General features: G+C 38.9%; 4 protein-coding genes and 2 non-coding genes across 11 annotated transcripts; 4 read left to right on the top strand and 2 right to left on the bottom strand.

Annotated features, from left to right (window-relative positions):
* Window positions 1-1,057: 1,057 nt before the first annotated feature.
* MINDY2 (MINDY lysine 48 deubiquitinase 2) lies at window positions 1,058-94,754 on the bottom strand. 6 transcript variants are annotated; one of them, XM_063596679.1, is made up of 9 exons: window positions 93,050-94,736; window positions 77,338-77,395; window positions 60,476-60,540; window positions 52,587-52,643; window positions 41,048-41,150; window positions 30,966-31,108; window positions 15,465-15,638; window positions 10,965-11,159; window positions 1,058-8,475 (listed from the first exon to the last, which is right to left on the bottom strand). In XM_063596679.1, the coding sequence occupies exons 1-9, from the start codon at window positions 93,887-93,889 to the stop codon at window positions 8,350-8,352; spliced, it is 1,761 nt and encodes a 586-aa protein (XP_063452749.1). In that variant the 5' UTR covers window positions 93,890-94,736; the 3' UTR covers window positions 1,058-8,349. The 6 variants fall into 6 exon arrangements, with proteins under 6 accessions (XP_063452749.1, XP_008951469.1, XP_003827946.1 ...); XM_008953221.6 differs by having other exon boundaries at window positions 52,485-52,643; window positions 93,050-94,732; XM_003827898.7 differs by having other exon boundaries at window positions 1,058-8,478; window positions 52,485-52,643; window positions 93,050-94,731.
* A 9,862-nt stretch (window positions 94,755-104,616) lies between these two features.
* On the top strand, window positions 104,617-104,832 carry LOC112437317 (small nucleolar RNA U3). The gene has a single exon (XR_003025945.1). It is a non-coding gene; the product is annotated as a small nucleolar RNA U3 (small nucleolar RNA).
* Window positions 104,833-115,252: 10,420 nt separating this feature from the next.
* ADAM10 (ADAM metallopeptidase domain 10) lies at window positions 115,253-269,236 on the top strand. The gene is made up of 16 exons (XM_003827893.5): window positions 115,253-115,678; window positions 147,403-147,553; window positions 182,763-182,881; window positions 185,799-185,957; window positions 199,889-199,989; window positions 218,819-218,968; window positions 221,036-221,128; window positions 224,069-224,252; window positions 231,653-231,816; window positions 237,127-237,310; window positions 243,387-243,537; window positions 252,681-252,864; window positions 253,565-253,673; window positions 254,155-254,375; window positions 264,902-265,028; window positions 266,986-269,236. Exons 1-16 carry the CDS (start codon window positions 115,624-115,626, stop codon window positions 267,078-267,080), a joined length of 2,247 nt encoding a protein of 748 aa, XP_003827941.1. The 5' UTR covers window positions 115,253-115,623; the 3' UTR covers window positions 267,081-269,236.
* On the top strand, window positions 171,958-174,400 carry LOC100979779 (putative heat shock protein HSP 90-beta 4). The gene is given in 6 exon segments (XM_014341501.4): window positions 171,958-172,964; window positions 172,967-173,141; window positions 173,447-174,237; window positions 174,240-174,269; window positions 174,272-174,333; window positions 174,335-174,400. Coding segments are annotated over 6 exon segments (2,082 nt in total). The 5' UTR covers window positions 171,958-171,991; the 3' UTR covers window positions 174,386-174,400.
* On the bottom strand, window positions 178,348-182,740 carry LOC112437196 (guanine nucleotide-binding protein G(I)/G(S)/G(O) subunit gamma-10). The gene has a single exon (XM_063596678.1). It carries the CDS (start codon window positions 178,694-178,696, stop codon window positions 178,490-178,492), a length of 207 nt encoding a protein of 68 aa, XP_063452748.1. The 5' UTR covers window positions 178,697-182,740; the 3' UTR covers window positions 178,348-178,489.
* On the top strand, window positions 264,392-264,495 carry LOC112437362 (small nucleolar RNA U13). The gene has a single exon (XR_003025983.1). It is a non-coding gene; the product is annotated as a small nucleolar RNA U13 (small nucleolar RNA).
* Window positions 269,237-288,358: the final 19,122 nt, after the last annotated feature.

The raw sequence follows: 288,358 nt of genomic DNA, 5'->3' as shown, positions 1-288,358 counted from the left end.
CTTAAAGTGTACAATTATTTTAGTATATCCTCAGATACAACTATCACCACAATGATTTTTAGAACATTTTCATCACCTCATGAAGAAATCCTATACTTTTCTCTTTATTTTGAGACAGAGTTTGGCTCTTGTTGGCCGGGCTGGAGGGCTGGGATTACAGGCGTGAGCCACCACCGCACCAGGCCAGAAATCCTATACTCTTTAGCTGTCAAGGTTGACCCTCTCTCCCCGAGGCATAAACATCCACTAATCTACCTTATCTTCAGAGTTTACTGTAGAGATTTTATTAAATGAAATAATATAAAATGTTATCTTTGCGACTGGCTTTTTTCCCTTAGCATGATGTTTTCAAGGGTCATCTGTGTTGTGGTATACAGCAGTACTTCCATTTCTTTCTCGATTTGAATAATGTTCCATTGTATGATCTACCACATAGTGTTCATCCATTCATCAGCTGATGGGCATTTAGGCTGTTTTCACCTTTTATCTATTGTGAATAATGCCATTATGAACATTCCTATACAAGTTTTTGTGTGTACATGTGTTTTTATTACCTTGGGGGTATATATCTGGGAATGAATTGCTGGGTCATATGGAAACTCTGTATTTAATCAATGAGAGAACTGCCAGATTGTTTTCCAAAGTGACTGCACCAATTTATATTCCCATCAGTCATATATGAGGGTCTGATTTTTCTCACCAACACGTACCTTTTTTTTTGACACAGGGTCTCACTCTGTTGCCCAGGCTAGACTGCAGTGACATGATCATGGCTCACTGCAGCCTCAGCCTTCCTGGGCTCAGGTGATCCTCCCACCTCAGCTTCCTGAGTAGCTGGGACTTCAGGCACATGCTACCACACCCAGCTAATTTTTTAACATGGTTTAGAGTTAACTGTTTACTTCCTGGGAGTGGGGAAATTTTCTCTTTATCAAAAGTTGGCCCTAATATTCTAAGAGTTATAGGTAAATGTGAATCAATATGTCAGTTCCCCATCTCCCCGCTCATCTTTCTTAACTTTGTAGCTTAATGACATGAATATACAGAGCGAACAGACTTTGGTCTAAATATCAAAGTTTATTGAAATAAAATATAATCTATAATAAAAAATACTACAGGTGTTATTCACTGGTTACAGTTTTAAGTATATTAACAAAAACAGCCAACATTTTAACCCAACAATGACACTATCTTTGTGGTACAATAACAAACATGAAAGTAAATGTTGAATAATACTGAATAATTCTGTCAGAAATATTTTATACTTTACCATCTATGTATGCCTTTTAAGGAATATCCTCCCAAAGTGAAACTTTTGAAACTGATGACATTGTTTTTAAGAATTAAGTAGTTTTAAAATAATTAGTATTTAAAACAAATTTATTTCACAGAAATTCAGTTCAACCCTAAGCTGGGTAGATGGTTTTAGGTATCTTTATGCAAAAAATGTATTTCAATGCTCTTTCCTATGAATCTCTAGGGTTGCTATTATTCCTCAATTGAAATTAAAGCTGGTCATAAAGCAAAACAGATGAATTATTTCAGAAGTAAAAAGGGTATTAAGATAAAAAATGAAAGGAGGAGGAAAAAATAGGCACTCATACGTAATCTATATATTAAAACGCTTTGAGAACTCAGTAGCCAGTCTTGGCCTGGCACAAAGAGATCTTTGATATGTCACAGCAAATTGACCCAATTAGTCCAACAATAAAGTGGAGAAAGAAAACTTGTTTCTCTTCCTTGCTATATTTCAAGATAATTTTCTCTGTAGTCATTATACCATTCCACTTGCTACTCCTCAAAATATGTGCCTCAATCCAATTATTCTGCACAATTCAAGGAAAAGATTCACATGCACTAGCTTTAGGAAATGACTTTCAGGGTACCTCTGAAGTTTCACAAGCAAACATGATTCCTTTTGCTGACTGTTTTGTAGCATTCACACACCAATCTCCTGTTATATTGTCCTACTTGTAATGTGTGAATCTGTAACAAGTTGTCATTTATTAAGCAAGATAGTCTTTTAACAAAAACCTCTGAGGGCTTTTCAAAACCTCATCTTTAAAAATCTGTAAAACAAAGATACCCTATGTACCCTGAAAAAACTGCTTATTTCACATATGTGAAAAACAATAATAAAAATTCTGACAAAATTGAGAGACATACAAGACAGGTCTTCAAGGATTAAATACTGTTAGTCTTAAAACATGTTGCAATTATGTTCACAATGTAAGGTTCATTAAAAATTTTTAAAAAACACATTGCATTAGTTAGAACTGCTTTGTAAGGTATTTCAGTTACAAGGCCTATTTTGACAGATCACTGATTTGAGAACTTAAATGGGAATTTCAGTTTCTTGACTTTTTTTTTTTTTTTTTGAGATATAAGAGTCTCGCTCAGTAGCCCAGGCTGGAGTGCAGTGGGGCAATCTTGGCTCACTGCAACCTCTGCCTTCCGGGTTCAAGCGATTCTTGCGCCTCAACCTCCCCAGTGGCTGGGATTACAGGCATGTGCCACCACACCCAGCTAATTTTTTTTGTATTTTTAGTAGAGACAGGGTTTCACCATGTTGGCCAGGCTGGTCTCGAACTCCTGACTTCAGGTGATCCACCCACCTCAGCCTCCCAAAGTGCTGGGATTACAGGCATGAGCCACCGCACCGGGCCAGTTTCTTGACTTTTTATTTTCAGCTATAAAACAATTATGAGAGCCAAAGGAGCCAGGATCACCTTCCAAAACATTTTGTTTTGTACTTCTCTAATTTATGAGGCATTCTTTCTTCTCAAAGCAGGATATTACAGTGCAGATTAAAACTGGATATTAAAGTTAATGGTGACAAATTATTAAGTAGTTTGAAGAAATCCTTAGAATATCAGATAAAGAGAGACTTAATGGCAGAAGAAGAAGTCTACTGGGGTTCAAAGCTTAGGTTTTATATTTCTGCCATGGTATCTCAACACTTTCTCTGGGATAGTACGATGCCCTAAAAAACACCTGTGTTAGGCAGACAAGTCTAAATCTCCTTTCTCAGGACAATAGGACAAAACTGAACTTGAGGCAATAGTTGAAGAATTTTACCCTGTTTTTCAAGTTTAATTTTCTTGAGATCAGAAAAGTAAAATTAGAAACTAGAATCCTTCATGTAAAAAAATATATGCGTATCACAATTTATTAAACTCTAACATCTAAGAGCAAAAACACCAGGATTAAGTAAGAACATGCATGAACTAAAATTTAGATAGATATTCAAAATAAGTTAAATTTACCAGAGTCCTGCATCTGGCCTCTCCCATGCCATTATCTCTATTTTGCAATTTGTTTTGTTCAGGAAGCCTCTGATTTTAATATTTAAAGTGTCACCTGAGAAGAGTAACCTCAATTCTTCATGTTTTCTCAACAATCTTAGAGGTGTTGGACATCATTAATAAAATATGCTAAATTATCAGAGAACTTAAGAACGCTAAGATTCTGATGAGTTCCTTTACCATTTTCAGTCACTTTCTAAAAGGGATTTAACTTCACATTATCAAATAACATTTTACACTAAAAACACAATTTATATAGCCCTAAAATAATATTACTTGAGCGATCTAAATGAATTCCACCAATGCAAACGAAGTTTATATACTGTATTAGTAATGTGATACCACTGTATTCCATGGAGAAAAAGGCAAAGAGAATCTAAATATTTAGATCTGTGAAAGATACTAGAAAAAAATAGATTTTTAAATGCTTCTGATCCTCTCAAAATACTCTTGATTTTGACTCTATAGTCTATAGAACACAAAAAAAACTGTAAAATGCATTTGGGAAGAGATCATGCCATACTCAAAGAAAATTCTATAAATTTTGACAGCATTAAAAAAACTGACTTAAGATATATTTTGTTACTGAGAAAAAAGTGTGCACATTCAAGAACATAGGATGTGTTAATATTTGTGATAATTTAAGTCATACTTTGTGCTTATACTATGCCCTTTATTCAGGAGTGCAAAACACTTAATCAAAAAGAGCATCCTTCACATATTTAAAGAGTACATTGAGGCACAGAAAGTTTGCCCAAGGCAAGACAGAAAGTCGGGTTTATAGACACAAAACGATCTAGAATTCTTCATGTCCAATTCCTTAAAATACAAATTGTAGACTATTTGTAATGCCTCCATCTTATTTTATCAAACATTAGTAATTTTACTATTATAAGTTTATGCATAAGTACTGTGTGATAGGTAATGCCCATAAGGTTTTTATCATGTTTTAAGGTAACTTGTGCATGGAATAGGAAAAGTTAATCAAATGTAATCAATTCGCTTTTGCTTTTTAACAAAAATAAATGAGCTATTTGAGGACAGTTCTGGAAATTCTTGCCTTGATTTTTCTCCAAGATTTTAGATATGTAGTTCACATGTGAACATTAATATATGAACAATTATTTTATTTATTGGCCTCTAGTTCTCTTTCCTCTCATGATCTGTCTCTTAGTGAATTGACTTTCTGATTCATTGAAAGCAAAATGCTAAGAAGGTTTTGTGCAAGTGCAAAATGTTTAATCTTGGGTTCAGTCAACTAGTCTCTGATACTAACTTGCTTAGTTAAGCCAAGATCAAGAAGTATGAGAAATAACTTGAAATATGATAAAGAATTTGAAACAGAATATGGGATAAGTAGTCATTATTAGAAATGTGAGACAATAAAAACAAGATATATTCCAAAGCCTAATCCTAAATTTAAATCTACACTTCATTCAACTCTGAACCTGACCTTGAAACATGGAAGAAGTTACTTTACCTAAGCACACTGCACCAGTGTAAAACCAATGCCAATTTTAGCTGCTTTATACTGCTTAATGTGTATATGTACACATGTATTCTTAAAATGGTGATTCTTAAATTGAAGTTCTGAATTCTTTTGAGAATCTAACAGAGGTCATGAAAACTTGCTTCAGAAACACACATACGTAAAGTAATTTTAAGTGTTGATCATGTACTATAAATCACAGCATTGTGGATGCAATGGGATTAGACATGAAGAAAAATTTTATATTTTTAATAAAGACTGGTTACTAACCTTAAGGAATATACTTAGACTCTGAAAGTAAAAGGAAAGTGCAATGACCATATTTGTTCATTCATCTGCCTATTTTCAAATCTAATGATGATTTGGTTGATGCAGATATGTCCCTAATCTAGGCTATAAATGATAAAAACAAAAATGTTTAAGTTCTAACTTTTGTTAGCAGTATACATCTAAGAATTTTCAAGTATTACAAAATACTTGGAAGGAAAGACTTTAATATACCACTTTCAAAATCCTATGTACCCAAACCAGCAATGAAATGGCTGGATATATAACGTAACCTTGGGCAAAATTTAAGAAAATAAAGACACAATAGCTCTAATTTTTTTTTTTTTTTTGAGACGGAGTCTCGCTCTATTGCCCAGGCTGGTATACAGTGGTGCTATCTCAGCTCACTGCAATCACTGCCTCCTGGGTTCAAGCGATTCTCCTGCCTCAGCCTCCCAAGTAGCTGGGATGACAGGTGCCCGCCACCATGCCTGGCTAATTATTGTATTTTTAGTAGAGACGGGGTTTTGCCATGTTGGCCAGGCTGGTCTCGAACTCCTGATCTCAGGTGATCCACCTGCCTCGGCCTCCCAAAGTACTGGGATTACAGGCATGATCTAAATTCTTTATACCCTTCAAGGACAGGAAACCAGTATCTCTGAAAAGTTTGTTTGTTTTAATACAATTGAACATTTCATCTTTCCCCCCACAGTAATCAAAGCAAACATTTTATCATTATTATTCTTGGTATATCAAAGTAAATTCCAGGAATGTAAGAAAGTCTGACTTGGAAATATTACATAGAAAAAGGCTGAATTAACACATTACATTTTTTAGTTTTTCCTTGTAAGTATACATTGACATCTACTTATCTGATAGCAGCACTGCTGGTTTTGAGTGAGTTTTGTTTTGTTTTGTTTCCTTCCAGAGGGAATGCAGTATGGCAGTATTTTCTTTGGAACAAATTAAGAAGATAGTAACAAATAACAGAAGAAATACTTCTACACATATATTTTCCATGGGCAATAAATAGATAAGTATATAATTATGAAAAAATATGCCTCAACTATGCTTTTTAAAATTTCTCAAGGTTTACTGGTTTGTTTTTCTTATTCAAATATAATGCACTATCACTACTATCTGTCCCGGGAAAAACAAACCCTGAGGTTTGAGTTACCTCCTTCAGCCAATAGAGTGATATCAAGAGTAAACTTGGATTGAGGTCAACCTGTTTGAGCCAACAGAGAGTTCTGTAGTTTATCTGGTTATTTTACTAACGTATACATATTCTAGGTTATAATCAAGATACTCATTAAATATTTTCTATCAGAGTTTTATATCCCAAACAGGTTCTTTGATGATTTATCATGCTACCATAGGAAATTTGAAGAAATAACAAATTGTGTAACAGAAATAGACATGCAATATAAAGGACATAAAAGATACAGCTTGACCCTGGATTTTTCCCTTAGAATAATTCCTTCCATAAATAAGACTCTATTTTTACATACAGATTCATCCTATAACTGGTCTTGGATCAGAAAGTTAATGACATAGTTGAAAAAATCCAGACCACACATTTTTGTGGTCTTTTGTCACCCCAGACCACACACAAAAAAAACATTCTCCAAGTGGATGCTCAGGTCAGATTATGATGCTCTTAAATAAATGTACTGAAGCTTAGAATGTAAAGCACACAACTATTTGCAGCAGCAATAGTCTTTCAAAATAACTAAAACAAACTTTTAAATATAAGGCATATAAAACAGACTATTAAGGATAGTTTTCCAAACTATATATAGAAACACAGGAAAATATGTGTGGCCTCATAATAAAGTTAAATAAATATTATTTCTGAGTTCTTATAAACACTATAAGAGGGTATAGTTTTATTTGGTTCCCATAAATTAAAAACTCTGATTGCTTTTACATAAATTCTTAGCTACTCTCAGACTTTTTTTTTTTTGAGACGGAGTCTCCCTGTGTCGCCCAGGCTGGAGTGCAGCAGGGCGATCTCGGCTCACTGCAACCTCTGCCTGCCGGGTTCAAGCAATTCTCCTGCCTCAGCCTCCTGAGTAGCTGGGACTACAGGCGCGCACCACCATGCCCGGCTGATTTTTTGTATTTTTAGTAGAGACAGGGTTTCACCATGCTGGCCAGGCTGGTCTCGAACTCCTGGCCTCAGATGATCCGCCCACCTTAGCCTCCCAAAGTGTTGGGATTACAGGCGTGAGCCACTGCGCCCGGCCCTTTCAGATTTTTATTAATGTCTTTTTATAAGACACAGAGATTATCTCTAACTTCCTTTCAGAAATGTGCTTTTTCATTGGTTTTAATAAGTACATTTAATTTTCTAGCAATGAACATGACTTAAAATTTAAGGTTCAAGGTAGTTCTAGAAAAAGGTAGACACTGAAGTATCTGCTTTTCTACATCCCCATATTTACAAAGCCTAGCATCCACTGTGCTTTCCTCCATACACTCAATCACATTATCAATAAATAGTAACTGTGGTCCAGGTTACCTATGATAAAGACTCCAAAATTCCTCAAAATCTTACAACACTACAAAGTCATTAATATCTGATATTGATAGGTTATAAGTATTAGTGTTATGTAACTTTTTGCTATTGGAAAAGAAATACAAATCTTTATTTTTGCTATCTAAATTAAATCTAAGCTCCATGATCAATTCTCAAGATAATACCTAAAATGTACATTCCTAAATAAAGGTAAAGCTGTTTAAGGGCTGAACTAGTCCAATATACAATTAAGGGTTATTTATTCCTATTATTTTGTTTGTTTTTGTTTTTTTGAATCCCTATGTTAAACCCGTGGTTTCTCATGAATTAGATCATAATTTAACATTGTAAAATTTCAGAAACTATTGTGCTAATATTTAGATTTCAGGAAGGAATCAGACTAAATCAATTACCTCCATTCATTGTTAGAACAGAAGATATAATAGCTTACTAACTGATATGAGTTATGAATGTCACTATGACACAAAATTTGCTGTGATTTGCTAATCTGGCTACAAGCGCAGTATTTTTCATGAATGACAACACACAGCATTTCCAACTTGTAACATGAAACTCCAGCTCATAAAGAGTGTACTGTGTGACTTGAAAAAGTCTGATTGTAACTAAGTAACAACCGTTCCCCTGAAAAAACGAACAAAATCCATTGGGAAATCAGGCACAGACGGTATTGGTCGGTTTTTCTTCCTTTCCTCCTGTGGTTTTGTTTCTCAAGACATATAGGTTGTTCCAACAGAAGCCAACACTTGTTACAAAATAACACAGCTATTTTTTTCCTTTTCTTTTTCTTTATCTTTTTCTCGTGGTTCCTTCCGTTTACGTTCACTATTCCCAGATTGTCTTCCACTTGATGGAGAGGCTTGTGCTGGCTGGCCCTGCTTTAAGAAAAATATACAGCAAGAAATTACTCTAACTATTCTAAGGGACTTACTCATGGTTATCTGGAAAGGAAAACTGTAACAGTGGAAGGAATCACTGATGGAAAAAGAAGCTAGCTATTGGCATACAGATTTGTTATATTACATGGTATCTGAGCCATTACCTCTACCATTCTGGATATAATTAATGTATTCATTATTCTAAATAAATAAAATTTCTTTTCTTTTTTTTTTTTTTTTTTTGAGACAGAGTCTTGCACCGTCGCCCAGGCTGGAGTGCAATGGTGCAATCTTGTCTCACTGCAACCTCCACCTCCTGGGTTCAAGAGATTCTCCTGCCTCAGCCTCCCAAGTAGCTGGGATTACAGGCACCTGCTACCACGCCTGGCTAACTTTTTGTATTTTTAGTAGAGACGGGGTTTCACTATGTTGGCCAGGATGGTCTCACACTCCTGACTTTGTGATCTGCCCACCTTAGCCTCCCAAAGTCGGCATTTCAAATAGTAAATAACATAAGATTATATTGCCTAAAGTCAAATTGAAGACACATTTGTTAAAAGTTTAGAAAATGTTAAAGAAAGTGACACCTTTTGATAAACTATAATAGTTCTTCAAAACCTCATTAAATTCCATAATAAACAGACTTTTTTTTTTTTTTTTAATTGAGATGGAGTTTCACTCTGTTAGGCTGGAGTGCAGTGGCACAATCTCGGTTCACTGCAACCTCTGCCTCCCAGGTTCAAGCGATTCTCCTGCCTCAGTCTCCCGAGTAGCTGGGACTACAGGTGCACGCCACCACACCCAGCTAATTTTTTATATTTTTAGTAGCGACAGGGTTTCATCATATTGGCCAGGCTGGTCTAGAACTCCTGGCCTCGAGATCCACCTGTCTTGGCCTCCCAAAGTGCTGGGATTATACGCGTGAGCCACCGCACCAGCCATAATAAACAGATTTTAAAAGGAGAAAAGAACCCCTGAGAATTGGGAGTGTGGAATAAGTGTATTTAGTGAAATAAGACACCTTTTTTGAGTGAAAACCTAGACATAACATGGTAGGATTTAACTATTAAGCGTGGAGTAGTCGATATTTGAGCTAGAAACAGAAATTTTATACTTATTTTAATGGGGACTTCTATATTTAGTTTTATGAGACTTAAAAGGGCATCTTGCTTTCTTGTATGCCCAAATCAAAATTTCTTATGTATCTGAATCAAAACGAACAGTTTAGGCCAGGCGTGGTGCCTCACACCTGTAATCCCAGTAGTTTGGGAGGCCGAAGTGGGTGAATCACTTGAGGTCAGGAGTTTGAGACCAGCCTGGCCAATATGGTAAAACCTCATCTCTACTAAAAATACAAAAATTAGCTGGGCATGGTGGCACACACCTGTAATCCCAGCTACTTGGGAGGCTGAGGCAGGAGAATTGCTTGAACCCAGGAAGCAGAGGTTGCAATGAGCCGAGACTGTGCCACTGCACTCCAGCCTGGGCAACAGAGTGAGACTCCATCTTAAAAAAAAAAAAAAAAAAAAAAAAAAAGGAACAGCAGTCTGGCATGGTATAAACATAAAAAAGGGGAATATTTTTAACTTAATGAAATGAGATCTAACATGTAGAATCCCACCATTAAATTTTCAGTGCTTTAAACTGTTTAAGTACAGAAAGTGAAAAGTAGGGAGATGTCAACATTTGTTGAATACCTAGTACATGTTAAACATTGGGGTAAGCGCTAATATTATTTGTTCTTCACAACAAACTTAAGAGTTCTTCTATTTTACAGATAGGGAAAATGAGGCTAAGAGAGGTAGAGGACGTCGTCCAAGAGGTTGCAACTAGAAGGAGAGACAGGAGCAGGAAATGCAAATCCACATTTATCTGGCTCCAAAGTCTATTTTTTCTAGTAGTACCTCATACTGCCCTCTAGTTGATTGAAAGGACTTCGTCCAAATTGGCTTATTTTCTTTGCAGCTATTACGAATTTTAAAAATAAACTTGAAAATCAGAACCTCAGGAGAAAACATTTTACTAAACGAGATACAAGCTTAGGACAATGTCATAAAACCCATAGGTGCTAAAATCCTAACAAAATTGAAGAGTTAACACCTAATTTAAAATTTTTTATCTCAAGTGAAATTTACTGCTAAAGTGATCATCTTTTTTTTTTTTGGAGAAGGAGTCTTGCTCTATCATCCCGACTGGAGTGTAGTGGCACAATCTCAGCTCGCTGCAACCTCTGCCTCCCAGGTTCAAGCAATTCTCCTGCCTCAGCCTCCCAGTAGCTGGGATTACAAGCGTTCACCACCACCACGCCCGGCTAATTTTGTATTTTTAGTAGAGATAGGGTTTTGCCATGTTGGCCAGGCTGGTCTCGAACTCCTGGCCTCAAGCAATCTGCCTGCCTCAGCCTCCCAAAGGGCTGGGAATACAGGTGTGAGCCACTACACCCAGCCGTGATCATCACATTTAAGACTCAGAACACTAGTTTTTACCTGAGCCTGTGTAGAAGCAGCAGCAGCAGCAGCTGCTGCTTGTTCCTGCTCCTGATAGTATTGAGAAGCCCGTCTGTCCTCTTCCTCTTGGAGTTTCTTTGCTAGTTCCAAATCACTGATTCCTTCCGGGATTTGTTCCCAATTGATCTCTTGGCTCTGCTGTTCTTGTTGTAGAGATAATGCCATAAGATAATCCTAAGAAATTAAATTATAACCATCATTAGCTATGAGATTTTACCCAAGAATGAATGACTGCAAATACAGACGTTATATCTATAAAGCTGTAAGAATGGCTTTTAAAAAATATACCAGGCCTGGGCAATATAGCAAGACCCTGTCTCTACAAAAAAAGTTTAAAAACCAGCCAGGTGTGGTGGTGTGCACCTATAGTCCTAGCTACTTGGGAGGCTGAGGCAGGAGGATTGCTTCAGCCCAGGAGTTTGAGATTACAGTGAGTTATGATCTCCTCACTGCACCCCAGCATGGGTGACAGAGAGAGACCCTGTCTATAAAAATGAATAAAATAAAAACAAAAAAAGAAAAAGAAAACAATATAAAATAACAAAATAATTAAAATAAAATAAAAAACATTTTATTTTAAAAATTAAAATGACAGTTATCTTCCTAAGTATTTCCCTTGGGGAGCTATGAACTTATTTCAGTGATTCTGTCATTGTTCTAAATATTTTTGGAGGCCAGGTGCGGTGGCTCACGCCTATAATCCCAGCACTTTGGGAGGCCAAGGCAGGTGGATCGCTTGAGCCCAGGAGTTCGAGACCACCCTGGCCAACATGGTGAAACCCCGTCTCTATCAAAAACACAAAAAATTAGCCGGGTGTGGTGGTGCACGCCTGTAATTCTAACTACTTGGGAAGCTAAGGCAGGAAAATCACTTGAACCTGGGAGGCAGAGGTTGCAGTGAGCTGAGATCACGCCACTGCACTCCAGCCTGGGTGACAGAGCAAGACTCAGTCGTGAAAAAAAAAAAAAAATTGGGGGAATGTATTTGAAATTTTTTCTGGAAGCCATATATAGGCAGCCAAGAAAGCTAAAAACAAAACAAAACAAAAAGTAGCGGGGAGTCAGGTACAACGGCACACACCTATATTCCCAGAACTTTGGGAGGCTGAGGCAGGCAGGCTGCTTGAGCCCAGGAGTTTGAGACCAGCCTGAGCAACATGGCAAAACTCTGTTTCTGCAAAAAACACAAAAAAATTAGCTGGGCATGGTGATGCATGCCCATGGTCCCAGCTACTAGGGGAGGCTGAGGTGGGAGGATCACTTGAGGCCAGAAAGTTGAGGCTGCAGTGAGCTGTGATCACACCATTGCACTATAGCCTAGGTGACTGAGACCCTGTTTCATATATAAATAAATAAGTAAATTGGTTTAAAGAATTTTTTTAAAAGTTCCCCATTTACAAAAGAAACATGCCTATAGGCAATTCAGACAAAACTGAAAACCATAAACAACAAAGTTTAAATCACCATAATATCATTACACAGAGATAACTACTGTTAACAGTAGTTTATTATTATTTTTCTACATTCCCATACAAATTCAAACCAACCCTGTGAAACTACTGTAATGTTTTCTTTTCCATTTAGTGTCATAAAAGTCTTCTGTTTAAGAAAATAAGAATTTCCCAAGATTATTAAATATTCTTCTAAAAGATGACTTTTAAAGCCAACATAGTAGCCATCATATAGTCTTACTCAATTATTTAACCATCTCCTCCCTCCTCCCATGTACACACTCAGATTAGTTTCTATCAGAAACAGTGCATTTTGGTCAAGGATTAACTTAATATCCACTTTATTAAGAGTCGGTGTTGACTAAAATTTGACCAGTCTGTGTACCTCCTCCCCCATCTACCCTCAAAATAAGATAATTTTAAATAATACAGAGGATAGGTAAATGGTTTTTGCCTGTGGCCAGGTGCAGTGGGTCACGCCTGTAATCCCAGCACTTTAGGGGGCCAAGGCGGGCACATCACTTGAGCCCAGGAGTTCGAGACCAGTGTGGGTAACATGGCGAAACCCTGCCTCCACTAAAAATACAAAAATTAGCCGGGTGTGGTGGCACATGCCTGTAGTCCCAGCTACTCAGGAGGCTGAGGTGTTTGCTTGAGCCTGGGAGGTGGAGGTTGCAGTGAGCCGAGATCGCACCACTGTACTCTAGCCTTGGTGACAGAGTGAGACCCTGTCTCAAAAAATAAAAAAGGTTGTTGCCTGGAAAGATCTTGTCATATATATAGCATGACTATCTCATGGATATAAAGATATAAAGAATTTGTCCTTCAGGTTCTTCTGAATTCTTCAAACTCTGCTCTTTATGAAGCCTCATGGTCTTGAATCCACCTCTTTCTTGCTGCTTCCAGATAACAATCTCAACACCTTATCTGGACTACTGTGACAATCTATCACTCTGCCTTCATTCCCCTTCTCCAGTTTTTTTCTTTTTTGAGACGGAGTCTCGCTCTGTCGTCCAGGCTGGAGTGCAGTGGCGTCATCTTGGCTCACTGCAACCTCTGCCTCCTGGGTTCAAGCAGTTCTCCTGCCTCAGTCTCCCGAGTAGCTGAGACTACAGGTGCGTGCCACCATGCCTGGCTAATTTTTTGCATTTTTCTAATTAAAGACGGGGTTTCACCATGTTAGCCAGGATGGTCTTGATCTCCCGACCTCGTGATCGGCCCGCCTCGGCCTCCCAAAGTGCTGCGACTATAGGTGTGAGCCACCGTGCCCAGCCTTTTTTTTTTTTTGAGACAGACTCTTGCTCTGTCACCCAGGTTGGAGTGCAATGGCACGATCTTGGCTCACTGCAACTTCCGCCCCCTGGGTTCAAGTGATTCTCTCACCTCAGCCTCCCGAGTAGTTGGGGTTACAGGTGCGCACCACCACACCTGGCTAATCTTTGTATGTTTAGTAGAGACAGGGTTTCGCCATGTTGGCCAGGCTGGTCTTGAACTCCTGACCTCAGGTGATCCACCCGCCTCGGCCTCTCAAAGTGCTGGGATTATAGGTGTGAGCCACCCTGCCTGGCCCAGTATTTTTTATATATAATATAATGCTTAGAAAAATCTCACATATTTCTCTTAACATTTAAAAAACAACACCCCTGTATAGCTTCTGAAGGAAAATGAGCACGACTTTCAGAACTGTTTTTCAAAGAAAAGTCCTAGAAAGATGCATATTTGTTTGAATTAAATATTCTTTTTTTTGTTTTGAGATGGAGTCTCGCTCTGTCGCCCAGGCTGGAGTGCAGTGGCACGATCTCGGCTCGCTGCAAGCTCTGCCTCCTGGGTTCATGCCATTCTCCTGCCTCAGCCTCCTGAGTAGCTGCGACTTACAGGCACCCACCACCATGCCCGGATAATTGATTTTTATATTTTTAGTAGAGACGGGGTTTCACCGTGTTAGCCAGGATGGTCTCGATCTCCTGACCTGGTGATCTACCCGCCTCGGCCTCCCAAAGTGCTGGGATTACAGGTGTGAGCCACCGCACCCGGAGAATTAAATATTCTTTTGTGTACTTGATACCTGCTCTTCAAATTGCCATTATAGAACATATAACATGAGTTGGTCAAATATCTGCCTTCCCTACTAGGCTGCAGCATCTTTAAGGACAGGACTCAATGATTTATCTTTGTATCTCTAGGACCTAACTATAGTGCCAGGAATACAACTCCTCACTGAATATTGGCTAACTGAACAGTCTTTGTGCACTTAAATTGTTATGAGTGAAATATATGTCAACTGTTTAACATGACCATATTTTTGCCTCAGTCAGGGAAGAATTCACATCACCATCATACTTCTAATAATAAACAGACCTGTGGCTCCAAGACTGCCCACTTATGGCAGGCAAAAATCTCATCTGTCAAAAAAAAAAAAAACCTCATCTGTCTCATTGCTAAATGCAACTTCTATTCCCTAGTGCGTCTCCTGCTACAAATGTCTACTGCTCCTCCTTACCTTGGCCTCTAAGGTTTAGAATATCCACCCATTCTTTATACACTATATGCTACCTTCCAGATTCTCTCTCCTCTACTTTTTCTAACTAGTCAAAATATAGCTCAGATATGTGCTCATCTCTTCATCTCTACCACCCAAGGCTAAGCCATCATCAGCTCTTGCTTGGACTGTTTGTCTCTGCTTAGACCTGTTTCCTTCTTATGTATTCTCCAAATAACAGTCTTTTAAAAAGGTAAAGAAGATCCCATCACTTCTGTGTTTAATACTTGACATAGCTTTCCTACTGCAATTAGAATAAAATTCAAACTTCTGACCATGACCTTCACTGTTCAATATGATCTGGCCTTCTGCACCAAAGTACATAATTAATGTATATGTAGAATGATCACCAACTATTCAGGAAGTGTCAGGAAAATTTCACAAGCATATTGATGAATTAATCTTTAGTTGAAAAATTTTGGATAAATGAATTCACATTTGAAAAAAATCAGCATTTTAACCACTATAAAGACGACAATACAAATTTACCTGATCTATCTGATCTTGTTGTCCTTTGTATACAGTTTCAGGATCTGAAGGAGGTCGAAGATGAAATTCTGAGTCACAGAAATTTCCATCACCATCTACGTTGTGTAGGCTTTCCCAAACAACTTTCTCTTCAGTAAGAAACCCCTGGTCCGTTACCAACAAATACAGTTGACCCTTAATAAGAAGTAACAAAAGAAAAAGGACTGTTAAATTGATCAAAACTAGTAATATAATATTTAAGGAAAGTTTTACAATCTGTATCTTCAGAATATATTAAACATTCCTACTGTTTAGATCTGTACAACACAATAAATAGACCAAGTAGATATTTTACTTCCTGAAATCCACTCGGCTTTGAATATAGTTTATAATTGGCACACTACACTATAACAAGAAATAAGAGCTCTTGGCATGTTCAGCTAATGTATGACTTATAAACACCTTTGGGGGGGTTTATAATCTCATTTCACAAAATAGAAAAATACCATACAAATTCCTGAAAAATACATTACAGTCACAAAAAATGATACCATGTTGCCTGTTTTTTTCCCCAATTAAGCCTATATGACTAGTCCAATCCACACCTATTTTTCCTTTCTCTACACCATTAGTTGCTCCTTTTATACACCAATAATACTTTGTACCTACTTTGTATTATCAGTGTACTTCTTTTGTATACCAATAATAGATACAACGCAATTGTTTTGTACTTGTTTTGTAGCACCAAATTGCCCAGTATTGATTGTATTTTCCTGCCTTATCACATAAACTCTGTACCTGCATACAAAATTTTTTTTAATTTTTAATTTTTGTGGATACATAGTACGTGTATGTATTTGTGGCTTACATGAGATTTTTTTTTTTGTTTTTTTTTTTTAGGAGTCTCACTTTGTCATCCCGGCTCAGGCTGGAGTGCAGTGGTGCCACCTCAGCTCACTGCAACCTCCGCCTCCTGGGTTCAAGCGATTCTCCTGCCTCAGCCTCCTGAGTAGCTGGGACTACAGGCGTGTGCCATCATGTCCAGCTAATTTTTTGTATTTTTAGTAGAGACAGAGTTTTACCGTGTTAGCCAGGATGGTCTCGATCTCCTGACCTCGTGATCCACCCGCCTCAGCCTCCCAAAGTGCTGGGATTACAGGCGTGAGCCACCGCGCCTGGCCTACATAGTATTTTGATACAGGCATGCAATGCATAATAATCACATGAGGGTAAATGTGGTATCCATCCTCTCAAACATTTACTGTTTGTGTTACAAACAATCCAATTATACTTTTAGTTATTTTAAAATGTACAACTAAATTATTTTTGACTATACTCACACTCTTGTGTTAGCAAATGCTAGGTCTCAATCATTCTGTTTTTTTCTTTTTTTCTTTTTAACATCCATTAACCATCCATCCTGCCTGCCTCCAAATACGCATCCCAGCCTCTGGTAACCATCATTCTACTCTCTATCTCCAGGAGCTCAATTGTTTTAATTTCTAGCCCGCAAAAATAAGAAAGAACATGCGAAGTGTGTCTTTCTGTGCCTGGCTTATCTCACTTAACATTATGACCTCCAGTTCCATCCATGTTGTTGCAATTGACAGGATGTCATTCTGTTTTGTGTGTGAATAGTGCTCCGTTGTGTATGTGTACCACATTTTCTTTATCCACTTGTCTGTCAATGGACACAGCTTGATTCCACATCTTGGCTATTGCGAATAGTGCTGCAATAAACCTGGGAGTGCAGATATCTCTTTGATATACTGATTTCCTTTCTTTTGAGTATATTCTTAGGAGTGGGATTGCCGGATTGTATAACAGCTCTACTTTTAGTGTTTTGAGGAACCTCTAAACTGTTCTCCATAGTGGTTGTACTCATTTATATTCCCATCAACAGTGTATGAGGGTTCCCTTTTCTCCATATCCTCACCAACATTTGTTATTGTCTGTCTTTTGGAAAAAAGACATTTTAACTGGGGTGAGATGATATCTCATAGTTTTGATTTGCATTTCTCAGATGACCAGTGATGTTCAGCACCTTTTCACATACCTGACTGCCATTTGTTTATCTTTTTTCTTTAAGATGGAGTCTCATTCTGTTGCCCAGGCTGGAGTTCAGTGGTGTGACCTTGGCTCACTGCAACCTCCATCTACCAGGTCCAAGTGATTCTCCTGTCTCAGGCTCCTGAGTAGCTGGGATTACAGATACCCACCATCACACCTGGCTAATTTTTGTATTTTTAGTAGAGATGGGGTTTTACCATGTTGGCCAGGCTGGTCTCGAATTCCTGACCTCAAGTGATCTGCCCACCTTGGCCTCCCAAAGTGCTGGGATTACAGGTGTGAGCCACCACACTTGGCCTCATTTGCATGACTTCTTTGGAGAAATATCTACTGAAATCATTTTCCCGTTTTAAATTTGATTATGAGATTTTTTTTTTTCTAGAGAGCTGTTTGAGCTCCTTATATGTTCTGGTTATTAATCCCTTGTCACATAGGTAGTTTGCAAATGTTTTCTCCCATTTTGTGGGTTGTCCATTTTTTTTTTTTTTTTTTAGGCAGGGTCTCAGTCTCACTCTGTCGCCCAGGCTGGAGTGCAGTGGTGTGATCTTGGCTCACTGCAGCCTCAGCCTCTTGGGTTCAAGCGACTGTCCTGCCTGAACCCCAAGTAGCTGCAACTACAGGAGCACACCACCACGCCTGGCTAATTTTTGTATTTTTAGTAGAGATGGAGTTTCACCATGTTGGCCAGGCTGGTCTCGAACTCCTGACCTCAGATGATCCACCACCTCAGCTTCCCAAAGTGCTGGGATTACAGGTATGAGCCACTGTGCCTGGCCTGACATTTATTTTTTTAAAAAAACTATAACTGGTTCACTGTCAACAATGCAGATTTTTTTTTTTTTTTTTTTTGAGACGGAGTCTCACTCTGTCGCCCAGGCTGGAGTGCTGGAGTGCAGTGGCACAATCTTGGCTCACTGCAACCTCCGCCTCCTGGGTTCACCCCATTCTCCCGCCTCAGCCTCCCAAGTAGCTGGGACTACAGGCGCCCGCCACCATGCCCGGCTAATTTTTTTTTGTATTTTTTAGTAGAGACGGGGTTTCACCGTGTTAGCCAGGATGGTCTCGATCTCCTGACCTTGTGATCCGCCCGCCTCAGCCTCCCAAAGTGCTGGGATTACAGGCGTGAGCCACCGTGCCTGGCCAACAATGGAGATTATTAGTCCACAGTTCCTTTATGTAAGTATAGCATAGAATAGCAAAATATCTATGACTATAGTACTAGTTTAGGCCCATCTGATCCTGAGAGTCTATGGTTAAATCACTATCAAGAATATTTCTTGCACTGATATTCCAGCACTTTTGCTAGATTATGCAGTCAATGCTTTCTTAAGACTCAAATCTTCCTTCTAATTTCATCAGTTTTTAAAATACTGAAAAATTTCATAAATAATAATATAGAATAGGTTTTAATGCATTAAATTCTTAATTGTGTATTAGTTCAAATTATATGAAATGTCAATATTGTCACAATTTGTAAATTTATAAAATATTATTAAATTTGACAAGTTTTCTTCTACTTTATCAATTTACAAATTGTGATGATATTGTCAGGATTTTTTTTTTTTTTTTTTGAGACAGAGTCTCACTCTGTTGCCCAGGCTGGAGTGCAGTGGCGTGACTTGGCTCACTGCAAACTCCGCCTCCCAGGTTCACGCCATTCTCCTGCCTCAGCCTCCTGAGTAGCTGGGACTATAGGTGCCCACCACCACGCCCGGCTAATTTTTGTATTTTTAGTAGCGAGGGGGTTTCACTGTGTTGGTCAGGCTGGTCTCGAACTCCACTGTCAGGTATGTTGTTAATACAAGTAACTACTCCATGTAGAATTAATTTATGAGGGTATTTTTGGACAGAATAGGTTTTCATTCCGTGTTCTTTTGTGATCCAATATGGAGGAAAGCACTGGCTAAATATTTTTGGTTAACTAACTCGGATTCAAATTACTTAACATCTCTAAGTCGGGTGTGGTGGCTCACGCCTGTAATCCTAGCACTTTGGGAGGCTGAGGTGGACATATCACTTGAGGTCAGGAGTTTGAGACCTGCCTGGCCAATATGGTGAAACCCCGTCTCTACTAAAAATACAAAAAGTTAGCCAGGTGTAGTGGTACGTGCCTGTAGTCTCAGCTACTCAGGAGGCTGAGGCAGAAGAATCGCTTGAACCGAAGAGATAGAGGATCCAGTGAGCCAAAATTGTGCCACTGTACTCCAGCTTGGGCGACAGAGCGAGACTCTGTCTCAAAACAAAACACCAACACACCTAAACACAAATTACCTAACATCTCTAGACTTTAGTTTTTCTTCTTAGAAATTCTGAAGTTTCTAAGGTACTTTATAATTTGAAAATTTATACATTTCTAAGAGAGTTTCTAAAGTATTTTAAGTATCAAAAATGAACTTACTACTCCTACTTAACAAATGTAGTCTTATCCAAAAAAGCACTTTCTTATCCACCCAGAGAGGCAGTGAAGCATAGTTGCTGACTTGAAAGTCAAGTTGAAAGTGGACTTGAAAGTCACACTGGAAATGCTGATAAGCTAAGTGGTCTTGGGCAAGTTACTTAGGGTCTTTACATGTTCCCTCAGCCATTAAGTGAGAATAATAATATCCACTCCTCACAGAGGAGTTGTGAAGATTAAATGAGATAATCAATATAAAATGCTTAATATAGTACAAAGCTCCTAACTGCTTCATAAACAGAAGATATTATATTCATGAGTATCATCTAAATCGATCTCAATTTCTGTGTCTATCTGCTTCTATCTCCTATTTAAGAGAAAAAGATAAATCTCTCTGCTTGTACTATGAAATCATCACTTTCCTTATTCCAGTTTCCAAATTCCGCCCCCTCCCCTTTTAATTTAAAAAGTGACAATTTTTGATATATCAACCAGCTTTAAAAATAGCTAAACTTAATGGATTGTTACTTAAATGTAGCATTCTGTGGAAAAAATTTCCACTACGGCCTTAGTCAAAGAGGAAATAGAATAAACAAATTTATTTCTTTAACGTGGTTTTAGTATTTATCCAGAACTGTACCTCCTTCTAAACTACTTTTCACTTCTAATCCCTAAACATAAAGTAAAAAAGCAAACAGAACCAACCTCATACCATCTGACTGAGTTTATGGTAAAAAAGAAATAACAACAACAAAACAACCAACCTCAAAAACGTTGGGACTGAATATACTTCAGAGATGTCAGTAATTTAAAACCAAGAGATAGGGGAAACAGTTATGACATGAATATAAAGGTTGCTACGGTAAAAGGACAATCAAGAAGTCATAATAGGAAAAGAGCTATGCAGATATCATTATATGAACCAAAGATCTAGAAGCTATGTGATCTAGACAGGGGCTATGTAATCTTAGTTAAGAGCAAGCAGAAGTTATCAGAGGGTGGTGAAGGAGGGCCATAAAAATGAAATGGAACAACTAGATCTAGGATATAGAATTAGGTAAGGATAGGAATCCAACAGTCATGATCATATGTACAATATGAGAAGCAAAACTGACTTAAATGAGTCTGTTTCTAGGACAGAAATGGTTTATACAACCCATCTTTACACTTTCAAATTTCCTGCATGGATAAATAGTCATCTCACTATCTATAGTGACCCACAGGAAAGCATTTGCTCTCTTATGGTCTCCTCATTCTGCTCACAGAAATCAATCTAGTTATGCTGTTGAAAAGCACAGATCAGCCAGGCGCGGTGGCTCACGCCTGTAATCCCAGCACTCTGGGAGACCGAGGCAGGTGGATCACCTGAGGTCAGGAGTTCAAGACCAGCCTGACGAACATGGTGAAACTGTGTCTCTACTAAAAGTACAAAATTAGCCAAGCATGGTGGTATGCACCTGTAATCCCAGCTACCAGGGGGGCTAAGGCAGGAAAATTGCTTGAACCCAGGAGGCAGAGGTTGCAATGAGCCAAGATCACACCATTGCACTCCAGGAAGGACAATGAGTGAAACTCTGTCTCAAAAAAAAAAAAAAGAAAAGAAAGGAAAAGCGTATTATCTTCATAGAATCATGAGCCTTCCAAAGTGTTGGGATTACAGCCGTAAGCCACTGTATCTGGCCCCCAAAATTGAAATTACTTATAAGAAAATCATGAAGTTGGCTCAGTGCAGTGGCTCATGCCTGTAATCCCAGCACTTTGGGAGGCTGAGGTGGGTGGATCACTTGAGGTCAGGAGTTCAAGACCAGCCTGGTCAACTTGGTGAAACTCTGTCTCTACCAAAAATACAAAAAATTAGCTGGACATGGTGGTGTGCGCCTATAATCCCAGCTACTCAGGAGTCTGAGGCATGAGAATCTCTTGAACCCGGGAGGCGGAGGTTGCAGTGAGCCAAGATCATACCACTGCACTCTAGCCTGGGTGACAGAATAAAAGTGTCTCACACACAAAAAAAAATTAAAAAAAAAAAAAATTGGCCAGGCACAGTGGCTTACACCTGTAATTCCAGCACTTTGGGAGGCCGAGTCAGGCAGATCACGAGGTCAGGAGATCGAGACCATCCTGGCTAATACGGTGAAACCCCATCTCTACTAAAAATACAAAAAAAAAAAAAAAAAATTAGCTGGGCGTGGTGGCGGGGGCCTGTAGTCCCAGCTACTCGGGAGGCTGAGGCAGGAGAATGGCATGAACCTGGGAAGCGGAGCTTGCAGTGAGCCGAGATCACGCCACTGCACTCCAGCCTGGGTGACAGAGCGAGATTCCATCTCAAAATAATAATAATAATAATAAGTAAATAAATAAATAGTGAGGTCAATGTGTATTTCACAAAGAGGATCCGCCCAGTTTAATTGTAGAAGACCAGGTGGATGTACAAGGAAAGAAGTGATATAAATGATAACAGAAATTAGGGCTATTCCTATTTGTTGCCAATATATAGATGAGGAATAAAAAGTTTAATGAAGGGTTCATGGAGGATGTTATTACAAGTAATAACTAACAGAGATGGATTTTACTTTGCTAATAATGAAAGAAACACAGAGGTATTTTTCCAGAATTTAACAACAGTAAACCACAAAACTAGGAATGATAAGAGGACTTTCCAACAACAGGAAGTCAATATCTGTGGTCAGAGAAAATGTCCTGTGCAATAGAAATCATTGTTTGTACTATATTCTTTCGGAAGTGTGAGGTTGATTGGTAGATATTATTCACAAAAAATGGATCAGTTTGATTAACACATCCATTGTGACCTCATGATAGCAGAAGGCTTAAAAAAGTATGTAAAGATAAAATCGAGGCCAAACGCGTGGCTCACGCCTGTAATCCTAGCACTTTGGGAGGCAGAGGCGGGCAGATTGCCTGAGGTCAGGAGTTCGAGACTAGGCTGGGCAATATGACAAAACCCCGTCTCTACTAAAAATACAAAAAATTAGCTGAGCGTGGTGGCACACGCCCATAATCCCAGCTACTTGGGAGGCTGAGGCACAAGAATTGCTTGAACCTGGGAGGTGGAGGTTGCAGTGAGCTGAGATTGCTCCACTGCACTCCAGCCTGGGTGACAGAGTAAGACTCTGTCTCAAAAAGAAAGAAAAAAAAAAGATAAAATCAGCTGTGGTAAAAATAAATAGATAAAGATGAAATCATGAAGTTAATAAACAGAGAATACTTTGTCCAGGTGCAGGTTTTAGAAACATCTATATACTTTTCAATGGTTTGCTGTACTGAAACACCACCTAGTGGTCCTTTAAACACCACTTTGGTGTATAGAGGATCACCAAAAAGCCTAACCCTAGGCTGGGTGCAGCGGCTCACACCTGTAATCCCAGCACTTTGGGAGGCCAAGGTGGGTGGATCATCTGAGGTCAAGAGTTTGAGACCAGCCTGGCCAACATGGTGAAACCCCATTCCTACTAAAAATACAAAAATTAGCTGGATGTGGTGGCAGGCACCTGTAATCCCAGCTACTCGGGGGGCTGAGGCAGGAGAATCACTTGAACCGGGGAGGTGGAGGTTGCAGTGAGCCAAGATTGTGCCACTGCACTCCAGCCTGGACAACAGAGTGAGACTCCATCTCAAACAAACAAATAAACAAACAAAAAAACAGTTTAACTTAACAGAGAATTTGCTCCTGCTTCTATACAATATCTAGAAATGGGAGTTAGAATAGAGATGTAAACAATACCATTAATAACTAGAAAGCATATATACCTCCCTTCCCTTCTTGTCAAAGCCCACAGCTCAAACATCTCTAGAATTCCAAAAGACTCTGGATGACAAAAGATTTTAACGCACACTCAAAAAAAAATTAAATAAATAAATAAATATTTAAAAAAACTTTTCATATATAGGGTTTAGTAAATTCCTACAGAAATTGGTACAACCAGTAAAGAAACTGGAGGTGACCCTTCCTAGGTAATCATTTTTGTCCTGCCATCATGGACTTTCCCCTGTTGGCCTAGGTCTTGAGATGATAATGATATAATATAATCATGAATACCTGGAAGCATAAAGATCCTCTGAAAAGTCGTAATAAAAATTAGTCCGGGCTCAGTGGCTCACACCTGTAACCTCAGTTCTCTGGGAGGTCAAGGTGGGCAGATCACTTGACGTCAGGGATTTGAGACCAGTCTGGACAACATGGTGCAACCAATCTCTACTAAAAAAAATAAGCCGGGAGTGGTGGTACCCGCCTGTAATCCCAACTACTTGGGAGGCTGAGGCAGGAGAATCACTTGAACCTGAGAGGTGGAGGTTGTGGTGAGCTGAGATTGCGCCACCGCACTCCAGTCTGGGCAACAGAGTGAGACTCCATCTCAAAAAAAAAAAAAAAAAAAAAAAAAAATCCCTAAAAAGTAGCCCCACTAACAAAATAATAGAAGTATAGATATTTATGTCTGATTGCCAGTTCATTATAGACTGGCAATTTATTATTATAAGCCCCTAGTTGTAAACACCACTGAAGTAGAAAAGTATTCTATTTAGATGTTAAATTTTGTTTGTTAAAAGTATATCTTTTTTGTTTTTTTTGAGATGGAGTCTCGCTCTGTCACCCAGGCTGGAGTGCAGTGGCATGATCTTGGCTCACTGCAACCTCCGCCTCTCCTGGATTCAAGCGATTCTCCTGTCTCAGCCTTCTGAGTAGCTGGCATTACGGGCACATGCCACCATGCCCAGCTAGGTTTTGTATTTTTAGTAGAGATGGGGTTTCACCATGTTTGCCAGGCTGGTCTCGAACTCCTGACCTTAAGTGATCCACCCGCCTTGGCCTCCTAAAGTGCTGGGATTACAGGTGTGAACCACCACACCACACCTGGCCTGAAAGTATATCTTGAATTCTGTGAGATGAGATGTATTTATGCGATACATGTTCCAAAGAGAAAGAGTTCACAGGAGTAGAAAGATGGAAAACACTGTGACCATTAAATATAATTTTTCCTTTTATTTTGAAAGAAGGTCTTACTCTGTCATCCAGGTTGGAGTGCAGTGGCATGATCACAGTTAACTGTAGCTTCGATCTCCTGGACTCAAATTATCCTCCCATCTCAGCCTCCCAAAGAGCTGGGACTATGGGCACACACCACCATGCCTGGCTAATTTTTTTAAAGTTTTTTGTACAGACAAGGTCTTACTTCATTGTCCATGCTGGTCTCTAACTACTGGGCTCAAGCGATCTTCCCACCTCTGCCTCTCAAAGTACTGCAATTACATGTGTAAGCCTGGCTGGTCATTAAATATGAATGCATAAGATGTCCCTCAAAACTCAGGGTTTCTCAAAAGTGAAATGCTAGAGGCAGGAGGAAGATATGGAAGATGTAATGTAGATTTAAAAGTAGCCATAGTTTGTTTAAAAAAGGTTTCCTTTTTTTTTTTTTTTGGTGCCATCATGGCTCACCGCAGCCTCACCCTTCTGGGCTCAGGGCTCAAGTGATCCTCCCACCTCAGCCACCCGAGTAACTGGGACTATAGGTGCGTACCACCACACTGGCTAACTTTCAAAATTATTTGTTGAGATGGGGTCTTCCTATGTTGTCCAGGCTGGCTTTGAACTCTGGGCCTCAAGCGACTGTCCAGCCTTCGCCTCCCAAAGTGCTAGGATTACACACATGAGCCACCATGCCCAGCCTCTATTTTTAAAAATTATTATTTGTGTCCTTATGAAATCACACATTCTCTGGGGCTCTAGTTTATAAAGTGCTACAAACAACTCAGGAATTAGTAGGAGAGAATAATAATCTTAATGATGAACAGCCTTAATAGAACAAAGGCACAATCCTCTCTCTGCCTTATTCCCTTATTAAGCAAATGGACACCATGCTGGAAGAACCCCTTCCCTAAATTTTATTTAGCATTCATTTAATATTTTAAAAGTATTCCTTTAGGGGTTCTATTCTACACCAACAGCCAAAGTGTTATAGATTCTGTTGTAAATCAGGTAATCTGTCACTGGGTCAATGAAGAAGACGTGCTTTTGACCCTTATAAAGAATGCACTCATGTCTGGGCGTAGTGGTTCACACCTGTAATCCCAACACTCTGGGAGGTTGAGTTGGGCAGACTGCTTGAGCCCAGGAGCTCAAGACCAATTTGGGCAACACAGGGATATCCTGTCTCTAAAAAAAAATTTTAAATTGGCCAGGTGTGATGGTGTACACCTGTAGTCCCAGTTGCTTGGGAGGCTGAGCCATGAGGATCGCTTGAACCCAGGAGGCAGAGGTTGCAGTGATCTGAGATTGCACCAGCGCACTCAAGCCTGGGTGACAGAGCAAGACCCTGTTTCAGGAAAAAAAAAAAAAAAAAAAAAAAAAGCACTCACTGGGTACTCTGTCAGAAGTAAAGCAGTGTCTTATCTAAAGACTCAGGATTGGAAAGCTGGTACAATAGGAATATAGGAAATAGAACCAAGAATTTTAATGGGGCATAAATAATCATCCAAATGCCCATAGGATCCCTGAAGAACACAAGATTTGGATCATATCAAAATGGAGTTATTCTATCAAATGCAATGCATGGTCTTTGATTAGATCCTGGTTTGAACAAACCATCCATAGAACTATTTTGGGGACAAGTGGCAAATTTGAATATGGACTAGATTATTAGATACTGAGAATGATAGTAGCCACTGCACTCCATCCTGGGTGATGGAGTGAGACCCCACCCTGTCTCAAAAAAAAAAAAAAAAGAATTATAGTTAATTTTGAGATGCAATAGGCCGGGTGTGGTGGCTCACGCCTGTAATCCCAGCACTTTGGGAGGCCGAGGCAGGCAGATCACGAGATCAGGAGATTGAGACCATCCTGGCTAACACAGTGAAACCCTGTCTCTACTAAAAATACAAAAAAATTAGCTGGGTGTGGTGGCGGGTGCCTGTAGTCCCAGCTACTCTGGAGGCTGAGGCAGGAGAATGGCATGAACCCGGGAGGCGGAGCTTGCAGTGAGCCGAGATTGTGCCATTGCACTCCAGCCTGGGTGACAGCAAGACCCCATCTCAAAAACAAAACAAAACAAAACAAAACAAAAAACCCAAGACTTTACAAGATCTAGTGCCTGGCTATCTATTTGGCCTTTCTTCATTCCTTTTACTTGCTATGTTTCAGGCACACTGACTTTCTTTTAATTCCTCAGGAGTCAAGCTGTTTCCTTCCTCAGGGCCTTTGCATACATGTTCTATCTGCTAAGTTAACTCTTTTTTGGCCAACTGATTAAACTAGAAGATTCACTTTTTAGGTATCATTTTATTTTTATTTAATGAATTAATTAATTACTGAGACAGAGTTTCGCTCTTGTCGCTTAGGCTGGAGTGCAATGGCACATTCTCAGTTCACTGCAACCTCCACCTCCCAGGTTCAGGCGATTCTCCTGCCTCAGCCTCCCAAGTAGCTGGAATTACAGGCACCCACCACCATGCCCAGCTAATTTTTGTATTTTTAGTAAAGACGGGGTTTCACCATGTTGGCCAGGCTGGTCTCGAACTCCTGACCTCAGGTGATTCACCCGCCTTGGCCTCCTAAAGTGCTGGGATTACAGGCGTGAGACACCGCACCCAGCCTCAGGTATCATTTTAAATGTGACCTTCTTAAATAAATCTTTCCTGACAATCCCTAAGTTATAAGTCCCGATAAAAGCAACTAACTTATAAATCCTGATAAAAACACTCACAGCTTGTGATATGTATCCTTAACAAAATGTATCTCAATAGAAATAAATTAATAATTATTTGTGTAATTATTTAATATCTGCCCCTTGTCAAACTACGAGGTCCTTAATAGGCAAAAACCATAGCTTCCTTGCTCATGGCTGTATTCCTACTACTAGTGAGCACCCAGACATGATACATGCTCAATAAATATTTGTTAAATAAATGAATAAATCCTAGACTTGAGAGGTCAGGTTAAGTAAGAAATAAAATGATTTAGCAGTATTCACCATGTAGCAATAAATCTGATCCTTATGTCCTTTGGCCTTAGATTTCTGAGGAGTATGGATGACTCTGGGCCCACATCTGACATACATCTAGCTAAAATGTTGAAGTTATACAAATGAGCTGTTGCTATAACTAAGATAGGAATGGGAGAGCAACGGCTTTAAGGATATTCTTACATAAGCAAACAAGTCATTATTTTATACTATTTTGTGTAATTCATTGACTAAAGTGTTGAAGAAAATATGAAGATGTAATTCACGACTTTAATAAGCCACTTTCATTTAGAAAAAAATGACACATTTACATGGAAAGAAAACTGGTAACTAGGTATTAACCAATAAGGGCTAAAAAAAGATGATGTAGCCAATAACAGCTAGATGATGGTTAGAGAATTGTACTCTGCCTTAGCTGCACATTAAAATAACCTGAAAAGCACTCAAAATTAATGATGCTCAGATCCCACCTCCAGAGATTCTCATTTAATGGAGTTGGTGGTAGGTTCTGAGGATTGGCAGTTTTAAAAAAGCCTCCCATACAGTTTTAGCATACAATTTCGGTTGAGAACCACTGGTTTGAGGAGAGTAGAAGTAGCTTTACTAAAGAGTTAGTATTTAAAAGCTTCTTAAAGGATGGGTAAAATTGGGACAGGCAAAAAGGAATGAGAAGACCTTTCCAAACAGGGATTAAGGAGTGAGATATTGTGGGGAAAAGAGAGAGAGATCAGATTGTTACTGCGTCTGTGCAGAAAGTAGACATAGGAGACTCCCATTTTGTTCTGTATTAAGAAAAATTCTTCTGCCTTGAGATGCTGTTAATCTGTAACCCTACCCCCAACCCTGTGCTCCCTGAAACGTGTGCTGTGTCAACTAAGGGTTAAATGGATTAAGGGCTGTGCAGGGTGTGCTTTGTTAAACAAATGCTTGAAGGCAGCATGCTTGTTAAGAGTCATCACCACTCCCTAATCTCAAGTACCCAGAGACACAAAACACTACGGAAGGCTGCAGGGACCTCTGCCTAGGAAAGCCAGGTATTGTCCAAGGTTTCTCCCCATGTGACAGTCTGAAATATGGCCTCGTGGGAAGGGAAAGACCTGACCGTCCGGCAGCCCGACATCCATAAAGGGTCTGTGCTGAGGAGGATTAGTAAAAGAGGAAGGAACGCCTCTTTGCAGTTGAGATAAGAGGAAGGCTTCTGTCTCCTGCTTGTCCCTGGGCAATGGAATGTCTTGGTGTAAAGCCCGATTGTATACTCCATCTACTGAGACAGGGGAAAACTGCCTTAGGGCTGAAGATGGGACATGCTGGCAGCAATACTGCTCCTTAAGGCATTGCGATGTTTATGTATATGAACATCAACAGCACAGCACTTTTTTCTTTACCTTGTTTATGATGCAGAGATATTTGTTCAAGTGTTTACCTTCTGACCTTCTCTCCACTATTATCCTATTATCCTGCCACACCCGATAATGATCAATAAATACTAAGGGAACTCAGAGGCCGGTGCTGGCGTGGATCCTCCGTATGCTGAACGCCCGGTCCCCTGGGCCCCCTTTTTTCTTTCTCTATACTTTGTCTCTGTGTCTCTGTCTTTTCCAAGTCTCTCATTCCACCTAATGAGAAACACCCACAGGTGTGGAGGGGCAACCCACTCCTTCAAGATATGGCAGTAAAGTGCAGAAATTAGAAGGTATAGTGTGTGTATGGGATGGAGAGTTATCAGTGAATAGACACCATTTTGGCTGAAGTAAAGTGTTGGCAAATAGAACATATCTTGTATTTTTATCCCCACGCATGAAGTGCTACTGAACATTTTCGGTATATTACTGATGGGATCAGAACAGTATTCTACTCTACTACTGAAGAAATCTATGTATAAGCTGACAAACTTCTGAACTAAGTGACAGCTGTAACAACAAAAAGAATGGCTATAAGAGATAAAAAGAGTAAAACAGTAAATGTTTTTGACAGAGCCATAAACGGCACTACAGGAAGAATTTAAAGCCACACATTATTAAAGAATTTAATGTTTGGTCACATTAAAGTCATTAAAGTTTAATAATAGCAAACACTATCATAAAGGCAAATCATCTAAATAAATAAATAAATTTATTTCTTCTAAATTCCTTTAGCACTGAAATATAAACTTCCATAATTAGATGTCATCCTAGTTCTGGCCGCACACGGTGGCTCACGCCTGTAATCCCAGCACTTTGGGAGGCTGAGGCGGGCTATCATCTGAGGTCGGGAGTTTGAGACCAGCCTGACCAACATGGAGAAACCCCGTCTCTACTAAACACACAAAATTAGCCAGGTGTGGTGGCGCATACCTATAATCCCAGCTACTCGGGAGGCTGAGGCAGTAGAATCGCTTGAACCTGAGGCGGAGGTTGCGGTGAACTGAAATCACGCCATTGTACTCCAGCCTGGGCAACAAGAGTGAAACTCTGTCTCAAAAAAGAAAAAAAAAAAAAAAGTCTGGGCGTGGTGGCTCACGCCTGTAATCCCAGCACTTTGGGAGGCTGAGGCGGGCGATCACCTGAGGTCAGGAGTTTGAGACCAGCCTGACCAACATGGAGAAACCCCGTCTCTCCTAAAAATACACAAAAATTAGCCAGGCATGGTGGTGCATGCCCGTAATCCCAGCTACTCGGGAAGCTGAGGTAGGAGAATCGCCTGAACCTGGGAGGCAGAGGTTGCGGTGAGCCGAGATCACGCCATTGCACTCCAGCCTGGGCAACAAGAGCGAAATTCCATTTCAAAAAAAAAAAAAAAAAGAAGTCATCCTAGTTCTATCTCTAGGGTTTATCATTTTTTTCTCTCAGAAAGAAAATAATAAAATACTTCTTATTGCAAAGATCTGTGAAAAAGAAGTTGAGAATTAAAAAACAAAAAGTGATTTGAGGTAATGCTTCAATTGTTAATCCATCCCATCCTTAAGAAGTACTGTATTTAATAATTACCTTCAAAATTTGATGGTTAAGAAATATTACGCTAAAATATTTTATTTATAAGCAGCTCAAAAGACATCAAGCTCCTTCGATTTAGAATCACGATTAAATAGCTATTTCTATATCATACCTTGTATTTGGTCATGGTGCTAAAATGATTATTCCGAAAGAACACACAAAGTTCTCCTTCCTGAACCGTTGAAGTTAGTTCACATAATCCATGGTATGTCAGTTGAGTGGCTGTGTTATTTAGAAACTGCTCAGCTACAAAGCCTATAGAACCAATGCATAACATTAGATAGAAGAATAATTTCAAAATCAAAAAGTTATTCTTTTTCTATTTAAAGTGTGTTCCAAGTATGGAAAAAGGCCAATAATTATAATACTTTCCCTACTACTTTATGATGGCTCCAAACTGGACATTTGTGTTTTTAATTTTGCAATGAAATATGTGTATACAGACATTCCTATCCTAAATAGTTATGTGAAATTCTTTTTTATAAACAAATGCATTTACTTATACTTCACCTACTATTACAAAGGATTTCATGCAGGTTGCAGTAAAAAAGCAGACACAATAAAACTAAAAGCCATGAAAGCAAGTAAAAAGACAGGTGTCAGGCAATTTTAAAAATGGGTGGGAAAGAAAAATGTCAGTCAACAGCTACCTCCCAATAGCAAGGTGTTTTCAAATTAAAAGTAGCCCTAATAAATTGAGTAGCTTAAGATTTCACAAAAATCCTAGATAATTCTTAAGTTGTAAACTTCTCAATTCTTGCTTTAAAACTAAAAGTAGGCATAAGGCTGAACAGAAAGCCGTGGGATAAATGATGCCATTTTTAATGGTTTTTTATGCCATTTTTATGCTAATCTCCTCCAACATATGCCACTCATGTAGATGTATCAAGTTCAGAAATAGATATTATGGCTTTTGTTTTTGAAATACAATAAAATATACAGAAGTGATCCGGGGTATAATTTAAAACATATATATATACACACACACACACACAACTGATCTTCATATACACAATTGATCCTCATTGCAAGTTCATATCTACAAGTTCATCTAACTGGCTAAAATTTATTTAGATCCCCCAAATCAATACTTGTAGCATTTTCATGCTTGTTTGTGGACATGTGAAGACTGGTGAAAATTCTGAGTGGCCCAATGTGCACATTCCCAGCTGAGGTCAAACAAGGCAACATTCTGCCTTCTTGCTTCAGCTCTCTCGCATACTATAAACAAGTGTCCCTTTCATGGTCTATTTAGTGCCATGTTTTTCACATTTTTATGCTTTCTGTTGGTGATTTTGCTGTTTCAAACAGCATCCAAGCATAATGCCAAAGTGCTGGCTAGTATTCAGTAGACAAAGGCTGTGATGTGCCTTATGGAGAAAATACACGTGCTAGATAGGTTTCGTTCAGGCATGAGTTATACAGGTTGAGTATCACTTATCTAAAAAGCTTGAGATCAGAAGTGTTTTGGGTGTGGATTCTTTTGGATTTTGGAATGTTTGCATTATACTGATCAGCTGAGCATCCCTAATCTGAAAATGATAAATCTGAAATCCTCCAATGAGCATTTCCTGTGAGCGTCATGTTGGTGTTTAGATTTTGGAGCATTTTGGATTTTGGATTTTCAGATTAGGGATATTCTATCTGTAGTGCTGTTGGCTGTGAGTTTAACGCTAGTGAATCGACAGTATATATTAAATAAGGTGTGTTTAACAGAAACACACATAAAACAAGTTTATGTACTGATCAGCTGATGAAAATGTTACCAAACGCTCCTTGAAAACTCACTCATATTTATCCTAGGGACAGTGGTTCAGCATTCACTAATTCAGTGTTCACAGTAACTTTATAGAACATAGCTACCATGAATAATGAGAATCAACTGTATACATATTTTTTAAACTTGTATTTCTCTTCTTCTTTCCCTCCTTCCTTTTGGAGTAAGTAGAGATGTCTCGGAAGCAATGGGGGAGGAGGGAAGGGAATGCCCTAAAAAGTTTCATAAGTGATCTGAGAGATATAGATACAGGGACTAAAGATAAATCTGTGGTATGAAACTAACACTTCAACAATAAATTGAAAAGAAAACTTGGTAGTGCCAGAAGCAGATAACATAGGTTTATTCCACTCCCTCGACATCCCTTAGTGTCAAACCATAGTACTTCAAGCTACAAAGTGGTTGTAAAAACTTACCACGCTATAATTATCACACTATTGCAAGGACTTTGTTATGATAGAAGAAGTACAAAAACTATAAAGAGGTCTACAGCCAAAAGAAATTCATTGAATACTTGCAACTTCTTGGGTATGCCTGTGCTGAAAAGTACCACTGCCGTCTGTAATATCTGTATTACTAAATGTTCCCTTCAGAAAGATGTTTTTAAAAGCCCCCTCCATACCTTACTCACCCAATATCCTCTCCACAGATCCCTTTCAAAAAGACACAGAAATTCAGTGGAGATATAGCACATTACTTTCATGTTAGTGTGAAATTCAAAAATTCAACATTAGAAAGGTCTTTCTCAGCTACTTCTTTTTACAGAATAGGACATAGGCTCAGAGAGAATAAGTGACTTGCCCAAGGACATCAAACTAGTTATGGCAAAGTGAAGACAGTAACCTAGGAGAATTATTATGGATATTAAATTTTAAAATTTATTGCAGATGAGTATTATAAATGCCACTTGAATTATATCTCTCCCAAAACCATAAAGCATAGCTTATTAAGAACTAGAAAAAACAATGTTTCGTAATTCTCCTGTCATCTCTTAAACAGTGGTTTTAGTGGAAAAGGCTAACCTAGTTTTAAATTTTTATAATTAATTAGCCTTTATTGAAAAGCTCAATCTAGTTTCAACTTTTTACAACTATTTAAACAAATTTTGGAAAACAACTGTAAGTGTTACACAGCAGTTTATTTATTTGTAAACTTATCAGAGAATCATTATAACGCTCAAAGAGGTGTTATTGATTCAAATAATCCAGTTTATTTACAACATTCACATTAAATCTCAATTTTATTGTTATTGTTATTGATGATACTAAAGGTAAAAAACTTAATGATAATAGAGTATTATTCATGAAAATAAATTTAAATTAAGCCTTATTTTCCTGAGAAGATTACTATATTTGAAAATATTTCTTACGTTCAGAAATTTAAGGCTGGGCGCGGTGGCTCATGCCTGTAATCCCAGCACTTTGGAAGGCGGGCGGATCACGAGGTCAGGAGATCGAGACCATCCTGACTTACCTGGTGAAACCCCGTCTCTACTAAAAATACAAAAAAATTAGCCAGGCATGGTGGCAGGTGCCTGTAGTCCCAGCTACTCGGGAGGCTGAGGCAGGAGAATGACGTGAACTGGGAGGCAGAGCTTTCAGTGAGCCGAGATCGCACCACTGCACTCCAGCCTGGGTGACAAAAAAAAAAAAAAAAAAAAAAAGAAATTCAATAATAAACTAGTTCATTAAACTGTTTTCCTCTGTTACTGGACAGTTATTAGAGAACATGAAAGTGATGAATGCCTTAAAGATGGTGAAGTTACAGAGGTACTATAATTAGTCAAAAAGGAATAGAAAGTAGAAATAGGAAGGAAGGAAACTTGATTTATTTTAAAATGTTGCCTAGATGTGGTCCTGTCTCAGATTTGTGTTCAAATTTAAGCTTAGTGAGAACTTAACTTGTCACTGTGACAGCTTTAAACAATCTAACTTTTAAGAATTTAATCTACATTTAAGTTTCAAAGATCAAATACATTAATGTATTTTTTCCTCAAAAGGATGGGCAAAACAATTTATTTTAATGACAAATGCCCAGATTTTACTTGAAAAGATAAAAGCTCATATGATTTTTTTTTTTTTTTTGAGATGGAGTCTCACTCCGTTTCCAGACTGGAGTGCAGTGGCGCTATCTCGGCTCACTGCACACCCAGCTAATTTTTTGTATTTTTAGTAGAGACAGGGTCTCACCATGTTGGCCAGGCTGGTCTCGAACTCCTGACCTCAGGTGATCCACCCACCTTGGCCTCCCAAAGTGCTGGGATTACAGGCATGAGCCACTGCGCCCAGCCCACTCATATGATTTGATTCCAGGAGTGCAGTAGGGAGCCCAGAACATTTTACTGTGCCAAAAAATGAGTGCTCAAGTAAAGATGAGGAGATACAAAAGAACACAAGACCCAACTTGAGGGCATCCCACTGGCCATATCACATTTAGAACAATTAAAGCATCAAAAAGAATAATGATAATGGATTATAATACACTGAATAGGCCAGGCACGGTGGCTCATGCCTGTAATCCCGGCACTTTGGGAGGACGAGGCGGGAGAATCACGAGGTGAGGAGATCGAGACCACGGTGAAACCCCGTCTCTACTAAAAGTACAAAAAAATTAGCCGGCCGTGGTGGCGGGCGCCTGTAGTCTCAGCTACTCGGGAGGCTGAGGCAAGAGAACGGCATGAACCCGGAAGGCGGAGCTTACAGTGAGCCGAGATCGCGCCACTACACTCCAGCCTGGATGACACAACGAGACTCCGTTCTGTCTGAATAAAAAGGAATCCATGAGTTTATATTGATACAATTTTTTTAATGGGGAAGGAGGAGAAGGAAGAGAAGGGAAAACTGTTCTGTTACAGAAGAATAACAACTAATAAACAGAAGGAATAACAGAAATTATAACCACCACAGTAATAACTGATTCAGGCAAGAATCAATGGATGCCAAATCTACCTGGTTAAAGATTATTAACAAATAGCATAGTCACACAGTTCAAAGAATAATATCACAGGTGACTTATTAACTACCAAGGGAAAAGGACATCTTTACAATATAAAAACCTGGCAGATATTATCTTATCATATTTGAACATCACCAATAATGAGATAATCAGGCTCATGTACCCCCGATTTGATGCACTGGGAAAGACACAATGTCACCTATGTAGCATCCCTGCCAAAAATATATAACCTGAATCTACTAATGAGGAAATAATCAGATGAATCCAAATTGAGGAATATTCTATGGAACAACTGGCCTGGACTATTTTAAAAAGTCAATGTCATAAAAGACAAAAAAGGAAGGAAAGGAGGGAGGAAGCAAGGAAGGAAAGGAGTGAGGAAGCAAGGGAGGAAAGGAGAAATGAAGGAAGGAAGGGAGGAAGGGAGGGAGGAAGGAATAAGGTTACAGAACTATTCTAGATTACACAAGACTAAAGAGATGTGACAACTAAATGATCCATAATTGGAGCCTCCATTGAAAAAAATTAAAAGCTATTAGGGGCATTACTGGGAAAACGGGAGAATTCTGATATGAACAATATATTAAATAATATTGTATCAATGCTAAATTGCTTGAAATAATTGTATTGTGATTATATAGGAGAATTTATATAAGAGAATTCCTTGTTCTTAGGAGACAAATGATGAAGCATTTACAGGTAAAGTGCTATATTTGCAATTAATTCTCACAAGATTTAGGGAAAAAAGAGTGTGTGGGGCCAGGTGCAGTGGCTCATGTCTGTAATACCAGCACTTTGGAAGGCCAAGGCGGGCGGATCACCTGAGGTTGGGAGTTCGAGACCAGCTTGACCAACACAGAGAAACCCCATCTCTACTAAAAATACAAAATTAGTCAGGTGTGGTGGCGCATGCCTGTAATCCTAGCTACTTGGGAGGCCGAGGAAGGAGAATCACTTGAGCCTGGGAGGCAGAGGTTGTGGTAAGCCAAGGTTGCGCCATTGTACTCCAGCCTGGGCAACAAGAGCAAAACTCCATCTCAAAAAAAAAAAAAAAAAAAAAAAGATTGTGTGAATACAGAAAAAAAGAAAACATTCAGTATATCAACAATTGGTAAATTTAGATAAAGAGCATATAAATGTTCACTGTGCTATTACAACCTTTTTTTATAGGTTTGAGATTTTTTAAAATAAAAGTTGAAGAAAGAAAAAGAAAAGGAAACCAATATTATTTAATAAAAATAATAATAAGCCAAACTATAATGTTCAGTGTCTATGGCACATAATAAAGGCTCAATAAATATTTGAATAAACGAATACATATCCTAGAAATATTTTTATAAGCATATTTTTGTCCTAGGAACAATTGTTAAAGAAACATTCCTAGGCTGGGTATGGCAGCTCACACCTGTAATCCCAGCACTTTGGGAGGCTGAGGTGGGAGGATCACCTGATGTCAGGAGTTTGAGACCAGCCTGGGCAACATGGTGAAACCCTGTCTCACCTAAAAATACAAAAAATTAGCCAGCGTGGTGGCGTGAGCCTGTAGTCCCAGCTACCTGGGAGGCTAAGGCAGAAGAATTGCTTGAACCTGGGAGGCAGAGGTTGCAGTGAGCCAAAATTGTACCACTGCACTCCAGCCTCCAGCCTGGGCATCTGAGCAAGACTCTGTCTCAAAACAAACAAACAAACAAACACCACACAAACAAACAAACAAAAAAGAACCATTCCTGAGAGCATCTGGAATTAAATGAATAGCTATGGTGAAGTCTGGCTGCTGGTACTGCGCTTTTTTTTAAACTTGCTGATTTTTGCTGCCATGAAAAATCAGCATCATCACAACCAGATTCAAAAAGGTATTGTTTCTATTCATCATTGTACTGGAAAAGAAGTAGAAAATAAAAAAGGTATCGACACCCAAAAGCAGTGTATTCTACAATTAAGTATTCTATGTAAAGTAAAAGTTCTGCACCTTTACTTATAAGGCATTAGAATCAAGGAAAGCAAATGTTATCTAAAAGAAGTTGAAAGAACACCTAACTCTATTTGATTATTTGCTAAATAACATTTCTTTTCCCTTAAAAAGGAATGTTAGTGAATGTATTTCTTATTCCCCATACCTTGATAGGAAATAAAATGTTTGAATTTTTAAAAAGTTATCACCTGTGACCAAAACTTATTTTTTAATAAAGATTAGAAATAAGTCGGCTTTGAGGTATTTTATTGATTTAAAGGGAAAGCCACAATTGCAGGCTAAACAGAAAAAGAAAGCAGATTACTTTAACTGAACACCACTCAAGATAATATGATATATGATGGGCTGGGCGAGGTGGCTTATGCCTGTAGTCGCAGCACTTTGGGAGGCTGAGGCTGGCGGATCACCTGAGGTCAGGAGTTTGAGACCAGCCTGGCCAACATGGTGAAATCTCATCTCTACTAAAAATACAAAAATTAGTCGGGCATGGTGGCACATGCCTGTAGTCCCAGCTACTCAGGAGGCTGAGGCAGGAGAATTGCTTGAATCCATGGGGCAGAGGTTACAGTGAGCCGAGATCGTGCCACTACACTCCAGCCTGGGTGACAGAGCGAGACTGTCTCAAAAAAAAAAAAAAAAGATAATATGATGAAGAAAAGCTAATTGCTGCAAAGTAAGTAAAAATGTCTATTATGGTCTTTTATTTTCCATGATTTCTTAGTGTCTTATACAAGTAACCATTGGAGTTAAGTAATTATTTAAAATGAACTACAAATTTGTAGTTACTTATCAACAAAAATCTAGTTTAGCTTTTTAATTATGCTAAATGACACATATAATTATTCTTTAATATGGAAATATGTTATGTAGAATTTCATCATTATGAAATTTATGTATCAAGGAAGTAATAAATATGCCCAGCAGATATTCCCTAAAAATTCTATACCATTTTAGAGGGTTTCTTTCTTTGCTTTCACCATGATGTTCTTCCTAAATTATCAATAACACATATATTAACTATAGTTTTTCATTATCCTGAGGAATCAATGTCAGAGAAATAATAATATTTGTGACATCAGGTTAAGGAAAAAGAAGTAATGAAGGAACTGATTTTTTTGTTCATTTTGTTAATTATTATAGTACTAAGTCCTACCCTTACTGTATTTGTAGCCAGAATTGGGAAAGATGTTAACAGTGTTTCACATAGCTTCATACTCCATAAGTCAGTTTATCCAAGTATTACTTCTTGGCTAGCATTCTGTCTGTTACCACTTTCTGAATCCTATTGTTCCTTCAAGTACTACTGAATAGCATACTCTGGTATATTGGACATTACTGAAAAAGAAGGATTCCGTAGATAGACATTTTTAAAATAGGAGCTTCTTTTTAGTAATTATCTATGGTAATGAGAGCTTGTATAGGAATGCAAACTTCTAGTGAGTGGAATTTTTTCCCCATACATTCTAGCTCACTGAGAAGGAATTTTGTTAATTGAGAGAATATACTTTTGTAACAGTTTTTATTGCTTCTTTCTCTCCTAAAATTTGAACACTGCTGCCTCATGCTGTAACAAAAGAGTTGTCAGACGAATCAATGATCAACGACTCTATACTGTTTTTTGTTTTGTTTTGTTTTGTTTTTGAGACAGATTCTGTTCTGTTGCCCAGGCTGGAGTGTAGTGGCATGATATTGGCTCACTGCAGCCTTGACCTCCTGGGCTCAAGTGATCTTTCAGCCTCAGCCTCCCAAGTACGTGGAGCTAGAGGTGCCTGGCTAATTTTTTATTTTTATTTTTTAGAGATGGGATCTTGCTACGTTGCCCAGGCTAGTCTCAAACTCCTGGGCTCAAGCAATCCTCCTGCCTCAGCCTCCCAAAGTGCTGGGATTACAGGTGTGGGCCACAATGTCCAGCCTGTCCCTGTATCTTTATATGTTTACTGCAAGTAGAAGAATAGCATAAACCTCCCAGCTTGACCAACATGACAAAATCCCATCTGTACTAAAAATACAAAATTATTGCATGCCTGTAATCCCAGCTACTCAGGAGGCTGAGGAAGGAGAATGGCTTCATCCTGGGAGGCGGAGGTTGCAGTGAGCTGAGATCGCGCCATTGCACTCCAGCCTGGGCAACAAGAGTGAAACTCCGTATCAAAAAAAAAAAAAAAGAAAAAAAAAAGATTAGGATAAACCTTAACTAAAACACTATGCATTTTCTTCTTATTTTCCTCTTTTGCAAAAATGTGTTAAACTTCTGGATAATTAAGTTATGTAATTAGTTGGATTCTGATTAATATAGATGGAATTCAGGTACATATCTTTTATATGCTCACATGCTCCTGTAGTCGTTAGTTTTAATTCTTAAAAATGTGATAATTGTAATAAACTTTTATTATATCTTATGTAAAATAATTGTGTGTCTGAGAGAGACTAAAACTCATGCCCCACTTCTCATGATTTCTCTTTCTCTTTTGTTTCCCTTTCACAGATAGAAGAATTATAGCCTCAGTATTTATGTATATTTTTGAAAGAGTGAAGTGGGGACTGAGAAGGTATATCTACATGCTATGCCTTTTGATAGCATTCTGTTTCAAATCTCCTTTTCTCATCATTGACTGGAACACAGTTGAAAAAATATTAAACTGATTTTGTGACAATGAATTTAGGAATTCCAGTTAGCTAAGGATTAGAAAAACTGATTTTCAGAGGCATACTCTGATCCAGAATGGGGCTTTAATATTGTATTATACTGAAATATAAGGCAGAGGTCTACTAAAATCTAGAGTACTTGAGCACCATAATACTCATCTCAGTCAGTTGAAGTATTCAGGATCAATGATAAAGTCCATTCAGGACTCCTAAATAATAAACATTTTTTTTAAGAAAGTAATTATCAGTAACCTCTGGGTACCTGACCATACCAAAGTTAGCAAGTGATTCCAAAAATTTTTAATAGAATCCAGGCCTGATTTTACAAGTTAAATGAAAAAGAGTTCTAGGAAAAACCTTTCATTGGCACCTTTATGAATGTATGAATGATTACTTCTTCTTTTTTTTTTTTGATACAGAGTCACTCTGTTGCCCAGGGTGGAGTACAGTGGCACGATCTCGGCTCACTGCAACCTCCACCTCCTGGGTTCAAGCAATTCTCCTGCCTCAGCCTCCTGAGTAGCTGGGATTACAGGCATGCGACACCATGGCCAGCTAATTTTTTGTTGTATTTTTAGTAGACACGTGGTTTCATCATGTTGGCCAGGCTGATCCTGAACTCCTGTCCTCAGGTGATTTGCCTGCCTCGGCCTCTCAAAGTGCTGGGATTACAGGCGTGAGCCACCGTGCCCAGCCTATGGATGGTTACTTCTTAAAATTCATACAAGTAATATAACATGTGTTTTTTAGAAGTCTTATTTAAGAAATTTGAAAGATATTAAGTTATAAGAAAAATTATCTTGCCAAGAATTTCAAAAGTCAGGAAATAGCAGCACTCACCCACCTTCACTAACCAGCTCACTATTGTCTGACTGTTTACAAGAGATGATCTTCTCCACTAGTTGGTTGTAGCTGCAGTTACCAACAGCTTTTACAATGTCATCAATCTAGAAAACAAATGACTGTCTCACTAATCATGGTAAGATTAGGAACAAAACAAAAGAAAGCCACATCACTCTTTAGAATTTTATTCTAATATAATACTAAATATAAAACTATTATTTACGAAAAACAAAATCACCACTAAAATCAACACCCAACAGTTTCCAGGTTTGTTTACAGCTCAGTAGGACACATTATGAAAAATACTGCAGTTGTATTATTTTAATTATGCAAAATAAGATTAAATGGGATTATTACATGCAACTTTATTTCTTAAGGTCATAAACATGTATTTAAGTGATCAAAATAAAACATAAACTATTCCAGAAGACAAAATAAGAAAATATCCTTTTTTTTCTCCCAGCATAAAGTATCAAGTTTTTTTTTTTTAACTAAAAAACAAATGTTGCACATTTAAAGCAAGGCAACTTTAAATATGTTAATTTATAGGATTAATAAAATTATTCCATTTTATTACTTATTTCCTAGAAAAGTATAGTGGAGATATGAGTAGAGATAACTAATGTTATTTTCCTGAAGAAAAGTTAATATATGTTAATCGGGGATGGGATATGCGCCATGATTCTTATTTAATCTTTGTTTTTAGAGGTACAGCAGTAGAGTAAACTTAAACTTTTAAGCTATAGGAAAATAAAATTGGGCTTCTCTCTCTCCATTACACTTTGCTTTGACTATAGAAGAAAAAGAGGTTTCTACTGTCTAAACAACTTATATAGTTGCCTTTCCATACATAAAAATATATTTATATGTATTTATAAATTATTTATGTGTACTGCTGTATTAGTAAGTTATACACCTAATAAAACAAATACAAATTTTAGAATTACATAAATAAAAATAAGAGGGCCAATGTTTTCTTCCTACATTCAAATGATCACCTTGAAGACTTACTCTTTGAATACCACAGGTCTCAACATATATCTGCACAATACTCATAGCAGTGGTTTTCAAACTTGGGGAGCTTGTTAAAAAGATGTAAAAGAATTTCAGGCTCATGTTGCTTCTCAATTGTCTAAGTTTTCATTCCACTGCCCAGGTGATTCCGATGCATAGCGAAGTTTGAGAACCACCATTCTAGGCTATAATTTATTTTCCTTGTTTATGAAAAAGTCTACAATATTAAAAGCCTCTTAACTCATACAACTGGAACTGATGATTGGTTGAGTAAACAATCAGTTAATTCAAAAAGTCACAGCAGGAAATTGTGGAAAATGTTTACAGGCATAAATATCTTAAATACTGTTTTTTTTTTGTTTTTTTTTTTTGAGATGGAGTCTCACTCTGTTGCCCAGGCTGGAGTGCAGTGGTGTGACCTTGGCTCACTGCAACCTCTGCCTCCTGGGTTCAAGTGATTCTCCTGCCTCAGCCTCCTGAGTAGCAGGGATTACAGGCGCCCGCCACCACACCTGACTAATTTTTGTTTGTTTGTTTGTTTGTTTTGAGATGGAGTCTCACTCTGTCGCCAGGCTAGAGTGCACTGACACAGTCTTGGCTCACTGCAACCTCTGCCTCCCGGGTTCAAGCGATTCTCCTGCCTCAGCCTCCCTAGTAGCTGGGACTACAGGTGCACGCCACCATGCCCAACTAATTTTTGTATTTTTAGTAGAGTTGCGGTTTCACTATGTTGGCCAGGATGGTCTTGAACTCCTGACCTCAAGTACTCTGCCTGCCTCAGTCTCCCAAAGTGCTGGGATTACAGGTGTGAGCCACTGTGCCTGGCCCATATCTTAAACATTTCACATTAACTTAAAACACAAAAATGTATTCAATGGTCATATCTTTTGATGCAGTGCCAAATCCTTTTCCTTGCGAGAGGATCCTTGGGATAAGATTCTATGTACATTGCACAAAAAAAATCTATGAGTTCCAGCTTTGATTTATGTAACATGAGAAGTTAGACCCTTAAGAAACAATTTGAGGGCACAATCTCTTCAGATGTTATTTTCCTCAACACCTTTACTTTATAGTGCTTTTCATAAGTGACTCAACTTCAGTAAGTCTTTTCAAATAATCTGAATTTTCAATTCTAAGAAATCCACAAAAATATAGCTACACTAAGTTGGGCGTGGTGGCTCACACCAGTAATGCAAACAATTTAGGAGGCTGAGGCAGGAGGGTATCTTGAGGCCAGGAGTTCAAGACCAGTCTGAGTAACACAGCAAAACTCCTGTCTCTAAAAATAAAATAAAAATATTTTTGAGATTGTTTTCTTACTCTGTCTCCCACGCTCTGTCACCCACGCTGTAGTGCAGTGGTGTGATCTGGGTCTCACTGTGTCACTCTCGCTGGAATGTAGTGGCGTGATCACAGCCCACTGCAGCCTTGACCTCCTAGGCTCAAGCAATCCTTCCACCTCAGCCTCCTGCATAGCTGGGACTACAGGCACACATCACCACACCCAGCTAATTTTTAAATTGTTTGTAGAGACAGGTCTCATTACGTTGTCCAGGCTGGTCTCAAACTCCTGGGCTCAAGCAATTCTCCCATCTTGGTCTTTCAAAATGTTGGGATTACAGGCGTTAGCCACCATGCAAGGCCTCTAAAAAAATTTTTCTTTTTAATTAGCTGGACATGGTGGTGCACGTCCATAGTCCCAGCTATTCAAGAGGCTGAGGAAAGGATCGCTTGAGTCCAGGAGTTCAAGGCTGCAATGAGCTATGATCATGCTACTACACATCAGCCTGGGCAATGCAGCAAGACACTGTCTCTAAAACAAAACAAAACCCCCCAAAACCCAACTACAATAATAAACACAAGATCAATAGGCTGGGCATAGTGGCTCATGCCTGTAATCCCAGCACTTTGGGAAGCTGAGGTGGGCAGATCACCTGAGGTCAGCAGTTCCAGACCAGCCTGGCCAACACGAGGAAACCCCATCTCTACAAAAAATACAAAAATTTAGCCAGGCGTGGTGGTGGGCACCAGTAATCCCAGCTACTTGGGAGGCTGAGACAGGAGGATCACTTGAAACTGGGAGGTGGAGGTTGCAGTGAGCCGAGATCACACCTGGGTAGCAAGAACAAAAACACTGTCTCAAAAAAAAAAAAAAAAAAAAAGATCAATATACAAAAATCAAATCTATTTCTCTAGAGTACCAATAAAAAAAGATTTCAAATATTCATAGACAGAATCTGTACATTAGTATTTCACTCAAGGCCAGGTGTAGTGGCTCATGTCTATAATCCCAACACTTTAGGAGGCTAGCAGGGGAGGACTGCTTCAGCCCAGGAATTTGAGACCATCCTGGGCAACATAACAAGGCCCTGTCTTCACAAAAAATAAAAAATCTAGCCAGGCATGGGAGTGTGTGCCCATAGTCCCAGCTACTCAGGAGGCTGAGACAGGATTGCTTAAGCCCAGAAGTACCAGGTTGCAGTGAGCTATGATCACGCCACTGCACTCTAGCCTGGGTGTCAGAGTAAGATCTTGTCTTCCCCCACCCCCAGAATTCCATTCATCCAATTTATTTGGATGCCTATTACATACTACTACATGCAAGGTGCCATTAGAGAATCAACAGACACAACAGTGAGCAAAATGGTTTATGCTTTCATAAAGCTTATATTCTAGAGTAAAAGCAAATAATAAACCAAATCAACAAATACATAATGTAAGGTTGTTGTATATAGTGGTATGCAGATGTTTGTTTTCACTGTAGTACAGTATTCCATAGAATATACCATAATGTGGTTATTCATTTGTCTTTTGATGGCTATTCAAGTTGTTTTCAGTTTCAGACTATGGCAAATAACACTGCTGTGAAAAATTCTAGGACATTTATCCTCTTCCACTCATCAAGAGTGTATGCCTTGCCAAACTGCTGAGTCTTAAGGAATGCTTACCATCAACTTTAATGGATAAACCAAACTGGTTTCAAAAGTAGATGGCCAATTTCCACTCTCATCACAAGGAATGAGAATTCTCTATGCTGCACATCTTCACCAACATTTAATATTGTCAAACTTTTTTTTTTTTATTTTTGTTTTTTGAAACAGAGTCTCGCTCTGTCGCCCAGGCTGGAGTGCAGTGGTGCGATCTCAGCTCACTGCAGCCTCTGCCTCTCGGGTTCAAGCAATTCTCTGCCTCAGCCTCCTGAGTAGCTGGGATTACAGGCACCCACCACCATGCCCGGCTAATTTTTGTATTTTAATAGAGACAAGGTTTCACCATGTTGGCCAGGCGTCTCAAACTCCTGACCTCAGGTGATCCACCTGCCTTGGCCTCCCAAAGTGCTGGGATTACAGGTGTGAGCCACTGCGCCCGACGTAATACCATCAGACTTTTAAATGTTAGCCAGTCTGATGTATGTACAGTGGTCTCTAATTCTGATTTTAATTTGTATTTCTCTGATGACCAATTCATATGTTCATTGGCCATTTGGATATCTGTTTTTGTGAAGTGCCTATTCAAGTCATTTGCTCCTTTTTTTGGCTGGGCTATCTTTAAAAAATTATCTGTAGGAGCTCCTACTTTCTGAATATTAATCCTTTATTCATTTTTTAAAGTTGCAATTCATCTTCTACTCTGTGGCTTGCTTTTACATTCTGTTTGGAATGCCTTTAGATGAACACAAATTCTCAGTTATAAGGTAGTCATGTTTACTAATGTTTCCTTACAGTTAATAGGTTTGTATCTTGTTTTTGAAATCCCTCCCTACAGTGATGTCATAATATCAGGAACATAGTTTCAAACTTTTGTAGTTTTATTTTTTATAGTTAAACTTTTTTTCCCCCTCCAGGTTTGTAGAGCCAGGACCTTAGTATATTGCCCAGGCTGGAGTATGGTGGCTATTCACAGGTGCTATCATAGTGCACTGCAGCCTCAAACTCCTGGCCTTAAGTGATTCTCCTACCTCAGCCTCCTGAGTAACTGCGACTACAGGGATGCCACCTCACCTGGCTTTTACAGTTAAACTTTAATGCGCATGGAATAGAATTTTGCAGTGTGAGTTGTAGGAAACAGTTTCATTTTTTCCCTCTATGTCTACCTAATTGTCATAAAACCTTTTGTTTAAAGGATTGCCTTTCCCCATTGCTCTAGAGTGCCCTAGTTCTATCTGTATAGTGATCTTTTTAGGCCTCTATTCTCTGTCATTGGTCTAATTCTTAATTACAATATTTAAAATACTTTGTATGTGAGCTGGGCATGCTGATGCACAACTGCAGCCCCAGCTACTTGGGAGGCTGAGGTGGAAGGATTCCTTGAGCCATCTGAGGCTGCAGTGAGCTACGATCACACTACTGCACTCTAGTCTGGGCAACAGAGCAAGATCTTGTCTCAAAAAAACAAACAAGCAAACAAAAAAAGAATTAAAAATAAAAAAAAAGAATTCAGGCTTACATTCCTCAGACTGTCATTCTTCACAATCTAAATTATCTGGCATTGTCATCTGCCAGAATCCAACCTTGGATGTATAAACTGCTGGATATGTTGAGACTTTTCAGTGAAATTCTCAGAGTTGCCTTGCTTATAGTAAGCCATCCTTCCATTCTCCTGAATCCCAGCAGCTTTTACCAATGGACAGAGATGAAAAAAAAGCACTGCCAAGTCCTTGCTATTATGATCTCTGGTTTCCTAGAGTTAATGGATGCACACATGTATGCTGCATTCCATCAGTCAATATTTACTTATGTGCCAGGCACTGTTCTAAATACTATGCTGAGTCCAGCCCTTATAAAACCTATATTCTAGTGGGAGATGACAGTTAATCAGGTAAAGAAATAATAGCCTTTTGGCTGGGCGTGGTGGCTCACGCCTGTAATCCCAGCACTTTGGGAGGCCGAGGAAGACGGATCACGAGGTCAAGAGATCGAGACCATCCTGACCAACATGATGAAGCCCCGTCTCTACTAAAAATACAAAGATTAGCTGGGCATCCTGGTGCGCGCCTATAGTCCCAGCTGCTCAGGAGACTGAGGCAGGAGAATCACTTGAACTCGGGAGATGGAGGTTGCAGTGAGCCGAGATCACGCCATAGCACTCTAGCATGGCGACAGAGTGAGACTCTGTCCAAAAAAAAAGAAAAAGAAAAAAGAAAAAGAAGGAAATAATATCCTTTCTTCTTGAGCCAAGCACAGTGGCTCATGCCTGTAATGCAGCACTTTGGGAGCCCAGGGTGGGAGGATCGCTTAAGGCTAGGAGTTTCAGACCAGCCTGGGCAACATGGTGAAATCCTGTCTCTATAAAAAATACAAAAATTGCCAGGCGTGCTGGTGTGCACCTGTAGTCCCAACTACTGGGGGGCCGAGTAGGGAGGATTGCTTGAGCACAGGAGGCTGAGGCTGCAGTGAACCAAGACTGTGCCACTGCACTCCAGCCTGGGTGACACAGCGAGACTCTGTCTCAAAAAAACAAAAAACAAAAACAAAAAAACCCCATAAATACTTATAAGGATTTTAAATCTTATTTTAATTAAACTGGATGCTTTTAAGGCAATGAGGAGGGAAGGGTAAAGGGAAGGATTTATTTTACAAAGATCATGCTAAGTTCAAGACAATTCAACAGGATAAGAATAACCTTTTCAGCAAATGGTACTAGGACAACTGGCTATCTACATGTATATGAATAAAGTTGGGCCCTTTCCTCGAACCACATACAAAAATTAACCCAACATTGACCATATTCATAAATGTAAGTGCTAAAACTATAAAACTCTTAATAGAAAATAAAGAACTAAATCTTCTTGATTTTTGGTTAGGCAAAGCCCTCTTAGATAGGACACCAAAAGCATAAGGGACAAAAGAAAAATAAAGTGAACTTCACTGAAATTAAGTCCAGGCACAGTGGCTCACATTTGTAACCTCGGCACTCTGAGAGGCTGAGGTGGGAAGACTGCTTGAGGCCAGGAGTTCAAGACCAGCCTGGGAGTTCAAGCGTGTCATACAGTGACACGCCGTTTCTAAAAAAAAAAAGTAAAAATTAAACAGTATTTCCAAGTCATATATCTGACAAGAGATTTGTGCTTAGAACACATCAAGAACATTTGCAACTCAATTACAAAAAGACACATAGCCAAATAAAAAAAATGGGGAAAAGGGCTGGACATGGTGGCTCACAGCCGTAGTCTCACACTTTGGGAGGCTGAGGAGGGAGGATCATTTGAGCCCAGGAGTTCAAGACCAGCCTAAGCAATATGGCGAGATCTCATTTCTACAAAAAATTAAAAAGTGAGCAGGGTATGGTGGCATGTGCCCAGCTACTTAGGAGGCTGAGGCAGGAGGATCACATGAGCTCAGGAGTTTGAGGCTGCGGTGAGCTATGATCATGCCACTGCACTCCAGCCTGGGTGACTCAGTAAGACCCTGTGTCAAAAAAAAAACAAAACCAAAAACAAAACTCAACTGTAAAGAACCAATCTAATTAGAAAGTGGGCAAAAGACATGACGAGACATTTTACTAAAAAGAATATGCAAATGGCAAACAAGCACATCAAAAGATGTTCAGCATCATTAGCCGTTAAAGAAATGCAAATTAGGCTGGATGCGATGGCTCACGCCTGTAATCGCAGCACTTTGGGAGGCCGAGGCGGGTGGATCACCTGAAGTCAGGAGTTCATGACCAGTCTGACCAACATGGTGAAACCCTGTCTCTACTAAAAATACAAAAAAATTCAGTGGGCATGGTGGTGGGCGCCTGTAATCCCAGCTACTCGGGAGGTAGAGGCAGGAGCATCACTTGAACCTGGGAGCAGGAGGTTGCACTGAGCAAAGATTGTGCCACTGCACTCCAGCCTGGGCAACAGAATGATACTCCATCTCAAATTAAAAAAAAAAAAAAAAAGAAATGCAAATTAAAACTACAATGAAATATTGCTACCTAAGAATGGCTAAAATAAAAAATAGTGACAACATTAAATGCTGATGAAGATACAGAGAAACTGGATCACTCATATGTTACTGGTGGGAATGTAAACTTTTCTACAGGTAATCTAGTAAACAGTTTGTCGCTTTCTTAAAAAAAAAATACACAAGTTAACGGGGCATAATGGTGCATGCCTGTAGTCCCAGCTACTTGGGAGGCTGCGGCAAGAGGATCACTTGAGCCCAGGAATTCAAGTCCAGCCTGGGCAACAAAGCAAGACCCTGTCTCTTAAAAAACAAACAAACAAACACACAAACCCACAAGCAACTACGATATAACCCACCAACTGCACTCCTGGGCATTTAACCCAGAGAAATGAAAAACGTACCTGTACACAAATGTTTACAGCAGTTTGAGATAGAGTCTTGCTCCATCACCCAGGCTGGAGAGAAGTGGCACGATCTTGGCTCACTGCAGCCGCCACCTCTTGGGTTCAAGTGATTCTCCTGCCTCAGCCTCCCCAAGTAGCTGGGATTACAGGCACACGCCATGACAGCCACCTGATTTTTGTATTTTTAGTAGAGATGGGGTTTCGCCATGTTGGCCAGGCTGGTCTCGAACTCCTGGTCTCAAGTGATTCACCCGCCTCAGCCTTCCAAAGTGCTGAGATTACAGGCGTGAGCCACCGTGCCCGGCGGGAAAACACCCAGATGCTCTTTAACAAGTAAAACTGCGGTAGGTCCACACCACAAAATACTACTCAGTAATGAACAGGAGCAAACTACTGATAGATGCAACAATCTGGATGATGCTTTGGACACTTATGGTGAGTATGAAATGCAATCCAAAAAGATTACACACTGTATATAATATTCTCAAAATAACAAAATTATAGAAATGGAGAAAGATTAGTGGTTGTCAGGGGTTAAGAAGAGGGTAAGGGTGTGAGAGAAGTGGGTGTGGATATAAAAGGGCATCAGGCGGGATTCTTGTGTTAACAGAAATGTGCCATATCTTGATTTTATTTATTTACTTATTTCTCTATTTATTTTGAGACAGGGTCTCGCTCTTTCTCTCAGGCTGGAACGCAGTAGTGTGATCACAGCTCACTGCAGCTTCAACCTCCTGGGCACAAGTGATCCTCCCACCTCAGCTTCCTGAATAGCTGGGACTACAGGCATGTTCCATCATGCCTAGCTAATTTTTTATTTTTGTAGAAATAAGGTTTTGCCATGTTGCCCAGGCTAGTCTTGAATTTCTGGGCCCAAGTGATCCTCTTGCCTTGGCCTCCCAAAGTTCTAGGATTACAGGCATGAGCCACTGTGTCCAGCCATGTATCTCGACTTTATTAATGTCAATTTCCTGGTTTTGATATTTTACTAAATTTTGCAAAATTACTAAATTTTCCCATTGGGGAAAATTGGGTAAAAGGTATGAGGGATCATTCTTTATTATTTCTTTTTTTTTTTTTTTGAGACGGACCGTTGCTCTGTTGGCCAGGCTAGAATGCAGTGGCACCATCTCGGCTCACTGCAAACTCCACCTCCCGGGTTTAAGTGATTCTCCTGCCTTGGCCTCCTGAGTAGCTAGGATTACAGGCGCCTGCCACTGGACCCAGCTAATTTTTGTATTTTTTAGTAGACACAGGGTTTCACCATCTTGGCCAGACTGATCTCGAACTCCTGACTTCATGATCCACCCACCTCGGCCTCCCAAAGTACTGGGATTACGGGCGTGAGCCACTGCGCCCAGCCTGTTCTTTATTATTTCTTACACTGGCATGTGAATCTATAATTACCTCAAAATAAAAAGTTTAATTTATAAAAAAGGTAAATTCTCACCTCATACCATAAAACAAAATAAATTTGAAAGGCATTGGCTGGTATGATTCCTTTGTCTTTTTCTTTTAAAGTTTACAATTAACCAATATTATTTTGAAATTTGAATCTTACTTTATGTTAAAAAATGTAAGTAAGTGAAAATAATATTAAAACAGTATAGGAGTAGAGATAACACAGATCAGTGGAAAAGAGAAGACTCTAACCTATTTAAAAATTTAGTATGTTATAGTAGAATTATTTTTTCCTTTCACCCTTCCAATTGACTCTCCATTTCTTCTCTATTCGGGAGACTAACCTCTATGGACTGCAGCAACTGGAATTCCTACTCTCTAATAATCAGTTGAATTTGGCCAAAGGGAGCTACTAGAGGAAATCAGAAAGTGGGAGTCAGAGAATGTATTACCTATGCTCTTTCCCTGCTGGGCCATAGCTTGGGGGTAGTATTCCTCTCCTGAAGGTCACATCTCCTGGTCAGGAGCTCTGTGCTTTACTAATCAATCTTGCTGTGTTCTGCTAAGTATTCCCTCTCCTTGTCTCTTCAGAGTTAGGAGTGGCAATTATTTTCTGCTGTTGCTAGGTCTAAGATGCTACACCATCTCTTACTTGTTCCCCTTAACTTTGCCCACACCTTTGTAAATAGTCTCTTCATTAAACTTTTGACAGTTATCCTTAAGTGTGTCGTCTACTTCCTGCCAGGACCCTGATACGCTTAACAAGAGGCAAAATCTGGATTGCTAGACTAATATACCAAAGGTCAATGTACATTTAGAAATGTACAGTTAGAGTGATGGATATATGGGGGTGCCTTTTTAAAATAAATGTTTGGGTAATACAAAATCTCTTTTCAAAGCTATGCAATAAAGAATACGGTCTTGCCCAAAGAGAGGTTTGACCTTTGTCCCAGCTCCTATGAAATAACTTCTAAATCTTGGCATTTCTGTACCAATAGGAGTGACTGTGTTATTTATTGTGGGCCCCTTGGGCCACACCTGCAGTTTATACTAATGATGGATCCCTTGAACCACATGGTGTCAGCTCAGCTTCCAGGGAGGGAAGGGTAGGAGTCTGGGTTCAATTACATGGGCAATAAATTAAATCATATCTACATAATGAAATCTCAGTAAAAAATCTGAACACTGAAGGTGGGGTGAACTTCCAGGATTGGCAGCACTCCATGCATATTTTCATACATCAATTCCAGGAGGGTATGATGTCCTGAGGATTCAAGGGAAGCTTCACAGTTGGAACCCTCCTAGATTCTGCCGTATGTGTCTCTTTCCTTTGCTAATTTTAACCTGTATCTTTGCCCCGTAATAAACTGTAATGGTGAGTATAATAGGTTTCAGGGAGTCCTGTTAGTCACTCTGGTGAATTACTGAACCTGAGGGTAGTTTTGGGAAACCTCTGAACTTGTGATTGGTGTGAGAAGTACGGGTGGTCTTCCATGAGCTCTTCCCTCTAACCTTGTAGTTGGGCCCTAGCTCCTTAGAGTTGGGGTCAGAAGCCTTGGGCAGACTTAGTAGTATGGAGGACTCTGTTCTTAACCTCATAGTTTGGCTAATTCCAGGCAAAAGTACAAAAAAAGTAAGTAACAAAAAATATAAATTGAGATTAATTTGCCAAATTAATACATTTTTCCTGTATTTGTGTTTACATAATTTAAATTCTTCGACTTACCTGAGGGTCTACTAACCACCCATGGTACAAAGGAATATCAAGAAGATCAAATACTATGCATTCTGGTGTATATTCAAACACTCGAACACCAGTGAATCTTACATTTACATCCAGGCCTGTCTGTAGTTTGTGCAAAATTGCCATGGCATCACTCATATTCTGAAAATAGAAAAGGGGAAAGTTCTAATTCAGAAACATCAAAACAAGAACAAAAAAGATATTCAAGTACAAGCACATTTACTTTTAATTTTCCATTTTATCCAATAAACTCAATTCAACATATTTTTATTATTGAGTATCTACTATGTGTCAGAAGCTAGTTGGAGTTTGAAAGATATAACAATGAATAAAACAGACACTGAGGTGGGCGGATCACTTGAGGTCAGGAGTTTGAGACCAGCCTGGCCAACATGGTGAAACCCTGTCTCTGAAAATACAAAAATTAGCTGGGCATGGTGGCATGCGCCTGTAGTCCCAGCTACTTGGGAGGCTGAGGTGGGAGGATCACTTGAACCCAGTAGGTGTAGGTTGCAGTGAGCCGAGATTCTGCCACTGCATTCCAGCCTTGGCAACAGAGTGAGACTCTGTCTCAAAAAATGAAACAAAACAAGACAAAGTCCATGCTCTTATGCAACTAACATTCTATTGGGAGAGATAAACATGTATATATATAAAACAAGAAAAACTGAACAAGATGAAGTTGTAGAGAGTAACAGAAATGAAGGACCTATTTTAGACCACAAAGTCTAAAGTCAAATGTTTTTCAAGTCAAAGAGGAAGAAGGCCTCTCCTACTGGTGAATCTAAAATAACTGAAAGTAGGATCTTGAAGAGATAGTTGTACACCCACGCTCATTGCAACATTATTCATAATTCTTTATCTATTCTTAGTTACAACTGACAAATGAATAAAGAAAATGAGATATATACATACAATGGAATATTATTCAGCCTTAAAAAAAAGAAGGAAATCCTGTCAGATGCTACAACCAGATGAACCTTGAGGACATCATGCTGAGTGAAATAAGCCAGTCACAAAAGTAAAAATACTGCATGATTCTACTTATATGAGATATTTAGAGTCATCAAAATCATAAAAACAGAAAGCACAATGGTTGTTTCCAGGGGATTGGGGGAAGTGGAAAAGGGGGGTTGTTTGATGGATATAGGGTCTCACTCTGTTGCCCAGGCTAGAGTGCAGTGGTATGATCATGGCTCACCACAGCCTCAAACTCCTGGGCTCAAGTGATCCTCCCATCTCAGTCTCCCATGTAGCTGGGGCTACAGGTATATGCTATCATGCCCAGCTAATGTTTTTGATATCTTGTAGAGACGGGGTCTCACTATGTTACCCAGGCTGGTCCTGAATTTCTGAGCTCAAGTGATTCTCCGCCTCAGCCTCTCAACGTATTGGGATTACAGACATAAGCCACCATGCCTGGCAAGTTTCAGTTTTAAAGATGAAAAAGTGGCTGGGCACGGTGGCTCACACCTGTAATCCCAGCACTTTGGGAGGCTGAGGCGGGTGGATCACGAGGTCAGGAGATCAAGACCATCTTGGCTAACACGGTGAAACCCCATCTCTACTAAAAATACAAAAAATTAGTCGGGCATGGTGGTGGGCACCTGTAGTCCCAGCTACTCGGGAGGCTGAGGCAGGAGAATGGCATGAACCCAGCAGGCGGAGCTTGCAGTGAGCCGAGATTGTGCCACTGCACTCCAGCCTGGGCGACAGAGCAAGACTCTGTCTCAAAAAAAAAAAAAAAAAAAAAAAAAAAAAAAACACCATATATTTTATAATATGTGGTTTTTAACACAATTAAAAAAAATAGAAATGAGCTATCAAGCCATGAAAAGACACAGAGGAAACTTAAATGCGTAGTAGTAAAGAAAACAAGCTAATATGAAAAGGCTACATACTGTAGAATTCCAAATGACATTCTGGAAAGGGTAAGACTACAGAGACAGTAAAAAAGATCAGTGGTTGCCAAGGATTAAGGGAAGGGAGGAATGAACAGGCAGAGTACAGAGATCTTTTAGGACAGTGAAACTATTCTGTATGATACTGTAATGGTAGATACGTGACATTATACATTTTTCAAAATCCATAGAATATACAGAACCAAGAAAGAGTAAATTATAGACTCTGGGTGATAATGATGTGGCATTGCCAGTTTATCAATAATAAATGAACCACTCTGATGCAGGATGTTGACAGTGGGGGAAGCTGTGTGTGTGGGGTTAGGAGGAACAGGAGGTATATAGAAAGCCTCAGGACTTTCCATACTTAATTTTGCAGTGAATGCACTGAAAAGGAAGGAAGGATGGAAGGAAGGGAGTGAGGGAGAGAGGGAGGGAGGGGAGTGGGGAGTGTAAATGGGAGAGGAAAGAAGGAGAGGGAGGTGAGGGAGACAGGTCTCCTTGAAAATGACACTAGAATAGAGACTACAGTGAGCACTAAATGTTAGGAAGCTCTGGGCAAAGAGCATTCCAAAGTAGATGCCAGTGCAAAAACAAGTTTATTACTGTGTCCATGGAATAGCATGGGGCCCAGTGCGGCTGGGACAAAATAAAAGTGAAAAGTTGTAGGAGATAAAGTCTAAGAGACAGGCAGAGACTGGATCACAAAGACTTGTTTGTCAATTGTCTCAATAAATGTAGTCATATACATCTGGAATAAAGACTATTTTAGGCCGGGCGCAATGGCTCACGCCTGTAATCCCAGCACTTTGGAAGGCCGAGGCGGGCGGATCACAAGGTCAGGATATCGAGACCATCCTGGCTAACACGGTGAAACCCCGTCTCTACTAAAAAATACAAAAATATTTTAGCCAGGCATGATGGCGGGCGCCTGTAGTCTCAGCTACTCGGGAGGCTGAGGCAGCAGAATGGCGTAAACCCGGGAGGCGGAGCTTGCAGTGAGTGGAGATCGCGCCACTGCACTCCAGCCTGGGCGACAGAGCAAGACTCCGTCTCAAAAAAAAAAAAAAAAAGACTATTTTAAAATGCTTTTCTAAGCACGTTAACACATTAAGTATGGACATATGTATAGAGAATACATTTGAAAGAATAAAGAAAAACCAATACATAAAATTTAACACACTTTTACTGAATCCCTACTGCTAATCAGACACTGTACAAGATACTAAAGATACAAAATACGAACAGTAGACTATAGTTTGTAGAGGGGTTTGATAATAAAAAGGGTGAAAATGAAGGAAATCTTACATTAAAACTACGGATCCTCTTTGAAATTTGAAAAAGACAAATTTAGGTTACAAAAATGAAGTTCTGTTTTATGAAATAATTCATAAAATTCCATTCTAACAGACTGTACAGACTGTAAACAGAAATCAGTCAAATGTTTTAAGTTAATGAATGATGCATTTATAATAGGATAACATTGTTATACTGCAGTCTTTGACCTTTGTCAGTTTCATCTCTTCTACTGTTCCCCCCAAACAACATATTTTCTCAACCTTCCCAAAAATTAAACGCTTAAAAACAACCAGCTTACATTTTTTCCCTTAAGTGTTTTACAACTTTTCTTAAATCTACAGCAATGATGAATCTGAAAAAATAGTAACAACAGTGAGCAATCTAAGAATTATAGTTTTACAACCACCAGATTTTCCTCTATTTTTGTAAATTCTTGTTTGTCAACCACCCAACTTCCTTTAGGGGCAATATGATTTCTAATGGCTCTGGGCTCATGCTTATACCTTCATATATTTGCAACAATTATTCCCCATTATTTAATATTAAAACAACTGAGTTAACACCATTTGATATCTTCATAAAGATTAATAAAACTGTTAAAAGAGGCCAGTTACAGTGGCTCATGCCTGTAATCCCAGCACTTTGGGAGGCTGAGGTGAGCAGATCACTTGAGCCCAGGAGTTTGAGGCTGCAGTGAGCCACGATAGCACCACGGCAAACCAGACAAAGTGACAGAGTGAGACCCTGTCTCAAAAAAAAAAAAAAAGTTGGCACGTTGACTCACGCCTGTAATCCCAGACAGGTGGATCACTTGAGGCCAGGAGTTCGAGACCAGCATGGCCAACATGGTGAAACGCCATCTCTACTAAAAATAAAAAAATTAGCCAGGAGTGGTGGCACATGCCTGTAATCCCAGCTAATTGGGAGGCTGAGGCATGAGAATCTCTTGAACCTGAAAGGCGGAAGTTGTACTGAGCTGAGATCATGCCACTACACTCCAGCCTGTACAACAGAGGGAGACTTTGTCTTTTCTTTTGTTGTTTTTTTGAGACGGAGTCTCGCTCTGTCGCCCGGGCTGGAGTGCAGTGGCGTGATCTCGGCTCACTGCAACCTCCACCTCCTGGGTTCAAGGGTTCCATCTGCCTCAGCCTCTCGAGTAGCTGGGACCACAGTGCGTGCCACCACGCCCAGCTAATTTTTTGTATTTTTAGTAGAGATGGGGTTTCACTGTGTTAGCCAGCATGGTCTCGATCGCCAGACCTTGTGATCCCCCCGCCTCAGCCTCCCAAAGTGCTGGGATTACAGGCGTGTGCCACTGTGCCCAGCCGAGACTCTGTCTTAATAAAAAACAACAACTGATAAACCAAACAAACTTATTTTAAAAGGGTTTTAAACTCTTGGGTAAGTATTTTGCCACTTTGTTCCTAATTCCAAATTATACTTAATATTACAAAATATAAATGTGATCTATGGTTGCTTACCTCACAAGAAGGGAGTACTAGTGGATCCTTTAAGGCAATGGTTAAACTGTTTCTTAGAACTCTTTTCAAAGGAACTTTTAACATGGTCAAATATTTTAAATTTAAATACAAAATATATTTTAAGAATATATTTGCACTCATTAAAAATTTGTTATGAATACACACATCATGTTTTCTTGTGCTGTCAGTACACTATTAGACAAAACTGGAAAAAATAGGCTCTTTGCTTACATTACAACTTCTGGTAAAGACTTTTAATTGGGAATATTGCAGCTCTGTGTTGGTCTTTCTAAAATTAGGTTTGAAGACATCTGTTCACGTAAAATTACACAAAAAAGAACACTATTACATCACACTTGTGGAACATTACACATTAGCTTAGACTCAGCCCAGCCATATAAGCTTGACATACACTATTTTCAAAACAGTAATGTAATAATAACACCTTATAGTTTCATTGTTTATTTTAAAAGCAGGGTACTTTTTGCCTGATATGTTTATGAGAAATGCAAGCAGTTGTTAGATATCCTTTGTTTCAACTTTGAGCCAATACTTCCAATTTCCCTTCAAGAATCCTGATCAGTGTAATGGGAGTGTATTCCAATGCAAGATGGACTTAAACCAAATGCTGATAACATTTGCAAGCATTTTTATTTTTCTTTCTTTCTTAATTTTTTGAGATGGAGTCTTACTATATCACACCCGGATTGGTCTTGAACTCCTAGGCTCAAGTAATCCTCCTGCCTCAGTCTCCTGAGTACCTGGAATTACAGCTGTGAACCACTGTGACTGGCTGCAAACAGTTTTCTTTTCTTTTCTTTTTTTTTTTGTAACAGGGTCTCACTCTGTTGTCCAGGCTGGAATGCAGTGGTGTGATTTGGCTCACAGCAACCTCTGCCTCCTGGGCTCAAGCGATCCTCTGACCTCAGCCTCCCAAGTAGCTGGGACTATAGGCGTGTTCTGACCTCCGCCTCCCAAGTAGCTGGGACTATAGGCGTGTGCCACCATGCCTGGCAAATGTTTTGTATTTTTTGTAGAGACAGGGTTTTGCCATGTTGCCCAGGCTGGTCTCACTCCTGGGCTCAAGCGATCCGCCTGCTTTGGCCTCCCAAAGTGCTGGGATTACAGGCATGAGCCACCACGCCTGGTGCTTGCAAACACGAAAATTAAGATTTTCTCATTTCAATCAAGATTTTCTCAGGATTAGGCAACGAAAGTAAAATGAATTTGGAGGTTGATATCAGACTGCAGCTATCATCCGCAGTCCCTAATTTTAAGTTTTTAATAAAAATAGCTTCATGATTTCAGTAAGAAATGATATAAATTTCATAAATACATGACATAAATTAAACATTATCACTTTATACTTATCATGTACTGGTTTTATATATTGGAAGCTGGGATAAGATTTCATTTGAAAAGAGGTTTCTATTGCTAAAAATGTTTAAATATCACTGTTTTAAGATACAAATTCCCCTGATAAAATTTAAATCACTTAGAATACAAATCTGGCTTTAGCTACAGATTTCCTTTCTTTTCCTTCTCCTCCTCCTCCTTTTTTTTTTTGTCGCCCCGGCTGGAGTGCAGTGGCGTGATCTCGGCTCACTCCAAGCTCTGTCTCCCAGGTTCACGCCATTCTCCTGCCTCAGCCTCTGGAGTAGCTAGGACTTACAGGCGCCTGCCACCACGCCCGGCTAATTTTTTGTATTTGTTTTTTTTTTTTTTTTTTCAGTAGAGCTGGGGTTTCACCATGTTAGCCAGGATGGTCTCAATCTCCTGACCTCGTGATCCGCCTGCCTTGGCCTACCAAAGTGCTGGAATTACAGGCGTGAGGCACCACGCCCAGCCTCTTATTTTTTGAGGCAGAGTCTCCCTCTGCTGCCCAGGATGGAGTGTAGTGACGCAATCTCGGCTCACTGCAACCTCCGCCTCCCTGGTTCGAGCAATTCTCATGCCTCAACCTCCTGAATAGCTGGGACTACAGGTACATGCCATTACACTCGGCCAATTTTTGTATTTTTAGTAGAGGCGGGGTTTTTCCATGTTGGACAGCTGGTCTCGAACTCCTGGCCTCAAGTGACCCATCCACCTTGGCCTCCCAAAGTGCTGGGATTATAGGCATGAGTCACCGCATCTGGCCTAGATTTCCTATCTTATGATATAATGCAATGTAAGTTGTTGATTCTTCTTTTTTTTTTTTTTATGAGACAGAGTCTTGCTCTGTCACCAGGCTGGATCATAGTGGCGCGATTCCAGCTCACTGCAACTTCCGCCTCCTGGGATCAAGTGATTCTCCTGCCTCAGCCTCACAACTAGCTGGGACTATAGGCGCGCATCACCATGCCCAGCTAATTTTTTTGGTATTTTTAGTAGAAATGGGGTTTCACCATGTTGACAAGGATGGTCTCCATCTCCTGACCTCGTGATCTGCCCACCTCGGGCTCCCAAAGTGCTGGGATTACAGGCTTGAGCCACCACACCCAGCCAACTTGTTGATTTTTCAAATTTTATTAAGACTAGATTATCTGAACATTAAATTCAAGAAATTTTGCAAGACAAATGAGTTATGCTTTCTTTTTGCAAATTTGATACTGGTGAAAGTATGTTAAAAAAGGTTGCTTTGAAAGTAAATATGAAGGTTCCAACGATGTCTCTTTCTTCCCTGGCTAATACTTCCTTCCACTCTAAGAAGCCAATTCCTTCTTGCCTTCTATTACCAAGTAAAGGAAGAGTACTGAAGAAAATGAAGCTCCGCTTGCTTTTTTCCAGCACCCATAATTTTAAGCCTAGTGATACCTCCTACATTGCAGAACAGGATCTCTAAAGAACATGCCAAGAAATGTGGATACTGAAACTATCAAATAGCAAAACTTGTCCTAATGACATACCATATACATCATTTGTTCAATTTTCTCCTGAACATAACTTAATTGTAAAATATAAATAAAACGAGGACAGATACATCAATGACAAATTGACCTGGAAGTCAATTTTTCAAGAAAAACACTAGGTTTGATCTGTCATGGAATGAGAAAAAAAAGGAAAAATACTGAGAAAAAAATGAGAAAAAAAGGAAAAATTGGCTGTGAGCTAAAAATGGATTTTATATTTTTAAAGAGGCATAAAAAAAGAAAACAAAGAATATGTAATAAAGACTGACCACATGTGGCTTGCAAAGTCTAAAGTGTTAACTATCTAATACTTTATAGAAAAATGCTGCCAGCTACTAATAGAAACCAATGTATATATTTAAACTTTAAAATTATATACTTTAACAAAAACTGTTTATTACCTGTTCATAATTTAAACGTTGAATTTCTGAAATTTCTTTTGGCTTTGCATCAAGCATGTAATCTCCTGTAAAAAAAAAAAAAGAATTGTAAAATTGCCTTTTAAAAACTTGTTTTTCTGATTACAAAAGTAATAGATCTTAATTATAAATGTTAAAACACTGTAGCTATAGTTGACATATAAAATTGACTCCCCAATCCTACCCAGAGAAAATCAATGTTAACTTTTCCTATCACGTCAAATATTTTTTCAATGTCTATACTATAGTGCTTTTGAACTTTTTACTTCCATTTTATATTTCAGCATCATTCCATGTTATTATGTATAAAGGTCCCAAAGGTTATAACAAATTTCACTGCTGTCAACAATATAACTATTTCTGATTACCTCACCAACAATGGGTATTATCAGTCTTCTAAATGTCTGCAACACTGAGAAGTAAAAAAAAGAATTTTGGCATCTGGCTGGGTTTGGTGGCTCACGCCTGTGATCCCAGCACTTTGGGAGGCTGAGGTGGGTGGATCATCTGAGGTCAGGAGTTCAGCCTGGCCAACTCTACTAAAAATACAAAAATTAGCCGGGCATGGTGGCGGGTGCCTGTAATCCCAGCTACTTGGGAGGCTGAGGCAGAAGAATCGCTTGAACCTGGGAGGTGGAGGCTGCAGTGAGCCGAGATCGCGCCACTGCACTCCAGCCTGGGCAACAAAGTGAGACTCTGCCTCAAAAAAAATTTCTTTTCTTTTCATTTAAAAAGATGGTATTTTTATATACGAGTTTTTATTTGGTATCACCTTTTAAATATATGTATAACCTTTTGGTATATGTGGCAACTTTTAAATATATGTAGTACCTTTTAAAAATATGGATCACAATTTTAATACTTTTAAATCTACGTATTATCTTTCAAATTATGTATTAACTGTATGTACATACTTTTTTCTTTGAATTATCTACCTATATAATTATCATCTTTTTTTTTTTTTTTTTTTTTTTTTAGGGGTGGGGTCTTGCCATGTTGCAGCCTCCCAAAGTGTTGGGACCACAGGCATGAGCCACCGTTCCTGGCCTATCTTTTCTTATTGAACTGTAAAAGCTAAACTGGGCTGGGCATGATGGCTCATGCCTATAATCCCAGCACACTGGGAGGCTGAGGAGGGTGGATCACCTGAGGTTAGGAGTTTAAGACCAGCCTGGCCAACATGGTGAAATCCTGTTTCTAGTAAAAATACAAAAATTAGCCAGGCATAGTGGCATGCACCTGTAGTCCCAACTACTCAGGAGGCTGAGGCAGGAGAATTGCTTCAACCCAGGAGGTGGAGGTTGCAGTGAGCCAAGATCACGCCACTGTACTCCAGCCTGGGTGATGGAGCGAGACTCTGTCTCAAAAACAAAAACAAATTTTATTTTTAAAAAATCTTGTCAACTGGTTAATCTGTGTCTACCCTTCCAGACAACTAGTCAACTGATTTTTTTGAGAGCCAGACTTAGTGATGTAACTGAGATGGCACATTTTAGAAGACTTTTTTTTTTTTTTTTGAGACAGAGTCTTACTCTGTTGCCCACGCTGGAGTGCAGTGGCGTGATCACGACTTGCTGCAACCTCAACCTCCCTAGACTCAGGTGATCCTCCCACCTCAGCTTCCTGAGTAGCTGGGACTAAAGACACGCACCACCACACCTGGCTAATCGTTTCAAAAAAAAAAAAAAAAAAAGCTAAACTGGATGCAGAAAAATGAGCAAAACTTGGAATGGCAATAGGAGAAAAAGCATCTTTTGAGGGGAAGAATGAATGGAGAAAGCACATATAAGAAAGATCATGTCACACGAACAGCTTATACGAAGAGTTAATACAAAAGATTTATATTGTAAAGTAGTGGCAAACATGGTTGAATGAGTAAACTTGAACAGATTTCAGAAAATCCTAAATAATATGCTGATAAGTTTGGCTGACTGTAAAAGATCACAGGGATCTTTATACTTTTAAGTAGAGGAGTGAAGAATGAAATTGATGCTTTAGGAAAAGTACACTGATATGTAGGCTAATTTAGGGACAAAGAATGATACAGTTTGCAGGTGAATCAGGTTGTGAAATATGAGTATACAGAAAGAGAAAAAATTTCAAGGAAAGAATTAAGAAAACCTTGCTACTAATGGGATATTCTAAATAAACAGAAAACAAGAAACCAAAATTTGATAGCTACTTTAGGCCAAAAAAAATGGAAGAGAGGGCTTGGCATAAGTTAGCTTATACCAGGTGAACGTTTGGAAAAAAGGAAATACAGGCAACTCTGGGCGAAATTAAAATGCTTCAACATTGACCTCGCTTTATAGCGTATTTATATTCAAAAGATAAAATAATTTTTTAAAAGTAAGACAATGCCACCATCTCTATTACTTTTCTTACTTTAACTATGCCAGTCTCATCATCATACTAACAATTTCAGATGGCTGAAGTCACAATATACATTCCAGTTTATGTTGAGTTTCATATTCCTGCCCATTTCCTGCCTTCTCCCTACATCTCTTCCACACCTTACTTTATTACACTTCCTAACACTTCCTAGGTATCGTGTTTCTTTCTCTATGCCAAAGCCCTCCAAAAAGCCATGTCCATGTCTGGCTCTGCTCTCATATTCTAGTGACAGAAATTTCCAGATTGAAATTCACTTCTTCTCCTCTAACCTTTGCCAATCAAAATTCCCATTTCCTTGGGGTACTTCAGCTAGGCATTAGGAAAGCAATTAGTAGTTTCTCTTACAATCCCTCTACTAGTGTTTGCTTTTTTTTTTTTTTTTTTTTGAGATGGAGTCTCGCTGTGTCGCCTAGGCTGGAGTGCAGTGGTGCCACCTCGGCTCACTGCAAGCTCCGCCTCCCGGGTTCATGCCATTCTCCTGCCTCAGCCTCAGCCTCCCAAGTAGCTGGGACTACAGGCGCCCGCCACCACGCCTGGCTATTTTTTTGTATTTTTAGTAAAGACAGGGTTTCACTGTGTTAGCCAGGATGGTCTCGATCTCCCGACCTCGTGATCCGCCTGCCTCGGCCTCCCAAAGTGCTGGGATTACAGGCGTGAGCCACCGCGCCCAGCCGTGTTTGCTTTTTAACTCAAAAACATCTCTTTTTTCTCCAGAGAAATGGAGTAATCTCAACAGAACATCTAAATAGCTTAGAAAATTGAACATTTGTTCTGGCACGACTGGCCCTGAATAAAGTTTACTTTTGGTGAGGCAGAGCCTTCAGAATTTCTTTGCCTACATCATTCTTGTTCACTTCTCCCCCACCTCCCATCAAAATACTACTTTTACATGTCCCTAGTAGCTAAGTCCTCTCACCAGTGATTCCCAAACCTCTTTAGCTACACCAGGTCTAGCTATTTCCTTTTTTTTTTTTTTTTTTTTTTCTTTTTTATTGATCATTCTTGGGTGTTTCTCGCAGAGGGGGATTTGGCAGGGTCACAGGACAATAGTGGAGGGAAGGTCAGCAGATAAACAAGTGAACAAAGTTCTCTAGTTTTCCTAGGCAGAGGACCCTGCGGCCTTCCGCAGTGTTTGTGTCCCTGGGTACTTGAGATTAAGGAGTGGTGATGACTCTTAACGAACATGCTGCCTTCAAGCATCTGTTTAACAAAGCACATCTTGCACCGCCCTTAATCCATTCAACCCTGAGTGGATACAGCACATGTTTCAGAGAGCACAGGGTTGGGGGTAAGGTCACAGATCAACAGGATCCCAAGGCAGAAGAATTTTTCTTAATACAGAACAAAATGAAAAGTCTCCCATGTCTACCTCTTTCTACACAGACACAGCAACCATCCGATTTCTCAATCTTTTCCCCACCTTTCCCCCCTTTCTATTCCACAAAACCGCCATTGTCTTCATGGCCCGTTCTCAATGAGCTGTTGAGTACACCTCCCGGACGGGGCGGCTGGCCGGGCGGGGGGCTGACCCCCCACCTCCCTCCCGGACAGGGCGGCTGGCCGGGCAGAGGGGCTCCTCACTTCCCAGTAGGGGCGGCCGGGCAGAGGCGCCCCTCACTTCCCCGACGGGGCGGCTGGCCCGGCGGGGGGCTGACCCCCCCACCTCCCTCCCGGAGGGGGCGGCTGGCTGGGCAGAGGGGCTCCTCACTTCCCGGTAGGGGCGGCCGGGCAGAGGCGCCCCTCACCTCCCGGACAGGGTGGCTGGCCGGGCGGGGGGCTGATCCCCCCACCTCCCTCCCGGACGGGGCGGCTGGCCGGGCGGGGGGCTGATCCCCCCACCTCCCTCCCGGACGGGGCGGCTGGCCAGGCAGAGGGGCTCCTCACTTCCCAGAAGGGGCGGCCGGGCAGAGGCGCCCCTCACCTCCCGGATGGGGCGGCTGGCCAGGCGGGGGGCTAACCCCCCCACCTCCCTCCCGGACGGGGCGGCTGGCCGGGCCGGGGGCTGACCCCCCCACCTCCCTCCCAGACAGAGCGGCTGGCCGGGCAGAGGGGCTCCTCACTTCCCAGTAGGGGCGGCCGGGCAGAGGCGCCCCCCCCACCTCCTGGACAGGGCGGCTGGCCGGGCAGGGGGCTGATCCCCCCACCTCCCTCCCGGACGGGGCGGCTGGCCAGGCGGGGGGCTGATCCCCCCACCTCCCTCCCGGACGGGGCGGCTGGCCTGGCGGGGGGCTGACCCCCCCACCTCCCTCCTGGATGGGGCGGCTGGCCAGGAGGGGGGCTGACCCCCCCACCTCCCTCCCGGACGGGGCGGCTGGCCGGGCAGAGGGGCTCCTCACTTCCCAGTAGGGGCGGCCGGGCAGAGGCACCCCTCGCCTCCCGGACGGGGCGGCTGGCCAGGCGGGGGGCTGACCCCCCCACCTCCCTCCCGGACGAGGCGGCTGGCCGGGCAGAGGGGCTCCTCACTTCCCGGTAGGGGCGGCCGGGCAGAGGTGCCCCTCACCTCCCGGACGGGGCGGCTGGCCGGGCGGGGGGCTGACCCCCCCACCTCCCTCCCAGATGAGGAGGGAGGACGCTCCTCACTTCTCAGACGGGGTGGCTGCCGGGCGGAGGGGCTCCTCACTTCTCAGACGGGGCGGTTGCCAGGCAGAGGGTCTCCTCACTTCTCAGACAGGGCGGCCGGGCAGAGACACTCCTCACATCCCGGACGGGGCGGCAGGGCAGAGGTGCTCCCCACATCTCAGACGATGGGCGGCCGGGCAGAGACGCTCCTCACTTCCCAGATGTGATGGCGGCCGGGAAGAGGCACTCCTCACTTCCTAGATGGGATGGCGGCCGGGCAGAGACGCTCCTCACTTTCCAGACTGGGCAGCCAGGCAGAGGGGCTCCTCACATCCCAGACGATGGGCGGTCAGGCGGAGACGCTCCTCACTTCCCAGACGGGGTGGCTGCCAGGCAGAGGCTGCAATCTCGGCACTTAGGGAGGCCAAGGCAGGCGGCTGGGAGGTGGTTGTAGCAAGCCGAGATCACGCCACTGCACTCCAGCCTGGGCGCCATTGAGCACTGAGTTAACGAGACTCCGTCTGCAATCCCGGCACCTCGGGAGGCCGAGGCTGGCGGATCACTCGCGGTTAGGAGCTGGAGACCAGCCCAGCCAACACATCGAAACCCCGTCTCCACCAAAAAAATACGAAAACCAGTCAGGCGTGGCGGCGCACGCCTGCAATCGCAGGCACTCGGCAGGCTGAGGCAGGAGAATCGGGCAGGGAGGTTGCAGTGAGCTGAGATGGCAGCAGTACCGTCCAGCTTCGGCTCGGCATCAGAGGGAGACCGTGGAAAGAGGGGAGAGGGGAGAGGGGAGAGGGGAGAGGGGGGAGGGGGGAGGGGGGAGGGGGGAGGGGAGAGGGGAGAGGGGAGAGGGAGCTCTATCTACCACACAGTCCTTCTCTCAGCTATTTCCTAATTTTTCCTTTTCCTTATTAAAATTATCTGTCCTATGTTCTGCTTCCTCAGGGCTTTGCTAGCTAAGAGTTAGATAAATTTAACATACCAAGATGTGTTAACTATTTATTTTATTACTCTTTCCAAGAAAAATACCATGCTGACATTTTCGTGGTTAGAGTACACTTACACAGCCACATTAACTACATGTTGACACCTCCAAATAACTAGCTCACAATACATGCTCAGTGAATATTTACTGGATTGCTGGGCGTGGTGGCTGACGTCTGTAATCCCAGCACTTTGGGAGGCCAAGGCGGGCGGATCACCTGAAGTCAGGAATTTGAATCCAGCCTGGCCAAGATGATGAAACCCCATCTCTACTAAAGATACAAAAATTAGCTGGGTGTGGTGGCAGGCGCTTGTAATCCCAGCTACTTGGGAGTCTGAGGTGAGATAATCGCTTGAACCCAGGAGGCAGAGGTTGCAGTGAGCCAAGATTGTGCCATTGCACTATAGGCTGGGTGACAAGAGTGAAACTCTGTCTCAAAAAAAAAAAAATTTTTTTTTACTGCATTAAAAAAGGCAAGAAAAGGTCTGGGTGTGGTGGCTCACGCCTGTAGTCCCAGCACTTTGAGAGTGTAAGGTGGGTGGATCACGAGGTCAGGAGTTCGAGATCAGCCTGGCCAACATAGACAAATCCCATCTCTACTAAAAAAAAAAAAAAAAAAAAAATACAAAAATTAGCTGGGCATGGTGGCGGGCGCCTGTAATCCCAGCTGCTCGGGTAGCTGAGGCAGGAGAATTGCTTGAGCTTTGGAAGCGGAGGTTGCAGTGAGCCAAGATCGCACCATTATACTCCAGCCTGGGCGAAAGAGCAAGACTCCATCTCGGGAAGAAAAAAAGAAAAGAAAGAAAAACACAAGTAGAGGAACTTTCAAATATTACATCAAAAACACTTTGGGATTGTAGAGGTGTAAGAGGGATGTATTTTTGAGCATATGAGCTTTTCAGCATACTTTAAATCATAGAAGGTGCCCAGATGGAGACAGCACATTAACCCCTCTGAACATTGGTTTCCTCTTCTGTAAAACAGAGGCATTACAATTTTGTGATGGCTTTATTTTTGCACCAGTCTATCTCATCCTTTGTACTATTAGTACTTCTGCACTTATGGCTCTGCTCATCGGTTCTCTGCCACCACAACTGTATCTCTTCATTTGCAGAACTCATGGCAAAAGAGCTCATTTTGTCTCAGAAGGTATGCAGACAAAGTCAAGTAGAGTGCTAGTGATAACGAGCAGGGAAGAGGTTAGGTAAATGGTATCAACTTGTGATAGCACAGAAAGTAGAGCCAGAATGAAGATAAGAGCTATGGAGTGGCAGCACAGTTTAACACTGTCCAGTTGAAATATAATGCAAACCACAAATTTGAGCTCAAATGTAATTTTAAATTTTCTAGCAGCCACATTAATAAAGGTCAAAATAAATAGGTAAAATTAATCTTTTTTGTTTGTTTGTTTGAGATAGGGTCTCACTTTGTCACCCAGGCTGGAGTACAGTGGCACAAACATGGCTCACTGCAGCCTTGAACTTTCAGGCTCAAGTGATCCTGCTGCCTTAACCTCCTGAGCAGCAGGGACTACTGGTAAGCATCATCACACATGGCTAATTTTTTAAATTTTTTGTAAAGATAGGGTTTTGCCATGTTGCCCAGGCTGGTCTTGACTCCTGAGCTCAAGTGATCTGCCTGCCTCAGTCTCCCGAAGTGCTGGGATAAAAGGCATGAGCCATCACACCTGGCAAAATTAATCTTAATAATATATTTTATTTAACTTAGTATATGAACATTTCAACAATCAATATTTTTAAATTACTGATATTCTTTTTTAACCAAATCTTTGAAATCCAGTGTATATTTTACATTTACAGAACACCTCAATTCACACTGGCCACATTTCAAGGACTCAATAGCCACATGTACCTAGTGGCTACTATATTCTTCAGTGCAGGTTCAGGTGATATATGGCAATGATCTAAGAAAGAATAGTAAATGAGTCCAATTTGACTCAATCTGCCTTACACAATTCCATCTGAGAACAAGGAAAGTAGGGTGGAGAGTGGATGGATATGGAAGAGCTGGATAGGAAACAGGGTCAGAAATACATGTAACTCATTACTTAAATTATATATAGTTATATATAAATGGCCAGGTGCAGTGGCTAATGCCTATAATCCCAGCACTTCGGGAGGCCAAGGCAGGTGGATCACTTGAAGTCAGGAATTCAAGACCAGCCCGGCCAACATGGGGAAACCCCATCTCTACGAAAAATACAAAAATTAGCTGGGCATGGTGGCGGGTGCCTATAATCCCAGCTACTCAGGAGGCTGAGGCAAGAGAATTGCTTGAACCTGGGAAGCAGAGGTTGCAGTGAGCAAGATCGTGCCACTGCACTCCAGCTTGGGCAACAGAGAGAGACTCAGTTTCAAAAAACAAAACAAAATGAAACTACATTTAACTTGTTATTATCCCATTTAGGAAACTAAAATAGATTAAGCATCCTATCACAGTAAATTCAAATTTCCTGCCTGGCTCACAAGACTCTCTTGCCACAATCTACTTAATCCAATCTCTATTTCTCTAACTATACAACATGCAGATTTACCAACTATAGTCAAATTAGACACATACACTGTTCCTTCAATATGCCTTACATATTTCCACCTCTAGCTTGAGCTTAAGATAGTTTCCAACTAACCCTCAAACAACCTTTCCTATTCTTTACAACAGCATAGATTCTAACTATGCTTCAAAGCCGGATACAAGTCACATGTTCTCCATTAAGCCTTTTCCTACTCCTTACCCACTTCCCATACCCATTTGTACCCAAACTTCTCAAAAGTTTTCTGCCCTTGAGGCTCCATTTCCTTACCTCCCAGATACTCTTCAACTCACCACTCCATTTCCATCTCATCACTGCAGTGACACGGTTTGATGAAGGTCACAATAACCACACTGCCAAGTCATAAAGAGAGTATTCTCCAGTATTCAATACCCTTTCTCCTTTCTTCTAACAATTTTCACCCTCTCTTGGCTTCATTCTACCACTCTGTACTGGCTTTTCTCCTATCTTACCAGCTACTTCTTCACTATTTCTCTGTCCTCTACTTCATGCATTTTAGCAGAGGTAATGTTGCACTTAAAAGGGGCAAAAACTGGTTCTTGGTGCAGGAGGGAGGGTGGCCAAAAAAAGAAAAAAAAACTTGGACACTATAATGGTTTATAGCCTTCAAAGGGCCACAGTACAAAAAAACACATACGATAGGCCGGGCGCAGTGGCTCACGCCTGTAATCCCGGCACTTTGGGAGGTCGAGACGGGTGGATCACGAGGTCAGGAGATCGAGACCATCCTGGCTAACACGGTGAAACCTTGTCTCTACTAAAAATACAAAAAATTAGCTGGGCATGGTGGCAGGCGCCTGTAGTCCCAGCTACTCAGGAGGCTGAGGCAGAAGAACGGTGTGAACCCGCAGGTGGAGCTTGCAGTGAGCTGAGATCACGCCACTGCACTCCAGCCTGGGCAACAGAGCAAGATTCCGTCTCAAAAAACAAAACAAAACAAAACAAAACAAAATAACACATACTATATATCTACAGTATTAAAATGTCCTGAAGTGAGCCATTAGGACAAAAGTGTCTATAAAGGCCCTTCAGAATGGCAATAACGAAAAGAAAGTTGAAACACTGCTCCACCTAATCTCTGCATGATGGGAAACTTCAGGGGAGAATCTTGGACCCCTCTTCTTTTCTCTATTATCTTATCAACTTCCACAGATTTATTTATTTATTTATTTATTTATTTATTTATTTATTTATTTTTTGGAGATGAGTCTCGCTCTGGTGCCCAGGCTGGAGTGCAGTAGCGCGATCTCGGCTCACTGCAAGCTCCGCCTCCCAGGTTCACGCTATTCTCCTGCCTCCGCCTCCCCAGCAGCTGGGACTACAGGAGCCCGCCACCACGCCCGGCTAATTTTTTTGTATTTTTAGTAGAGACGGGGTTTCACCGTGGTCTCGATCTCCTGACCTCGTGATCCGCCCACCTCGGCCTCCCAAAGTACTGAGATTACAGCCGTGAGCCACCGCGCCCGGCCCAACTTCCACAGATTTAAATACCATTTTTATACTGATGACTTCTAAATACTTATCTTGAATTTCAGTGTTCTCTGTAACTCATAGTCTGCCATTAGCAAATTCCCTAGGTATTCAACTCCTCTGAATGTTCCCTTCACCTTATTATCTGAGTATTTGGCTCTGTCTTGACGACAATGCAGTTCTCTTAAGTGATAGTTCTGTTCTCTCTCATACTTCTTTTACCAGTGAACCTCAAAGTGGAATAGGTATCCACTTGCTCCTGTCATTCTCTCCCCACTTCCTCCCTAAACTCCTCAGTTTTAAAACTCAGATAATTCTACCCATTATCTACCCACCTTGTTGCAGTTACCTCCTGACCTTCAGGCCAATCCCCTTTATTCTTAGCTCACTATCTTTCTCCAACACAAATCCCATAATTTTTGGTAATTTCAATACGTATGGAGATGTCTCTTCCAATACCCTGCCTGTCTGTTCCTTGACCTCTTCTCCAACAAAAATATTTTATTCTTAAAACACACACACACACACACCCAAAAAAACTTTGATTCTACTTTATCTCAGAAACTCATTTCCCATGGTAATACAGTTTCATTATTACCAAAAATTCCTCAGCTCTATCAGGAATCAAGACTTACAATCCATTAATCTCATTACATTTTCCTTCAACACACTTACATCATTTCCTCTTTACGCAGCTTAAATTCTATGGCCCATAATTATAATCACTCTCTATACACACCTTCATACCTTAGATTCCTCCCCTCCTCCCCCACAGCACAACCCTGGCCCCACCACTGGCAACATGTAGAGCAACATACCCTAGATTCTTTCGTCAACACGCTCATCAGGCAAAAGTCCAGCTCTGGTTAAATCCTGGCCTCCCATTATTCAGGCCTGGACTCGTGCAGCTGAACGTGACTGAGAAAACATAACACCATGCTGGCTGGTTTCACTAACCTCAAAGGTAACACCCAAAAATCATACCACAGCTCTCTAATCCATTCAATCTCCCATTTCTCTAACCAATTATTTTATACCTTCCCTCTTACTTTCAACAACTCCTCCCCTCATCCTCACTCCCAGCTGATGACTTTGTTTCCTATTTCATTGAGAAAATAGAAGCACTCAAGAGACGCGCTGCAACCACATCCACCCACCTACCTGCACCTATTTGTAATACGGTCTGTCTTTCCTCCTATTACCATGGATGAACTATCTAAGGCTAATTTTTCTATTTGTATAAAGTATTTTTTGCAGTTCCCTTTCTCTAGTTTTCTCTTTTATAAAATGGCTTTGAGGTATAATCCACATACAAGCTACTCACTTAAAATGTACAATTCAATTATTTTTTGTTGTATATTCACAGGATTATGAAACTATCATCATGATCTAATTTTATTTTTTAAATTTATTTATTTATTTACTTATTTTTTGAGACAGTTTCTCACTGTCGCCCAGGCTGGAGTGCAGTGGTGTTATCTCCACTCACTGCAACCTCCGACTGCTGGGTTCAAGCGATTCTCCTGCCTCAGTTTCCCAAGTAGCTGGGACTACAGGCATGTGCCACCACACTCGACTAATTTTTTGTATTTTTAGTAGAGACGGGGTTTTGCCATGTTGCCCAGGCTGGTCTTGAACTCCTGAGCTCCAGTGAACCACCCACCTCAAGCACCCGAAGTGCTGGGATTACGGTGTGAGCCACTGTGCCAGTCCCATGATCTAATTTTAGAACATTTTGGTCTTCCCTAAAAGAAACCCTGTACCCATTAGCAGTCAACCCCCATTTCACCCCATCTCTTCCCCAGCCCTAAGCAACCACTAATCTACTTTCTGTCTCTATAAATGTGCCTATTCTGGTTTTTTTAAACTTTCATTTTTTAGGGATAAGGTTCTTGCTCTCTCACCCAGGCTGGAATGCAGTGGTATGGTCATAGCTCATTGCAGTCTCAAACTCCTGGGTTCAAGTGATCCTCCCACCTCATCCTCCCAAGTAGCTGGGGCCATAGGCATGCACCACCAGCCTGGCTAATGGATGTTTCATATAGATGGAATCATACACTATATGGTCTTTTGTACTTTGCCTCTTTCACTTAAAAGTTTCAGGGTTCATCCATGTTACAGCATGTATTCATACTTCATACCTTTTTATGGCTGAATAATATTCCACTGTACAAATCTATATTTATCTGCTCATCAGTTGATAAGACATTTCGGTTGTTTCCATTTTTTGACTACTATGAATAATACTGCTTTGAACATTTTTCTTTTTTTCCCCCTGAGACAGAGTCTTGCTCTGTCGCCCAGGCTGGAGTGCAATCGCATGATCTCGGCTCACTGCAACGTCCGCCTCCCGGGTTCAAGCGATTCTTCTGCCTCACCCTCCCGAGTAGCTGGAATTACAGGCATGTGCCACCACGCCCGGCTAATTTTTATGTTCTTAGTAGAGACGGGGTTTTACCATGTTGGCCAGGCTGGTCTCAAACACTTGACATTGTGATCCACCTGCCTTGGCCTCCCAAAATGCTGGGATTACAGGCGTAAGCCACCGCGTGTGGCCTGAACATTTTTATACAAGCTGTATGGACATACGTTTTCACTTCTCTTGGGTAAATACCTAGGAATGATATTTCATGGTCATACGGGAATTCTGTTTAACTTTTTAAAGAATTGCCAAACTGCTTTCCAAAGTGGCTGTATTATTTTACATTTCTACTGGCTAGGTGTGAGGGTTTCCAGTTTTTTCTTGTTTCCAGTCAGGTTTTCATTCCATACACTCATCAAGGTTATCAATGACCTCCTTATGGCTAAATCAACAGTCAATTTTCAGTCTTCCTCCTGCCTGAGCTATTAGCAGCATTTGATTCAGCTCATCTCTCACTCTTCCTTGAAACATTTCTTCATTAGGATTCTAGGAAATCACAGCCTCCTATTTTTCTTCTACCTGGCTGACCATGCCGGCTCTTTCTCCTTCCCCACCTTCTAATCACTGGCAAATCCCAGACTCAGTCTACTGACCTTTTCTTTTATCTACTACATTCCTTCCCTTAATGATCTCACCCAATCTAACTACTGTTTATATATGTTGTCTGTAAATATATACTTACAGGCTAGACTTGTACTGTCTAATACAGTAGCCAGTAGCAATATGTGGCTATTAAATTTAATTTATATAAAATTAAAAATTCAGTTCCTTGGTCACATTACACACACACACACACACACACACATATTTTGAGACAGGGTCTTGCCCTGTTGCCCAGGGTAGAGTGCAGTGTTGTGATCTTGGCTCACTGCAGCCTCTGGATCCCAGGCCCAAGCAATCCTCCCACCTGAGCGTCCCAAGTAGCTGGGACTACAGGTGCACACCATCACGCCTGGCTAATTTTTGAATTTTTAAGTGGAGATGGGGGTCTCACCATGTTGCCCAGGCTGGCCTCAACTCCTGGGCTCAAGACAGGAGCTACATTTTAAGAGCCTGAGGGCCGCATGTGGCTAGTGGCTACTAACCTGGACAGCACAGATACAGAACATTTCTATCATTACAGAAATTTTAATTGAAAGTGCTGATCCAGACCTCTCCTCTGAACTCAAGATATATATATATATATAAAATTGCTTTCCTGATGGCTCCTTTTTTTTTTTTTGAGATGGAGTCTCGCTCTGTTGTCCAGGCTGGAGTGCAGTGGCGTGATCTCGGCTCACTGCAACCTCCGCCGCCTGGGTTCAAGCCATTCTCCTGCCTCAGCCTCCCGAGTAGTTGGGACTACACGTGCCCGCCACCACGCCCGGCTAATTTTTTGTATTTTTTAGTGGAGATGGGGTTTCACCGTGTTAGCCAGGATGGTCTCGATCTCCTGACCTCATGATCCACCTGCCTCGGCCTCCCAAACTGCTGAGATTACAGGCGTGAGCCACCACACCCGGCCTGATCGCTCCATTTTGATGTAAATAAACATCTAAAAACAAAAATCCTGCAATTTCTCCCTAAAAGCCTTGCTCCATTTTTTCCTACTTCAGTTTTCCTATTTCCATCCTTCTACTTGTTCAAACCAAAAATGAGATAATCCTTGACTCCACTTTCACTCTATATCCAACTGATCAGCAAATTCTGTCAACTCTGTATCCAGTATCTAACCACTTCTTACAAACTTCACTTATTTTACCTTGTTTAAAGCCACCATCTTTTGCTAGTTGTAATAACTTCCTAAATGGTTTTCCCACTTGTCTTACCCCCCTAAGGTCTATTGTCAACATAAATGCTAGAGAATTCTTATTAAATCCAAAGTTAGATCATGTCAGTCCTCTGTTCAAAATCCTCCAACAGCTTCCCAGCTTACTCATGGCAAAAACCAAAATTGCTGTTACATCCTTAGGGCCCCATATGACCTGACTGCGTCAACTCTCTGATCTCATCTCCTACAACTCCCCTTTGTGTACTCCTTGACTATATTGGCTATTCCTCAAAATCACCCAGCATATTTCAGCCTTCCCCATAAAATATAACTTAGGAATCACTAACTTTAAGAATCATTTATCAAGTAGAGTCCCATGGGGAAAAAAAAACTTAAAATAATAATAAAAATAAAAAGTATCACTAAGCTAGCCTAAAAGAGGTATTTTCTTTTTAAGCCAATTTGCAGACATCTAGGTATTCAGAGTAATCTACCCTTAACTATGAGGTCCCTAGCCAGTGAATGGGGATTAAATGATATGAATTATATTTTCTAAAAAGGGTCTTCCTGCCGGGTGCAGTGGCTCATGCCTGTAATCCCAGCACTTTGGGAGGCCAAGGTAGGAGGATCGCTTGAGCCCAGGAGTTCAAGACAAGCCTGGGAAACACAGTGAAACCCAATCTCTACAAAAATAAAACTTGACCAGGCACGGTGGCTCACGCCTGTAATCCCAGCACTTTGGGAGGCTCAGGTGGGCGGATCACCTGAGGTCAGGAGTTCAAGACAAGCCTGACCAACATGGAGAAACCCCATCTCTACTAAAAATACAAAATTAGCCAGGTGTGGTGGTGCATGCCTGTAATCCCAGCTACTCGGGAGGCTGAGGCAGGAGAATCACTTGAACCCAGGAGGTGGAGGTTGTGGTGAGCTGAGATCACGCCATTGCACTCCAGCCTGGGAAACAAGAGTGAAACTCTGTCTCAAAAAATAAAAAAAACAAAAACAAACCAAAAACCCAAAAATTAGCTGGGTGTGGTAGCATGTGCGTGCAGTCCCAGTTACTCGGGAGGCTGAGGTGGGAGGATCACCTGAGCCTAGGGAGGTCGAGATTGCAGCAAGTCATGATCACACCACTGCACTCCAGCCTGGGCAATAGAGTAAGACTCTGTCTCAAAAGAAAAAAAAAAAAAGAATCTTCTAAAATTTCCTGTCTCAGTTATATCACTAAGTCTGTATCTCACAAAAAATGAGTGAACTAGTTGTCTGGAAGGGTAGAGACAAATTAACCAGTTGATAAGATTCTTTTTTTTTTGAGACGGAGTCTCGCTCTGTTGCCCAGGCTGGAGTGCAGTGGTGCAATCTCGGCTCACTGCAAGCTATGCCTCCTGGGTTCACACCATTCTCCTGCCTCAGCCTCCCGAGTAGGTGGGACATCAAGCGTCTGCCACCATGCCCAGCTAATTTTTTGTATTTTTTAGTCGAGACGGAGTTTCACTGTGTCAGCCAGGATGTTCTTGATCTCCTGACCTTGTGATCGGCCTGCCTCGGCCTCCCAAAGTGCTGGGATTACAGGCGTGAGCCACCGTGCCCGGCCCCAGTTGACAAGATTTTTTAAAAATAAAATATGTTTTTGTTTTTGAGACGGAGTCTCACTCCATCACCCAGGCTGGAGTGCAGTGGCATGATCTTGGCTCACTGTAACCTCCACCTCTTGAGTTCAAGCAATTCTCCCACCTCAGCCTCCCGAATAGTTGGGACTATAGGTGCATGACACCATGCCCGGCTAATTTTTGTATTTTTAGTAGACACACAGGGTTTCACCATGTTGGCCAGGCAGGTCTCAAATTATTGACCTCAAGTGATCTGCCTGCCTTGGCCTCCCAAAGTGCTGGGATTACAGGCGTGAGCCACCACACCTGGCCTAAATAAAAATTTAATTACTGAAAAAACTGTAGAATATGGATTAAGATTTCCTATTTGGTGATAGTATAAATATATAAATTCTTATTTGCCAAATTATAAAAGGCCACAATGTGATGTACAACTGCTTGCTCTCTAAACAAGTTCAACTCAATGTAGCCAGTCTACAAACTGTACTACTGGTCTGTTTTGAAATAAGAAGCTTAGAGAAGAATGCAATTTAATACATTACTTCCTTCAACAAGAAAATTTCCCTATAAACAAATTTCAGTTGAAATAAACAGTGTGCTTACTAATGTAAATATTTTACATCCTAGGAGAAGATTCTACCGCACTGTAGCCTGATAACTAACATTTTGTAGATTGGCATAGGTCCACGAATCACACTTTCGGTAGCACTGCTCTAAATCACCTCCTTTGTCTTTAATTCAAGTCTACCCAATATTTTTGAACACTTTCTACATGCAATGTCAGCGATTCTGTACCATCTCCCATTCTACAATTTATTGGGATTAAGATGTATCTTGTTTTCTAGACGTTACCTAGATTCCTTATGGGTATTACAGAATTTTAATGCTGGTCAGAAAGAAGACTATACCATCTAAGAACAGTAACATACTGATAAAAATTTTTAATTAGCAGATTCAAAACTATAATTTTAAAATAGATTATATAATAGCACTTCAGAAAGGTGAGACTGGGTAATCAACTAGCTTTGAAAACTTTTGTTTCTAAAGAGATATAAAATCCACTTTTCAACACTAACCTAAATATTCCATCAGCTGCTCAGCAGTTATGATTTCCATCATCGGTGGAAGTTTCACCTGAAAAACAAAATATTATTTCTATAAAATTAAATGTTTTAGGTGACTAAAGTGTTTCTTGCAGTCAGAAACACAATACTTATGTCTAATTATGTATCTACTATACTTATACATTAACATTCACATATATTAGAATCTTTATAGCCAGGCTTTTTTTTTTTTTTTGAGATGGAGTCTCGCTCTGTTGCCCAGGGTGGAGTGCAGTGGCGCAATCTCGGCTCACTGCAAGCTGCGCCTCTCGGGTTCAGGCCATTCTCCTGCCTCAGCCTTCTGAGTAGCTGGGACTACAGGCACCCACCACCACATCTGGCTAATTGTTTTGTATTTTTAGTAGAGAGGAGGTTCTACCTGTTAGCCAGGATGGTCTCAATCTCCTAACCTTGTGATCCACCTGCCTCGGCCTCCCAAAGTGCTGAGATTACAGGTGTGAGCCACTGCGCCCAGCCTATAACCAGTCTTTACTGTATTATTCTATTTATTAGGTTGGTGCAAAAGTAATTGTGGTTTTGCTATTAAAAGTAATGCAAAGCTTAAAAACAGGCAAAATTTAACTATATTGTTTAGAGCTGCACACATAGGAGATAAAACTATTAAGAAGTAAAGAAATGGGCTGGGCACAGTGGCTCCCGCCTGTAATCCCAACACTTTGGGAGGCCAAGGTGGGCAGATCACTTGAGGTCAGGAGTTGGAGACCAGCCTGGCCAACATGGTGACACCTCTGGCCTGGGCAACAGAGTAAAAAAAAAAAAAAAAAAAAAGTAAAGAAATGGGCTGGGCATATGGGCTCACGCCAGTAATCCCAGCACTTTGGAAGGCCGACGCAGGTGGATCACGTGAGGTTGGGAGTTCGAGACCAGCCTAGCCAACATGGTGAAACCCTGCCTCTACTAAAACTACAAAAGTTAGCTGGGCATGGCGGCACATGCTTATAATCCCAGCTACTTGGGAGGCTGAGGCAGAAGAATCACTTGGACCCGGGAGGCAGAGGTTGCAGTGAGCCAAGATTGCACCACTGCACCCCAGCCTGGGTGACAAGAGTGAAACTCCATCTCAATAAAAAATAAATTACTAAGTAAAGAAACGGACGCTATAAAAAATCAAGATTATGGTTATCTCCAGTGGTAACAGAAGGAGTTATAGTTGGAAAGGGGCTTTTAAGGGGATTCTGAGGTGCTGACAATGCTCTGTTCTTCGACCTTCTTGACCTGCAATAGTAGTTCCAATGATGTTTGCTTTATAATAATTTATTAAACTGGATATCTGTTTTATGTATTTTTCTATGTGTTATATTTCACAATAAGAAGGTTAAAAGTAAAGATATGTTATAGTGATATTTAAACTAAAAACCCCAGAAAATCCATTAAAATTAATTCAGCTGCAACAACACATTAGTCTAAATTAATTGTTCAAATGCGTTGTCAAATGAATGACATGGATATTACAGTCAATGATTGTAAATACTTTAACTGACAGTGACGAGCACATTCCAGGATATATTTATAGACTAGGAGAAAAAATAAATACTGTAGGATGGAAACTCAAAGTAATTACTATATCAGTGATAGAAGAATAGTAACATTGTTAAAAATTCTTCAGCAATTATTTTGTGTTCAAAGAAATCCTTTAAATCAGCAATTTCTCCAACAATTCCCCCAAATGTTGAAAAAGGTCCTCTAGGTGTTTACGTTATCAAATGTAATAATGTCACAATTTTGTTTTAATCAACAAGTAAAATAAGTTTTTAAAAAGATCCCTATAAAACAGAATGGTTTGAAGCCATCTGTAAAGCATGTATGACAGTCAATAGTTATATTTAGTCATCCAGTAGATTTATTATTCAGTAAAAACCAAGAGATATCTTTGAAGTTTGATCATCATTTCATTCTAAATTATTTTTATTCTCTGTGACATTTTTAAATAATTTCAGGTCAGGCCTGGTGGCTCACACCTGTAATCTGGGAGGTTGAGGTGGGCAGATCACTTGAGGTCAGGAGTACGAGACGAGCCTGGCCAACTTGGTGAAACACGGACTTTACTAAAAAAACACAAAAATTAGCCAGGTGTGGTGGCGCACACCTGTAGTCCCAGCTACTTGGGAGACTGAGGCAGGAGAATTGCTTGAACCCGGGAGGCGGAGGCTTCAGTGAGCAGAGATCGTGCCACTACGCTCCAGCCTGGGTGACAGAGTGAGACTCTGTTTAAAAAAAAATTCGATAGATTATGTTTTTAAAGCAGTTTTAGGGTTTACAGAAAAACTGGGCAGAAAGTACAGAGAGTTCCCATATATGGCATATTTTTAAACTGAAACTCTGGCAAATTACTGTCAACTGTCTGTTTTTCTAAATAAACGTTTTTTTGGAACACAGTCCCTCTCATTTGTTAATGTACCATCTCTGGCTGCTTTTGCACTACAATACAGAGATGAATTTGTGCAGCAGAGACAGTATGGCATGCAAAGCCTAATATATTAGTATTTACTATCTGATCCTTTACAGAAAAAGTTTGCTGATCTCTGCATTAGATGATTTTTTTTTAGAAGCAAATACACAAATATTTCGACTCACTTACTTACAAGCAAAGTCAATAGTATATTCATTTCCTGAATCATAGCCAGTAAAGTACTTTGGATGTTTATTAAAACTAAAAAGTGCCTACTTCACACTAATACTGTGGAGCCATCCACAGATCTTAATTATTTTTTTAACCATCTAAGATCTTCCCAAAAGCTTGCTTCTTTTTTTTTTTTTTTTTTTTTTTGCTTTCCTTCACCACCATCACTTCAAAAGCAAGTGCCAAGGGTTTTCTTAATGACCTAATAAGGCTTGTACTCCTTTGTCTTTTTAGATTTTTTCAAAGGAGAAACAGGTTATGAGATAGTTGGCTAAGAATACAGAATTAACAGTTGTGGCAGTCTGTCTGAATTTCTAAATTTTAAGCTTTACAATGAAAAAAATAACAGGCTGGGTACGGTGGCTCACGTCTACAGTGCCAGCACTTTGGGAGGCTGAAGTGAAAGGATCACTTGAGCCCAGGAGTTTGAGACCAGCCTAAGCAATATAGGGAGACCCTGTCCCTAAAGAAAAAGTCCCAAAACAAACAACAAAACTTAGCCAGGTGTGGTGGCACGTGCCTGTAGTTCCAGCTATTTGGGAGGCTGAGGTGGGAGCACCACTTGAACCCAGGAATTTGAAGCTGAAGTGAGCTGCTATCATGCCACTGCACTCCAGCCTGTGCAACGGAGAGAGATCCGATCTCAAAAAAAAAAAAAAGAAAGAAAAGAAAGAAAGAAAGAAAAGAAAGAAAAAAATGACAAATCAAGTATGACCTATTTTAGTAATTATCTACAACATAAAATAAATAAGTACTTTAACATATACAAAGGCACTTGGAAGGCACTTTAAGTAGTTTAAATATTCTCCGTAAAATTTGAACAAAGTATCTCAACATATATTAACAAATAGCTCCCAATTAATAGAGGCCAAATAAATTTTTATTATCTAGGAAAATGTCCTACCCTATAAATATTACTGAATTAACTAGATTTCCTGAGGAAATTATTATTATTATTTTTAAGACATCATGTTCTCACTGTCCTCCAGGCTGGATCGCAGTGGCAGGATCATGGCACACTGCAGCCTTGACCTCCCCAGCTCAAGCAGTCCTCCAACCTGAGCCTCCCAAGTAGCTGGAACTACAGGCACGCACCACCACACTTGGCTAATTTTTGTATTTTTTATAGAGGTGGGGTTTCACCATGTTGCCCAAGCTGGTCTTGAACTCCTGGCCTCAAGCAATCCTCCCACCTCAGCCTCGCAAATTGCTGGGATTACAGGTGTGAGCCACCGCACTCGGCCCTGGAAAATTATTAATATAAGCACAAGAATATTTAAATTAATAAAAGAAAATAGCTACTCCGACTCCAAATATTCCATTATAAGGTAAAACCTCAAAAATTTAGCCCAATTATTCTATCGTCCAGGCTGGAGTGCAGTGGCAAAATCATGGCTCATTGTACCCTCAACCTCCCCGGGCTCAGGTGATCCTCCCACCTCCACCTCCCAAGTAGCTGGGCCCACAGGTGTGCGCCACCATGCTTGGCTAATTTTTTGTATTTTTTGTAGAGATGGGGTTTTGACATGTTGACCAAACTCCTGGACTCAAGCAGGAGCCCAAACTTCTGCTTAAATCTGCCTGCCTCAGCCTCCTGAAGTGCTGGGATTACGGGTGTAAGCCACCATGCCCGGACCATTCTGTAATTCTTAATCATCTAAAGAGTAAAGTAAATTTGGGAATAGACTCAAGCAAGACCAAAAATACTAACGACAAAACCTTCTGTTTAAACTGTAAGTGAAATCTTAAACAGGAATGTAAAACATCCTAAAAGTGATATGCCAAGGTTTTGACACCTATGATTTTGATAATCCAAAGGAAAAGATAAATTCAGGGGACTCAGCAATAACTAAGAAATAAGAAGCAGTTTATGTAGGTGATGACAAGTACAAAAATTACTACTAGCCAAATAATGTTTTTAAATGCTTAACAATTAGAATACCAATATAATAAGTACTCAACAACACACAGTTTGAGTTCCAACACCTCTTCAAAGTTGGAAGATATTTGAGAAAATATAAAATTGAGTATTTGCCAGTCTCTGTTCTTTAGAAAAAAGAAGTCAGGGGCCGGGCAGAGTCGGTCACTCCTGTAATCCCAGCACCTTGGGAGGCCGAGGTGGGCGGATCACCTGAGGTTAGGAGTTGAAGACCAGCCTGGCTAACATGGTGAAATCCCGTCTCTACTAAAAATACAAACAATTAGACAGGTGCGGTGGCAGGTGTCTGTAATCCCAGCTACTCAGGAGGCTGAGGGAGGACAATCACTTGGGCCCAGGAGACAGAGGCTGCAGTGAGTAAAGATCATGCCACTGCACTCCAGCCTGGGTGACAGAGCAAGACTCTGTCTCAAAAAAAAAAAACAGAGAGAAAAAATTAAATATATTGAACATCTACTAATTGTCATTCAATTTTATGTTACCTGAATCCTCAGCAATCCTATGAAGCAGGCATTATTACCTCCATTCAAAGAATAAACTAAGGCTTTAAAAAGTTAATTTAGCCAAAGTAAGTAGAAGTACTGTGATGAGAAGTGAGATCAGACACCAAAGCCAATTACCAAATTACCAATTACCAAAGCCAATTATCAATACTCACAGACTTTTTTAAGAACAGCAGAACACTTTCCACTCAATGAAATCTTATACAAAACATAATTGACAGAACTTTGTGACCAGTGAAAAGTGGAGCACGATGAGGAAAGAATAATCAAAGTTGACTCTAAGGCTCAGGAAACTCTGAAAATTAAGATCCATACAATTGATAACAATGGAAATTTGGCAAGTGAAGATTAAGTTTGTAGAAGAAAATGATGTCTGCTTTGGAACTGTGACATTTTTAGTTTGACATTCAAACAGGGAGTTGAATTTAGAACACAGAAGATAAGATTTTTATTTTGCAGTCTATTTTTGCATTACTTATGTATGGCAAAATGGATGCACTAAATAATAGTCAAAATTTCACTAATTTGAAATATGCAGTGTATATACACATGTGTGTATATATGTAGCATTTATATATTCAGCATGAATATATAGTATCATGATTTTTTAGTAGAAATTGTAAAGAAATCATTCTTTAGAAAATATTAGAAGTATTAATGGGAATCAAAGAGAAGCTTTACCCGCTTTTTTCAAAATAAGGACTCAAAAACTTAAGGATTCTTTTAACATGCCTTTAATTCTGGCTCCAGCAAATAAAAATTTATGTATTATAAGCTATTACACGTTTTACATTTTAATTTCTTGTATGTACTATTCATTTACTACTAATAATACTATACTTAAAAATACTCAAATTCAGACTTTTCAGTGAATCTAATTGGCTTTCTACTTGCCATCAGTATTTCTTTCTTTTTTTTTTCTTTTTTGAGATGGAGTCTCGCTCTGTCACCCAGGCTGGAGTGCAGTGGCGCGATCTTGGCTCACTGCAAACTCCGTCTCCTGGGTTCAAGCAATTCTCTGCCTCAGCCTCCCGAGTAGCTGGGATTACAGGCGCCCGCCACCACACACGGCTAATTTTTGCATTTTTAGTAGAGACAGCGTTTCACCATCTTGGCCAGGCTGGTCTTGAACTCCTGACACTGTGATCCACCCGCCTTGGCCTCCCAAAGTGCTGGGATTACAGGCATGAGCCACTGCGCTTCGCCACCATCAGTATTTCAAAACAGGAAAATTTTATGAGACAACCCACAAGTTAAAAAGGCTTTGAAATTCTGAAACACTTTCATCAGTTTTTATCATAATTTAGACCCTATCCTCAGAGTAAGACCAAGGCCTATTTAAAACTGTCAGAAACTGCAGATATATTCACACATATTAAATTTGCAGGAATGTCTTATTTTATATGCACTTCAAAGTGTTTTAGAGCAATAAAGAATGTTGTTGCAGTGAGATTTACTAATAAAAGATTTACTAGTAGGCTGGGTGCAGTGGCTCATGCCTGTAATCCCAGCACTTTGGGAGGCCAAGGTGGGCTGATCGCCTGAGGTCAGGAGTTCAAGACCAGCCTGGCCAACATGGTAAAACCCTGTCTCTACTAAAAATACAAAACAATTAGCTGGGCATGGGGGCAGGTGTCTGTAATCTCAGGTACTTGGGATGCTGAGGCAGGAGAATAGCTTGAACCCAGGAGGTGGAGGTTGCAGTGAGCCAAGACCACACCATTGCACTCCAGCCTGGGCAACAAGAACAAAACACTGTCTGGAAAAAAAAAATTAACTAGTAAAAGAAGGCATCTTCCATTCAGAATTCACTATTTATATTTAAGAAGCTCAGCAAGCTTACTAGGCTGAAATATCTCCCCCCTCAAAAATTGATAATAAAACTTTTACATTAATTGCTTGAAAGATGAGAATAGGGTAAGACAAGAGACCATTTTGAAGGCTATTAAGGTAGTCCAGGTGAGAGATAAAGGCCTGAACTAGGGTAGTAGCAGTAGAAACAGAAGTTACTAATGACTGAAAAAATCCAAGAATATATTTAATAAACTACAATGGGAAAGGCCAGCTTATTCACCATAGTGCCCCAAAGAGACTCTGAAACTAGAAGTGTCAGACACTTCAGGAGACATAAGATAAAGTACAGAGAGCTAAAAACCGGAGTCTGTATAAAGACCAACTGGTACCAAGATCCCAGGATTCGATCTAAGGAATCATGAAGTCCATTTCTGCTTCTCTGACTTTATCATTGGCTGTCCTACCCTGTTTTGCCCCAGACCTACTGTCCACCAGACTTATTGCTATCTTGAACTTTATCTTCCCAATCAAACATCCTGAGTGAGAGCTCTGGTTCTAGAGTAGGTGATAATCTTACCTTGGACTAGTTATTTAAACTTTATGCACTTCAATTTTCTTTCTTTTTTTTTTTGAGATGGAGTTTCGCTCTTGTTGCCCAGGCTGGAGTGCAATGGCGCTATCTCGGCTCACCGCAACCTCCCTCCCAGGTTAAAGTGATTCTCCTGCCTCAGCCTCCCGAGTAGCTGGGATTACAGGCATGTGCCACCACACCCGGCTAATTTTGTATTTTTAGTAGAGAAGGGGTTTCTCCACGTTGGTCAGGCTGGTCTCAAACTCCTGACCTCAAGCTATTCGCCTGCCTCGGCCTCACAAAGTGCTGGGATTACGGTGTGAGCCAACCACACCCGGCCTCAATTTTCTATATATATAAAATAAGAACAATAGTCTACATAAGGATTTCATGATGTGGTTGAGAAACTTAAAAGAGAAAACACATACAATGCATGTAAAATAATGCACAGTATCTGGACACAAAAATAACTGAGTACTTACTATTATTATTCAAAGCCCCTATGATTGCTAGTACCACCTGGGCCCAAATGTCCTTCACCTAGGACTCAACAGACAAGGTTGAATGGGGAGTGAGAAGGTTTTTAACTAAAAGACTACTCATACCAAGGGGAGAAGAAAAAATGAACACATCTATCACTATTAGAGGGCAACTCCTACTGGCAGTATTTATACTCTCCTCAGCCCTTGTCTACCTTATCTTACAAATCCAGAGTTACAACACCAATTCTAATTCTTGGAGGAGACTGGGAATGAAAGCCTCAGAAAACGTTACTTAAGTCTTTTGTGTAAACAAAACCCCACAATTGTGTGAAGTTTTAATCTCTTTTTACAGGATCTATATTTAAAAACAAGGTGGGCAGAGGCTAAGATGGAACCTTTGGCTCACCATCTGTTTTTCCTTTTTTATAAGTAATAAACACACTTGGAAAACCTCAAAAGAGCTCTGTGCTACTTCAGGAAGAGAAAATTTGTGTGATTACAATGTTTCTGCAAGTCAGAGGAAAAAGCAAAACCTAGATGGAAACTAGGAGAGTATGTGAAAGAATCTGAGGGAAAAAAGTCATCAAGGAGGTAGGGAGAATTAGAGCAAAAACTCAGCCCTGGCAAGAGGCTCACCTTCATGGTGCCTCACTTTGCAGGTGATAATGAGACAATAGCATACGTCCATTTGAACTTTGAATTTTCTGTTAACAGCCTTTTGTTCATTTTGCCATTGTGCTGTTCACCCTTTTCCAATTTATAAGGGCTCTTTGTAAATTAAGAAATTAGGGTTGGCCATGGTGACTCACACCTGTAATCCCAGCACTCTGGGAGGCTGAGGCAGGATTACTTGAGGCCAGGAGTTCAAGACCAGACTGGACAACATGGTGAGACACATCTCTAAAGAGAAAAAAAAAAATTGGTTGGGCACAGTGGCTCACGCCTGTAATCTTAATAGTTTGGAAGGCTGAGGCAGGCAGGTCACTTGAGGTCAGGAGTTCAAGACCAGCCTGGCCAACATGGTGAAACCCTATCTCTACTAAAAATACAAAAATTAGCCGGAAACTGCATGAACCCAGGAGGCAGAGGTTGCAGTGAGCCAAGATCGTGCCACTGCACTCCAGCCTGGGCGACTAAATGAGATTCTGTCTCAAAAAAAAAAAAAAGAAAAAAGAAAAAAATTAGGTGGGCATGGTAGCACACACCTGTGGTCCCAGCTACTCAGGAGGCTGAGGTGGGAGGATTGCTTGAGCTCGGGAGGTCGAGGCTATACGGAGCCATGATTGCACCACCACACTCCAGCCTGGGTGACAGAATGATAGTCTATCTCAAAAAAAGAAAAAAAGGAAATTAGCCCTTAGACATATAATCTGGCAAACAGTTCCCTTAGTTTAGTGTGTTTTGATTTAGTTTATGGTGAGATTTTTTTTTTTTTTTGGTGTGTGTCTGTTCTTTTTTTTTAAGCTTTTTTTTTATTTTACAGAATCAAATATATTAATCCTTATTTTACAGTTTCTAGGTTTGATGTTTGGAGAAACCAACTTTATATTAAAAAAAATCCTGCTTCAGGACCCTGGCATTCCTCCCATGACTTGGAACAGGAGGTAATCTCAGCTTATACTAAGCAAAGAAAAAAATTGGGAAAAGAATTCCCTACCAAAAAGAGTTAAGAAGGAAAGATGTGTTTCCAGCATCTTAAATTAGTGCATTCATTTTTCTACTAAAATGCTATACAATGACTAGATATTGCAATACTCTATCTTCTCTATCACAATGTATAGTATAGGTTACATGTAAGTTTTTTGTATGTATGTTGGCCTCAGAACCTGTAACATTCTTTCTAAAATAAAAAAAAAGTATAACCAAGTAGGGATTCCCTCTATTACTAAAGAAATATCTTTGTAAGCACTAAAATATATATGTTATATACCTTCTGGCTTAACTTCATAAACACCTAATTACATGGGTCACAACCCTCAAATATACCTATAAATAGCACTTATTACAGCTAAAATAAGATTTTTAAAAACTATTAAAAATCAAATATAGTCAAAAAGAAGCAAAACAAAAATGTATTCTAAGTCATACATTTTGATAAATTTACCTGGTATAATTTGTAATTTGAGCCCAGGAGTTTGAGACTAGCTGGGGCAATATAGTGAGACCCCGTCTCCATAAAAAAACAACAAAAAGGAAAAATACAGAGGTAGATGAAACTATCTCTTGAAAATGAGAGGTAAACAAAATTACAAATTTGAGCTCGAATTAAATGTAATAAATCGATGTCTTTCTTTCTTGATGTTAGAGCATCACAGCTCAACTATTCAATAGATTTTCTTTTTTTATAATTAAAAAAATTTTTTTTTTTCTTTTATAGAGATGGGGTCTCATTATGTTGACCAGGCTGGTCTCAAACTCCTGGGCTCAAGTGATCCTCTGGCCTCGGCCTCCCAAAGTGCTAGGATTCCAGGCGTTAGCCACACTGCCTAGCCAACTATTTAATAGATTATGAATGATCGCCTACTCTCTAGCAGTTCTGAACCAATACTTTCAACTCAGTCCTTACTCTGTTTGACCATTTTTACTGTCACTTCTCATCCAGAACCACTACACTTACTCCTTTGCTCAAATCCTCCCGGTTTGTTCAGTCTATTGATTTTCTAATAATTTCAGATGATCAGCTGTTTTCACTTTCAATTCTCTAATTCTCTGCCCCTATACCCCAGGTGTCAGTTCTTGAAAGAAAAGCCCAAATCTTGATAACTCTAACCAGTCATTCTTCCTGCTCCTATTTCCGGACATAAGCGAACTAGGGAAAGACCAAAAACAAAGCAAAACTGATATGCTAATAGTTTTTAAAGAAAACCTCAATTTATTCATGCTACTAATTGTCAGTCTTTCTGTTTGTGCCTCAAATTCCTAAGCATAATCTCCACTGAGATTCTCCTTTAAAATGCAATATGCTTTTCTCACAAAATTCACCCGGTCAAATGCTTTACAATCTTAATTATTAATGAGTTCAATAGTTACTACTTATTAGTTCAATGGTTATTTTGCCAAACTGAAAAATATGAGGCTTCAATTTTCATCTACCTCTCTTTTTTTCCTTATTATAATTTTTTTTTACAGAGATGGGGGTCTCACTATATTGCCCCAGCTGGTCTCAAACTCCTGGGCTCAAGCGATCCTCCTGTGTTAGCCTCCCACAATGCTGGGAAGACAGGCATGAGCCACCACACACGGCCTACCTCTCTATCTTAACGTGACCTTGTCTCTGTATTTTTCTTGTTCCATTCCTCCCACTACTTCAGAAAATACGGTTGTTGTTCCTTTCCTCTAAAGAGAACTGAGGATTCCATGTTATCCTGACTTTTCAGTGACCTTGTCCCTACACTTGTCATTTTCAGCAGAATCTTCCCTACTCTATTAGCTCTCTGATGCTGCTGCATTTGACAATAGTAATGTACTACATTTTTATTATATTCTCTTTCCCTGAATACTATCATGACATTGCCCTATTTCTAGTTCTCATTCCACATCTCAAATTGTGCCCATGCTGGTTTTTCACTCTCTCACCCTTAATATTCTTCCCCTCCTTCCCCAGTGTAATCTTTATTCCTCTGTTTTCTCTCTGTCTCCTGGAGAATGAGGTAGGGGAGGAGAGGGAATGGGGAAACTGAGGCAGGATGGAGAGGATGTTTCTGCTGGCAATTTGTCACTCTCACATATATTGGGATGGAAGAAAAGTTGAGAACTATTGCTCACTACTCTCTGGAGAATTCATTTAGTCTCATATTTACTCTATGTAGTACTACCATATTTACTCTATGTAGTAATTTACCAATTTGATTTTTCTCTATAATTTTATAGCCTCTTGCAGGTGGATCACCTGAGGTCAGGAGTTCGAGACCAGCCAGGCTAACATGGTGAAACCCTGTCTGTACTAAAAATACAAAATTAGCTGGTGTGGTGGCACACGTCTGTATTCCAGCTACTCGAGAGGCTGAGACAGGAGAATCACTTGAACCCGGGAGGCAGAGGCTGCAGTGAGCCGAGATCCTGCCACTGCACTCTAGCCTGGGCAAGACAGAGTGAGACTCTGTCTCAAAAAAAAAAAAAAAAAATTTAGCCTCTTTACTGAGACCCAGTCCATGCTTCTAACAGCATAACGAACACGAACATTTATATTTTTATGCCCCCCTACTGGACATTTCCAACTCAACACAACCAAACTTTGGCATCAACTTTCCCATCTAAAATAATTCCCTTCATACCTTCCCTATCTTTGGAAAGATCCAGCCAATCTCTATTACCCAGGTTTGAAAAATGGTGCTACTGTCTTCACTTCTTATAGTCATCATTGGGAGAAGTCATCACTGGGAACGCTACATTATCCTCATCAAAGAGGGGGACAAAGAACTCTCTAACCAAAGCGCTATCTGCATCAATTCTTCGTGCTACACTCACTACAATCTTACTTCTAGCCTAATATCAAAGTAAAAGACCACTTTCTTCATGTCATTTCTTTATCTAGCAATTTATAATAGCTCCAATATCAGCTATATATAAAGTCTAAACACCTATAGCCATGGGTCCTCTGAAATCTGACAACCACTTTCACACCCCATTTACTGTTTTTCTCTACTAAAGCATTTCTCAAACTTTTTGTTCCCAGAGCCCTTTACAGTCTTAAAAATGATTGAGGACCCCCAATAACTTTCATCTATGTGGATATCTATCTATATCTACCTTATTATAAATTAAAATTGAGAAAAATTTAAAACACAAAGTACAGAGGCACACATTGCATTAACTGACAGAGCGATGTCATTACATCATGTAGCCTGAAAAACTCCACGGACACTTGTGAGAGAGTAAGAGTGAAAAAGGCAAATAACATCTTAGTATTATCATAAAAATAGCTTTGACTTCTAGTACCCCTGGCTCACTTTGAGAATACTGCTCTACTTTGCTTCGCTTATCCATCTCTTCATCAATGATTACTTATGACTGGTTTTTGTGTGCATCAACAGGCTGGAGAAAAAAAACACTGATAACCACAGATTTACAAAATAATCTCCAAATTCATTAGCATGCTTGCTCATTCACAGTCTGATAAAACCTATCAATTTTATGTCCTGCTATTACCACCATTTCGTTTACCTCCTATGCTGCACACTTCAACCAAGGTTGAAGGTTCCAAGTAGAAGAAACCCTTTTCTGCTTCAGTATCTTTCAATACACTATTCTCTTTGCCCAGAAGGTCTTCTCTCACTCATCCTTTGGATCTAGTTCACAGGTTATCTCTTCTATGAAGTCTTCCCTTGATAATCCCCTCCCCAATTACCGTTTTCTCTGCACTTCCATAGCATATCAGAGCTTCTCACATTGCACTGTAATTATTGTTTATATGACTGTCATCCCACTAGATAGTCAGCTACACGAGGGCAGATTTGCATCATACTCATCTTTGCATTTCCTTTTTTTTTTTTTTTTCTTTTTTTGGGACGGGGTTTCACTCTTGCTGCCCAGGCTGGAGTGCAGTGGCGTGATCTCGGCTAACCGCAACCTCCACCTCCTGGGTTCAAGCGATTCTCCTGCCTCAACCTCCCAAGTAGCTGGGATTACAGGTGCCCACCAGCATGCCCGTCTAATTTTTTGTATGTTTAGTAGAGACGGGGTTTCACCATGTTGGCCAGGGTGGTCTCAAACTCCTGACCTCAGGTGATCCACCCGACTCGGCCTCCCGAAATGCTGGGAATACAGGCGTGAGCCACCGTGCCGGCCTCATCTTTGCATTTCTAGTACCTCACGCACAGTGGGAACCCAAACACTTGATCATTCACTTGAATCTGTCTGAATTGAATGAGTCAGTTTAATATACATCTATCCCCAAATACTCCACACCACAGTACTTGCCCTTTCCTCTGAATTTCTGCAGTACTACATAAGAAAAAAGACTAAAGGAAAATAATAGTTATTCCTTCCTACAAAAAAGATTAGGGACCCTGGCCCGTTAGAGCAAGTCTAACTAACTCCCTAGTTGAGGGCCCTTATCAAGTGGCTCTTGTTCACCTTTTCAACCTTATTTTTCATTATTCTCCAACATTAGCTTACCACTTCTGTCATGTAATAAACATATAAACACACAATATCCATTCTATTTTCATTCCTTTGGTTTATACTCTTCTCTCCCCTGGGAATTCCATTTCCCTGTTATTCTAAATTCTCTTCCTTAAAAGATCTGTTAAACTGCTCTTATTTGTCTTTAAAACAAACAAACAAACGAAAAAAAAAGATTGGTTCAAGACCCATAAATCTCATGAAGCTTTCTAGGACTACGCCATACCAAAGGAAAATGTCCCCTTTTTGAATATCAAATGCATTTCCACAGATTTACCACAATTTACCTACCACTTGTCTCATATAACTTACTATTTCTTCTTCTTAAACAGTTTCCAGTAAGTTAATGATGCCACCTCAAACAGCTTGACAGCCTTTTAAGGGCAGGTACTGTCTTCACTTAAAACATCTCAGTGCCATTATGCACCAGACAATGGCAAGGTTTCTAATTTTATTTCTCTTCTATCAGTCCTTGCTAGCGACAGGAAGGTAAAGGCATGTTTGATAAACACTATTCCCTTTACTTGATTTTCTACCTAAGTGTTTAGAAGAATCCAGGTTATTTTTCTCTTTTTCTTTTAATATAGGGTCTCACTATATTGCCCAGGCTGGTCTCAAACTTCTGGGCTCAAGCGATTGTCTTGTGTCAGCCTCCAGAGTAGCTGAGCTTACAGAGTAGCTGGGATTACAGGCGCACACCACCACACCCAGTTTGTTTGTTTGTTTGTTTTTCCTAGGAAACATTGCATCTATAGATATAATTATCAATTTGAAAATAAAATAGGTGCTGTGAGATGCATCTTCTCAGCACCCTAACACTGCAAGCTTAAATGAGACACTTCATTTGACAGGTAACTCGCTCTGAGTCCTCAACATACCTATTTTTAAAGGTCTTTCCCTTTTTTGCTCCTTCACCTTAGACATATCTTTTCTTATTTTAGTTCTTTAGAGTTTTAGCTCCCTTAACACATTCGGATGCATGGTTACTGGTAATAATGCCAAACCATTTAAGGAGAGCCAAAGAAATGAGGCAAGTAAAAATCATGCATAAAATGAAAACAATCTTTGAAAACCAAGAAGTTACGGTAATTGGGTCTCAGACCAATGCTTTTCCTTAAATGGAATTTGTCTAAAGAGCCACATCTTCCCCATCACCATTCTCTTAAGTATCTACACACAAATGGGGCATTAGTTGGAAATCAAACTAAATCTAACCATGAAAACTTAGTCCATGATATCACGGATTGATGGTAACTTCTGAAGATTACTTTCTCCAATTCTTCACTTTTTTGCATATGTGATAAGGTCAGTAAGAAAATGTAGGAAATTATAGTTTTAAAAAATCATAAGATTTAAGATGCTCTAAGTCCTTCTTGTTTCTAAGTGTATCAACCACAATTGAATGTTGAACTCTTAAACACTACAAGAGAAGACTGAGGTTAGGGGCAATTCTTTTCGATATATGTATAAAGGAATATTCCTTCAACATGGAAGTCTTGGAATGAATTTCATGTAAGAAGGGGACTGATGAATGAGGAAAGAAAGGAAGCCATCACCTGACATGCAGCAGCTCCCTCACCCCGTTTTCCTCCACCCCAAAAGCTGTAGGAAGTAGAAAGCTGCAGAATGTACCTTCCAGGCCAGGAGCAAAACATTGAGGATGGCCAGCAAGGGGCAGGGTCCGTTCTCATTCTGGGTGATGATGGGTGTGTTCTCTTCCTTCCACTGGATCCACTTGATGTGATACACAGATTGTCCCGGGAAGCGTTCCTTGGAGGCCGCCAGCACCTGAGCGGTCTCCTCCCCCTCCTCCTCCTTGCACAGAGGAACAGCCCCGGGCAACACCGCCGCGCCCTCCTCCTCCTCAGGGACCCTGTTCTCCGCTCCCTCCTCACTATTGAACTCGCAGCTACTGGGAAAAGAATGCAGGTTAGAGAACGACTCCAGAGAGTCCAGGCTCGGAGATTCCCCAGGAGGGCTCGGGTCGCTGCAACTGCTGCTGAGGCCGCCGGCGCTGCTGGGCTCTTCGGAGCCGGCGGCGGTCAGCTCTGCTTGGCAGGTGCCGGCGAGATCCGGGCGGGCTCCCGCGTCTCCGGCGGTACCCAACTCATGACCCACTCCGGCCACGGCTGTCTCCGGGGAGGCGGTCACCTTGTACTGCCCTCTCAGAGGCGCCTCGGCGGCAGCAGGACTCTCCAAACCACTGTCCTTCAAGTCCAAACCCGCGGAGGAGCTGCAGGGTCCGGGAACCTCAGGAGAGCCCGCGGGAGAAGCCGAGTCCGGGAGGCTCCTCCTGGCGGCCGCCGCCCCCAGCCCATTCCCGCCGCTGCTCTCCGCCGCCCATACCCCAGGACCATCACCAGCGGCGAGCCTGGTCTCCTGTAGCCCTTCCTGCGAAGAACCTGTCCCTGACGCTGGCCCGGCCGCCACCCCGTGTTCTAGCGGCTGCAGGCTCTCGGGGCTGCTCTCCATACCGGGCCGCCCGCCCCCAGCTCTATGGAGACCGCGGCCACTTCTCCGCAGCCAGCGCCTTGGACGCCATGACAGCTGTATTGGCAGCAACAGCGCCCTGGCGCGGCCTCGGTCAGGCACGTCACCGGGGAGAGTACTAAGAACGCGCGCGGGCGCGCGCTGCCGCGCTCTCCGTGCGCTCTGAGCTTGCCTCCGCCTGACTGCGCGCTGAGAGGCGAAGGCGAACCACTCAGCAGCCGCCCACGTGGCCCAGCCCTTTCCGTACGTCCGCCCGAGCTCGCTCTCGGAAGGCCGGGCGTGGAGGGCGTGGCTAGGAGGGCGCGGCCGGGGGGCGCGCCCCCGCGGCTCAGCTCCAGTAGGAAAACATCCTCTCACTATGTGGCCGGAAGTTGAACTCCGGGGCAGCTCGCTTGTGCGCGGCTTCTTTAAAGGGAAGGCAGGAGGCGGACAGCTTGGCTGTGACCCTTTAGCGCTGGGTCGCGTGTGGCCCACCCTCGGCCTGAGGCATTGTTGGGTGGTTGGAGGTGGTTGTAGTATTTGGAAAAGAACTTGTCCCTGAAGGGCTCAGGGGACTTGTTTTCTCAGCTCCTAATATGGAAAATTAAGGCATTTCTTACGAGATGCAGATTTTAAAGCAGGCATATCTACTCGACGGGTTTGGATTACTGCACTGCACAAATTCCAGTCTCGGTCGGTTTTGGCTGAGAAGAGCTGTGCTTCTCACCAGCTACTGGTGAGACATTCGCCCTACAGGAAGGGGTCATGTATGATTGTGGACATTGACCTGCGCAGCAAAAGAAAGTGGCTAATTTGCGCCAATAATAATAAATTAGCTTGTATTTGAATTAGCCAAGTCTTTGCGGTTTTGCTAACTCGGCTTCACTTTGCATGGAGTGGGAAGCGCCTGCTTCTGAAAAGGTGACTTTTTTCCTAATTAGAATGGACTCCTCTTAAGGCCATGCAGTTTTCAAAGAAGAAAGACAAGCTGGACGTTTTGTTAGTAACAAAATGTATGTGGGTCCTATTCTAACTTGTTACAGAAAAGGGCTTTTTCCCCCATCTTTTTTCTTTCAACATTTTCTAGGCTGTTGGGGATAAAAAATTAACGAGACAGGTCTTCCTTCGCAGACATATAAATACCTGATACATAATTAGAATGTGATATTTTTGCACCTCTGTTGGTTAGAGAAGGCAGACAAGATTGCAAAGTAGTATTTCATTCATTCCTTTAATACATTTTAGTACCAAGTAAGTTGCTGGATGCTGTCTGTCACTGGAGATGCCATAGTAGATCACAGAGCTTATATCTTCATGGAGCTTACTGTCTTTTTTTTTTCTTATTGCTATTTTTTAATACATACTTATATGTTTTTTTGTTTTTGTTTTTGTTTTTGCTTTTTTTTTTTTTTGAAACGGAGTCTCTCTCTGTCGCCCAGGCTGGAGTGCAGTGGCACGATCTTGGCTCACTGCAACCTCCTACTCCCGGGTTCAAGCGATTCTCCTGCCTCAGCCTCCCGAGTAGCTGGGACTATAGGCGCCCGCCACCATGCCTGGCTAATTTGTTGTTGTTGTTGTTTTTGAGACGGAGTCTTGCTCTGTCGCCCAGGCTGGCGTGCAGTGGCGCGATCTCGGCTCACTGCAAGCTCCGCCTCCCGGGTTCACGCCATTCTCCTACCTCAGCCTCCTGAGTAGCTGGGACTACAGGCGCTCGCCACCACGCCCAGCTAACTTTTTGTATTTTTAGTAGAGACGGGGTTTCACTGTGTTAGCCAGGATGGTCTTGATCTCCTGACCTCGTGATCCGCCCACCTCGGCCCCCAAAGTGCTAGGATTACAGGCGTGAGCCACCATGCCCGGCCACACATAATATGTATTACATATAATACATGAATGTTTGATACTTATATTCTTGTTTACCTGAGAATGCAGAAGACTGTGCCCCTTCTTTTTTTTTTTTTTTTTTTTCCACTTGAGACACAGTCTCGCTTTGTCACCCAGGCTATAGTACAGTGGCGCCATCTCAGCTCCTTGCAACCTCCACCTCCCGGGTTCAAGTGCTTCTCCTGCCTCAGCCTCCCAAGTAGCTGGGACTACAGGCACACGCCACCATGTCCAGCTAATTTTTTTTGTATTTTTAGTAAAGACGAGGTTTCACTACCTTGGCCAGGCTGGTCTCTAACTTCTGACCTCGTGATCCGCATTGACATGATACTATGATATATGTCCAACTGTAGGGTCCAGCCTTACGGGGCCTAGCGGGTGTTCTCCCCGTGTTCAGAGACGAGAGATTGTAATAAATAAAGACACAAGACAAAGAGATAAAGAGAAAACAGCTAGGCCCGGCGGATCGCTACCGTAAAGATGCGGAGACCGGTAGTGGCCCCGAACGGCTGGGCTCGCTGATATTTATTGCATACAAGACAAGGGGGCGGGGTAAGGAGGGTGAATCTTCTAAGTGATTGACAAGATGAAGCAAGTCACGTGATTACAGGATGGCGGGGGCCTTCTCTTTTAGGTAGCTGAAGCAGAGAGAGAGAAGGCAGCATACGTCAGCATTTTCTTCTCTGCACTTATAAGAAAGATCAAAGACTTTAAGACTTTCACTGTTTCTTCTACCGCTATCTACTACGAGCTTCAAAGAGGAACCAGGAGTATGGGAGGAGCATGAAAGTGGACAAGGAACGTGACCATTGAAGCACAGCACCTCAGGGAGGGATTTAGGCCCCAGGACTGCAGGCAGGCCTGGATAATATCCAGCCTTCCACAAGAAGCTGGTGGAGCAGAGTGTTCCCTGACTTCTCCAAGGAAAGGAGACTCCTTTTCACGGTCTGCTAAGTAACAGGTGCCTTCCCAGACACTGGCGTTACCGCTTGACCAAGGAGCCCTCAAGCGGCCCTTACGCGGGCGTGACCGAAGGCTCACCTCTTGCCTTCTAGGTCACTTCTCACAATGTCCCTTCAGCACCTGACCCTATACCCGCTGGTTATTCCTAGGTTATATTAGTAATGCAACAAAGAGTAATATTAAAAGCTAATGATTAATAATGTTTATAATAATGATTGATAATTGTCCATGATCATCTCTATATCTAATTTGTATTATGACTATTCTTATTCTAACTATTTTCTTTATTATACTGAAACAGTTTGTGCCTTCAGTCTCTTGCCTCGGCACCTAGGTAATCCTCCACCCACATCCAACTCTTGGACAACAGGAAAATTAGAAAAGATAATGGAGAGCTTTTTCAGAATGTTGAATTTAGGAGTTGTGTGTGCTTTTGATCTCCATGTCAATCCATAAACAATAAATCCTGTTCTTAAATTTGAATTTTCTCCCTAAAAAAGAATTGGAGTTGTTAATAGATTAAAATATATGCTGCTGGTTTAAGCATTTTACGGTATTTTAGGCCATGAAATATAAATACGAATAATACACATTTCAAGGCCGGGCGCAGTGGCTCACGGCCTGTCACCTCAGCACTTTGGGAAGCTGAGGCAGGCAGATCACCTGCAGTCGGGAGTTCAAGACCAGCCTGACCAACATGGAAAAACCCTGTACCTACTAAAAATACAAAATTAGCTGGGTGTGGTGGCACACGCCCACAATCCCAGCTACTTGGTAGCCTGAGGCAGGAGAATCGCTTGAACCTGGGAGGCAGAGGTTGCAGTGAGCCGAGATTGCGCTATTGCACTTTAGCCTGGGCAACAAGAGTGTAACTCCATCTCAAAAAAAAAAAAAAAAAAAAAGGAATACAGATTTCAGGAAATTTAGAATTTAGCATGGTACCTCAAATGTAAAAAGGAAATGTATAAAGCTGTGTTATATGAATAAATTAAATGAATGAATCATTTATAGGCCTGTGAGCCATAGGAGAGCCAAAAATCATGGCATACATTTCTCAAATAATGGCCCTTCACCATTTTTCAAAACCTTTACTTGGATAAACCTGTACTTGCTGTGGTAGTTTTTATTGGTATGCGTTTCAAATGCTCACATGGCATCATTTAATATTTTTTTTTGTAACAAACAGAACCAGTTTTTCTTTTCATGCTGTTGTCAACAATTAAGCCTAGATAAACAGCTGTGAAAATATAGGTAGTTATTTAAGTTCATGAAAAGGTACATAGTTATTTTTTAAGGGAGGTGGGGAGTGGCATCTAGGGAGAATACCAGAAGACAAACTGATATTTTATTCTTATTTTGCGTATATGTATCTTTAGGTAAACTCTGAGGTAAGATTGCTATTTTTAATTTAAATAGTACCATCCAAATTTTATTTAATTAAATTAATTTATTTATTTAAGACAGGGTCTCACTCTGTCAACCAGGCTGGAGCACAGTTGCACAATCATGGCTCACTGAAATCTCAACCTCCCAGGTTCAAGTGAGCCTCCTGCCTCAGCCTCCTGAGTAGCTGGGACTACAGGTGTATATCACCATGCCCTGCTAGTTTTTAAAATTTTTGTAGCATATGTTGCCCAGGCTGGTCTTGAATTCCTGAGTACAAGCAATCCTCCCAACTTGGTCTCCCAAAATGCTGTAATTATAGGCATGAGCCACTGCACCTGGCTGCTATCCAAATTTTAAAAATTATTTTTCAAAGTTTCAGATATAATAGTCTTAAAAGTTAAATAGTTTATATAAAAACGAAGCACTTCCCTGTTCTGTCCTTCCAGACCCTTGAGTCCTGTTCTTTATAAACAGCCTCACAGTCTCTTTCAACTCATAGCTGTTTCTTTTTTTTTTTTGAGACACGGTCTCCCTATGTTGCTCAGACTGGAGTGCTGTGGCTATTCACAGTGGCTGTTGTGGCACACTACAGCCTCTAACTCGGCTCAAGCAATCCTACTGACTCAGCCTCCAGAGTAGCACAAACTACAGGCGCTCACCACCACACCCAGCCTCATAGCTGTTCTTTAGCTCTTTGTACCCTTGCTTCTGAGAAACATGTTTACACTCTGGTTTCTACATTTAACAGTTGTAGGCTGAGTGCTGTGGCTCATGCCTGTAATCCCAACACTTTGGGAGGCCAAGGTGGGAGGATTGCTTGAGCCCAGGAGTTCGAGGCTGTAGTGAGCTACGATGGCACCACTCCACTCCAGCCTGGGTAACAGAATAAGATCGTCTAAAAAAACCCAAAACACTGTATTCCATTCACTGGACAGAAAAAAATAATTGTATATATTGTTTATTGATTTATTCCCATGGAAGATGAGGATTTAGTTCTTTCCTTTCATATCATTCTTCCTCCTATTGCTCCAATCTTCCAGTTATTAAACATTTTTTTATTACATACTCAAAGATTAAAGCATTAGAGCTATGTAAGTATTCATCACTAAGTCAGGTATTTTACTGTATTTTATTTTTGGGTTAAACTTTTTGTCTGTCTTGGAATTAACAATTGCCTCAAAGAAAAAAAAGAACAAACAAAAAAGAAAAATAACCCAGTTGCCTCATTATTTTGTTTATTTGCTTAATTCTTCACTTCCCACTAACTTAGCCACAGAGTTAGCAGTATGATCAATCATACCAAGTTATTCCTTAGGTCCATTTTAATACTGGATACATCCTTCCTGAAACACTCACTTCTCTTGCTCTGCTCCGGACTTTTCTTTTATAAGCCTGCTACACAGGTGTCATCCTGGGATTTCTCTTGATCACTTTTTGAGGAATTCCTTCTATGTTGATTCCTTTGTTTCTTGGATCTCCTTTTTCTAAAACGATGCATTTTTTTTTTTTTTTATAATAGAGATAGGGTCTCCCTCTGTCACCCAGCCTGGAATACAGTGACATGATCGTGGCTCATTGCAGCCTCAAACTCCTGGGCTCATGTGGTCCTCCTGCCTCAGCCTCCCAAGTAGCTAGGATTATAAGCACATGCCACCATACCTGGCTCATTAAAAAAAAAATTATTTGTAAACATAGGTTCTATGTTGTGCAGCCTTATCTCAAACTCCTGGCCTCAAGTGATCCTCCTGCCTTGGCCTCCCAAAGTGCTGGGAATATAGGTATGTGCTATGACACCCAGCCAAACATATTCTTTTTTATTTTTATTTTATTTTTTATTTTTGTGGGTTGGAGTCTCGCTCTGTCACTAGGCTGGAGTGCAGTGGTGTGATCTCAGCTAACTGCAATCTCTGCTTCCCGGGTTCAAGCGATTCTCCTACCTCAGCCTCCCCAGTAGCTGGGACTACAGGCACGTGCCACCATGCCCAGATAATTTTTGTATTTTTAGTATAGATGGGGTTTCACCATGTTGGCCAGGATGGTCTCCATCTCATGACCTTGTGATCTGTCTGCCTTGGCCTCCCAAAGTGCTGGGATTACAGGCGTGAGCCACCACACCCGGCCTTTTTTTTTTTTTTTTTGATATGGAATCTAGCTCTGTCGCCCAGGCTAGAGCGCAGTGGTGAGATCTCAGCTCACTGCAACCTCCACTTCCTGGGTTCAAACAATTTTCTGCCTCAGCCTCCCAAGTAGCTGGGATTATAAGCGCCCGCCACCATGTCCAGCTAATTTTTGTATTTTTAGTAGAGATGGAGTTTCATCATCTTGGCCAGGCTGGTCTTGGACTCCTGACCTTGTGATCCACTCACCTTTGCCTCCCGAAGTGCTGGGATTACAGGCATTAGCCACTGCGCCCAGCCCAAGTGTATTCTTAATTAGCTTCCCGAGGAAGAGTGCAAGGGAAGTAAATTTTTGTAGATCTTGCAGGTTTTTACATTTTATAGTTTGGCTGGGTATAAAATCGAAGGTTGGAAATACTTTTTCTTCATTTTAAAGTAATGATTCAATTGTGTTCTAGCTTCCAGGTAATTATAGAGAAGTCTGATGTTACTGTGACTCCAGAAACTTTGTATATAACCTCTTCCTTCTCTCTGAAGTTTATTGATCTTCCCTTATTCTTGATGTTCTGACATTTCAGTATTTGATATATCTTTGTGTGAGTCTTGCTTTGTTTATTGGGCTGGCTACTTGTGTGATCACATTCAGTGTAGAAACTTATGTCCTTCAGTTCTGTGAAATTATCTGTTTTTATTTTATAATTCTTATCTTTTCTCTGATTTTACACTCTTCATCTTTTTCTTCTACTTTACATATTTAATTTCCAATAAATTATTCTAGTTTTTGTTTAATGGCATCCTCACCTTTCATCTTTTAGAATATTGATTATGACTTTTAATATATCCTTTATAGTTTTCAAAAGATATCTGAACAATACACTTCAGAAAAGTATACTTAGTGAACATATAGTTAGTGATTGTGCTAGGGAGAGAGATATGGGGGATATGAGTGTAAAACATTGGACTTATTCTTTGGGAGTACAAAGTTCTTTGGGGAATTAAGAAGTATGTTCACATGAAATGATCACTGAGAATAAAACTCACTTTATAATGAACACTAAATGACTAGCACAAACAGTAAATGTTATAAAAGTTCAGATGAAGAAAAAAGTTTTTGTGTGAAACAACGGAGATTTAAGCTATACAGTGCTTGTCTAATTAAAATAACAGGCTGATTATTACCTCAGGCTTAAGAAATCCAAAAAATACATCAAAATGATTATTCTTTAAAAATTCAGTTTTTCTTTTTTCCTTCTTTTTTTTTTTTTTTTTTTTTGAGAGAGAGTTTTGCTCTTACTGCCCAGGCCACAGTGCAATGGCACAATCTCGGCTCACCGCAACCTCTGCCTCCCAGGTTCAAGCAATTCTCCTGCCTCAGCCTCCTGAGTAGCTGGGATTACAGGCAAGCACCACCATGCCTGGCTAATTTTATATTTGTAGTAGAGACGGGGTTTCTCCATGTTGGTCAGGCTGGTCTCGAACTCCCAACTTCAGGTGATCTGCCCACCTCAGCCTCCCAAAGTGCTGGGATTACAGGTGTGAGCCACCATGCCCAGCCTAAAATTCAGTTTTTCTTAGTTGAATCATAACATTTTTAGCTACAATGACAGAAAATTTGGTGCCATCTTTGATTTTTACGCTAGTTTACTGTTGACTATCTCATCGATAAAGTCTTGCTGATATTATATACCCCTTTCCTTCATTCTCTTTGGGGCCACTCCCGAGTCCTTATCTCCTTGCCACTAGAGTGTAGCAGCATTCTAATTATTCCCCAGCCTATGATCGCTTCCTTATCTTATTCTGCATAAACCTACAAGAGCTACAGTTCAAACATCTTGGCTTTATTATGTTGATGATGCTATGGAAAATAAATTGATTGTTCTTTATTGTCAGCTGCATCAAAATTAGCTCAGACCAGAAGATTGCACAGGTACAGGGTATATATACATTTACTCCTCCTCTTTTAACCTTCTCTTCAAGATATGTGAGAAAATTCTGAGTTAAAAATCAAAGGTTTCCATGTAACTCAAATTGCCCTGGCTCTGGCCTTCAATTGCTTGCAGAAACTCCAGCCTCCTGCAAAGAACATCCCCAACTCAATTATTTCTGAGAGCCCCCATGGGGAGTCCCACACCTGTTTAGAAACAAGTCCAATCCTGTGATATTCCACCAGGTGCTGCCTCTACTCCATGCTGTTTTACCAGATGCCCATCTGTCCTGGTAATGTTAAAAATACATGATGGTGAATGGAGGGAAATATTTTTCTCTTCCCTCTTATTATAGCCCTAATGTGCGACAGTATTAATGAAACAGTTCTCTCAGTTTTACTTATGTAGTCCTTTATGTAGTCCTTTTTAAAAGTGAGACTGAAATGTGATTCCAGGTAGGTTGCACCAGAAATGAATTTAAGAAATATATGGCATCTTCAACTTAGAATCCCTACTTTCCTAGTCTTATGGCCAATGGTTAAAGTTTTGTCATTGAATCACGTGTATTATGCCTGCCTCATTCTTTCCTTAGAACTTTTCTCAGAAGTACTTCTGCCCTGCCAGCCCACCAGTTTGCCAGATATCTGTTAACTCTAGTTCTCAAAGTGTGGTTTTTGGGTTGGTAGTGTCAGTATTACCTAGGAACTTGTTAAAAATGAAGATTCTTGAGCCCTACTGCAGACCTACAGAATCAGGAGCTGTGTGTTTTCACAAGACCTCTTGGTGATTCTGATCTTTGATAAAGTTTGAGAATTACTACTCTAGCATTAGGGGAAGCAACCCCTTCTCACTTGCATGACAAATAAATAAACCTTAGCAAGAGACAGCAAGAGGCTTCTAAATTCACCCTCTATTCACTATTATTTTTCATTACTATGCAATGCTCTTTTGGCCATGCTTTTCTATACACTTTCCCTTGAGGGGTGTGTGTGTGTGTGTGTGTGTGTGTGTGTGTGTGTGTGTGTAGGTAGATAGATCTATTTTCGAAGTAATGTCTAAGACTATATTTATCATCCTGATGTCAAATTTTTTTTGGTTCTTGTCTGTCTCATGTTTTTTTTCATATTAATATCATTCTCTCAGTCAAGTGGTTCTGTTTTATTTTTCTCACATTCAAGAAGTCCTATTTTGAAACTTATTTATTTATTTATTTATTTTGAGAGAAGGTTTCACTCTTTCACCCAGGCTGGAGTGCAGTGGCACAATCATAGCTCACTACAGCCTTGAACTCCTGGGTGAAGCAATCCTCTCACCTCAGCCTCCTGAGTAGCTAGGACTATATGCATGTACTACCTCACTTGGCTAAAGAGAATGGGATCTTGCTATGTTTCCCAGGCTGGTCTCAAACTCCTGGCCTCAAATGATCCTCCCCCTTCAGCCTCCTAAAGTGTTGGGATTACACCACGCCTGGCCTAATTTTGCTTTCTCAAAACAAAACCTAAACATACCCATTTTTTAGAAAAACTAGTAAACCACTCTTTTCTTCAAAAGCTGCTATTAAATCAATGGTGTATCTTACAATTGAGGGTATCTTAGAATTGAGGAAATATAGCCTCTTTTCTACTATTTTTATATGTTGACACTGACTTTCCAGAAGTACCTGGTCTTTTATTTTCACTATATCTCTTACTGTGTTTGTTTAAAACAGTGGTTGTCAAACTTTAGTGTAATTAACTCTCATGTGGGAAGTCTATTAAAATGGGTTTCTGGGCTCTATCCCCAGGAACTCCATTCATCAGAACTGGAGAAAAGCTCAGTAATCTGCAGGTTTTTTTTTTTTTTTTTGAGATGGGGTCTCACTGTGTTGCCCAGGCTGGAGTGCAATGGTGCTATCAGGGCTCACTGCAGTCTTGACCTCCTGAATTTAAGTGATTCTCCCTCCTCAGCCTCCAGAGTAGCTGGGACCACAAGGGTGCGCCACCACACCTAATTTTTAAATTATCTGTAGAGATGAGTTCTCTCTGTATTGCCCAGGCTGGGGACTCTGTGGTTTTGATAAGCATCCTAAGTAACTCTAATGCAGGTATTTCACTAGCTATACATTGAGGAACACTGACCTAGAATGATATCAGTCAAAAACTACTTGCATTGTTTAGAAGTATAGTTGTCAATTGTTAATATGCATACAGTAAGAATTCTGACCCATTTGGTTTATAATCACAATAATGAACCTCCATAATTTTCACTGACTATCTAGATGTGGTGCTTTGGGGCACAAAAGAGAATATGAAGCATGGTCACATGGAGGCAACCCAATGTAGCCGAAAGTGTGATGAATGGAGACCACAAGAACCTGGTCCTGCCACTGACTAATTTTACAAGCTTGGGTAAAATTAAATTCGTAAATTAACCTCTCTTCAGTTTTCACATTTTGTAAAAGAAAAAAAAAAAAAGGAAGACTCTACTTTCAGGGATCATTTGTATAGTTCATTACTAGAGAATTTTCTCTGAATGTGTAGAACACCAGAAACCACAAGGAGGAGGCGCAGCGTTCTCTCCTGAGCGTGAAGCCGGGTCCTGGTGTTGCTTCACTGCAACTGCCATTTGCCATTGATGATTGTTTTTCCCTTCCTTTGGGAGAGTAAGAGGCAAAGGATGCAGTCTGAATGGTTCCTATTAAAAAAACAAACAAAGAAACAAAAACCAGGAGGAAAATAACTTGGTTAATTTTGCTGTGTGGTACTGTGAAGAAATGGAACTTATAATAAAGAGTTTATAAATTATAAAGATATTTTCAAATATATTATTATTGCCACTGCCCTCAAGTTGGTCACAATGTGGTTAGGAAGACAAAACGTAAGTGTCTACAAGTAAACTAAAAATATGACCCCTATAGACATTGCTTAAGGGGTAGTATGAAGTGCTTCTCAGTAAGATGATAATTAACCAAATCAACAGAATGAATCAGCTTAGCTTTTTTTTTTTTTTTTTTTAGATGGAGTGTCACTCTTATTGCCTAGGCTGGAGTGCAGTGGCACGAACTCGGCTCACTGCAACCTCTGCCCCCCGGGTTCAAGCAATTCTCCTGCCTCAGCCTCCCAAGTAGCTGGGACCACAGGCACCTGCCACTATACTCGGCTAATTTTTTTTTTTTTTTTTTTTTTTTCTGAGAAAGAGTTTCACTTTGTTGCCCAGGCTGGAGTTCAGTGGCATGGTCTCGGCTCACTGCAACCTCTGCCTACCGGGTTCAAGCAATTCTCCTGTCTCAGCCTCCCACGTAGCTGGGATTACAAGTGCTTGCCACCACGCCCGGCTGATTTTTTTTTTTTTGGTATTTTAGTAGAGATGGGGTTTCACCATGTTGCCCAAGCTGGTCTCGAACTCCTGAGCTCAGGCAATCTGCCCATCTCAGCCTCCCAAAGCGCTAGGATTACAGGCATGAGCCACTGTGCCTGGCCTAATTTTTTATATTTTTAGTAGAGATGGGGTTTGACCATATTGGCCAGGCTGGTCTCGAACTCCTGACCTCGTGATCCACCTGCCTTGGCCTCCCAAAGTGCTGGGATTACTGGCGTAAGCCACGGTGCCCGGCCAGCTTAGCTATTTGTAACAGTTACTTTAGAAGATAGGATTCGTTCAGTGTTTAAAAGAAGTGAGAGTAAGCCTGGAAATAGAATCAAAGTCTGAATAAATGCAAAAAAAAGTGGTCTAATCAATTATATTATTCCCAAAGAAAGCATATAATAACTGGAAGGGAGATGGTGGTCTGTATGGAGTCCAGAGAATATCCCACAGCATAAGGGTTTGCTGAAGTATGCTTTGATCACCATCTATTGTGGAGGTCCCCTGAACATGTGGATGGTCTGGTACCTATCTATTCTCTCGATAGATTCTACTGTGGCATGGTAAATTGAATAGTTGGATGAATTAGCCAGCAAAATCATTCAGTTAATTTTTTCTTCAGTGATGCCTTGCTTACTAAGCCACTTTGAATTATGCTTTAGCTTCTCAACTATTGATAAGAAATAATGCATTGACTTGCTAACATGAATAGCTAACTCATAAAATTATGAGGTGACATTTTAAGACCTAAGACCCTTAAGAGTTTAGCTCCTATAAATCAGTGCTTGTCAGTTGATCAAATCAGGTTGCACTGAGAAAAATCTAGCTTCTGGTCCTTGAAAGCTAACAGGTAGATTCTGGACCATGGCAATGATAATAAGGATGCATTTACCCAGTAATTCAAAAGACCAGACTACAAGATTTGGAGTCAAACAAACTTGGATTAGAATCCTGATCTGCCTGTTTCCTCATCTGTTAAATGAGATATATCTAATTCATAGCATTGTTACAAAGAGTAAATGGAATCATGTACATAAATTTCTTACCAAGGTACCTGGTACCATGTCAGGATCATGTTTTGTTTTGTTTTGGTAATCTGGAAATCCCCATAGTAGGAACAAAATAAATACTTGTCAAATGAATGAATGATTATTATCATTGCCATCCTGTAATGTTGTGGGTTGTCCTCTGCTTTGCCTCAAAACTTTCCTATCTCTGCTGTCCTTAACACTGGGATAATAGAATTTCCAGAAAGTAACACATGGTTAATTGCAGATGAGAGATATAAATCATAGGTGTTTCAGACTAAAATGTGATTGAGATTACTATGGCAAGGGGGATCTAGGAAAAAACTTCAAGGACCATTTTGAACTTGGTCTAGTTTTTAAAACGGGTCATAAACTCAAATACTGACAGGGATAACTGGAGTGGGGTTAGATTAGACAAACCCTGTCCAAAGAGGGCAGCCTCTACTCAGTTTCTGCCAATTGATTCTGTGCAAGAATCTAGGTCGGCTTGACCTTTCAGTTTCCACAGAAAATCTAGAATCTTTGTTTAACCATGAAACCTTACAATTATTTAATATTGATGAATAATTGAGAAAAAAAATTTTTGGCCAGGCACGATGGCTCATGCTTATACTCCCAGTGCTTTGGGAGGTTGAGGAGGGAGGATCACTTGAGCCCAGGAGTTCAAGACCAGCCTGGACAACATAGAAAGATCCTGTCTCTCCAAAAAAAAAAAAAAAAAAAAAAAATAGCTGAGCATGGCAGTGCATACCTAATACCTATAGTCCCAGCTACTTAGGAGGATGAGGCAGGAGGATCACTTAAGCCCAGGAGCTTGAGGCTGTGGTGAGTCCCACTGTACTCCAGCCTGGGTGACAGAGCAAGACTGTCTATTCCATTGGAATAGACATTCTAAATAGAATAGGGAAGATATTTTAAAAAATACAATACAGTTTGATAAAGCTACATTAGAATTATGTAAATGGTAGACATTAAGTTTTGTCTAGAGGGCAAGTTTAAAATTTTACAGAAGGGAAGAAGCCTGAGCCATATATTTAAGAATGTCTATTCCTTTACATTTTAAGGGAATGTGTTCTAATTGCTGTAAGTTATAAATACCGTATTTCACTGTTCTCTTTTCCCTAGACGTGGATTTTTTTTTTTAATTGGTGTGATCATAGCTCACTGCAGTCTCAACCTCCTGTGCTCTAGTGATCCTCCCACCTCAGCCTCCCAAGTAGCTGGGAGTACAGGCATGTGCCACCATGCTCGGCTAATTGTTTTATTTTTTGTAGAGACAGGATCTCGTTGGTCAAGCACGGTGGCTCATGCTTGTAATCCCAGCACTTTGGGAGGTTGAGGCGGGCAAATTACCTGAGGTCAGCAGTTCAAGACCAGCCTGGCCCACATGGTGAAACCCTGTCTCTACTAACAATACAAAAGTTAGCCGGGAATGGTGGTGCATGCTTGTAATCCCAGCTCCTTGGATAGCTGAGGCATGAGAATTGCTTGAACCCAGGAGGCAGAGGTTGCCTTGAGCCGAGATTTCACCACTGCACTCCAGCCTGGGTGACTAAGTGAGACTCTGTCTCAAACAAACAAACAAAAAAGATCAGGCACGGTGGCTCATGCCTGTAATCCTAGCACTTTGGGAGGCCGAGGCGGGTGGATAGCCTGAGCTCAGGAGTTCGAGACCAGCCTGGGCAACACGGTGAAATCCATTCTCTACTAGAACACAAAAAATTAGCCGGGCGTGGCAGCATGTGCCTATAATTCCAGCTACGTGGGAGGCTGAGGCAGGAGAATTGCTAGAACCTGGGAGGCAGAGGTTGCAATGAGCCGAGATCATGCCAGTGCACTCCAGCCTGGACTACAGAGCAAGACTCCATCTCTTAGGAAAAAAAAAAAAGAAAGAAACAGAAAAAGAAGACAGGGCGTTGTTATATTGCCCAGGCTGGTGTTGAACTCCTGGACTCAAGAAATCCTCTTGTCCAGGCCTCCCGAAGTGCTGAGATTACAGGCATGAGCCCCCGTGCCCAGGCCCAGAAGGGATTTTTAAAGTCCTTTTCTTCTCTGATTCCTCTTTTATACGGCAAGTAAAATCCTAACAAAAAAGTGTCTTAAAATGAATTATTGAAAGGATTCTCTGAGCCTAATTTCATAGAATTTATAGGATAAATGGGAGAAGCATTCCTCCTGGAGGGAATAACATGTGCAGAGATGTCGAAGAGGAAAGTGGTATGTGTTTGGGAAACCAACTGCAGTTGAACAGCAGCATATTGTGATTAAAGCACATGCTCTTGAGGCAGATCTAACTTTAGGCATTGGTTCTGCCATGCACCAGCTTTCTGATTTTGGGCAAGTTATTTAAGTTGCCATTACTTTACCACTCCTCGAACTCCCGACCTGCTAGCTATTACTGTTATTGTAATTTTTGCAATTGCTACTTTTAGAAGATAAAGTAGGAAAGAGCTGGACATTGGGGACAGCAGACTTTTCATCCTAGAAACATGGCCCAGTTTGTCTAAAACATTACTGAGAAGGCCCCAACACCACTGACGAACACTGCTGTGACTTACTTGAAAACCTGGTTGGCTATATTTTGGCACTGTGCCAAGGTTGAGCTGATTCCTCCAAGTCCTGCTTAGATTCCTAGTTATTCAGAGCTTTAAAAAAAAATAGCTGGGCACGGTGGCTCACGCCTGTAATCTCAGCACTTTGGGAGGCCGAGGGGGGCAGATCATTTGAGGTCAGGAGCTCGAGACCAGCCTGGGCAACATGGTGAAACCCTGTCTCTACTTAAAAAAAAATAGAAAAATTAGCCGGGCATGCTAATTACGTGCCTGTAATCTCAGCTACTCTGGAGCCTGAGGCAGGAGAATTCCTTGAAGCTGGAAGGCAGAGGTTGCAGTGGGCCGAGATCGCGCCACTGCACTCCAGCCTGGGTGGCAGAGCGAGACTCTGTCTCAAAACAACAACAAAAAAACCACTCAGTAACTCTCAAACTGATAGCTTCAAACAGCTCACAGCTAAGGAAGCTATGCTGAATGGTTTGGTGGCCACTGAGGTGTGGATGTGATTTTATATCCAAGAGCACAAAGGCAAACATGGCATCACTGGCTATAATGTTTGAAGACCAGTCTTAAACATCTGATTCTCTTTCATTTATTTTTTGAGTATTCTTGGACTATGTGTGATCAGACTGCTATGTGTCAAAAAAAAAAAGAGTGGTGAAAGACAAAGCTGGCAAGGAAAACAATGACTAGATCATGAAGGTCTTGTTTTTTTTTTGACATGGAGATGGAGTTTCACTCTTGTTGCCCAGGCTGGAGTGCAATGGCGCGATCTTGGCTCACCGCAACCTCCGCCTCCTGGGTTCAAGCGATTCTCCTGCCTCAGCCTCCCGAGTAGCTGGGATTACAGGCATGTGCCACCATGCCCGGTTAATTCTGTATTTTTAGCAGGGATGGGGTTTCTCCACTTTGGTCAGGCTGGTCTCGAACTCCCGACCTCAGGTGATCCACCTGCCTCAGCCTCCCAAAGTGCTGGGATTACAGGTGTAAGCCACTGCACCCGACTGAAGGTCTTGTATTTTATCTTGCAGATAAAAGGATCTATATTTTCAAAAGACTGGCAGGTGGGGAAGCGGTGGGCAGGAGGTCAGGCAGTGGGTATGTGAGACAGGAAGACCAAGGCTTGGGCAGTGGCAGTAAAGGTAGGTAGAGGGACTTCATACGATGGAGAATAAAGGTGACTTGATGATCTATCTACTGGGATGGGAGTTTAGGTAATTGAGTGGATGGTGTTGCCATTAACCTAAATAGGGAATTTAGGAGGAAGAGAAGGTTTGGGTAGGTTGATGTAGGGGTTTTTCAGTTTGGGACATGTTACGGAGTATGGCTGTGTAATTTCAGGTAGGAGATGACTAGTAAGAGTTGGATATGTAATAATAACAACATCTAAAATATTTTATAATAGTAATTGTATGCTATGCACTGTTCTTAGTGCTTTACATCTGTTAAATTATTTGACTCCTATAGCAACTCTCTGAAGTAGATACCACTATTTCCCCCATTGTAAAGATTAGGAAACTGTGCAACAGGTGCCTTAACTTACCTAAGGTCACGTGGCTAGTAAGTTGTGCAACTAGGATATGGGTCTTGGGTTTGGGGGCATAGGAAATGTTCCAAGAAAAAGTGATTGGAATACTGTTCCAGGAAATGTGCTGACAATGTGCTAGGCATTGTCAAGACAGACCCAGGCTTTGTTTTCACGGAGTTTATAGCCTAATGAGTTGCATACATTTGGGGGTAGTAAAATATCATGCAAGTGAAAATGAGAAGATAAGAAAGCCAAGGGTAAAATCTTGAAGATCACTAATATTTGTGCAGTAAAGAGAAGAAAAAGTCACAGGAAAAAGACGTAGAGGAAAGTACAATTAAAGTAAAGAAGAAAGTCGAGAGTGAGTGAAGGTTTGGAAACTGTTAGAAGAGGGAGTTTTGAGGAGAGAGTGTTGTCTGAAAGGTCCGGTAAGATAAGGAGTGAAGATGTCTAGTGGAATTGATCACTAACACATCTTTGATGTCTTTGATGGCCCTAGCAAGAGTAGCTTCTTACAAAGCTAGGTGGGAACAAATTGCAGTGGATTAACAAGCAGTTTAAAAGCAGGACCAAAAGGTAGAGAGACTGGAGTAAGGGATATAAGTTAGGTGTTCTGCAGCAATCTAAGCAAGATAAAATACTATAATTAAAGTAAAGCAGTGGTCCAAACTTGTAACACTAGAATACTTTCAGAGTGCTAGCCAATCAGAGCAACAGCAGTGAGAAGGGGAGCATTAAAGGCACAAAGACATTTTTAGGGAATAATCAATATGACTTGGTGACAAAAGAATAATCTAAAATGATTCCCCCCCCTTTTTTTAAAAAATAGAGATGGGATCTCACTATGTTGTTGAGGCTAGTCTCAAATTCCTGGGCTCGAGTGATCCTCCAGCCTTGGCCTTCCAAATTGCTACAATTTCAGGCGTGAGCTGCGGTGCCCAGGCTAAAATGATTCCAGGTTTCTGGGATAGTGGTAGTGCCAGTATCAGAGATAAGAAGTTAAATATATTGAGTTTGGCATGACAGTGGGACATCCAGCAGGCAGTTTAGTAGAAGTTGGAAATTCACAATGTAATTGTTGAAATGTTTACCAGCATTGGCCTTCGGTCTGTGCAACAAGCATTCTCCTCTAGTATTACTTGTCTATTACACTGTATAATATATGAGCATTTGCTTAAAAGCTGAATTTCCCATTACTAAAACTTGAGGATAACTTTTATTATACTGGTAATATCAAAACTGTATTGTTCCTGAGGAAATAATGCTATTAAAATAATTACGGCTTTCAAGTGGATGTTTGAGTGTTCATGCGGTGACCATAATATTTACATTTTTTTACTTAATAGTTACATAGCAATTATTATATGCCAGGTCTATTAACTAATATTAGAAGATAATTAGTTAAAATTATTAGTTAAATTAGTTAAAATTAACTAATAACAGATATTAACTAATTTAAATGTAATCATCAAAACAATCTGCTGAGGCAAATATTTTTTCATTGTCATTTTACAAAAGAAATATTGAGGCCAGGTGCAGTGGCTCACACCTGTAATCCTGGCACTTTGAGGGGGCCAAGGTGGGCAGATCACTTGAGCCCAGGAGTCTGAAACCAGCCTGAGCAACATGGTGAAACCCCATCTCTACAAAAAATACAACAAATTAGCCCGGCGTGGGGCCCCCCCACCTGCAGTCCCAGCTACCTGGGAGGCTGAGGGGAAGGATCACCTCAGCCCTGGAGGCTGAGGCTACAGTGAGCTGTGGTTGCACCACTGCACCCCAGCCTGGGTGACAAAGTGAGTTCCTGTCTAAAAAAAAAAAAAAGAAAAGAAAAGAAAAGAAAAGAAAAGAAAAGAAATATTGAGGTTAGAAGGCAAAAAAAACTTGGCCAAAGTCACACGGTTTACAGATGGCAGAGCTAGGAGTGAAACCCAGGCAGTCTGTGATAGTGTAGATGCAGACCTTATACTTTAATATTTCATCAGTTTTCCATACATTTGCAAAATATCAATAATGAATTAAGTTAAAATAGTAGCCCAAACTTGTAACACTGGAATACCATTCATTATCATGCTGGTATGTAATGCCATTCGTGCATGCTGGTATGTAATGCCATTCGTGCATGCTGGTATGTAATGCCATTCGTGCTTGACAAATAAAAAAAATACAGTTTTTCTTTTTTTTTGAGACAAGGTCTGTCTGTGTTACTCAGGCTGGAGTGCAGTGGTGTGATCACAGCTCAATGCAACCTCAACCTCCAGGGTTCAAACAGTCCTCCCATCTCGGCCTCCCGAGTACCTGGGACTACAAGTGCATACCACTGCACTGGCTATTTGATTTTTATTTTTAATTAATTAATTAATTAATTTTTTTGAGACAGAGTCTTGCTCTGTCTCCCAGGCTGGAGTGCAGTGGCGCCATCTCGACTCACTGCAACCTCCGCCTCCTAGGTTCAAGTGATTCTCCTGCCTTAGCCTCCTGAGTAGCTGGGATTACTTGCTTCAGCCTCCAGATTAGCTGGGATTACAGGCACAGGCCACCACGCCCGGCTTTTTTTTTTTTCCTCGCTCTGTCGCTCTGTCGCTCAGGCTGGAGTGCAGTGGCGCGACCTCGGCTCACTGCAAGCTCTGCGTCCCGGGTTCACGCCATTCTCCTGCCTCAGCCTCCCGAGTAGCTGGGACTACAGGCGCCCGCCATCACGCCTGGCTAATTTTTGTATTTTTAGCAGAGACGGAGTTTCACCATGTTGGCCAGGCTGGTCTCAAACTCCTGACCTCAAGTGATCTGCGGACCTTGGCCTCCCAAAGTGCTGGGATTACAGCTGTTAGCCCCGTGGCTGGCCAAAATAAATACATTTTAAAAATTAAAAAAAAAAATACAGTCTTTATAAATGTAATTTTCAGTAATCATCTTAGTAATGCAAAATATGGCTTTGGAGTTTTTTCCAGTTGAATTTTAAGGGAAAGTGCCATTTGCCTCTAATCACTGGAATTCATTATAAAAATACTATGCAACAGAAAACATGCTATAAGGTGGTTTAAGAGCTGGAAAATAAAAATATCATTTGTTGACAGCACTACCACAAGAGATTAGTAAAAAGCACAGGTGATATGCGATGTAATGTCTGCAGGTAACTATTTCCTAAGACTGAATATTTTAATGAAGGAAAACAAAACCATTCGTGAGATTCTGCCATCCTTTGATGATTCCATGTATCTCATTATAAATGGATACAATTATGATGGTTTTGAAACGTCCGTTTTTGAGCTTATTAATGTTGCAGCAAAACTAGAATCATTCATTTCTCAAACTGAGAATTAAAGAAGACTCTTATGGCCGGGCTCGGTGGCTCCCACCTGTAATCCCAGCACTTTGGGAGGCTGGCGGGCGGATCACCTGAGGTTGGGAGTTCGAGACCAGCCTAACCAACATGGTGAGACCCCCGTCTCTATTAAAAATACAAAAAATTTGCTGGGCGTGGTGGTGCATGCCTGTAATCTCAGCAACTTGGGAGGCTGAGGCAGGAGAATCGCTTGAACCTGGGAGGCAGAGGTTGCGGTGAGTCGAGATCACACCATTGCACCCCAGCCTGGGCAACGAGAGCGAAACTCCGTCTCAAAAAAAAAAAAAAAATTCTCACTTATGTTAATGGTAATTAATGGTATAAAATATACAGGTAACAGTATAGGAATTCCAGTTTATTACAGTATCAATAACATTAAGGCCGAGCGCAGTGGCTCACGCCTGTAATCCCAGCACTTGTGGGAGGCCGAGGCGGGAGGATCGCTTGAGTTGGAGGTTACAGTGAGCTATGATCACACCACTGCACTTCAGCCTGGCGAGACAGCGGAGACCTTGTCTTTAGAAAGCAAAACAAAACAATTTACACACACACACGCACACACACACTCTCCCTAATTCGGCCTACTCAAGCACGATACCAAATAGATGAAGAATATCTAATTAAATGGCCATAAAAAGTTCTAGTTCATGACATCCAAGTTTAAAGAATCAAAATGAGTTACAAGAAAACAAACACAAGCTTTAAGAAGTTGGGGAGAAGATGTGCGTGGATTCGCTTCAAAGATGTGACAGAGAGAGAAAAAAGAGGACATTTTCTGGACTGGAGATTCAAGACAGTCTGGTTCAGGTTGCATGCTTTTGCAAAGGCTAAAGCCTTAGTCTGTGACATAAATTTGTAAAGAGCTCGGAAAATTACATCTCGGACATGGTGTCTTTTTTTCCTGCTGCTTGAAGGTCTTTGCATTTATGTTCGCATCACTGGGGCAGCTGCCGCTATAATTACTGCTTGTTGGGACTTTTTGTTTACTTGGTAGCTGTGGTGCACCAAGAGAGGCAGAAAAAGAAGAAAAAAAACCTCTGTTACTTGTGACTTTAAGAAGTGGAAAGCAGCCCCGCTTACATCTTCCACGGACCATTTTAGCCCAAGGGAAGGTCCTCAGCAGCTCTAACACGTAGCGGAGCACTATCTCCGTGTAGGAGCGCTCCCGCCCCGGGGCGGGACCAGGACAAACCCCGCCTCCCAAGCCCAATCCCAGCTCTCCGCCGGCGGACAGGAAGCGGCGGCAGGCCTAGCAGCACGGGAACCGTCCCCCGCGCGCATGCGCGCGCCCCTGAAGCGCCTGGGGGACGGGTAGGGGCGGGAGGTAGGGGCGCGGCTCCGCGTGCCAGTTGGGTGCCCGCGCGTCACGTGGTGAGGAAGGAGGCGGAGGTCTGAGTTTCGAGGGAGGGGGGGAGAGAAGAGGGAACGAGCAAGGGAAGGAAAGCGGGGAAGGGAGGAAGGAAACGAACGAGGGGGAGGGAGGTCCCTGTTTTGGAGGAGCTAGGAGCGTTGCCGGCCCCTGAAGTGGAGCGAGAGGGAGGTGCTTCGCCGTTTCTCCTGCCAGGGGAGGTCCCGGCTTCCCGTGGAGGCTCCGGACCAAGCCCCTTCAGCTTCTCCCTCCGGATCGATGTGCTGCTGTTAACCCGTGAGGAGGCGGCGGCAGCGGAAGATGGTGTTGCTCAGAGTGTTAATTCTGCTCCTCTCCTGGGCGGCGGGGATGGGAGGTGAGGCACGACTGCGAGCGCCGGGGGCGCCGCGACCACGGCGGAGCGGCGGCCGGGCCGAGCGGAGCCCAGTCGCGCCTCGCGGCGTGCGCGTCAGTCAGCCCAGCCGGCCAGCGGCGCCACTCTGGCGGGCCGCGCTCCCCGCTCCCTATTGTCCCCCGCGCCCCGACCGCTTTCCCTTCGGTGGCGGGCCGAGGAGGCTCCCAAGCCTCCGGCGAGGCCTTCCCCGCCCCCCACCGCCCTGGCGGCCCCGGGAGGCGGGGGTCGCCTCCCAGAGAAGCGAAGTCGGGGCATCCGCGTCGCCTGGTGAGAGCGGTGGAACCCAGGCTGGTGGCTGCATCCCTCCAGTCTGCTCGGCGGGCGCCGGTGCAGGCAGCCGCAGCGAGGCTGGCGGTCTCGCCGTCCTCGTTCAGCGCTCATCCTGCTCACCATTCCTCCCCCAGCCCCTGCCCGGTGGCGGATTCCGAAGTCCTCTCCGCCGCCGAGACCCGCCGCGCAGACTCGTGGGAAGTTGTGTTGTTTGCAGCTGGGCTCGTGTATTGTTCTTTACCCGGCGCGCCGGTCCTGACCGACCCCATTCTGCAGAGGGGCCGCCCGTGGAGTGGCAGCAGTCATCACCCGCTTATCTGAGACTAGTGGCCTCGGTTCTTCCTGTGTCCTGTGTTTGGAGAGAGATCACAGGAGGGTGTGTTGGTGTTCATTGAAAACATTCTGTCGCCCAGGGGAAAGGGTTTGGTCGGGAGAAGGGTAAACCATTTGGGGATGTTCTTTGATTTGTAGGCTGGATTGGGTCTCTTAGAGTAGAAGTTCGGTCCCTGGGTGACCCAACTTGAAGAGTTTCGTTAAACTTTCAGGTGGAGTAGATGTACAGTGTAGTTAGTGGATTGTCAAAACAGTGCCCCCTCCCCGCTGCACATGAAAGTCAAATTTGCTAAAAGCATGTCATTTCTTGTTTCGGGTTTTGAAGACAACGATTTTTATTTCCGGTGTGTTCTAGGACCAGCTGCATCATTTTATTCTTGCTTAAAGTGCTTTATTTTAGGTAAGCTTTTTGACTTGCCCCAGAGTAAACTTAAAAACCTCAAGGTGTGCCTAAAAGCAACGGTTGAAAAAATTTGAGGAATGCTTTGGATGAGTGTCTGTAGCCTTTGATAATTTAGAAAATATCTATTTCATGTAATGTATTGTTTCTGTTTTTTTCTTTGCCACTTTGACTTATGACTGCAGGGTCAAGTGTATTTCTGTCCTGTATTCTACCGAGTCCGAGGGTGGTACTGCGTAGGCAGACTTCTGTTACAGTTTGTAGTGTTCATTTTTTTGTTACACGTTTTATTTAATTTTTTTCAATCCAATTCATCAAGCAAGACACACATTATAGATTAAGAGCTGATAATAGATGTTTAGTTTTAAAAAGGATTATGTGCGGGAGACTCTCTGTTAGAGGAGCCTTTTTCATCTGACATTTGTTATTTCTGTTCTAAACGTGGCTTTCAACAAATCGTTTTCCTATCTTTTTTCACTTTTTGTGATTAAATTCAGGAGTTAAGACACTGTTCTCTATAAGGTAATAAAAAGTAAGACAAACACATGAGACACTTTACTGAGTAGTAGTATACTAAATGTTCTTTTAACAACAATGAAAACAGTAAGAAACTGATGTAGTCTTATATTTGAAGAAAAAACAATTGAATAACATGTTTGTGGGTTAAAACTCTTATACAAAAATTTCCTAAATTCATATTTCCAGAGTCCTTTATTGCATTAAGCATTGGTTAAAAGGCTAATTTTTGGTGTTTTTGTTAAGCAGAACTTTTTCAAAAAACATAAGACAAGTTTTATTAGTTTTATTTTAAAATTAGTATCAAGATTCTAGCTTTTGGGTACTTGGAGATACTTGTAATTTTATTGTAACTATGGGGTATTTTTATCTACTAATCTGAGCTATTTTTGGTCACTTGTAAGATCTTTGTATGATGATTTGTAGACTTCAGCACATTCAGATTGAATGTGTTTGTTTTAGCATATGAGAGAAAGGAGAAATTTGTGTAGATTAGAAGTTGTGGTGGAAATTTAACTTAAAATGTAAATCGTTTTCAGGTAGTTAATAAATCCTTTTTGTTGCTTCCACCTCCCCAATTTGTCAGTCACTGTTGTGTGTGAAATTTTTCTTGCTTTGTATATTACTAGGATGGGAAGCTGGAAGGAATAATTAAAGTGTTTAGAATCATAAAACAAACTTTCCTAATGGTGTCCATTTCCAGCACAGCCCCATCCTATATTATAGTTGTAGGAGCATACCATGTTTTTTTATTTTATTTTTAAAATTTAACTGGTGTGTTTGAGAGCACAAAAGGTATTTCAGCTGTAGCAGTAAATTCCGTAATGTTTTGGTTTGATGAAATCATGCACGAAATGAACTTCAGAGTATGATATGTCTCTTACATTTAAAAATCTGGTGTAAGTGCTTAGCTTTGTACATTACTGCTCAATAGAAATAAGTTTTCTGGAAACTTGACCAGAGCTTTAAAGGTAGTAGAGCTTAAGCAGTTAAACTTTCTCTGACTCTGAGTCGGAATCTACCAGCAAATAAGAGTTTAATGAAAGAGACAGACTAATTTTGTCTTTATCCTTAAGGATCTCTGACTTCATCTTTTTAAAACTTCAGTTTGAGTCCAGTTAACTCCATCATCTTTTTTTAAAATTGTTTTATTTTGTTTATTTATTTTAAAAAGTAGTGATGGGGTCTTAATACGTTGCCCAGGCTGGTCTCAAACTCCTGGTCCCTAGCGACCCACCTACCTTGGCCTCGCAAAGTGCTGGGATTGCAGGCATGAGCCACCCTGACTGGCCAATTCCTTGTCTTAAGACATTTTTCTTAACAAGAAAAATTTACATATTACTAGGATGGGAAGCCAGAAGGAAGAATTAAAGTGTTTAGAATCATAAAATGTAAACCTTCCTGATGGTGCCCATTTCCGGCACAGTCCCATCCTATGTTGTAGTTGTAGGAGGATACCATTGCCTACATTAACGGTATTTTCTGTGTGTATGTGTACAGCCTCTCCCAGCAGGCAGGGCAGGCACTTCTCTGATGTGCTTTTAGTAACTTGTTTAAGATCTTCAAGGATGTGTATTATCTGATCTCTTTAAAATTTTTCTAAGGACCTTAAGGGTTGTAGGGCTTGGGGCAAATGGAACATTTCCATGATGCCTTTTGTGTATCTAATACTGTGTTAGGAGTTTCACTTTTCAACAGTTATGAGAGAGGGGTGATAGGCAGTTGAAGAAACAGACTTGGAAATATAATTTTTCTAGCATCATCCACCACTTAGTGGTGAATTGGACATTCAAACTCAAGCTGGTTTGACCTTAAACCCTAATAAGCTTTTTATCCATTGCCCCTTCATGCCTTTTTTGAAAGCGGCTTTCATACATTAGCTCAAAGGTGGCCTCTGGACTAAACTACCTTAGAGATATGTTTTATTCGCAGTGTCTTTAAGCTTGAGCTAATGATTAACATTGAAAAATTGGGATATTTCTCGGTGAAATTCATGGATTTCTGGATTTTCGGGGAAGACTTGGAAATCCAGATACTAGTGGGCTGTATTCCTATTGTGCAGAGCTGAGCAGTAGGGCAGGAGCCACCCTCTTTAAACTGGGTATGTGCTTACCGGTTACTGCAGTCCGCATCATTCCTGATGATACACCCGGCCTTTTTCACTCATTTTTGTTACCTGCTTGGGTACTGTGGGTATGTTGTTCCCATCTCTGCCTTAGCTTTATCTTGTATAGATGGCTCCAACTTTTAAAAAATGTTGCACTGTGACCCCTTATCCAACTTTTAATATTTTTTTGCAATGTTTTCTCTGTAGTCTTAAAGATTTGTTTAAAAAGAACATGGTATACACAGTACTTTTTATTCAGCATTAGGTTATTAGATGTTTTTTAAAAAAACCCGTTTTTATGATAGTAGCAGCTTGAAGGTCTTTAACATAGAACGATTGTTACAGTCTCTCCACATTTCTTTATCTAAATGAGTAAGTAAGAAACCATTTCTTTTTCTACTGGGATGAGAACCACAGAAAAAATTAGTTGAGGGTCATGTTAATAAAAACCAATTTAAGAATAGGATACAAACATAAACTCTGCTTTTGAAATTAAGGTGATGAAATGGAGGAACAATAACTTCAGCAATTAGCTACATTTTCCTAACATTGTTGGCAGATCAGTGGTTCAGATATGAGATGATGTCCATATAACAAACTCTGGGAATACACTTTTATTTTTTTGAGATGAAATCTCGCTCTGTCACCCAGGCTGGAGTGCAGTGGCACGATCTTGGCTCACTGCAACCTCCATCTGCCAGGTTCAAGCGATTCTTCTGCCTCAGCCTCCAGAGTAGCTAGGACTACAGGTGCGCACCACCACGCCTGGCTAATTTTTGTATTTTTACTAGAGACGGGGTTTCACCATATTGGCCAGACTGGTCTCGAACTCCTGACTTCAGGTGATCTGCCCGCCTTGGCCTCCCAAAGTGCTGGGATTACATGCATGAGCCACTGCGCCCCGCTGGGAATACAATTGTAAATTTTTTGTGTTTTTGTTGTTGTTGTTAGTCTTGGTTAGAGATGAGGTCTCACTAGGTTGCCCAAGCTGGTCTTCAACTCTTGCCTTTAAGCAATTCTCCAACCCTGGCCTCCCAAAGTGCTGGGATTACAGGTGTAAGCCATTGTGCCTGGCCAGTTTTGGGTGTTTTTGATGGAAGTTTTTCTAAAATGTGGAAAATTTACTGTAGACACATTTACTATCTCCTTAAAATGGACTGAATTTAACCTTAAATGATTGAAGTTTAATATGGAGAACAGTTGTTATTCTGGGTTCTATTGTAGTTTCTGTTTTTAATTTTTCCAGAAATGACTGAAATGGCCTGGTAGTTTATTATTTTTCTAAATTTATTCTAGATGATTGTGGATTTTATTCTTGGATCTAGTTGTAGCAATATTTCCAACTTTTTGGTTAGGTTTCTTTGCTTTCTTGTAAACTTTGAAGATGTTACCTTCTAATTGGTTGTTTCTAGTATGTTTTATGTAGGAAAACTAAATAATTATATTTGAGAAACATGCTTGCATGTGAAATGAAATAAATAAATTCTAAATCTTCTGTGGAATGAAGTACATGGGCTTTAGGTAGTTTTTTCTTTCTCCCTGCCCCCCACCCCTCCCCCTCACCTTTCAATGTGTATAGCTTGGCTTTGTAGAGTTTAGCATTGAGGTTGCCTGGATCGTAACTTTCTAAACAGTTGGAATGATGTGGTACTAATGTGTTTTGCTAGTTACAGTTAGGCAGGGAAGAATGGAGAGAAAAAACTGATGAATAACCAGGAAGGTACAGCAAATAAAATGTATTCTCATTTGGTTGCAGATAGATTGTGTCCTAGAGCTAAATCATGAGTACTCTGGTTTTATACTAATATACTAGATTATTGGTATTAAACATACTCTAAAATGTCCAACTGTAATATTCTCTACAGGAATAGAAATTGTGAATTAAGAAAAAGTGTTGGCCAGACACAGTGGCTCACGCCTGTAATCCCAGCACTTTGGGAGGGTGAGGCAGGCGGATCACCTGAAAGGTCAGGAGTTCGAGACAAGCCTGCCCAACGTGGCGAAACCCCCTCTCTACTAAAAATACAAAAAATTAGCTTGGTGTGGTGGCAGGCGCCTGTAATCCCAGCTACTCAGGAAGCTGAGGCAGGAGAATCGCTTGAACCCGGGAGGTGGAGGTTGCAGTGAGCTGAGATCGCACCACTGCACTCTAGCCTGGGCGACAAGAGTGAAACTCCGTCTCAAAAAAAAAAAAAAAAGTATTTTGTTTAAAGGAAAGTCGGTGAAAGGTAGATGACAGAGGCTCACGGGATTGTGCTGGTTTCTAGTAAGTAGCTGTGTTACAGCAACTGTGTTACCATTTTGGTGATTCTTACATTTGTATAAAGTTAAATTTCTTCTCTGTCTTTAATTGTATTACATTATAATGGTTAGAAAAAAATTTGCTAAAGTTGGGGCATCGTTTTGGAAGGGTCTAGCTTAAAATATGGTCTATGTGGAGTACCAGAAATGTAGTTTGTGTGGAGAAGGTTGTGGGCAAGGGCAGTCATTGGCCACTGCTGCCAACACAAAGTTTCAAGAGGCCTATGTGAGATAAATTGTGGATAGGAAAGGCTGCAGACAGAAAAACACATAGTGATTATAAATCTGAACCCCGCCCCCCACCCCCGCCACCGAAGCCCAAAATCACAGGGGCAGGCCTTCCAAATTGTAGGAATGATTTGCATTTCATTTGGTTTTTACACGGGCAGCTCTATGTGACATGCTGGGGTAAAGAGGCCCAGGTTTTTGTTGTTGTTTTGTTTGTTTTTGAGACAAGGTCTCATTCTGTTGCCCAGGCTGAAGTACAGTGGTGTGATGTCAGCTCACTGCAGCCTTGACCTCTGCAGCTCAAGCAATTCTCCAACCTCAGCCTCTCCATAGCTGGGACCACAGGCACGCGCCACCATGCCTGGTTAATTTTTTGATTTTTTTGTAGAGATGAGGTCTCACTATGTTGCCCAGGCTGTGGTGTTGTTTTCTAAAGGAGTAATTGATTTAATTAATGATCGTTAATGCTCTTCCAAGCAACCCTAAAAAGTCTGCTTGTTCTGAACAAAAATCTAGCAGTGGTAATTCTAAGTAGTCTAGCTGTTGATTTTTATATTAGGAAAAAGGAAGCAATGTTAAGGACAAGTGGAAAAACTATAATAACCCTACCACTTGAATTCCTGTAAGGGCAGTGACGTTGCTGTCCAGCAATGTGAAGATTTTGCGTTAGTATTAGGATAGCCTGACCCAGCTAGTTTGCAGGAAATAGCGGTGCTGAGAATATTTCTCAGGGAATGTAGTCTCCCTTTGATGCTGAGTGAATTCATTTTGAAGCTACTACAGATGCTCCTTGACTCATCATAAGTTGAAAATATCGTAAGTCGAAAATGTATGTAATGTTGGCAACAGAGATGATGGTTCAACGTATGATTTTTCGACTTTGTGATGGTGAGAAAGTGATACACGTGCAGTAGAAACTGTAACCCCATTTAAGTTTTAAGGAGCTCTCCTCCGCTTAATGTGGGGTTATGTCACAATAAACCCATCATAAGGTTGAAAAATATGAATCACAGTAAGTTGGTTAACAGTCCACTTGTACTACTGCAAGTAAACAATGTGAGATGTGTACAGTGAGAACATTGTTGTTTAGTCACCAGGATTTATTATGTGTCTATGACTGTTACGAGTCATGAAGCCACAGTATTAAGTGAGAAGAAAAGTAAAAAATACTGAGTTTGTTGGAGTAAATGAAATGCCAAAATATAAAATTATACTTCCAATTATATATTGTAGTTGCACCTGAAATGAGGATTTGTTAAGCTTGAGGAACATCAGCAAGTGGGGAAGGCTTTCTGAGGTAGAAGAGAATGACACATAAGATGCTTGTAGGTTTACTTGCCTGGAATCGATAGTCTGTGTCAGGAAATAAGGAGAATTGCTAACTGGGCCATGATAATCAGGACTGATTATTCTAGGCCATGATAACTATGAGATAGAATATTATGGACTGTTGGGTGGAGTCCCTGTTGAGGAGTTAGGTTATGATTGACAAATTGGGTGATTGAGTCTTGGATTAGAATGATGGTAGAAATAAGTAAGGATAGAACAAGAAATGACATGGAAGAAAAACTGATAAAACTGGGCAAATGTTTAACGTGAAAGTAACAAAACTTATAGAGGGCTCACTGTTGAATTTAAATATTAGGCTGTTTCATTGGAGTGAGTGTGGTTTTATAAAACTTTGAAGACCTCAGTCGTTGAAGTTGAAAATGTCTTAAGATTTTGAGTCTGGATAGAAGCTTATAGGTTGGGATGGGTGTCAGCGTCTGGGATTTTATTTTGTTTGCATGCTAATACTTGAGAACTGGATAAAACTTTGCACAGATCTTTAATCTCTAGCTAGTTATTTGGGAAGCAGTGCTTTAGGTAGTTGGATTATAGAAGTTTAGTGAATTTGGAGTGGACATAGAGATTAGTTTAAAGATACACTAACACTTTTTTTTCTTACTTGAGTTGGAATTAGGCTATTCAGTTCAAAAATATGATTGACACTCTTGATTTCATGTGAACTATGAACTTCTGTTTCCGAGACAAATAGGGGAAAATAATGCGATCTTTGCATTTTAGGCAAATTTGCATATGTGATTTTTGGAGCAGAATTTGCTTTCCATCTGTTTTTGCTTGTAGTGATGATGGCAGGACACACGTGTGCATACATTTGAACTTTGAATTTAGCTTTCGAAAGAACACATAGAATTCTCTATGAATTGATGGGGTATTAATTTACTACCCCTTTTCCTAGGAATTAAGTGGGTTAATTTGTAAGAGTGCTAAAGACTTTAAAGTACTATATAAATATTATTAAAATTATGTCGTTTCCAGACCTGCTTTCATTTGGAATCTATTAGTTACAAAATACAGATGGATAAAATCTATTTTTAGTAGTTGGAATATTAGAACATCATTACCAAACATTAGAAAATAGAATTAAAGAAAATCCGTAATTCCTCCTTCAACACAATTTTATCACTTTTTAATATTAATCATGTAGTCTTTTAAAATGCCTATTATGAATTTATAGTATTTGTGTAGTTCTGTATACCTTTAAAAAACTAATGTATAGTTAATGGCTGGGTGTGGTGGCTCATGTCTGTGATCCCAGCACTTTGGGAAGCTAAGCTGGGAGGATTAGTTGAGGCCAGGAGTCTGAGACCAGCCTGGTTAACATAGCAAGACCCTGTTTCTATGCCAAAAATAAATAAATAAATACAAGAAAAATGTAAAGTGTAGTTAAAACGCATAAGTATGCAAAGCAGACACTGAGATATTTATAAGTAGTAAAAAATGAAATCATGTCGTTCCTGTTTATACCATATTTTTTCTATTTTATAGATATTGCTGTTCTTTTTTTTTTTTTTCTTCCCTAGAGACAGAGTCTCACTCTGATGCCCAGGCTGGAATGCAGTGGTGCGATCTTGGCTCACTGCAGCCCCTGCCTTCTGGGTTTAAGCGATTTTTGTGCCTCAGCCTCCGAGTAGCTGGGACTACAGGCACTTGCCACCAGGCCCTTCTCATTTTTGTATTTTTAGTAGAGACGGGGTTTCACCATGTTGGCCAGGCTGGCGTCGAACTCTAGACCTTAAGTGATCCTCCTTCAGCCTCCCAAAGTTTTGGGATTACAGGCATGAGCCACCGTGCCGAGCTTTGATATTGCTGTTCTTTATTTCAAGCTTTATAGTTAAGTTACTGATCTGTGTCTTCACTAGAAAGACAATGTTAAGAGGGAAGTAACTTTATTCTTAGTCTTCATGTTTTAGGACCTAGCACAGTGTCTCACTCACATTAGGATTTTATAATATGTGTTATTAAGACCACAGAATTGTTAAATACATTGCTTAGTAAGTGGACTGGACTTCTGGATACATGTTATGCACCCGTTTTCATTCAGCAGATATTGGCATTAGTGAAGCAGCCTTCATAGTACTGGCTGTCAGCTATATTATGGAAATAGTCTCATTACATGAAACTGAATGTCATAATGATTTTTGGTAAAATTGGAATATTGCTGTAGTAAAATTAGAAAGTGACCTCCTCCAATTAATATAGCATATTATCAGAACCCTCAAATGTGTATTATAAAGGTTAGGTATTCTAATCTAGCATAACGGAGAGGACAGTTTTGTTGACAGCTTTGGAGATGGATTGGCACTGATGCTTATAAATTGGTTCGGAAATCAGAATTTAATTTTGGCAAGAATTTATAAAATTTAAGAATTTATTTTTTAAAAAAATTTATTTATTTATTCATTTATTTTTTTGAGACGGAGTCTCCCTCTGTCACCCCAGCTGGAGTGCAGTGGTGCTATCTCGGCTCACTGCCAGCTCCGCCTCCCAGGTTCATGCCATTCTCCTGCCTCAGCCTCCCGAGTAGCTGGGACTACAAGCACCTGCCACCATGCCTGGCTAATTTTTTTTTTTTTTTGTATTTTTGGTAGAGACGGGGTTTCACCATGTTAGCCAGGATGGTCTCAATCTCCTGACCTCGTGATCCGCCTGCCTTGGCCTCCCAAAGTGCTGGGATTACAGGCGTGAGCCACCGCGCCCGGCCCAAAATTTAAGAATTTATAAATTTTCTTGGTAGCCCATAAAATTCACTTGTATCCATCCAGTAGCAGAAATCTCTTAGTAACTCCATGATCTCTAGGAGCAGTAGGCCATTTAGTAGGGAGGAGCCCTTTTTCTTTAATGTAGAGCAAGCTTTGGCATAGTGGTTCTCAGCTAGGGGCAGAGGCAGATGTTTTGGGATATCTTATGGGAAAAGGGTGAGTTAATGACAATGGGTTTAAGATGAAATGCAGGGAGTGGGACAGATGTATATCAAAAGTGAGGTGGTGGCTGTGTGAGTGTGAAAGTGATGTAGGCAGGTTGAAAGTCATACTCTATTACTGTCTGTACTTGTGTCTTATTAGAAATTGTATAAAAGATTCAATATAACCCACAGGTTCAGAAAAAAAGAATAAAAAAAGATTGTATAAAAGAATTACAAATCAGCATAGAAATCTTATGTACACATTTCAATTTTTTGATTTTTAAATTGTATTTCATAAGTTAGTGGTATAAATTTAATACATTCAATAGATTTTAATCATTCGTGTTTTCAGCCCTTTGTATATAATTTATAAAAGAGCTACTTTGACTTCTGAGCCAGCTTGTGTTATTTTTACTTCTTAGAGACTAGCTGATTTCAAAAAGTGGGTATGTTGAAATACGCTTTTAATTGTAGGCACTCCCTCCTATCTTGAACTTTAACTTGTAACTGTTAGGTGTAGCTGTTTGCTTCTAGAAGATGATTTGACTGATTTCTAGTGAAAAAATAGATACTGGCTTAAGTTTGAAGTCACACTGTAGAAGTAGCTTTTCAAAGAGTGCATTAAAGGCACTTAAATATATTGCTGGAATATAGGGCATGATAGTTCCCGGAAGCCTACCTTTGTCATACAGGAGAACAGTTTTCTTAGTGGTATTTAGTGCCTGAAGATCTGAGTGACTATGTATTATCAAATAAAGGAAGCACTGGTCAACACAGTATGATGCCTATGACATGTAGTTGATGACTCAGTAGGAAGGAAATATATTTTTATGTTGGGGAAAAATGCTGTTGGTACCTAATTTTGAAATTATGCAAGTGAAAAGTCTGTTGAAAACAAGTTGATTACAAGTAATTTTTTTTGAGGAATGCAAATATGCCATGCTTAGCTTACTCTTACATCCTCTCATTTATTGTAATTGAGTTTTTCTGTAAATAGGAAGATGTGTAATATCAAAACATTATTGCAGATTTTCTTCTCCCATTCTTAAGATTGTACAGCCAACTTTTTGTGTATATATAGGAAAAAACTTTCTTGTTATATGATATTTCTGTCTCACACCAAGGTGATGATGGTGACCCACTATCAGAGAGTTATTCTTTGTTTTTTCTCCTGATGTTAATGAAATTTTCATTCCGTATTTTTTTGCACAATTCTTTAATTTAGTAGATTGGAACAGAAGATTGTAAGTTTTGGGTTCAAGGATTGGGAAGGAAGCTTTTGCTTAGAAGGATACTTGGGAAGTAAGATGCTACCTACCCATGGAATATGGAAAAAAATCACAATGGCTGGCATTTGTTGGGGTACTTAATGCCAGGCACTGTTGTTAGATCATTTTGTGTATCATATATTAACTTGGTCTTCACAGCATCTCTATGAGATACGTGTTGTTATTTTCATTTTATAAATGAGAGAGGAGGATCAGGGAGGGTTACTTATCCAGAGTCAGGAAAGTCAAATAGTAGTTACCAGTTGAGGGAAGCCAGATCTTGCCTTTACATGTAGGCTAATTTTACCCTTAAAGCGTAATTTAGGTTCTTTGTACTTACAGTATTTGAAGAATTTGCCTTTTAGTCAGTCAGGTTCTTTATAGAAGGTATTTTATTTTTTGGATGTGAAAAAATGTTTACAGTTGAGGGGAGAAAAGCACCTTACAGAAAGAACATGCATAAAACCATTTCAGTTTTGTCATAGATAAATATATATGTAATCATTTTTAGAGAACAGATACCAATTTTCTGGGTAGTAAGATTCATAATGCACTTCTGTGATTAGGAAAAATAATTTTTTAAAAGGCGGATTGGTAAATACCAGTATCCTGGCGACTTTGAGAAAAATTAAGGGAAATAAAAATACTGTTCTCAAATTGTAAAAAGGGAGAGCTCTCCTAAGCTCTCCTGTGACAAGGAGGCCAAGTTATGTTTTTTCTATTTCTTAGAACCTGCTGGTCATTTTTCTGCCACTCTTGCATGTGATTTTTTGATATTACTTAGTCTTCCCCCTTAAAAAAAAACTAGAGATGGGGTGTTACTGTGTTGCCCAGGCTGGTCTTGAACTCCCGAGCTAAAGTGATCCTCCTAAACAATCAATTTCGACTTCCCAAAGTGCTAGGATTACATAAAATTTGATAAAGGATCTGTTTTCTCTATCTCGTAGATCCAATCTAGTTATTCTTCTGGCAGTTTTACAAAGAGGCTTTTTTTGATATACTGTGTTTCTTTTTTTAATTCTTGAAAATTTTTATACTTTCTTAAAGATTGCGGGTATGCTAGTAATTAATATTTGTATGCCTTTCACCTGAATTTATGAATGGTTACCTTTACCACATTTACTCTCTTTTTAATAATATATTATTTTTTTTCCCTCTGTTTCATTTGAAAATAAGTTGTACTCTAAATACTTCAGTATGCTGCATTTCATAAAAGTAAGGACATTCCGCTACATAACTAAGGAGATTTTTTTCTTAAGTGTGGAGATGTTCAAATTTCCCATGGGGCTTATAAGTATTAGGTACCATGTGACTGTAGTATATACTTTGTAGTATATGCTTTTCAGATTTCCCATGGGGCTTATAAGTATTAAGTACCATGTGACTGTAATATATGCTGGCTTTTTGGCAACTAAAACTGAGAACAAGAAAGTTAAATGCTGTTGGTGCGCTTTTCTGTGTAGGTGAAATAAAATAACAGAAGAGAAAGGAGAAGACATTGACTTTGCAGAGTAACTATCTTGTAGGGTGGAGCTATTTTTATGTAGGAATAATAGCACAATAACATAGCCTTGAGGTTACTGCATCATTATGGCCTCTTCTGGTGAAGATGTTAATAAGGATAAGCCTGGCTTAACAAGAACATGTTAAAGTAGGAGGAAAATTAATCATCCATCAAATAGAAAGATATTTAGCAAGATATAATTACCTAGAAACTGTCCTTAGTGGAAGCTGTCATTTTCCATTGATGTCAGATTAGTAACATTTTATTGTCCTCTAGGTTAAATGTATTTTATTTTCATCATTGTCAGGTAACATGTATTTCTCCACTGTTAAAGTCTTTATGTGAAAATGCCTTTTGTAAGTATGTATAAAACCATTTCAGTTTTTTCATAGATAAATATATATGTAATCATTTTAGAGAACAGATACCAACTTGCTGGGTAGTAAGATTCATAATGCACTTCTGTGATTAGGAAAAATAAATTTTTAAAAGGCAGATTAGTAAATACCAGTTGACCGTCTGTGTCTGTGAATTTTGTATTCATGGATTCAACCAACCACGAATGAAAAAATTCAAAAAATAAAATTGAGTCTGTACTTAACATGTACAGACTTTTTTTCTTGTTATTATTCCCTACACAACACAGTACAACAACTATTTATATAGGATTTACATTGTATTGTGTATTATAAGTAGTCTAGAGATTATTTAAAATATACATGGGTATGTGCATAGGTTGTATGCAAATACCGCGTCATTTTGTCAGGGATTTGAGCATCAATGGATTTGGATATCTGTGGGAAGTCCTTGAACCAACCCCCCAGGGATACCAAGGGACAGTTTTATTTTATTCTTTATCAGGAGGGATAAAATTAGGAATTAAGATTGGCATTCTTTGAGTCCTTACTTGTTGTTCGTTTTGTCCTGCGTAGGTAATATATCTAATAGTGATGAAAGAACCTGGACTGGGAGAGTCTAGCAAGTAGTAAGGATCAGGATAGAGTAGGTGATAAGGAATCGGAGTAAACAATTAGGCAGCTTGGAACTAGGGAATCAGGAAGATCTATAACAAGGAGAGATTCCCAGATACAAAGGTGAGTGGGTCAGAGGCCAAGCTGTGTTCAGATAGAGATGGGTGAATAGTTAACATGTTTCAGTGAGATTTGATGATACCACATGCTCTATCTATACTTTTTGAGCTCTTGACTGATTGCTAAAGGTTAGAAATAAATCTCAGTTGATAGGTCCAGTCTCTGCATGTGGGAACAGGCAATTTTCTGATGTCTGACTGAGGTAGTAAGCAGTACAAGGGTTGAAGATTAGTCAGGGCTCCTGTGGAGTAAACCATGCCCATTTCAATCACTAGCTGTGGAAATCAAGGGTATATGTATATATATATTTTTCTGTCTATAAGAAGTATATTCTTCTTTAGTATTGCATTGCTTGTTTTCCCCATCTTAGAGGTAGACGTCAGTTTAGTTTTTGAAAGGTTTTTGCCATGTGCTGTATTTTGATAATTTTTTTTCTTTTCAGTTTTTTTTTTTTTTAAATTTTGAGACAGGGTCTCACTTTGTCACCCAGGCTGCATTGCAGTGGCACGATCTTGGCTCACTGCGGCCTCTACTTCCCAGGTTCAAGCGATCCTCCCACCTTAACCCCCCAAGTAGCTGGGATGACAGGTGCATGCCACCATGCCCGGCTGATTTTTGTATTTGTTGTAGAGATGGAGTTTTGCCATCTTGCCCAGGCTGTCTTTTCAGTTTTTTGTCATATCAGAAATATGGTGACTTACCTTGTTTATGATGAAGGTAATTCGACTCATCTTAGATTAACATGAAATCATTGAAATCAAAGTTGAGTTCTTGGCACTGCCTCCTGTTTGCTATGTGACACTGGGTTTGTTACATATCACTCAAACCTCAGTTTTCTTTAAAATGGGCTAATAGTTCTCACTTGATTGGGTGGTTTAAATGAAAAAAATGTAGAGCAGTACAGAGCCTGGCAGATAGCAAGTGCTTGATACATTTTAATTATCATGACATCCAATTTATAAGCATTATTGTTTAATTTAGTTAAACAAGAAATTGATGTAATCAGGATATTTTTCTGTACATGGTAAGATTTCAGGGTACATTTAAGAAATTAGGATACTTTCAAAAATAAAATAGGATATATAGTTTGGGATTTTTAATTTTTCCCCTTTAAATATGTGAAATGTGAAACTTAAAAAATCATTTAAAAATGTTTGTTAGCCAGATTTTAATGTGAATTTGAATATATTGGATTTCTAAAATAAGAATGAGAAGCAACAGCCTTAGTGTAATATTGTTTATATATATATATAATGTAATGAAAAACTAAAGATATTCTATTAAAGTCAGGGACAAAGTAAACATGCCTACACTTGTTATTCAGCATGGTTTGGTACTCCTAGTTAGTGTCGTAAGTTAAAAAAAAGATAAAATTATAAATAGATGAATAAAAGATTTAAATATGCAAAGCAGAACCAATAAAAGGCCAAGAAAGAAAATAAAGAATATTTTTGGAATTTTGCCTGCAAAATTTAGGGGCTCATGAATCCCCTATAGAGGTTATGCAGTTTCTCCCTCGGTGTCTATGGGGATTGGTTCCATGAATGCTCAAGTCCCTTATATAAAAAGGTATACTATTTGCATATAACCTGTGCACATCCTTCCCTGTACTTTATTTTTGTTTTAAAGGGTTAAACAATAAGGCCTTTATCTGCACAAATCAGGGTAGAATGAGGCAGGCAGTTCCAGTATTGGCTGATTCGGAAACTGGCTAGACAAATCCATCTCAGCTACCATGTGGAGAGCCAACATTGTCCACAAAAAGGGGGACCTCTGGAAATCCACAGCAGACCCCAACCCAGGTCTTTTGGGCAGGAGCTGGGTCATTTCCACACTGAAACCACTCTGAGGGAGGGGATGAAGAACCACCAGGTTTTGTTCACTCACCTAGTTGTAGGTAATCTCTACATTGTGGATAGATGGAGCAGTTCAACTTCTGACTGACAGCTCACATTCAGAGGTCACTGTCAGCTCTTCTCTTTTATGATCATGCTATTTTGAACAATGAGACAACACCTTCCATGCACTCTTAAGTCCTCTGTCCAGTGTGAACTCTAATGCCTAATGAGGTTAGGCCTTGACTGTATGCTTTTTTACATCCGCTACACTTCTACATTTATAAGGCCTTTCTCTGTGTGAACTTTCATGTGCCAAGCAAGGTGGAAGTTTCTGCATTCCCATATTTCCTGCATACATAAGGTCTTGTTCCATCACGAATTCTCTTATATGCTGTAAGATAGGAATTGTGGCTGAAGAATTTTCCACATTTACAACACTTAGAAGTCTCTTTTCCAGTGTGAACTTTCTGGTGCTCAACAAATGTGTCTTTATAGATAAAAAGACTTGTCACATGATCTGCAGTCATAAGGCCTTTCTCCACTGTGAATTCTCTGCTGCTGAACAAAATAGGATCTTCTAATAAAGGATTTATCACATTAAGCTCACTCTTTTTTTTTTTTTTTTTTTTTGAGATGGAGTCTTGCTCTGTTGCCCATGCTGGAGTGCAACAGCACGATCTCGGCTGACTGCAACCTCCGCCTTCCCGGGTTCAAGTGATTTTCCTGCCTCAGCCTCCCAAGTAGCTGGGACTACAGGTGTGTGCCACCACGCCTGGCTAATTTTTGTATTTTTAGTAGAGACGGGGTTTCACCATGTTGATCAGGCTGGTCTCGAACCCCTGACCTCAGGTGATCTGCCCTCCTCAACCTCCCAAAGTGCTGGAATTACAGGCATGAGCCACCATGCCTGGCTTTAAGCTCATTCTTTGTATGACCTCTTTAAAGTATGAGGGTTGGAGGTGGAGCCAAAGAATTTCCCGCAATCACTGCATTTATAAGGTATTTGCTGTGAATTTTTCTCTGTACTGTAAAGTAGGAGTTGTGACTAAAGGTTTTCTCACATTCACCACACTCCTAAGGCTTTAGTCCATCATGGATTTTCTGTTGCTGAACAAGTTTATCTTTGCAGTTGAAGGCTTTCACACATCACTGCACTTGCAGTCCCTTTGTCCAATGTGAAAGGCCTCCCTACTCTCAGTACTTTGGTGTGGCTTCTTCCCCATTGGGAGGGGCCTGGTGCTTGAAAACTTCAAAGCTATTCAAGAAGTATTTTCCACCCTTCCTGCTAGTGAAAACCTTCTTTGACATGTAGGATCTGCAGATCTTCACAAACACCAGGCTCTTTTCCTTCTAGAAGATTTCTGTCTGTTGCCTCTGGATCTGGTCTAGGTTACAGTGAACCATAAGTCTCCACCCCATGACTCACATGTGTGTGGTTGCTATTCAGAGGATGTTCCCCTTGTCCAGCTAGATGGAAAAACGTCTTTCAAGACCAGGCCGCACATGTCATGGGGTGGGCTTTCTGACCTGCCTTAGGAATTCTCACCTGTGACACTCTTAAAGAAACACCCTGCTTGGAAGGTGCATGTTCATCCTCCACTCCATACCAGTTACCTTGGGTGGGGTCACCTCAGGGTGCTTGTTGCCTTCTGAGCCTCACTGCAAAATGCCCTCTCATACTTGAATTTTAATTTTTTTATTTTTTTAGACAGGGTCTCACTCTCTCACTCGGGCTGGAGTTCAGTGGTGTGATTACGGCTAACCCCAGCCTCGACTTCGTGGGCTCAGGTGATTCTCCCACCTCAGCCTCTTGAGCAGCTGGGACTACAAGTGTGTGCCACCACACCTGGCTAGTTTTTTGTATTTTTTTTTTTTGTTGTTGAGACAGGGCTTTGCTATGTTGCCCAGGCTGGTCTCTAACTCCTGGGTTTAAGCGATCTGCCCGCCTCGGCCCCCCTAAAGTGTTAGGATTACAGGTGTGAGCCACTGCACCTGGCCCCTCCCATATACTTTAAACCATCTCCAGATTTCTTATAATGCCTAATATAATGCCAGCACTTCATTTGTGTGGATTCAGCATAGTACTCAGTGTACAGCAAATTCAGGTTTTGTCTTTTGGAACTTTGTGGATTTTTTTTTCCCCTTCAGTATTTTGAATCCACAGTTGGTTGAATTCCACTAATGCAGAACCCATGAATACAGAGGACTGACTCTATCAGTGAGGGTTTTCCAGAGAGACAGAACCAATAGGATATATACATATATATATGTACAGATAGATACATGAGAGAGGATTTATTAGGGGAATTGGCTTACATGATTATACAGACTGAAAAGTCCCATGATAGGCAGTCTGCAAGCTGGAGACCCTAGGATGCTGGTAGTATGGCTCATTTTAGTCTTAATGTCTGGGAACCAGGGAAGCTGATATTTTAACTCTGTCTGAGGCTGAAGGCCGCAGAGGCTGGAGTCCTGATGTCCCAAGGGGAAAGAGAGGGAGAATTTTCTTTTCCTCCACCTTTTTGTTTTTTTCCTGGCCTCTAGCCAATTGGATGGTTCCTGCCCACAGTGCAGGTGGATCTTCCCCAGTCAGCCCACCACTCCACCCGCCAGTCTTCACTGGAAGCACCCTCAGAGACACATCCAGAAATAATGCTTTACCAGCTCTCTAGGTCTTCCTTAATCTAGTCAAGTTGACACCTAAAATTAACTAACACAGAGGTTTGTGGATTTCAGGTTAGTATTCCTCTTGTAGAGGAAAAAAAGGTGAATTATAACCAAAGGCAGATGAAACTAAGTGTTTAAGTGACTTACCAAAGATTTGATACCTGTTCTGTAACATTTTGTAGGATGAAACTAAGTGTTTAAGTGACTTACCAAAGATTTAATACCTGTTCTGTAACATTTTGTAATACTTCACTTATTCAACTCTGCTGTTGTGTGAAAGCAGAGATAGAAAATATGTAAATGAATGAGCATAGCAGTGTTGTAAAAACAGGTGGCCAGCTGGAACTGGCCTTTGGGTAACAGTTTGCCAACCCTTCTTCTACGTTATTTGGAAACTTTTTCTACTCAGTATATTGCCTGAGACATCAGCTGAGGTATTTTTTGCTTAAATGGTAGCACCCATGGTGTACCTATCCCTATTAATGTATTGTTAAATGCTTACATTAAAGCAAGTGTGTAGAAATAAGGATATACAGGTTGAGTATCCTTATTTGAAATACTTGGAACCAAAAGTGTTTTGGATCTTTAAATTTTCCGATTTTGGGAATATTTGCATTATGCTTACCATTTCCTAATGTGAAAATCTAAAGTGCTTCAATGAGTTTTTTTTTTTTTTTTTTACAGAGCCTCGTTCTGTTGCTTACGCTGGAGTAGAGTGGCACGGTCTCGGCTCGCTGCAGCCTCCGCCTCCTGGGTTCAAGTGGTTCTTCTGCCTCAGCCTTCCAAGTAGCTGGGATTACAGGGGTGTGCCACCACTCCTGGCTAATTTTGTATTTTTACTAGAGATGGCGTTTCGCCATGTTGGCCAGGCTGTCTCAAACTCCTGACCTCAAGTGATCCGCCTGCCTTGGCCTCCCAAAGTGCTGGGATTACAAGCATGAGCCCCTGCGCCTGGCTGAGCTTTTCTTTTCAGCATCATGTCGGAGCTCAAAAAATTTTAGATTTTGGAACATTTTGGATTTCAGATTTTTGGATACTCAACCTGTATAGCTGCTGGTAGAAGTCAGGGAATTTCTGAATGAAGAAAGGTTACAGTGCTTCTCAAACTTGAATGTGCATACAGATCACTCTGGGGTAGTCTGGGGTAGAGCCTGAGTCATTTGTGGGGTCAGTAGGTCTGCTGGGAGCCTAGGATTCTGCATTGCTAACACTTTCCCCGGAGATACCTATGCTGTTAGTCGCTGAAAAACAGTTTGAATTAACAAGATTCTGTGTTCAGAAAATTGTAAAATGCTAGATACGGAAAAAGATTTAATTGGATAAAGACTTAAACATCCATAAACACAATTTCCAGTCTCAGTGGTAGTAGTTGAAAGAACTTGTTAGTTGAACACATAGTGAGTAGTAGGCCTCCATATTTTCTTTTCTTTCTTTTTTTAAAAAAATAGAGACAGGGTCTCGCTATGTTGCCCAGGCTGGTTTCAAATTCCTGGGCTCAAGCAATTCTTCTGCCTTAGCCTCCCAAAGTGCTGGGATTACATGTGTGAGCCACTGCACATGGCTCATATTTTCTTTTCTTTTAGATTCAGTGTTGAATTGGACCTTCTGGTCTTCTAAGAAGTTCTTGAAAATGGCTTAGTTGCTGTTTTCTCAATGGATATTTTGCCTTGATGTTGGTTTCCCCCAATGTTCTTTTAAGACCTGTGGTCACTGGTTGTCATTTAATCTTTTATTTCCCCATCTCTTACTACTTATGTCCTATTAGCAAACTACAGTTATGTAGGAATATTGAATCATTACAGGCTGCTTAGTATTGGAAGTAAGTAGAATGTTAACTTCATTTATTTTACTGAGAAGATAACTTCGAATATTTTGAATTCTCTTTTTGATTTGTCTTTGTTTTTGATCCTGGATTTTAAAAAATTTTATAACTTAGGGAAATTTTATAACTTTTGTAACTTTATAAATTTTATATCTTAGGGAAAAAGTAGGAAGGCCAGAAACCCATATACCTACCACTTTGCTGCAACATTTTTCTTTTTTCTTTTCTTTTTTTTAAAAAATAGAGATGGAATCTTGCTATGTTGCCCAGGCTGGTCTCGAATGCCTCACCTTAAGCTGTCTTCTTTGGCCTCCCAAAATGCTGGGCTTATAGGTGTGAGCCACCACACCTGGCCTCAATATTTTTATTTAAAAAAAAAAATCTAGTCAGCTTTATTGAGGTATAGTTTACATACAATAAAATTCAACAGTTTTTTAAGTGTACGAATTTATAAATTTTGAGAAGTATATTTACTTGTATAACTACCTCCATAATCATAGAACATTTATATCAATCCAAAAAGCTCCCTGGGCTATTTGCAGTCAACTCAAAATACTTTCTAATTTCCATTTGATTTCTTCTTTGACCCATGAACTACTTAGAAATGTAAATTCCTAATATTTGGGGATTTTCTGCATATCTGTTATTGACTTAATTCTCCTGTAAGTCAGAAAACATACTCTTAGATTTTAGTCTTTTAAAATTTATGGAAACGTGCTTTGTGGCCTAGGATTAAGGTCTATCTTTGTGACTGTTCCATGTGCCCTTAAAAAGAAATATATTCTATCTATCTAGTCAAGTTCTTTGTGTTTAAGTTTTTAATAATCTTACTGATTTTTTTGTCTGCTTGTTCAGAAAGGAGTGGTATGATTTCCAACTCTAGTTACAGAGTCTACTTTTTTCTGTTCTATCAACTTTTTCTTCACATACTTTGAAGCTTTTTTTATGTACATAAATACTTAGGCTTGTTGTGTTTTCTTCTTGAATTAGGAAATGTCCCTCTTTATCCCTCATAATTTTTTTTGTTTTGTTTTGAAGTTTGTTTTTTCAGCTATTACTGTAGCTACTCCAGCTTTCTTTGGATTAGGGTTTGGATGTTATATATTTTCCCGTCCTTTTTACTTTAACTCATCTTTATTTTTGTGTCTGTTAGCATATATTTACATTTTCCTTTTTTAAAAAATAACAAGGCTGGCGTGTCATCTCATGCCTGTAATCCCAGAACTTTGGGAGGCCAAGCCAGTAGGATTACTTAATACCAGGTGTTTGAGACCAGCCTAGACAACATAGCGAGTCCCCATTTCTACAAAAAATAAGAAAGATTAGCCAGGCTGGGTGCGGTGGCTCACACCTGTAATCCCAGTACTTTGGGAGGCCGAGGTGGTTAGATCACTTGAGGTCAGGGGTCTGAGACCAACCTGGCCAACATGGCAAAACCCTGTCTCTACTAAAAATACAAAAATTAGCTGGGTGTGGTGATGCATGCCTGTAATCCCAGCTACTGGGGAGGCTTAGGCAGGAGAATCACTTGAACCTGGGAGGCAGAGGTTGCAGTGAGCCGAGATCGCGCCGTTGCGCTACAGCCTGGGCAACGAGCGAAACGCTGTCTCTGAAAAAAAAAAAAAAAAAAAAAAAAAAAGATTAGCCAGGCATGGCATGGTGGTGCACCAGTTTCCAGTTACTCAGAAGGCTAAGGTGACAGGGTTGCTTGAAGCTAGGAGGTTGAGGGTACAATGAGCTATAATCACGTCACTACACTCCAGCCTGGGCAATGAGTGAGACCCTGTCTCTTAAAAATCAAAAAGCGAAATGACAGCTTTTGCCTTTTAATTGTTATGTTAGATCATTTACTTTCCCTTCCGCTTCCTCTTCCCCTTCCCCTTCCCCTTCGTCTTCTCCTTTTCCCTCTCCCCTCCCCTCCCCTTCGGAGATGGAGATCTCTCTCTGTTGTCCAGGCTGGAATGCAGTGGCCGTTCACAAATGTGATCATAGTGCATTGCAGCCCCAAACTCTTGGGCTCAAGCAATCCTCCCACCTCATTCTCCTGAGTAGCTGGGACCACAGGTGCACACTAATGTACTCAGCTAGATCATTCACTTTTAATGTAATTATTCATATGGCTGAGTTTTAAACTATCATCTTTCTATTTGTTTTCCATCTGTTCATAGTTCTTGTCCCCCTCTTTTCTTGCATTTTTCGGGAGTAATATACTTTTTTTTTTTTTTTTTTTTTTTGGAGACTGAGGTCTCGCTCTGTTGCCCAGGCTGGAGTGTAGTGGTGCGATCTCGGCTCACTGCAACCTCTGCCTCCTGTGTTTAAGCGATTCTCATGCCTTAGCCTCCTGAGTAACTGGGATTACATGCACCTGCCACCATGCCCCGCTAATTTTTGTATTTTTAGTAGAGATAGGGTTTCACCATGTTGGCCAGGCTGGTCTTGAACTCCTCGCTTCAAGTGATCCACCTGCCTTGGCCTCTCAATATAAACTTTTAAAAATGATTCAATTTTATCTCTGCTATTGGCTTTATGATGATATACCTGTTGTATTTTTTAGAGGTTGTTCAGTGTACAATATCTATAACTTATCACTGTATACTTTCAAATAATATTATTTCACTTCATATGGAGTATATGTACACTGTGTTTCTCTGTTTTGTGTTGTGCTGTTATTGTTACACATTTTAATTCTGTGTGTCATAAATTCCACAGTAGATTGTGTGTTTAAAAAATGTATTCGCTTAACTTTGAAAGAGATTAAAAATGAGAAAATAAATCCTTTTTATTTTCTTATATATTCATTATTTCTGTCACTTTTATTATTTGCATCAGTGTAGGTTTCCATCTGGTATTATTCCTTCTATCTGAAAAACTTTATCATTTCTATTAATGGAGGCTACTAGTGATGCATTGTAAGCTTTGAAGCCCAGAAGGGCTTCGTTTCACCTCCTCTTCTCACCTTCATTTGTGAAAGTTATTTTCACTGGCTATAGAATCTTAGGTTGATAGAGTTCTTTTTTTCTTGTGGTACTTTAAATATGTGGCTGCATTTTCTTCTGACTTAACATAGAGTGTGCTGTCAGTTTTATCTTTGTTCCTCTGTTTATAAAATGTGTCTTTTTTTTCTGGCTCCTTTAGTGCTTCCCTACCCACAGATGATTTTAAGAATTTTTTTTTCTCCCTAGTTTTTAGTCATTAGCTTATGACATGCCTTTATGTGGTTTTTGTTTATTTATTTATATTTTTAATTTTAATTTTAATTTTTGAGACAGGGTCTCACTTTGTTGCTGAGGCTGTTGTGATCATAGCTCACTGCAACCTTGGACTCCTGGGCTCAAGCGAACCTCCTGCCTCAGCCTCCTGAATAGCTGGGATTACAGGTGTGCAATAAAAAGTATTCCTGGCTAATTTTTACTTTTTTTTTTTTTTTGGTAGAGACAAGGTCTTGCTGTATTGCCCAGCTGATCTTGAACTTCTTGGCCTTGAACAATCCTCCTGCCTTAGCCTCCCAAAGTGCTGGGACTGCAGGCATGCACTACCATGCCTAATTTTCTTTTATTTTTTATATTCATATAATAAATACGATTTATTTATTTATTTATTTATTTTGTTTGAGACAGGGTCTTGCTCTGTTGCCCAGGCTGGAGTGTGGTGGCACGATCATAGCTTACTGCAGCTTTGATTTCCTGGGCTTCAAGCAATCCTCCTACCTCAGCCTCTCGAGTAGCTGGGACTGTAGGCATGTGCCACTGTGCCCAGCTAGTTTTTATATTTTTTAGTAGAGACAGGGTTTGGTCATGTTGCCCAGGCTCGTCTTGAACTCCTGGGCTCAAGCAATCCACCCGCCTTGGCCTCCCAAAGTGTTGGGATTATAGGTATGAACCACCGTGCCCAGGCTCTGTGGCTAATTTCACTCCACTAGTAAGGTGTTATTTTTCTGAGGACTGTAGCAATGCTCCATACATTACAAGGTCTTTCTTCTCTAGATGGTAGAAATATGAACATTTTCCAGCCCTGTGTGAGCTTTGAGGATTGTTTTGCTTCCTTCTACTGGTGGTTCATTTTTTCTGAGGCGGGAGTTTATTTTCTCACATGCTTAGATCAGTAGTCAGCCAAACCCTTAGGGAACCCCCACTTGAGGTGGCTGGAGCTCTCTCTCTGTTCAGCTTCCTCCTTTCTGACACTCTGGCACATAGATTCTAAATACCTGATCTCCCTGAACTCAGAGGTTGTCTCAATTAAGTGGAAACTTCAGGCTCTTGGTTTCTTCTCCCTGTCATTTGGCCTGGAGACTGCTTACAGGCAGTAAGCTGGGCCAGTTGTAGTAGATCTCACTTCATTTGTTTCTCTTGTCACATCTTTTATCTAGTTTTCTAATTGTTTATGGCGGTAGGCTAAATTCAGTCTCTATTACTCCTGAAGTGGCTAGTGATTTAATAATTTGCATATTTTTTTCTTTTTTACCCTGCCTCCCACCCTGGAATCTGTCTAGTGTGAGTTATGGACATCGTGTCATTTTACCCTTAAATATTTAAAATGAACCTCCCAAAATTTAGAACCTTCTCCTTATAATCACAATGTTGTTGTACTAAGGAAAATTAATATGAATTTCTTTTTTTTTTTTTTTTTGAGACGGAGTCTTGCTCTGTTGCCTAGGCTGCAGTGCAGTGGCACGATTTCGGCTCACTGCAACTTCTGCCTCCCGGGTTCAAGCAATTCTCCTGCCTCAGCCTCCCGAGTAGAGACAGGGTTTCACCATGTTGGCCAGGCTGGTCTTGAACTCCTGACCTTGGGTGATCCACCTGCCTCGGCCTCCCATAGTGCTGGGATTACAGGTGTGAGCCATCACGTCTGGCCAATATGAATTTCTTAATATAATCTAAGACTGATTCTGCTTTGTCTAGGATTGTTTCCAAATGTCGTTTGTTTTCTTCTCAATTGGATTCTTTTTCTATTTTCCTTTTATTGTTTCTTTCATGGTTTTTTTCTCCAGTGTGTTTTTACAATGTTATGTTCATGGTTGTGTGTCTCTTCTCTGCCCAGATATTCTTTTTGCTATGATATAAAGTGGGCGAGTTTATTTTTTATTTTTTATTTTTTGAGATGGAGGCTCACTCTTGTTGCCCAGGCTGGAGAGCAGTGGCGTGACCTTGGCTCACTGCAACCTCCGTCTCCCGGGTTCAAGAGATTCTCCTGCCTTAGCCTCCCAAGTAGCTGGGATTACAGGCATCAGTCACCACGGCAGGCTAATTTTTTTTGTATTTTTAGTAGAGACTATGGGTTTCACTATGGTTTCATCACTCTGTTGGCCAGGCTGGTCTCAAACTCCTGACCTCAGGTGATCTACCCACCTCAGCTTCCCAAATTGTTGTGATTACAGGCATGAGCCACCAAACCCGGCTTGTGATTTCTTTTTTCTTTTTTCTTTTCTTTCTGCCTCTGAGACCAGTGTATTTTTTTTCCGCCTTCCAATCTTAGTTTGAGGGGCTGATTATTTTGTGTTTTATTCACGTTTCTGCAGTCACGGGGCTGTGATCATATATAATGTTTTTGAGAATTCCAGGACTCCCATTCTCTTGAGATTTTTAAATAAGTGAATTGTGTGGCATCTGAGGGCTAGGGGCAACATCAGAAGTCCAGTGTGCCATGCTTTCCTACATTTTCATTAAAATATTGTTTCATTCCTTGGCTGCCTGTTTGAAAGATTATATTATTAGGTTATGACCAGTGTTGTATTTAGCACACTCTCTTGGAAAAAAGAAAAAAAAAAATCCTCTGATTTGGCTGGGTATGGTGGCTCACACCTGTAATCCCAGCACTTTGGGAGGCCGAGGCAGGAGGATCGCTTGAGCCCAGGAGTTTGAGACCAGCCTGGTCAACACAGTGAGACCCTGTCTCTACAAGAAATACAAAAGTTAGCCAGACATAGTGGTGCGTGCCTGTAGCCTGAGCTACTGGGAAGGCTGATGTAGGAGAATCACCTGAGCCCTGGAGGTCAAGGCTACAGTGAGCCTTGATAGTGCTGCTGCACTCCAGCCTGGGCAACAAAGTGAGACCTTGTCTCAAAAAAAAAAAAAAAAAAAAATTCTCGAATTTGTAGCCTTTTCAATGTCAGTTTCCATGGTGGTGTAAATACTCCCTTCATGGCTGATTTCAGGCTACCAACATAATGTTACAGAGCGTGAAGTTGGGAAGGGAATTGACACTCATGAGCATGTATCAGCCAAATTGCTTATCTTTTTTTATTTGATTTCAGTTCTTTTCTTTTCTTTTTCTTTTTTTTTTTTTTTTGAGATAGGGTCTCTGTCACCTAGGCTGGAGTGCACTGGCCGTTATCATAGCTCACTGTGGCCTTGAACTCTTGGGATTAAGTGATACTCCCTCAGCCTCTTGGGTAGCTTGGATTACAGGTGCATGCCATCATTCCTGGCTAGTTTTTATGTATTATTTATTTATTTATTTTTACTTATTATTATTTTTTGTGACAGAATTTTGCTCTTCTCGCCCAGGCTGAAGTGCAGTGGTGCGATCTTGGCTCACTGCACCCTCCACCTTCCGGGTTCAAGTGATTCTCCTGCCTCAGCCTCTTGAGTAGCTGGTGTTATAGATGCATGCCACCATGCCAGGCTAAGTTTTGTTATTTTTAGTGGAGACGGGGGTTTCACCACGTTGGCCAGGCTGGCCTTGAACTCTTGACCTCAGGTGATCCGCTCGCCTCGGCCTTCCAAAGTGCTGGGATTACAGGCATGAGCCACCGTGCCCGGCCTATTATTTACATATATATATTTATTATTTCAGACAGAGTTTTGCTCTTGTCACCCAGGCTGGATTGCAATGGTGCGGTTTTGGCTCACTGTAACCTTCGCCTCCCGGGTTCAAACGATTCTCCTGCCTCAGCCTCCCGAGTAGCTGGGATTACAGGCACCTGCCACCATGCCCAGCTATTTTTTGTATTTTTAGCAGAGGTGGGGTTTCACCATGTTGGCCAGGCTGGTCTTGAACTCCTAACCTCAAGCGATTCACCCCCCTCAGCCTCCCAAAGTGCTGGGACTACAGGTGTGAGCCACCACACCCGGCCACCTGGCTAGTTTTAAATTTTTTGTAGAGACAGGGGCCTTTCTATGTTGCCTAGGCTGGTCTTGAACTCCTGGACTCAAGTGATCCTCCCACTCTGGCCTCTCAAAGTATTGGGATTACAGGTGTGAGCTACTGCATCTGACCTGATTTCAGTTCTTGAAGTTTGTTCTATGTGTGTGTGGGGTGGGGGCAGAGGGGCAGGTAGGCTGCTTTATCCTCTACCCATGGCCCCCTTATTTCCCTCTTCATTAAGTATTGGGGCATAGAAATTATGTAATTCAATTTCATACATTATCTTAATATAAGTTTTTTTTCCACAGTACTGAGATTACACAAATACTGATATTTAGGCATAATTAAGATAAACATTCATAGGTCTTATATAGAAGATGATAATGAGATGGACTTGGTAACTGTGTGTCCCGGGGAAGTGTTTTTAGCTTTCCCAATTAAACCCTGTGAATCATGTTCTATCTCGATTACAAAGATTCAGAAAATCATTACTCAGGTCTTTTGCCAGTGAAAGTGAATATTATGTTGCTTTTATAAAATTTGTGTGTGGGACAGAGAAAAGATGACTTTGTTTAATAACTCTCCCAGTAGAATTTCAGCTGTGTAAATCGTTGAGCTTTTGTCATGAGTGCTTCAGAACAGCAATAGTTATTGTTTTAAGTTATCAAAAGTGACAGAATACTTTATCTGAACTGCGACTTAAAAACTTGACTTTTTCCTGATTTAAGCACCAGAGACAGAAATAAAAACCAGCTTGACGCCTTTGGTGCCGAAAAAGGAGTGGAATCCACAGTTCTGCAAAGCCAAGCTTGTGCTATGGCAACTCAGACCACTTAAATCCAATTTAGTAATCCAGTGGAAATTTTCAAAATGAAAGAAATTATTCAAAAGTTCTCATACTTCCCCATTCTTGATTTCTTCTTTTTTGCTAAACTCAATTATACTACATTTATAAGTATGTTTAAAGGATACAGAAGATGCATTGGTATATTTGATTCCATTATTTAGTCTTGATTTTTAAAAGTTCCATGCTAGGCCGGGCGCGGTGGCTCATGCCTGTAATCCCAGCACTTTGGGAGGCTGAGGTGGGCGGATCACGAGGTCAGGAGATCGAGACTATCCTGACTAACATGGTGAAACCCCGTCTCTACTAAAAATACAAAAAATTAGCCGGGCGTGGTGGCTGGTGCCTGTAGTCTCCAGTTACTCGGGAGGCTGAGGCGGGAGAATGGTGTGAACTCAGGAAGTGGAGCTTGCGGTGAGCCGAGATTGTGCCATTGAACTGCAGTCTGGGTGACAGAGTGAGACTCTGTCTCAAAAAAAAAAAAAAAAAAAAAATAAAATAAAATAAAATAAAAGTTTCATGCTAGTGGGTTTTATTATCTCTTAGACATTGGCTTCACTGAAATTTCTTTGCTACTTGTGAAGATAGTTTTGGACTCATTCTTCTCACCTCTCTTGGGAGGAGTGTGTTCAAGAGGAGAAGGAAGTAACTCAATAGTAGTTTAAGTTGAATTGTCCTTTTATGCCACTCTTTGTGCTCGTAAGCATTTTGCATGCAGTTAAGGTAGGCATTGTTGTCTCCATTTTACAGATTAAAAAACCACCTCCTGAGATTTAAAAAAGTTGAATAATTACTTAGCTCATGTGGTTTTGGCTAGGAAGTGTCAGAATTCAACCCAGTTTTGTTTTTTCTTCCTGAATTCTTAGCTTCAGTGTGTGTATATTGGTCTGAAAGGCAAAGTGTGGGAGAAGGAAGAAAAGGAGGAAGGGGGAAGAGATGATGATGGATAATTTATTGAACCTTGCCTCTTTGGTAGGCTCTCTAATATTAATTGTCACACATGGTTTAAATCATTTAATCTGTGAGTCTTAAGAGAGAGCTACTCTAGTTTCTTCATTTTACGGACAGGAGACTGAACCTGAGTAGTTTTCTATTCGATCTGGGAAACAACTGATGATTGAAGGTAGTGGTATTCAAACCCAGATCATTTTTTTTTATTCTAGTAAAAAATGCTTAAGGTAAAATGTACTGTCTTAACCACTTCTGAGTATACACTTCAGTAGTGTTAAATATATTCACATTGTTGTCTAACAAATCTTAGAACTTGAACCCAGATAATCTGACATCAGAGTTTATGCCCTTAACCACATAGTGCATAAACAGAAAATTTAGTGTTGGATCACAGAATTTAGTGTTGGATAATAGATGAACCATTTTTAGACAACTTACTTGTTTTATAAAAGAGGACAATTTTCTTTAGTTAAAAATTTTACTTGATTTGTCAAAGAATCACTTTTTTTTCTTCTTCTCTTGAAGATGGAGAAATAAGGATTAAATTGACTTTCCTGCATGAAAGGAAACAAGGAAACCAGGAAAAATACAGAAAGACAATTTTTTTTTTTCTTTGAGACGGAATTTCACTTTCATTGCCCAGGCTGGAGTGCAGTGGCGTGATCTCGGCTCACTACAACCTCTGCCTCCTGGGTTCAAGTGATTCTCCTGCCTCAGCCTCCTAGGTAGCTAGGTTTATATGCAGCCACCACCACACCCAGCTAGTTTTTGTATTTTTAGTAGAGATAGGGTTTCACCATGTTGGTCAGGCTGGTCTCGAACTCCTGACCTTAGGCGATCCACCTGCCTCGGCCTCCCAAAGTGCTCGGATTACAGGTGTGAGCCACTGCGCCCAGCGAAACAATGGTTTTTAAGGCATTGGTCATCAGGTAGTGAAGGACCTTGAGAGGGGAAACAGTAAGGTTGGCCCTTTGATTGTGCCAGCTTTCTGCCTTGAGAGATTTATGGGTTGTGGTACTATGAGAGGGAACCTAGGTAGAGTCCAGGGAACTTCCTCAGTTGAAGAGATGAAGCTGAGGGTCAGGGGAGACCAAAGTGGCTGGAGTTCACAGACAGAATATCAGGGTGAAGAGAGAGCTGCACAGAGGATCCCTGAGATCTGCAGAGGCTTCCACTGTAGTGTTTAGCAGAGCTCTAATCAGCCCTTATGTGGAAACTACCTGAGGCTAAAGAATCATCCCAAAAGATTAGATTGAACAGTACCTGGTGCTCAGATAGGGCTATAAGTAGTGCCTTTTCTTACCAGGTAGACTGGAAAAACTCAGTTCATGGAGCATTGGGTAGACTACTGAGATAGGTCTTGCCTCAGTAGTGGGAAATAATTAGCCCCAGACTGAGCACTCATTCTACATAAATTTGTCCAGAGAATTGAAGAAGAGGTAATACTTCTCAACACACTTTTTTTACCCCAATACCAAAACTTGACAAAGATAGTACAAGAAAAGAAAACTGTAAGCCAGTATATACCCTGAACACAGAAAACAAAATTCTAAACAAAATTACAGTAAATTGAATCTGACAACACGACCAAGTAGGATTTATCTCAGTAATGCAAGGTTGGCTTAACATTCAAAAATCAGTAAAATTTAATTCACCATATTAATAAATTAAAAAGAAAAAATAGGATCATCTTAATAGCTGCAGAAAGAGCAGGTACAGAAATAAGCATTTGTTCCTGATAGTTTTTTAATTTTTTATTTATTTTTATACTTTTTATTTATTTTTATTTTATTTTTTATTTTTATTAGGGATGAAGTCTCGCTATGTTGACCAGGCTGGTCTGGAATTCCTGGCCTCAAGCAGTCCTTCCATCTCAGCCTCCTAAAATGCTGGGATTACAGGAGTGAGCCCCTGCACCTGGTCCTGATAGTTTTTATCAGCAAAATGTGAATAGAAGAGAACTTGCTCAGCTTGATAAAGGACATCTAAAACAAACCTATGGCTAACATCCAAACTTGTGTGTGCGGTTGGAATTACCCTCACAATAAGTTTTAATAATATATGTGTTAATATTAATGCAGAATTCATAATAGTGCTGGGATTAGGGAGAAGTTGTTTCATACATATTCATAGATACTTGAATAATCATGTTAGAACTAGAAGGGGTCTTCAAGATGATACTAATTCAGAATGTTGTTTTTTTTTTATAGGTCAGTATGGGAATCCTTTAAATAAATATATCAGACATTATGAAGGATTATCTTACAATGTGGATTCATTACACCAAAAACACCAGCGTGCCAAAAGAGCAGTCTCACATGAGGACCAATTTTTACGTCTAGATTTCCATGCCCATGGAAGGTAAGTAAATTTATTGCTGACTGTGTCTGAAGTTCCTCTATATTCAATCTAAGTTAAAGAGGAGATTTATATCCTTAATTTTCCCTCTCTAATGCAAGGTCTTCATTTGGAAATTGCATTTCCACTGGAATTTGGTATATGCATTAAAAAATGACTTATTTTAAAATGGATTGCCGTTTTATATTGTTGAGGAAACAGTCAAATTTAAATGTTTTTGAATTTATGAATCAGATTTTAACATTAGTAAGAGATACGTCTTTAAAGAAGATTCTGTGTTCATAGTTTCTGACTACTTTTTATATGTTTTATGGTCAATATATCTATCTACTGGTGCCAGCAGTGAAGGTAACTACTTATATGCCATTGAATACATCATTTACTCAGTTTTACCAGTTCTAAAATGACAGCTGGTAGACAGATTACCTGCTGTTTTGTTCAGTTCTCAAACAGAATTGTTAAGTGATAAAGGGTAGTCAAGGGAGAGAGGTTAAAAAAAAAATCACTTATTGAGTACCTGTTGTGTTCTAGATGCTTTATATGCATTTTCTTGTTTAATCTTCTCAACATCCAGACAGAGGTAAATAGCTTTTTATATCCGAGGAAACTAAGGCTCAGAGAAGTTAAATAACTTACACAGCACTGATTTTACCGAGACCTGGCTGAACACCCCTTATTTTTTCTCTATCTGTTAGGGACACTTACAGAATCTTGGAGATCTTTGTGAAGCCCTCTCTGTCTTATGTGTAATTATTAAATCTATTCCTTTTGTACCTTTTTTACTGATGTAACCCTGATTGATTACTGTAGTGTTCACTTCCTAATAAGTTTCCCCGCTTCTGCTCTGTTTATCAATAAAGCTATCCTACTGCTATGAGATGACTTTTCTCTAAATACTTCTTTTTTCATGTCAGCTTATTGATCTAAAGTCTTCAATTAATGATTGTTAGCCAGATTTTCTTAATTTGACTTTTAAGTTTCTCTGTAAATTAATCCTAGTCTATTATTCTAAACTTACTTTGTTTTACTTGCCAGCATCAAGTGTGTATTTCACCCAGAATGATCTTCTAGTCTGTGAATATACCATGTAAACTTTGTTCTGTGTCATTTGTCCTAAATCCTGATCATCTTTTAATGTACAGTTCAACTTCTGCCTCTTAGACACTTTACTTTTTAATTCCCTCTAAACTTTAAAATTACTTATCTGAATCATTGGCATCATTTGTGCCCTCTTCCTTTTTGTGGGTACTTCTTATTAATTTTTCCATAACCGTGTTTTCTGTTCCTCACAGCAGGCATCCTGGCTACTATTTGGTATTATCCATTATATTGCACATATGGTACACATGCTTAAACATTTTAATGGATGAAAAATCAGATAATTAGGAATGCTGTGAAACTTAAAGTATTTTGTACATGAAAATAAATGTGTCACTTAAATTAATGTATTTTCCGTATTACAAAAGTAATGATTATTGTTGAAAAAGTTACTTTCAAGTTATAAAATCTTCTTTATCTGAAGGAGGGAGAAAGATTTATTTCAGGGTCTTTTCTTCTAGATAAACATTTTAGTGTATTTATGTACTATGAAATTACAAGCAATCATTAGTCTTACTGTTTTTAATGAGCATCTCAAAATATACTTAGTATTATTAATTATATTAATATATACCAATTATGGTTTGACTGCCAAAAGGAAAAGATTTTAGCTGCTTTTGGCTTGAATATCTATTGCTATTATATAATTAGATTTTTGTTAGCTGTGTCATGTAATTCATATTGAATAAATGGCAAAACTAAATCCCTAGCTCCTTTGTGTGTGTGTCAGTGAGTGAGAGAGAGCAGGGAAAGCGAGAGAGTTTGCATGAGTGAGTGGGCTGCCATGTAGTTGTCCAAAAAATGTTTACTGACTGCTAGTGAAAAGTTACTTAGTGTAGACTGTGGGTGATAGAAACATAAATCAAACATAGATCTCATAGGAGCAGTTAGATGTGCCTGTTATTGTATAAGACACGTGATGTGTTACATTACAGATAAAATGCTATAGATATTCAAAGGAGGGAGAACTTCTTGCTGAGGCACTAAAAAAGGACCTGAAACCAGGAAATCTCGTGTAATGTGGTCTCATTTATACAGGTCATTTTAGGGTACTTTTTTTTTTTTTTTTGAGACAGAGTCTTGCTCTGTTGCCTGGGCTGGAGTGTAATGATACTCTCTCGGCTTATTGCAACCTCTGGGTTCAAGTGATTCTCCTGCCTCAGTCTCCCAAGTAGCTGGGACTACAGGTGTGCGCCACCATGCCCAGCTAATTTTTGTATTTTTAGTAGAGACGGGGTTTCACCATGTTGGCCAGGCTGGTCTTGAACTCCTGATCTCAAGTGATCCGCTCACCTCGGTCTCCCAAAGTGCTGGGATTACAGGCATGAGCCACCATACCTGGCCCATTTTAGGGTGCTTTTAACACAAATCTGCTTAATTAACTATACAAACTTACTGTATTTTCTATGATTCATCCAATTTCAGATATTTTAGTTTATTTTCCCAATTTTTATGTATTCACCCTGTCTCAGAATTTCTGCCCTAAACCGTGGTCATTGTAATTACCTTTTAAAATACTTTACTTAAAAATGTAAAGGGCTGATGATCTTGTTCCTCCCTTTCCTTGAAAATAGGCCTACAAAATGACTGGAGTAGTATAATTACAGATTTCCTGCTAGGTCTTTCTTCCTCTTCTATCGTCTAACAAATATTAGTGTTGGTACACTATAACTCCTCCTAACAGAATTTCTATCTGTATATAAATTATTTATTATTTGTTAATAACAATTTGTATTTCATTTTTATAAATTTTTATTTTTTGTATTTAATACGAATATGTTTTATTTTTATTTTTAGGTAGATTGGCTCAATACATAGTAAATATAACTTTGAAATGACTTTGAGTTAGAGTTACTTGTAGCCCAGCCTATAAGATGTGTACTATCTTGTAGCCCAGCCTATAAAATTGTACTGTCTTATACATTGTGGCTAGAATTGTTTTCTGTATTTCACCCTTTAAAAAATATCAAGTAGAGTTTATTTTTTTTATTCACATAGTAGGCTTTAGTTCCCTAGAATCTGATCAGTATACTTTAACACATAATAGAATATATTAAATACTGTGCCGTTAACTTAGACATACCAAGAAGAATATACTTGGAAGGGGTTTTGCTTATACAGTTGTGACTTACATTTCTGGGTAGTAGCACAGCTTCTGTGTGTGTGTGTGTGTGTGTGTGTGTGTGTGTGTGTATATGTATAAGTATTAAAGTAATTTTTTGTGGTTTTTATGTCTAAGCACATGAACACACTTTCAGCATGGCTTCCAAGTTTTCTGGTTAACAGAGTATATTATATGCCATGTTTACAGATGTTACTGTTAAATGAAGAAACGTTTATATTTTTCCAAACCAAAAGTCCATTCTTAAGAATTCTATGGCCAGGTGCGGTGGCTCATGCCTGGAATCCCAGCACTTTGGGAGGCTGAGGCGGGTGGATCACGAGGTCAAGAGATCGAGGCCATCATGGCCAACATGGTGAAACCCCATCTCTACTAAAAATACAAACAATTAGCTGGGCATGCGCCTGTAGTCCCAGCTACTCAAGAGGCTGAGGCAGGACAATCGCTTGAACCAGGGACACAGAGGTTGCAGTGAGCCGAGATCACGCCACTGCAGTCCAGCCTGGCGACAGAGCAAGACTTCATCTCAGAAAAAAAAGAAAAGAAAAGAATTCTATGAAAAGCTGTTGCTCTTGAAATAAAGCTTAAAGTTGTTTGAAAATAAAAGTACCATTTGAGTCAGTGCCATAGTCGTTAAGGAAACAACTCCAGTAATACTTATTAGAAGATTAAACTGTTTTGATAATAGATATTAGGGTAAAATACATCTCTTAGCTTGGCTGAGAAATTAAGAATCAGTTTTCTAAGTTTCAGAAATCACTGAATAAGTTCTGATGAATTGGATTGCTCACTTAGCAATGCTGTATATATGTCAGTTATGGCATTTATTGCATTATAACTTTATTTACTTGCATATGCCCTCTACTCCTTGTGAACTTGAAGTGCAGAGTGTGAATCTTACTCATCTTTTTTATGTAGATGATGGTCATTTTAGTTATATTGAGTGAGTGAATTGCTGGACATGGTGGCTCATGCCTGTAATCCCAGCACTTTGGGAGGCTGAGGTGAAAGGATCACTTGAGCCCAGCAGTTTGAGACCAGTCTGGGCAACATGGCAAGATCCTGACTCTACAGAAAGATTAGAAGAAACTTAGCCAAGTGTGGTGGTGCATGCCTATAGTCCCAGCTACTTGGGAGGCTGAGGTGGGAGGATCACTTGAGTCTAGGAAGGTTGAGGCTGCCGTGAGCCATGATTGTGCCACTGCGCTCCAGCTTGGGCGACAAGAGTGAGACCCTGTCTCAACAAACAAAACACCACCAACAAAACATTTAAGTACATAGATACTAGGAAACAGATTTTCTTCTTAAATATTTTATACTCTATGTCATCCTCATCGGTAGTTGTTCTTAATGACTAAGTAGTAAGCAGATTTGTCATATTGTGGGATGCAGGATTTTTGTTCGAAATTTGTTTTCTCTCAGTCCTCATGTTCATGTGAAAGTGCGTGATGTATCAGGGACTGTCTTGTAATTTCCCTTCTCTTGTTCTTAGATACCATGTTGTCCTGCCATTCCTGTCTTGTTCTTTTTTTTGAGGCGGAGTCTCGCTGTGTCACCCAGGCTGGAGTGCAGTGGGGGGAACTTGGCTCACTGCAAGCTCCCTCTCCCGGGTTCATGCCATTGTCCTGCCTCAGCCTCCTGAGTAGCTGGGACTAGAGGCGCCCACCACTGCTCCCGGCTAATTTTTTTTTTGGTATTTTTTAGTAGAGACGGGGCTTCACCATGTGAGCCAGGATGGTCTTGATCTCCTGACCTCATGATCCGCCCACCTTGGCCTCCCAAAGTGCTGGGATTACAGGTGTGAGCCACCAGGTCTGGCCTTTTTTTTTTTTTGAAACAGGGCCGGGCTCTGTTGCCCAGGCTAGGGTAGAGTGGTGAGATCTTATTTCACTGAAACTCTTGCCTCCTGGACTCAAGCCATCCTCTCACCTCAGCCTCCTGAGTAGCTGGGACTACAGGCACGCACCACCATGCCTAGCTAATTTTCATATTTTTTTTTTGGTAGAAATGGGGTTTTGCCATGTTGCCCAGGTTCCCTTGGCCTCCCAAAGCTGGGATTACAGGTGTGAGCCACCGTGCCTGGCCATTCCTGTCTTAACCATCATGTACTTTAGCATACTGTAATTTCCAGAAATTTTTCTTATGTGGTTTTTGTAAAATGCAGGTTAATATTGTTTATGTTTTGATTCTATATAACATGATGGAATATCTCTGTATCACCTATATTGATATAGGTGAAAATAAGAATAAATATCTGTCTTAGATTTAACAAAAGTTATTAATATAGCATGAGAAAAACTTCATTGCAAGATTGATCGCTTTTATAGCTTTTAGTATGATTCTTATGTTGTGTATATATATATATTTTAACTTATGCCTTTTGTTTGCACCTGTCATTGAAGACAAGCATAAGGGATCACTCCACTCTTTCTTCTTCCTAATAGAACTTGTAGGAATTTTCTGAAACACCGTTTCAAAGTGATAATTAAAAAAATAAGTAAAATGAAGTATCTGAGACTCTTACTTAAAACGATTGTCTGTTATGATATAGTTTATCTTTTTGGTAGGAAGTATATATACACTATTATATTGAATTATTTTTGTTGTTGTATGTATATGTACGTTTAAACCTTTTCATTCTTCATATCTTGGTTTCCAAATTATGTACTTTGGGGTAGGCATCTTGTCTTTATTTTCTGGTCTTCTCGCCACTTTGCTAACTTGACTGTCTTTGATAGAGTTGGTAGCTTACAGCCACCAACTTTGCATTTGAGTAGGAAGCCACTTAGTAAAGAATTTTGTGATTTTATATATGTATTGGAGTAGTCATAAACTGGATGGAGAAAGGAGTAGTGTGGTTAATTCAGACTAATTGACTTTCCTTCTGACTTGACATGAAATCTAGAGATTTCTTCTGAGCCTCAGTTTCCTCATTAGTAAAACCTTGAAGTTTAGACAAGATAATGTTTAAGCTCCTTTATGCTTTAAAATTCTACAAAATATATTAGTATACTAAGTTTAAAACATTAAAACACTAGTCAGTAATAAACCATATTTTTCTGCCTGTGTATTTATTTGGGTACATCAGTCCATACATCAGAAATGATATTTTATGTAATATGTGATTTGTATATAATATAGAAGAAACCAAAAACTTTCCTTAAGTGCAATATAATTGTTTGGAGAATATACAGCTTTATTTTTTTCTGAATTGACAAGGTAATTCTTCCTGTAGCCTTAAGAGTAAATTTCCAAACTGTTTAAAACAAATGATTAGACATTTGGTTGGAAGTTTTCTTTGGGGTTTGGGATTTGAGTTCTCCCTACTCCTGAAATGTGAAGGTTTCAAGAATATGGCCCAGGTAACCTGTAACAGGCATAAATATTCCCTTCACTGGTTCTTGACTGGAGTTGGGTTAGTCTGGAGATGTCTGTGACTTAATCTCTGTTATATCATGAGTCAGGTAGCAGAAATCTAGGGCACTTTTAAATCTGTAGACAAACCAGCAGACTTTGAGAAGCAGAGGTAAGAATCTAGGGAACACAAATGAATGCTTGATCATAGAGAAGAGCTAGGGAATAAATTTGAATGGTGTAAAAATACTATTGTTATAGATGTTTAAAAACAAAAATTTAAAAAATACTGATGGTAGTTAAATCTCTTCCAACAAAATTTGAGCAAAAATTCCCAAAGGAAAATAATATTTATTTAGTACCTACTTCGTGTCAGGTATAGTGCAACATACGTTAGTTAAAGTACATTTTACATTGCTTTTTATCTCAGTATTGGATTTTCTAGGATATGGTATTCTTTATTCTTGCCTGATTCCGCTTTATACGGAAATTAAAATCCCAAGAAAGCTGTTTGTAAAGAAATCTGAATGGATAATGGCTACTTGAATTACTTACTGAAGCATAAGGAAAAGGAAAAGCTGATCTGTGTTCATGTTACTTTTGTATGACTAAAAGTAATATTGCTGACAAAAGGGTATATGAATTTTATATGACTAAACGTTATTAGGAGCTGATCATTGCTTTGAGTTTAGTGTCTTAGATATAATTTTAATATGAAATATCAATTTTATTTTCCACATTTTTTTCCAGGCTGGGGTGTAGTGGTGTGATCTTGGCTCATGCAACCTCCGCCTCCTGGGTTTAAGTGATTCTCCAGCCTCAGCCTCCCGAGTAGCTGGGACTATAGGCGTGCACCACCACACCCAGCTAAATTTTTGTATTTTTAGTAGAGATGGGGTTTCACCATGTTGGCCAGGATGGTCTCGATCTCCTAACACGATCCGCCTGCCTTGGCCTCCTAGAGTGCTGGGATTACAGGCGTGAGCCACTGCACCTGGCCTATTTTACATGTTTTTAAGCACTAACCAGGCCTTACCTGGAAGAGAGGGAATGAGGGTTTTTGTTGTTGTTGTTGTTTTAAAATATAAACTCAACTTTCTCCCCCCTCCTTTGAAAAGGGTATGGAAGTAAGAGTGTGAAAGTATTTTTCTGGCTGTTTTTAATTCTTTGGAGAAATTGTTTCCGCTAAAAGGTTATCTAAAACAGGCTTATCTGATGGCTTATTTAGTGGTGTATTTTTTATTTTTTATTTATTTATTTTTTGAGATGGAGTCTTGCTCTGTCACCCAGGCTGGAGTGCAGTGGTGCAGTCTTGGCTCACTGCAACCTCTGCCTCCTGGGTTCAAGCAATTCTCCTGCCTCAGCCTACCTAGTAGCTGTCATTACAGGTGTGCACCACGACACCTGGCTAATTTTTGTATTTTTAGTAGAGATGGGGGTTTCACTGTGTTGGCCAGGCTGGTCTCGAACTCCTGACCTCAGATGATCTGCCCACCTTGGCCTCCCAAAGTTCTGGGATTACAGGCGTGAGTCACCCGCCGTGCCTGGCCAGTGGTGTAGTTTTTAATGCCAGAGTTTCTAGAGTTGGTGACCTAGACAGTGAATGTCAGAAATTACGTATCTGCCTAGTAGAAAAGCCTATATATTGTTTTTCTTGATTATGTTATATTTCATGCTAAAATGTTGCATGTTCAGTTGGATCTTTTGTGAGATAAGTACCCTAGCTCAGATTTTATCTAGATTCATAGTCGACCTTGGATTTTTCTGTTGTTCAAGTGATTAAGCTCCTTATAAGGTTGTTGTGGCGTTTTCTTAAAGGTGCAGCAAGGATTTTATGTGACTAAAGGTTCTTTTAATGTTTATCCTATTTCATTATACCTGAAAATCTTTTATAGTAACTGTGTTGAATATGTTTAGTTTATTGGTTTGAATATGCTTGTTTGGTGTGTTTTATTAAGCATCAGGGAAACCTTGTATTATAGTGTAATAGCTTTAAACTGATTAAAATTCTTTGGTCATCATATATACAGTTCCTTTTAGATATAGCTTCTGAATACTTATTCTTCAGTTGATTGTATTATAACCTCTTTAATTTCTTAAAGTCATTCTGTACCTCTGCAGGTTGACATACATTTTTGATACTTGTATGCAGGAATAAAGTTGTTAATTTGTGTGCATCTCTGAAATCTGAAATCATAATCACTTTGCACTAGTAAGTTTCCAAAATAGTCTATATTGAACCAACAAATCAAATATAAACACAAGGTCTAGCAAATCAAGAATCTTAGTTATCATGGTGTGGGACAGATAGTTGTGTTATATGCCAGTATCAATTGCCAGGTTGGTATTTTATTATTTATTTAGGATGGAATGAATGACAGGGTCTTGCTGTGTTGCTCAGGCTGGCCTCAAACTTCTGAGCTCAAGCAATCCTCCCACTTCAGCCTCCTGAGTAGCTGGGACCATAGATGTGTGCCATTATGCTCGGCTAATTTTTAATTTTTTTTGTAGATAGGGCTTCTTGCTGTGTTGCCCAGGCCGGTCTCGAACTCTTGGGCTCAAGCTATCCTCCCACCTCAGCCTCCCAAAATGCTGGGATTACTGGTGTGAGCCACCGGGTGTGGCCTCAATTATTTTTTTTTGATCTGTCACCAGGAAGATGTTCAGCATTTTGCCATCCTGGGGGCTCCCTTATATATCCTAAGCAAGGAATTATAGTTTGGTGTGACGGAAAGACTGTTTCAGATTTAAACTCTGATTTTGTGTGCTCTTGGTCAAGTCCACTTCATCAGTTTGTTAAATTAGTAAATTTTGGTGATTGTTATTTTATACAGTTGGTTTACATTAGATACCTGAACAGTGGAAGTCTCCCTCTATTCTTAAATCCTGTCATTGTTTTATTGTTTTGTTTTTGTTTTTGTTGTTTTTTGAGACCAAGTCTCGCTCTGTTGCCCAGGTTGGAGTACAGTGGCGCGACCTTCACTCATTGCAACCTCCACCTCCTGGGTTCCAGTGATCCTTGTGCCTCAGCCTCCTGAGTAGCTGGGATTATAGGTGCTCACCACCACGCCTGGCTAATTTCCGTATTTTTAGTAGAGATGGCATTTCACCATATTGGCCAGGCTGGTCTTGAATTCCTGACCTCAAGTGATCCACCTGCCTCGGGCTCCCAAAGTGCTGGGATTACAGGCGTGAGCCACCGCGCCAGGCCCTTAATGTTTTATACATAGTAGTTTACTTGCCAATTATTTAATTACATAGTTGTGCGAGGTTGGAAAGTGTTTATAGAAAACTTTTTTCTTTTCAGTAGATAAATCAACTTATTCTGTAATCATGTATAATATGTGTAACCATGTGTTCTGTAATTATGCCATCATGACAGGTTCTTTCCATTGGCTCTCCTTTACGTGAGACTCACGTTGTTGTTCTGTTTGTCTTCTTACATAGGATGAAGTTACTCATTTTAAGTTTTAGTTTTACTTTTATCTTCCTTAGGAACTCTTGTAGATTTGTGTTTATGTATTTTTGCTTATTTTGAGGTAATTCATTTACTTCAGGACCATCGGTTAAGCCTGGAACTGTGTTTTCCTTTTCCTTTTTCTTGTTCTTGTTTTTTTTTTAGATGGAGTCTCGCTCTGCTGACCAAGCTGGAGTGCAGTAGCGTGATCTCGGCTCACTGCAGCCTCCACCTCCCAGGTTCAAGTGATTCTCCTGCCTCAGCCTCCTGAGCAGCTGGGATTACAGGGGCACGCCACCACGCCCAGCTAATTTTTGCATTTTTAGTAGAGATGGGGGTTTCCCCTTATTCCCCAGGCTGGTCTTGAACTCCTGACCTCAGGTGATCTACTGGCCTTAGCCTCCCAGAGTGCTGGGATTACAGGCGTGAGCTACTGTGCCTGGCTGAGCTTTTTCCCCCCCCCCAAAGTTTATAGCCCTAGAATTTCTTTTCTTTTCTTTTTCTTTTTATCTTTTCTTTTCTTTTTTTTTTTTTTTTTTGAGATGGAGTCTCACTCTGTCACCCAGGCTGGAGTGCAATGGCGTGATCTCAGCTCACTGCAACCTCTGTGTCCTGGGTTCAAGCGATTCTCCTGCCTCAGCCTCCTGAGTAGCTGGGATTACATATGCACGCCACCATGCCTGGCTAATTTATGTATTTTTAGTAGAGGTGGGGTTTCCCCATGTTGGCCAGGCTGGTCTCAAACTCTTGACCTCGTGATCCACCTGCCTTGGCCTCCCAAAGTTCTGGAATTACAGGCATGAGCCACCGTACCCGGCCGAGCCCTAGAATCTGTGGAAGATGCCTGGTGGGGTGTACATTGGCTGAGTCTCTACCCTTTCCCCCTTCCTCCTCTGCAGACCTGTTCCTTTCCCTTCCATTTCCTCTCCTCTTCCCCTCCTCCTCTCCTTTTCCTTTCCCTTCCCTATGATAACTTGAAAAAATGACTTTTCTATTTTAAAAAGTATACTAGTGGAAGATAATTGGCTCAAAATAATATTTGTTGTTAATATTGGCAACTTATCTTAAAAAATAATTTGAATGGAGACTCTCTCAAGCATCTTAATTAGGAAGGTGAAAGTTAAGAGGAAATGAGTATCTGGAAACATCAGAAATGCCTTAGTTAAGTACAGTTACTCCTAGTAACCACTAACCCAGGCCTGTCATAGGCCTGCTTCATTTTAGATATGATAGAACTCTATTCATGAACACACTGCTTGTCTCTGGGACTCCTGGATTACTCTGATAGTACCTCGAAGCAAGGATTTTGCCCTCAAATTTCCTCTCTGTATTGGCAACGTACTTCATTAGTTGGGGCTTTATGTCCCATTATGACTTCAGTTAAAAGGATGCACCCTGTATCTTGTTTTCTTCTGAGTATTAGAACCATACTGTCTTTAGCTAAAATAGCAACCCCGTGGGAAAAGGCAACTTCTTTTTAGTCTACAGTAGTCCATCCTTGTTTGCAGAGGATATGTTCTAGATTCCCCAATGAATGCCTGAAACTGTGGATAGTACTAAACCTTAAATATATTAAATTTTCCTTTACATAAATACCTATGATAAAGGTCAGTTTACAAATTAGGTACAGTAAGGGATTAACAACAATAACAAATAACAAAAGAGAACAATTATGACAACTACTGTAAGTTATGTGAATGTGGTCTCTCTCAAAATATGTTACTGTCCTGTACTCACCTATTTTCAGACCACAGTTGACTGTGGATAACTGAAACAATGTGGGTAAGAGGGGACTACTCTATATTCTAACTATTCTAACCTATAGAAAGTATTTCTGTATATTAAGATGTAGGAGGTACATAACCTTCCTGAAAACTTATGGAATGACATCCTAACATAATTTATTTTGTTGCTCTGCACCAAAGGTGGTTCTGGTATGTCTATTATTTGTCTGGTTTGGATGTAAAATGCTTTTCTAAAGCTTGAGAAAGAAAAACCAGCTATTACTACGACGTGGTAAAACTGCATATTCAGAGCACTAAGACTAGGGACTCAGTATCTGTTTGGTGCATTTTAAAAATTTGCTATCATTTGTTAAACTGATTTTGTCCTCCTATAACTTCACTCCATTCTTTCCAATTTTACTATAATGCCAATGCCAAAAAAAGAATCATAATAGAACTACTATAATCAAGATGAGAAACATAATACTTATTGATTCATAAAATCAATACAGTGGTTAAATCCGAGGGTAGGAAAACATTCCCAGTGGAAATAATGTTCTTTATACAGGACATCTTACCTCCTCAAGGAAATCTACAGTTTATTTTTGATGACGGTGTAGTATATTATAAAATAATAAAAAGAACTAAACTTGCTGAAAGAAACATAGTAGTGGACAGAGTTTAGCCATAGTCTTGAAAGTGGCTCAAGCATTAAAAATCAAAGAGTGTTTTTTGTGGTAATATTGTAAAGCACAATTTTCAGTGAAAGCCAAATTAGGTTATAATTTTTATTTCTATATCTTACTTGCATTTGTTCAGATTTCAAAGACTTGCTGGAGACTAATGATGTTACTTTAAGACTACTACAACACTCCGCATGTGTTAGCTTGACTTTTTCCATCATATGCTTGAGAGGCATTCTTGATACAGTAGAAAGAGCAATATGCGGCAACCAAATACTAGAGTTCTACTCCTAATTTTAGTCTTACGACCTTGAGTCATACCCTTTGATTAAAATATTCGTCGTGTCTCCTTTGTACTGTTACTCTGAGGGTAAGATGCAGTAATATATGTAAAGTGCTCTGAAAACTGCAAGCCTCTATGCTGTATACATTTAAGAAGAATGTTGTAATCTCATCATTATCTTCACATACCATCTTCCCAACCAAATCCCTTGAGACTTTAACCATTATGAAACATGGCCACACAATTTGATTTTATACCCCAGCTTTTTGGAATGCAGTGATTTTTAAAAATTTATTTTTATTGTAGTAAAATAAAAAGCTACCATTTTAACCATTTTTAAGTGGTAAAGAGCAAGATTTTTGCCCTGTGGTTTCCTCTCTGTGTTGCCAAAGTTCATTGGTTGGGGCTTTATGTCCCATTATGGCATCAGTTAAAAGAATGCATTAAATGGCATTAAGTACATGCACAATGTTGTGCAACCGTCACCATATCCATCATCACAAACAGAAAGTATGTACTCATTAAACAGTGACTCCCCATTTTTCTCTCCCTCCAGTCCCTGGCAACCAACTATTCTACTATCTGTCCCAGTGAGTTTGCTATTCTAGGTACCTCATATATGTGGAATCATGGATTATTTATGACTGACTTATTTCACTTACTGTATTAGTCCATTCTCACATTGCTAGAAAGAACTATCTGAGGATGTGAGGGCAATCTGGCTGCAACATTTGTCACTCCATTAATCTCCAGGGTTCATTCGACTGATCTGGCTGGCTAGATGGGTGTCCCCTTCCTCCCTCACTGCTCCATGTGCATCCCTCCTGAAGCTGCATGCTTGGTCGAAGAGGACGACCATCCTCGATAGAGGAGGACCGGTCTTTGGTCAAGGGTATATGGGTAGCTGTGCTCCCCTGCTAGAACCTCCAAACAAGCTATCAAGAACTACCTGAGACTGGGTAATTTATAAAGAAAAGAAGTTTAGTTGCCTCATGGTTCTGCAGGCTGTACAGGAGGCTTGGCTGGGGAGGCCTCAGGAAATGTACAGTCATAGCAGAAGGAGAAGGGGAAGCAGGGACAATCTCGTGAGAACTCACTCACTATCACAAGAACAGCAAGGGGGAAATCTGCCCCCATGATCCAATCACTTCCCACCAAGTCTTCCCCCAATACTGGGAATTGCAGTTCAACATGAGATTTGGGTGGGGACACAGAGCCAAACCATGTCACTCACCATAATGTCTGACTTATTTCACTGACTTATGTCTGACTTATTTAACTTATCATGATGTTTTCAGGGTTCATCCATGTTGTAGCAAAAATCAGAGTTTGGTTGCTTTTTAGGGCTGAACAATATTCTATTGTATGTATACATACATACTTTAAAAAAACCTATTCATCTGCTTGTGAACATTTGGGTTGTTTTCATTTTTTGTCTACTGTGTTGCTATGAACATTGATGTGCAACTATCTGAGTTCCTGCTTTCAGTTTCTTTGGGTATATACCTACAAGTGGAATTGTTGGATCATATGGTATTTCTGTGTGTTTTTTTTTTTTTTTTTTTTTTTTGAGGGAATACCAAATTGTTTTCCTGGAATACAATGATCATTATAAGGCAATATATACTGCAGTTTTTCTGACTGTTGAGTCGAAGTCTAAACAATTAACGAATCTGGTTGTTTTCAGATAGCTTTTTATTGAGGGCTTGTTAAAAAACTAAAAAGGTAGTATGTGGTTGGGTTGTTCCTGTCAGCTACTTTTTATTATTATTTCATAACATGTTATCCAACAGGAATATTGCAAAGATTTACATTTTATAAAATGCTAAAATAGCATAAAGATGTGGACTGTCAAACAGATTGTAGTAGAATTAAAATTAGAAAGCTATAATCCAGTCGCTTGGTTAACGGAATAAATTATGTCAAATTCCTGATTATTCATTTGTGGTTTTACTATTTTATGGATTATGACAATCTTTAATTTGTTCTGGCTTCTTTCTACTATTTACCTGCCTTCTGGGCTCTCCCTCATTCCTTCTTCTGTTCACGTATGTTTTAGATACAAGTTAATTTTGATGTTAATAGAAGCAGTGAATTTTGATATATGATTTAAATTTGATTTTTAAATTATCTGCACTGCTACTTGACTGCATATATACTTGAGAACTGATTTTATATATGGTTTTAATCCAATTTAAATCAATACTGGGAATGTTTTCTATCTTAGACATTATTTTGTTTTAAAAATTATTTTAAAAAATTTAAATACATAATACTTGTACATGTTTATGGGGTACTTGTGATATTTTGTTACATGCATACAATGTGAAATGATCAATTCATAGCATTTAGGGTGTCCATCACCTCAAGTATTCATTATTTCTATGTGTTGGGAACATTTCAAGTCCTCTTTTTTTAAACTATTGTGAAATATACAATGTATTGTTGTTAACTGTAGTCACCCTACTCTGCTATCGAACATTTGCACTTTTTACTTCGATCTAATTGTATGTTTGTACCCATTAACAACCTCTCTTCATCTCCCCTCAAGCCCCACCCACTCACCCTTGCTAGCCACTGGTATCTATCATTCTGCTGTCTACCTTCATGAGATCAACTTTCTAATCTCACCCATAAGAGTGAGAACATGGGATGTTTGTCTTTTTGTGCTTGGCTTAGTTCACTCAACATAATGACCTCTAGTTCCATTCATATTGCTGCAAATGATAAGATTTCCTTTTCTTTTTCTTTTTTTTGAGACAGAATCTCGCTCTGTTGCCCAGTCTGGAGTGCAATGGTGCGATCTTGGCTCACTGCAACCTCCGCCTCCCTGGATCAAGCGATTCTTCTGCCTCAGCCCCCTGAGTAGCTGGGATTAGAGGTGTGCGCCGCCACGCCTGGCTAATTTTTGTATTTTTGGTAGAGATGGGGTTTTGCTGTGTTGGCCAGGCTGGTTTCAAACTCCTGACCTTGAGAGATCCTTCCACCTCGTCCTCCCAAAGTGCTGGGATTACAGGCGTGAGTCACTGCTCCGGGCCTTATTATTATTATTTTTAATAGTCAAATTGTACTCCATTGTGTATATATGCTACATTTTCTTTAAACATTTATCTGTTGATTCACACTTAGTTGATTACATATCTTGGCTATTGTAAATAGTCCTGCACTAAACATGGGAGTGCAGGTATCCTGTTGACATACTGATTTCTTTTCCTTTGGATAAACACCCAGTAGCGGGATTGCCGGATCATGTGGTAATTCTATTTTTGTTTTCTTGAGAAATCTCTATGCTGTTTTGCATAGTGGCTGTACTAATTTACATTCCTATCAACAGTATAGAAGAGTTACTGTTGCTTCACATTCTCGCCAGCATTTGTTATTTATTATCTTTTTAATAACAGCCATTCTAACTGGGGTAAGATGATATATTGTGGTTTTGATTTGCATTTCCCTGATGGTAAGTAATGTTGAGCATTGTTTTTTATAACTTTTGGCCATTTCTATGTCTTTTTCTTCTTTATTTTTTCATCTCGACACAAACCAACATTTCTATGTCTTCTTTTGAGAAACGTCTGTTCATGTCCTTTGCCCACTTTTTAATGGGATTTTTTTTTAAACTATTGAGTTCCTTGTATATTCTGGGTATTTGTCTCTTGTCAGATGAATAGTTTGCAAATATTTTCTTCTATTCAACAGGCTATTTCTGTTTTTTTTTTCTTGATTAGCAAGTGGTCATTGATTTTATTTATCTTTTCAAAAAGCTTTTGGTTTTGTTTATCCTTCCTATTGTTTTTTGAGTGTCTGTTTTGTTGAATTCTGCCCTGTTTTTTTTGTTTTGTTTTGTTTTTTTTAAGTTGGAATTTTGTTCTGTCTCCCAGGTTGGAGTGCAGTGGCATGATCATAGCTCATTGCAAGCTTGAACTCCAGGGCTCAAGCAGTCCTTCCACCTCAGCCTCCCAAGTAACTGGAACTACAGGGCTCTGGGCTGTATTTTTTACATTTTTTTAGGGATGGGGTCTTGCTATGTTGCTCATGCTGGTCTCGAACTCCTAGCCTCAAGTGATACTCCCATTTCCGCCTCTCAGGGTGCTGGGCTTTCAGGCACTGAGTCATTGAGTCACCTTGATTATTATAATTTATTTTCTTCTACTAATTTTGGGTTTTGTTTGTTCTTGCTTTACTAGTTCCTTGAGGTGCTTCATTATATTGTTTATTTGAAATCTTTCCATATTTTTTGAGGTAGGCATTTATTGCTGTAAATTTCCCTGTAAGCAGTGCTTTTGTTGTATCCCATGGATTTTGGTATGTCGTGTTTCAAATTTTCATTCGTTTCATTTGTTTTTTGATTTCTTCCTTAATTTCTTTCTTGATCAGTTGTCTTTCAGGAGGATGTTTGTTTAATTTTCATGTATTTGTACAGTTTCCAAAGTTCTTGTTCTTGGTTTCTAGTTTTATTCTTTCGTAGTCTGACTTGATATGATTTCTATTTAAAAAAATTTGTTGAAACGTTTTGTTTCCTAACATATGGTCTATCCTCGAGAGTATTTCATGAGCTGATGAGAAGAATGTTGTGTACTCTAACTGTTGTATGAAATCTGTAAATGTCTTTTAGGCCTATTTGGTACAATGTGCAGTTTAAATCCAATGATTCTTTGTTAATTTTATGTCTAGATCTGTTTAATGCTGAGAGTGGGATGTTGAAGTCTACCAACTATTATGGTATTGCAGTTGATATCTCCCTTTAGATCTAATAATATTTGCATTATGTAATGGGTGCTCTCTAGTTGGGTGCATATATATTTAGCTACTCCTGCTTGCTTTTGGTTTCCATTTGCATGGAATATTTTTTTCCATCTCTTTACTTTCAGTCTGTGTGTGTCTTTACAGGTAAGATGAGTTTCCTGTAGGCAACATATAGCTGAGTCATGTTTCTTTTATCCATTTAGCCAATCTTTATCTTTTAAGTGGAAAGTTTAATCCTTTTACAGTTAAGGTTATTACTGGTATGTGAGCTCTTATTCCTGCCATTTTATTAATTTCTTGTTGTTTTGTATATTTTTTGGTTTTCTTTGGCTTTTTTGAGATGGGCTCTCACTCTGTTGCTCAGGCTGGAGTGCAGTGGTGCAATCACACATGGCTTACTGCAGCCTTGACCTCCTAGGCTCAGGTGATCCTCCCACCTCAGCCCTTCATAGTTGGGACTAAAGGTGTACGCCACCATGCTTGGCTAATTTTTAAAATTTTTTGTAGAGATAGGGTTTTGCCACATTGCTCAGGCTGGTCTCAAACTCCTGGCCTCAAGCGACCTGCCTGTTTCGGCCTCCCAAAGTGCTAGGATTACAGATGTGAGCCACTGTGCCCAGCCTGTATATTCTTTGTTACTTTCTTTTTCTCTTATTGTTTATCATTGTGGTTTGGTGGTTTTCTTTAGTGGTAACATTTGACTTCTTTTTCTCATTTGTGTATCTGCTCTACCAGTTAGCTTTATATTTCTGTGTGTTTTCATGATGGTGATCATCATCTTTTTGCTTCCAGATGCAGAATTCCTTTGAGCATTTCTTGTACAGTTGGTCGGTCTAGTTGTGACAAATTACCTGTTTTTGCTTGTGTAGTAAGGACTTTATTTCTCCCTCATTTCTGAAAGAAATTTTTCCTAGGTGTAATCTTGGCCACCAGGTATTTTTTTCTTTTAGCACTTTGAATATATCATCCCATTTTCTCCTGGCCTGTAAGGATTCTGCTGAGAAATCTGCTGTTAGTCTGATAGGAGTTCCCTTGTAAATGATGAGATGCTTTTCTGTTATTGTTTTTGAATTCTCCCTTTGTCTTTGACTTTTCACAGTTTGACTATAATGTGCCTTGGCAGAGACCTTTTCGAGGTGTATCTGTTTGAAGGTCTCTGAGGTTCCTATATCTGGGTGTCAAAATTGCTTTCTAGATTTGGGAAGTTTTCAGCTCTTATTTTGTTAAATAGGTTTTTTATCCCTTTTGTTTTTTCTTTGCCTTCTGGGGCACTGAAAATTTGAATATTTGGTCACTTTATAGTGTCTACATGTCATGTATGCTGTGTTTATTCTTCTTTATTTTTATGTTATTGGATTATTTCAAAATACCTGTCTTAAAGTTCTGAAATTCTTTCTTTTGCTTGATCTAGTGTACTGTTGAAGATTTTGAAATAATTTTTGTATTTCATTCAATGAATTCTTTACTTCCAGTAGTTGCATTTCATTCTTTTTTATGATATCTATCTATCTTTTTTTTTTTTTTTTTTTTGAGACAAGGTCTCACTCTGTTGCCCAGGCTAGAGTACATTGATGCGGTCTTGGCTCACTGCAACCTCTGCCTTCTGGGCTGAAGCGATCCTCCCACCTCAACCACCTGAGTAGTTGGAACTACAGGTTCACGCCAATATGCTGGGGTAATTTTTTTTTTTTTTTTTTTTTAGAGATGGGGTTTTGCCGTGTTGCCCAGGCTGGTCTCAAACTCCTGGGTTGAAACAATCCACCTGCCTCTTCCTCCCACAGTGCTGGGATTACAGATGTGAGCCTAGCCCTATGATATCTGTCTTTGGTAAATTTCTCATTCGTATTCTAAATTTTATGATTTCTTAGTATTGTGTCTGTATATTGTACCTCACTTAGCTTTTTAAATATGATTTTGAATTCTTTTTCTGGGATCTCATAAATTTCTTTTTCATTGGAATCTATTGCTGTAGAATTATTTAGGTCATATTTCCTTGCTTTATCATGTTTCTTGGGTCCTTATTGCGCATAACAGTCACTTCTTCCCAGTTTTTTGAATTCGCTTTCTGAGGTGAGGGCTTTTTCCTGAAGATGTGTTTATGATGTTGATTGGGTAGGGCATTTTGGCATGAATCTGGGTGCATGCAGTGGTGTAGTCTCCGTATAAATTATTCGGCTGTTTACAGCGTTAGTAGTGTCTGATTTTCTCAGTGATGTAGGGTTTGGTTTGTTAGTGGAGTCTGTGGTGAGGCTTAGCTGGGGACAGGTTCACCAAGTGGGCCTATCCTTGGGCCTTAGGGCAACATATGCTGGCACTGGTGTTAGCAGGTCCAGGTGGGCTGATTCTTGGGCCTCCAGGTGGCTTACTTGGGTGTTGGTAGGGGCAGTGGTTGGCCAGTTGGGTGGGCAGATTCTCAGGCTCCTGGGCAGCGTATGTGGCATGGTTGATAGTGGGAAAAGCCTCTGTTTCCCAGGTGGTCTGTGCTGATAATGGCAGTGGCTGCAATGGGCTGGGCAGGCCAGTCTCCAGGCCTGCAGGTGGTGCATGTGGTTGGGGACCAGCTGTGGTATGTAATGGCAGATTGAGTGGGCTAAATCTCAGGCCCCTAGGAGAAGTGTTCACATGTTAACGGTGGTGGAGGGGGCTGGGTAGACCTGTCCTCAGGCCCACTAGTAATGTGTGTGGGTGTTGGCTGTGGTAGGCAGGGGTGGGGTGATCCCCATGACCCCAGTGGAGTGCTCGAGTGGGGCCCTGCCACTGGGGAGGGAAGGGTTGCTTTCAGTAGCACCAGACATAAGCATTCAGCTGATGAGTGGGTCTTTGGGCCCCAGGTGGCAGCTGTGGGCAGGGTAGTCTGTCCTCAGGACACTTGTAAAGGTGTAGTAGCTCCACTGCTTGGGGCAGCAGGGTCACTGCCAATAGTTTGTGGTTTAGCACCAGTGGCAGCAGCCAGCAGGAGTGGTGGCTTTGGGTGGTGGGAGTCTTACAGTCTAACTTAGGCCTCCTTGGGGCACATGAAAATGCATAGCAGCTCTGCTGCTGGGGGCAGTGGGGTTGCTGCCAGTGGTTTACACTTTGGCTTGGGGGCAGCATGGGATCACAACAGTGGCTGTAGGTGGGGATGTAAGTGGACTCCAGGGATATGGAGATGCAGGGGCTGTTTGGCCCCAGGGCAGGGTACAGCCTTGTTGGGGCTGGGCTCTCAAAACGTGCTGTGCTCTAGCTGCTTAGGACTAAGGAGTGGAGGGGACCCTTCATGAGCAGTATCATCGTGTGGTCCCCAGGCAGCTCCCTTTGTCAGTATGAGATGATTTTCTTATTATGAAATCAATATTGGCCAGGTGCGGTGGCTCACACCTGTAATCCCAGCACTTTCGGAGGCTGAAGCGGGTGGATCACCTGAGGTCAGGAGTTCGAGACTAGCCTGGCTAACATGGTGAAACCGCATCTGTACAAAAGTACAAAAATTAGCTGGTCATGATGGCGGATGCCTGTAATCCCAGCTGCTCAGGAGGCTGAGGCGGAAGAATCACTTGAACCTGGGAGGCGGAGGTTGCGGTGAGCCGAGATCGCTGCATTGCACTCTGGTCTGGGCGAGAGAGAGTGAGACTCGTCTTGGAAAAAAAAAGAAAGAAAGAAAGAAAAAAAGAAATCAGTATCAAGGCTGTAAGGGGCCTACTTCAAGTGTTCTTAACTTCTGTTTTCCTTCTAAGTTGTTTATCTAGCTTGTACTTAGACACCTTAATAGATACATAAATATTTCTTTGGGTAGGGTGTATAGCATAGAATGTTTTGTTTTTGTTGTTGCTTTTGAGACAGGGTCTCACTCTGTCACCCAGACTTGGAGTGCAGTGGCGTGATCTTGGCCCACTGCAACCCCTGCCTCCCGGGCTCAGGATTCTCCCACTTTAGCCTCTCAAAGTGCTGGGAGTAGCGTGTGCCACTACCACCCGGCTAATTTTTGTATTTTTATTTTAATTTTTGAGGTGGAGTCTCACTCTTGTTGCCCAGGCTGGAGTGCAGTGGTGCAATCTTGGCTCACCTTAACCTCTGCCTCCTGGGTTCAAGCGATTCTCCTGCCGCAGCTTCCCAAGTAGCTGGGATTACAGGCATGTATCATCACACCCGGCTCATTTTGTAATTTCAGTAGAGATGGGGTTTCACCATGTTGGTCAGGCTGGTGTTGAACTCCTGACCTCAGGTGATCCACCTGCCTCGGCCTCCCAAAGTGCTGGGATAACAAGTGTGAGCCACCGCACCCTGCTTAATTTTTATATTTGTAATAGAGACAGGGTTTCACCACGTTGGCCAGGCTGGTCTTGAACTCCTGACCTCAAATATCTATCCGCCTCGGCCTCCCAAAATGTTGGGATTACCACCAACACCGTGCCAGGCCAGAATGTTCGTTCTTTTTTTTTTAGACAGAGTCTCGCTCTGTTGGCCAGATCTTATATTAAAACTTAAATATCTTTTTGTAGCTTTTGCCCTCAATTTTTTTTTTCCATATAGAATACTAGTGCTTTCATTTAACAGTGGTTTCAGGGTGCAATTTTGCTGAATAATAAATTTTAATGACGATGCTGTTTTGAGATAGTGTTTTTATAGTAACTGTAAATGTGTAAATATGATAATGATTTTTCAGAATAGTGTGAACCTTTATAAACATAATTTATGTATTTACAGTCACATATATGGCCTACAATTTCCTATCAGTTTGCAAAAGTAATTTTATGAAAATACATGATAGGCAGCAAAAGTTGAGGCAGGATACTTGTTTGTTCAGGAGAGTCTATTTTTAAGTTTGTGGAGTTCTCATTTAGAAGATGTGTTGGGCTTTGTTGATTACTTACAGCAGTAGCTTGGGTCCTTAAGGCTTTAAGTAGAAAGCCTGGAGTTCTTGTACCTGGGAAGCCCTGGGAGTTATTTGGCAAGAGGAATGTGAGTACAGGCTCGAACTAAAAGGGTGCCAAGACTGACGTGAAATGAAGGAAAAGAGAAAATAGACAATGTTTAAAAATGGACACAGTTTTGAAGCTAGTAAATGTATGCTACTGACCCCTACTTACATAAAATATATTCATGTTAGGCATATAGTTGGAGGTGCATTTTGGCAAATGTATATACTTAGGCAACTGCCATTGAAATCAAGATAAAGAATGTTTCTGTCGTATCACAAAATTCCCTCATTACTTTTTACTCTTCGTCTCCACCCTAGGCAACTACTGATCTGCTTCCTGTCACTATAGATAGATTCTGACTGTTTCAGAATTGCATATCAATGGAATTAGACTCTGCATTCTTTTGTGTCGTAACAAAAGTGCGTATTTTCAATAGTTGGCTTTTTTTTTTTTTAATTTCTGAGTAGTTTGCCATTATATGAATACATCTTTCTCTTTACTTGTTGATAGACATTTAGGTTATGTTCAGTTTTTGGCTATTATAAATAAAGCTGCTGCTAACATTTGTGTTCAGTTATTTGTGTGGATATATGCTTTATGTTTTCTTTTTTCTTGAGTAGAATTGCTGGGTCATAAGCTTTTTTTGTTTGTTTGGTTTTTTTAGATGGGGTTTCCCTCAGCCTCCCAAAGTACTGGGATTACAGGCACTAGCCAACTCGCCTGGCCTTGTTTGTTTTTGTTTTTGTTTTGAAAGGGAGTGTTGTTCTGTTTCCCAGGCTGGAGTGCAGTGTTGTGATCTCGGCTCACTGCAACCTCCTCCTCCTGGGTTCAAGCAATTCTCTTGCCTCAGCCTCCCAAATCACTGAGATTACAGGCACCTGCCACCACACCTGGCTAATTGTTGTATGTTTAGTACAGACGGGGTTTCAAACATGCTGGCCAGGCTGGTCTTGAACTCCTCACCTTCAGTGATCTGCCTGTCTCGGCCTCCCACAGTGCTGGGATTATAGGCATGAGCCACTGTTCCTGGCCCGGTTTTTATATGTTTGACTTTGTAAGAAAGTGCTAAACAGTTTTCCAAAGTGATGTTGTCGTTTTCCATTCCCATCAGCAGTGTGTGAGTTCCAGGTACTCAACACCCTACTAATATTTGGAGATGTTATTCTAGCAAAGGGTATGTGATAATATATTATTCTAGTTCTGATTTACATTTCTCTGTTGACTAATGATGTTATGTAGGTTTCCATATGCTTGTTTGCCACCTGTGTATCTTCTTTGTGAAGTATTTTTTCACATTGTTGTTTGTCTTTCAATGGTTGTCTTATTATTGATTTGTAAGAGGTTTTTAAAAAGATATTCCGAATATAAGTTCTTTGTCAGACCATATGTATTGCACATGTTTTCTCCCAGACTGTGGCTTGCCTTTTTTTTTTTTTTTTTTTTAAAGCTATTTCTCAGCGGAAGTTTTGAATTTTTAAGAAGCCCTTTTAATGAAAAAATTTTTTTCTTTTATGATTTTTGCTTTTGTTTCTTAAGATAGCATTGACTACCAAGGCCATGACAGTTTTCTTCTAGATGTTTCCAGTTACAGTTTTACATGTAAGTCTGTATTGCAATTCAATTTAATTTTTCTTTATGATAGAGGTAAGGGTCAAGGGTAATATTTTTCACATGGATATAAATTTTTTAGCATCACTTTTTGAAAAAACTATCAATTCTTTGAATTGCCATGATCTATATATGTTGAGACCTATTTATATATTCTTAGGTCTTTCATTTCATTGATCTGTCTATATTTTTATGCCACTGTTTGGTTACTGTAGCTTTATGGTACATGTGCTAAGCAAGGTCCATTTACGAGGCAGAATCCATACAGTAATTTGAAGAATGAAATTTTAGTATAAAGAATTAGCTCTTGAGTCACCCCTGTGCAGCCTTGGTGCCGTGTGCATTTTGGACGCTCAGCCCACCTTGCTCTCTAGTACTTGTAAGCCTTTTCCTTTCAAGATCCCTGCAGAGGTGTACCATGGAGAAGGGGAGGTGGCGACTTTTGCCTTTTAGGCAGAAATTGCCCAACTCATGTCTCTCATAATCAATACCTTCTATTCCAACAAGGAGATTTTCCTTCAGGAGTTGATCTCTAATGCTTCTGATGCCTTAGACAAGATTCACTATGAGAGCCTGACAGACCCTTCCAAGTTGGACGGTGGTAAAGAACTGAAAATTGACATCATCCCCAACCCTCGGGAATGCATCCTGACTTTGGTCAGCACAGGCCTTGGCATGACCAAGGCTGATCTCATAAATAATTTGGGAGCCATTGCCAAGTCTGGTACTGAAGCATTTATGGAGGCTTTTCAGTCTTGTGCAGAAATCTCCATGATTGGGCAATTTGGTGTTGGCTTTTATTCTGCCTACCTGGTGGCAGAGAAAGTAGCCATCACAGAGCACAATGACGAAGAACAGTATTCCTGGGTATCTTCTGCTGGGAGTTCCTTCACTTTACATGTTGACCATGGTGAGCCCATTGACAGGGATACCAAAGTGATCCTTCACCTTAAAGAAGATCAGACAGAGTATTTAGAAGAGAGGTGGGTCAAAGAAGTAGTGAATAAGCACCCTCAGTTCATAGGCTGTCTTATCGCCGTTTATTTGGAGAAGGAACCAGAGAAGGAAATCAGTGATGATGAGGAAGAGAAAGGTGAGAAAGAAGAGGAAGATAAAGATGATGAAGAAAAGCCCAAGATTGAAGATGTGGGTTCCGATGAAGAGGATGACACTGATAAGAATAATAAGAAGAAAACAAAGAAGATCAAGGAGAAATACACTGATCGGGAAGAACTAAACCAGACCAAGCCGATTTGGACCAGAAACCCTGATGACATCACCCAGGAAGAGTGTGGAGAATTCTACAAGAGCCTCACCAGTGCCTGGGAAGACCACTTGGCAGTCAAGCAATTCCCTGTAGAAGGTCATTTGGAATTCAGGGCATTGCTATTCATCCCTCAACAGGCTCCCTTTGACCTTTTTTAGAACAAGAGGAAAATGAACAACTCTGTGTCCATCATGTGTGGATCAGGGACAGCTTTGATGATTTGATGCCAGAGTATGTCGGCTTTGTCCGTGGTATGGTTGACTCTAAGGATCTTTCCCCAAACATCTCCCGGGAAATGCTCCAGCAGAGCAAAATCTTGGAAGTCATTTGCAAAAACATTGTTAAGAAATGCCGGCTGGGCATGGTGGCTCATGCCTGTAATCCTAGCACTTTGGGAGGCTGAGGCGGGCAGATCACCTGAGGTCAGGAGTTCAAGACCAGCCTGGTCAACATGGTGAAAGCCCGTCTCTACTAAAAATACAAAAATTAGCTGGGCACAAGGCCTGTAATCCCAGCTACTTGGGAGGCTGAGGCAGGAGAATTGCTTGAACCTGGGAGGCGGAAGTTGCAGTGAGCCAAGATCATGCCACTGCACTAAGCCTGGGCGACAGAGCAAGGCTCTGTCTCAAAAAAAAAAAAAAAAAAAGAAGAAGAAGAAGTGGCTTGAGCTTCTCTGGGCTGGCAGAAGACAAGGAGAATAACAAGAAATTAGATGAGGTATTCTCTAAAATCTCGTGGCTTGGAATCCATGAGGACTCTATTAACTGGCGACACCTGTCTGAACTGCTGTGGTCTCACACCTTCCAGTCTGGAGATGAGATGACATCTCTGTCAGAGTATGTGTCTTGCATGAAGGAGGCACAGAAGTCCATATGTGACATCATTGGTGAGTGCAAAGAGCAGGTAGCCAACTCTGCTTTTGTGGAGCAAGTGTGGAAGAAGGGCTTCGAGGTAATATATATGAGTGAGCCCATTGATGAGTACTGTGTGCAGCAGCTCAAGGAATTTGATGGGAAGAGCCTGGTGTCAGTTACCAAGGAGGGTCTGGAGCTACCTGAGGATGAGGAGGAGAAGAAGATAATGGAGGAGAGCAAGGTAAAGTTTGAGAACCTCTGCAGGCTCATGAAAGAAATCTTAGATAAGAAGGTTGAGCAGGTGACAATCTCCAGTAGGCTTGTGTCTTCACCCTGCCGCATTGTGACCAGCACCTACAGCTAGATAGCCAATATGAAGTGGATCATGAAAGCGCAGGCATTTTGGGACAACTCTATGATGGGTTATATGATGGCTAAAAAGCACCTGGAGATCAACCCCAACCACCCCATTGTGGAGACACTACAGCAGAAGGCTGAGGCAGACGAGAACAACAAGGCTGTCAGTGACCTGCTGGTGCTGCTGTTTGAAACCACACTGCTCTCTTCTGGCTTCTCCCTTGAGGATCCTCAGACCTATCCAGCTGCATCTACCACATGATCAAGCTAGGTTAGCTATTGATGAAGATGAAGTGGCAACAGAGGAACTCAGTGCTGCTGTTCCTGATGAGATCCACCTCTGCTGGGGGCGATGAGGATGTGTTTCACATGGAAGAAGTAGACTAAGAGTTTATACCTGCAAACCTTGTGCCCTTGCATAGTGTCCCCATGGCTCCCACTGCAGCTTTGAGTGGTCCTGTCCCACCTGGCTCTCTCTGCTGATATCTAGTATTTTTTCTCTCCTGTCCTTGTGTCTAAGGCAGGAAACAAGGGCGTCAAGCCCCATTCCCTCCCTACTTTGACAGCAGAATTGGATGTTGTATATCTTGTTTTTTTGTTGTTGTTTATTTGTTCTGAATGTATGTAAAATAAAGAATATGCTGTTTTTATACAGTAAAACAACACAAAAGATGACCATTTCTGGGGATTAGCAACTAAAAGAGGATTATTTTTCTTGGCTTGTTGTGGTATCTGTAACATCATACTGAATGTTACAGAGTTGCATAAAAGTGGCGAGTGTGAATATCTTTACCTTCTTCCCAATCTTAGGGGAGAAGCATTCAGTCTTTCACCTTTAAGTATGATGTTAACTGGAGTTTGTAGATGCATTTTATTGGGTTAAGGAAGTTCCTGTCTCTTCCTAGTTTGCTGAGAATTTTATCATGAGTGGGTGCTGAAATTTGTTAGATGCTTTTTCTGTACCTAATGAGATGATTTTGTGGCTTTTCTCCCCTTTGAATGCGGTGAATTACATTGATGATTTTAGAATGTTAAGCCAGCCTCTTATTACTTCATTTGCTTATGATGTATTGTCCTTTTTATTTATTGCTTTGTTCAGTTTTCTAGTTTTTGGTTGGATTTTTTTGTTTATGTTCATAAGGAATATCAGTCTTTTTTTTTTTTTTTTTTGGGTCTGTCTTTGGTTTTGGAATCAGGGTGAGCCACATAAAATGAGTTGAGTACTCTTCCCTCCTGTTTTCTTAAAATAGTTTTATAGGACATGAGGGGAACCATCTGGCCCTGGTATTTTTCTTGTGGAAAGGCCTTAAATCATGAATTCATTTTCTTCAGTAGATAGGGGCTTATTCAGATTTTCTATATTTTGTGATAGTTTTCATAATTTGTACCTTTTAAGGAGTTTATTTTATCTAAGTAATTGAATTTATTTTCATTATGCTCATAATATTACTTTATCACTCAATGTCTGCAGTACTATAATGATGTTTTCTTTTTTATTCTTCATTGACAATGTATTTTTTAATGATCTTTTTTATTGGCTATAGAATTTGGATTGACATTGTTTTTTTTTCAGCATTAAAAAGTTACTCCAATAATTTCTAGCTTGCATTATTATTATTATTATTTTTGTGGAGACAGAGTCTTGCTCTGTGGCCCACGTTGGAGTGCAGTGGCATGATCTCAGCTCACTGCATCCTCTGCCTCCTGGGTTCAAGCAATTCTCCTGCCTCATCCTACTGAGTAGCTGGGACTACAGATGCACACCACCATGCCCGGCTAATTTTTTGTATTTTAGTAGAGACAGGCTTTCACCATGTTGCCCAGGCTGGTCTTGAACTCCTGAGCTCAGGCAATCTGCCCACCTTGGCCTCCCAAAGTGCTAGGATTACAGGCGTGAGCCACCACGCCCGGCCTGCTTGCATTATTTCTAATGTTAAATCAGCAGTCATTCTGCATATAATCAGTCTCTTTGATGGATTTTAAGATTTTCTCTTTAACGCTGATTTTCAGCAGTGACTGTGGTGTGTCTTGTGGGTTTTTCTTTGTGTGTATCTTTCTTGGTGTTTGTTGAGTTTCTTAGACTTGTGTTTATAGTTTTATCAATTTGGAAGTTTTTTATCATTTTATCAAATTTTTTTTTCTGTCTCTCGCTTCTTTATTTATTTACTGTTTGATAGGTTACTGAGTCTCTGGGTTTTTTTTTTTTTAACTCTTTATCTCTTTGTACATCAAGTTAGATAGTTTTTGTTACCCTGTCTTCAAGTTCACTGATATTCTTTCTTGCAGTATCTCATCTGCTCTTAAGTCAGTCCAGTGAGAGAGAGAGAGAGAGAGAGAGAGAGATAATTTTTTTTTCATTTTAGAAATTATATTTTCCAATTCTGGAAGTTTCCTCCCCTCTCATTCCTTTCCCTCTCTCCTCTCTTCCCTGTCCCTCCCCTCCCCTCTTTCGACAGTTTCTGGTTTCTCCTTATTGTGCTTATATTTTCCCCATAATTCTTTAACATATTTACAATATATAGACACTAAATCACTAAATCCTTGTCTGCTAATTCCGTTATCATTCATTCTCACTTTTTTGGGGGGGCACTAATTTTCTTCTTCTTTGTCACATTTCTTTATAGTTAGTGGTTTGGTTTTTTTACCCCTTGTTTTTTTTTAATAGTTTGTGGTTTTTAATTGGATATTTCACATTTTGATTAATATTTAGTGTCTTTTTGTCGTTGTTTTTTTTTTTTTAATTAGAGATGGAGTCTTGCTACATTGCCCAGGCTTATTGAAAACTCCTGGGCTCAAGCAATCTTCCCACCTTGCCCTCCCAAAATACTGGGACTACAGGTATGAGCCACTGTGCCCACCTGTGTCTGGATTTTTAAAAAACTTTTAATTTAAAAATAATTGTAGAGTCACAGGAGCTTCTACTGGGAAGTCCTGGACATCTTTCCCCCAGTATCCCTCAGTGTTCACAATTTATATAACTATATTACAACATCAAAACCAAGATTGATATTGGTACAATGCATAGAGTTTATTTGGGTTTCATCAGTTTTACATGTACGTGCATGTGTGTGTGCCTGTGCATAATTCTGTGCAATTTTGTCACATGGGTAGTCTTGTGTAATTATCCCTACAATCAAAGATACTCAATGGTAGCATCACCAGACTCCCTTGTGCTATCCCTTTATGGCCACATTCATCCCCTCCCCCATCTATAATCCTTAACAACCATGAATTGGTTCTCCATCTCCATAATTAGATTATTTCATGATTGTCGCATGAATCGTATTATGCAAGTAGTATCTTTGAGATTGACTTTTCCACTCAGCATAATTTTTTTGAAGTTTGTACAGATTGTTGTGTTTATCAATAGTTTGTTCCTTTTTATTACTAAATTCTATGCTATTGTATGGATATACCACAGTTTAACTGTTCGTATTTTTTTTTTAAAAAGTATGGAGTTTTGTTTGTTAGATAGTTGAGTAACTTGTGGATCAGCTTGACCCTTTTGAGCCTTGTTTTTTTTTTTTATGATTAATTAAGCAGAAATTTTATTTCCAAGCTCTTCAGAGACTGTTACAAACACGAATAATGTATCCTTCTAAAAAAGTGTCCCAAATTAAATCAGAGGCACATCATCAAAGTAAAGCCCTTGTGAAGTTAAGAATTCTTTTAGGTTGTAATGTTTTTATGTTAGTTTTTAATCATTTACAATGTTCTGTGGGTCACATTTTAAACATTTTTAAATATATGAAATTCTGTATTTCTTTAAGTACAGCCACAGCTACAAAGTAGAGGAACGTAAGAATACAAAGACCAAATCTGCTTCATTTATATACACGATGGGGCAGCCTAATGCACATCATAACATTAACTTTTCCAAACAAGTTTGCTAAGAATCTGCTCCCATAATTAGTGTTAAAAATAAAACAATCTTCCCATTTAGAAAAATCAAGACATCAGTTGATTAGTAAAGCCTATTCTTCCTCCCAGCAATTTGTACTTTCTGGTCTTCATTTAGGAATTGTAAATTCATGAGAAAAGAACAAATTTTTTATGGTATAAATATCTTCCAGGAACAACAGTTTACAAGTATTCGATTGTTTAAATAAACAAAACTATTTTCCTTCCTAAAATGTAAACATCCAGTAAATGAAACATACATGATATTCCAGGTATAGAAATCTTAGTAACTCACTTATGAAAGAGGTGCATTTTGGTATGTTTGGTGGTAAGGTTTTTGTTTATCTTATGTATAAAAGTACTTGCACAAAAAAACAAGCTATTACTATTTAAAACTCTATTCCTTCATCCAGTTTCCTCACTCAAGTAGAAACTCATGAATTTCTGTGATTTTGGCTATAGGACGAGGCCACAGGAAAGGGCTGAAATATCTCTAAAAGTTAGGGAAAAGTGTTTTCTTGAGACTTGAAGGCAGTCATTCATCACTTTGTGCTTGAAGGCATTCCTCAGCAAACTTCTCTCCTAGAGTCTTCAGAGTAAAGCACAGGATCTGGGCTCCCAGAAGGGGTTACTTCCAGCTGGAACACCCACCAGCAGGGCATCCTTGCAGGCATTCTGCATACAGTACTGTTGAAGCTCTGCGGCTGCCTGAGAGACATTGATCCTCTCCACGCCAGCCTCCAACTTGAGCTGCTCCACCAGGCACTGCAGGGTGCTCGCGCTAGCCCCAGAGGACATGGTGGCGGCGCTGGGCTCCGAGGGCCCAGCCTTGTTTTTAAGCTTTGTTAGGATAGGTTTGAAGTAGCCTTTATTCTAGGAATAGTTTGTTCCTATTTCCAAGGAGTGGCTTTTCTGGGTTCTCTATTAAATGACAACAAAGTCTGTCTTCTGTGCTTGATCAGAACTTCGATGTATCCCTGTCTCTTGTAAGATCCAGTAATTGGTCAACTAACAGCTCCTCAGTAGTTGTTTTTGGGCCCACCTTTGTGGAGTCTCTCTTTATGCATCCACGATAGTATTGAGCCACAGACTACAGGTGAACGCCTGTGCAGATTTCTGGAGTTCTTTCTCATTGTTGCACATTCGTTTTTTCTTAAATCATAGTCCTTCACTGCTTGTTGTCTATTGTCTGAAAGCAGTTGTTTCATTTATGTAACTGAAAAACTGTATTTCTGAGGTGGGTAGGCAACTCCAGTAATGGTTTCTCCACCATTGTGGCAACAAAACTTTTTGTTTATTTCTAAGTTAGTAATTTGAAAGTCAAAATTGATTCGTCTGTCCAAAGAGCAGTAGTTTTTGTTTTGTGTCTTAAGATGTTATTTTAACTTACATTTTATTTTTTGAATAAGAAATATGTTCATATGTTTTAAAATTTAAATGCCACAAAAGATATACAATGAGGTATCCTTCCCTCCCTTATTTCCCAGTCACCCACTTTCCATTCTTGGGGACAACCATTGTTATTAGTTTATTGTGTATCTGTCAAGAAATTTGATGCACATTCTGATAATGTGTATCTTACTCAGAAATTCTCTACACAGAAATGTGGAGATATGTATATATACATATATATATATATTCTCCTTCATATTCTTGTTTTTAAAAAAAGGTAACATACTATATTCTCTTTTTTTGTATCTTATTTATTTATTTATTTATTGGAGATGAAGTGTTGTTCTGTCACCTAGGCTGCAGTGCAGTGGCGTGATCTCGGCTCACTGCAAACTCTGCCTCTCCCGGGGTCATGCCATTCTCCTGCCTTAGCCTCCCAAGTAGCTGGGACTACAGGCACCCGTCACCACGCCCGGCTAATTTTTTGTATTTTTAGTAGAGATGGGGTTTCACTGTGTTAGCCAGGATGGTCTCGATCTCCTGACCTCATGATCCGCCTGCGTCGGCCTCCCCAAATACTGGGATTACAGGCGTGAGCCACTGCACTCGGCCTTTTTTTTTTTTTTTTACTTAATATAACTTAGAGGTCTATGATTTGATTACATGTAAATATTTTATATATTTTTTTCAGCTTTGTAGTATACAGTTATATGGGTATACCCATAAATACGATTATGTACCATAAGCAAATTAACTAGTTCTGTTGTTACTAATCATGTACTATTTCAAATAGTGCTAAGGTGAATAATCTTTCTGGGCTATTTTCCAACACCAGCAACCAATTCTCTTGATTCTCCAGACACCAAGTGGGTGTTCAACAATTCAGCGTAATTCAGTTCTCACAGTAAATATCTGGAGGTAGTGCAGACCCCACAGCTTAAGGGCCCATTCCTACAACACTGCTTTCCACTTCAGACACCATTTGTAAGTCCTGGGCCACCTGTACTTCGGACCACCTGTTATAAATTGGGGGTTCCCTCAACCTCCTCCTAAGGTTAGATAATTTGTTAACCTGGCTGACAGAACTCAGGAAAACAGTTTACTTACTCTTGCTGGTTTATTATAAAGGATACAACTCATGATCACCTAAATGGAAGAGATGCATAGGAATGTGGGAGGCAGCACATAGTTTCTGTGCGCTCTCTGGGTTCACTACCCTCCAATCAACTCAGTGTGTTCAACCCTGGAAGCTGATCAGATCTCATTGTTCAAGAGTTTCTATAGAGCTTAATCTCCTGTCTCTCCCACCCCACTTTCTGGGGTGGAGTCAGTGGCTAGGGCTGAAATTCCATTGCTCTTATTATTTGATCTTTCTGGTGACCAGCTCTATTCCAAGGTCATCTAGGGGCCCCACTCTAAGTCACCTCATTAGCATAAACTCAGATGTGAGTGAAACAGACTCATTATGAATGAGTGAAGAGACACCTATCACTGAGGATATTCCAAGGGTTTTAGGAGCACTGTGCCAGGAACTGGGGACAAAGGTCAAATAGATTTGGCCCTCTATATCTGTGGATTCAGTCAGCCTTGGATTGAAAATGATTCACATGGTTGCATCTGTACTGAACATGTACACTTTCTTCCTTGTCATTATTCCCTAAACAATACAGTATAAGAACTATTTACATAGAATTTACACTGTTTGAGGTATTGTAAATAATTTTGAGATGATTTAAAGTGTACAGGAGGATGTATATATACAAATACTCTACAAATACATTTGTTATATACAAATACTGTACCATTTTGTATAAGGGACTTGAGCATTTTTAGATTTTGGTATCCTTGGGGGTCCTGTAACCAATCCCCCGTGGATACTGAGGGATGACTTTATATTTCCTTCTCTTTTTTTTTTTTTTTTTTTTTTTGAGATGGAGCCTCACTTTGTCACCCAGGCTGGAGTGCAGTGGCATGATCTTGGCTCACTGTAGCCTCCACCTCCCAGATTCAAGCAGTTCTCTTACCTCAGCCTCCCCAGTAGCTGGGACTAGAGGTGCAAGCCACCATGCCTGGCTAGTTTTTGTATTTTTAGTAGAGACAGTTTTGCTGTGTTGGCCAGGCTGGTCTTGAACTCCTGATCTCAGATGATCCACCTGCCTCAGCCTCCCAAAGTTCTGGGATTACAGGCATGAGCCACTGCACCTGGCTTAACTTTATATTTCTTATTATGCCACATTCTTTGTAGTATGGAAGTAATTTCACTTACATGCAAGTATATATAAGATAAATTTCTAGAAATGGAATTCTTGTATCAAAGGCTATGTACATTTGTAATTTGGATTTTTTAAACCAGTTTTCCCACCATAGAGATTGTACCAACTTATTCATGTCACAAATGTGTGAAGTGACTGTATGTTTCCCCATACAACTTTATGTTACAAATTTTTATTAAGTAATTTAAAAAACAAGGTTCTTACAGTACTCTGCAAAACATGTATATGTTAAAAAAAGACGTAATACTTTGTTGTAATTGTCAAAAAAATTAAGTAGAAATTGTATTATGTTCACAATTATAAAAGACTTGATATACTTTTAACAGAGTTGAGTAATGTTAGCTAATTTGTTGCCATTTTATCGTATATCTCCAATGTGCCAGGTACTGTTATGACTTTATATACGTTATAAAATCTCTAATATTTAAAATAATTTTACAAGATGTATAGAATTTATATTACCTTTATTTCACAGACAGGAACCTGAGCTAGTAAATTCTAGGCTTAAGATTTGATTCCAATTCGATTCTAAACTCTAGATTTTTGTCATATCTTTAATTAATTTTACTTTAGTATTTTGATCTTTCCCTTTTTTGTGTAGAGGACTAAAATTCCTCTGATTTCAGCCATTATCCTGGTCTTTCGGCATTCCCAAAATGAATTAAGGAAGATTTCTATAATTTGCAAGAATTAGAAGCCCCAGGGTAAAACAAAGAGCATACACACTTGTCTTTCTGAGAAGAGATGTTAAGTACCCAATATAGATGCTGCTTTCTTATGTATTTTCTTATTTAACTTGTAGAAAGTAGGGGAGAATAGCAAAATAGCAGAATTACTAGAGAGAGAAGACAGGCAGTGGTAGATAATAGTAATTGGGTCAGGAAGCCTGTTTTAATCTCCAAGTAACTTAGTTGCTGTTTGAATATCTTGTTTTACCATGTAAGAATCAGTCTATAGGCATTTATTTTTAACATCCTAGACAGTTACTGTTTAATTTTATCTCATTTAGAGTCCTACCACAGCTACTAAGTTGACTTTTAGAGCAGAATATGTCTTTAAAAATCTTGGTCAGCGTATTTCACAAATAGACAAATTTCATAACAGTCCACATTTTGTAGACTTTTTAAAATAAAAAATAATTGTTTAAAATTTGGATCTTTTTAATTTCAGCTGTTCCCCCTTCCCATCCCATTTTACAGACATTTCAACCTACGAATGAAGAGGGACACTTCCCTTTTCAGTGATGAATTTAAAGTAGAAACATCAAATAAAGTACTTGATTATGATACCTCTCATATTTACACTGGACATATTTATGGTAAGTTGGACCTTAACAGAACCCTTTTCTTCCATTTTTTTTTCCTACACAAAGATACTCATTTTGAAGTATAAGCAAATATTTCAGAAAAGGTTATAAATCCAGAGGAGGTTGAATTCATATGAAGGGTAATGGTCTTTGAGAAATGAAGTAATGTTTGGACCTATCTTTACATGTATGTTTAATAGTGAATTATGAAATATCTGGCTTCTGAAAGGGGTGAAATTTTGACTCAGTACCTCTAAACTGTTAGGATTTTCAAAAGTTTTAACGACTTCTGTAATTTTCTGATTTTCCAAGTAAGAAATTAATAGTAACTTTGCTGTGTTTTATAAGAAAACAGGAAAAGTCTAAAAGGAAACAGTAAAGATGATCTTAGCCAAAAATAATGTGACAAAGTCATCTGTAGGAAAATCCTCCCAAGGCCCTTCTTCCTCAGAATCTATTTGCTTTATTCACAATTCTAACAAATTTCTCTTGCTGCATCAAATTAAAAATGCATGTTGGGGGGCATCAGTGGCACACTTAACCCAATAGAAAGTTACAACTACTAGTAGTGTTGAAAGAACAGAACAACTATAGAAGTCATAAAAAAGCTTAAAAAATGAAAATCTTCTGGGGGTGTTGGAGAGAGGCAAAATGTCATTGTTTTATAACTGTACATTAGTAAGTACTCAAGATGATTCTCACTTAAGACAGTGTTAAACTGTTTGAGATTATTTCTACACGAGTGATTTCTACTGAAAATAGTAACATGAAAAATTAAGTGCTTAAAGAATTTTTTCTCATTTTTCGATTGTGCCAGATAAATGAGGCATTTCTATACTTAAACTTTCTCATTTGTAGAATAAACCTAATTATTAAATTCTTTAGCTTTTTTGTACTCTTACAATTCTGTAACCAAAGTGAAGCGTTTTTCATCAGTAGATTTTCAATGTCAGACTTTAGTGTTATATTCTCTTCTTGATTATTTATCTTTCTGGGCAAATAACTTAGTAGTTCCTGCCCTTTTTCGCTAGGTGATGAGATCAAGAAAAGTCCGAGGCTGTAAATGAGATTGCAGATAAAAATCATGTTATTTAGGCCAGGCATGGTAGCAGTTACACCTGTAATCCCAGTGCTTTGGGAGGCTGAGGCAGGAGGATTGCTTGAGACCTGGAGTTTGAGACCAGCCTGGGCAGTATAGTGAGACCTTGTCTCTAAAAAACATAAAAATTTAGCTGTGGTGGCACACCTGTAGTTTCAGTTAGATGGGAGGCTGACGTGGGAGGATTGCTGAGCCCAGGAGGTTGAGGCTACAGTGAGTTATGATTGTGCCACTGCACTATAGCCTGGGCGACAGAGAGGGGCCTTGTCTCTTTATTTAAAAAAAACAAAACAAAACAAAAAACTCAAAATATCAGTGTCTTGGGCTCTTACCTCCAGTCTATGATTAATTCAAAGGCAACTAATTAATGTTATTCTACAACTTAGAAATTGTGGAAGGCCTGATTTTTATTTTAATCAGAGAATTGTAATGGGGAAATTCAAGGTTTAAAGCCCTCTCCCTCTACTTTCACCCTTTATGTCATTTGATTTTGGTGCTCACCTTTTCGTTGTGATTATATTAAGAACCAAAAGTACCTTTTTTCCTATTATTTCCTTTCACTGGAGAAGTATAATTGATGGGATAGTATTACAAATCTTTGTCCAATATCTTTAAAAGTACTGCTGGTATACTTTTGTTCAAAGTGCCCGTGAAATATTTGACACTGTTCTATTTAAAAATGTGTTTATAGGCTGGGCGTGGTGACTCACGCCTGTAATCCCAGCACTTTAGGAGGCCGAGGCAGGTGGATTGTTTGAGCCCAGGAGTTCCAGACCAGCCTAGGAAACATAGCAAGTCCCCGTCTCTACCAAAAATACAAAAATTAGCTGGAGGTGGCGGTGCACGCTTGTAGTCCCAGCTACTAGGGAGGCGGAGGTGGGAGGAGTGCCTGAGCCCAGGAGGTTGAGGCTGCACAGAGCCATGAGCTCGTCACTGCACTTCAGCCCGGGTGACAGAGCAAGACCTTGTCTCAAAAGCAAAACAAAACAAAACACAAAACAAACCCCTAAGCATAGCGCAGAAGCCAAAAGACCTGGCCCATGCACAATATATCGGATGGAAAAGGAGCTTTTTTCTTGTGGTACCTGTAGCAAAATTTTCAAAAGATGCTTTGGATGTCTTTATTCTGAAAGTGTGTATTTTATCAGTGGGTTTGCTTGCTTCTTTTAAGTTAATTTAACAATTAATTGTTTTGTTTTGTTTTGAGACAAGGTCTTGCTCTTGTCACCCAGGCTGGAGTTCAGTGGTGCCATGTCAGCTCACAGCAACCTCCGCCTCCAGGGTTCAAGTGATTCTTCTGCCTCAGTCTCCTGAGTAGCTGGACTTACAGACGTGTGCCACCAGGCCCAGCTAATGTTTTCTGTGTTTTTAGTAGAGACAGTGTTTCGCTATGTTAGCTAGGCTGGTCTCGAACTCCTGGCCTCGAGTGATCTGCCCGCCTCGGCCCCCCAAAGTGCTGGGATTATAGGTGTGAACCACACTGTGCTGGGCCAATTTACAATTATTGATGACTACTGCATACATGCTAGGCACTCAGCTAGGTGCGAGGAATGTGGTTGGTGACAAGGCAGATACTCTATTTTTCATTGCTGTTATTAGTAATTGTATATATTTTAACTAAATACTAGTTGCTGTTCACATCTCACATTCTGCTTGATATATTTTATGTGAAAATTTCCATAGTAAATTTATATTCAAGATTTAACCATATATATGTGTATATATGTATGCATGTGTGTATATATATACACACATATATACATATATATGAACGAATTTAACATTCATGTGCAAATTAAATTGTCAAGAATTTGTTGCTTTCATTAATAGGTGAAGAAGGAAGTTTTAGCCATGGGTCTGTTATTGATGGAAGATTTGAAGGATTCATCCAGACTCGTGGTGGCACATTTTATGTTGAGCCAGCAGAGAGATATATTAAAGACCGAACTCTGCCATTTCACTCTGTCATTTATCATGAAGATGATATTAGTAAGTACTTAAGTTTTATCAAGTAGCCTTTTTCAAAAGGCATATAATAGTTAAAACTGTGTGGAGACAAATGAAGCATTAGCTGTTTTCTTTCCTGAGTTACTAATCAGGCTAGAACATAGTTTTTACTAGCAATTGCTATTTAAGGAATAGTTGATATATGTAATGAGGCAATTTCCTTGTCAATCCATTGCCGGTACTACTTTGCTGATATGACATAACTAATTCTGTTTGAACTGTGTGAGTCAACCAAATCTGACGGAACTGGAAATCGTATATTTTGACATCAGCCAGTCTGTGTAATGCTAATACCTTTGTGTGTGTGACCTATTGAAGGTAGAAGAGCATCATTACTACTTATGTAAATTTCAGTGTGGATATTTGTGTAGTGTTTAAGGAATATTTTAGGTATTTTTGTAATTTTTAAGTCCATTGAGTATTTCTTTTTAGAATCTTAAGGTAATGACTTCAAGAATCCAAGTTTATCATGGATTTTGTTCTCTACCATCTTTATATGATGATATTTTTCTAAGAATAGAAAATGTATTTAGACTTTACCTTTTAATTCTATTGTCCGTATATCCACAGTTATCCAGTTATTGGGAATGCTTCTTTGAAGTACCACAGAAATAAATTTCTCTAATTTATATAGCTCTTGAATACCCATTTATTATTTTTTGACTGTAATTAGACTAGTCTCTCAATTTTTGCCTACTTTCCTAACTTGGCAGCTTCTTCCTACATACGTTTTCCTTTGTATAGACAGAAATTTATTGTCAATGATTTTATTCTTACCCCTAGTAATACACTGACAAGCATTAACCATTTTGACTTTTTGCTCCATCAGCTCTGGCAGTTTCTGTACTTCATCTGTCCAACTGCTTGTTATCTCTGCTGCTAGATTGCTATAGAAAATAACATATGTATACTAGGTAGGATGCATTTATGATTTTTAGCTACTTGTTAAATCATAAGCTCATTAATGCTACTTGCCTGTATTTTCATTCACCACTATTTGATTCCTTTTCCAGTTTTAACTCCTGGTATTTCAAACTCTACCTTTCTTTTCAAGCTCTAAGCTATCATCCTCCTTCATAAGTAGGAATATGAATTCCTTTGCTTTCGTTTCTTTCTGCTGACAAAATTATTATTTACCTGGTTTGTGTCTTGCTTTGTAGCTTTCTTAGTAATTTAACCTTTTTTTGTAGGGTTACCTCCCCTATCAGGGTATGTAAGTTCTTCAGATACAGTTTCTGTTTCTTTTGCTCCTTTAATATTGCAAGTATCATTTGTCTGCGCAGCAGGCTTTTCATAAGTACTTAATGAAATACTGGAATATTTTTCTAGAATGTTTTATCAAAATCAAATAAAACCTTTTGAGGAATGAAGGAGAGGAAAAGAGTAATCTGCCAGATTATTTTTTCCTTTCTATCATATTGTAATTGTACTTTCTCCATTGCTTTCTACTTCCTATCAGTGCCCTCTACTGTATTTGTTCTGCCTGTTTTGACTTCTGTTATTGTGCCTCTCTCGTGTTTTCCTTCTTCTGTTATCTACTTGTGTGTAGTTTAAGAATATTCTTTTTTCCCACTTTTCTTTCTTTCTTGTAATATAATTGTGTTTTTTGCATATTGCATCCAACAGTGATTTCCAAATATCTTAATAGGTGTCAATCTTTTTTTTTCCCCAAAGATGATGAGTTAGCTTGGAGGATGAATGACACTGGATGTTACTTGATTTTTTGTTCTTTTTGGCATTTAAATGCTTTATCGTTGATATCAGCTTTTATTTTATACTTGTTTAAGTAAATATATGTTTGTGGTAAGGAGAACTTTTTAACATTCTTTTTATTATTACATATCAGTAGTGGGGTTAGAATTTTAAAGCAGCAATCTTTAAGGTGATTTTATTTGTAGCTTCTCAGGTAATTGGAATTGTAGGATATGAGGATGGGAGTACGGAAGGAATTGCCTTAAACAGAGTTTTTAATGTTTGCAAATTTAGACAATTACTTTTGAAAAACTATCTAAAAATCTGTCAAGTGAACCATGGTTTAAGACAAGAAAACATCCATGTATTAGTCTTTTATTCTAAATAGTTGCTATATTTATATTCTAGACCATGGTTCGCAAATTCTCTGCAGAGGGACAGAGAGTAAATATTTTTGGCTTTGAGAGCTGTATGTTTTATTGCAGCTACTCAGCTCTGCCATTGTAGCACAAGAACAGCCAAAGAAACACATAAATAAATAAGCATGGGTGCTTTTTTTAAAGAAATTATTATTTATTTATCTATTTTTTTGGAGACAGAGCCTTGCCCTGTTGCCCAGTCTGGAGTTGAGTGGTGTGATCATACCTCACTACAGCCTCAACCTCCTGGGCTCAAGTGATCCTCCTACCTCAGCTCTGTGAGTAGCTGGGACTCCAGGTATAAGCCACTGCTCCCAGCTAGCATGGCTGTTTTTAATAAAACTTCATAGACACTTAAATATTAATTTCATATATATTTCATATGACATAAAATATCATTCTTTTGATTTTTTCTTTAACCATTTAAAAATGTGGAAGCTACCCTTAGTTTTCATGTCAAACAAAAACAGATGGGAGGGCTCACTAAATTTAATAATTACTTTAATTGGTTCTTTAAATTCTCTGTGTAGAATATGACAGGTTCTAGAAGTAGTAGTAGTAGCAGCAGTAGTAAGAATAATTATTATGGCTTAATATATACCTGACAGTGTATAAAAATCTTTACTTGCATTATTGAATTGAATTCTCAAAATAATCTTATGAGATACTGGCACACCTATTATTCCCACTTTATAGGTGAAGGCTTAAACTGAGGCTTAGAAAACTTATGTCACTTGATTGTGGACCTCCTGTTCTTTACCCTGTGCTCTTCTGCTTCACTCATGGAAGAAAGCTGTAAATTCTCACTGCCTTTACTTCAAGGATTTCTGGGGCTTTTCTGAAATCTGTAAGCCTCTCTAAAATCATACATTTGCATCTATTGCTGTTTTAAGCCAAACTGTCTCCTTAATATATTTAGCAGTGTTTATTTTATAACTAAATGGCAAAGGATGCCCTTTAATGTGTATTATTATTTTTATATAATTGGTTTAAGTACTAATAATTTATTTTCAGAAGTAAAGTACTGCATTATTGTATCACTGTGAATGTTCTTAATTGGATTTGGTATCGTTGTATATGTTATCCTTACCAAAAAGAAGCAAATGGTAGGGGAGGCATACTAACCTTGGATATACCTTTTGATGAGAATTTGGCTACCCTCTTCTTAATACTGTTTTTGCAACTGAAGGCATAAATGTATAGAACCATCATGAAAAATGATACTGCTATTCTCCAGAACCTTGGGGAATGGCTTCTGAGACTGTACCAGAACACAGGGATAGTTTTCACTGAAAATACTTAATAATTTCTCTAGATGTGATAGTGATAAATACATATTGTTATCAGCTTAAAATGCATACTTATTTAATTCTGTACTTAGTAAAAAACACTGTCTCATAGGACATGGAAGTGTGAACAGTTAATGACAAGGTAAGAATACCACTTAGTCCTCTGCCCCTTAGCACAGTTTATTTTAAAGAAACTGAGAAAAACATTGTTCCATAAACTAGAATAGTATTGTTATTAACATGAACAGGTTTTAGGAATATCTGACTATATGACTGCTTGCAATAATTCCCTTACACCTTTTTTGTGGACTACCTATCCAAGAGCTAAAGGTCTGAGTAATTTTTTTATTCTATACTTATAGAGAAATACTTAATCTCCAAATTAAAAAATATATTTCCATTGTATATGAAGAGCTGCAGAATAATTTATTTGGGTTTATTGCTTTCATTTCAAATTTATTATTTATTTTCCTTTGTGGGGTATAGAAAAGCCCAGAGAGGTTGAATTTGCCTATACCTCCGTCGCCCAGGCTGGAGTGCAGTGGTGCCATCTCAGCTCACTGCAACCTCCGCCTTCTGGGTTCAGGTGATTCTCCTGCCTCAGCCTCCTGAATAGCTGGGACTACAGGCATGTGCCATCACGCCCAGCTAATTCTTGTATTTTTAGTAGAGATGGGGTTTCACCATGTTGGCCAGGATGGTCTCGATCTCTTGATCTCTTGACCTCGTGATCCGCCCGCCTCGGCCTCCCAAAGTGTTGGGATTACAGGCGTGAGCCACTGCGCCCGGCCTGAATTTGTCTATACCTTATAGTAGTAGGGCACCCCTACTTTAGAATGTGTGTTAGCCATACCTATACTTACTTCTTCTTTCTCTTGTGCTTCAATGGGAAGACCTCCTATTTCTTGTTCTGAAAAATTAAGATTGTTAAACTTTATTTTACCATTTCAAGATGGAGGGCTCTTCATTCATGTAGAAGCTTCCTCATTTGTGGAAATGTCAGGATGTTGCATCTAAAACTTTTAAAATGTCAGTTAGTTCCATATTGTGTTTTTGAAGTTTTCTGTCACTGTTAATGACAGGGAGAGACAAAAGGAAGGAATACAAGAGGGAAGAATAATTGAATTGGTAAGTATTGATAATAGCTAGCATTGTTTGTATCATTCACATATAACAGGAAAACTGTTTTAGAAAGCATTCTGGCTATACTTAGGTCCAGTCTGGAGATCGGAAATCTGCATAAGCATATTGAGTTTTGACAAACTATGTAGCCAACTGGAAAAGTTGAGATGTGGAGTGCTCTGATTGTTTGACTTCTGAACTCCCACAGTGCATACAAGTGTATTGGTTAATCTCTCTACTATATGTTTTGAATTTGTATGCTTTACTAAGCATTTATGTTAAATACTGAACTTATTTAAGCACAGTGATAGTATTTGAAAGAAATATAAAAATTTAGTGGTATTGTTGACTCTGTCTTTTCCTTTTTTCTGAGTTAATCTCTTGGGAAGTATAAATTAATTTTTCTAAACAACTCACAGGCACAGAAGCCGAAAAGTTGAGAAGGCCACAGATATGGGAGTTATTTTAAGAATAATATTTAATTAGAAATATAGGATACTAAAATTGGAAAGTTAAAAAAAAAATCACAAAAAAAGAGACAGTGGCTGGGTATGGTGGCTCACGCCTGTAATCCCAGCACTTTGGGAGGCCGAGGCAGGCGGATCACGAGGTCAGGAGATCAAGACCATCCTGGCTAAACAGTGAAACCCCGTCTCTACTAAAAATACAAAAAGTTAGCCGGGCGTGGTGACAGGCGCCTGTAGTCCCAGCTACTCGAGAGGCTGAGGCAGGAGAATGGCGTGAATCCGGGAGTCGGAGCTTGCAGTGAGCCGAGATCATGCCACTGTACTCCAGCCTGGGCGACAGAGTGAGACTCTGTCTCAGGAAAAAAAAAAAAAAAAAAAAAAAGAGAGAGAAAGAGACAGTGAGGGGCTTAATTCTTTTTAGCAGAATCTGGAGAAAATATGCTTAGACTTTTCATATTATGCATATTATGCATTTCATATTACATAACGTTATATAAATAGGATAACAGTTGAAAATTTTAGATCAAGTTCTTTTCTGATTGGTTATATATATGTATGTATATGTATACATGTATATTCATATATATTTATCTTAAAACATCAATATAAAATATTTTAGCTATAATGAAATACAATGAATTATTTCAGAAATATAAGATTTTTAAAATAAAAAATTTTTATTAGAAACATTTACAGTGTCAAAAAAACAGCTGCAGCTTTTTTTTTTTTTTTTGGCAATTACAGAGTGGTATTCAGTTAAGAGTAATACTTACTTTGTATAAGCTGCATCAGAGAGAAATGAAGATGAAAAACTACCATCTCCATATATAACTCATTTGTGCTGTGCACCAATAAGAACCTGCTTTAGATTTTCATGCTGGCTTACAGCTCTCATACTGTTTCAGGCAAAGTTAGTGGTTATTGAAAATACCACCAGGATGGGCTGTCTGTCCGTCTGTCTGTCCTTCCATCCATCTGTATTTTTTTTTCTTTATGCTCTCTCATCAACTGACTGTCAAGGATGGGCTATCTAGAGACACATTTGATAGTGTGGTTAACTGTTAGTGTGTTAACTGTACAGTTTAAAAACAAAGCCTTACCTTTAAAGGTTTTTCTTTAAAAGGAGTGAGTTGTGTACAGGGGTGCTAAATAATTTATAAACAAGGACAAACACTGCACTAGAACCAACTTATTCATTATGATCATCTTCATCTTTCTTCTCTTCCTCATCCTCTTCATCTTCCTCCTTTTCCTTATTTTCAACTTCCTCACCTTCCTCCTCTTCTTTTTTTTTCAGCATTGACATCTCCCTTTTTTTTTTTTTTTTTTTTTTTTTGCTGCATGAGGCCTTCCTTTAGCTCAGTATGCAGCAATATCCATTTCTTAGTTTTTCTTCAGCTTCACAGCCTTTTCATAAGGCTGCTTGTCATATGCACCATATCCACATCTTTCCCAGTTTCTTTGAAACATCACCAATGGATAGGTTTGGATATTCTCCTTAGATTTTTGGGCAGTACTCAGGGCAAAATGAAAAGACTGAAGGAGCCCTCTTGGGTACATTGGGATCCCTAAACTTTTTTGTTTCTTCTTTAAGAGGGATATAAGTTTCTCTTTAATAGCCATCCTTGTCCCCCTTTGCCATGTCTTCAGATTTTCCTTTCTCTTTAGCAGATACGGCTTTCCACCTCTCTGAGCATTTTTTAGAAAATTCCGAGAAGTTAACTGAAGCATGAGTGCTGCTTCTTGTTCTCCTCCTGGAAGTTTGCACAAAGAATGCATATGATGACATTTTGCCTCTTGGCTTCTTAGGATCTTCTTTTACCAAGTTTAGTTATTTTTCCTCAGAGAAGCACAGAGTCACCTAGTGCACATCTGGCTGCCATTTGCCCCAGCACTGTCTCCATGGAGGTCAATGTACTGTAATGGCTATCAGAAATACATGATTATATGAAAATAAAAAAAGCTTTCATGTTGTAAAGCAACTTTGAAAGTCACCCTAACAAGTAAAATTATATTTGAAATTTTTGTTTTTTCTTTTGAGAACTATCTTCTCATGATTTTGTTTTACAAATAAATTGAGTAAGAAATTTTATAATTTTAGTATTGTAAAAGGCACTAGATTCAACACTCTAAAGATGACGGAAACTGAAGTCTAGAGTTATAAAACTTGTGCAGTATGACATGGATCCATGTCTTTTGGCTGCCACTCCAGTGCTTTATTTCGGTTACATTCTGAGTTAGGAGAGTTTAAAGGCTGCTAAAAGGCCAAGAACTTAATGACAATAGAGACAATGACAGTAAGGATTAAAAAAAAAAAAGTTATTTTTGGTATCATTGATATTGAAGGTGTGCCATATTTACTACTGAAAAAGCAAATTTATATTTTAGGCTCACTTTAAAAAATATGTATATTTATTAATAGAGACGAGGTCTCACTATGTTGCCAGGCTGGTCTCGAGCTCTTGAGCTCAAGTCATCCTCCTGCCACGGACTCCCAAAGTGCTAAGATGACAGGTGTGAGCCACCATGCCTGGCCAAGGCTCAACTCTTATAAGTGATGAGTTACAGAAAAACTAGAAGAAATAGCATTTAGGAGTATGTGTGCGTGTATGTCCTAGAGATACTCGGAGCTAAACCTCAGTCTTTCACATCTCTGATAGCATAATTCATAGATTCATGTTTGTACCAGTGACCTTGTAAGAGTGCCTGAGGACATTGGTCCAGGACTCTGGCCCTCTAAAAAGCTGCTTCTAAAGAGGCATTGTGAGATCTGGTTTATTAAAGACATGTTATATTCTGTTCATGATTTATAAATTGGGGGATTAGATAATCTCCATAAGCAGTCTTGCTATCTTGTATTTATATTTGAACATAAGTCTAGAATTTATAGATGTGGATTTTACTGGTTTTAGCTTCTAGAGACTTCTTAGAATCATTTTTTATAGGCAAGCTTGTAGATCTACTAGTTAAAACTTTTTTGGTTTTAATTTGTTTGCTCAAGATCATACAAGTTAGTGGTCTTGGTACATGGTAGGGAGAAGGCACAGGAGGTAATATGTCAAAGAACTGAGGCATGACATATATATGAAAAGAGTTAGAAATGAAATCAAGGTGATATGTTAGAATAGCTTTATAACCTTATACAGGTAATGTACTTTTTCTTGGTCTCATTTTCTTCAGGTATAAAATGAGGGTGTTAGATCATGGTGCTAATATCTCTTATCTCTTCTAAAAGTTAATGGTTCTAAACTACTTTTCCTTTAAAGTTGGAAATATCTTGATTGATCATGGCTGACAGAAATAAAAAGTAAAAATAAAAATATTTTTGTGCTGATTAGCAAATGACTATATAAAATGGCTATTCTTGTATGTAAATTAAGTATTTTTCTTAAGTAAATTAAGTATTCTTGTATGTAAATTAAGTATATTATGATGAAATGTGTCCACCACCATTAACATTTTTATGAATAGCCCTTCAGATCTCATATACCATTTTAAATTTCATGTACAGTTATATCTTAGATCTCTTTCTGTGTCAATAAACATAGCTCTACATTTTTCCTTGAAATGGCTACATAAAATTCTGCTGTTTCCTTGATAAATGTATTATTTACCAGCCTGCTAACTAATGAATGTATAGATTGTTTCCTCTTTTTTACTGTTAAAAATTGCAACAGGTAACATTCTTGCACATATTTTCTCCCCTCAATATTTTTATGGTTATTTCCTTAAGATTAATTTCCTAGAAGTAGCATTGTCAGACATTTGCATTTTGATACATATTGCCAGATATCTCTTTAAAAAGGTTACACAGATTTATAGCCTTACACCTATAAATTAAATATTGACTTAATAATACCTTCATGTATAGTCTGTGGACACACTTCCCCAATTACTTCACAAAAATGTCTCCTATTTTTTTTTTTAATACAGGATTTAATCAGGGTCTACACATTGCCTTTGAGTGTCACATCTCTGTAGTCAGTATTACTCTTTTAACAGCTTAATTGAGGAAAAATTCATAGCAATAAACTGCTTATGTATAAAGTTTATAATATTGATAACTTTTGACATATGTTTATGTCTGTGAAACTATCGTAGCATTTAAGATAATAAACATGCCCATCACCCCCAAAAGCTTTCAGTGTAATTCTTCTCTCCTCTACTCCCCGCTACCCTCTTGCACTAATCTCTAGGTTAGTTTGCACTTTCTAAAATGTTATATAAACACAATTATACATTATGTACTCTTTAAGAAAGTCTGGCTTTAACTCAGCATAAATAGTTTGGGATTCGTCCATGTTGTATGTATTAAAAGTTAATAACTTTTTGTTGATAAATAGTAGTCTGTTGTGTGGATACCATGATTTGTTAATACATTTGCCTGTTAATGGACATTTTGGTTGGGTTATTACAGACAAAATTACTTTAAGGTTTTTAATATTAACTCATCAAGTATTGGTCGATTAAAGAGAAGATAAACTTTGAAGAGGCAAGGGGATGAAATAACTACTAAGGACCAAAAAATCTTGCTCTGTTGCCTGAGCTCTAGAGAGGGGGCATTTGGAAACAAGACAAGCAAAATACCCAAAGAATTTTAATTTAAGCTAGTAGCATATACAGGATGTACATTCCCTCTCCTCCAAGCTGATAATACAACTTAGGTGTAATCTCCTAGAATTTTTTCCTGACCTCACAGTTCTGGGTATCCTCTCTTTACTGCTGTTTATGTGTTGATGAGTCTTCCCTATCTTTTGAATCCAGTGGTTTACTGGTCATTGATCATATGACTGACCTTTGAGAGGCATGGAAGGAAACCAGCTGTTGACTGGATGAGTAAATTAAATTCAACCAGTGTTTAATAAACTGTGGATGATTGCCGGGAGACCTTAACACTTGGGAAGTTGGTACTTAAATGCCATGGTTGTTTACATGTCAGACACCTCAGCTAGACTGACAGCTCTTGAGAGTGCATGTTCTTTGTCATTTATTTTTGTATCCCTTTGTTTGGTATATAATAATTTTTCTTAATTGTTTGCTTAATAAATTAATGCAGTTAAAAATAACATTGACATATGATTAGGAAATTTATGTGTACACAGCTCTTAATTTTGAATGTTCTGTATGTTATAGTCAATCTGTAAAGTAGTTAGGAATTTAGAACACACTTTGCCGTAGAAACAATTTAAAGTGTTAGACAATTCCTCTTTATTGTAGGTGGAATGAAGGCTAAAAGGAGGTTATGGGAGCCAGCAGTTTATAGGTCTTTGGTTAATGGATGACCTTTGAAAAGAGGCATAGAAACCACATACTGGCTGAAAAATTAAATTCAACAAGTATTTATTGGTTTGTGAATATACAGGAAAGAGAATTTTAAAATTTCCCCTGAAGATTAAAAACCTTCAGGGGAATTTTCAGTAATAGAGAGTCAAAATGTGGTAAATGCTATAACAAAAATGTCATCAAAGCCCTGGGGTAGTGCATACTACCTCAGTGAGGGAGCTTTAGGGAGATTAGGAAGACTTCCCTGGGGAGGTGGAATTTGACTTGAACCTTGAAGATAAGGGGTAGACTTTTGATTGCTAGAGGAGAGAATCTGTGATCACAGGAGAAGCCTCAGCCCTATTACTCTGGCTGCAACAATATTTCTTTTCAGTTGTCACAGCTTGGGAACTAAAGAAAGGAAAAGAGATTCGCATGTTCTTTGGCCTAGTCACCCATTCACCCCTGTGTATAGCTGTATAGTCCCAAGTCAAATACACGTAAATAATGGTCACTTAAAGTTAGTATGTTACAAGTTTTCATTCCAAGTGTCAGTTGTAAGTTTTACAGGTTTAACAACTGATTAATTTGTTAATAAACATTTTTTGAGTGCCTAATCTGTACAAGACACTTTTAGAAACTATCCATACAATAATGAATAGGGCAAAGGTTCTTCCTTAAACACTTTAGAGTCTAGTAATTCTGTTTGTCATTGATCAGAATAATAAAGCAACATTTCTCTGGTTGACCTGACTCTCATTATCCTTTGGCTGCCAATAGTAACCCTTTCTTTCTAAAACCCATGGGGTGAGGAGTGACATGTCTGGCCCTCTTCCTCATCTCTGTTTCCAGAGAGATCAGTGTTGTAAGTGCTTGTGGAAAGTGGGGTCATTTTCAACTTCCTCCTCTTTCTAGGGACAATCACTCTGTGCTTTTCTTATGCCCACTTACCCCCCCAAAACAGAAATTAGACATGGGGATTGGGAAAACATGAGAATTGTTACCTGGGAGAAACGGCCTCCCATCCACTGGAATTAGGAGGAAGAACATTTGGAGTTCTTTCCTGTCTCCAAACTTTTCATTTCTTCTCAAAAGAAAAAAAAAGAGCCTATCCTTTCTTCTACTCTCCATCAGTGAATCCTTGTTGATGTAGGCAACTTTGGGAATAAATGACGATTTTCATGGACAAGGCCCCCACCTCATGATACTCTGGATACTAAAAAAAATAATTTTTATGCATAATAATATTATTCTATAGAAGTCATTCTATTTTAAATTCAATTAATGCAGATTTTTAAAAATTGGCTTTGGTGATTCATGGCATATTGTTGGAGGGATTACCATCCAGTTTTGACTATTAGAGGGTCATCTCATAGCCAAGGCCTTGGACGTTGCAGTTAAGTTTCTGAGCTGCTAGTCACATAAGGCTGAGGGGTACCCTGCTGGAGGTAGTGAGGGTGCAAAAAGTGAGTATTTTATGCCTAGTTCTGTTCGACAGAGAATCTGAACTGTAAATATTCCTCCTTGAAAGAGTGGATGATTGAGAGTTAACTAGAGCTATTTCCTGCTTGAGTTAGAGTCACAATATATGTACTATTTATATTTGTGTCTTGAACAACAAAACAAAAGCAAGAGGCTGGCAGAGGAACTGGAAGAAAGGCAATAGATCTAAAGCTGATCTTTGTTTTAAATAGGCCGAATATTCTACACCCATGACTCATTGTTTGTGAAAGAATATGCTGTTTGGCCTTTTCAGGGGAACTACAGTGCATCCTATGATTTAGCATCTCAATGAGGGCTTATTCATTAGTTGAACAAAGGCTTTTTCTAGAAATGAGGATTATATTGTTAGTAATTTTAGAGGGAAAATGTCATTGTCCATTTTTATAGTTAATGTGGTGACCAAGGAAAACAGCATCTTTTAGAAATTTTGAAAGTATATGGGAAAAATTCTATGCTTGACCCTTTCTATTGGGAGAGTTTTGTGCTGACAGAATTTGAAGCATATATAAATACTGTTTTGTTGCTTTGGAAATATTTGGAAATTTTTTTTACCCTAAGTTTCAAGCTTTCAAAAGGAATTTATATTTTTAATTCGTGATATATAAAATTCAGTTTGCGAAGAAATAAATCACTAATTCTTTTAAAATCCCAATGTTTTAAGTAACAATGTACTAAATAAATGTTTTTTTTTGTTCCCCTATACATTAATAACCAATGGTAAGTGAGTTTTAGGGTTTTGACAAAAGATTTTAAAGGTCACATAACAGTTGTAATTTTTTCCCCATTGATTATTAAGATCATTTTGCATAGTTTCAGCTTGCATGGTCAGTTTTATGACTGGCACTTACTGGTGTGGCAAAGCAAGGACTGCCTGGTGTTAACTAGGTGAATGAAATTGAGAATAGATTCTGGAAATTCAGTTGCTAGCTGGCATTAAGGAACTGCTTGAGGTTATAGATCATGACTTTTGAATGAGACTGGAATTACTAGTTTTTCTTTAGCCTCATTCAGCTTCAGGAGGAGCTTCTCTCTTTCATAGTTACACTTCTGAAGTAAGTAAGACACCAGTGCATTCACCATCAACTCCCTTCAGGGGCGTTGGGGTGGAGCACAAGGGAGTTGATGGTGAATGCAGTGGTGTAATTATAATAATAATTGACTGTGGGATTTAAACTGAATAAGGAAGAGAAAGAATATCTGGTGATAGACAATAAGGTGGTAGCATTGGTGGATTAAAGGGTCTCACTGATGTTAAAGGGTTGATGGAACCTAGAGGGAATGTGCTGAAAAGATAAGTGGTGGAAAGAAAGTAGAATACAAGAAGTTGAGATTATGCAGTGCTTTCAGTTATCAATAGTGACAAGTTCAGAAGAGTAACTATGGAAATGAGAAACTGAGGTAGGAAAAAATCACTGGAGAAAAGAACTGAGTGTATTGGAAGGATCATCGTCATGAATGATGAATGATGATGAATGAATGATGAATGATGTCATCAGTCATGATGATGAGGTGGTGTCAGAGAGACTGACAGTAAGTCAGGATCTAAAAATAAGGAAATAAGGGCAGTAGTGACTTGGGTGACAACAAATGCCTGTAATAAGTTGGGGTAGTCAGTGATACAGTCACATAACTGTAAAACTGAGCTACTATGAGAATAGTCTTAATGGTCCTAAGGGAGAAAGTGGTAGATAGTTGTGTTTTGTGAAATGAGGGGTGGGGAGTATCTTCCCAAGAATAGGAAGAGTTTTGGGGTTCTCTTTTATATTTGCTAGAGTCCTCCTGATGGAGCTCAGGAATACTGCAGAAGGATTCTCTTGACCCCTGCCAGATGATGGACCAGAAACATAGATACTCTCTTGGTGACAGCCGAATGCAGTATATTGGTGATAGGGTCAGAATAATGAGTGGTTATTGCCCTTTTTTAGAATTCACAAATCATCTATATGACAAAAAGCTAAAGACCAGTGGTTTTTATTGAGGGAGAACTTAGGAACCTGCTAGGTTTTGCATTAAAATGCCTAGCATAATGTCTTTTCCATAGGTGCTTAATAAGCATTTATGGTTTTCATTAGTTAAGACAGTTAAATTTTTACTTATAATTCTCATTTATAATTCGTTATACCTAAATGTGTTAATGACGTTTCTTCTTTGTATTTTAGACTATCCCCATAAATACGGTCCTCAGGGGGGCTGTGCAGATCATTCAGTATTTGAAAGAATGAGGAAATACCAGATGACTGGTGTAGAGGAAGTAACACAGGTAAGGATTTTAACACTAGCTTGCATTTAGGAAATGGAAATGAACTTGAGGATGTATATCTACATTTAAAATATATGTTCTAGGATTTCTGAAAGACTTAACACCACTATGGGGAATGTTTTTTAATGCTCAAAGAGGCCAGGTAACGTGCCAATAATAAAGAGATAGGACAGAGGTTTGAATACAAATATATGTGACCCAAAAGACATTACAAGTCTAAAATATACTATCCTTTACATGTTTTGTTATAAAAGAAAACAAATGTTTTATAGAAATGTAAATATTTTTATTAGTATTAAAATTAGAGTGACCACTTGCCTTGGTTTGCCAAGGTATTCCTCATTTTTAACACTGAATGTTGTGTGTCGGCAGACAATCTGGTTGGTCATGTTAATAAAAATCTCAGGACTTTTTGTATTTTAATTATTTTTTCCCCTCCTTTTTCTTTAGTCATAGGTGACAGGTTATAGTTATTCAAAACATAAGTTCAAAATGAGAAAACATTTTTTCTTTTATGATAAAACATTTATCATATATTTTGGACATCCTTTCTAAAAGTAGTATGGTAGAGTTATGTTTCTTGAGCCATGAATATTTGTATTCAGATCTATTCTTTGATCTGTAAAATGGCATAAACAATTCTGTTTCAGGTGGGTCTTTCTAGTGTTAAGTGAGATTTTATTCTTATATGTATTGAAGAAGTACATATTGATCTTCTGCCTTATGTCAGAGACCGTGGAAAGTTCTGGGAATATGTGGAGATTAAGATGAAGGCTATTCTCAAAAGGTTATCGTTTAATTGGAGACACAGAGAAACAATTTAGAGTAGTAGGAGAGGGTTAAGTATAGGATGATACTCTACACACAAGAGGAATAGCTAATCTAGCCTTATAAGTATTTGAAGGCAATAATCAGACCTTAAGAATAAGTAGGAGTTAGGTTAGCCATGAGGATATGGAAAGACTATTCCAAGCAGGAGGAACAGTACATACAAAGGCCAAGGAGACAGAAAGATCAGTAAAGAATTTTTAACATGAGGGTAGAGTTTAAGACTAGAGTTTAGAAGACTAATGAGAAGTTGTTGTAGTTATTCAGTTGAGAAGTGATAGTGGCCTGTACTAATGTATTGGCAATTTGGATAGAGGGGTTGAGATTATAGACTGTTAGATATGATAGAATTTAGCATGGTGCTTGATAAAATATTAATATACAAAAGTAGGTTGCATTTATTTATACCACGAGTAGACTACCAGAAATATAATGAAAGGGTGGACATTGTTAATAATGTCAGAGAGTATTATATATTATAGAATAAATGTAACAAAGAATTATAAGACCTATATAAGGAAAATCAAACCTTTATAAAAATATTAAGGAAGATTGATTTTAAATGAATGGAGAGATATACCATATTAATGGGAAATAATAATATTATAAAATTATCAGTTCTCCCTGTATTGATTTGTAGATTCAATGGTAGTCCAATACACATTACAACAGGCTTATTCACAACACTCAATGGGTCAAAAATGTTATATGGAAAAGTAAGGACTAAGAAGAAGTAGGGCCCATTTAAAGATGATGAACAGGAAAGAGGGAAAGAGGGATTTACCCTAGGAGGTATTAAGACTTGCTATAATAATTGAGAGTGTGATAGCACAAGGATGGACAAATTAACTAGCGGAATAAAAATGAGTGCTTAGAAAAAGACCCATGCATATATGAAACTTTGTTATGTGGTAGAGATGCAATCTCAAATTAGTAAGGAAAAGTGAGGACCATTGAATAAATGGATCCAGAAAAAAATGTTTTATCTATTTGAAAAAAGATGAAGTTGGATCACCATCCTACAACAGTAAAGTCCAGGCTGTAAATGAAGTCCATATTTACAACAGAAAAGTCTAGATGGATTGAAGTTTTAAATGTCTAAAATGAAAACTTTGAAACTTGCAGATTTCCCTTTCAAGCTGTGATAGAGTAACTGATATCTAACTAGGCTTTCTACAATAAACAACTAGAAAACCAAACAAAATATTTCAAACAATTATTTTCAAACATTAGAAAACAAGCATTGCAGGATTGAGATCTGAGTGAGGAAATAAATATCTCTGTGATTTCCCTGACTTCTTGGCTGGAGTCGAAATTTCAGATATGACACACAGAAGGAGATCTCAAGAAGGATAAAAACACAGCAGTGTTGCTGAGTTGAAGAGTTAGAAGTAAGAGTTCAGGAAGACTGAGGTGTCTGGACTTACGAGCACAATACCTGAGAGGAGAGAGCTGTGTTGAGAAAACCTCCAGATATCTGCACAGGTGTTGCTTTCCTTGAGTCTTAGCTGAATACTAAGCTGTGCCTGCCTGCACGGGATGAAATTCTTTGAGAAAACCATGAGACAAAGAAAAACTACCTGGACTCTGTGAAATGAACAACTGTCAAAAACAATACTTGGGCCAGGTGTGGTGGTTCATGCCTGTGAATCCCAGCACTTTAGAAGGCTGAGGCAGTAGGACCACTTGAGGCCAGGAGTGCGAGACCAGCCTGGGCAAACTAGCCAGATCTCATCTCCATAATAATAATAATAATTATTATTTTTAATTAGCTGGGTGTGGTGATGAGCACCTGTAGTCTCAGCTACTCTGGAGGCTGAGACGAGAGGATTTCTTGAGCCCAGGTGGTTGAGGCTGCTGTGATCCATGATTGTGCCATGGCACCCCAGCCCGGGCAGCAGCGCGAGACCCTGTCTCTAAAAAAATTACACTTATTAGATATCCCAAGCCGTGGTAGTAGCAGGGCTAACCTAGCACTAGAGTAGAAGCTACTTCAGACCTGCCCTTCCTAAGCAGAAAAACAAACCTCAAAAATGTCAAACTGCTTTTCAAATAAATTAGCTGTCTGTCAGAGAAAAGCTCAATAATATTTGTTAAAGGAGGACACTAAGTCCAGATACTCAACAGTATAACATTCAGTGTTCAACATTCAAAGAACATTACTAGATGACAAGAAACTGAAAAATGTGATTCATAATAAGGAGAAAAGCCACCTAAATGGAAACATAACGTCTGTTAATTACAGATGTTAACACGCAAGGACTTTAAAACAAGTATTATTAGTATGTTCAAAGAATTAAAGACATGAACACAAAAAGGAGAGAATGGAAATTCTAATAAAGAACCAAATGGAAATATATTTTTCTAGGGTGAAAAATATATTATCTGAGGTAAAAAATTTAGTGGATAGGCTTAAAAGAAAATTACTGCAGAACTCAATATGAATATACTTGAGTAAAGGAAAATAAAATAGACAGTATCCATATCTAAGCACAGAGGGAAAATAATTGACATCCAGCGGGAAGAGATGCAGAAAAAAATATTTAAAAATTAATGCCTCCGAATTTTTCAGATACTAGGAAAAATTTCAATTCATGGTCCAAGAAACTCAATGAAACACGTGCAGGATAAACACAAAGAAAACCATACCAGGGTATATTACAATTAAATTATTGGAAACACCTGAAAATCATAAAAAACCATAAAAGCAGGCAGAGAAAAGGAGATACATTTACATACAGGGGAACAAAGATAAGTATAACTGGTGACTTCTCATTACACAGTACAAACTGGAAGACATAGAATAACATCTTCAAAGTGTTGACAGAAAACCTGCCAAACTAGGATTCTATATTCAGTGAAAATAATTTTCAAAAACAAGGCAAATTAAAGATCTTCTTAAATAAAAATTGAGAGAATTTGTGTCTAGGTGACCTACACTGTAAGAAACATTAAAGGAAGTTCTTCAGGCAGAAAAAGATACCAGATGGAAACTCAGATACACACAGAAGAGTGAAGAACATAAAATAGTAACTATATAGATAAATATTAAGCAGTTTTTTTCTCATTTAAAAAAATCTTCAAGAGATTATTACCTAAGTCAAAATAATAAGGTATAATGGATTTTGTAATATACAGAGAATCAAAATTTATGACAGTAGTGCAAAGGACAAGAGAAAGAAGAATAGAAGTATGTTTCTTAAACAATTTGTGAAGTGATGTAATTTTGACAGGTAAACTGTGCCGTGATAAAGATGGATATTGTAAACCGTAGAGCCGGGGTCAGCAAACTACGGCCTGTGGGCCAGATGTTTGCTTTTGTAAGTAAAGTTTTATGAGAACACAGCCACACCTATTCATTGATAGGTTGTCTATGGCTGCTTTTATATTACAGTGGCAGAATTGAAGAGTTGTGATAGAGAACAACTACATGTTGTTCAAAAGTCTAAATGTTTACTATTAGGCCTTTTCAGAAAAAGTTTGCAGGAATTTCCTCTGCCCTTGGAGCAACCATTGAAAAAAGAAGAGGAAATAATTTAGCAGGTTAATAAAATAAATCAAATGTATTTAAAAACAGTTAAGAGAAGTTAGGAAGAAGAGAAAAAGGAACAAAAAACCGATGGGACAAATAGAAAATAAATAGCAAGGTGGTAAGTTTAAATCTAACCATATTGATGACTGCATTAAATATAAATGGACTGCTGAGGTGTGAAGATTGCTTGAGGCCAAGAGTTCAAGACCAACCTGGCCAACACAGCGAGACCCTGTCTCAATTTTTTTTAATTAAAAAAATATAAATGGACTAAGCACGTTAATTAAGAAACTGAGATGGTTAGAGTGATTAAAAAAAAAAAAAGACCAAATGAGTGTAAAAGAAATGCAATTTAAACGAAAAGACACAGTTTTAACATTTAAAGAGCTAGGTGAGATGGTTCACTCTTGTAGGCCCAGCTTGTCAGGATGCTGAAGTAGGAGGATTACTTGAATGTAGAAGGTTGAGACTGCAGTGAGCCATGATTGATTGCACCAGTGTACTCCAGCCCAGGCTGCAGAGTGAGACCCTATTTAAAAAAAAAGAAAAAGAAAAAAAAGAAAAGAAAATAGCTAATTGTTTTGGATTTGGGTCATAAAATGATGGAACAGAAATTGGGTTTAGTTAATTATGCTATGAATTAATTTATGGATCCATATTCTCAGAGTTTATCCTTAAAGACAGTCTTAAAGTCCTTAAGAAAATAAAGAGAAAACAGCCAGGCGTGTTGGCTCACACCTGTAATCCCAGCACTTTGGGAGGCCGAGGCAGGTGGATCACGAGATCAGGAGATCGAGACCTTCCTAACACAGTGAAACCCTGTCTCTACTAAAAATCCAAAACCAAAGTTAGCTGGGTGTGGTGGTGGACGCCTGTAGTCCCAGCTACTGGGGAGGCTGAGGCGGGAGAATGGCATGAATCCAGGAGGCGGAGCTTGCAGTGAGCCGAGATTGCACCACTGCACTCCAGCCTGGGCGACAGAGCGAGACTCTGTCTCAAAAAAAGAAAGAGAAAACTTCATAACACATTTTATGAGGGCAGTGTTACTTTGATAGTCATACCAGAGACATTACAAGAAAACTAAGCTACAGGCCAATATTCCTCAGAAATGTAAAAGTAAAATTTCTTAAAATATTAGCAAGTGAAATCCAGCAATATATATAAAAAACCACATTATGCTCAAATGAAGTTTATACCAGAAATGCAAAATTGATTAACATTAGAAAATTTGTGTAATCCACCACATAAACATAATAAAGGATGAAACCCCTCTGATTATCTCAGTAGACTAGTAAAAAAGCATTGCCAAATTTCAGCACTCAACACATGGCAAACTAAAAATAGGAGGAAGCTTTCTTAGGCTAGTAAGAGCTTTTTATAAAAAACCTACAGCTGATACCATGCTTAAAAGTGAGAGACTAAGTCCTTTTCCTTTGAGACCAGGAATAAAAGCTTTTTTTTTTTTCTTTTTTGAGACGGATTCTCGCTCTGTCTCCCAGGCTGGAGTGCAGTGGTGTGATCTCGGCCCACTGCAACCTCCACCTCCCGGGTTCAAGTGATTCTCCTGCCTCAGCTTCCTGAGTAGCTGGGATTACAGGTGCGCACCACCACGCCCACCTAATTTTTGTATTTTTAGTAAAGATGGGCTTTCACCATGTTGGTCAGGCTGGTCTTGAACTTTTGAACTCATGATCTGCCTGCTTCGGCTTCCCAAAGTGCCGAGATTACAGGTGTGAGCCCACTGCGCCCAGCCAAGGAGTAAAAACTTCTACTCAGCATTATACACAAAGTCCTAGCCACCATAATAAGGCAAGAAAAATAAATGAAAGGCATACAGATTATAAAGGAAGTAGTTAAAGGTAATACAAGAGTATACCTAGAAAAAGTTACTAGAATCAATAAGCAGACTTATCAAGGACATAGGCTAAAAGTTGGTATAATCAGTCATATTCTATATACTGGCAATGAATATTTAGAAAATGAAAAAAATTAAAATAGCATCAAAATATAAAATATGTAGAATAAATTTAACAAAATATGTGCAAGATGTGTACATGAAGAACTAGAAAACATTGCCAAGAAAAATTAAAGATTAAATAAATTGAGAAATAAACTTTGTTTGTGGTTGGAATCCTCAATGTTAATATGTCAGTTCTCCCCAAATTGTTCTGCAGATTCAGTGCAGTCAGTATCAAGACTTCCAGTGGACATTTATCTAGTAATTGACAAACTGATTCTAAAAGTTATACTGAAAGGTGTAAAAGATCTAGAATAGACAAAACAATTTTCAAAAAAGAACAAGGATGGAAGATTTAATAGTATTTGGTTTTTAAGACTTAGTATAAAGTTACAGTAATCAAGATAGTATCATCTTGACCTAAGGGTAAACATGTAGGTAAATGTAGCAACATAGAGAGTCCACATGGTCAGTTGATTTTTGGCAAAAGTCCCAAGGTAATTTAAAAGAGGAAAGAACAGTCTTTTCAACAAATGATACTGGAACAATTGGATATCCATATGAAAAAAAAATTGAGATTCACCTATACTTCACACCTTATACAAAAATTAACTCAAAATGGAAAATGGACCTATATGCCAAAGCTAAAACTAAAACTAGGAAAAAACATAGGAGAAATTTTTGTGACTTGTGATAACAATTTCTCAGGGCACAAAAATTCCCTATGAAAAACATGTATAAACTGACTTCATCAAATTGAAAAACCTTGCCTCAAAAAACATAGTTAAGAAAAATAGGAAAACAAGCCACAGACCGAGAAAATGTCCACAATATCTCTGATAAAAGGCTTTTTTCCAGAATATTAAAGAACTGTTATAACTCATTTAAGACAAAAAAAAAAAGCACAAACCCCAATTAAAAAATGGACAGTGCACCTGGAAAGCCTTTCCAAGAAGGACAGGCACAAATAAGCCCAGACTGTGAGGACTACAGTGAATATGTAACTCTTCAATGCCCAGACATGAACCAACATCCACAAGCGTCCAGACCATCCAGGAAAACATGACTTCACCAAAGAAACTAAATAAGGCACTGGGGACAAATCCTGGAGAATGGATCCAGAGATAGGTGACCTTTCAGACAGAGAATTAAAAATAGCTGTTTTGAGGAAACTCAAAGAAATTCATGATAACACAGAGAAGGAATTCAGAATACCATGAGATAAATTTAAAAAACAAATTGAAATAATTAAAAAAAATCAAGCAGAAATTCTAGAGTTGAAAAATGCACTTGACATACTGAAGAGTGCATCAGAGTCTCTTAGTAACAGAATTGATAAAACAGAAGAATTAGTGAGCTTGAAGACAGGCTATTTGAAAATGTAAAGTCAGAGGAGACAAAAAAGAAAAAGAATACTCTAAAATAATGAAGAACACCTATAATATCTAGGAAATAGCCTCAAAAGGGCAAACATAAGAATTAGGTCCTTAAAGAGGAGGTAGAGAAAGAGATAGGGGTAAAAAGTTTATTCAAAGGGATAATACCAGAGAACTTCTCAAACCTAGAAAAAGATGTCAACATTCAAGTGTAAGAAGGTTATGAAGCACCAAGCATATTTAACCCAATGAAGACTAACTCAAGGCATTTAATAATCAAACCAGCAAAGGCCATAAAGAAAAGATCCTAAAAGCAGCAAGAAAAAAGAAACAAATAACCTACAATGGAGCTCTGATAAATTTGGCAGAAGACTTTTCAATAGAAATTTTACAGGCCAGGAGAGAGTGGCATGACATGTTTAAAGTGCTGAAGGAAAAAATTTTTTATCCTATAGCAGTATATTCAGGGAAATAGCCTTCAAACACGAAGGAGAAATAAAGACTTTCCCAGAGTAACAAAAACAGATGGATTTCATCAACACCAGACTTGTCCTACAAGAAGTGCTAAATAGAGTTCTTCAGTCAGAAAGAAAAGGATGTGAACGAGCAATAAGAAATTATATGATGGTACAAAACTCATTGGTAATAATAAGTACACAGAATATTGTGTATCTGTGATTATGGTATATAAATTACTCATATCTTGATTAGAAAGACTAAATGATGAACTGATAAAAAATAACTCTTCAGGATATAGACACTACAATAAGGCATGAATAGAAACAAAGTTAAAAAGCAGGGGGACAAAGTTAAAGTGTAAAGTTTTTATTAGTCTTCTTTTTGCTTCCTTATTTATGCAATCACTGTTGTCATCAGTTTAAAATAAGGATTGTAAGATAGTATTTGCAAGCCTCATGGTAACTTCAAATCAAAAAACATATGATAGATACACAAAAAATAAAAAGCAAGAAATTAAATCATACCACCGGAGACAATCAGCTTCACTAGAGGGAAGTCAGGAAGGAAAGAAGGAAGAGAAGGCCGCAAAACAACCAGAAAACAAAAAACAAAGTGGCAGGAGTAAGTCCTTACTTATCAGTAATAACATTGAATGTCAGTGGACCAAAGTCTCTAATCAAAAGACATAGAGTAGCTAAATGGATTAAAAAACCCCGAAGATCCAATGATCTATTGCATACAAGAAACACATTTTACCTGTAAAGATACACATAGACTGAAAATAAAATGGTGGAAAAAGATATTCCATCCCAGTGGAAACCAGAAGAGCAGGAGTAGCTATACTTGTATCAGTCAAAATAGATTTCAGGACAAAAACTGTAAGAGGCAAAGATAGTCACTATATAATTATAAAGGGGGCCGGGCCTGGCAGCTCACGCCTGTAATCTCAGCAGTCTGGGAGGCTGAGGTGGGTGGATCACCTGAGGCCAGGAGTTTAAGACCAGCCTGGCCAACATGGCGAAATCCTGTCTCTATTAAAAATACAAAAATTAGCTGGGTGTGGTGGTGGGCATCTGTAATCCCAGCTACTCAGGAGGCTGAGGCAGGAGAATCACTTGAACCCAGGAGGTGGAGGTTGCAGTGAGCTGAGATCGGGCCACTGCACTCCAGTCTGGGTGACAGAGCAAGACTCTGTTTCAAAAAAAAAAAAAAAAAGAATATATATATGTATGTATGCATGCAAAGGGATCAGTTCAGCAAGAGGATTTAACAACTGTAAATATATATTAATATAGTTTGGATATTTGTCTCAGCCCAAACCTTCTGTTGAATTGTAATCCTCAGTGCTGGAGGTGGGACCTGGTGGGGGTTGTTTGGATCATGGGGGCAGATCCCCCATGGCTTGGTGCTGTTTTTGTGATCGTGAGTTCTCATGAGATTTGGTGGTTTAGAAGTGTGTGGCATCTCCCCCCACAGACACTCTTGCTTGCTCCTGCTTCCAGCATGTCATGTGCCTGCTCCCCCTTCACCTTCTGCCCATGCTTATAAGCTTCCTGAGACCTCTCTAGAAGCCAAGCGGATGCCAGCACGATGCTTCCTGTAAAGCCTGCAGAACCATGAGCCAATTAAAACTCTTTTCTTGATAAATTACTCAGTCTCAGTTATTTCTTTGTAACAACGCAAAAATGGCCTAATAAGTATATGCACCCAACACTGGAACACCCAGTTATATAAAGCAAATATTATTAGAGCTAAAGAGAGAGAGATAGACTTCAATACAGTAATAGCTGGAGACTTCAACACCCCACTTTCAGCAATGGATAGACCTTCCAGACAGAAAATCAACAAAGAAACATCAGACTTAATCTGCAGTATAGAACAAATGGACCTAACAGGTATTTATAGACCATTTCTTCCAATGGCTGCAGAATACACATTTTTTTCTCCTCAGCACCTGGATCATTCTCAAGAACAGACCATATGTTTGGTTATAAAACAAGTCTTCAAACATTCAAAAAATTGAAATAATATCAGGTATCTTCTCTGACTACACTTGAATAAAACTAGAAATCAATAACAAAAGGAGTCTTTGAAACTATACAGTCACATGGAAAGTAAACAATATGCTCCTGAATGACCGATGGGTGAGTGAAAAAATTAAAAAGAAAATTGGAAAATTTCTTAAACGATAATGGAAACACAACTTACTGGCTAGGAGTGGTGGCTCATGTCTGTAATTCCAGCACTTTAGGAAGCTGATGTGGAATGATCATTTGAGCCCAGGAGTTTGAGACCAGCCTGGGGTCTATAGTAAGACCTTTTCTTTACAAACAGTTTAAAAATTAGCCAGGTGTGGTGGTGCATGCCTGTAGTCCCAGGTCCTTGGGAAGCTGAGGCAGGAGGATTGCTTGAACCCAGGAGGAGGAGGTTGTGGTGAGAAAGATTGTGCCACTTTACTGCAGCCTGGGCAACAGAAGGAGACGCTGTCTCAAAAACAAAGAAAACACAACATACCAAAACGCGTAGGATACAGTAAAAGCAGTACTAAGAGGAAAGTTTATATAGCTATAAATGCCTGCATCCAGAAAGAAAACTTCAAATAAATGCACTAACGATGCATTTTGCAAGAGCAAACCAAACCCGAAATTAGTAGAAGAAAAGAAATAGTAATAAAGATAAGAGCAGAAGTAAATGAAATAGAAATGAAGACAGTATAAAAGATCAAAGAAACAAAAAGTTGTTTTTTGAGATCGTAAACAAACTTGACAAACCTTTAGCCAGACTAAGAAAAAAGAAAGACCTAAATAAATAAAATCAGAGATGAAAAAGGAGACATCACAAGTGGTATAGATGAAATTCAAAGGATCATTAGTGGGTACTTTGAGCAACTATATGCCAATAAATTGCAAAATGTAGAGAAAATGGATACATTCTTAGACACATACAACCTACCAAGATTGAACCATGATGTTCAAAACCTGAACAGACCAATAACAAGTAATGAAATTGAAGCTGTAATAAAAAGTCTTCCAGTAAAGAAAAGTCTGGGACCCAGTGGCTTCACTGTTGAATTCTACCAAATATTTAAAATATAACTAATACCAATTCTACTGAAACTATTCCAAAAAATAGAGGAGGAGGGAAAACTTCAAACTCATTCTGGGAGGCCAGTATTACTCTGATACCAAAACCAGATAAAGGCAGCAAAAAAAGAAAATGACAGGCCATTATGTCTCATGAATATTGGTAGAAAAATTATCAACAAAATACTAGCAAACTGAATTTAGCAATTCATTAAAAAGATCATTCATCATGACTAAGTGGTATTTATCCCAGGGATGCAAGAATGGTTCAACGTATGCAAATCAGTCAGTGTGATACATCATAATGGAATGAAGGACAAAAGTTATACGATCATTTCAATTGATGCTGAAAAAGCAGTTGATAAAATTCAAAATCCCTTCCTGATAAAAATGCTCAAAAAATTGCGTATAGAAGGTACGTATCTCAACATAATAAAAGTGATGTACAGTGAATCCATAGCTAGTATCATACTGAATGGGCAAAACCTGAAAGCCTTTTTTCTAAGATTGGGAACACAAGAAGGATGCCTTCTTTCAGCACTGTTACTCAACATAGTACTGGAGGTCCTAGCTAGAGCAATCAGAGAAGTGAGAGAAATAAAGTGCACCCAAATTGGAAACAAAGAAGTCAAAATATCCTTGTTTGCAGATGATATAATCTTATATTTGGAAAAACCCATAGACTCCACCAAAAAACTATTAGAACTGATAAACAAATACAGTAAAGTTGCAGGATACAAAATCAACATACAAAAATCAGTAGCATTTCTACTGTTGTTTCCAGCAACAAACAGTCTGAAAAAGAAAAGCAATCCCATTTGCAGTAGCCACAAATAAAATTACATAACTAGGAATTAACCAAAGAAGTAAAAGATCTCTACAATGAAAAGTATAAAACACTGTGAAAGAAATCGAAGAAGACAGAAAAAAATGGAAAGATACTCTATGTTCGTATATCGGAAGAATCAGTGTTGTTAAAATGTCCATATTACAAAAGGCAATGCAATTGCTACCAAAATGCCATTGTCATTCTTCACAGAAATAGAAAAAGCCATTTGAAATGTTTTATGGAACCAGAAGAAACTCAGAATAACCAATGCTATCCTGAGGAAAAAGAACAAAATTGGAGGAATCATATTACCTGACTTCAGATTATACTGTAGCGCTATAGTAACCAAACAACATGATACTGGCGTGAAAACAGACACGTAGACCCATGGAACAGAATAGAGACTTCAGAAACAAATTGATACACCTACAGTGCATTTTTTACAATGGTGCCAAAAACATACATTGGGGTAAAGACAATCTCTTCAATAAATGGTGCTGGGAAAACTGGATATCCGTATGCAGAGGAATGAAACTAGACCTCTATTTCTCACCGTATACAAAAATCAAATCAAAATGAATTAAGACTTAAATTTAAGTGCTCCACTGTGAGACTGCTGCAAGAAAACGTCGAAGAAACTCCCCACTTTCATGTGGACAAAAATTTCTTGAGTAAAACCCCATAAGCACAGGCAACCAAAGCAAAAATGGACAAATGGGATCACATCAAGTTAAAAGCTGCGGCTCAGCAAAGGATACAATTAACAAAGTGGAGAGACAACCCATAGAATGGGAGAAAATATTTGCACACTACTTGTCTGACAAGGGATTAATAACCAGAATATATAAGGAGCTGAAGTAACTCTATAGAAAAAAACTAATCTGATTAAAAAATGGGCAAAAGATCTGAATAGACATTTCCTAAAAGAAGACATACAAATGGCAAACAGGCATATAAAAAGGTGCTCAACATCATTGATCTTCGGAGAAATGCAAATAAAAATTACAGTGAGATACCGTCTCACCCCAGTAAAAATGGCCTTTATCCAAAAGACAGGCAATAACAAACGCTGGTGAGGATGTGGGGAAAAGGAAACCGCCACACACTGTTGGTGGGAATGCAAATTAGTACAATTACTATGGAGAATAGTTTGGAGGTTCCTCAAAAAACTACAAATAGAACTACCATAATCCAGCAGTCCCACTGCTGCACATCTACCCGAAGAGATACATCATAGAGATAGCTGCACTCCCATGTTTGTTGCTGCACTGTTCACAATAGCCAAGATTTGGAAGCAGCCTAAGTGTCTGTTAATAGATGAATGGATAAAGAAAATGTGGTACATATTCACAATGGAATACTATTTAGCCATAAAACAGAATTAGATTCTGTAATTTGTGACAACATGGATGGAACTGGAGGTCATTATGTTAAGTGCAATAAGCTAGGCACAGAAAGACAAACTTCACATATTCTCACTTATTTGTAGGAGCTAAAAATTAAAACAATTTAACTCATGGAGATAGAGAGTAGAAGGGTGGTTACCAGAGGGTGCCATGAGTATTAGAGCAGTGGTGGGGGAAGTGGGGATGGTTAATGGGCACAAAAACATGTTAGAAAGGATGAATAAGACCTAGTATTTGAAAGCACAGCAGGGCAACTATAGTCAATAATAATTAAATTGTACATTTTAAAATAACTAAAAGAGTGTAATTGTATTTTTTGTAACAAAAAGGATAAATGCTTGAGGGGATGGATGCCCCATTTAACATGATGTGATTTACACATTGCATTCCTATCAAAGTGTTATATATCTTATGTACCCCATAAATATATATACCTATGTACTCACAAAATTTAAAAACAAAAAATAAAAAAATTTAATGGATAATGGGCAAAATATTTGAAAAGACACTTCACAAAAGATATTATAAAATATTTTGGATTTTGATCTGGAGAAATGTTTTAAATATGTAAGACTTTTCAGTATAAAAAAGATGAATATATTTCACTATATGAATATTAAAAATAAAAGACACCTTAAAGTGAAGACAAGTTATAAACTTTGTATAAAATTTTATGCATTCACAATGTATAAAATTAATAAAGAATTATTTTTAAGAAGTAGAGAACAACTGATTAGTACAACTAATATAAAGCGACCTGGCCTGAAAATAAAAATATTTTAAAAATATATGTGTATGTATATTTCCATATACATGTTTTGTATATTTGTGTGTATTTGTTTGAAGGCATTGGAAAGATAACATGACTGTGAAGTAGTATGCGGCCAAGATTTCAGAAAAAAGTATACAGCTAGAATGGTGATACTGGTATTTGGTTCTACCTTTTCTCCAGGTGTGTCTTTGAGTTTCTGAGGAGGTGGCTGAGAGACTGAGAGGGAGAGTAGAACTGTGCAGACACATGAGGCTGAGGATGAAAATATTGTTTAGGATCTGCCCAGAAGAGCTTTTGGTTGGGACCTTGAAGGACTACTCCCTAAGAATAAGGGTATAAATTATAAAATGTTCAGTCTCTCTTCACAGGGATTAAAGTTTCACACCACATCTCAGTCCCTGACTGGATTAAGGTGATCCAGGATTACTAGTGCACCAAGCCTAACTCTGCTTACCAGAAGTGAAAGTAAATCTTTTGAGAAAGGTGTCAATCACAACTTCACATCAAATCTGTGGTTATCCATATACATAGCCTGGCACTCAGTTCAATGTAACCAGTATATGAACAAACAAAACAACATGATGGAAGAACAAGAGAGTCAACTGACAAAGGAAATGGTACCTGGATAAGAAAATTATCTGACACAGACTTTAATATATTCAAGTCATAAAGACTAAATTTAAAATTTTAGCAGAAAATTGAAAATTAACAAAAGAACTTGATGGGAAATTTAGAATTGACCAATGTTAACAACAAAAATTAGGAATTTGATGGATTTAGATTTGGATAGTATAAGAAAACAGAGCAAACTGCTAAGAAAAGGATGGAAAATACAGAAAAGAGCATAAGAGAAATAGATGATACCTTCAGAAGGTCTGATATATGTATTATGTAATTGATGTCCTAGAAGGAGGAAAATGGAGAGTCAAGGACAGGTAATGGCTGAGAATTTTTCCAATGTAACAGAGAGATATCAAACAACAAATTCATTAAGCCCTGTAATTAGGGCAGGATAAATGCTTTACACTGAAAACAATACCATAGCACATTATTTGAGAAGTCTGAAAGCCAAAGATATAATCTTAAAAGCAGCTGGTGAGAAAAAGTTTAATCACTCTTAAGCAACAGTAAACATGGCAGCTCATTTCTCATTGGAAGCAGTTAAAAAGACAGAAGACAGTAGGATATGCTGAAACAGAGAAACTGCCATCCTCTAGGATGCTCTACTCAGAAAAATAGATCAAAGTAAAATGAACACATTTCAAATGAAATATATAACCATCTGACACGCTAAAAGTAGTTTTTTTCCTGGTGAAAAGATTGCGGGCTCAAATGCTAACTTGTAGATGAAGTATTGAATAAAGAACACATTAGATAATTTTAAGTGAGTATTGACTGTATACTACAAAGCACTAATAGTAAAGACTTGTAGGGTGGTATATATTTGTATGTTGTGTATGTGGATATAGAGGGAGTTAAAATTGGAGTGAGAAAAATGTAATTTAAGTGTTCTGAGGTTCTTTTCTAGGAACAAGTAAATGTTATAATTTATATTTGATTTTGGTAAGTCAAGTATTAGTAAAATATATAACTAACAAGCTAATGGGGGAATGGATAGAATAAAAATTCAAAATCCAAAACAAGGCAAGAAAGAAGATAAAGAAGAATATTGAACAGGCAGGACAAATAGAAGATAATAAAATTGGAGATTTAAACCCCAAAATATCTGTAATTATATTAAAGGTAAATGGATTAAATGCACCGATTAAAAGATAAATATTATCAGATTGGATTTAACAGCAACAAAACCCCACAAACTGTTTTACAAAAAATGCTCCTAAAATATAAGGATGCAGAAAAGATGGAAAGTAAAACAGCACAAGATGTAAAATTTGATGACTCTAACAAAAATATGTCTATTATCAGCCAAAGTAGATTTTAAGGCAAAAAAAAGCATTACTAAAATAGATATGTCATAATGATAAAAAGTTTAGTTCTCCATTATGTTATAGCAGCCTTTAATTTGTATGTCCATAATATTATAACTTCAGAGTATGTAAGGCAAAAGTTGACAAAACCGGAAGGAATAATAGAAAAATCATATGATAAATAAGAGAACAGTTGTACAAAAAATAAAACCCAGTGAAGATACGGGAGAGCTGAACTACTTGATTAATAAACTTGAACACCTTTATGTTATTTTTTCTGCTTGGAACTCTTTTTCATATTTCAGACTGATTTCTTATTTAAAACCTTTCTTTAAATAGAATTTTCACATTAAAGCATCCAGTTTTTTTTTCTTTGGTCTGGAGTAGAAAATCTTTCACATATAAAACTTCACCATTAGCTAAGATAAATTCCTTTTTGTGTGGAATAACATGATTGTAAATATAAACTGCATTTCACAAATAACGTGGATTTGAAATACTTCTCAATGTTTGAGTCATTTACAAACTGTGTAAACTGAGACCTGGAGACCATCTAAATCAAAATCCTGAGTGGAACAGTATTCAAGGTAGGCTTTGGGGACAGTTCCCCCAAATGTTACACTATTTCAGTAGTATTGGTACCCATCTATAATACAAATTGTTTTAAAAATAAGTTTTATTGTGTATATATCAGGTATATTACATGATGTTATGGGACACATATAGATAGTCAAAATGGTTACTATAGTGAAGCAAATAAACATTTCCATCATTTCACATAGTTACCCTTTTTTGTGTGTTTGGCATATAATACAAATTTTTCATTTTGTGTATGTTCACATGGAATTATTAAGGGAGAAGGAAATGTCAAGGAAGAAGAAATTGTGACTTAAAATTCAATTTGGGTTCTATATTACTGTGCCATCAAAAATACTTAAGATGATCCTTTTAGGTGTTTACAAATGTTTGACTGGATTCAATAGCAGTGGTAGTTCTTTGAAGAAATACTTAATTGAGGCCAGGCACAGTGGCTCCTGCCTGTAATCCCAGTACTTCGGGAAGCTGAGACAGGAGGATTACTTGAGACCAGGAGCTCATGACCAGCCTGGGCAACATAGGAAGACCTCCGTCTCTACAAAAAAATTAAAAAATTAGCCAGGCATGGTGATACATGCTTGTAGTCCCCCAGCTACTTGGGAAGCTTAGGCGGGAGGATTGTTTGAGCCCAGGAGTTTAAGGCTGCATTGAGCTGTGATCATGCCACTGCACTCCAGCCTGGGTAACAGAGTGAGACTCTCAAACGAAATACTTGGCGGGTGTGGTGGCTCTGTAATCCTAGCACTTTGGGAGGCCGAGGCTGGCGGATCACGAGGTCAGGAGATCGAGACCATCTTGGCTAACATGGGGAAAACCCGTCTCTACTAAAAATTCAGAAACAAAATTAGCCAGGTGTGGTGGCAGGCGCCGGTAGTCCCAGCTACGCCGGAGGCTGAGGCAGGAGAATGGCGCGAACCTGGGAGGCGGAGCTTGCTGGGAGCCAAGATCGTGCCACTGCACTCCATCCTGGGCAACAGAGTGAGACTCTGTCTCAAAAAAAAAAAAAAAAAAAAAGAGATACTTAGTGTCTACTCTTTGCTGCCAAGCCTGTGTTAGGTGATAGCATTACAGTGAGGATCAAACAGAGATAATTTCTTCTTTCCAGAACTTACATTCTAGTGGGTGAAGTGGGATGTGGACAGAAATTAAATAATCCCACAAATAAATGTAAGGTTGCACTATGTAAGAGACATTGGTATATGATTCTATGGAGTGGTATAATGGATGAATTGACCTTCTCGAAGTCTAAGGAAAGAAGGAAGCCATTAACAAGATCAGAAGAGGTAGTGTCAGCATGTGCAAAGACTGGCAGGAGATAGACTGTGTGTGGAGGATTGGAAAGAAAGCTTATATAGCTGTACCACAGACAGCTAGAGTTGGCTAATGTAGGGTCTCTTTGTGAAGTAATGTGGAATGAGAAAAGCTGGATAGTTAAGTAGAGGCTGTGTAATGTTGATACTTAGGGGAGCATATAAAGAATATTGGGCTTAATCTTTTAGAGCAATAGGAAGTCATTGAAATACATTATTGAGGTGGATGACATATTCAAATTTGCATTTTGAAAACATTGCAGTATGGAGAAGAGATGTAAGGCCATTAGTGGCTATTGGTTGATTAAACTGATCTTACTGCAGTACTCTAGGTAACAAGTAATGGTAGCTTGGGCTAGAGTGGTGGAGCCAGAGATAATGGGTAGATACCTTAGGTATTTAGGAGATAAATTTGACAGAACTGGATGGTAGATGGGTATTAGATGTGAGGTAGAGAAGATATCAAAGTATTATAAGCTGTTATACAACTTGCTTTAGATTTAAATGAATACATATTAAAATACATGTTTTGAAAATGTTTAAAAGTGAAGGAGTTCCTTGAATAGATAGTAAATAATCTATATGGAGAAGATTATGAGACAAAGTGATTTTATGAACTTTTAATGGCAGCAGAAATACCTATGGTGTTATATAAAGCAGAATATGAAATTGTTTATAGTATGTATTCTTAATTAGATAAAATGGTAGTATTGAAGCATGCTAATTATCAGAAATGACTTTTTGATGTATAGATACCTCAAGAAGAACATGCTGCTAATGGTCCAGAACTCCTGAGGAAAAAACGTACAACTTCAGCTGAAAAAAATACTTGTCAGCTTTATATTCAGACTGATCATTTGTTCTTTAAATATTACGGAACACGAGAAGCTGTGATTGCCCAGGTATTTATGATTATGCGCTATTTTAGTAGTTCCCATATTGTTTTATAATACCTATTCTTTCCTTTAAAAATTTAAGTTAGTGTATTCTCTTTTTGGGAAAAACTATGTGTTTTCAGTTGTGATGTGATAAAATGTGTAAGATAAGTACATGGATAACTGAAAGACCAGTTGGGATATTTTAGTGTCAAAAGAGAGGGGTAAGACAATGATTTCCTGAAGGAGATGATGACACTGAAGTTTAGCTTTGGAAAGAGAGTTGAATTTTCATTTGTGGTCTTAAAGGAGGGAAAGTTGGAGGAATCCTTCCAACTGGAAGTATTTAATTTTTTTCTGTATTTTTATTGTATGTAGCACTTTCTAAGTTACATTATTATTTGTACTTGTGTCTTCTCAACCCTCATTAAAGTATAAATATTTTGAGGGTGCCCTTCAAAATGTCCTTCGTGTGGAAGGTACCCAGTAAGAATTTGATGAATGAACTTTTGACTCAAAGGATTTGAAATGGAGAAGATGGAGGTACGACTAGTATAAATGAATCATTTTGGTGGTGAGGATGAACTTACTTTTAAACATGTATAAAAGCTAGGTAGTTCTTCCCTTAGGATTTTGAAAATGTGAAACTAGAGCTTGAGGGAAGGGTAGCCTTGAGAGATTGAATGTGGAAAGAATGAAACCACAGGAGAAGAAATTGGAGCTATCTGTACATGGTGAATAGGTTGAGGAAGAGAAGCTAGTGAGGAAAACGTAATAGTGATAAGGTAGGAGATTTTGTAGGATTTACCAAGGAACAAATAAATTTCAAGACAAAATAGCATGAATTTATAATGAGCCCTATGAGCAGTTAGGAATTTCATTAGCAGTGTTTGGCAGCGTGGGCTACCTTTGAAATGATTATTGTTAATGCTTTTACTTGACCATCTTGTTTTATGTTTTATGTTTATGTTTTTACAGTTTCTTTGAAAATAACTTTGAGAGTATACATACATGTTTTCACATAAATGGTAGCAAGAGTACTTTTTGTAAATGAAGTTGGGAAGGTTGTTTACAGAGTGGTTTAGAAGTCAGAAAGTTTAGTTGGGGGTCAGCTAGGTAAACGGATACTTTTAGGTTTATCATCGTTTATCTCCTTGTAGAATTTAGCAAAATCTGAATGTATGTTTATTATATTTGTATTATCTCCCTCCTTTCTTCCGCTACTAAAGTAAGCCTCTGTAAATTTATAGGGACCTTCTGTATTTTGTTCACCACTATATCCCCAGTGCCTAAAACAGTGCCAAGAATATAGAAAGGGGTCAACAAAGTTTACAGAATGTGCAGCAATAGAAAGATTAAAGTCAGGGAATGACTGTGTGTCCTGAGCCGTCAGGGAAGTTCTTATAAAAATGTTTGAGCTGAGTCTGAAGGATAAATAGAGAAGGCTACTCTAGGCATAGGAAATATGTGAAAAGGAATGGACGTGTGACGTTGTAGGATTGGATTGAGGAAACAAAATTTTTATGTGACTGAAACAAGAGTATATGTTTAGGCCAGTTGTGGTGGCTCATGCCTGTAATGCCAGCACTTCGGGAGGCCCAGGTGGGTGGGTCACTTGAGGTCAGGAGTTCGAGACGAGCCTGGCCAACATAGTGAAACCTGTCTTTACTAAAAATACAAAAATTAGCTGGGCATGGTGGTAGGCGCCTGTAATCCCAGCTATTTGGGAGGCTGAGGCAGGAGAATCACTTGAATCTGGGAGGCAGAGGTTGCAGTGAGCCGAGATTGCAACACTGCACTCCAGCGTGGGCAACAGAGCAAGACTCTGTCTCCAAAAAAAAAAAAAGAAAAAAAAAAACCACAAAGAAGTATGCATGTTTATTATTGGCCAGAGGAGTCTGGAAAAGAAAGTAGAATCTCCCTTCTCAGCGCAGCTCACTAATCTTTTTTATATTTCTGTCCAGTATATAATGTTGACATTTTAAAATTTGAATGTGGCAGGACATGAATAATTACTGATTTTGGAAATGGAAATTTATAATCTTTTTCATATTTCAACATTGCCTCTAAAATGTTCTTTTTTTTAAATCATAGATATCCAGTCATGTTAAAGCGATTGATACAATTTACCAGACCACAGACTTCTCCGGAATCCGTAACATCAGTTTCATGGTGAAACGCATAAGAGTAAGGAACTTAAATAGTTAAAAACACTTAAAAAGTGAAACAGTCCAGACCATGTTTACACACACACACAAAAGCTTGCTTTTAATTTTATCTTTATGAATTAAGTAGTTTAATTTAATTGTATCTGTTGATGCAGTTTTTTTACTCCTGGCATTTACACACCCATACACACACACAGATACTTGGGTTTATGATTTAAGAATTAAATGTATAAGGTCTTAATCTGGTCTACAGTAGAGGTAAAGTGTGTATTCAGTCTGTCTGATTAACATATTATTAAGAAAGCTCTGACCCTTCAATAACTATGGCTATAGTGCTTGACTTTTCCCCATTTATCCCTCAGTTTCCTAAAATTTGCTTTGTGCAGTATTTTTCACTGTATGTTCCATTTGGTGTTCCAGGGGAGAAAAAGGATAAATACAGTGTTTAAATAAAATTGGAAGTTGGAAAAACCCTTAGTACTATAATCTTCTGGAAAATTCACAACTCACAGTAACATATATCAAGTTTTGAGAAGTCTTTCAGGAAAGAAACCCATATTTTTCTAAATTTTTGACCATGAAACTTTTTTTTTAGAAGAAATATATTAACATCAACAGATTCCAAAATACTTTAGGCATTTTGAGAAAAGCTGATCCGGAGCCATAGGGTCACGTAGTATGAGTTCTAATGTTATAAATTACAGGTAAATAAATAAATATTAAATTACTGACAAATTTAGGCTATTTTTTCAAAAGATTTCTGAATATTCTAAATATATGTGTATAGCTTTTTAAGAAACAGTATTTATATACTAAATAAACAACCGAACTTAAAAAAAATCATCCTTTCACAAAAGTATTTGCCACAGGGTTCCTTAATATTTATGCTTTCCTATTTTTCTTCAAATATGGTTAGATAAAATGTCTATACTAGAGAAGTTTAGTATATAAATTCAGCCACATAGCTGTAGGTAGTCCTTAAATTTAGAAGCAGTGTGATTAAATCTTAAATTGGATTTTCTTAAGGTGAAATATGATTTATTGATTTACAGTATAAGAATTATTCATAATTAATTGCTTTCATGTATTCTGTGAAACATAAATCCTTAAATGAGCAAGTAACAGTGATAAGAGGTATAAGTGTTGCTGTTTAGTAGGCAGAGCAATAAAATGCAAGTAATGAAAAGTAGAGAACACCTGAACACATTTTAGTGACGCACCTTTGAGGAAAATGATATGTATTATGAAGAAATGCATGTATATAAGTAAATGATGTGGTAGTTGGTTGTTTTTAGACCTTACCTCTTATTAAAACTTTAGTAAAGTTGTATCTGTTGAAGATTGTTCATAACCTATTAATTTAAAATTTATATTCTGTCAGCTATATTAATAATCCATTTAAATATAGGTAATTAAAATTTAAATGCAATTTTTTTTTTTTTTTTTTTTTTTTTTGAGAAGGAGTCTCACTCTGTCGCCCAGGCTGGAGTTCAGTGGCGCAATCTCGGCTCACTGCAGCCTCTGCCTTCCAGTTTCAAGCGATTCTCCCACCTCAGCCTCCTGAGTAGCTGGGATTACAGGCGCCCACCGTCATGCCCGGCTAATTTTTGTATTTTTGTAGATACAGGGTTTCACCATGTTGGCCAGGCTGGTCTTGAACTCCTGACCTCAGGTGATCACCCGCCTCGGCCTCCCAAAGTGCTGGGATTACAGGCGTGAGCCACTGTGACGGGCCTTACATGCAATTTTTATTTATAGCCAGTATTAGAGAATTACTAGGAAATTTCATTTTTATATTTAGTGGGAGAAAGCCATCTACAGCATGTCTTCAAGCATGGACTATCCGTAACATACAGTGTGCTTGCTTTTGAATTGTTTTAGTGTTAAATGGCCGTAACTGATTGTTTTTCGTTAATTGTTAATAGAGAAACCAGATGTTCTGAAATCTGTTCTTAAGCAGTTGCCCTCAATGGTGTTTTTGCCTCCCTGCTTCTGAGCCTCTTGGTTTTACTGGAGAGTACAGGTCATAAAGAGACCTGTAGTTCTTGTTGTATCAACCATTATGTCATCCTCTTACTGCCAACATTTTCAAACAGACTGAGGTTTGCCTTTCAGTAAAAACATTTACTTTCATATTGTAATTCCTTGGCTTACCTGGGGAAAGCCAAATTGTTCTAGGACTTCAGAGGAGACACACAGGTCTCTGAAAGGATGCAGGGGCTAATAAATAAAAGCTTTTGTTTAATAGAAGTCTGGTATTAGAACAGATTATTCAGATTCTGAAGGAGGAACCTGTGGTAGGAGTATAGTAGCTAAGTATCAAAAGAAACATTCTGGAAGAACTCAGCTTCAAATAGTAAAAGAAGTGAGTTTAAATTAGCAAAATTCTTGCCCACATTCAGGAAAAAAAAATAAATTTGCAGTTAGTTTGGCTTGGCTCATGTGACTCTCTAGGCAAGGAAAACCAGGAAAATGATTTGTCTGCTGAACTGACAGTCTTGGGTTTGATACCTATTTTATATTCTAGTAATTAGTTAAAATACAGGGTTTTATATCCTTGTAAGTGTCACCATATGTAGGAGATTAGGACTAAAGGAGACTTGTTCAGAGAATTAAATTTGAGAAACTATACTTCCTTTACTAAAGGTTTTGAAAGCAAAACTTGTTTTTTCTTCCCAAGTGTTCAGTGTTCAGGAATCTGGTGAATACTTGCTCAGAAATTTAGCATCTTCAATTTTAATTTCCCTACCTAGCCTTTCTTTTTTATTTGTTGTTATTGTTTTGCCTTCTGTGATCAGCTCAGGGATGTGGGCAGTGGGAACAACCTTAGAAGCCTTAATTCAGGCCTGATTTCCATGGGAGCATATTGTCCAGGTGTTTGCAGAAGAAGGTGAGCAGACATTTACACTAAAGCTCTGCTAACATTAATTACTTACTAAATTATTGTTTTGGATTTTAGATCAATACAACTGCTGATGAGAAGGACCCTACAAATCCTTTCCGTTTCCCAAATATTGGTGTGGAGAAGTTTCTGGAATTGAATTCTGAGCAGAATCATGATGACTACTGTTTGGCCTATGTCTTCACAGACCGAGATTTTGATGATGGCGTACTTGGTCTGGCTTGGGTTGGAGCACCTTCAGGTAGTTTATCATATTAAATATGTCTTAACTTACTACTTGAAACAAAGGGGAGTTTTCAGAGAATGTTGAATTTTCAAAGTATAGGAGAAAGTGATGCCTGTATAATATCTTAATTTATGCTACTTGAGTTAGGCAAGACTCATAAGCATAATGTAAAAGGCACAATAGATGAAGGAGCTTTTTATTTTGAAACGCATACAGGGAAATATCCTGATTCCTGACATTTGAATGGGCCAAATGAAATAAATAATTTTATGAGAAAAAGTGGTAATTCTGAAACCCAAAGGGAAATTTAATTTTTCCACAAAAGTTAATGTTATATATTTATTAACTTTTTTCCCCTCCAAAATAGGGTACTTAGAATCAAAAGAGGAAAACTGTGTCTTGCTTTCTCTTCTGTAGTGAGATAAAGAGGAGAGAAATCCTCATCAAGAGTGGCAGGTAAAAAGAAAAGAAAGCCTGCCTTTATTATTTTATTTCTAGCCTTTATTTTAATAAAAGGGAAGCACTGCATGAAAGAGATGTAGGCAGGAAGCCCCTGGTACCCACAACTCCATTGACATCATCACCTGGGTTCATACTCTGCCGAGTCTCTGCCTTAGCCATGAAAGCTATTGTCATTGATAATGTTGGGATGGGACAATACCCTTCCCATTACAGTGGGGGTGGAGTGTTGTGGAGGAGCTGTGATTTACTGTATAAGTTCAGTTGCCTAGTTTAGAAATCCAAATTTATTAATTGAAAGATGAGTGGAAAGGACCCCAGGCTCTTTGAATATAAATTGTGCCAAGTAGAGTTTAATCAATAGTATATTATCTTCTGAGCTATATACAACAAATTCTCCTTCTGATACTTCATTTCTATGTTTTTTTTTTTTAAAAAACTTCTGCTTTATCCAGAGTAAGAGAAGCTTTTGTATTCCTATTCTTATTAGTTTATTCTTTGATTTGTTTTATATATTTTAAGATCTTAAGTAGTACTGTATTTTCCTTTGTATTTCTTTCTCCTTTTTTAAAAGTCAGTATCTTAAGTCAATACTTTTACAATTTCCATAGCTTCTTTTGTTTTTCTTCTGTGTTTTAAAATGTACTCAATTTCATGATGTCATTTTAAAGTATAAGTTTATGTCATGGGCTGCATATTAATAGTGCAGTACTTTTGGATATTTGTCTTTTATGATAATCTGTACTTTTTTGTTACTTGGATTAGTCAGCAGATTGTACAGCTCACTCTTTCCTATGATTTTTCATGTTCGAAACTTTTATACTCTGAAACCTCTTTGCCCCTTCAATGGTTGGATGATTTTATCACAAAGTTTGTGATTTCTTCTCCCTATTCATTAGTAAGTACTACTAAAAACTCAGGGTCTCATATGATTTTATTTGTATATTATCCATTAATACAGTAGCTGTGAAGTCTCAAACAAGTGGTTCTCAAAGTGTGATCCATGGACTAGCACCATCAGCATCACCTAGGAACTTGTTAGAAATATAAGTTCATAGGCACTACCCTGGTCTCTTGAATCAGAAACTATAGATGTGGAGCCCAACAGTCTTAGTTTGAACAAGTTCTCAAAGTGATTCTGATGCACAGTGAAGTTTGAGAAGCACCACATTAATATTTTTGTCTCTAAAGCTTGCTCACAAAATGCCTCCTGGGTAAGTGAGTATGTGATCTTAAACTAAAAACTTTCTGCCATTTTGCATTTTCAGTTACAGACTATTGTACTTAAGGATGTAATGATTCTGTAGGAATTTGGTAAAATTCTTCCTAAATCTTCAGATATTCTCATGTCTTTAGATTCAGCTACTCATTTTGTTGTAAAAAGTAAGCTTTATTTTTTAGAGCAGTTTTAGATTTACAAAAAATTGAACAGATTAGGTATTCTCAAATCTCCTTCCTCCCTCCCCTGACAGTTTTGAGGAGTACTGGTGAGGTATATTTTAGAATGCTCCCCTATTTGGAATCTGTCTGATGTTTTCCTTATGATTAAACTGTAGTTATGGGTTTTTGGGACACTCAGTGTTTATGTCTCATTGTTTGTGATATTTGGATCACCATTTGTGATGCTGCTCATTTTCCTGAGGTGGGGAGAGTTCTGGATTGAAAATGGTGGGGCATGTTACTTGTATTTTCTTTTTTTTTTTTTTTTTTGAGACAGAGTGTTGCTCTGTCACCCAGGCTGGAGTGCAGTGGCGCGATCTCCGCTCACTGCAACCTCCACCTCCCGAGTTCACGCCTTTCTCCTGCCTCAGCCTCCCGAGTAGCTGGGACTACAGGCGCCCGCCACCATGCGCGGCTAATTTTTTATATTTTTAGTGGAGACGGGGTTTCACCGTGTTAGCCAGGATGGTCTCAATCTCCTGACCTCGTGATCCGCCCGCCTCTGTTTTCATTATTAGGGTCTTCTTAAAGGTGAAACAAGATACTTCCTGTGTACTTCATGAGCAAAAATATGGTGATTGGCAACCAAAATAGAAAACGAAGACTCCCGTTGTCAACTTTCTATCCCCATTTCCCCCCCCTCTGCTTTTTTTCCTTTTATATTATTATCTCTCTTTCTTTCAGACATTAGATGTCCGCTTCCATTACTCTATGTTAAACCCCCAACTTCAGCTCTTGGAAGCCATCTTCTAAGAGCTGCTGGGGAGGGGCTAGGCAGGCACAGAACAATGGAGGCCATAGTGGGAAAGAAAAGGGATCTTTGTTCCTTTGGTGCAACTTTTTCGAGTGTAGGTTACCTGCCTTGAAATAACACTGCCAGCTTCTTCACTTGTCTTTGCTCTTACTACTAGCTGAACTGAGTTTCATATTTGACTTATTTTTTTTTAAAACAAGGAATGTTATATATTTATTCTTGATTATTTCAATACCCTTATGAGGTGTAGGTATTATTGTCTCCCTTCTACAGATGAGGAAACTTGTGTTCAGAAACTTTGTGACCAACCTAATACCACACAGCTAGAGGTGGAACAGGATCTAGAATCTGGACCTTTTGACTCCAGATTCAGTTCATTTGGTAATTATATTACTAGGTATTTTATATATATATAAATACAATCTACACACACACACAGAGTAACATCTTAGCCTTTTCTTAGATATTTCAAATAAGAAGCTGAAATGTTTTCTGCTTCTTAGTAGAGGTTATACATTGGTGGAATCTGTTTTCTTCTTTCTTGAGAGAGAAGAGTTATAAAATCATACTAAGCTATAATATTTTGATATAATTTTGGGTAATTGTCATGGCATAATGGGAAGAGCAATGGACTGAGAGCTGGGAGAGAGGATTCTTGTGTGTTTTCTGTCTGTAAATTCAGGAAAATCATTTTGCTTCTGGTTGTTTTTTCATTTTAGTTCTGTCTTTGCCTTTTTGAGTCTTCATATTTCTACCTATAGGTCTTATCAGTTAACTGAATGAACATAGTCTCAGTTCGGCTTGGTCGTTGAATGAGGCTGGCTTTGGAATTCATCTCTACAGTTAGTCCTGAAACCTTCAGTACTCCTCTATTTGTGAAGAACATCTTTTGAGGCATTTCATTTGGTAGAAATAGTCTCTTCTGTTTTTTTTAGATTAGATGTTTTAGTTTGATATTACATATTAAAATTTGAGAGCATACAGAACTTAACACAGGGTTCTCGGGATAACCCACAGCTTATTGAATTCTTAACCCATAGTTTAAAAGTATAACTTCAAATGCTGGGAAAATTACATCATTGAAATATTGCAATAGGACACTTGCTATTGGCATTTAATGCTTGTCTGGACCCCTTGGATATTTAATATCTTTGATCCCTACCCATTGCATGTGAGTAGTGCTCTCCAGACTTGAAAGCCAAATGCCTGTGCTCTCACATTTCCTAGTATCACTTGTGGGAGTATTACTATGGTCTGGTCCAGAATTATTGCTTACATTAATATTGTATGATCAGCATGCTACTGTTAATTTTTGGCCTCCTCACATCAAAACTGTATTTATGGAATATGTCAAGGTATCATATTACTCTTGTATTTTTTTCTAAGACTTTTTTTGGGGGGTGGGGTGGAGTGGGTCTGTTTTGAAGTTTAGGACAGATACTCTAACTTTAGCTCTCAAACTATCCCGTAGATAGAAAATTGTCATCATACTTCTTTGTTGCTTATTGAATCCTTCATCAATAATTACTTTTGACCCGAATTTAAAACGTTTCACCCTTCTCATTGTTATTCACAACTTATGTATTTGTCAATGATGAATATATGTATAGTAAAATCTTAAATTTAATATATAGCAATTGAGTTTGAGTTAATGGTTTAGCTGTGGGTATATATGATACCTCATTACTGAGTTTTCTGGCATATCAAAACTAGTTGCAGTATTTAAAAAAATTAAACCATAACTTTCAGAGTTACAAATAGTATTTTATTTCTTCCTGTATAATCAAGTTACTCCAACATATGCTATTAGCCTGCAACAAATATTAAACTTCCTTTTTTTTTTTTTTTTTTGAAACGAAGTCTTGCTCTGTTGCTCAGGCTGGAGTGCAGTGGCATGATCTCTGCTCATGGCAACCCCCACCTCCCGGGTTCAAATGATTCCCCTGCCTCAGCCTCCTGAGTAGCTGGGATTACATGCATGCACCACCTCACCTGGCTAATTTTTGTAATTTTAGTAAAGATGGGGTTTCAACATGTTGGTTATGCTGGTCTCCAACTCCTGATCTCAGGTGATCCGCCTGCCGCCGCCACCCAAAGTGTTGGGATTACAGACGTGAGCCACTGCGCCCGGCCATTTTAAACTTTCATATAAGCGATAATCATAAAGACCAAAAGCAGTTGTTTAAGAAGTTAGGCAATATATAAATTACTATATTTCAGAATAGTATATTCTAATTTATGTATACTCTTCTCTTAAATTAGCCAGACCCTAAAAGTGCAGAAAAATGTATATTATCAGAGATTTAAAAATATGCCTATTTACTTTTTTTTTTTTAAACTGATAAAGATTTGAAGTGTGGAGTCTTCTATGCTTAATTCAAGTTTGACAGTACTGCATTGGACCAATTTGCACATGACAAATCTTCACTAAGGCAGGATATTAATTTACTATTTGTTTAAAACTATGCTGTGTGTACAATAATTATTATATACAGAATACTTATTTATATATTTTCTGGTTTCCAGAAATAATGATGTGCTTCTCAGGACTGAGCTCCAAAAGTAGAACTAGCTTAAGAAAATATATTAAATTCTCACAAATTATTTGGTATTTTCTCTCTACTCAGTTGTCAGTGTAGAAAAGGTATTAAATTTTGAATATCATAAAGGTTCTCAACCCCTTGCTGGGTTAAATTTGCATGTGACTCCAGCTATTTGTCCGGCCTGTAGTCTCAGGTCACTCATTTTAATGTGCATATACATCACCTGAGGTGGGCAGAGTTCTGGATTGAAAATGGTGGGGCATGTTACTTGTATTTTCTTTCTTTCTTTCTTTTTTTTTTTTTGAGACAGAGTCTTGCTCTGTCACCCAGGCTGGAGTGCAGTGGCGTGATCTCTGCTCACTGTAAGCTCCACTTCCTGGGTTCACGCCATTCTCCTGCCTCAGCCTCCTGAGTAGCTGGGGCTACAGGCACCTGCCACCATGCCCTGCTAATTTTTTGTATTTTTAGCAGAGACGGGGTTTCACCGAGATGGTCTCAATCTCCTGACCTTGTGTTTCTTTGAAACACATTTTTCATTTCAGCTTTCTGAATTGTAACAGTAATTCAAATTTGTATTTTGTTGCCATATATTTATTATATTTAATGGGAGCAAGGCAACAGTCATAGTATAATGCTGTTCTTGCAGACCTATTTTGAATTGCCTTCTGTTACATGCTTTATTAGGGATTCTAAATACTAGACTTGTTTTTGAAGTGGGGAGAATGGGAAGGGGAGGAGAAGCAATATTAGACTTTTTAAAAATGGTTTAGTAACTTTGTTGTAACTTGTCTATAGAAAGCTAATTAGAGCAGTTATCGTAATACGCTTATCCATTTGATTGTATTTCTTTTAAAAATCAAATAGGGAAAACTTTAAGTATAAATATAAACTAAATAACTTCTCACTGAAAATCTTATAATAAAGTTAATTAAAAGAAAATATGATCTTACCAGTGTAATGTCTATATAAAGGCATGAATTGACCAGATGGTTTCTGATTTTCCTATTATTATTTTTCTGATTTCTCATAATTGATTTTAGCTGTGAAAGCACTGTCATTTGCTGTTAAATTCTAAAGTCCCTGTTAATGAATAGATGAAGTACAAAATGATAAAAATATTTAAGTGGAAATATGGTTTTTCTTTTAAAATTTGATAGTGTCCTAAAGACATACTGGAACAATCATAATTCAGTTTTTAATTTTTTTTTTAAAATTTCAAACCTGCGGAAAGGTTGCAAGAATAGTATGATGAAATTCTTCTTCTTTTTTTTTTTTTTTAGACAGAGTGTCACTGTGTCGCCCAGGCTGGAGTGCAGTGGCACAATCTCAACTCACTGCAACTTCCACCTCCTGGGTTCAGGCAATTCTCCTGCCCGAGTAGCTGGGATTACAGGTGTGCACCACCACACCCAGCTAATTTTTGTATTTTTAGTAGAGATGGGGTTTCGCCATGTTGGCCAGGCTGGTCTCAAACTCCTGACCTCAAGTGATCTGCCTGCCTCGGCCTCCCAAAGTGCTGGGATTACAGGCGTGAGCCACTGCGCTCAGCAGTGGTGAATTCTTGATGGATTAATCAATTATTAACCTTTTGTCACATTTGCTTTCTATCTCTTCCTTCCTTCCCACCCATCTTCTCTTTTTCCTTCTTTCCTCTACCCGCTCTTTTTTTTTTTTTTTAACCTTCTTGACATGATTATTTTCTTTTTTTACAAATACATTGTATGTCATATCTCAGGACAGGGAATCATATGCTCATGTGCCTCACTGCTTCTTGTAGAAGTGACTTTCTCAGAATCTTCTTGAGGATATTTTGTTCAGCTTTCATTTAACTTAAATCATAAGATTTCTTTTTAAAAGATGAAAGGATGTACACTTTGACTTAGTGTAAATACTGATATATTCAAATTGAAAGGAAATGTAAATATTTGTTTTCCTAAATTAATGGGAATAACATTTGGGGGACATTTTGATTGTGAAGAACATTTTGTAAAGGCTGTGTACTCAGTCCTGGGAGTTTCTTTATGAATGTCATTAAAACTTTTATTTGAAGTGACTTCTTAGTCTTGGACCAAAGAAACTTTTGCATATGTGATACATTTGAGTACCAGTTCTATTTTAGATTAAAATATAAAATGTTTTCATTTAATATAGCATATATTACCTTTTTGGGGGTAAGGGGAAACAGATGCTAATTTAGCCATTTTTTTGTTCTGGATTAGGAAGCTCTGGAGGAATATGTGAAAAAAGTAAACTCTATTCAGATGGTAAGAAGAAGTCCTTAAACACTGGAATTATTACTGTTCAGAACTATGGGTCTCATGTACCTCCCAAAGTCTCTCACATTACTTTTGCTCACGAAGTTGGACATAACTTTGGATCCCCAGTAAGTATTGTCTAATTATTAGCTTAAAAAATACTTATTAGTCTAATTTTTATGTTGAGTGATTTATTTAAAATTCACAGTGAAAACAAATGTACTTACGAGTGTTTAGTTTTTATGTCAGAGCACAGTAATGTATTTGACCATACTGAAAGGGAGGAAGATAGAATGTTTGTGGTTAAAATAAGAAAAGTAAGAAGCATAACAGTGCTAGAATTCTGTGAAGGCAAGGGATTTCATCTGGCTTATTCAGACAAAATATCTATATCTCCTGGCCCTAGAACAATGCCTAGTACATAATGTACTCAAATATCTTTTGAATGAGAATCATTATTCATTGTTTAAAAGTACATTTTGAATGTTCAGCAAATTGTGAGAAATTCTTTTTTTGTTTTGTTTCTGTTAAAGCATTTTTAGGGAATGAGATTGATATTTTAAAATCTTTTCTCTATTGTGGAATGAGATTGATATTTTAAAGTATTTTCTCTACCGTGGAATGAGATTGATATTTTAAAATCTTTTATTATGAAAAAATTATAACATACACAAAAGTAGAACAAATAGTGCAACAAAGCCTTATACGCCCATGATTCAGAACAGGGATCAGCAAACATTTTCTGTAAAGGGCCTACTAGTAAACATTTTAGGCTTCAGGGGCAGTGTTTGGTTTCTGTTGTACAGTCTTTGTTGCTTTTACAATTTGTTAAATATGGAAAAGCCATTCTCCCTAAGCCATATAAAAACAGGCTGCTGGCTACTTTGTCAACCCCTAATTCAGACAGTAATTGTGAAGATTTTGACATATCTTCTATCTGTATTTCTGTTTCTTTGCTAAGGTATTTAAAGGAACTCTATCTATCCTTACATATTTCAGTACACATTCCTGAAAAAATAGACATTTTCTAATATAACTGCAATGTGGTTATTACACCTAACAAAATTAACAGCGATCTTTGATATTATCTAATATCCAGTCCATTATATTGATCTTTTAAGTGACCTTAAAGATCAGTACAACACAGAAATATGAAATACTGAATGATACTCTGTCTTTGTGATTTTGGTAGAGCTTATTAAAGATAACATTTTGAAAATGTACACTTGAAAACTGTATGTAAATTCATTTTACTTTCACCTTATCACTTGCAAAAGTGCAAATTTTTATGATTTTAAAAATAAGTTGTCTACTTGTAGCTTAAAATCCCCAAATGCACTTCTCTGATTTTTCCCATGTTTGTAAAATGGGTGCCATCTCACTAAGTTGCAAGTCTTTCTTCTTCTACGTCCCAATCAGAAATTGATAGATTATTATTAATGTTCTTGGATAAGGTATTTAAAATGTGCTTAATCTCTGTAACTCTTGACTGCTTTTGTGATCTTCTCTTAAAAGAGTACTTGGAATTTTAGAGATGAGCAGAGAATTATTGTTCGTAGTTGATTTGCATTTTCAAGAGCAGATAAGTGTCCTCTCTTCTCCCCAAGTCATCTTGGTTCCAGGCCTTACCAGGGGAATTTTAGTACCCCTTCAGCTACTTGTCTGGCCTATAGTCCCAGGTCACTCATTTTTATGTGCATATACATCACCTGAGAATCTTAAAACTCAGATTCTTTTTTAGTAGGTCTTTGATGGGGCCTGAGTTTCTGTATTTCTAACATACTCCCAGATAATGCTGCTGCTGCTGCTGCTGGTGCTCGTCTGTGAACCACACTGCAGTAGGGAATCTAGACCATTCTCTTTTCACTTCTTGTGTAATCTCTTTCCTACCTAGCTGCCAGTGAGATGTTTTTATTCAATTAATGTTATATTATTGTTTAATGGAGAAATTGGTTCACACTCTTTGCCTACCATGCTCAATTGTACCCCATTCTTTTGCACATGTTGTTAATTCTGCCATCTGTATCTGTAGTAGATGGTTGTCTTCATCTGTTTTGTGTTGTTATAAGGGAATATCTGAGGGTGGGTAATTTATAAAGAAAAGAGGTTTATTTGGCTCATGATTCTGTAGGCTGTACAAAAAGCATGGTGCTGGCATCTACTCAGCTTCTGGTAAGGGCCTCAGGCTGCTTCCACTTATGATGGAGGGCAACAGGTGCTGGCATGTGCAGAGATCACATGGTGGGAGTGGAGGTGGTGGGAGCGTGGGGTCAAGGAGAGAGGAGGTACTAGGCTCTTAACAGCCAGCTCTTGCAGGAACTAAGAGAGTGAGAATGCACTCACCCACCCACCTCCAACCCTTCAGGAAGAGCATTAATCTATTGATGAGGGATCTGCCCCCATGACCCAGACCTCTCTTGTTAGGCCCCACTAACAGCATTGGGATCAAATTTGGGGGGACAGACATCCAAATTATACAATGCTTAATAAATATTTGTTGAGTAATTTAATAGTAAGATCAGCCAGAATCATAAACACCTGAACCTGTCTCCCTTAACATCTTTATCTGAAATCTCTTTCTCTCTTATACATTTGTAGTAATGTCAATGTTACTTTTTCTGAGTGGTTCACATTATTTCTTAAATTTATTTATCCTATCTGAAATATTTATTGTGCACCTATTATAAACTGCTTTATAAACTTTGTTGTAGGAAGTTGTAATCATAAATGAGACAAAGTTCCCGTCTCTCAAGGTGAAAATTCTAATATGTACCTACTCTCACCAGATTCACCTTCATGTAAATACAGTTCTGATAATGCCACTTCTGCTTACTAACTCACTTCTACTACTTTCTAATATTGCTGATACAATTTCCTTATCTTAATGTTTAGGGTGTTTGATAATTTGGGGTTTAAGTATATTTCTAGTGTTATCTCCCCTCATCTGTCAAATTAAGTAATTCACAGACCTTGAAAACTTTCCTCCGCTAGGAAGTCAGTTCCTTCCCATGTCTGCCTGTTGAAATCTTGATCCATGTTGTTATATGATGTAAATGAATATGGCCCTTAATAAAAATTAAGAAAATATGACCATCATAGTTTTATTTATAATACCAAAAAGTTTTAAGCAGCCTAGATGGCCCTACAGTATGTAAATACCACAGAATGCTCTGCAGTCATTTAAATACCAAGTTTTGCAGTGCTCATTTTATACTGTTAAGCTGAAAGAAAGGTGTGTATAACTGTACACATGGAGGGTGGCTGTGGTGACTCACACCTGTAATCCCAGCACTTTGGGAGGCCGAGGTGGGCAGATTGCTTGAGCCCAGGAGTTCGAGACCAGCCTGGGCAACATGGCGAAACCCCGTCTCTACCAAAAATACACACAAAAACAATTAGCTGGGTGTGGTGGACTGCACCTGTAGTCCCAGCTACTCGAGAAGCTAAGGTCGGGGAGGATGACTTGAGTCCAAGGTTGCAGTGAGCCAGGATCACGCCACTACACTCCAGCCTGGGGGACAGAGTGAGACTGTCTCAAAAAAAATGTTATAACTGTACACATGGTATAGTCCAAATTTTAAATTAAAATGTGATACAGCTAGATATAAGTCAGATAGGAAATAGATCAAAATTTTAATAGTTATAGTGCATGGTAGATTATGATTGAATTTTTATTTATGCATTTTTGTTTTCTTAATTTTCTTTCTTATAGTTAGACAAATTTTTCTGTTTTCTTGTCACAAAGATTATAGTTTCTTAGTGAAACGCTTCTCTTGATTTGAACTCTGAATACTTGTGCGAGTCCAGTCAAGATGGCCTTTATGTTCTGTTTTGTGTTTTGCTTATTCATGTGCTTGTTTTATTCGTTATCTGAGGATGGCAAATAGCTGGCATGCTTGCTTACAACCTGTTTCCCCTTCTATTCCTGTTAATGGTGATCTATTGTAATATCTCCTGGCCTAGTAAAATAATAATTGACTAGCAATATCTGTAATGGATTTATGCAGCAGCAAGTCAGACTAAGCAGTTATGTCAAGATTTGCTATCATTTAAAAATAGAAGGTAAGTGCCTTGAAGGCTAGGGATAATACTTTTCTCATCTTTATATTTTTATATTTTAGTGCCTCCTTTTATAGCACTGGACATTCATTAATATTTACTGAATTGAAAAGTGGCAAGATATTCTGTGATGACATCAAGAGTTATACAGAATTGGGATTTTTTTCTTTCCTTTCTAAAACTAATGCTGAGAATAATTCTAGTGCTACACCTTTTTCAGAAACTGAATTGAATTTTATAGGTTGAAAACATAAAGCAAGATAATATTGGTGAATAGTATAGAGTTGCTAAATGCTGAATCTAGATTCAGAAGAAAGGCAAGAGGTATCAGGAAGAATAAAGGTGATAGTAGAGGACACATTTTTTAATTTAACAGTTGCCTCAGAAGAGGGAATAGAAAATGAAAGTAACTTAGTTGGGCTCTAGGAAAAGCAGAACGTCCTTGGGCAGTCTTTTTCTTTCTTGAGAGTGGGGTTGTTGGGTATTTAAAACAAGATTTTAATTAAATAGCACAATTACTCTAGTGTCCAGTGTTTTTTGCCCCTTCTGATGTGTTCTGAATTGTTTGAGGGGCATTGTGAGGGTTGTTTGAGTGCATATCCCCAGGATGGTAGGGGCTGCTGGGATCTGGTAGTAGTGTTCTGTTGCTTGATCTCATAAGCATTACTTTGAGAAAATTCAGGGAGCTATGCTGTATGTATCTGACTCTTCAATAAAATTTATCAAAACCGAACACCACTTGTGTGCATTTATATGTTACATGTACACAGAACTCTGTTTATTTGGCAAAGCAGTATTTTGGTTTTATCTCTAGGCTTTTACCATTTTTCATTTAAAAATATATCATTGTGTTTCTGTTCCTAGTCAGCATTTTTACTTACCTTTCTTATATATTGGCTATTAAGTTAGCTGTCTTAGATTCCTGTTCTGTGTGTATTTAGCCCCATGTCAGTCTCTTGATTCTTTTGTCTTTCCCCACCTCTGTCTTCTCTGAACTATTCATTAACATGTAATTTAACATATATGTTAGAGACTATTTAGTAGTTTTAAAGCAGTTTATTTTACTGTTACTAGTTTTAAAAGTAGGTGACCTTATTTTTAATAGACTTTTATGACTGTCCTCAATTCTAGTCCCTGCTTACAAAGCTATAAATTGTTATGGCTAGACCTCCACTGATTTTCCTTCTTTTCTAAGACAGTGACCCCTAAAAGAGCAAATTCTTTTCCTACTCAAGGTTTGTAAAACAATTGTAAGATCCTTTTTAAAGGAGAGTCCACAAGCTTCCATTGTTTTCCTGATGAGAACGTTACGTTTAATCAGTTGACCTGAAAACCTTATTTTACTTCCTGTTTATGTAACTTTATATTCTTTTTGACAGCATGATTCTGGAACAGAGTGCACACCAGGAGAATCTAAGAATTTGGGTCAAAAAGAAAATGGCAATTACATCATGTATGCAAGAGCAACATCTGGGGACAAACTTAACAACAATAAATTCTCACTCTGTAGTATTAGAAATATAAGCCAAGTTCTTGAGAAGAAGAGAAACAACTGTTTTGTTGGTATGTATATTTTCCTAACGTTTTGTTATGAACATTTTCAAACATTCAGACAACTTGAAAGAATTCTATAGTGATTACTGACATACCCACCACCTGCATTTTACTATTGCTAACACTTTGCTGTATTTCCTTTATCTCGTTATTTCTTAATCTTGCCATCTCTCAATTCATGTTTTATTGCAATTTAAAGTAAGTTGCAGCCATCAGTATACTTCACACCTAAACATTTTAGTCTGCAAATCATTAACTAGAGTTCAATATTGTTTATAGTTCTTTTTCTGTTTTCTGCATAAGTGAAATGCACAAATTTTAAGTGCATCATTTGATGAGTTTTGACAGATGCATTTACCTTTGTAAACTACCTATCAAGATACAGGACATTTCTGTCACCCCAGAACTTTCTTTTATCACCCTTCCCAATCAGGCTCTGTCCCAGCACACCCTCAGAGGCAACCACTATCTGATTTATTTCACTATACATTGGCTTTGTCTTCATATAAGTGAAAGTATACAGTTTATACCCTTCTGTGGAAGGCTGTTTAACTCAGTATACAGCTTTGAGATTCATCTTTAGTATTATACTCCTTTTTATTGCTGAGTACTATTACATTGTATGAATATGTCCTAGTTTGTACATCTACTCTCCTATCATGAATACCTTGGATTTGGGCTTATGTGAATAAAGTTACTATGAAATTATTTCTTATTTTAGTAAAATATATATAGCATAAAATGTGCCATTTTAAACTGATTTTAAATGTACAGTTCTGTGACATTAATTATAGGTACAATGTTGAATGTGAATGTAATCAATTAAATTCACTCTTCATTTGCAAACTTTTTCATCATCCCAATGGAAATTCTATAACCATTAAGCAGTAATGCTCTGTCTTCCCCTCAGCCCCTGGTAACCTCTAATCCACTTTCTGTCTTTATGAATTGGCCTATTCTGGGTATCTCATGTAAGTGGGGACATACAATATTTGTTCTTTCGTGCCTGGCTTATTTCACTTAGCATAATATTTTCAAGGTTTATCTGTGTTGTAGCATGTATCAGAGTTCCATTCCTTTTCATGGCTGAATAATACTCCATTGTATGTATAGACCAGATTTTGTTCTTCCAGTCATCTGTTATGTCTTTCTTGCAGCATTGAACATACTCTAAATATTTACTTTGTATTAGGGTTTTTTTGTGTGTGTGTCCTTGTCCTATTTCACAAGACCATAGGTTTCTTTAGGGGAAACACTGAGGCCTATTCATCTTTGTACATTAAGAGCACTTAAAGAGGGGTTAAACACGTGACAGCAAAGGAGAAAGAATTGAGGAAGATTTCCAGATAAGCATGGGATTTTGTTTTTAATTGAAATTTTATTGAGATAATTATAGATTCACATACAGTTCATAAGAAGTAATAGATTCCCTGTACCCTTCACTCAGTTCCCTCCAATGGTAATGCCTTGCAAGACTGTAGTACAATATCATGACCAGGATGTTGATATTGAGAAAATCCATAGATACTATTCCAATTTCCCTAGTTTTTTTGTTCTCATTTCTCTTTGTATGTATTTAGTTCTATACAATTTTATTACATACGTAGATTTATGTATCCACCATCACAATCAAGAATCAGAACAGGTCTGTCATTACAAGGATCCCTCATTGTTTTATAACCATGCTTACCTCCCTTCTGTTGTTCCTTCCTACCCCCTGCTACCCTGTTCTCCATATGTAAAATTTTGTCACTTCTAAAAAAGTTATATAAATAAAATCAGACAGCATACAACCTTTTGGAATTGCCTTTTTTCACTCAACATAATTCCCTGGGGATTCATCTAAATTATTGCCTTTATCAATAGTTCGTTCTTTTTTATTTCTGAGTAGTATTCCATGGTATGTATGTAGTGCAATTTGTTTAACCATCCATTTGAAAGACATCTGGGCTGTTTCCAGTGTTTGGCTATTATGAATAAATCAGCTGTAAACATTCATGTACAGGTTTTTTGTATAAACATATAAGTTTTTACTTTGAGATAAATGCTCCCAAATCCAGTTGATGGACCGTATAGCAATTGCTTGTTTTGCTTTGTACAAAACTGCCAAACTCTTTTCCAGGGTGGCCATACTATTTTATGTTCTCACCAGCACTGCACAAATGATCCAGTTTCTCTGCATCTTCACAACCATTTGGAGTTTTCACAGTTTTTTATTTTAGTTGTTCTGATGGGCGTGCTGTGATATCTCATGGTTTTAATTTGCATTTCTCTGGTGGCTAATGATGCTGAACATCTTTTCATGTACTTATTGGCCATTTATAAATCATCTTTGATGAAATGTCTGTCCATGTTTTTTGGTCATTTTAGTGATCATTAGTGGGACTTTTTTCTTTTCTTTGGAGTATTGAGAATTCTTTATATAGTCTAGATACTAGTCCTAGATACTGGTTTGCAAATATTTTCTCCCTGTCTGTAGCTTGTCTTTTCGCCCTTTTCACAGTTCTTTCTTGTAGCAAAAGTTTAACATTTTGATGAGGACCAGTTAATCAGTTTTTTATTGTATTGATTGGCATTATCTTTTTCTTTTAAAAGGGCAGATTGAAATTACATTGATGTTATCATTTTTGTTATTGTTATTGTCAGTGATTGTTTTTCTAATGCTTCTTAATGTACAGATACATTAAGATTCTTCATTTGTAAACTGGGTTTTCACAGTAAACCTTCTGAAATAAGTTGACTTTTAAAAATGTACATATTGCTTTGTAGGTATTAACAGGAAAGAAAATTTTTTCTTAAATTATAACAAAATGTGTACCTATTTTAATTTTTGCATTTAAACAGTATTTTTAGGCCAGACAGGGTGGCTCATGCCTGTAATCGCAGCACTTTGGGAGGCCAAGACAGGGAGATTGCTTGAGGCCAGGAGTTCGAAACCAGCCTGGCCAATGTAGGGAAACCCTGTCTCTACAAAAAATTAAAAAATCAGTGAGGCATGGTGGCGTGCGCCTGTAGTCCCAGCTACTTGGGAGGCTGAGGCACAAGAAATTGCTTGAACCCAGGAGTTGGAGGTTGCAGTGAGCCAAGATCGTGCCACTGCACTTTAACCTGGGCAACAGAGCGAGACTCTGTCTCAGACAAACAAACAAACAAACAGTACCTCACTGTTGTTTAAACTGTTAGCAAATAACTAACTTGAAGTACTAATTTTATATGAAATAAAATTAATATGTAGTAAATAATGTATCTAACATTTTCTGACTTCATTATTTGTTTTCTTATAAATTACGTGTCATGTGAATTATAAAATTATTACTAGACTTGTAAAAATCATTATTCACCTAGTATATATGTGCAGATGCATGCTTCTAGTTTTTTTTGTTTTTGTTTTTGCTTTTTTTTTGAGACAGAGTCTCGCTCTGTCACCAGGCTGGAGTGCGGTGGCATGATCTCGGCTCACTGCAACCTCTCCCTCCCAGGTTCAAGCGATTCTCCTGCCTCAGCCTCCCAAGTAGCTGGGGCTGCAGGAGTGCGCCACCACGCCTAGCTGGTTTTTTTGTATTTTTAGGAGAGACGGGGTTTTACCATGTTGGCCAGGGTGGTCTCGATCTCTTGACCTTGTTATCCACCTGCCTCGGCCTCCCAAAGTGCTGGCATTACAGGCGTGAGCCACCTCGCCTGGCCCTTTTTTTTTTTTTTTTTTTTTAAATTTCACTTTAAGTTCCGGGATACAAGTGCAGAATGTGTAGGCTCATTTCATAGGTGTACGTGTGCCATGGTGGTTTACTGCACCTATCAACCCATCATCTAGGTTTTAAGCCCCACATGCATTAGCTGTTTGTCCTAATGCGCTCCCTCCCCTCACCCTCTACCCCTGGACTGGCCCTGGTGTGTGTTGTTCCCCTCACTGTGTGCATGTGCTCTCATTGTTCAACTCCCACTTATGAGTGAGAACGTGTGGTGTTTGGTTTTCTGTTCCTGTGTTAGTTTTCTGGGTATGATGGCTTCTAGCTTCATCCATGTCCCTGCAAAGGACATGATCTCATTCCTTTTTATGGCTGTGTAGTATTCCATGGTGTATATGTATCACATTTTATTTATCCAGTCTATCATTGATGGGCACTTGGGTTGATTCCATGTGTTTGCTATTATAAATAGTGCATGCTTCTGGTTTTTGAGAACGAAAGAGATGGTTTAAAGTGAAACAGGGATGAAGCTTCAATGACCTCCAAGATTTTAAAAAACAGTCGATGTGGTTAAGAATGAACTTTCTGCTTTCACCTAGGCCAGTCTGGCTCTGGAGAGCAGGTGCCTCCACAGCAACATCCCTGGGGGCCCTGAAATCAGGGTTCAGCTAGGCTCCTATGTGCCCTGAGGGTCTGGGTTCCCCGTCCTGTTGCCAAGTGGCTTTGTCCCAGATCCTTTCTTCTGGGCTGATGTGAGTGCATATGTTTGTGCCAAGCTTCTGTTTTATATTGCACATATAAATAAAGGAAGATAATTTACCATAAAGAAATAATTATCTGAATATAAAGCCAGTCTTTCTAGAACATTTTTGATTTAGATAGGCCTCATGTGGGTTTCCTGTGTTGAGATGTATGGGTTCCTGTGTTGAGATGTATGTGTTCCCTTCTACTTATTCAATTCGCAACTTAAAGCCTGTACAATGACTGTTTTCCATGTCGATTTGGTGTAGTAGAAAGAAAAGAGCACCAGATCGTCGACCTAGAAAACCCTAGATATAGTCTATGTTTTGCCTGTACTGGGATATATGGTCCCTAGCAAGTTACAGACTCCTTGGAAGTTAGTTTTATTTCCTAGAACATTTAAGGCATTTGATTTTTATCATTCTCTGCAGTTGCTAAAGCTCTTTGATTTTATGATCTTACAAAGAGGAGCATTTCTATTCCAATTTTAAATTCCATTGACAAAAATCAAAGAACTTTAGAAGACTGCTGAAGAAATTTTCTAAAATTATTCACTATGCTTAGATGAGACTGTCTAATCTTAATCAACCAAGATCTGGCTCAATACCATTAAGGTCTGTGAGAATACAGAAGGTATAAATAATACATGTTTGTTCCCTTAAGGAGCTTGGTTTAGTTCAGCAGCAAAACTAATGTACATAAAAAAAATTACCCACTGATTGTATTACAGTCAGCTAAATAGAATGTGGGACATTTCATAGACAAAATCACCCAACTTCTTTAACAGATCAATGGTGTAAAAATAAATAAAAATGGAGAAATCTATTATACGTTAAAAGAACATAAGAGACCTGTCAAAAAGCAACCATGAGGGGAGGAGTTGGGGTTAGGGGAACCTTGGGTTTGAAACTTGATTCACAGCAACAAATTGTAAAGAGACATTTGAGGAAAATTGAACACGGCTTGGCTGTTAGATGTTATTAAGCATGCTATTAATTTTGTTAGATATGATCGTGGTTATTATGGTTAGGTTTAAATAAGAAAAAAACTTTATGTCGTAGTGATACATTCTGAAGTATTTACAGGGACAATAATATGTTAGGTGGGGTTGTTTTAAAATACTCCAGAAAAAAATTGTGGGAGTAAATGAGACAAGAACAGCATATTGTTGTTGATAGTTGTTAAAGATGAGTGATTGGTACATGGGAATTCATTGTACATATTCTTTTACTACTTTTAGGTGTGTTTGAAATTTTCTGTTGCAATAAAAGGCTTAATTTTTTTTTTCCTGGTTAGTGAAGCACTAACTTGGTTTGTATTTGTGTGATATAAATAGAACAGTCAATAAAGCTCAATGTAGCATGGCCTAAGTTGCAAGTTACAGCTTCTAGAAGGGACCCTCTGTCAAATCCTCTCACTGTACAGATTGAGAAACTGAAGACCCCAAAAGGCAAGTGACTTGCCCAAGATTGCATTGCTAGTTAGTAGCAGACCCCCCTTAGAATTAGGTCTCGTAATTTCCAGATTCCTAGTTTGTTCTACTTATTCATCAAAGTTTTCCTTTATCCCTTTGTTATGATGATCTAAAGAATTTGTGAATTTTAAATAAAATTAATGTGTGCACGCAATGCTTACTTTGTCTTGTTTATTTTCCTCAGAATCTGGCCAACCTATTTGTGGAAATGGAATGGTAGAACAAGGTGAAGAATGTGATTGTGGCTATAGTGACCAGTGTAAAGATGAATGCTGCTTCGATGCAAATCAACCAGAGGGAAGAAAATGCAAACTGAAACCTGGGAAACAGTGCAGGTACCTTGCTAATTTCAGTGATGTTAACATTCTTGTAAAGTTACCTCAATGCAGTTATGACAAATTTAAAACTGAGATTAAGAGATGCATATGGTTTTGAAACTTTGCTTTTATCTGTTGTTTGTTTTCTTTTTCTGAAGTAGTGTTGGTTACTGCTCTGTTATTGGCAGATTGAACTACTTTTTTTTTTTTTTTTTTTGAGACAGGGTCTCGCTCTGTTGCCCAGGCTGGAGTGCAGTGGCATGATCTCTGCTCACTGCAACTTCCACGTCCCGGGCTCAATTGATCCTCCCACCTCAGCCCCCTGAGTAGCTGGGACTATAGGCATGTGCTACCACACCCAGCTAATTTTTGTATTTTTTTTTTAGAGACAGAGTTACGCCATTTGCCCAGGCTTGTTTGGACTACTTTTAATAGTAATTTGTGTGGTAAATGTTAACAAAAGGACATACTCAAAGGACATACTAAAAAGAATCCTAAAAAATACATATTCTTTAGTTACTTATTGTGAAAATGTAACTATCTTCCGTATTTTTAAAATCTTAACTTTAAATATTTAGTTAATGTGGAATCCATTTACTTTTCTAACTTGGCGAGATATAACTATTTCACTTGTCAAATTTACTTTGGTAGCAGTGTAAGCAATTGTTTGCACAATACTTTTTTTTTTTTTTTGAGATGGAGTCTCAGAAAAACCTGTCGCTCAGGCTGGAGTGCAGTGGCATGATTTCAGCTCACTGCAACCTCTGCCTCCCAGGTTCAAGCAATTATCCTGCCTCAGCCTCCTGAATAGCTGGGACTACAGGTGTGTGCCTCCATGCCTGGCTAGTTTTTTGTATTTTTAGTAGAGTTGGGGTTTCACTATGTTGGCCAAGTTGGTCTTGGACTCCTGATCTCAAGTGATTTGCCCACCTTCGCCTCCCGAAGTGCTAGGATTACAGGCATGAGCCACTGCACCCGGCCAGTTCAATATGTTTTAAACGGCTGGTCTGTATATCCTAGTTTGATTTTAGTATGAAAATGGGAGAGAAAGTGATAAATTAACTAATGTGTGATGTAACTGAAAAAATACTGATAAATTGCCTAATATTAAATCCATTTTCCATTGTAGCCTTTTCCTAAAGGTAAACAGGGCAAGAATGTGGAATGTAGTATGCTTTGACTATTGAAAAAAAAGACGAACACTTTTCTTGACTGTTTGGCTTAGTAGCTTCCTATTCCTTTTTTTAAATTTTTTTTTTTTTGAGATGGAGTCTTGCTCTGTCGCCCAGGCTAGGGTGCAGTGGCGCGATCTCTGCTGACTACAAGCTCCGCCTCCCGGGTTCACGCCATTCTCTTGTCTCAGCCTCCCAAGTAGCTGGGACTACAGGCACCCGCCACCACGCCCGGCTAATTTTTTGTATTTTTAGTAGAGATGGGGTTTCACCTTGTTAGCCAAGGTGGTCTCGATCTCCTGACCTCGTGATCCTCCCGCCTTGGCCTCCCAAACTGCTGGGATTACAGGTGTGAGCCACTGCACCTGGCCCCTATTCCATTTTTAATTGATAATGGTTGTACATATTTATGAGGTATATGTGATATTTTGATACATGCATACAATATATAATGATCAAATCAAGGTAATAAGGATATTTATCTCCTCAGATATTTATCATTTCTTTGTCTTGGGAACATTTTAAATCTTCTATTTTGAAATTTACAATTAGTTATTGCTAATTGTAGTAACTTTACTGTGCTATCAAACACTAGAGCTCATTCCTTCTATGTGTTTGTACCCATTAACCAATCTCTCTTTATCCACCTCTCCACTACCCTTCTCATCCTCTTGTAACACCATTCTACTCTCTAACCTCTATGAGATCAACTTACTTTGCTCTCACATATGAGTAACAACATGTGTTGTTTGTCTTTCTATGTCTGGCTTATTTTATTTAACATGATGACTTCTATTTCCGTTCATGTTATTGCACATGACAGTATTTTGCTCTTCTTTGTGACCAAATATATACCACCTTTTCTTTATCCATTTGTCTCTTGGTGGACACTTAGACTAATTCTGTATCTTGGCTATTGTGCGTAGTGATACAGTAAACGGGGCTGTAGGTATCCCTTTTATATACTGACTTCCTTTTCTTTGGATGTATACCCAGCTGGATCATATAGTAGATCTATTTTTAGTTTTTAGAGAACTTCTATACCAGTTTACACAGTGGCTATACTAATTTATATTCCCACCAGCCGTAAACTAATGGTTCCTGATCTCTGCATCCTTGCCAGCATCTTTATTTATTTATTTTTTTGATCATTTTGATAATGGTCATTTTTACTGGGTATATCTCACTGTGGCTTTGATTTGTGTTTCCCTGATGATTAGTGATATTGAACATTTTTTCATATACTTGTTAGCAATTTATATGTCTTCTTTTGAAAAATGTTTATTTAGGTCATTTGTCTACTTTTTAATGAGATTATTTAGTTTTTTGCTGTTGAGTTGAGTTCCTTGTACATTCTATCAGTCCCTAGTCAGATGAATAATTTGAAAATGTTTTCTCCCATTCAGCAGATCGTCTCTTCACTCTGTTGATTGTTTCCTTTTCTGTGCAGAAGCTTTTTAGTGTGTGTAACCCTGTTTGCCTATTTTCGCTTTTGTTGTCTGCAGTATTGAGGTCTTACTCAAAAATCTTGGCTCAGATCAATGTCCTGATATCTTTTCCCAATGTTTTCTTTTAGTAGTTTCATAGTTTCAGGTCTTAAATTTCCATCACATTTTGATTTGGTTTATGTATGTGGTGAGACATAGGGGTCTAGTTTCATTTTTCTGCATATAGATATCCAGTTTTCCCATCACCACTTATTGAAGAGACTGTCCTTTCCCCACTGAATGTTCAAAAATCACCTTTGTCGAAAATCCATTGGCTGTAAATATATAGATTTATTTCTGAATTCTCTGTTCTGTTTCATTGGTTAATGTGTCTGTTTTTATGTCAGTATCATGCTGTTTTAGTTGCTATAGCTTTGTAGTATATTTTGAAATTAGGTGGTGTGATGCCTCCAGCTTTATTCTTTTGGCTATTGGCTTCTGTGGTTTCATATGACTTATAGGATTGTTTTCTCTTTATCTGTGAAGAATGTCATTGGTATTTGGATAGGCATTACATTGAATCTGTAGATTGCTTTTGGTAGTATGGCCATTTTCACAGTATTAATTCTTCCAGTCCATGAACATGAAATGTGTTTTTTTTTTTTTTTGACTTGTTCAGTTTCTTTCATCAGTGTTTTATAGTTTTCCTTCTAGAAATTTAATAAACTCACCTCCTTGCATTTATTAAACTTACTCTTTTTTTGCAGCTATTATAAATGAGATTGATTTCTTTTTCTGCTATTTTCTTGTGTATAGAAACACAACTGGTTTTTTAATGTTAATTTTGTATCCTGCAACTATTCTGAATTCATTTATCAATTCTAAGAGTTTTCAGTGGAGCTTTAAGGGTTGTCTATATATATAAGATTATGCTGTCTACAAACAGGAACAGTTTGGCTTCCTCCTTTCCAGTTTGGATGTCCTTTATTTTCTTCTCTTGCCTAATTGCTCTGGCTCAGACTTCCATTACTATATTGATAATAGTGGTGAGAGTGGACATTCTTTTCTTGTTCTAGTTCTTTTTTTCTTACTTATTTTACCTGGTGATCAGGAAATATTGTTGGAAAACTTTTTTTTTTATTACTGATTCAATCTTGTTACTTGTGATTGATCTGTCCAGGTTTTCTATTCTTATTTCAATCTTGGTAAGTTATATGTGTCCAGGGATTTATTAATTATCATTCGGTTTTCCCATTTATTGGCATGTAGTTTATTGTAATGGTCTCTAATGATTCTTTGTATTTTTGTGGTATCAGTTATAACGTCTCCTTTTTTGTTTCTGATTTTATTTGGATATTTTTTCCTTGTCTAGTTAATGGATTGATGATTTTATCTTTCCAAGAAACCAACTGTTCATTTTGTTGATATATTTTTATTTATTTATTTATTTATTTATTTATTTTTTGAGACGGAGTCTCGCTTTGTTCCCCAGGCTGGAGTGCAGTGGTGCAATCTCGGCTCACTGCAAGCTCCGCCTCCTGGATTCACGCCATTCTCCTGCCTCAGCCTCCCGAGTAGCTGGGACTACAGGTACCTGCCACCACGCCTGGCTAATTTTTTTGTGTTTTTAGTAGAGACGGGGTTTCACCGTGTTAGCCAGGATGGTCTCAATCTCTTGACCTTGTGATCTGTTCGCCTCGGCCTCCCAAAAGTGCTGGGATTATAGACATGAGCCACCGTGCCTGGCCTGATTCTTTGTATTTTTTTAGTCTCAATTTTGTTTACTTCTGCTCTGATCTTTATTATTTCTTTTCTTCTACTAATTTGGGGTTTGGTTTGTTCTTGCTTTTTCCTGATTCGTTGAGGTGCATTGTTAGGTTGTTTATCTTTCTACTTTTTCTATGTAGACATTTATTGCTATAAACTTCCGTCTTAATATTGCTTTAGCTGTATCCCATAGTATTTGGTATGTTGTGTTTTTCTATTTTCAGTTGTTTCAGAGAGCTTTTAAACTTCATTTTTAATTTCTTCATTGACTGATTGGTTGTTCAGAAGCAAGTTGGTTAATTTTTATGTGTTTGTACAGTTTCTAAAGTTCCCCTTGTGATTGATCTCTAGTTTCATTCTGTTGTGTTCAGAAGAGATACTTGATATGATCTCTGTTTTTAAACATCTGTTGATAATTGTTTTATAGCCTAATATGTGGTCTATCCTGGAGAATGTTTCATGTGCTAATGAAAAGAATGTGTATTCTGCCACAGCTGTTGAATGAAATGTTCTGTAAATGTCTGTTAGATCTATTTGGTCTAAAGTATAGTTCTAATCCAGTGTTTCTTGATTTTCTGTCTAGATCATCTGTCCAGTGCTGAGAATGGGCTGTTGAAGTCTCCAACCGTTACTTTATTGGAGTTGATCTCTCTCTTTAGATCTAATAGTATTTGCTTTATGTATCTGGGTGCTCTGGTGTTCGGTGCATATAGATTTCGAATTGTTATATCCCTTTGCTGAGTGGAACATTTTATCACTATATAGTGACCTTTTTTGTCTCTTTTCACAGTTTTTTTTTGGAGACAGGGTCTTGCTCTGTCACCCAGGCTTGAATGCAGTGGCATGATCTCGGCTCACTGCAACCTACGCCTCCCGGGTTCAGGCGATTCTCCTGCCTCAGCCTCCCGAGTAGCTGGGACTACAGGCATGTACCACCATGCCCAACTAATTTTTGTATTTTTAATAGAGACGGGGTTTCGCCATGTTGGTCAGGCTGGTCTTGAACTCCTGACCTCAGGTGATCTGCCCGCCTCGGCCTCCCAAAGTGCTGGCATTACAGGCATGAGCCACTGTGTCTGGCCCTCTTTTCACAGTTTTTGACTTAAAATCTGTTTTATCTGATACAGGTATAGCTACTCTTGCTTACTTTGTTTCTGGTTGAGTGAAATATCTTCTTCTGTTCCTTTACTTTTAGTCTATGTCTTTAGAGGTAAAATGATTTTCTTGTAAGCAGCATATAGGTGGATGTGTCATGTGTTTGGGAGGCCAAGCCGGGAGTTTTGCTTGAGCAGGAGTTCAAGACCAACCTAGGCAACATAGTGAGATCCCATTTCTACAAATAAATGAATACATAAGTAATTTAAAAGCTACAGAGGGAGAAGAGATTAAAATAGGCCCATTCAGCCAGGTTGTGTCTTTTAAGTAGGGGGATTTAATTGGTGTATATTCATGATTGATATCAATAGGTGAGGACTTCCTCTTATCATTTTCATAATTATTTTCTGGTTTTTTTTTTTTTTTTTTTTTTTGAGATGGGCTCTTGCTCTGTGGCCCAGGCTCGAGTGCAGTGGTGCAGTCTTGGCTCACCACAAGCTCCGCCTCCTGGGTTCACGCCATTCTCCTGCCTCAGCCTCCCTAGTAGCTGGGACTACAGGCGCCTGCCACCACACCCGGCTAATTTTTTGTGTTTTTAGTAGAGATGGGGTTTCACTGTGTTAGCCAGGATGGTTTCGATCTCCTGACCTTGTGATCTGCCTGCCTTGGCCTCCCAAAGTGCTGGGATTACAGGCGTGAGCCACTGCACCCGGCTGTTTTTGTTTTGTTTTGTTTTGTTTTTGCATATTCTTCTTACTTTTTTTCTCTCATTCAGCATCGTGGTTTGGTAGTTTTCTGTAGTGGTAACATTTGACTCTTCTTTTTCTCTTTTGTATATCACAGTGGCCTGTATTGTACAGCTTTGTGGTAATGGCGGTGTTGGTGGTGTAGGTTGTTAGCATTATAATTCTGTGTGTTTTCACAATGGTGATTATTGGTTTTTTTTGCTTCCAGGTGCAGGAATCCCTTGAGTATTTCTTGTAGGGTCAGTCTAGTGGTGATGAATTTCCTATTTTTGCTTGTGTGGGAAAGACTTTATTTGTCCCTCATTTCTGAAGGTTAGTTTTGCTGGGTATAGACTCTTGGCTGCTAATTTGTAAACTATCCTTCAGAAATGAGGGACAAATAAAGTCTTATAGATTCTTGGCTGCCAATTTGTTTTTTCTTTCAGTACTTTGAACATATTATCCCATTCTCTCCATGCCTGTGAAATTTCTGCTGAGAAATCTGCTGCTAGTGTAATAGATGCTCCCTTATATGTGACTTGATACTTTTCTCTTGCTGTTTTTTTAGAATTCTCTATGTCCTTGACTTTTGACAATTTGACTATAAATCCTCAAGGAAGACCTCCATTTTCAGCTATTATTTTAATAAATAGGTTTTCTTTTTTTTTCCTTTCTTTTTATTTTGAGACAGAGTCTTACTTCATCACTCAGGCTGGAGTGCAGTGGTACAGTTTCAGCTCACTGCAACCTCTGCCTTCCAAGTTCAAGCGATTCTTGTGCCTCAACCTCCTGAGTAGCTGGTATTACAGGTGCGTGCCACCATGCCCAGCTAGTTTTTTTCGTATTTTTAGTAGAGACGGGGTTTCAAGCTCCTGACAAGTGATCCACCTGCTTTGGCCTCCCAAAGTGTTGGGATTACAGGTGTGAGCCAGTGCACCCAGCCAAAACATAGGTTTTCTGTGCCTTTTTAAATCTCTTCTCCTTCTGTAGCTTTTAAGTGATTGATTGATTGGTTGCAGAGATGGGCTCTCACTACATTGCCTAGGTTGATCTTGAACTCCTGGGCTCAAGTGATCCTCCCACCTCAGCCTCCCAAAGTTCTGGCATTACAGGCATGACTTACTGCACCCAACCTTCTGCAGCTCTTATAATATGAAAATTTATTCACTTTGTGGTGTCCCATAAGTCTTACAGACTTTCTTCCCTTTTTTTCCTTCCTCTAAATGAGTAATTTCAAACATTCTGTCTTGAAGTTCAGAGATTTTCTTTTGCTTGATCAAGTCTGCTGTTGAAGCTGTCTATTATATATTTTTATTTTATTCACTGAATTCTTAAGCCACAGGATTTTTGTTTCTCTTTAATGATATTTATTACTTTTTTGAATTTCTCATTCATATGAATTGTTTTCCTAGTTTCATTGAATTTTTTATGTATATTTTCTTGTGTCTTTTCCCTGAAATCATTATTTTGAATTCCTTTTTAGGCAATTTATTGATTTCCTTTTCTTTGGGACCTGTTGCTAGAGAGTTAATTATGTTCCTTTGGTGGTGTCATATATATTTGTTTTTTCATGTTTCTTGAGTCCCTGTGTTCATGTCTGTGTGCCTGTCTGGTGGAACAGTCATCTCATCTAAATTTTCTAGAGTGACTTTCATGGAGATATACTCTCACCTGTAGCTAGGTCTTAGTGTGCTGGCCGGGAAGCGTGTGGTGCTTCTTTTTCCAGGTAGGTGCAGTGGTATAGTCTCCATGCAGCTTCTTCAGCTGTATTCAACATCATCAATAACTGTAGGCACCTCAGTGGTCTGTGCTGTAGAAGTTTGTGGTAATGGATGCTGGTGGTGTAGGTTGTTAATGTCCTCAGTGGCAACGCCTTTTGGGGCCCTCCTATTCTCATTTTTCCCATAATGGTGAGACTTAGCCAAGGGGATCCCTCTTGGTGTCAGGTCTGACATGGCCTACAAGCACCTGCTGCGGTGCTGGCTTCCAGTTGCGGATGCGTAAAGTAACTATGGGGCTGGAGTTCTAGGCTCAGGATGTCACAAACCTATTACGGTACTTGTGTCTTGCAGTGCGTGTTTACTGTCTGGCAAGATTGAATGTAGGTTGCCTATAGCACCAGGATCTGTGACTCTGGGTTACTCCCTAGCACCTTGGGCCCAGCGGGCCAGTCCGTAGCTGGGATTATACACTTTGTGGGCAGGGTATAGCCCTGGCTTGAGTCCAGGGAAGAGGTGCTCTGGAGATTTGAGCCCAGAGCACACTGCATGGCAGTAATTTCGGAGCCTGAGCCAATAGGACTCAGTGACGAGTTGGGTCACCGGGGGTGGAGGTGGTGGTGAGTCTAGACCCTGGGATGGTGGGGCTTGGTGGTATCCCAAAGTCTGTGAGACCAGGTGCAGCAACAGCAAGTACCTCAGAATGTTCAAGCACAGCTGTCATTTGGGCCCTAGGGGGCAGGGAACAGCACAGTGGTGACTACTGTGGGGAGAAGGGTGTCTCAGCAGCTCAGACTCTAGGGGGCTAGTCTAGCTCCAGGGAGGCAGGGTGCTAGAGTTGTTTGGCCTGTAGGCATAGTATCCCAGTTCAGCCATTGATATTTCCCTGGGATGTGAGTTACTGTGTTGGCTTAGCCCTGGAATGCACAGCTCCTCAACTTGGCCAAGGCATTATTACCTGAAGGAGCAATGTGCTGCTTTATCTCATACCCTGCAGGGTGTGACTTTTCCGTGTAGGCCCAGGCACTGTTTCTTTGGGACACACGGCTCCACCAGTGCACTGTTTACTCAGGAGGGCGGTGTGCAGTTTCAGTTTTTTGAAGTTGTATACCAGTAACATACTTATCATTTAAGTGATGAGACTTATGATTTAAAAATTGGTACTATGTCTAATAATGTGGATCTAATCTAATATCTAATAGTATATAGGAAATAACTAGTGATTTACTTTGTTTAATCACTTAATGTTTCCTCTAGTCCAAGTCAAGGTCCTTGTTGTACAGCACAGTGTGCATTCAAGTCAAAGTCTGAGAAGTGTCGGGATGATTCAGACTGTGCAAGGGAAGGAATATGTAATGGCTTCACAGCTCTCTGCCCAGCATCTGACCCTAAACCAAACTTCACAGACTGTAATAGGCATACACAAGTGTGCATTAATGGGGTAAGCATTTAACTGTATGTTTTAAAATTTAATTTTAGAAAACTTGTTTTTCGGAAGAATTATTGATGCTTAAAGCTACATAGTTAAAGTAATTAATCTTGGTCTCTGTTTAAGTAATATTCCCTCACAAAACCATGAATATATTATGTGGCATTCAATGAGCTACTGATTTGTCTTTCATCTTTCCATGTACATGTGGTTGATATTCTCTAGAGAAACATAGTTGTACAACTCGGCATGTGACTTGTCTATAATATTTAAGTTTTATAAAATAATATTTCAGTAGCCTAAATAAAAGAACTCTTTGGTCATCTTCTCTGAATATCAAACCTTCAAAGCTTTTGTGGCTGAATATCACTTTGCTCTACAGGAAAAAAATTTAATTTTTCTTTCTTTATAGAAGAGCCGTAATAACCAACATAAAATCGATCCTCATCTAATCTCTTGCTCTGCTCTTATTTCATTTTTTTAAGTTGCCATTGCTTTAAAAGATTTACTATCTTTCTTGGATTTACTGTTTTTCAAATTTTTTCAAATGTATTTATGTAATTCAGTTCTGATACTCATCTCTGTTTGTTTTTCACTTTTATTTCCATTTAAATATTTTGACATTGGAAGCTCATACTTGCCTGTCTGTTACTATAAAAAATAGGTTTGACTGTATAGGGATTAAATAATTTGTCTTTTATTTTTCTTCTAGCAATGTGCAGGTTCTATCTGTGAGAAATATGGCTTAGAGGAATGTACGTGTGCCAGTTCTGATGGCAAAGATGATAAAGAATTATGCCATGTATGCTGTATGAAGAAAAGTAAGGCTTTTAAAAACACAAGAGTATAAAATCTGCCTCAAACTATTATTTTCTCCTAAATTTTAAGTGTAAAACTTTGACCTATAGTTTGGCCAGATAATTTCCAGCTAAATCTGTCCTCTTGAGGAGATTATAAATGTAACGTAGCATTGTGTCTCTATTATTATGGTCTCTACAATGTTTTAAAAATGATAAACTAGACAAAACGTTGCCAGCTTTACAGCAGTAATTTACATAAACACTGTTAGACTTTAAGTCATCGTGGACACTGAGTCAAGACTTGCTGGTTGCTTGTTTACATTGTAACATTTAATATGAATTACTGATGGCGTTACCCAGCCTAACTAGAGAAGGTCTGTATAACATGTTATGGTAATGATTTCAGTTTTTTTTCCCTCTTTATATTTGCACAACTGGAAATCTGATCTTCAACTTATATTTGAATCTGACCTTCAGCTTATATTTGGCATTTCTTTTCCAGTGGACCCATCAACTTGTGCCAGTACAGGGTCTGTGCAGTGGAGTAGGCACTTCAGTGGTCGAACCATCACCCTGCAACCTGGATCCCCTTGCAACGATTTTAGAGGTTACTGTGATGTTTTCATGCGGTGCAGATTAGTAGATGCTGATGGTCCTCTAGCTAGGCTTAAAAAAGCAATTTTTAGTCCAGAGCTCTATGAAAACATTGCTGAATGGATTGTGGTAAGTATGTTTTTTATTTACAAAGAAAACTTAAAGTGGTTTGATCTTAATTTTACTTGGCCAGAAGTCATCAAAGTTACGAGAAAACAACTTAACTATTTATATTAGAATTACTTTATGTGAAGATTTTTAAAGTTCTAATATTTCTGGTCATTATTTCCTTCTGAAGTGATCAGAATCATGTGTATCATTCATAGATTGCTTAGTAGGTGATGGGAGTCATTCTGTTTTACCGTGCTCCTTAGTTCATCTCCTGGATGGGTTACTTCTTTTGGTGCATATTATTAGGGCATTTTCATGGGACTTAAAAAAATTTTTTTTTTTTTTTTCAAGACAACTTATTTGCCCAAATCATGGACTAATTGGTGATTTTTCCTGATCTTTCAGTATAATCTCTGGGTCTTTATCTTGTTTGTAATAGGAAATGCTGAACAGAATAAGATCAGATACACAGCCTTTTGTAGATCTACTAATGATTATGGACGTTCATCCAGTAGTAATCCACTGAACGCTTATTTTTAAGCCCACGTATCTCCAAGTTGTACAAACACGGAATTACCTGATATTTTCTTAAAAGATTGTCAAGAATGACTATCTCAACTTGTGTTCATGCTTTAAAAGTGATTACATTAAAATATCTATAGGAAGCTTGCAAATGATATATTTGAGAATGTGCTATAATTGAACTGAATGTAGTTTGCTTTGGAAATTGACTTATAACTCACATTCCCCTTTCTCAAATTAGTGTGTGTGTGTGTGTGTGTGTATGTATGTATGTGTGTGTTCAGAACTATGGATGCCTTAAAGCACAAAAGATGTTGTTTGTGTGGGATGTCAGCCTTTTTTGTACTCTTCTAATAACATTCTAGAGTAAAAATTTTATAGTTAACTCCAGCATTTAAAATGATGTTTACCGTTCCTAGGACACATTAGGATATGTGGTTTTTAGATATGTAATGATCATGGAGTAGAAGGATTGTTGAAATTGGATTTAGGAGATCTACCTAGGTTTCAAACCAAATACTTGAGCAGTTGACTTAACTTAGGTTTCCTTAAAACATGTTACTCTTTTTTTAAATTCCTGTGCTTGTTGCATGGTAAGTTCTAGTAAATACCTGTCAAACTGAAGTTGTCTTCTGGTACCATGGTGTAGTGGAAAGAGCACATGTTTGAGAATCACGTAAGGATTCAAATAATCTTTCTGGTGTTTGTCAATTCTGTGACTTCAAGCAGCTTACCTTTCTTGGCCCTTCTTTATTTTCAACTCAGCTATTTTTTTTTCTGATTCTCTCTAATAAGAAAAGTTGAAATTTGGTATACTTGTCTGCTGTAGAGGACAGTGTATACAGAAAAGGAAAGGAGATCTGAGAATTACATTCTACTGAGTATATATTGTGCTAGATATTTTTAGATTTTTGGGGTACTAAATCATATCTAAACATAGATAAGATTTTACTTTTCTCTGTTATCTCTAATTTTCACTCATTACATTATTTAGAATTTCAAAAGCCCATTTATTTTCACTTTAAAAATATTTAATAGACATGATCTATTTTTAAGACGTTTTCTCCCCATATTTTAGATGTGAGGATTAATGAAATGTTTCACAATGAATTGGCAACATGAAGTCCTTTCTTGTGCTCTGGAACTAATTAATCAGACACTTTCAAGTTTATAGACGTTGACTTTAAGTGTGTGTGGTATAGAACATGCCTTTATTTTATATCATTGTTGACAGTCATATGCCAGTCTTTCGAATAGCATGCTCATAATGTGTGAAGAGTACCGCTAGGCTGTTGGTGCATTTGTGGGCATTAACCACATCAAGCAGTAAGATAATAAACATCTGGTCTTTACAAGGTACTTGTCTCATTTGCTTATGTGCATAGTTTACTTGCATACCGGGATTTATCATGTTAGGGAAGTGCCCTTCCAGTTAGTAATACAGATTATCAGGATGCTCTTGTGTAAGAAGCTGTGAAAGAAGTGAGGGGTTAGTTTCACTACTTTCCTTTCCAGTGGTGCCTGGTGGCCTTTTGTCTTCTTTCTGTGTTACACTATGGCAGCTTTTCTCCTCATGCAGGATAGAGTAAGAAGAACCTTAACAATTTAGAACTTCAGGGCATGGGTTGTTGACTGCTGCTACTGGTACCGTGGAAGTGATACTTTCTTTTCTGTGTTGACAACTATGTTTTGATTTTTCCAAATACATTTACTGTATTTGCTGAGTGCCTACTATGTGTCTGGACAGGATAAAATGATAAACATCCTTTGGATTTATCAAAGAGTCATCTAGTTCTTGAAACGTTTAAGAGCATTCATCAGTAAATCTGTTGAGACCTTATTTCAGCATCTCCTTTTCTTTAATTAGGGATTGAGGGCATTGTTAATTCATTTCCAGTTTCTTCTATAGTTGATGTGTTCTGATTTTCTGTATCTTTCATGTTAGGTTTGACATTGTAGAAAACCACCTCTTACCTTGACTTTTATTTTTCAGATTTATTGTTGTGTTTCCCCTCCTTTTAAAAATCATTGCCTGATGATTTTGTGGCTTTTTTCTTTTTAACTTGTTCAGATTTATCAGGAGTTTGTATTTTTGTATTGCTAATTTATCAAGAGTCTAACACATTCTCATTTTAAAGTTAGTTTCTGCTGTCATATTTTGCTATAATTTTATGCATCTAAGTATTAAGTATCTGGTATTCTTTATGAATGAAAGATTTAGAGCACTGTTTCCCAAATGCTTAACAGAACACTAGTTCCATTAGATGTTCTGGGCCTTCAATGGTCAAATGAATCTGGAAAACTACTCCATACTATAGACCTTTCTTGGAGATTTGTGAGAAGACCTGCAATAAATAAATCGTTTAAACTTCATTTTCCAAACTTACCTAACCCCTGAAACTTTTATCATGAAAAGACTAAGTCCTAAATATCCTTAGATGTCATTTGGAAAAATATTGATTAATAGCAGTAGTTCTCAATCCTGATTGTATACCAGAATCACCCTAGGGTTTGGACTAATTAAATCAGAATCTCTTGGGTTTAAGTATCTGGGTCTTTTAAAACTCTCCAGTTAATTCTGATGAGGAGCCAGGGTTAAGAACCACTCATCTAGAACAGGGGTTGGCAAACTATGGCCCATGGGCCAAATCCAGCCCGTGCCTATTTCTGTATGGCTCAGAAGCTAAGAACGGTTTTTACATTTTTAAATGATTGAAAAAAATTTAAAAATTATCAAAACATTCTTTTAAAAATCATATGAAATTCAAATTTCAGTATTGATAAATAACATTTTATAGGAACATGGCCACACCCATTTGTTTACACATTGTCTTTGGCTGCTTTTGCACTTTGAGTAGCTGCAACAGTGACTGTATGGCCTCACAAAACCTAAAATGTTTACTTGGGCTTTTATGGGAAATATTTGCCAACTCCGGATCGAGAGCGGTGATCTCAAAGTGTAGGCCTGAGAAGCAGCATCAGCATCACCTGGGAACTTCATAGAAATGCAAATACTTACGTTCCATTCCAGACCCACTGAGTCAGTAGGTGATGGTGCGTGCTAATAGTTTGTCTGCCATTTTTTTCAGTCTCTGTGATATGTGACTCCTTTTTAAAAAGACTTGTAACAGAAATTTTCCATTTTATCATCTTGATATGTTGAAAATAGAAGGTGGTTTCATTGCTTTGTGGAACAGACCACATAGCATAGCACTTAATGAAACTTTAACAACAAAGATATAATGATATTGTAGGGTTTTCAGCATATAGTGAGGACACAGTATACATTTGCTAGATGAGTGAAGCAGATTTCTCAAATGTAATAATTTATATGGAAAAGAGTAAAACTTGTGCATATTAACTTTGAAACTGGAATGTTTTCAGGTTCCTGTTAGTGGTATTTTATCTTACTTGCCCAGGTTGAGCTTAAAGTAACCAAAAGTTTAGTAGCAAGTTGCTTTCTGCTTGGCAGATCGCTGTTGCTGCTGCTGCTAGTGGTGGTGGTGGGAGTTTGAAGGATAGGAGGAGTATATATTCAAAGCCCAGACTATAGTATTATGTCTTCTGAAAAATTGAAAGGAAACTTTCTGCCCCTATAGGGATGACATAATCAGTATCATGGCAAGGAGCTCTGGGCCCCACATGGTCTTGTGACCCATGGGAAGTCCAGAATGCATTTGCTGAGAGTGAGCATTGTTGAACACTGCAGTATTCATTGAAAGGATCATATGGTTGACTTTCTGGAGGTCTTTAAGAACAGTAGATTATCTTATGTCTGAAGAGACTTGAGTGCATGTCTTCCCTGTCCTCGCTCATGCACTTTTTTTTAGATGATACTTGCTTTGTCATTTTGTTACCATATAGGTTCTTTTTGTTTATATTTAGATTATCAAATTAAATACTGTTGTAATTAATACATAATAAGTTAGACTATTTAATTTTGACTTTTTACTTTATTATTGGCTATGTTTAAGTGCCTGTATTGAACATCATCTCTCTTTTTCTTATGTAGAATTATTTTCTGAGTTGAGAAACTTCTTGAGTTTTTGAAAAATGGTTGGATGTCTTCTCTTTGTCCCTAAAGTTTTGCTTAACACCCTTGTCTCTGGGATATAAGACCCTGGCACTCAGTTTACGCTCAGTAAATGTTCATTGAATGAATGACAGCTCCCCTTTCTTTCAGACTAACAGGTGGGCAATTTGTGATCTTTTCTTTTGAGAGAAATGCATATTTTACATTTACTACCCTAGTTAGTATTCTTTTCCCTGATTTTATAGTATATTTAAAGGGGATAGCATGTAATTTAGCATTTAACTCATTCTTTTTTAAAAAGAAAAACTATAAAGGTGGCCGTACTTACTAATATTTTCAGATGCACTATTTATTTTGTTTAGTTTTTCTTACTGTCTTCTGTCTATTGCCATGTTCCATTTCCCCACACGCTAAATTCACAAAAGCTACTATCATTGGCACTAAAACATCTCAAGCATTGGGCTTGTGAGATACATAGTTACCTGAAAAAATTTAGAGGAAAGCCAGGAACACTGTGCTAGAAGGAACTGGAAGTTCTGAAGGGCTTGAGTGCCATATTTTATTATATATCTGTTGATCTAAACTGCGACTAGGTTCTTTTTACCTTTGTTTTCTACAGTTTTAACCACTACTAAATCTGGGCTTTCTGTCTCCAATCTGCCTCTCTTACTGCCATAGCGTGTACTTGTATGGCTCTTTATTTAAATCTATAGGCCAGGTACAGTAGCTTATACCTTTAATCTTAGCACTTTGGGAGGTTGAGGAGGGAAAATTGCTGGAGACTAGCAGTTGAAGACCAACCTGGACAATCTAGCAAGACCTGTGTGTGCAAATAAATAAATAAATGAATTCGCACGGTGTGGCGGCATGTACCTTGTAGTCCCAGCTACTCAGGAGGATCACCACAGCCCAGGAGGGCAAGGCTGCAGTGAGCCGTGACTGCACCACTGCATTCCAGCTTGGGCAACAGAGCAAGATCCTGTCTCTTAGAAAAAAAAGAGTGTGTAGGTACTAAAAAGACTATCATTAAATATATCCAAACCAGTTTTACTGTCCTATCTCTGTTGTAACGGCCTTGTCACATTATTTGTATGTGTTAGGCAATCTGGAAGTAATAAATGAGCTGTTAGTTATGTTTCAAGGTCAATATTTAAATAATGACTTACTTGTAATAACTAGTTCCACAGGTATTTTGTTTGTTGGGTAGGTACTGAGGTAATAGGATATAAGTCCAGGGAGCTCACAGGTCAGTTTGGGATAGAGAAGACAGGCCAGAGAAACATATCTTCAGTCTGTATGCTGTTTTCACAGAACTGGGAGAACCTATTAGGAAAAGCCTTTAAGGAGATAACGCCAGAGCTAAGTTCTTTGTTTATTTTTATTTTTGAAATGGAGTCTCACTCAGCCACCTAGGCTGGAGTGCAGTGGCATAATCTCGCCTCACTGCAACCACCGTCTCCCAGGTTCAAGCGGTTCTCCTGTCTCAGCCTCCTGAGTAGCTGGGATTACAGGCACCTGCCATCATGCTTGGCTAATTTTTGTATTTTAGCACAGATGGGGTTTCACCATGTTGGCCAGGCTGGTCTTGAACACCTGACCTGAGGTGATCCACCCACCCCGGCTTCCCACAGTGCTAGGATTACAGACATGAGCCACCGTGCCCGGCCAAGCTAAGTTCTTAAGAATTAGTAGAAGTAGAGAGTACAGAAATATTTTATGGGGACAGAGCATGTGAAAAAGTCACAGAAAAAGTATGAATTTTGCAAAACATTTTTTTCTACTTTTTTTCTTTTGAAAAGTTTGATTATTCTTTTTTTAGTTGACAAAGTAATACATTCAAAAGTAGGCCTTTTTTTTTTTTTTTTACCCTGGACCCCCAATCTTTCTAGGATGGATTTCTTGTGTATTCTTCGAAACTGTCTATACCAGTGTAAGGATATATACTTTTTAAAAAGGTGTAATCATATACACTTTGCTGTACTTTATCGTGTGCTCAAGTTTTTGCTTTTGCTTTTTTTCCTCTCTCCTACATAATGGTCTATCTTGGAAATCTTTGGTGGGAAGCATTCGAAGAAGGGTTTGACATGAAGGAGTAACATGGTCAGTTCCATATTTTAGGTAGCCATAACACTGATGGCCATATTTTCATAAAAATGAAAGTAAAGATGAAGGAAGGAAATATATTCAAGATGATAATGACTTTAGGAATAGAAGTGTATCTCCTGTACCCAACTTGCCCATCGACGTGAGAAAGCTAGTAGGAAAACTCTTAAGCCTTTGTACTCACATTAGAGGTGTTACCACTTCCCCAGCAGGTGTTTGGAAATGTACGGTTGTTGTCAGAGTAACTGAAGGGGCTCTACTGGCATTTGGTGGTTGGGGGCCAGGGATGCTAAACTTTCTGCATTACTCAAAATGGTCCTGTACTGCTTTGACAGACTGAGGGTGGCCTTCTACCCTGTCTTGCGATAAGTAGCTGGTCTGTTATTTGAGGATGAATAAAAACAGAAAACAATAGGAGTCTATGGAATACCTATATAATAAAGGAATGGGAACATCATCCTAAAGACTAACAAGGGGAGCAGAGCTCTGAACACGATTTTTATAGAAAACAAAATAAAACTTAAAAAAAAATCTGGCAGTCTCAAGAAGTGGCTTTTAGAAAGTAGATTGTAAAGTTTTAATTTCCAAGCCAGATTCAGCCCTGTCAGCATGTTTTGTGTATTCTACACATTGTTTTAAGAAATTTCTCACAAGTTTGCCAGCATTTAAAAATAGATTTTAAATAAAAATTCCGATATATTGCTTCTCTTGAAAAATCAGATCTTTGAGCAATAAGGTTGAATTGCATTCCACCTCACCTTCCATGTAAGCTTTTGAGTTTGCCGTCCCTGCAATAACAAGCGATGTGAGGGACAACCATGATACAGTTTTTACAGATTGAACAATAAACATGAAAATAAAGAGAAGAAAGGTGTCTGTGGGACTCTTCTGTATAGAGATCTAAATCTGAGAAATAAGACTGAGAAATGACACTCAAGTGTAAATCATTCTAAGTTTGATTTTAAAATTGAATATATATATGAATATGTGTGTGTGTGCATATATATGTATGTATGTATATATCTCTTTCCCTTTTTTATTCCCTCTCCTTTTTTGAAGCAGTTAATTCCTAAAGCCATTAGGTGAGCCCAAGCAAGGTAGGCATCCACGCCAAAGTTGGGGAGCTATAGTGGCACAGAGCAGAGTGTTGGAAGCTGACCAGGTTCAGAAGGTGTGGGATGGGGAACACTACCAGTATGGGGTTTCAGAGCCCAAGCAGGGTGAGAATTGCACCCCTGTGGAGGAGTGACTGGCATGGGATGTCAAGAGTGCAAGTAGGATGAGGAAGGTGTCTACATAGGAGGGGTAGGACTAAAAGAAACCAGGGCTCTTTGGCAGATTCCAAGGCTGGGGTAGGGAAAGAACAGGATAAATCTGGAACTTCTTGTTGGGCCAGAAAGTAAGAAAGTGCTCAAAGAATGATGAGGACATGTCCAAAAAACACAATAATGTCAGTAATTGATTATATATATATAAAAAATAGGAAACCATGAGGGAATAAATAAATGAATACATTGAAAGTTTGATGAAGAATAGGATATTTACATACTTCCAAATTAGGTCCCTACAAAATTTTCATTGTCTACAAAAGAGAAACAAGAATCATGGTAAAATTTGGCAGATAACACCTTAATCCAGTGATCAAGTTAACATCAGCAGTAATGAAATAAAAATCACGTGTTACCTGATAGGATGCAGCGAGAACACAGCATCTGTGATATTCTTACCAAAGATGTGTGACCTGAATTTGATCACAGAGAAACACCAGAGAAACCCAAATTGAAGGACATTCCCATGCAAAATAATTGCCCTGTAATCTTCAAAAGTATCAAGGTCATAAAAGCCAAGGAAACACTGGAATTTTTCCAAATCAAAGGAGAGAAAAGAAACATGGTGGCTAAATATAGCACACGATTCTGAACTGGATAGTATTGGGACAAATGGCAAAACCTGAATGGGGTCTGAGGATTAAATGTTAGTAATGTATCAGCCCTGATTTCCTGATTTTGATGATTGTCTTGTTATCTAGGAAACCACCCTTATATTGTAGAAATTATATGCTAAAATGTTCAGGAGTAACAGCATGGTGCTAGCAACTTACTCTGAGGTGCTTCCAGATTTTTAAAAGTTTTTCTTTTTTGTTTTTGTTTGTTTGTTTATTTGAGGTGGAGTCTCACTCTGTTGCCCAGGCTGGAGTGCAGTGGCACAATCTCGGCTCACTGTAACCTCTGCCTCCCGGGTTCAAGCGATTCTCCCCCCTCAGCCTCCTTAATAGTGGAATTACAGGCACCCACCATCATGCCTGGCTAATTTTTGTATTTTTAGTAGAGACAGGGTTTCACCATGTGGGCCTGGCTGGTCTCGAACTCCTGATCTCAGGTGATCCACCCGCCCCGGCCTCCCAAAGTGCTGGGAGCCACCATGCCCGGCCTCAGGTTTTTAAAAGGTACTTGCAACTTTTGAATTGTACTTGCAACTTTTCTTTAAGTTTGAGACTCTTTCAAAATAAAACAAATTTTTAGAAAGTAAGAAAGGCCTTGTGTACACAAAGAAAAAGTGGCTTGGGATATTTTGCCACAACATGCCTTTTAATTTTAGCATTACTCTCATTAATGCTAAAATTAGCATTAGTATTACTTTATTATATAAACACTGCTGGAAAAACTAAACAGTGTAGAAGTGGTACCCAGTTTGTTGTAAGTCCCTAAGTCATAGACGATCTTCTTAAATGGGAGTTTTGCTGGAAACTATTAGTAGTAATTATATATGTTACAGTAATTTGTGTTAAATAAATGTAAAGGTTCAGTTTTGAAGCTGTAAATATTTTGTATGATGTTTATTAGTACATGTCTTAAAACAAAGTTTGAATATTTGGAATTGCAAAATATAATTTAAGACTAGACACAGTAATTTTCCTATAAATTTATCAATAATTTTTGAAGGTTTTTCTGTTTGGCTAATTGATTTGTTTAATATAGGTCAGGTTAAAATAGAAGTTTTGGTTTCTTCTAAGACGGGATGAACTTTGCCTGCTGCTAAAATATGTATCTTCTTCCACTTGTCATATTTAAAAAGATAGTTAACCTATAAACTAATGAATACAATAAAGATATTATATATAATGTAATGAAAACTAATGTATATAAAAAGTAATTTCATAACTAGTCTGAGTCTCAAATTCCAAATGAAATAAAAGAGGAAAAGGGTGTCTCAAAGAGATAGAATTTCAGTCTTAACTTTGATAATTAGAAAGCAATGTAGGTTAAAGAGTAATTTTTAAATCTATTCACTAGTAGAATTTAAAGCAAGTTACATGCTTTCTAAGCCATGGAAAGTATAAACGCAAACAAAACATAGTCTATAAGAGTAAGAGGAGATCCTTTTGTAGTTCATAAGTGTGATGATTGGGTTTGCACACTCATATGTGAGATGTGCCTGCCTCACACCTTGTTAGGGCATTGGCACATTATCCATTTGAGGGAGAAAAAAGAGTAAGGGGAAAAAACAAAGGAAATATTTAAACCAGAAAATATTTAATAACATGGGAAAATGCAATATAACTGTATGCAAGATGACCCCAGTTTTGTATTTGTGTTCATGTGTATGACAAATGTTGTTATATGTAAAGAGACTGAAAAAAATCAGATTGAGCGGTTTCCTCTATGAGATGAAATTATGGGTGATTTCCATTTTCTCCTTTAAACTTTTTTTTATATTTAAATAATATATATGTGCAAATATCTAACATATGTATACAACTCCTAAACAAATGTTCTTTAAAAATTACAATATACTGTGTTCTAGTCTATGTTTTATATACTGTAAAAGATACTCTAAAATATTTTGTAGTTTTTTTTTTTCAGTGGAAAAATCTGTTTATTTCTAGGCTCATTGGTGGGCAGTATTACTTATGGGAATTGCTCTGATCATGCTAATGGCTGGATTTATTAAGATATGCAGTGTTCATACTCCAAGTAGTAATCCAAAGTTGCCTCCTCCTAAACCACTTCCAGGTAAGAATATTTGAGCAAGATACATATTTATGTAACTCAGAATTGTTTAGCAGGTAGAATTGAATTATAAATGAGTCTATAGTAACTAATGTTACAGTACTTTCTCCGTAAGAATGGGATTATTGGATGAATGATTTAGTTGATATTTGCGTGCTTTTTGTCAATCCAATCTGGCCAGTGACTGCCAAGTTAATGCTAATTTATCTGAGTGTCTGAAAATATTTAGAACTAGAAATTTTAAATTTTGCTTGGTATTTGTTTTCTTGTTTTTTTTTTTTTTAAATATATTCTAACATATTCCCTTGTCATGATTATGGTGAACTACTTTAAAATTATTGATCTTTCTATTCTAATAGTTGTGCTTCTCATATTGTTGTCCTTCGTTCCTCCTTCCTTCCCTTCCGTCTTCCCTCCCTCCCGCCCTCCCTTCCTTCTTTTTCTTTTTTCTTTCTCTCATTGTGTTGCCCAGGCTGGACTTACTCCTGAGCTCAAGCAATCCTCCCCACTTTAGCCTCCTAAGTAGTTGGGACTATCGGCGCGTGCACTGCACCCAGCTCTCTTACCGTTTTTAGTGTTTGTGCTCTTGAAATATTTTCTGACACATAAGCTTATTTTCCCCCAGGGTGACGCTTATGGGGACATACAGATCCCAGTCTGTGGGAAAGTCTTAGAGTAGAGGATTCATTCATCAAATAAGCACAGTCAAGTATTCTCCATTCCTGAAAACAACTCTTTAGTTCTGGTCTCCACCTTTTACCTCTCAGGGAGACATAGCATGAGGAAGAACCCTCTTTAGATGAGCTGTGGGCATTGGAAGGAGAAAAGGACAGGAAATAAACCCTTCGTATTGTTTAGTTCCCTCTGTTTATCCCTCCCCCTCTCCAAGGTATTCGTAGCTATTCTCTGCAGGTTTGAGGACAGACATTGTCTCAGGGCAGCAGCAGGGGAGAGCCAGAACTAAATGACAGCAGTTCCCTCTCCTGCCGCTCTCAGACTTCTCATAAGATGTCTTGCCTCAGGCAAATCCATTACCTTATACAAAGTAGTTCAAAACTAGGTTTCTTATACTTTTCCTCTGTTTTCCCTCAGTTGTTCACCTGCATTTACCTGTCTGGGGCAAGATGGCCCAGTAGTCATGCTAGGACAGTATCTTAGTGAGAGTTAGAGGAAATTTGATTTTTATATCATTGCTTTTCTTAAGTTCACAATGTTAGTTAGCACTCTGGAACTTATGTTAGTATTTAAGGAAGTTTTAAGGGCCACATGACACTTTTTAGATGCTGTTACCAATTGTGGTCTTATGCAGTGAAACATTTTATGTGTATATTGATTTCATTTTAAGTAAATAGCACCTTTAAAAACTTAGAAAACTAGCTGTCATTTATTGAACCCTCACAAAAAGTGTTAAACATTTTTATATGAATTATATAATCTTTACAACAGGCTATATATGTTAATTATCATCCTTGTTTTACAGTGTAGGCATCTGAGTCTCAGGTTAAGGCATTTGCTCAAAGACACTTAGTAATTCCCTCATATGGATTCTGTCCAGAATCTGTGATATTAATCTGGATTAATCTAATACTTGTGGCTGCTGAGCACTGAATTGTTGCTAGTTTCCATTGAAATGTGCCGTTTTAATTAACATACATACCAGACTTTGAAGATTTAGTATAAAAAAAGAAATATTTTGTTAGTAATTTTTGTATTGATTACATATTGAAATGATAACACTTTGGCTATATTAATTTAAATAAAATAAAAAATATTATTAAAATTATTTCACCTTTTAAACCTTTTTTATTATGGCTATCAGAAGATTTTAAATTACATTGATGGCCCATATTATTGGACAGCACTGAACTAAAACCTTTCTTATTGAAACAGCAGCTTTGCTTTTAAAGATTAAAAAGCTCATGATAAATAAATCTGTTTTGCTTTTATTTGTGGCTCACAGGCACTTTAAAGAGGAGGAGACCTCCACAGCCCATTCAGCAACCCCAGCGTCAGCGGCCCCGAGAGAGTTATCAAATGGGACACATGAGACGCTAACTGCAGCTTTTGCCTTGGTTCTTCCTAGTGCCTACAATGGGAAAACTTCACTCCAAAGAGAAACCTATTAAGTCATCATCTCCAAACTAAACCCTCACAAGTAACAGTTGAAGAAAAAATGGCAAGAGATCATATCCTCAGACCAGGTGGAATTACTTAAATTTTAAAGCCTGAAAATTCCAATTTGGGGGTGGGAGGTGGAAAAGGAACCCAATTTTCTTATGAACAGATATTTTTAACTTAATGGCACAAAGTCTTAGAATATTATTATGTGCCCCATGTTCCCTGTTCTTCGTTGCTGCATTTTCTTCACTTGCAGGCAAACTTGGCTCTCGATAAACTTTTACCACAAATTGAAATAAATATATTTTTTTCAACTGCCAATCAAGGCTAGGAGGCTCGACCACCTCAACATTGGAGACATCACTTGCCAATGTACATACCTTGTTATATGCAGACATGTATTTCTTACGTACACTGTACTTCTGTGTGCAATTGTAAACAGAAATTGCAATATGGATGTTTCTTTGTATTATAAAATTTTTCCGCTCTTAATTAAAAATTACTGTTTAATTGACATACTCAGGATAACAGAGAATGGTGGTATTCAGTGGTCCAGGATTCTGTAATGCTTTACACAGGCAGTTTTGAAATGAAAATCAATTTACCTTTCTGTTACGATGGAGTTGGTTTTGATACTCATGTTTTCTTTATCACATGGCTGCTACGGGCACAAGTGACTATACTGAAGAACACAGTTAAGTGTTGTGCAAACTGGACATAGCAGCACATACTACTTCAGAGTTCATGATGTAGATGTCTGGTTTCTGCTTACGTCTTTTAAACTTTCTAATTCAATTCCATTTTTCAACTGATAGGTGAAATTTTATTCATGCTTTGATAGAAATTATGTCAATGAAATGATTCTTTTTATTTGTAGCCTACTTATTTGTGTTTTTCATATATCCGAAATATGCTAATTATGTTTTCTGTCTGATATGGAAAAGAAAAGCTGTGTCTTTATCAAAATATTTAAACGGTTTTTTTCAGCATATCATCACTGATCATTGGTAACCACTAAAGATGAGTAATTTGCTTAAGTAGTAGTTAAAATTGTAGATAGGCCTTCTGACATTTTTTTTCCTAAAATTTTTAACAGCATTGAAGGTGAAACAGCACAATGTCCCATTCCAAATTTATTTTTGAAACAGATGTAAATAATTGGCATTTTAAAGAGAAAGCAAAAACATTTAATGTATTAACAGGCTTATTGCTATGCAGGAAATAGAAGGGGCATTACAAAAATTGAAGCTTGTGACATATTTATTGCTTCTGTTTTCCAACTACATCACTTCAACTAGAAGTAAAGCTATGATTTTCCTGACTTCACATAGGAGGCAAATTTAGAGAAAGTTGTAAAGATTTCTTTGTTTTGGGTTTTTTTTTTCCTTTTTTTTTTTTAAGAGTATAAGGTTTACACAATCATTCTCATAATGTGACGCAAGCCAGCAAGGCCAAAAATGCTAGAGAAAATAACGGGATCTCTTCCATGTAAACTTGTACAGTATGTGGTGACTTTTTCAAAATACAGCTTTTTGTACATGATTTAGAGACAAATTTTGTACATGAAACCCCAGATAGACTATAAATAATTCTAAACAAACAAGTAGGTAGATATGTATGTAATTGCTTTTAAATCATTTAAATGCCTTTGTTTTTGGACTGTGCAAAGGTTGGAAGTGGGTTTGCATTTCTAAAATGGTGACTTTTATTCTGCAAGAGTTCTTAGTAACTTCTTGAGTGTGGTAGACTTTGGAACATGTAAATTTTTTGCTTGTAATGTTATCCTGTGGTAGGATTTTGGCAGGTACACACACTGCCCTATTTTATTTTGAGTCTAAGTTAAATGTTTTCTGAAAAGAGATACATGCACTGAACTCTTTCCACTGCGAATCAAGATGTGGTAATATAAAAGGATCAAGACAAATGAGATCTAATACTACTGTCAGTTTTAATGTCCACTGTGTTTTATACAGTATCTTTTTTTGTTCACTTTGGAAATTTTTACTAAAAATTGCAAAAAATAAAGTATTGTGCAAAGATGTAAGGTTTTTTGAAACTTGAAATGCATTAATAAATAGACTTGATTAAATCAACTTGAAGGTTCTATACTCTTTGAACTCTGAGAACTATCACAAGAAGCTTCCCACAAGGCAGTGTTTTCTTACAGTTGTCTCTTCCTACAAAAGTATAGATTATCTTTATTCTTAATACTTTGGAATCCATGTAGAAAATTTCCAGTTAGATACTCTGTGTACACACAATAAACCTTTTTAAAACACCCAACTAATCTCAACTGCATTACATTGTTTCTAATCAATATTCAGTGCTTGTCTTGGTGGAAGAGGTGAATCATTTTGAAAACTTATGGTCTTGTTTTTATGTGTTTTTCAAAGTTTTGAATGCTAAGTACCTCATTTATTTTAAAAAGCCTAGTTTAATGATAAGTTGGTTTAAAATTTTGAGCCATCATTTTTCTCTTCATAGCAAATAAGGAGAGAATTGACATTTCAGTGTTATCTAGAAAAGGAATTGTAAGCCCAGAATAGTTCCCTGCATGAGGTAATCTGCTTCAAATTCTTTTTTTAGTCAAGGTTAGCTATAAGTAATACTTGTTAAATGAGTAAATATGTAATACTTTGTGAATTACTTTGTTAATTTAGGAGCATCAAATGTATATTATGTTTAGTTATTTATGAAACTCTCAATATTGATTAATTTGGGTAATTATAAATTAGTTATTTTTACTTGTAATTGAATGCTTAAATTCTGTTTACAGTCCATCCTCTCTCCCTCCATCCCTCCCTCCCCAGTTTTATAAATTCAGGTACCAATTCACAAACAAAATCAGAAATAAAATAAATTTATTAACTGCTTCTGGATTTAGCATTCCCTGTAGTGTCAGGCAATGTCATGCAGTTTGGGGAAGCATTTATTTAAGGAAATGACAACTTTCTCTGATCAGTCTTGTTTTGTGAGGTGTCTTCAACACTTTATGCTTTGGGTACTTCGTGTTTGTCACAGTCTTAGGGTAGTGAAATCTGATTTGTCCAAGCTGAGCAAACTACTCGACCCTCAGTCCTTGTATTTGTCCCTGTAGTAAGACCTAATTATTATTATTTCTTAAAGATGGGATTGGTGTCCTTGGCAACTATGAAATTTCAGGGGCTTGTGCATGAGAAGGCCTTTCTTATTAAGTATTTCTAATTGAAGGTATCAGAGTGTCAAGCATTACAAACCTGGACAGTTCACCTGGAGGAGTACAAGAAGAGATATTCATTATCCATATTTAAAGGGTCAAGGTTTCCCAAAACCAGGGTGCAAGCCAGATGTAGTTTTAAAGCAGCTGCCAGGGACAGTTCATCTTTAGAGAAGTCACTAAAGTTGTAAGAAATTTTAGTTTCCCCAAAACCACTTTCAACTTCTTAGAAACTAGAAAGACAATTGGTTTGCCCTACAGAGGACAACTTCAGTTTCAGCATCTCTCATGCTGTGTTCTTGATTAAAAACAACTTCCATTTGATATACTTTTCCCTTTATTACCAGTTTAGTTTTTTCACTATTCTTTCTGTATTCAACTCTTTATATGATTAGGATAGAAATTTAGCCCTTCTGTTTTATATTACTATATTGTTTGTGTGTCTTAGATATATACATATGTGTACTATTTTCAGTAGAAATTCATGTCTTTTATAATTGATAAGCTCTTCAGAGCATCTCTTCTATAAAAAGCAACAGGATGCTAGGTAAAACGGAGCATTGAGCAAAATACTGATTAGTTTTTGCTTTTTCCTGAAATCTACACTAAAGTGATAGGGTGTGGGGTAATCCAACAAGGACAAGGTGAATTGAACAAGAACGAAATCTGGAAGCAGATGAAGGAGTACTATTGATTTGGCAGACCCAGGGAAGTCAAATCCTAAACCAGCAGTGGGAACACAACAGAATGGTGTAGTTTGCACTGTTAAGATTTGGGTACCTGGCAGGGCTGGGTGCGGTGGCTCACACCTGTAATCCCAGCACTTTGGGAGGCCGAGGCGGGTGGATCACTTGAGGTCAGGAATTTGAGACCAGCCTGGCCAACACAGTGAAACCCCGTCTCTACTAAAAATACAGCTGGGCGTGGTGGCACATGCTTGTAATCCCAGCTACTCGGGAGGCAGAGGCAGGAGATTTGCTTGAACCCAGGAGGCAGAGGCTGCAGTGAGCCACGATTGCACCATTGCACTCCAGCCTGGGTGACAGAGCGAGACTCTGTCTCAAAAAAAAAAAAAAAAAAAAAAAAATTTTGAGTACCTGGCCTTTGTTACTTTTTTTCTATGTGTGTGACAAAAACATAATATGCACACTTTTGTAACCCACCTTTCTCATTTAATGGTACATTGATAATGTATATCACATTAATTACTGTAAATATTTCTGTGGATGTATGTTTGTTTTTTCTTAACCAATTTCCCATTGTTTGGACAGGTAGGTTCCACATTGTTTATTATTTTAAACAATTCTAAAGAATTTTAAACGATTCTTAGGAAAATCCTCAGCCTAATAATGAAATTAATTCCTAAAAGTGGAATTGTTGGGGTAAAGGTTTTTTGAGGGTCATTGATAAAAATTATGGTACTGTCTCCCAGATAGATGTACCAAGTTATACTACCACGATTTATATACATATATATGTATGTATGTATATTAAATCAGAGTCCCATCCTTAGAAATCCACATATATGCAGCCACATGAATGTATTGGAAACAATAATAGAAGACTCATGCTTAATTAAGTTGATTAGCTTTAGACATAATTCAAATGCAAGTCAAATTGAGTGCCCTAATTGTGGTCTCTTAAGTACCATTTTTCTTCAAGGGAACCAGACTCCTTTGGATAAATCACTAATTCCACCTGTAAGAAAGAAATGTACAAGAAGAGCCTAGGAAACATTGTTTTGTACCAGATCAGAAAGATTCAGGAGGCACCTTAGAAGTTACCACTGGCCAAGGCTGAGATAACTTTAGCGCCAGCAAGGATAATATCTGCAAGAGATTGAAACTCATAGTATTGTATTTAACTCTATGAGTTAATGATGGTAGTGGACAGAATTATAGTTACCTTTGGGATACGCTTTTAAAGAAATTCCAGGTAATAAGAGAAATGATAGAATTAGGATATCACCATTTTACCCCCCCAACAATTAATGGATCTAAACAATAATCGCCAGTGACTGCTAACCTCACAAAGTGAGAGCAATCAGATTTTGTGCCTCCTAATGGAAGTACATATACCACCTATGAAGCAGTTCTGCCAAAAGTCACATCTGATCATGATGAAGCCTCCTGATCTAACTACCCCTTCATTAGAAATACAGGGGACAGAGGGACAAATAATATACAAGGGACTCAATCAGCAAAATCCAGACTCTGGAAAACTACAAGACAAATGGTCCTGCTTCAACAACAGAAATGCAAAGAGAAAAGACAACGATGGGTTAAAGGAGACTTAAGAGATACATCTATCAAGACAATTTATGGACTTATTTGGATACTGATTTGAACAAACTGTTGAGACTATTGGAAAAATGTGAAAAGTGGATATTTGATATTAAGGTTTTTAATTATTTTTAGGTGTGATAATGGTATTGTTACATTTTTTAAAGGACCCCTTTTAGAGATGCAAATTGAAACACTTAAAAATGAAATGATACGATGTATAAGTTTTTGCTTAAAAATAAGGATTGAAGTTGGCTGGTGTGTGTGGATATAGTTGAAACAAGATTGGCTGTGAGTTGATAATTATTGAAGCTGGGTGATGGGCACTTGGGGATTTATTATACTATTTTCTCTACCTGTGTTTATATTTGAAATTTTTCATAGAAGTTTTAAAATGTGGCCAGTTGTGATGGCTCATACCTGTAATCCCAACACTTTGGGAGGCCAAGGTGGGAGGATCACTTGAGCTCAGGAGTTAGAGACCAGCCTGGGCAAAATAGTGAGACTCCACCTCAAAGAAAAAAAAAAAGTGTTTTAAATGTGAATCAAATTCCTATAGAAGCTGATTCATTACTGTTTTTATTTTAGCAGTAATTCATGATAATGACCTGTATTCATAATGATTTTCATAATGATTGTTTTAGTGGAATTAAACTTGAACCAGTCAAGCTAACATAATTAATTATATTCTGCTCCAGTTACAATGAATAATTGATTGATTTCAACTGCTAGGGTGAACTCTTGAAGCTATCAGTCATCCAGCAATCTTAGCAAGCAGGCCATTGGGTCCCTGTTTGCTCGCTCTCTCTTTCTCTCTCACTGCTCTCACTGCTCTCACTGTTGTAGGGCTTAGCTAACTACTTAAGTAAAATATTTGTTTTCTGTTAAACATGTCAAGGAGTATGGTCAGCTTATCCACATTAAGCCTGTGTGTCCCACGTTGGAGTAAATGTTAAGTAGCTCACTACAATAAACTAGATTCTTCTGCCCTCTCTTGTTTAAATGATCATGTTCCCTGGAGGTGGAAATAGATCTTTAAAAAGATATTCTGTAGTTGTTTGTTCTCAGTGTAAAAAAATGAGAATAATTTGATAAGAGTGTAGGTTGTCTTATATAAAAAGTGGTTCCATTTGCATGAATGTTAGAAAAATCATTTTGGAAAAATGAAGGCTATGTGGTTATACTGAACACATTAAGCAATTTTATTCTTTATTTTAAATGAATATTTTATTATCGTTTTCTTCCCTTCCCCTTTGGGTATGGGAGTTAGCCTTTGTGTTTCTAAATACAACAGGCCGGTTTTTATTAATTAAGGTGTCGATATATTCTTCATTATTTCGTTTTGTGATTGTGGTTAGTTTTCATTTTTCTTAAGTATCTGCTAGTAGCTTCTGTAATTAAGTGAACTGACCTGTTAACCATTTTCCTCTTTCTCCTCCTTTCCTCCTCCTTGAAACATATCAGAGTATGTTTGAAATTCTTTGGCTTTTATGGTATGCATTTGCTGATATGCATTGACCAGTTACCTTACTCACAGATACTTCTTAGGCACTTGATTGTCCCAGGGCCTTGGCTAGATGATAAGAATACAGTAGTGAACTTAACAGTTTCCCTGCCCTGGTGAAGCATATGGTCTTGTAGGTGAGACAGATATCAGATAATCATGTGAATAAATGTACAATTCCAGCTGTGATACATGCTGAGGAGGAGGTTTTTGGTGATCCAAGAGCTGATCATGCAGAGATAGGACTGAGAAAGGAGGGTGGGACGTTGTCACAGCTGATAATGCAGAGATAGGACTGAGAAAGGAGGGTGGGACATCAGGAAGGTCAGAGAATTCCTTATGAAAGTGATGCTTGAGTCAAAATCTGATGGATGAAGAGAGTTTAAATAGATTACATAGAATTTTTAATAATGTCGATTGGTTATATACTGGGCACTGATAGCTGATTTTTCTTTGGGGAAAGGTATGTCAGCCTAGTCATTCAGATTCCTCTATTTTTTTTAATGATTTTTCATTTTTTGCTTTGCATTGCATTCATTTGCTGAAGAGCTGGCTTGTACTTTGGCAGATGTCATATTTGGTTTTTCTCCTTAGGATATTGGCCCAACAATCTGGGAGTTGTGAAAGGCGCTTCGCTTTTCAGACCTGGGCGTCTGTATCATGACTGTCATAAATTTAGGATTAAGACACCTAGCCTCCTACCAGGATGAATGAGGTGTCCATGTGACCTGCTGTGCCCTGGAATTTTATACATCTTTCTCTCATAGCACACACCATATTACAATATAATCCTGCCTCATCTAAGCCAAACTTTTGAGAGAATCATTTACACTCAGTGGCTACTTCAGCTCCCATTCACTTATCAACCTGCTGCAATTTTTCACAGCCCCCAAAGAACTGCAGTCTGTGCCTTCAGGGAGCTGAGGGTCTAGCGGAAGGAAAGAAACCAGCAGTTACAGTACAGAGGGGTTTGTGTTGGAAACTCTACAAACACAGGATGCCCTGGTAGCTCAGAGGAAGTGCATATCGAGCATGGTAGGTAGGTAGTGGGAAGAGCCAAGATGACTTCCCAGAGGAGAAAAGCTGGACCTGAGTTTTGGAGTTTCGGTAAAAGTTTGCTCTAACTAGTCCAAGCTGCTGTCAGAAGCTTTTAGAAATGATGCAACCATGGGGCAGTTGACTGTCGTCATGTTCTTTGCTATTTTCATGAATCTGGATGTGCTTTTCCTATTCCCTCGATTCCTCTGCAGGACTGGGCTTTATTAATCTCCATTTCCTTGAGCTTGGCTATAGTAGGTGTTCAATAAACATTTGTTTTGTTGTGTGCTTTGTAAATAGGCAATGAAGCTGATTTCACAAGATAGGCACAAAAGTTAGTTTCATTACAACACATTACCAACAGCTGTATTTTTCACTTTTAACATATCTCATTCTAAATCCTGTGGCAGCACAACCTCCTTCCCTCATACCTGGAGGGAAATTTTCTTTCAAAATCTAATATGCACTGTATTTATAGAATATGAAACATACCGACCATGTTTTGCACAAATGGAAAAGGCATAACTTAGCTTTGGGGCATGTAAGTAACAACTCCTGATAGAAGAAGAAATGTATTCAGAAAGCTCAAATTAGAAATAAAATGGGAGACTCTAGATTTGTGTTTGTGGACGAATGTTTTCTTTAGCTAAATCATTGATGTAATGTTTATTTGGCTATTTCATAGTGAAAGGTGGAAGTTAAACGTTTTGAAGGTATTTTCCTGCAGTAAACTTCCAGATTAACATTTTCTGTTTTTTCACAGAAATCTAGTTTTTTTTTTTTTTAAATAACAGGTTTTTAGACAAATATTCAGGAAAAAACAGGAGGTATAAATTCCAGGGTCAAATGGAAATGCAGAGTTACACGGGTTTTTATTTTGTTCTATTGATTGATTTTTTAAAAAATGAGGTATTTCTTAGAGCCTCTAGTATGCTAGCACTGATTGTGATCTGTAAACGCATCTTATAATATGCAGTGCTCCCAAACTAGTAAACTCTTCTGCTGTTTTCTCCCCTAAAGAGTCTGAGTTCTGCAGAACACGCTGGGTGTTACTTCTTGGATAGCTGGTACTGTAGTGTGCCCTGCTAGGGACAGGTTCTCCTTACCTAAGGAATTCTCACTGGGCTGGGACTTCCACATCTGTTATGACACTTGGCACTGACAGTGGGGTTGCAGAGGTTCTCAACCCTCACCTACTCCCTCACCCTTACAAGCAACTCTGCTCTCCGTGGCACTCATCAGAATTGCTTTGCACAGTGGTCTCCAACTTTTTTTTTTTTTTTGAAATAGGTTTTCTGTAGACCAGGCTGGAGTGCAGTGGCACCATCATAGCCCACTGGAGCCTACACCCTCTGGGCTCAAGCAAACCTCCCACAGTTGGGATTACAGGCACATGCCACCACGCCCAGCTAAAATTAAAAAAATTTGTAGAAACGGGAGTCTTGCTGTTTTGCCCAGGCTGATCTCAAACTCCTGGCCTCAAGTGATCCTCCCACCTTGGCCTCCCAAAGGACATGAACCATCGCATCCAGCTTGTCTCCAAGTTTTTTGATCTTGTATCTTACACTTAAAAATCTTCAGTACACACTCCTAATATGGAAATATTTATAAATAATATGACTGTGTTACTGCACTATGATGATGTTTTAAAGTATGCCACAATTTTGAGGGATAAGAGAAAAATGAATGGAAATCATATTTCTTCCCACATTCCAGTAGGCATTTTGCACTCCCTAGTGTGTACACAATCCACTTTGTAAGCCTCTGGCTTTTGAGATAGAGTCTACTTACAAGCCAACTAGCTGTCACCCTCCCTTCGTTCCTGGGTTAAGTTTGCTTTCCAGTGAAACACTCTGCAACCATTGAAGAATGCAGGCTACCTGCAGGTATTTGCTTCTAAAGAAGTCCAAGAAGTACTAAGTGGAAGAAGCAAGTATTAATATATATGTATGGTCTGATTTCTTGTGTGAAATTTTTTTACATTTGTAAAAATGTATAATTTATTCAGAGAAAATCTCTAGATTGATACATTAAAAGCTGTTAAGTTATTTCTGAGCACTGGGATTAAGGGCCTTGGGAGAGTAAGAAGATTTTTATTTTTTACTTTACTCTTCTGCACTGCTTGAATTTTTAATGAACCGGATTCTTTTTGTAATAAATAATTTTTAAAATCACTACATATATTATGATGTCAACTATGTTACAATGCGTTGCCAATGTTGATTGTTGAAGTTGGGTGATGGGCATGTTGGGTTTCATTGTATTCTTCTCTACTTTTATGTGTATTTGAGTATTTCCATAATAAAAATTTTAAATAAAAAATGCACTGCAAAAGAGTCTATAGAAATACACTACACAGTTAACAGTGGTTATCTTAAGGGGGAGGACAGAAGAAGGGTTGAACAGAACTTCAGATACCTTCTGCCTCAAATGTTTTATAATGGGAAAACCACTGATACACACACACACACACACACACACACTGCAGAGCCACCAATGCAAAGAGTTTCATATGTAGAAGGGAGTAGAAAATACTTACTTGATTTCCTAGATAAATGTTAGTTCCTAGGGAAATCTACAAAATAAACGTGTAAGTCGAGTGTTTAATATGTAAGGCTTGGCTGTTCCATATTAAGATTTTTTTTTTTTTTTTTTTTGAGACAAAGTCTCACTCTTTTGTCCAAGCTGGAGTGCCGTGGTGTGATCTCAGCTCACTGCAACCTTCACCTCCTGGGTTCAACCGATTCTCCTGCCTCAGCCTCCCAAGTAGCTGGGACTACAGGCCTGCACCACCATGCCCGGCTAATTTTTGTATTTTTAGTAGAGACGGGGGTTTCACTATCTTGGCCAGGCTGGTCTTGAACTCCTGACCTTGTGATCCGCCTGTCTGGGCCTTCCAAAGTGCTGGGATTACAGGCGTGAGACACTGTGCCCGGCCCCATATTAAGATCTTAAGGCTTGTTTTATAAAAAGGATTCCTGGGCTTGTTGTATAATCAAAGGTGAAACTCCACAGCATAGCCACATGCCTCTGCACAGTCTCAGCGGCAGCAGGGAGGGCACAGCTAGTGGTCTGCCATGAATGATTTGCACTTATAGCTGGTTACCAAGCTCCATAACATGGAAAGACAGTGTCTTAAAGTACAATACCTAATTATAGCTCTCACATGGGGTCCAAGGGAGTTAATATGTAAAGGACATTTTCTGTTGCTGACTGCAATGGTAGGCTGCATTCATGGACACATAGAATCTATAAAGAGGGAAATGATGGTCCATTAGCCGTGTGACCTTGTAAAAGCTAAGCTGTAGGTACCTCATCTGTGAAACAGGGATAATAGTATTAGCCACCTCCGGGGACTATGATGTGGATTAAAGGAGAATGTATGTAAGGCACCTTGCATATGGTGAACACTCGAATGTCAACTATTCTGGTTTTCATGTGAAAAACTGCTTACTGAACTGGAACATTTAGCTTGCGAGCAGGTGTCCCCTGATTTTAAGTATCTTCTCCTCTAACAGACATGTGGTTAGGGTCCTTGGTCTGTGGTTAATCTCATTACCCTTGCCAAGTTTAGGAATGGTCATGTCACCTAATTTTGGCCAGTGAGATAAGAGGGCTGTCTCCTGCATGATGTCTACTGTGCATTCTCTGGATGTTACCATGTCTGAGTGAGCTGCCTGCAGTTGCAGTGGGCAACTTGCTAACAGCCTGAGGATGAAGCCAACATCAAGGATGGTGGAGCAGAGAGAAGGAAAAACACTGCATCTTCATAACATTACCAAGCAGCCCAGTCAGCTCTTCCTGAGGCCCACTCTACCTTGGAACTTCCTTTTGTGTGAGATTTAAAAACAAAACAAAACCAACCAAACAAAAAACCCTCTTTATTTAAGCCAGTTTGAGTTAGCTTCCAAAGGCATCATGATTGATTGAACCTGCACCAGACAGGATTTGAGGTAGGGGTGGTAGCATTTATTCAGTGATGTTTATTAAGCACTTTAGAATGCAAAAATAAAGATATCAAGAAGTTCCGAGACATGAGGAACTGGGGGTTCTGGAATGATAGCAGCTTGAACTTTTTTCTACTTGCAGTTTAACCCATTTGCCTCTCCTGAGAAAAGCAGCTGCTGGGGCTTGCCGGGGGAAGATAAGGCCTGGGATGTGAATGAGGCTTCGGGCCACAGCAGAATCCTGTCAGAGAGCTGGGGCAAGATTGTCTTCCCGCCTGGGAACCATATCAGAAGCCTAAGGAGGGGATCCGGGGCAAGGTCCTCGTGAATGTATGGGTCTCCCTGCTTCTTGAGGAGCTGACCAGATGGGTTGAGTTGCCTTCACTGCTATGAAGGTGTCTGAGAGAGGTGAGGAGACTAGAAAGGGGGCAGAGAGGCTTCCTTCAAGTCCCTTGCCAGAGGACTGGCAACCCACATGCTGCTAAGCTTGAGCCTGGGAGGCTGATACTGCTGTTCCTTCTATCAGGCTGCGAATGCTTTCTCTTAAGGTACCTCAGTATCTGGAACAGAGCCCCAGTGATCAAACAAAGGAAAAGAAGATTCCTAATGGAGTCCAGTAGCCAGGGAGAATTACAAGCAGAACCCTCAGTACAGAAATAGCTGCTGACATAGATAACTTGAACCAAAGAATAAGAAAAGGAGATATAAGTGCAGCACAATAAAACTGATTTTCTGGAACCAAAAAAGGATGATTTTGAACCAGAGCTTTCAAGAGATAAATCGAAGGAGAAAGTGGTCACTGTTGATGTCTGAATTAGTGTCAGAGAAAGACATCTGAAAGCACAGAGCAAGATTACAAAGAGATAGTAAAAATCCAGAACGGAGGTGAAGGATGTAACAGAAGAGAGATGTGAGCGAAAATATTTAAAAGGTTTCTGAGATGAAGAGAGAGACTGGCCTCTCAGAGGCTGGGCGTGGTGGGTCATGCCTATAATCCCAGCGTTTGGGGAGGCAAAAATGGGAGGATAGCTTGAGGCCAGGAGTTTGAGACCAGCCTGGATAACAAAGTGAGATCCTGCCTCTGAAAAATAAAAACAACAACATAAAAGAGAGTTCCAGGAAGGAATGATGATCAGAAGACACGCTTCTAGGCATATTATATCTCTGAGCTACAAGAGTAGAGAACAATCTTAAAAGTCTCTACAGGGAAGAACAAGTTACTCCTAAAGAAGAAAGAGTCATCCTGGCAATGGACTGCTTACTTACAACACTGGAAGTGACAATATGGAAAACTGCCAACCACGGAGGGAAAAGGACTATACGGAAATCAACCTAGGCAGACCTGCAGCTTGGCTCTCCAGTATCTTCAGTCCGCTCTTAAAAAAGTATCCAAGAATATGTTATCAGTTCCTTTTGCTTGGTGATAAAATAAACTGTCAAAGTCTCCAGTAGAGTTGGGAAGGATTAGAAGAATATAAAATCTTAGAATAATAGTAAAGGGGATCATCACCCAAGTCAAAATGTATTACCAGCTCCTGGACACTAAAGGCCACAGAAGCTCATCCCTCGGACTGTGAATGTTACTGGGTCCTCCACTCTGTAAAAGTCTATTCTTTTCCTGAGTTGATCACATCACCATCTGCCTTGACGACTCTTCTAAAAACAGTCCGATGCTAAAAATAATAAGTGAATCTCAGCAAATCTGGGCATCGGAGGTGGGTGGGAAGGAGGGAAATGTTCCAAAGTTCTCATCTGGGTAGTAGCTGTGCAACTGGTAGGGGAAGTGAAAGTATTCTAAAGTTTGGAATGGGGAGTGGAAGCAGTGGACAAACAGTATTTGGTGGGAGAAGTATGTGTCTGGTTTTATATAATGGTAAAGAAATATGTATCTGATTATGAGCAACAGGAAAGGGAAACTAGCTGGAAGTAGAATGAAAATCTACAAGAAAAGTTGTATCAAGATGGAAAGGGGAACTATCAATTTGATCAATCTGCAAAAATAAGAGTACATAAAAGGAGAAAATAATTAGTAAAGTAAGGCAATAAATAAGATAGTAAGAGTCCAATCATTTCACTAAATGTAAATGGAATAGATTTTCTTATTAGAAGTCAGAGACACTTAGATTGAGTTAAAAATATAAAGCCAGCTATACTTTTATCTAGAAGAAAAATATCTAAAATTTTTAAAGAAACAAAGTATAAAGAAAAGTTGAAAATAAAGAAATGAACAAAGATACCAAGAAAATATAGTGAAAAAGAAAATAGGATTAGCAAAATTAATTGTCAGACAAGGAGGAATTAAAGATTGGGGGCACTAAAGGAGGAATGTTATCTAACAATGTAAGGCACATTTTGTGAGGCAGAATTAACATTAGTAAACTTATGTGTACCAAACAATGTAAATACAAATATAATTTGATCAAAATAGAGATTTAAAAACACTTTTAAGAATCATATCTAATATACAAAAAAGGCTATAGAAGAATAATATAGTCAACACACTTAGTTTAATAGATATATGATCTTAAATTTCTCAAGTAAAACATAGAATTTTTTCACATATCCAACAGAATGTTATAAAAATTGACTATGTACTTGATCACAAAGAAAGGCTTAGCAAATACAGAAATGAGAGATTTTTGTAGCCACATTCAATAAAACTAGAAATAAATAATTTAAAAGTGATCAGAATAGCCTATTTATAAATTGAAGAATACTTCCTGGGTAATCTTTGGAGCAAAGAGCAATATAAAGCTAATACTAAAAAACTACAGTGAAAAGAAGGCTTTATATTAAAATCTGTATATTACAGCCTTACATACTATTATCATTAAAGAACAATGACTAAAAATAAAAGTACTAGTTGCTTTTCTATGGAACAAGTTCCATGGAAAGAATAAAATAAAGCAAAAGAAAATATGAAGAAGGAATTAATATAAACAGAACTGGGACTACAGAGAGGCAAGTGAGGTGCCTAGGGCACAAAATTTAAGAAAATAAGGTTGTGCAAGTGCCAGCCCTGGCACCCAGGCACCCCACTCCGTAGGAAGCACCCGATTTCACAGACGCGTTAAGGGAGCGGCTGGCACTTGTACAGTATCGCTTCCTTGAATTGTGTGACCTATGTGCCTTGCTTCTCTCACCCTAGTTCTGGCTGACTATAAAAGTAAAAGCTTCCCTCCTGGGGAGAAAAAAAGAATTTTCTTCTTTTTTTTCTTCCTCTTCTCCCTCCTCTTCCTCCTCCTCTTCCTCCTTTCTTCCTCTTCCCCTTCTTTCTTCTTCCTTCCTTCCTTTTCCTCTTCCTTCTCTCCCTCCTCTTCTTTTTTTTTTAAATTAACAAAACTCATAGTAACCTAGATGTAATTTATACTTACTGTGGTCTTTGAATTTTACTACTTTCATCCCAGCCTAGAAGATAGTGGAGCCAAAAGAGGTCTTACAAAAACAACTTACTGTTACCCACTGAATGTTTGTTTTTAGAAACTCATTTTTTAAAAAGTGCATTAGATCTCTTACCTTGTTTTATATTCCTAAATCAATTAGCCTATTTTATGGGCCCACACATGTCATTGTATGTCATTAATGAAAAACATAAATAGTAATAAGACTATCTGTACATCTTATTTCATTTAGAATGTCAGGGTTGGCCGGGTGCAGTGGCTCATGCCTGTAATCCCAATACTTTGGGAGGCTGAAGTGGGAGGATCATTTGAGATCAGGAGTTTGAGACCAGCCTGGGCAACATGGCAAAACTCGGTCTCTACTGAAAATACAAAAATTAGGCCAGGTGCAGTGGCTCACGCCTGTAATCCTAGCACTTTGGGAGGCCGAGGTGGGTGGATCACCTGAGGTCGGGAGTTTGAGACCAGCCTGACCAACATGGAGAAACTGCATCTCTACTAAAAATACAAAATGAGCTGTGCGTGGTGGCACATGCCTGTAATCCCAGCTACTCTGGAGGCTGAGGCAGGAGAATCACTTGAACCCAGGAGGCGGAGGTTTCAGTGAGCCGAGATTGCGCCATTGCACTCCAGCCTGGGCAACAAGAGAGAAACTCTGTCTCAAAAAAGAAAAAAAAGAAAAGAAAAGAAAAAAAAAGAAAATACAAAAATTAGCCAGGCATGGTGGTGCGCACTTGCAGTCCCAGCTACTGGGGAGGCTGAGGCAGGAGAACTGCTTGAACCTAGGAGGCAGAGGTTGCAGTGAGCCGAGATCACGCCATTGCAATCCAGCCTGGGCGACAGAGCTAGACTCCAGGAAAAAAGAAAATGAATGTCAGGGTATAAGGTAGAAAACAGACAAACGTGGGCTATTTTGTGATCATCAACCAGTCAGGGAATGAACCTACCAATTACCCAAGAATTGAACAAACTTAAAGTTATTCTAAATGTGCTTTCTAAACGGATACCATTTAAGTATGCTCTTAAGGAGAATATTACTAGAAATTAGGAGGAATATTATCATTGTCCAACATAGTTTCTCTTGACAGTTAACTATTTAGCTTTTCAGTTTTTTCCCTTTTGTGGATTATATCTAGATTTAATGTTGGATAGAACACTGTGTAGCATTTCTGTAGTTTATCTTGTTTTCTGTGATAAATGCGTCCATTAATTCAACTACCCTAGGAAGAATTATTAGAATTTCAGAGTTTACTTTTGGATTTTTTGTCTGTGCTTTAAGGTTATGTCTTCATTTACTCATTATTATGCTCTTATATAACTTTGTGCCTCTCTTGCTTGAAGATATTTCACAAAAATAATTTTAATAAATGTTATATGCAAAAGGCAAGTACAAGCTGAAAATCTAAGAATATTACATGCAAAAGCACAAGGACCAGATGGTTTCACAGCTGAGTTTTAAAAAGATTTTTTAAAAAAAGATCATCACAATATTATCTAAACTATTCAAGGCCATAGATAAAAGCTGTAGAATATCAAAAGCATGAAATGATAGACCCCCTAAAAAAGGTGTGGATCAATTTCATGTATGAGGCCGGGCGAGGCGGCTCACGCCTGTAATCAGCACTTTGTGGGGCGGATCACTTGAGGCCAGGAGTTTGAGACCAGCATGGCCAACATGGCAAAACCCCATCTCTACTAAAAATACAAAAATTAGCTGGGCCTTGTGGCTGGTGCCTGTTATCCCAGCTACTCAAGAGGTTGAGGCACAAGAATCGCTTGAACCCAGGAGGTGGAGGTTGCAATGAGCTAAGATTGTGCCACCGCACTGCAGCCTGGGTGACAGAGCAGGACTCTCCAAAAACAAAAACAAAAACAAAAATTTCACTTATGAAAATAAAGGCAAAATTCTAAATAAAATCAAGGAAAGTCCAGCAAAGTTATGAAAAAAAAAAAAATACATGGTAAGCAAGGAAGGTTTACTCCACGAATGCAAACATGGGCCGGGCGCGGTGGCTCACAACTATAATCCGAGCACTTTGGGAGGCCAAGGTGGGAGGATCAAGAGGTCGAGAGATCGAGACCATCCTGGCCAACATGGTGAAACCCTGTCTCTACTAAAAATACAAAAATTAGCCGGGCGTGGTGGTGGGTGCCTGTAGTCCCAGCTACTTGGGTGGCTGAGGTAGGAGAATCACTTGAACCTGGGAGGCAGAGGTTTCAGTGGAGAGATATCGTGTCACTGCACTCCAGCCTGGGCAACAGAGCAAGACTCTGTCTCAAAAAAAGAAAAAAAATGCAATGTGGCTCAATATCAGGAAGTCTATCAACATATTGTAATCTATGAATAAAGAAGGAAGAGGCCCAGCATAGTGGCTCATGGCTGTAATCCCAGCACTTTGGGAGGCCGAGGCAGGTGGATCACTTGAGGTCAACTTGGGTTGCCAGTAAGGTGAAAAAAAAATGAAATAAACAATATAAACTGTGGTTGTTGGTGATGAAGTGGTTGTACAACGTAAAATTCTAGTATAAAAAAGAACAAATAGAATTAATATCATTAATTTGATAAGGTGGACAAATATAGAATAAACAACCAAAAGCTGTTCTTTATACTAGTAATAAGCCCTATGAGATAGAAATGGAATGGAATGAAGGGTTCCATCACACTCATGACAAAAAATTAAAATACTTAGGAAAAAAAAAACCATGAACTTTTACTGAAGGATATGAAACAAGACCCAAACAAATGAAAAACATACAATGTCCCTCTGGATGACATAATAAAAAAGTTGGTTCTTTTTTTACTAATTTCTTTTTTTTTTTTTTTTTTGAGACAGAGTCTCGCTCTGTCGCCCAGGCTGGAGTGCAGTGGCGCGATCTCGGCTCAGTGCAAGCTCCGCCTCCCGGGTTTATGTCATTCTCCTGCCTCAGCCTCCCGAGTAGCTGGAACTACAGGCGCCAGCCACCACACCTGGCTGATTTTTTGTATTTTTAGTAGAGATGGGGTTTCACCATGTTGGCCAGGATGGTCTCGATCTCCTGACCTCGTGATCCACCCGCCTCGGCCTCCCAAAGTGCTGGGATTACAAGTGTGAGCCACCGCACCTGGCATTTGTACTAATTTCTATATTTCATGTGCCTCCCAATTAGAATATTTGATTTTTGGGAAATAGAGATTTTTGGGAAATTACTGTAAAGTCTGTATGAAAGACTAGATGCTTGCAATCAATTAAGTGTGATTAGAATAGAAATAATGAGAAATAGAAATAAAGAGATCAATGTGGCAAAACAGAGAATTAAGAAATAGTTCACATGTATAGAAATAGTTCTATATCCATATAGAAGAAAATTAAGTTGTCATTCTATCTCACACTATATACAAAAATAAATTTCAGATGGATTAAGGCTTTTAAGGGACAAAACCAAAAATCTCAGAAGAAAATATTTATTTCCAACAATTTGCATTTCAATGGTGACTTTAAGTCAGAAATTCCGTATAATAGAAATGTTAGTTTTTTTTGACCTAAAAGAAATTAAACTACTGTACAGCAAAGAATACTATAACTAAAATCAAGGCTGGGTGGGGTGGCTCATGCCTGTAATCCCAGCACTTTGGGTGGCCGAGGTGGGCGGATCACTTAAGGCCAGGAATTTGAGACCAGCCTGGGCAACATGGTGAAACCCCGTCTCCACCAAAAATACAAAAATTAGCCAGAGGTGGTGGCGCATGCCTGTAATCCCAGCTACTCGGGAGGCTGAGGCAGGAGAATAACCTTGAACCCGCGAGGTAGGTTGCAGTGAGCTGAGATCATGCCACTGCACTCCAGCCTGGGAGATGGAGCAAGACTCTGTTTCAATAAAATAATAAAATAAAATAAAATAAAATAACCCATAGCTAAAATCAATACAGAAATTAACTTAGAAAGTTATTTGCAAAGAAGCTGAACAATAAAAGGTTACTATATGTCATAAAATATGTAGTTCTTACAAACTGGCAAGAAACAGAAGCGTTCTAAAAGAAAATGGGATTTGAACAATTAATTCACAGTAAAGCAAATTCAATAAACATATGCAAAGATTCTCAAACTCAGCAGTAGGCAGGGAAATGTAAAGTCACGATGAAGTCACCACTTGCACCCATCAGACTAGCAAAAACTAAAATGAGCAATAAATATTTCTGCCTTGGAAAGAAGTAGGGAGTGGGAAATAGGTGTTCATACACTGCTGGTGGAAGTGCAAATTGTGATAATGTTTTAGGAAAGCAATGTGGCAACATCTATTCAATTTAAAAATATATATCATTTGACTTAAAAAATTCTACTACTATCCCAGCACTTTGGGAGGCCGAGGCGGGCGGATCACCTGAGGTCAGGAGTTCGAGACCAGCCTGACTAACATGGTGAAACCCCGTCTCTACTAAAAATATAAAAATACAAAAAAAAAAAATTAGCCGGGTACGGTGGCGGTGCCTGTAGTCCCATCTACTCGGGAGGCTAAGGCAGGAGAATCGCTTGAACCCGGGAGGTGGAGGTTGCAGTGAGCCGAGATCACGCCACTTCACTTCAGCCTGGGCAAAAGAGTGAGACTCCATCTCAAAAAAAAAAAAAAAAAAAAAGGGCCGGGCACGGTGGTGGTGGCTTACGCCTGTAATCCCAGCACTTTGGGAGGCCGAGGTGGGTGGATCACGAGGTTAGGAGATGGAGACCATCCTGGCTAATATGGTGAAACCCCGTCTCTACTAAAAATACAAAAAATTAGCCAAGCATGGTGGCATGCGTCTGTAGTCCCAGCTAATCGGGAGGCTGAGGCAGGAGAATCACTTCAACCTGGGAGGTGGAAGTTGCAGTGAGCCAAGATTGTACCACTGCACTCCAGCCTGGTGACAGAGCGAGACTCTGTCTCAAAAAAAAAAAAAAAAAAAAAAAAAAAAAAAAAAAAATTATACTACTAGAAATATTTCCCACAAATAGGTATATGAGAATACATGTATAAGGATGTTAAATGCAGCACTTTTCAGAAAGGCAAAAAGCTAGAGAAAAGTGAAGGCACATCAGTATGAGACTGACGATAAATTAAGGTTCTGTCTACAATGGGGAATATTACGCAATTATCAAAAGTAGTGAGGCTGGGTACTGTGGCTCACACCTGTAATCCAAGCATTTTGTTTGAGGCCAGGAGTTTGAGGTTGCAGGGAGCTGTGATAGGGCCACTGATCTCCAGTCTGGACAACAGACTGGAGTTCTAAAAAATTAAGAAAAAAATTAAAAAATAATAAGATCTGTACCAATTGACCCAGAAACATTTCAGCTCATATTGTTGAGTAAGGAAATCAATTTGCTGAAAAGAATGTGTAATTACATGTTTGTGAAACAGTAACAAGTCCCTTCTCTTTGGGGATGTGTATATATGGTAGTATATATGACTATAGAAACACTTCAGAATTACACTCCTGGTTATGAACATGGGTCAGGGGAGAGGGCATTGACCCAAGTAACAAGAGGAGGAAAAAGATTGCACTAACCCCTCCAGCGTGTATACTTCTATTTATAAAAAAATATTGTATAATAGGCATACAGAAATTAGAAAAAAGGGCTGGGAGCAGTGGCTCACACCTGTAATCCCAGCACTTTGGGAGGCTGAGGTGGGCGCATCACTTGCGGTCAGGAGTTTGAAACCAGCCTGGCCAACATGGTGAAACCCCATCTCTACTAAAAAATACAAAAATTAGCCTGGTGTGGTAGCAGGCGACTTAATCCCAGCTACTTGGGAGGCAGAGGCAGGAGAATCGTTTGAACCCAGGAGGCGGAGGTTGCAGTGAGCCGAGATCGAGCCATTGCACTCAAACCTGGG

This window comes from Pan paniscus, chromosome 16 (genome assembly GCF_029289425.2).
Source record: "Pan paniscus chromosome 16, NHGRI_mPanPan1-v2.0_pri, whole genome shotgun sequence".
Taxonomy (NCBI): domain Eukaryota; kingdom Metazoa; phylum Chordata; class Mammalia; order Primates; family Hominidae; genus Pan; species Pan paniscus.
This window is presented reverse-complemented; position numbering and strand designations above follow the sequence as displayed.

What these genes read in the sequence shown, in the direction of transcription:
- LOC112437196 (XM_063596678.1), bottom strand. Translation starts at nt 178,696, where the DNA reads ATGTCCTCTGGGGCTAGCGCGAGCACCCTGCAGTGCCTGGTGGAGCAG.
- ADAM10 (XM_003827893.5), top strand. Translation starts at nt 115,624, where the DNA reads ATGGTGTTGCTCAGAGTGTTAATTCTGCTCCTCTCCTGGGCGGCGGGG. An exon ending in GAGAAGCTGTGATTGCCCAG is followed by an intron (nt 218,969 to 221,035) that starts GTATTTATGATT and finishes TTTAAATCATAG; the next exon opens with ATATCCAGTCATGTTAAAGC. An exon ending in CACAAGTGTGCATTAATGGG is followed by an intron (nt 252,865 to 253,564) that starts GTAAGCATTTAA and finishes TTTTTCTTCTAG; the next exon opens with CAATGTGCAGGTTCTATCTG.
- MINDY2 (XM_003827898.7), bottom strand. Translation starts at nt 93,889, where the DNA reads ATGGAGAGCAGCCCCGAGAGCCTGCAGCCGCTAGAACACGGGGTGGCG. An exon ending in AACGTTTAAATTATGAACAG is followed by an intron (nt 52,644 to 60,475) that starts GTAATAAACAGT and finishes TTCTATTTTCAG; the next exon opens with AATATGAGTGATGCCATGGC. An exon ending in GCACCATGACCAAATACAAG is followed by an intron (nt 15,639 to 30,965) that starts GTATGATATAGA and finishes CTTCTTATTAAG; the next exon opens with GGTCAACTGTATTTGTTGGT.